Raw genomic sequence first — 225,950 nt, 5'->3', positions numbered from 1 at the left:
CGTCTGCCAGGTGGGGCCAGCAGCAACTAGGGCTGGGTTCAGTATCTAAGGGTTCCTTTTCAACAATACAACACAAAATTGGCACAAGCCACCACACAGTGACCTGGGACAATTACACACCACCCCCTGGATGCCTCTAAGAGGCAATACTTCCCCTCTTGCAAGCACAGAGTTTGAGTGTAGCAAAAGCTTTTACTAAAAGGAGGGAATTAACTCAGTATTAATTTGGGAAAACACCACAACTAGGGCTCATAAACACAAGCCATGAGCAAAAGACCCACCCCCAAGTAAGTTGGGCAGTGTTCTTTTCCCCTCAGGGTCTTAAGTCCAGCAACCCGAAAGTCCCTTTAATGTGTCCGTCCCTTCTCTGTACCCCACTCACAGTTGCTGTCCTTGGCCAGTGCAGCCCCAGAGTTCAGAGGTTCATCTGCAGAGTTCACCTCCCACCCTGTGTGGAAGGCGGGGGGAGGGGTAAGGAGGCACCTGCTGCATTGCTCGGGTACTCATTCATCGCCCCAACGGCTGATTGCCATGCCCCTGCAACCACCTCTGGCAGCATAAAACTCTCGGATAGGCTTAAGTGGCACTATCGTGCTGCAAAGGCCTCACACTGGTCTGGTGCATGGGTTGAATTTCACCCTCCTTGGGAAAACCCAGTGCTAGCAGACATCCCCAAAGCAGGGTGAGCAATCTGCAACGCCAGCAAGTGGCAGGGGAGCCCCTCTGCTGGGTGCGTTCAGCAGCTGGGTTTGTCGTCTGTCGCTCTTAGGAAAATAACACTGGTTTATGCGAAGGGCTCTGCTCTGGCCCTCTCTACTAGCTTCTCTTCTGGCTGCTTGCCATGTCTCTCCGCCAGCCACCCTGCTGGCTGCACCTCTCTGCCAGCTGCCCACTCATCAAGATGTCTTCAGGCCCCCCCACAAACACACACTTAACAGCTCTCAATGATTTCAGCTGTTGTGGTGGAGCTTCACTGCTGGTGCACACTGGGCAGTCTCTTGCAATAGAGATACTGTCCCAAAGTAGGTCTAATACTTAGACCTAGGTATCAGTGATTTCAGCTCTGCAGCATGTAACAAGACTCTCGGTTGGTCTAAATTAGCTCTTTTATTATATCATGGAGCAAGAAAAAAGCAAATGGTGTCCAGGACCCACACCACCCAATACAAATACCCGTCTCCACCTTCTCTCAACTCACTTGGGCTTTGAGACCCATGTACAATGACCAGAGAGCAAGTATGCAAAATTGGGATGGGGGTAATAGGAGCCTATATAAGAAAAAGACCCCAAAATCAGGACTGTCCTGATAAAATCAGGACATCTGGTCACCCTAAACCCATGTCTCCTGCCTAGCAAGTGCTGTTCAGTTGAGGGTGAGTTCCTCCATTGGGGTATGCCAGGTACGGTTTTGCTATCCTCGGTTCACACAACTAAGGATAGCAACCCTTTATTACTCCTTCCCCAATAACAAGGAAATTGGGGATCCAACAGCATCTGCAAGTGATCATTTGGGCAAGCAGTCCCATTATGCTGAGCACCTAGGCAGGGAAGGTGTATCCATGCAAATGAGATCAGCTTCTGAAGTCTTCTTCCCACAGCTCACCACTAGATGTCTGTTTACATAAGCAAGAACATGTCTCATCCATAACTCTCTAACTGACAAGTGTCCAGAGTCCCTTGCTTGATCAGTCTGCTTGTTGATTACCTCTCTTCACAGATCAGATTTTAACAAATCCAGGCAAGATCAGAAGTTGTGTCCTAGAAAGAAACTTTCATGTGACTGGTTTGGTATGGCATGTGCAACATTTCAATACGCAAACACGAAGTTTGCATGTTTGGCCTATAATGAACCTGATTGTTCTGTTGAAGCTCCGAAAGCTTGTTTCATGGTTTGAATAAAGTGTTCTGTGAAGCCACTTGTTGCAGGATGGTACAGTGCAGATGTAACATGATTTGATGCCGTTACTTTTCATGAAAGCTTGGAAATCTGCTGAAACAAATTGTGGATCATTGTCACTTACAACATGTCCTGGCAGTCCCATGTGAGCAAAAGGGCTTGGTAGAACTTGTATGATATTTGCAGATGTTGTGGATGACATGCAGAAAACTTCAGTATCTAAGGGTTCCACTTAGACTATCAGTCCACTACTACTAGAAAATTGGTACCCAAGAATGTTTCAGTGACACGCAGATTAATTTGTTCCTAGGGAGCAGACAGACAGCTCCAAGGATGAAGTGGTGCCAGTCATATTGTGCACCCTCTGACAGCCAGAACAGAATTCTCCATGTCAGACAACCTTGAACAATTGTGATTTCATTCCTCCAATGGAAGAATAGCTTTAAGCTCTACACTTGTTCTGTCTTTCAGTCTTTTAAGATAGCTTCATATACCTCTGCTAAAGTTATGTCTTTGCTTGTTTCTTGTTTCAGAATTGCCTGACTAATAGGAAGTATGCTAATTTGTGCCACATTGAACATATTAACAGCTGTAGTCCATTTCCAGCATTTCCCTTTCTGAAGCAACTGATTCAGTGGGTACAACTGTTGCCAGGTTTTGCAAGAATTTATGGTAATAGTTAATGAACTCAGTGACTGAACAAACCTCTGTCATGGCTTCAACTTTCTCCGGTGTCTTATGCATAGTCCTTCAGCATCTGTGATGCGTCCACAATATGTAACTATTTCCTCGAAGACCTCACATTTGTCTGGATTCACCTGTAATCCATATTCTTCCAACCTTTTGAAAACTTGTACCAGATTCTTCAAATGATCCTCGTCACTGGATCTGGTGACAATGTCATCTAAGTAACAGCTACAGCTTGATCTATTTCCCTCTGCCAGACTTCCAGGATGGATGCCACTCCAAATACTAGTCGGTTATACTGGAACAAGCCTTTGTCAGTGATGATGGAGAGGAATTTCCTCAACCCTTCCTCTACTTCCATTTGCAGGTAAGCCTGAGCTAAATCCAGTTTGATAATTTCTTCACTTTGGCCAGCAGTAAGAAAATATCTTCAGTGCAAGGTAAGGGGTATTGTTAAGTATGGTAAGGTAAGAGTATGGGATTAATGGTCACCTTAAAATCACCACAAACCCTGACTGCACCATTTTTCTTCATGACAGGAACAATGGGAATCACCCATTCATTCCAGTCAGTCGTGGTTAGTATGCCCATACCATCCAGACATTCCAGCTCCTTGTCAGCTGCATCTCTGATAGCAAGTGCTATTTGTCAAACCTTGAAGAACTGAGGGTTTGCTCCTTCTGTCAGGATGATCATAAAGTCATAGGACTGGAAGGGACCTTGAGAGGTCATCTAGTTCAGTCCCCTGCACTCCTGGCAGGACTAAGTATTATTTAGACCAGGGATCAGCAACCTTTGGCATGCGGCCTGTCAGGGAAATCCGCTGGTGGGCCGGGACAGTTTGTTTACCTGCAGCGTCCACAGGTTTGGCTGATTGCAGCTCCCACTGGTCGTGGTTCACCGTTCCAGCCAATGGGGCTGCAGGAAGCAGCAGCTAGCACATCCCTTGGCTCGCGCCACTTCCCGCAGCCCCCACTGCTGGGGAACAGTATTCTGCACCAGGCCTGTATCAGCTCCCACCCTCATTCTCAGCACAGCCGCACTTGCTTACAGGCTCTTGGTGCTGGAGGACAGTTAAACCAGCAGCTGTGTATGAGCCCTACTGCTTTGTCACCATTGTTGGATCTGTTATGTCTGGACTCAGGAACCTGCTGATTAAGACACAGGCAGAGAGTTAAATAACCTACTTTTTTATTCAACTGATGCATTGTTTCTTGCTCCACCACACGCTGCTACTCCACTACAGGGGATCTTGATACATAAAGATGCCCTCTAGTGGTTAGCAAGGAATATGCACAATTACATTACAGACCTTACAGGAATCAGCAGGTGTGCTCCCCCAACTGGAATTTTTTTTAGTTACAAACTCCAAAATATGTGAGTTCATGTTGTTTGCAAAGCATAAGGTCATATTTAGGCCCTGATCTTGCCCTGTGTCCATGCAGAGCCCTACTGAAATCCTAGACTGCACTCTTTAAAAAAGTGTGAGCATGAATGAGCCTCTGCACTGCAGGAAAGGACAGAGGGCACTGGGAAACAATACACTTAGCCCTGGTCTACACTAGGACTTTAGGTTGAATTTAGCAGCGTTAAATCAATGTAAACCTGCACCCGTCCACACGATGAAGCCCTTTTTTTCGACTTAAAGGGCTCTTAAAATTGATTTCCTTATTCCACCCCCGACGAGGGGATTAGCGCTTAAATCGGCCTTGCCGGGTTGAATTTGGGGTACTGTGGACACAGTTTGACGGTATTGGCCTCCGGGAGCTATCCCAGAGTGCTCCATTGTGACCGCTCTGGACAGCACTCTCAACTCAGATGCACTGGCCAGGTAGACAGGAAAAGAACTGCGAACTTTTGAATCTCATTTCCTGTTTGGCCAGCGTGGCAAGCTGCAGGTGACCATGCAGAGCTCATCAGCAGAGGTGACCATGCAGAGCTCATCAGCACAGGTGACCATGATGGAGTCCCAGAATCGCAAAAGAGCTCCAGCATGGACTGAACGGGAGGTACGGGATCTAATCACTGTATGGGGAGAGGAATCCGTGCTATCAGAACGCCGTTCCAGTTTTCGAAATGCCAAAACCTTTGTCAAAATTTCCCAGGGCATGAAGGACAGAGGCCATGACAGGGACCCGAAGCAGTGCCACGTGAAACTTAAGGAGCTGAGGCAAGCCTACCAGAAAACCAGAGAGGCGAACGGCCGCTCCGGGTCAGAGCCCCAAACATGCTGCTTCTATGATGAGCTGCATGCCATTTTAGGAGGTTCAGCCACCACTACCCCAGCCGGGTTGTTTGACTCCTTCAATGGAGATGGAGGCAACATGGAAGCAGGTTTGGGGGATGAAGAAGATGATGATGATGAGGTTGTAGATAGTTCACAGCAAGCAAGCGGAGAAATCGGTTTTCCCGACAGCCAGGAACTGTTTCTCACCCTGGACCTGGAGCCAGTACCCCCCGAACCCACCCAAGGCTGCCTCCTGGACCCGGCAGGCGGAGAAGGGACCTCCGGTGAGTGTACCTTTTAAAATACTATACATGGTTGTAAGCAGTGTCAGGATGAGCTCCACCCTGACATCTGGTGGTGAGGTGTGGCAAGTTGTGGAAAAGAACTTCAGGGGCCGATCTCATTTGCATAGGCACACCCACCACGCCTAGAATGAGGCCATAGCTGCCCAAATGGTCACTTTGGCTGCTGTGGGATCCCCAGTGTCTCTGTTATTGGGGCAGGAAGAATAAATTATTATTACCCTGATTACGGGAACTGTGCTTGGAACTGCACGTGGCCTTTTGTTATGATGGAGGGATTCACCATCAACTAAGTAGCACTCGCTAGGCAAGGGTCATGGGTTCCAAAACTGTGTGAATGGAGAGAGGCTGGGGACAAGTATTAATACTTGGTGGCATGGGCCCCTTGGTGAGAGCCTTACATGCTAATTGCACTTCCTCCTCTCTCCACTGTGGAATATCAGAGCTAGTTTTGATTTCATTAGAAGTCTAGTTATAGGCTGCTAAGCTCACTTTGGGCTGACAGTGCACCAGCACCGGGGCTCCCCTACTATAAGCTGAATTCACCTAAGAGCTGAAATCACTGAGTGTTGTATTAAGTAGTGGGGGAGCCTGAAGATATATTGTGGAGCAGTTTGCAGGACGGCTGGTGAAGCAGTTTGATGCGGTGCAGTGTGTGGATGGCAGGAGCTGCTTGTGGGCCGTGGAGCTGAGTGAAGGAGTTCGTGGTGTGGCTGGCGGAGCGGAGCGCAGCTGAGCAAAGGAGTTTGTGGGGCGGCTGGCGGAGCGGAGCGCCACTATGGAGCTATGGGGCGGTCAGCTTCAGATCGCGTAAGGTGCCTCTTACCCCTGTCCCATTTCCACTCGGGTTGGAAGGTAAAAAGCTCTGCAGATTAGCTTTTGAACTCTGGGGCTGCCCTGACCAGGGACAGAGACTTTTGGGGCATTGGACTTTTGGGACTTTGGGTGATTTGGGGTTGCTGGACTCAAGAACCAAAGGGAAAGGGGCATGCCCCAATTTGCCTGGGGTGGGTTTTTTTTGCTCATGGGTTGTGTTATGAATCCTGTTGGTGGTGTTTCCCCAACATAATGCCACATTGTTTCTCTCTGTTATTAAAAGAGTTTTGCTACACTCAGACTATGTGCTTGCGAGAGGGGAAGTATTGCCTCTTGGAGGCGCCCAGCGGGGGTGGTATATATTTGTCCCAGGTCACTGGGTGGGGGCTCGAGCCGGTTTGCATTGTGTTATTGGAATGGAACCCCTAGATATTGAACCCGGCCCTTGTTGGTGCCAACTCTGACGGGCAGAAGGGTTACATTTTTGGGGGCTCGTCCGGGATCGCCGGGGTCAGTACCCCTCGCAAGCACCTGTTGAGTGATCCACTACATTGGGAAACAATTTATATTTTTTTTGTTTGTGCTTATATTTTGAGGAAATTACTGTTTGTATAATGGCTAATATGTCAGGTTTGTTGGGCCCTGGCTCAGCAGCTTCTAGCTCAGAGGCTGCAGCCTCGGCTGATGATTGGACAAAAGCTCTGGGGCAAATATTGGAAAAGGTTGTTCTGCCCCATGCTGAGTCAGACTCTTGTCGTAAGTTAAGATTATTTGCTGGGGAGGAGGAGTTTGAACCCTGGTTTGAGCATACCACTGAAATGCTGCAAGAGTGGGCTGTACCAGATGCAGAAAAGCGAAGATGCCTTATAGAGAGCCTTGGCGGCCCAGCATTAGATGTGATTCGCACCCTGAAGCTCATTGACCCTGGGGTCAGTGTGAAGGACTGCCTAGAGGCCCTTGAACACACCTTTGGGAGCGTAGAGGGCCCTGAAGACAGCTACTGTAAGTTCCTTAATTCCCGACAACAAAAGGGCGAGAAGGCTTCAGCCTACATACAGAGACTGGAGAGACTGCTTCAGAGAGCTGTCATGAGGGGAGCAGTGACTGCTGAGCAGATGGATCAGACCATACTGGCTCAAATTGTAAGAGGAACTCAGTATCAGAACCCGATTCTACTTCATCTCCAGCTAAGAGAACGACGGGAACATCCCCCAAGTTACTCCCAGCTGATAAAAGAGGTCCGAGAGGAGGAAGAAAGGCAGGCTGCCAGTGAGTTTTGGGAAGCCCAAACATCGGAGCCAGCCAGCACAACACCACTGCAAACGGCCAGTGTACTGATGGTGAGCACCAGAGAGGAACTTGCCCAACAAATGCAGGTCCTGACGGAACGGATAGCTGAGCTGCAAAGTACCGTTGACCGAGTTAAGACTTCCAGGAATAAGAAGCCTCAAACTGTGGCGATTGAGAAGCCTGCACTTAGAGCCACCATCCCCCCCAGGCGAAGGGGGAAAGGTCAATTCTTCTGCTACCGATGTGGTCAGGATGGACACAGTGCTGCCAAGTGCCGTAATGAAGAAAACCCCTCCTTAGTGTATGGAAAGCTGAGGATCAGTTGGGAGAGATCCGGTAGCTGCCAGAGGGTCTGGGGACGGGGACCCCCCAGGTCTGCAGGATTTGAAGGTTCCCCCAGAAAAGACTGTCCAGCTGGGATCCCTGCAGGACTGATAGGGCCTCGAGCAGAGGTCATGGTGAGGATCGAAGGGGTGGAGTGTAAAGCAGTGCTTGACACTGGATCTCAAGTGACTATTATATTTCAGTCATTCTACCAACAGATGCTTAGGCACCTGCCTATACAGCCACTGACTGGCCTTGGCCTGTGTGGCCTCAGCATGGATGAATACCCCTACCAAGGGTATGTCATAGTGCACCTGGAATTCCCAGAGGAGGTTGCTGGGGTAAGAGAAGAGGTAGACACAGCTGCCTTAATATGCCCTGACCCTAAAGGGACTTCTGATGTGTCTGTGCTGATAGGGACCAACTCCAGTCTCTTCAAGGTACTCGCGGATTACTGCAGAAGGCGGGCTGGGGACCAGTACCTGAATACCCTGATGATCCATACGCTTTGTGCTGAAGCCTATAGGAAAATTGAGAGCGCTAAAAGGGACACATCTGAGCTACCGCTTGGGGCACTGAAGTACGCGGGCACAACCCCCTTAGTAGTGCCTGCAAGGACGGAGCAAGAAGTGCTTGTCATGAGTACCTGTCTGAAAGGCAGTAAAGGGACGTTAGCAATGATAGAGCAGCCGATGGGAGGAGAGCTCCCTGAAGGAGTGCTGGTCCCCAGTGGAATCATAACCCTACCTGCTGAAGCCCAGGAAAGGGTGACTATACTGATTGCTAATGAAACGAGTCGTGATATTTTTGTGAAGCAAGGACAAAAGATAGCAGACCTCTTTGAGCCTGAGTCGATTGTAAAACCCCAGTGTGAAACTCAAGTTCCGACAATAGACCCAGCAAAGTTTGACTTTGGAGATTCACCAGTGTCCGAGGACTGGAAAGATCGCCTGAGGAAGAAACTTTGTGAAAGATCCAAGGTGTTCTCACTGCATGAGTGGGATGTGCAAAAGGAGTAGAGCACAATATCAGACTACATGACTCTCGACCTTTCAGGGAGAGATCTAGGAAGATTGCTCTCTCTGAGATGGAAGATGTGCAACATCATCTTCAGGAGCTGGCTGCGAATGGCATCATTACAGAGTCCCGCAGCCCATACGCCTCACCCATTGTGGTAGTCCGCAAAAAGAATGGGAAAATCCGGATGTGTATTGACTACCGCACCCTAAACAGCCGTACTGTGGTCGACCAGTACACTATGCCTCAAGTGCAAGACGCCTTAGACTGTTTGCTGGGAAGCCGGTGGTTCTCTGTGTTGGATCTTCGAAGTGGATACTACCAGATCCCTCTGGGAGAAGAAGATAAGGAGAAGACAGCCTTCATTTGCCCATTAGGGTTTTATCAGTTCAAATGCATGCCCCAAGGGATTTCTGGAGCACTTGCCACCTTTCAACGTCTCATGGAGAAAGTTGTGGGAGACATGAATTTACTGCAAGTGTTAGTTTATTTGGATGACTTGATTGTGTTTGGAAGAACCTTAGAGGAGCATGAAGGAAGACTTCTTAAAGTGCTTGATAGGTTGGAGGATTATGGTCTGAAGCTTTCAATTGACAAATGCCAGTTCTGCAGAACCTCAGTGAAGTATGTGGGTCACATTGTGTCCCAAGAAGGTGTGAGTACTGATCCTGATAAAATAGAAGCACTCACTACATGGCCACGTCCAAGTAACTACAGAGAACTCAAGACCTTCCTTGGATTTAGTGGCTACTACCGCAGATTTGTGAAAAACTATGCTACGATTGTAAAGCCTCTGAATGATCTTACCAGGGGACATCAGTCCAGCAAGAACAAATCTAAGTCCAAGAATAAGGGGAGGTCCCCAAAGCCTCCTGTGCAGAGACACAATGGCCCCTTTGCACCATTTGGGCCACGGTGGGATGAGAGATGTGAAAGGGCTTTTCGAGAAATCATTACTTGCCTAACTCATGCTCCAGTCCTAGTTTTTGCTGACCCAAGCAAACCATTTATCCTGCATACTGATGCCAGTTTGGAGGGTCTGGGAGCAGTCCTGTACCAGGAAGTGAAAGGCAAATGTAAACCTGTAGCCTTTGCCAGCCGAGGATTGTCTGATAGTGAAACTCGCTATCCCACCCACAAGCTGGAATTTTTGGCCTTGAAATGGGCCATCACTGAGAAATTTCGAGACTACTTGTATGGTGCTCAGTTCCAGGTGTGGACAGACAACAATCCACTGACTTATGTATTAACAAGTGCTAAGCTGGATGCTACAGGGCAGAGATGGGTGGCCGCCTTGGCTAGCTATGAGTTCAGCATTCAGTACCGATCAGGGAGAAGCAATGTAGATGCAGATGCATTGTCCAGGCGTCCGCAGGCTCCAGAAGTTGCTGTGATACCCACAGATGGAGTGAGAGCTATTTGCAGTGTGAGTCGCCGAGAGTCAGAGGCCCGTGAGGGCTTTCAGGGATGTGTTGCAGAAGCTTTGGGCCTGCCCCCTGAATGCATGCCTTCTGCTTCGGTGAACTATATTGCATTAGACCAATCTCCTTTGCCCATGCTCAATGCGGCTGACTGGCAAGAAGCCCAGTGGCAAGATATTGACATTCGTGATACACTACTTGCCAAAAGGGAGGGGCGAAGCCCAGCTGCGGTTGTCCCACCTAACCCGGAGGGTAAACTACTATTGAGAGAACGGACCAAACTAAAACTGATTCAGGGAGTGCTACACCGAATGACCACTGACCCTTTACAAAAACAACGAGCACAACTAGTACTGCCAAAAAAGTACAGAGCCCTGGCCATGAGGGCCCTGCATGATGACTTTGGGCATTTAGGGATGGAGAGGACCCTGGAACTTATTCGTAGTAGGTTCTATTGGCCCCGAATGGCTGAAGATGTTCGCAGGAAATGTGAGACTTGCGCTCGATGTGTTCAAAGGAAAACTCTGCCCACGAGGGCTGCATATCTCAAGAACATCACCAGCAACAAACCTTTGGAGTTGGTATGCATTGATTTCTTGTCTGTAGAGGTAGACAAGAGGAACGTGGGAAACATTCTAGTAGTGACTGACCATTTTACACGGTATGCACAAGCATATCCCACACGTGATCAGAGGGCCACCACCGTTGCTCGAGTATTGTGGGACAAATATTTCTCAGTCTATGGATTCCTGGCTCGGATACACTCTGATCAGGGGCGGGATTTTGAGAGTCACCTTCTGAAGGAGGTGCTGAAGATAGCAGGAATTAAAAAGTCTAGGACAACGCCTTATCACCCCCAAGGTGATCCTCAGCCCGAGAGGTTCAATTGAACCCTGTTAGATATGTTGGGAACTTTGCGACCAGAGCAGAAGGCAACCTGGAGCCAGCATGTCGCATTTCTGGTGCATGCCTACAATGCCACAAAGAACGATGCTACGGGAGTCACCCCATATCTCTTGATGTTTGGGCGAGAACCAAGATTACCCATAGACTTGTGCTTTGGTGTATCAGAGGATGGAGATAGCTATGAAACTCATCAGCAATATGTATCCCGACTAAGAGAAAAGCTGCGGGATGCTTATCGCTTAGCTACCACTGCGGCTCGAAAGAACGCAGACCGCAACAAACATCGATATGATGCTAGAGTGCGTTCGCAGGAGCTCCAGCCGGGGGACAGAGTCCTGCTGCGAAATTTGGGTATTGCTGGCAAACACAAGATAGCTGACAGATGGAAGGCAATACCTTACCTGGTGATGGAAAAGCTGGGAGATCTGCCGGTCTACAAGATCAAACCTGAAGACGGTCCAGGGCAAATAAAGACGGTACATAGAAACCTTTTGCTCCCTGTGGGGGAATTGGTAAGCACCCCTTGTGAGATGGGACATGGCAGGGCCGCCGGGCAGAACAGAGGTGCTAGACCAAAGCCACCATCCAACACAGACAGTGGGCCCCCTGCAGCTAACTTACCCCTATTCTGCACATCTGAGAGTGAGTCTGAGGAGGAAGACACAACCTTGGTGTATCCTGGGATGGAGACAAGATTTCGGTCTCGATCAGCTGAACCAAACGAGAGTTTTCCCTCTTCCGCCCTAAACCCAATGGCGGAACTATTTAGGCCCCTTTCTGATACCCCGGTGCTGCTGATGAGACCCCCCTGTGATGACACACACAGGTTATTGGACAATGGGGACAGACAGGTAGAGGATGTCCTGGGCACCTTGGACCCTCCAGCGTTAGAACTAGGAGTGCAGGGGCCTACGCCAGTAGCCGAGGGACCCTCCAGGGAAGCCTCTCCATCCGTCACTCAAGAGGATGTTCCCCCTACCTCGGCAACAGAGATTCTCAATAGACGAGACAGGGTGATAAGACCAGTGAAACGGTTAACTTATGATGCACCTGGGGTGACTAGTGAGGAGCCAATACATTTAGCACACTGGCTTGTGGAAGCTAAAGTGGGCTTCCTGAGGCCCTTTGGAGGCAACCAATGAGTTGGTATAAAGGGAGTGTGATTTGTCGGGACGACAAAGTCTCGGCTGGGGGGAGGATGTAAGCAGTGTCAGGATGAGCTCCACCCTGACATCTGGTGGTGAGGTGTGGCAAGTTGTGGAAAAGAACTTCAGGGGCCGATCTCATTTGCATAGGCACACCCACCACGCCTAGAATGAGGCCATAGCTGCCCAAATGGTCACTTTGGCTGCTGTGGGATCCCCAGTGTCTCTGTTATTGGGGCAGGAAGAATAAATTGTTATTACCCTGCTTACGGGAACTCTGCTTGGAACTGCACGTGGCCTTTTGTTATGATGGAGGGATTCACCATCAACTAAGTAGCACTCGCTAGGCAAGGGTCATGGGTTCCAAAACTCTGTGAATGGAGAGAGGCTGGGGACAAGTATTAATACTTGGTGGCATGGGCCCCTTGGTGAGGGCCTTACATGCTAATTGCACTTCCTCCTCTCTCCACTGTGGAATATCAGAGCTAGTTTTGATTTCATTAGAAGTCTAGTTATAGGCTGCTGAGCTCACTTGGGGCTGACAGTGCCCCAGCACTGGGGCTCCCCTATTATAAGCTGAATTCACCTAAGAGCTGAAATCACTGAGTGTTGTGTTAAGTAGTGGGGGAGCATGAAGATATATTGTGGAGCAGTTTGCAGGACGGCTGGTGAAGCAGTTTGATGCGGTGCAGTGTGTGGATGGCAGGAGCTGCTTGTGGGCCGTGGAGCTGAGTGAAGGAGTTCGTGGTGCGGCTGGCGGAGCGGAGCGCAGCTGAGCGAAGGAGTTTGTGGGGCGGCTGGCAAAGCGGAGCGCAGCTGAGCGAAGGAGTTTGTGGGGCGGCTGGCGGAGCAGAGCGCAGCTGAGCGAAGGAGTTTGTGGGGCGGCTGGCGGAGCGGAGCGCCGCTATGGAGCTATGGGGCGGTCAGCTTCAGATCGCGTAAGGTGCCTCTTACCCCTGTCCCATTTCCACCCAGGTTGGAAGGTAAAGCTCTGCAGATTAGCTTTCGAACTCTGGGGCTGCCCTGACCAGGGACAGAGACTTTTGGGGCATTGGACTTTTGGGACTTTGGGTGATTTGGGGTTGCTGGACTCAAGAACCAAAGGGAAAAGGGCATGCCCCAATTTGCCTGGGGTGGGTTTTTTTTGCTCATGGGTTGTGTTATGAATCCTGTTGGTGGTGTTTCCCCAACATAATGCCACATTGTTTCTCTCTGTTATTAAAAGAGTTTTGCTACACTCAGACTATGTGCTTGCGAGAGGGGAAGTATTGCCTCTTGGAGGCGCCCAGCGGGGGTGGTATATATTTGTCCCAGGTCACTGGGTGGGGGCTCGAGCCGGTTTGCATTGTGTTATTGGAATGGAACCCCTAGATATTGAACCCGGCCCTTGTTGCTGCCAACTCTGACGGGCAGAAGGGTTACATGGTTTAAAAGCAAGCATGTGAAAGGATCAATTTGCCCTGGCATTCGCGGCTCTTCTGGATCTACTCCCAAATCCTTTGCAAAAGGTTTTTGGGGAGGGCAGCCTCATTGCGTCCTCCATGGTAGGACACTTTACCACTCCAGGCCAGTAACACGTTCTCGGGAATCATTGTACAACAAAGCATTGCAGTGTATGTTTGCTGGCATTCAAACAACATCCGTTCTTTATCTCTCTGTGTTATCCTCAGGAGAGTGAGATATCATTCATGGTCACCTGGTTGAAATAGGGTGCTTTTCTTCAGGGGACACTCAGAGGTGCCCATTCCTGCTGGGCTGTTTGCCTGTGGCTGAACAGAAATGTTCCCCGCTGTTAGCCACAGGGAGGGGGGAGGGTTGAGGGGGTAGCCACACGGCGGGGGGAGGCAAAATGCGACCTTGTAACGAAAGCACATGTGCTATGTATGTAATGTTAACAGCAAGGTTTACCCTCAAAGAGTGTAGCGACTGTTTTATAAAATGTGTCTTTTTAAATACCGCTGTCCCTTTTTTTTTCTCCACCAGCTGCATGTGTTTCAATGATCACAGGATCTTCTCCTTCCCAGAGGCTAGTGAAGCTTAGAAAGAAAAAAAAACGCACTCACGATGAAATGTTCTCCGAGCTCATGCTGTCCTCCCATACTGACAGAGCACAGACGAATGCGTGGAGGCAAATAATGTCAGAGTGCAGGAAAGCACAAAATGACCGGGAGGAGAGGTGGAGGGCTGAAGAGAGTAAGTGGCGGGCTGAAGAGAGTAAGTGGTGGGCTGAAGACAGGGCTGAAGCTCAAATGTGGCGGCAGCGTGATGAGAGGAGGCAGGATTCAATGCTGAGGCTGCTGCAGGACCAAACCAGTATGCTCCAGTGTATGGTTGAGCTGCAGCAAAGGCAGCTGGAGCACAGACTGCCACTGCTGCCCCTCTGTAACCAACCACCCTCCTCCCCAAGTTCCATAGCCTCCACACCCAGACGCCCAAGAACGCGGTGGGGGGGCCTCCGGCCAACCAGCCACTCCACCACAGAGGATTGCCCAAAAAAAAGAAGGCTGTCATTCAATAAATTTTAAAGTTGTAAACTTTTAAAGTGCTGTGCTTAAAGTGCTGTGTGGCATTTTCCTTCCCTCCTCCACCACCCCTCCTGGGATACCTTGGTAGTCATCTCCCTATTTGTGTGATGAATGAATAACGAATGCATGACTGTGAAGCAGCAATGACTTTATTGCCTCTGCAAGCAATGATTAAAGGGAGGAGGGGAGGGTGGTTAGCTTACAGGGAAGTAGAGTGAACCAAGGGGCGGGGGGTTTCATCAAGGAGAAACAAACAGAACTTTCACACCGTAGCCTGGCCAGTCATGAAACTGGTTTTCAAAGCTTCTCTGATGCGTACTGCGCCCTCCTGTGCTCTTCTAACCGCCCTGGTGTCTGGCTGCGCGTAACCAGCAGCTAGGCGATTTGCCTCAGCCTCCCACCCCGCCATAAACGTCTCCCCCTTACTCTCACAGATATTGTGGAGCACACAGCAAGCAGTAATAACAGTGGGAATATTGGTTTCGCTGAGGTCTAAGCGAGTCAGTAAACTGCGCCAGCGCGCCTTTAAACGTCCAAATGCACATTCTACCACCATTCTGCACTTGCTCAGCCTGTAGTTGAACAGCTCCTGACTACTGTCCAGGCTGCCTGTGTACGGCTTCATGAGCCATGGCATTAAGGGGTAGGCTGGGTCCCCAAGGATACATGTAGGCATTTCAACATCCCCAACAGTTATTTTCTGGTCTGGGAATAAAGTCCCTTCCTGCAGCTTTTGAAACAGACCAGAGTTCCTGAAGATGCGAGCATCATGCACCTTTCCCGGCCATCCCACGTTGATGTTGGTGAAACGTCCCTTGTGATCCACCAGAGCTTGCAGCACTATCGAAAAGTACCCCTTGCGGTTTATGTACTCGGCGGCTTCGTGCTCCGGTGCCAAGATAGGGATATGGGTTCCGTCTATGGCCCCACCACAGTTAGGGAATCCCATTGCAGCAAAGCCATCCACTATGACCTGCACATTTCCCAGGGTCACTACCCTTGATATCAGCAGATCTTTGATTGCGTGAGCTACTTGCATCACAGCAGCCCCCACAGTAGATTTGCCCACTCCAAATTGATTCCCAACTGACCGGTAGCTGTCTGGCGTTGCAAGCTTCCACAGGGCTATCGCCACTCGCTTCTCAACTGTGAGGGCTGCTCTCATCTTGGTATTCATGCGCTTCAGGGCAGGGGAAAGCAAGTCACAAAGTTCCATGAAAGTGCCCTTACGCATGCGAAAGTTTCGCAGCCACTGGGAATCGTCCCAGACCTGCAACACTATGCGGTCCCACCAGTCTGTGCTTGTTTCCCGAGCCCAGAATCGGCGTTCCACAGCATGAACCTGCCCCATTAGCACCATGATGCATGCATTGTCAGGGCCCATGCTTTCAGAGAAATCTGTGTCCATGTCCTGATCACTCACGGGACCGCGCTGACGTCGCCTCCTCGCCCGGTATCGCGTTGCCATGTTCTGGTGCTGCATATACTGCTGGATAATGCGTGTGGTGTTTAATGTGCTCCTAATTGCCAAAATGAGCTCAGCGGCCTCCATGCTTGCCTTGGTATGGCGTCCGCACAGAAAAAAGGCGCGGAACGATTGTCTGCCGTTGCTCTGACGGAGGGAGGGGCGACTGACGACACGGCTTACAGGGTTGGCTTCAGGGAGCTAAAATCAACAAAGGGTGTGCCTGTACATCAAGGAGTATTTCAGGCAGGACTGCACGGAGGGTTCCAATAAGAAATGGTGCACCTAAGTTATCGTTGTTATTGGAACAAGGAGGTTAGCCTGGCCTCTGATTGATACATGGCTAGATTTACCTCGCTGCACCTTCTCTGTGAGTGACTGCAGTGTGATCTAGACAGGGGAGGAGGCAAATGAGTACAAAACAAATCTGGTCTATTTCTTCTTCTGACCCACTCCATCTATCTTTTACATCTTTGGCTGGCAGCAGACGGTGCAGAAGGACTGCATGCCATCCACATCTCTTGCCTGCCTGGCAGAAGATGGTACAGTACGACTGCTAGCAGTCCGTATCGCCTGCCCGCTCACCATAAGACGGTTCAATAGGACTGCAGGACTAAAGAGAATGACCTGGTCAAGTCACTCCAAATTTAGTCCCTGCGCTCATGTCTGCCCAGGCGCTCCCAGCCGACGTGGCCAGGAGCACCTCGGACACGACGAGGACAACTACCAATCGTATTGCACCGTCTGCTGCCAGAAGGCAATGGGTTGCTGCTACTGTGCAGCAAAGCCGTACCGCGTCTGCCAGCACCCAGGAGACATAGGGTGACGGTTACCTGAGCTGGCTCCATGCTTGCCGTGGTATGATGTCTGCACAGGTAACTCATGAAAAAAGGCGCGAAATGATTGTCTGCCCTTGCTTTCATGGAGGGAGGGAGGGAACAGGGGCCTGATGACACGTACCCAGAACCACCCGCGACAATGTTTTAGCCCCATCAGAATGCTCCATTGTGACTGCTCTGGACAGCACTCTCAGATGCCCGATTGTTTGCCATTGCTCTGATGCTGGGAGGGGCGCTTACAGGGTTGGCTTCAGGGAGCTAAAATCAACAAAGGGGGTGGCTTTACATCAAGGAGTATTTCAGGCAGGACTTCATGGAGGGTTCCAATAAGAAATGGTGCACCTAAGTTATTGTCCTTATTGGAACAAGAAGGTTAGCCTGGCCTCTGATTGATACATGGCTAGATTTACCTCGCTGCACCTTCTCTGTAAGTGACTGCAGTGTGATCTAGAAGAATGAGTCCCCTAGACAGGGGAGGGGGGGAAGCAAATGAGTACAAAACAAATCTGGTCTATTTCTTGTTTTGATCCACTCCATCTATCTTTTACATCTTTGGCTGGCAGCAGACGGTGCAGAAGGACTGCATGCCATCCACATCTCATGGCTGCTCGGCAGAAGATGGTACAGTACGACTGCTAACAGTCCGTATCGCCTGCCCGCTCACCATAAGACGGTTCAATAGGACTGACTGCAGGACTAAAGAGAATGACCTGGTCAAGTCACTCCAAATTTAGTCCCTGCGCCCATGTCTGCCCAGGCGCTCCTGATCGACCTCACAGAGGCGACCAGGAGCACCTCAGACATGACGATGACGGCTACCAGTCGTACTGTACCGTCTGCTGCCACAAGGCAAGGGGTTGCTGCTACTGTGTAGCAATGCCGTACCGCGTCTGCCAGCACCCAGGAGACATAGGGTGACGGTTACCTGAGTGGGCTCCATGCTTGCCGTGGTATGGCGTCTGCACAGGTAACTCAGGAAAAAAGGCGCGAAACGATTGTCTGCCCTTGCTTTCACAGGGGGAGGGAGGGAACGGGGGCCTGATGATATGTACCCAGAACCACCCGCGACAATGTTTTAGCCCCATCAGGCATTGGGATCTCAACCCAGAATTCCAATGGGCAGCAGAGACTGCGGGAACTGTGGGATAGCTACCCACAGTGCAACGCTCCGGAAGTCAACGCTTGCCTCGGTACTGTGGAAGTGCTCCGCCGAGTTAATGCACTTAATGCACTTAGAGCATTTTCTGTGGGGACACACACACTCGAATATATAAAACCGATTTCTAAAAAACCGACTTCTATAAATTCAACCTAATTTCGTAGTGTAGACATACCCTGAGAGTTCAGCTTCATCACAAATCTATCAAATTAGTGTAGTTCCATGCTTTTGAAAAGCAATGGCAGGAAGTGAGCGGGAAACAGAAGCCCGTAGGGAATTTCAGTAAAGCAGAGATTAAGAAATTATTGCTGTTGACAGAAGCCCAAACCTTTATAAGTAAACACTTACCTGGAATGGTGAAGAGGGAATGCATATAAAAATGCAAATTAAATTTCCTGATCCACCCTAACACACTATAGTCCCTTCAGATTGACTTTAAACAATGTTACTAGGTCATAATCCCTCCCTCCCGACCCCACAAAAACAATAAAGCCATCCTTACCCAAATGGTGCACTGAATGCAGATGTTTTCAGCTTCAAAGTGCTTTGCAACTATTTTCTGTCTAACAAGATAAACGGTCAGCAAAATACACACCCCAATGGGTTCAACCATCTAAGTGAGAACATGACGGAAGAGTTTTAAAATAGTATTATTCATATACAGGTTTGGCATCCGGCATTTCCAGATCACTCTGATTCAGAACTCTGACCTGCTTCACTGATCCAGACAGTTATAGCACATACTAAATGTTGCTCAAGATGAAACCAGTAGATGAAGCCTGTGTTGAGTGTGTGTCTTTGTGCGGGCACTTCACTTTAAAGGTCTGTTCCCATCCTGCTGAAAAAGCTCTTCCAGAACCCTTTTGTGAGCCTGTGCAGCCAGAAGTGGACCAGGAGTGCCCCGGGTAGCAGCTCAGAGCTTTTCCCATTTCTTATAAAAAACTTTTTCTGGGTACTGGTAGCCATATTTAGTTGCTTAGAAGTCGTAACTGTATCTATTAAACTGAGCTGTCTTTCCTACAACCTTGTCTCAGTTTCTTGTCTTAACGGGACACCTTCAGACAAGCTAGACAATTTAAAAGTAGTTCCAGGCACTATACCTACCCAAGTCACCCTCCCAATATTTTTGCTTTAACAGTCAGATTTTCCTTTCTTTCTTTTTCTTTCCTTACTTTTGTTTTGTTTAAGTGTTTCTTCTCTCCCCTCTCGTGTGAAGAGACCACAGGGGAAACTCACTATACAGAGGCAACAGTTAAACTAATGATGTAGCTGTATGATCTGATTCTCCACTGCCTTGTACAGTAATTTACTCCTAGGCAAAGCAAGTGTAAATTGCTAACAACTCAGAATGATAGTGTTTTACACTCACTCTGCACAGGTGTAAGTGACTACACAAGGCAAGTGGAAAATGGGGCCCAAAGTACTTCCATCAAATGCACAAACACAATATAGATATAGCACCTGTTCCTGCACTTTGTTGTTGTGCAGACAGATTGCTGTGCCCATGTTGAGCCTCATTAAAATCAGTGGGATTCCACATGGGCGCAGCAGTCTGCTGCATGCAACAAATTGCAAGGTCAGGGTCTTGTTAGGCAACGCTCCATTTTAAAAGTATCTTTAAAGGCTTCAAGTACTGCGTGACTGCACTTAGATTAGAGACCATCTCTGCCAAGTAACCCATTTTTGTTTATCCCTTAAGAGAGGCGTCACTATACTTCTGTTTATAACTATTTGATTTTCATTTAAGAAAATGGAAAATCACTAAAAAGAAAATTACTACTGAATGCTGACCTTTATTATGCACTCAAAGACACAAATCAACTGGGTAAGACAGATTTTTTTCTTCTTCTCTGTCAAATAAATATTTTAAGCTAGCAAACATCAGATCAGCATTAAGCACTGAGCCTGTAAGGAAACACATACTGTTAAGAATTATTTACAACTATAGATGGTTAAACATTATTGCAGTGGAAACAGATGATAATATAAATATATTCAAAGGCTTCATTTTACAATACCTGAAGCACAACAAATCTGTTCAACAGCTGAAAAGGTTAAGAAACTGTCAAATAGATCAAAGACCACAATCAGCAATGCTGAAAGACAAAACAAAACAAACCCCTCCCCGCAAACAGCAATTTAACATTACACTTCAGAGTGCTCTACGGAGTAAAAAAGAAAAATAAAGCAGTGCACGAAATTTCTGCATATTTTACATTATTAAAAAAATAGTAATTGACAGCAGTATGAAAAAGAAATAAAGACACCAACTCACAAAGCCAGCTGGGCTGTTGCGAAAACATCAACAAATCCCAGTATTTTGGAATCACTAATAAAGCTGTAGTTTAAAAAGGTAACCATTTGTAAAAATGACAGCAGCATGCATATTCAGGGCTCCTCTGTAACTCTTTCGTTAGTTGACAAATGCTTAAGTAAAAAACATTCTTTATGATGTCGCATTCTATGAGTTGTGTAAAACAGATTGCTCAAACAAACAGTCTATAGTTTTTGGACTGGTATAACGATCAATAATCAGGTTGATTTTACACCGGGATGCGTATTCCTCTTAGTGTATGGGAATAGCTATGCCAGTGTAAACCACTCTTATATAGATATCAGTGCATTCACGCTAGGGAGTTGTTCCACTTTAAGTATACTAGTATAGTCAAAATATTATAACTTGTGCATGTAGACAAGCCCTTAGTCTTATTCAGGCTAAGCTCACGTACTGGCTCCAACTGGAAGTTTGTGTGAATGAAGGCAAGCAGGTTTTTCTCTGCAGTTATTTGTACATGAGCGGGGCTTTAAATGGAACATGCTCATTTCAAAAAAAATTTCTCTGAAGAAAAAGCACATTTAAAAAATAGTCCTGTAGCCACAAATGGGGAAATTTTCAAAAGGCACAAAGGGGATTTAGGTGCTCAGCTCCCAATGACATTCGGGGGAATTGGGTGCCTAATCCCCTTTGTCATCTTTAAAAATATCCTCCCAAAATTATTTTAAAAATATGAATGAAGTGCATCTGCCTTAACAGAAAGAGTTTACATGAATGTTCCAGGCCTCCTGACATGGCAACGTAGTTAACAATTAACAAAGAGAATGATGCTAGAAAAGCTCTGGACTGCTACATATTTGAACAAAGACAGTTTCTAATTTCTGCATAATCCTTATATAAACACACACACACACATTCAGTAAGCACGTATTACATTATTTCTGGTTTCAAATTTTTGGTACAAAGTTTATTTCAGTGGTTCCCTCAGCATTCATTCTTCTGACAGCTTCTTTTTATTTTCCTCTTTCCCTTGTTGTTTTCTTCAGGCATTAAAGCAAACTAGGCCTCTACTGAAAGCAATAATGGAAATTACAAATATTTTAACAGTGGCACTCATTCATATCTTCACCTCAAAAAAAAAAAAGAAATCCAAAGACAAGACCCATACTGATCCATAATGCCATGAGGCTTAGTTTTGTAATATTGAGAAGCATCCCAGGCATTCCCAATTGTATGTGTAAGTTGTACAAGTGTATGCACAACTTTCAAAGTTTGTGCAGAGCCTGATAAATAAGACACAAATATCAGTTACATTTACTTTTTCTAAGAACTTTTACTCTGTAAAATGTTTGGTCACTCAAAGCTATAAGCTTAATCACATATCAAAGAACACAGGCAATAAAGCCCATCTTACTAGAACGTACAGTATTAAGCTGGACAAAAATCTAGTGGTCACTGAAGCCCCTTCAAAAAAGGTCTAAAACAGAAAGTTTCCATCATGTATCAGAATAAAAATGTACTGTATTAAAATTTGTTTTACAAGTAGTCTTTTAATCAGTCTTCTATTTACAGTGCAGAACTTCTACCAGCTGCAGTAGTTTAACTTTGGCACAACACTAAGTTCCAATCCTTTTGAGTATTCAATCCTGTGTGTGTCCCAAAATTTTCTTGGTTTCACGAAAGATTAGGCCCATTCACAGTAAACCAGATATCTTGCTTCCCCTTCACCACTTTGGGCAGCTACAAAGGAAAGACACTGTAAGCTACTGAATCATTCAAGAGAAAAACGCTTTTTTCTAAAATGCCACAACGGCTTCCTTTAACATGATTACATACAGCAGACGTAGATCATACCGCTTGCTACATGCTGTTCACCTCCCAAAGCTTTGCTGGTCATTAGTCAATCACTTTTCTTGTACTTCAAATACCCTACAAAGCATTAACTTGATTGCATTTCACATGTGAAACAAGACACAAATATATTGCAGTTACTGAAAACTGCAGAGCACTATCATTTATGTAAACCAAATTGATTCCTGTTAACTCTCCTGTGCACATGAAGAGTGGAATCCAGTGCAACATTTTCTATAAATAAAGCCTTCCCAGGGAGGACAACTAATTTTTAATATTGGTATTATACAAACTGCAAATATGCCCAGATCAGACTACTTGACATATCTAGAAACATTTTCAGAAGCTGGGACTAAGGAAGAAAGCTACTTGGAAGTCATAACATACCAGGAATTCCTGTGGTTTGTCTTGTCAGAACACAGCTGATGGCTTTGCAACTCATGCTTTCCCGTTATGTTAGCAGATAATTTAGGGAAAGTATCATGGAATCTTTTTGATCCGAAGAGGCACATGAAACACTTTACTCAATAGAAGGCAAATAATATCTCAACTTAATTTACTGTGCTGTGATAAATAAAACCCAAGATGTCTATAGCACCTTTCACCTCCAAATGCTCTACAAACTGAAATTGAAATATAAGACAGACTATTAGATCCAGGCACCATTTCAGCCACAACTATAGTGCTGCCAGCTCTGGGGTGAAATGTGGAGGTGGCGTGGAAAAAAGGCACACCACCACACAAAAGTTTAGGACAGCGAAGGAAGGCAAGTACCATATCTAACAAACTGCAGAGAGAATTCAGGTACTGAATGCAATGATCAAAGCTGGAACTTGGCCAGGACACAAGTTAATCCATACTCCTGTGAAGAGTGCCATAGAATTATTAATGACCACTCTGTGACCTTGGGAATCTTGCTTAAGCCAAATTTTTCAAACTTTAGTACTCACAGTCAAGGAGCTAAAAAACTGCCGAGTTTTCAGAGGTGCTGAGCACCCAGTGAGCTCACTGAAGTCAGTGGCACGTACTGGAACTCAGTACCTGGGAAACATCAGGCCATTAAGTTTAAGAATATAGGCCTTAACCCTTCTAAGCCTCAGTTTTCCCATTTCAGAATGGGGATAATAATCTCACACCTCTGTAAAGTGGTTTGAGATAGTGGGATGAAAAATGCTATATAAAGTGCAAAGAACTATTATTAATTTGTTTCTTCTTTAACTGACCTCATTTTGAGTCATTCTCTCCATAATACTAATACAGTACAAAAGCTCCAAAGTAACCTGAAGCCCCTGCCATACTATTTGCGAAGTCTGTTTATCCTATGACACACAAGGTATTTAAAACCTAGACAGAGCAGGAAACAATCCAGCATTGCATAGGGAGGGATAGGGAATGGACTCTTTCATAGATCTTTTCCATCTGTAGTTTATATGATTCTACCAGTTTGAACAATTTTCAATATATTTATTGATCTCTTGATCACTAATATTCCTATCTCTTCATTAGTAGCTAATGTTTTTTAAGCCCTATTGCCAAGCAAAGCCCAATTAAATCCCCGACAGTCAATATTATTTCACTGCATGCCCAGTTTTCAAGCTTCCAGGTTGGGGTTTGGGTATTAGCAAGACAGCAGCCGGAAAACTTGCCTTCTCTCTTTGGGAGGTACTATGAATATATAGAGGTATGGTGCTGGCTCCACTGCTGTCAGGTGGCTGAAGCTAAGCAAGTCATAATTACCGAAGGAAACACTAAGCATCCATAGAACCATAGAATATCAGGGTTGGAAGGGACCTCAGGAGGTCATCTAGTCCAACCCCCTGCTCAAAGCAGGACCAATCCCCCAATTTTTGTCCCAGATCCCTAAATGGCCCCCTCAAGGATTGAGCTCACAACCCTGGGTTTTAGCAGGCCAATGCTCAAACCACTAAGCTATCCCTCCCCCCATTAAAATTTATGTACCAGGTATTTCTCACCTATGGTCACAATTCTGTTTGTAGCATCACAATTAGTTAGAATATAAGGGTTGGAAGGGACCTCAGGAGGTCAACTAGTCCAACCTCCTGCTCAAAGCAGGACCAATCCCCAATTTTTGCCCCATATCCCTAAATGGCCCCCTCAAGAATTGAACTCACAACCCTGGGTTTAGCAGGCCAAAGCTCAAACCACTGAGCTATCCCTCTCCCCCCCAACCAGAGTGATCCATTAGTGTGAAAGGGGCAATACCCCTCCCCAGCCCTGAGCTGAGGAGTGGCAGCACAGCTATTACGTGGCCTGAGACTGCCACTGTCCTAGCTACTGCTGTGTTCCCACTTCAGGGGGAGAAGAGCTAATGGATCCACACCTCTGGGCTTTGTACCTCTTGTGTGGTGGCTCCAGAAATCCTGCCCCAACCCTGTACGGCAGAAAGAAATCTCTTCAGCTGCATCAGAGATCCCCAGCGATCACAACGGGGAGAGGATTTTGCCCCAAGTCTGTAAGCAACATGTGAAAGATTCCTCGGGGGGGGGGGTGTACTGTGTTCACATTATCCCCAGCGATCAATATTACAGCTCGGTAGGGAAGCTTCGTACGAATTTATTCAAAAGCAATTTCAATAGTCTGGTGGACAAACGCACCCACTGAGTGGCCCAACTTTTATCGTGTATTGGGAAAAATCACTCAACTTCCATCACTATGTAGAAAAAAGGGAGGAAAAGGAATTAGCTCCTTCTTTGCGTTCAACGCTATGCAGCAGTTCATAATAGTTAAAGTGAGGGAGGAGAGGGGCACAAAACCTAGCTTATTACACCCCTTGCTATTCTGACAGAACAAGAAATGGATCATGGTTTGCTTATGAAATTTTAGAGAAGTGGATTTTTTTCTGGGCAAGTGAAGAAAAATTTCCAGGCTTCTCCATTTGCCCCTCCTCTCAAAGGACTTGTATCTGGTGGTTCTCATCCATGTGGCCACGGAAGGCTGGCTTTGACTCCCTCTCCAGCCAGCCAACAGCACTTCTGGGTCTGTAGGAGAGGATCACTTGAAAGATATCAAACACTCCCTCTTCCTTAAGAGCCAAATGAGCTGGTTGCATAGTGCTTGAGGGATTCCCTAGGAGGCAGCATACTGTGGTAACACTGGACCATGAGCCCACCCAGACACCCATTTCTTTTCATGTCTCATGTCTCTCCCCATTCTGGCATGGAAAACGTCTTTATTTTTCCATCAGCTAAGATTCAAAGGCAGCAGCAACTACATAATCAGATCAGATATTCTTGGTAGAAACATCAGAGGAAAAGGAAGGAGAACATTCTGGCTCTGTATTTGTTCTCAGCTAGCCACATTCACAGGTGCATTCTAAAACACTGGTTCCTAATCTTTTTTTTTTGTTCAACTCCACCATCTACCTAGGGCTAAGACTTGAGCTCTACAAGACAGTTCCCCCACACCTCCCACTCAACAGTACATGCTTTAATGCCATCACAGAGAGCCTAGGCTACTTCTGATCTTGACATTCCAAGCTTTACAGAAATAATAAAGGCTTTTCTACATTTGGAAATTTACCAAAATAGCTATTCCCAAATAATTATTGGAAATAGTTATTTCAGTATAAGCCTCTGTATGGACACTCTTATTCCAGAATAAGAGTGCCTTTCTCTGATTTAGCTTAATCCAAGTGATGATTATTCCAGAATAGTTTATTTCAGTCAATTTCCAAGCAGACACAAACCCACAGAGGGAGGCAAGCATCAGCAGCGCATCGCAGGGCTGAGCAGCAAGACTTTGGAGCCACTGTTGTAAAGTACATTTTGCTTCCTACCTGCCTTTGCTACAATTACAGAAACAGACAATCCTGCAGTCTTCCACACAGACAGTACTTTTTAGTGATTCATTTTCATGTCAGTTGTGGTGAGATGACAGAAGCATCCATAAGAAGGAACCCCCTCCTCTTCACAGAAATGTATAAATGCTATAAATGGTAATTATTTTTTTAAGGGTCTGTTAATAGGGCCAGATTATGAGCAGTGCTGAGCGCACACAATTCCTAGGAACGTCACTGGTTATCTAGTCAGCATTTTATCATCATGCTCAGTCTTGGGAGGCTCAGAACACTCAATTTGTCTTTAATAAGGGTGGTGGATGCTCAACGCTTCCGATGAGCAGGCCCCTAGTGTTTGTTTTGTTTTACATCTTCCAGAATTCAAAGAGGTAGTGGTCCAGATCCTCAGCTCGTGTAAGTCACTGTTACTCCATTGGAGTCAATGGAGCTATAACATTTATACCAGTTGAGAATCTGACCCAGTATATGTTAAAAGTAATCCTCAGAGTATCTTACTGAAAGACTTTCATCCCAGGAGTATCAGAATAAATACTTAAATCTATTATCCCTTCATGTCTCTCTCATCTCGTATGTGGTGATATTTAAGAGACCACAACCAAAGTGATCTGGAGATCTTCCCAATTAGATCATACCACATTTTTTAAAAAGTTCAGTTCAATACTGGCCTAAAAACAATCTCTTAAGAAAACAGGAAAAAGTTTATTTTAACAATGTTAAAAGAAAAATCTAAACTTCTGGTCACCCCTAAAGAAGCAAAGTCTGGATTTGCCTTAATAGAGAGACAGTGCCAAGGATTTTCAGGGTTTAATATTATTGGAAGCTCAAAAATAGCGTTTCTCTCCCTACTGGTTTTGTCGTTTCCCATTTGGCAAACACTGATTTTTGACCCTATATTCGCAATGGAGCTTGAAATTAACATGACTTTTTTTAAAAAGATTTTTCTTCTAGCTTGCTCAACAGCCTCATCTATATCAGCATCAGCCTAACAAGACTATTTGTTAATCACTGAGACAGTTTTAGAAGTTGAAGCCCAAAAAGAATAGGCCAGATATTGATCTCTTGTCAAACTAGCATATATCCAGGGTCATGAACTCCACTGGAAACATCAGTGTGCTTCCCCCAAAGTTGTAACTGGTAATTACATTTATTGCAGGGGTTATAATTTATCCTCACAGTGATAGGTACCAACAAAAGACCAATCACACTGCTGGACTTTTGGTGCTCGTTCTGGTCCCTCAAGCCACCCGATACTTCCAAAGTTGAATCCTGCAACATATGCTCAAATGCATACTGCCTTAACATTTGTCTGTAATATTGAACAGACAAGGAGAACACACTCGATCACATGCTTTGGAATTTCAGACAGAGTATCCTCCTGCAGCTGAGCCAGCACTTTAGACATCAGATTACAGAGGTGGCTGCAGATATGTCTGGAGAGGGAGCACAAATTAAACACAAATAGTCCGCTGCAAGATGTTTCCTAGAGAAAGCATATTTTTCCCTTCTTTTTTGTTTGATCTGTCAGCCATAAACAGAGAGCGAGCGAGCGCTTTGTAAGAGCTACTGGTCTCCACAGCTTCAGAAGCTCACGGTCAGAGGGAAAGTGATTGATCTTTTGTCACCACTTAACTCTGCGAGGAAGAAGAGAGCCCCAGGAGTTCTGAACTTGGTTACTGAAGGTGCAGAAACACTGGGATAGATTTGACTCAGGTTTACGCTGCCTTCTATAGGCCCCTGAAAGCAGGGTGCCCACTGGGGAGAAGGCACAAAGGGAGAATGTGTGTGATAACAGGATGTTTTTTGTAGGGACTAATGCCACCCAAAAAGTAGACAGCACTGGCCAGGGGACCAGGAATATTGTTTCAGCATCTCTTCTCCATGGTGGAATTCAAAGACCTAGTGAAATTTTAAGTTGCTTCTCCTTCCAGCAGGAAATAAGGGAAGATGGCAGTAGAAACACTGACTGCCTATCCTTAGTGTGAGGCACCTTCCTGAGCAGTATTTAGTGAATCTAGACCATTGTTTTAAAGCGGTCTGTTCAAGCACTGGAAAATTCTTTTTTCTTAGGACCAAGTGGTTGATTTTTAGAGAAACTAATATTTAAGATTCAGAAGACATTCCCTATCAGATTCAAATACTTCTGGAGTTCAGTCCAGGTAGGTCAAACTTTGAGTTGAAACCAGAATACTTGACCGTGTAGTTTTATTGCCCTACACATTCATGGAAGTAATCATCACACTGATGGGCTGAATCCATAAGGATGGAGTATGGTTAATCTTGCATGCAAATCGTTCAGCTGGGCTGCCACTAGAGATGAAAAGTGAGATGTGTACACATATCATTTGTTACACCCAAAGACTAAGAGGCAATAGCAGTCATGTTTTAATTTTCTCTAGGAATTAAAATACTGGGGTTCTGCCATAGCTACTTTAAAAAGCTGAAGTGTTTTTCCTAACATTCAGTGACTTTGCAGATGCTTTTAATCTCTGCCCTGTCTTTTCATGTCTTTGTTTCTAAACAAAGCAGCTGATTCTGAACAGTTTTTAAAGCAACTTTCCTAACTCGTCTGCATATTTACCTTTTTCAGAATACTGCACTTGATTTCAAGGACTTTTATGTTACCATTTTCCAACATAAAACCAAATGCGTAAGCAAAAAATGAATGCTGATATGGATCACATCAGGTCTACCATGCATTTAAATTAAATGGATGTAGAATGGATTTCTGGATATGCTGATTAAGTTTAATGAACAGCACCTTATAGCCCTACATTTAAACTGACTCAGCTCATGATAACAAAGACATTTTCAGCACAAGTTCCGTAAACCTGAAACACTTTGAAAAACATGACACTCATTTCACCTATTTTCTAAAACCAAGTAATCCTCACCCCTGTGGTTATTGATTCCTTTGTCACAGTTTTCCCCTTCTTTTCTGTTTTTGAATTCTTTCCTTTAAAAAACAAACACCAAAAGCTCTGAAGCCTTAGGAGGTAAAGCGAGGTTTGCAAAAAGACATTAGGTTTTTATATTTTCCTCCTCCAAGAGCGGGTTATTTTCTCCTATAACAATGAAAAATGCAGCTGTGTTTTTTTGGAATTAAACACAAGGCAATTAAATATTTATAAATAGTCACTTAAATGATGAGCCCTCAGCAGTGATGTGGAGGAGGAGGAGGAGCAGCAGCAGAATTTGGGTTGGATTTATAGTTCCAAACCCTGAGTTAGCACTGAGCATATCCATCTCTGCTAGCCAGGAAGCAAATATTTGGTGGCTGCACAGGTAGCATCTTGTCCACTCTCTCAGGTGGAGGGAACATGCTAGGCAGGTGTTCACTAAAACGGAAAGCCTTTAAAAACTATTTGGCTCTTCAAAATAATGTCAGATATAATTTATGGGTTTTTGCCCCAAGCCCCAAACTTACATGTCAATCTGATTTTGAGAATTTACGCTTAACATGTCGGGGGGGTTCCCAAGTGTCACTATCATCCGTTTCTTCCTCCTCTTCCTGATCATCCAGCATTTCTTCTTCATCCTCATTCTCCTCAAACAGCTCTATGCCTAGCTCTGATCTTCTTTGCCTTTCTGCAAACCACTCTCTGACCTGCTCATATCCCATGTGAGATTTGGCAACAAGTTCATCAAGGTCTTGCTCGTTGAGGAATTTATGCTTCAGATAATAATCCTTAAGGATCGCTGTTCCAGTTTTGAATTTGATGACTGACGATCCTCTGTCCCAGTTGTTTATCCTTTTGCTTCCCCGAGGCCGCCCACGAGGCCTTCCTCTTCCCCTTCCTTTTGGTCTCCCTCTCCCCCTCCTTCTGACAAAGCCTTGACCATTCATACAATTCCCACTGGAACCCTGGTAGTAATAGTACCATTTCAAACCACCATTTTTCCAGGCATAGCGAGTATCTCCAAACCAGCTAACAATGTCCGATCGCGGGAGGCCAGTTTCTTCTGCCAGTTTGTCGTATTCTTGTGGGGATGGCCACTGAGTACGGACAAATGAACTTTTAAGCATATGTAACTGCTCTGGTGACTTTTTACCCACCTTGCTTGCAGAACCCCCTGACCGTAGCCATACAGATCCCTCTCCCTGAGAGGTTTCTCCAGCCTCATCTTTTGAACTGTTTGCACTGCTCTCTTTTAACTCAGCTTCTTCTTCCTTTAAAGCATTTGTTTTCTTTCTCTCTGTAAACCAGGCATTGATCTCTCGCCTGGTCAGTTTAGTTTGTGCCCTTAACCTATTCAGCTCTTCGTCGGTCAGGATAGGGTTATTGAGAAAACTTGCTTGGAGGTTGTGCAACTGTTCAGCGGTCTTTTCTTTGAATTTCTGTGGGGTGAAATCAGGGAACGCATTCCATGATTGCTTATGTTGTGGCGTGACTACTGTTGGGGACTCGTTTGTTTCATCACTTGAATCAATAATAATGGTGGTGGAAGAATCGTTGTTGAGATGAATGCCGTGATTATTTTTTGAGTTTCTCTGGTTGTATCGTGTATCACTGAACCACTTTTTGATTTCTCCTTTGGTCAGGCCTGTTATTTTCATGAGCCTAATAATCTCTGAATCATGAGGGAACTGATTTTTAAGGTAGCTGATTTTTAATTCCGCCAGCTGTTCTTTCGTCTTCTTTGCACGGATGCCAAATGAATCTGGATTTACTAACGTGGTTTCATGTTTGATAAGCTGAGGGGCTGGAATGGCAGCTACTTGCTTGGTTTCTGCAACAGGCTGGGCGGTATGGATCTGGCTCTTCTGTAACTGTGTCTGATTTGGGACTCCTGCTACTGTCAGAGCTATAGGGGCTGTTACTGGCAATGTGTTTGTACCAGCAACTTGAGTGAGGACAAGACCTGGCTGACCAACGATTTGGCATGTCTGCAAGATGGATGGCAAACCATTGCCAGCAGCTGAAATGTGTGCTGGAATAACCGTAATTGTCTGTGGTACTGTATGCACAGTGCCATTAAATTGCTTCCTCCTTGCTTCTTCCACTTCTTCTGGCGTCCAGCTCACACCATGTTTCAGACGTTGGGCAGAAAACCATATTTTAATCTGTTCCTCAGTATATTTAGCTTGAGCAGAGAGAACGGTGATTTCTGACATGGTTGGATAGGGAAATTTGTTATAGGTGTTGAGCAGAAGAGGATTGTTATCCAAAGAAGTGTTGTAGGTTGGAATGCTGTTTACAGGTATTAAGACTTTTGGAATCAAGTTAGAGTTCTGTGGAGCCGTGACAGCAGTTATTACCTGTGCCACCCCAGGTTGAATCACGGGTGCTGGCGTCATTACAGGGCTAGTTGTATCTGCTGCACTGCAAGCAGCTGGATTGTTCATTTTGGACTCGGAAACTGCTGATTGTGGGTTTTCGACTACTTCCTCGCAGTCTGGCTCATTTTCAGTTTCCTTTTCTTCACCAGGAATGTCTTCAGCTACATTGTGGAACACAGCAATTCGTTTAGTCTCGGTTTTGTTTTTCATTTTCATAATAGGAGTTTTGCTAATTGAGATTCCTGATGAGGGGATCTCTGAGGTGTTGGATTGTTCACCGTTCTCCTCTTTCACAAAACTCCCATCAAAAGTGAGATCGTTCACTGTTTGCTCAAAGATTGTCTGATTATTACGTTTCACCATGGTCAGTTTAAAATTCTCTTCTCCAGGGTGGTACTTCAGATTGTGCTCTGAAAGAGCATCATACCTTTTGGTAAGAAAATTGCATTCCACACAAACATAGGATGAATTTAATACTACATTAGGGTGTTCTGAATCAACATGAAAAGTAAACATATTTAGATCTGGCGTCTGAAATGTACAGTATTTACATTCATAGCCACCTTCAACTTTTTTATTTTGCTGATTGTCTGAATCCATATATTCTTGAATGTCTTCATCACTTGATATACTCTCAGCTGTAGCATTCTCTGCTGGTGTAAGTAGAGGAGGTCCTTCATCCAAATCTGATATCATTTCTAAGTCTGGATCCTGCTCACTTGCTAGGACCATGCATGGGGTAGTTGATTTTCGTTTACTTGCCATTCTGTTGTGAGGAAATAATATTCACTGAATGATACTGATGTAGATTCAAGCTCTTCTTGATTTTCAATAAGGGCTTTTGGTATTTCAAGTCAATTCTTGAAACTTCTCAGCATTTATCCCATTAGCAGCTTTTTTGTAGTGCAATCAGATTAAAAAAACCCAAAAAACCTTTGTAGTTCAAGGATGAAATGTTGAGTCACAGCTTCTTAAAGTCCATTTCCACCACCTGCAGTAAAGGAGGGAAAACATCATTATATAAGTTTGAAATGAGTAATTTCTATTCATTAGCCAGAAAAATATTCTGTGACTACAAGTAATTTAACACTATGTGCTTGATGCTGCCATTCTTACTCCCACCGAAGTGGACCCACTGAAATTAATAGCACTAATCAAGGAGTAAGGTACTACTCAGCAGAAGTAAGTGTGACAAGATCAGGCTCTTTACATTAACAGTGTCAAAGATTTCTAATATATATCAACGCAGATGAAGGACATCAAACATGGGATGGCATCAGAACAGTGACTTTCCAATTGTTCCTTTTCTTTAAATGCTGGGTGCAATTCTGAGATCAGAAGCGTTAAGCCACCTTTGCACCCTCTCAATCCCATGGTGCTCTACTGAAATGACTGAAGCCTTGCTAGGGCATAGCACTGCCTGTTATGGCTCCTCTCTTGACACAACCCTCTTGACCAACATTGCCTGGCACACCCCCATATGCCAGGGCTTTTGAGGAGGGCTCAGAAGACAACCTTAGGGTGGTTTTTCCACAGTGTCTATGCTGGAGTCATCTTCCCCCAGTGTGAATATAGGACTTCTAGAGCCCTTTTTAATGGCACCCTGGCAGAGAAGGGGTGAGGACCTCATTCATAGATTCATAGATATTTAGGTCAGAAGGGACCATTATGATCATCTAGTCTGACCTCCTGCACAACGCAGGCCACAGAATTTCACCCACCACTCCTACAAAAAAAACCTCACACCTATATCTGTGCTATTGAAGTCCTCAAATCGTAGTTTAAAGACTTCAAGGAGCAGAGAATCCTCCAGCAAGTGACCCGTGCCCCATGCTACAGAGGAAGGCGAAAAACCTCCAGGGCTTCTTCCAATCTGCCCTGGAGGAAAATTCCTTCTAGACCCCAAATATGGTGATCAGCTAAACCCTGAGCATATGGGCAAGATTCATTCTCTGTCCCACAAATATCACTGAAATTCAGGATTTGAAAATTCTATTCCAAACTAGTTTAAATTAATTGCTACACAGGCTTGTTAACTAAAGCGTGTCTGCATGCATCACTGTGCACACTACTGAGAACATGGTTGGTTGAATTACCGCAGAACAAACATGGGCTGAAACAGCAAAGGGACACTAACCAAAATTATGCACTTCAGGCACAGAGATCCTGGTCTATTTCTCAGAAAAGAACGAATGAACAGATACAAAATATATCTACAATTTAAAATATACCAAATTATGCATATTTACATAGATTAAGAAAGAGCAACTTCAGATATTCCTAAAAGGTGCCAAATGATTGAGTTTCATCCTGTGGGCACAGTGCATAGGAAAGTGTCCCACAAACTTCTGCAGAGTGTTGTTATCTCTTTAATTGTTTTCTCCTTGAAATATAGTCAGATGTTAGCTTCCACACAAGAAAATCCTCAGAGACATGAGTTTACAACCAGAGGATTAGAGTCTGACTCTTGAATGTGGTCCTTAGCTTCCAAGGTGGCAGAGTACTCAATTAGAGAAGAATTTGGAGCAGCAATCCATCTTGGCTGTTTCAGATGGCATTACAAAGGGAACAGTATTTAGCAGACCTCAACTGGAAGGACAGTGCCTTCATGAAACAGCTTTAGAGGAAAAAGAGAGAAGAGTATAAATGGAAGAAAGGAATGGAAACTGAAAAAAATGAGGAAGGGAACGAAATATTTGTTCTACATAGTATAGTCACTTGATTCCTTATCCCCCATTTCGAAAAAAAAAAAAATTACCCTTAGCTTCAACCTTTTCTTCAGCGCAAAGGAGAAACAAGTAATTATACTTAGCTGCACACAGAGCTATACACCACACTCAGGTTTTGAAAGAGTACAACACTATTACCCCACAGGCTGCTACCGGTGTATCAGTTCACCTAATTGTCAGCATCCAGTTATGCACTGCGATTGCTAGCAGAAAGTAGGGTTCCCTTCTGCTGCATAATACAGCACATGAAATCATATATTATAAAGGAAAAAGCTGGCAAAGACACAGTTTGATGAAGTTTATCTTAAGTCGGTTGCTTGTGAATGCACCTGTTTTAAAAGAACTTCTCCTGCTAGAAATGTAAACCTGAGCATATCCTGTCTTTTCAAGGAGTGAACAAAGTCTGTCTGTTTAAAGTATGAAATGTACCAGATGTTTACAAATTCTTTTGTTTACTGATTGAGGCCCTGATTCAGGAAAGTACATAAGCATATGCTTAAACACTTTCCTGAACAGAGGTCTAAATCAAATACCTTCTTTTACTGAATCACAACTCCACACGTGCACCTTCTTTGGAATATTTTTCCGTACACATACCTTTTTACTCGGTTTTAAAAAAGAGATTTACACTTGAGAAATCTCTGCTAATGTAATCTTTACATAAGACCCTTCAAAAGAGATGCCAGAGTATACCTGTAGTGTATATTATATATTATATTCAGAGAATTCCTTTCATCAGAATGATAAAAAACGCACTTGAGCATATCCGACATTAGCTTATTTACTTGGATTGGAAAAAAAAGAATGAAATGGGTAGGCTGATAGACTAAAAAATAAATAAAATAAAATGTTAACAGAACATTACAAAATCATATTCCAAAATAATTTCCCCCCTAAATTTAGAACCACGAGATAAAATATAAAACATTTTGAAACACAGTTTACATTTAGAAAAAAAAGAGATGGCAATATTGAAAAATACTTTAATTTGTATTTAAGAGTTTATGGGTAAGTGTCAAAAACACTTAGCCAGTGGCCTACCTCTGCTCCCACTGAAGTCAATAGTAAAACTCCTATGGACTTCAATGGGATCAGTCAGGTTAACTGACTGATTCTGAAACTCGCATCCTACATGTCTAATTTGAGCTCACCCTACTCCCAAAATTTTAGCATGGCCCTTACCTCAACTGTTAATACTGAGCAACTGACTTTCAATGAGACTTAGGATCCCAAGTGCCCAAGTCACTTTTGAAAATGTTACCCTCTTCTAGATCACAAAACATAACAGTTCTTTCACACAGGGCTGCCATAGCCTGGTCTACACTACGGAGTTAGGTTGAATTTAGCCGCGGTAGGTCAATTTTAAAATGATTGCATCTACACAACCAACCTTGTTCTGTCGACCTAAAGGGCTCTTAAAATCCATTTCTGTACTCCTCCCCAGCGAGGGGAGTAGCGCTAAAATCAACCTTACTGGGTTGAATTTGGGGTAGTGCAGACGCAATTCCACAGTATTGGCCTCCGGGAGCTATGCCAGAGTGCTCTAATGTGACCGCTCTAGACAGCACTTTGAATGCCGATGCACTAGCCTGGTACACAGTAAAAGCCCCGGGAAATTTTGAATTTCATTTCCTGTTTGGTCAGCATGGCGAGCTCAGCGGACCATGCAGTCCCCCCAGAATTGCAAACAAGCTCCAGCACGGACCTAAAGGGAGACACTGGATCTGATTGCTGTATGGGGAGAAGAATCTGTGCAGGCCAAACTCCGATCAAAAAGAAGAAATGCTAATATATATGCCAAAATCGCACAGGGCATGGTGGAGAGAGGCTACAACAGGGACACACAGCAGTGCTGCGTGAAAGTTAAGGAGCTCAGGCAAGCCTACCAGAAGACAAAGGAGACAAACGGTCACTCTGGGTCAGCCCCCCATACATGCTGTTTCTATGATCAGCGACATGGCATTCTAGTGGGGGACCCTACCACTACCCCACCACTGTCCGTGGACACCTGCAAGGGGGGAGTCTCACACAACAGGGAGGAGAATTTTGTGGATGAGGAGGAGGAAGAGGAGAATGCACAGCAGGCAAGCAGTGAATCTGTTCTCCCTGGCAGCCATGACCTTTTCATCACCCTGGAGCCAATACCCTCCCAAGGCGGGATCCCCGACCCTGAAGCCGGAGAAGACAGCTCTGGTGAGTGCACATTTGTAACTACAGTACAGGGTTTAAAAGCAATAGTGTTTAATGTTTGATTTTCCCTGAAGAATTGGGATGCATTCGCAGCCAGTACAGCTACTGGAAAAGTCTGTAAATGTGTCTCAGGATGGAGTGGGAATCCTCCAGGGACATCTCCCTGAAGTTCTCCTGGAGGTACTCTGAAAGCCTTTGCAGAAGGTTTCTGGGGAGGACTGCCTTATTTTGTCCTCCACAGTAGGACACTTTACCACGCCAAGCCAGTAGCAAGTAGTCTGGAATCATTGCAGCACAAAGCATGGCAGCGAATGGTCCTGGGTTTTGGTCGCATTCAAGCAACATTTGGTCTTTATTTTTGAATGCATCCGATGAAGTGAGCTGTAGCTCACGAAAGCTTATGCTCAAATAAATTTGTTAGTCTTTAAGGTGCCACAAGTCCTCCTTTTCTTTTTGCGGATACAGAGTAACATGGCTGCTACTCTGAAACCTCAGGAGAGTGATATCATTCATGGTCACATGGTTGAAATAGGGGAATTTTTGTAAGGGAACAGTAAAAGGACCCCGTTCATGCTGGGTTGTTTGCGCTTGGCTAAAAGGGATCATCCCGGAGAATAGCCACGTGGTGGGGGGAGGGGTGAAGGGATCATCCCAGAGAATAGCCATGAGGTGGGGTGGGGGGAGTTGTGTGCTGCACATCCACCCGAAAACCGCAGCTCCTCCTTTAAATGTGAAACCCAATTGCCATTGCTTGCTATGGGAAAGGATGGCACTGCAGTTTGAAACCATTCCCACATGTTATGAAGGCGGAAGAAGCCAACCCCGCGTACCAAAAGGCTTACTATGGCTGCCTGGGAACCGAATTCTGTTGCCCAGCTGTGTGAGATATGTCACCATACCGGCAGGGGCTCAACATAAAAGGCAAAATGCGACCTTGTACCTAAAGCATGTGTGCTGTGAATTGCTTGATTCACTGTGAAAGAGTCTCCCTTTTGTTCTCAGAAATGTAACATCTTAAATTTTACTCTCCCTTTTTATCTCCCCCCAGGTGCAAATGTTTCTATGCTCCCCCTATCATCTCCATCCCTGAGGTTATGGCAGATTAGAAGGCGAAAAAAATGCACCTGTGATGACATATTTTCTGAGCTCATGCAGTCCTCCTGCACTTGATAGGGCATAGCTTAATGCATGGACGCATTCAGTGGCAGAGGCCAGGAAAGCATTAAGTGAGCGCGAAGAACAGAGGCAGGAAGCGATGCTGAGGCTAATTGTATAACTGCCTGCCCTCCTCCCCAAGTTCCATATCCTCCTCACCCAGACGCCCAAGAATGCAGGCGGGGGGTGGGGAGGCTCCAGGCACCCAGCCACTCCACTCCAGAGGATGGCTCAACCAACAGAATGCTGTCATTCAAATAGTTTTGATTTGTAGTGTGGCTACAATAAGCAATGTGGCCTTGTCCTTTCCTCCTCCCACACCCCACCCCACCCGGGCTACCTTGTCAGTTATCTCACTATTTTTTTTTTAATTAAGAAAGAAAGAATGCATGGTTTCAAAACAATAGTTACTTTATTTCCTTTGCCAGCTGTGATTGAAGGGGGGAGGGTGGTTGGCTTACAGGGAATTAAAATCAACAAAGGGGGTGGGCTTGCACCAAGGAGAAACACACACAGCTGTCACACCGTACCCTGGCCAGTCATGAAACTGGTTTTCAAAGCCTCTCTGATGCGCAGCACGCCTAGCTGTGCTCTTCTAATTGCCCTGGTGTCTGGCTGCTCAAAATCGGCCACCAGGAGATTTGCCTCAACCTCACACCCCGCCATAAATGTCTCCCCCTTACTCTCACAGATATTATGGTGCACACAGCAAGCAGCAATAACAATGGGAATGTTGGTTGCGCTGAGGTCTAACCTAGTCAGCAAACAGCACCAGCGAGCTTTTAAATGTCCAACGGCACATTCTATCACCCTTCTGCACTTGCTCAGCCTATAGTTGAGCTGCTCCTTACTACTGTCCGGGCTGCCTCGGTATAGCTTCATGAGCCATTGGAGCAAGGGGTAGGCTAGGTCCCCAAGGATAACTATTGGCATTTCAACATCCCCAACAGTTATTTTCTGGTCTGGGAAGTCAGTCCCTTCTTGCAACTGCTCAAACAGCGCTGAGTTCCTAAAGATGCAAGCGTCATGCACCTTTCCTGGCCATCCCACGTCGATGTGGGTGAAACGTCCCTTGTGATCCACCAGTGCTTGCAGCACCATTGAGAAGTACCCCTTCTGGTTTATATACTGGTTGGCAAGGTGGTCCGGTGCCAAGATAGGGATATGTGTTCCATCTATTGCCCCACCACAGTTAGGAAACCCCATTGCAGCAAAACCATCCAGTATGACCTGCACATTTCCCAGAGTCACTACCCTTAATAGCAGAACGTTAGTGACTGCATTGGCTACTTGGATCACAGCAGTCCCCACAGTAGACTTGCCCACTCCAAATTGATTCCCAGTTGCAGTCAGGCATTGCAAGCTTCCACAGGGCTATCACCACTTGCTTCTCAACTATCAGGGCAGCTCTCATCTTGGTAATTCTGCGCTTCAGGGCAGGGGAAAGCAACGCACAAAGTTTGAGGAAAGTGGCCTTATGCATGCGAAAGTTTCGCAGCTGCTGTGAATCATCCCATACCTGCAACACTATGCGGTCCCACCAATCTGTGGTTGTTTACTGGGCCCAGAATCAGCATTCCACTGTATCAACCAGCCCCACTGGTTGGGACATGATGTCCCAATTGCCACAGCCCATGCTTTCAGGAACATCTGTGTCCATGTCCTCATCACAATTGTCCTCGTGCTAGCATCTCTTAGCCTGGTTCTGCACATACACCAGCATAATGCACGAGGTGTTTACAATGCTCACAACAGCAGTGGTGAGCTGACTGGGCGCGAAACGATTGTCTGCTGTTGCTTTCCACGGAGGGAGGGAAGAAGGGGCGACTAACAACATGTACCCAAAACCACCCTCGACAATGTTTTTGCCCTCTCAGACATTGGAAGCTTAACCCAGAATTCCAATGGGCAGTGAAGACTGCAGGAACTTGGGATAGCTACCCACAGTGCACTGCTCCGTAAGTTGATGCTAGCCCCAGTATTGAGGACACACTCGCTGACTTAATGCGCTTAGTGGGGACATACACAATTGACTGTATAAAATCAATTTCTAAAAATCAACTTCTATAAAATTGACCTAATTTCATAGTGTAGACATTACCCAAAGAGTCTTACCAACATACTGACAGTCCAATTCTCAAGTGGTACATGTTATAAGTGAGTGCAGAATTTAGCCCCAAGTCTCTATTTTGGTTTGCGGTGCCTACATTTAAACATACTATGCCATCCCTCTAGCCTTTTTACCAGGAAAGCAACATGCTTCTTTGTGCAAGCAGTTCTATGAAATAAAGAAAGCTGTGTGCTTACATACCGTCGACCACATTAGATAAGATTTTTTAAAAGGATAAAGTAATTTCAGAAAATCGTATTTATTTTGACACAATGCTGCTAACAGCAGATGAAAATTACTGAAGTCAGTTTTCTAAACGTATCTGGGTGCTTATCTCCCACTGATTTAAATGGGAGTTAGGTGCTTAAATGCCTTAAAAAAATATCAGGTCTTTTAATCCCTTAAGTTTTACTCATTGCTAAAAACGCCTTACTTTTGTAATTTTACCTTGAACTTTCAGGTTTGAGCCACAGTCCTGGAAAGATTTACACATGTGCTTAATTTTATGCACTACGAATAATCCCACTGACTTCAAAGTTACAGCATATGAAAAATCCTTGCAGGTTCACAGCCTTCAACCTTAACTGTTAAAGCTGAAGGAGAAATTGCTGTGAAAAATTACGTTCAGAAAACTGAAAACAAAAAAGTAAATTGTTCACATTACCAGTTAACCCTTTCCTATTATTTTAAGTGTCAAAAAGTTCTCAGTTAATGTCAAAAGTTGGGTGAACGGTGAAGCTGCATATAAATATTTTTGAAACAGACAGAAGCCTGCTGCCTCCTACAGGTAAGAAGCTGAGGGAAAATAAAATGGGAATTACAGAGGAAATCTATTTAAAGGGGGGGGGGGGGAATCACATTTCTATCGGAATTTTTATCTGGTCATTCAACAAGAAACAGCTTACATTGCAAGAAATGAAGATTTCTTTCCTCCCTGTGTTCATACTGTTTACTTTGTGAATAATCATGTCTCCCTGCTCATATGGAACTTTCACCTAGCATGGGCTGAGAGAATTTAAAAAAAACAAGAAACAAACCAACCCAAAATGTGATTGTAAAAACAGAAACGTTAGTATGTGACTCAGGAGGCGCTGAAGTACCTGAAACTACTTTTCACTTTTTGTTTTAATTTACCAGCTGTCAAGTTGCCTATAACATTTCAACTTGTCAATCCTGAGTAGTAGGATTCCTTACACTTCCTGTATTTTCATGGTTTAATAGTATCGATGATCACCAGGCTGGTCATCTTTTATCAATTATTGACGGGCTGAATTAATTGTCTTTAGTTTGCTCTTATATTGGCAATTCCTCCAGGTGTTCTGCCTGCCTGGCTCTGAGGACACTATTGCTTAAAGATGAAGTACAAAGTAAAACTGAATCAAGGGCCAGAAATTTTCACAAAATTCCCCCTCTAACAGAGCTCTGGCCCTGATTCAACAAGCTGCTTAAGCACATGAATTGACTTCAGTGGGACTACTCATGCTTGAAGTTAGCCATGTGCTCAAGTTTCTTGCTGAATTAGGAGGCCTCTAGGGACCTTTCACACTTACAGCATAAATTCTTAAAAGTTAAAACGTTTTTTCTGTGCTGAATGTCAGTTAGTGGGGCACTCTGCGCATATTTCCAAGTTTATTGCAATTTTCATTTTCCCCACTCACCATTAATAGAAACTTTATCTAAATTGAAATTTTCATGAAATGTAAGAGAAGTTGCACCAATTAAGAAGTGAAAATAACTTTTTGTTTCATAAGCCGCAATATTAGTCAATCAGCAATGTGGTGTCATCTCAGGCAAGGAGTTTATTTTTAGAAGACTTGCCAATGACATCCTGAATCTCAAATTTGAACATGGGATAAGAAACCACAACACTCCCATATTTAAAAAACAAAAACAAAAAAACCCCCCAAAAGCGCTCCCCTTTTCCCCCAAAAAAACAAAGCAAAGAAAAAAATTAAGTAAAAAAAGCTAAGCAGTGTTGTATGTAAGAGTCACATTGATATATATGGACCTATTTTTTTAGTGTTCTGTTCAATTTGTTGATCATTGTCATGCATCTTTTTTCATTTCTTTACACTAACAATAACACCCCAGATTCACAAACTGCTGTATTTTGTAATGAACAGATGTTTGTGCTCTCTAATTAAGCATGGTTGCAGGATTCATAGAGCTGCAGAGCCTTTATGCACACCATTAGAAACCTAGATAGCTGGGTATGCAATGACTGGGAGAAACTCATAGTGACTTGCCTGCCTGGTGCGAAGGTTGCGGATCTCTCGAGACATCTAGATAGCCTTGTGTGTAGTGCTGGGGATGAACCAGTGGTCGTGGCACATGTAGGTACCAATGACATAGGGAAGGACAGGAGAGAGGTTTTGGAGGCCAAATTTAGGCTGCTAGGTAAGAGACTGAAGTCCAGGACCTCCATGGTAGCATTCTTTCAAATGCTTCCAGTTCCACATGCAGGGCCAGTTGGACAGGCAGAACTGCAGGGTCTCAATGCATGGATGAGATGATGGTGTAGGGAGGAGGGGTTTAGATTTATTAGGAATCGGAGAAACTTTTGGGAAAGGGGGAGCCTATACAGGAAGGATGGGCTCCATCTAAACCAAAATGGAACTAGATTGCTGGCGCTTAAAATAAAAAATGTCGTAGAGCAGTTTTTAAACTAAGGGCTGGGAGGAGCCAGCAAGTGCAGAGGAGCATGTGGTTTGGACAGGAACATCCTTTAGGGGAGGATCTCTACATGGAGATTCCTTATGTCCTAATAAGGAGGAGAGGATGGAAGATAAAATACAGGTAGGATCTGATGAGAAACAGTCAAAAGAAAAAAAATCCCATTCAATTACATCATGTAATGGCAGACAGCTAAAAAGTGACAAGTTTTTCAAGTGCTTATATACCAATGCTAGAAGTCTAAATAGTAAGATGGGCGAACTAGAGTGCCTTGTATTAAATGAGGATATTGATATAATAGACATTGCAGAAACTTGGTGGAATGAGGATAATCAATGGGACACAGTAATACCAGGGTACAAAATATATTGGAAGGACAGAACAGGTCGTGTTAGTGGGGGAGTTGCACTATATGTGAAGGAAAGCATAGAGTCAAATGAATTAAAAATCTTAAATGAACCAAACCGTACCATAGAATCTCTATGGATAGTAATTCCATGCTTGAATAATAAGAATATAGCAGTAGGGATATATTACAGACCACCTGACCAGGATGGTGATGGTGGCTGTGAAATGCTCAGGTAGATTAGAGGCTATTAAAATAAAAAACTGAAAATAAAATAAAAAACTGAATATTAATGGCAGATTTCAACTATCCCCATACTGACTGGGTACATATCACCTCAGGTAAGGGATGCAGAGATAAAGTTTCTGACACCTTAAATGACTGCTTCTTGGAGCAGCTAGTCCTGGAACCCACAAGAGGAGAGGCAATTCTTGATTTAGTCCTAAGTGGAGTACAGGATCTGGTCCAAGAGGTGAATATAGCTGGATCGCTTGGTAATAGTAACCATTATATAATTAAATGTAACATTCCTGTGGCGGGGAAAACACCACAGCGGCCCAACACTGTAGCATTTAATTTCAGAAAGGGGAACTACACAAAAATGAGGATAGTTAAACAGAAATTAAAATGCACAGCACCAAAAGTAAAACCCCTGCAAGCTGCATGGAAACTTTTTAAAGACACCATAATAGAAGCTCAACTTAAATGTATACTTCAAATAAAAAACTTAGTAAGAGAACCAAAAAAGAGCCACCATGGCTAAACAAAGTAAAAGAAGCAGTGAGAGGCAAAAAGGCATCCTTTCAAAAGTGGAAGTTAAATCCTAGTGAGGAAAATAAAAAGGATCATAAACTCTGGCAAATTAAGTATAAAAATATAATTAGGAAGGCCAAAAAAGAATTTGAAGAACAGCTAGCCAAAGACTCAAAAAGTAATAAAAAAAATTTTTTTAAGTACATCAGAAGCAGGACGCCTGCTAAACAACCAGTGGGGCCACTGGACGATCAAGCTGCTAAAGGAGAACTCAAGGACGATAAGACCACTGCGGACAAACTAAATGAATTCTTTGCATCAGTCTTCACGGTTGAGGATGTGAGGGAGATTCCCAAACCTGAGCCATTCTTTTTAGGTGACAAATCTGAGGAACTGTCCCAGATGGAGGTGTCAGAGGAGATTTTGGAACAAATTGAAAAACTAAACAGTAATAACTCACCAGGATCAGATGCTATTCACCCAAGAGTTCTGAAGGAACTCAAATATGAAACTGGAGGACTACTAACTGTTGTCTGTAATTTATCATTTAAATCAGCTTCTGTACCAAATGACTGGAGGATAGTTAATGTGATGCCAACTTTTAAAAAGGGCTCCAGAGGTGACCCCGGCAATTACAACCAGTAAGCTTGACTTCAGTACCGGGCTAACTGATTGAAACTATAGTAAAGAACAAAATTGTCAGACACATAGATGAACATAATTTGTTGGGGAAGAGTCAACATGGTTTTTGTAAAGGGAAATCATGCCTCACCAATCTACTAGAATTCTTTGAGGGGGTCAATAAGCATGAGGACAAGGGGGATCCAGTGGATATAGTGTACTTAGATTTTTCAGAGAGCCTTTGACAAGGTCCCTGACCCAAGGCTCTTAAGCAAAGTAAGCTATTATGGGATAAGAGGAAAGGTCCTCTCGTGAACTGCTAACTGGTTAAAAGATAGGAAACAAAGGGTAGGAATAAATGGTCAGTTTTCAGAATGGAGAGAGGTAAATAGTGGTGTCCCCCAGGGGTCTGTATTGGGCCCAGTCCTATTCAACATATTCATAAACGATCTGGAAAAAGGGGTAAACAATGAGGTGGCAAAATTTGCAGATGATACAAAACTACTCAAGATAGCTAAGTTCCAGGCAGACTGCGAAGAGCTACAAAAGGATCTCATAAAACTGCGTGACTGGGCAACAAAATGGCAGTTGATAAATGCAAAGTAATGCACATTGGAAAACATAATTCCAACTATACATATAAAATGATGGGGTCTAAATTAGCTGTTACCACTCAAGAAAGAGATCTTGGAGTCATTGTGGATAGTTCTCTGAAAACATCCACTCAATGTGCAGCGGCAGTCAAAAAAGCGAACAGAATGTTGGCACTCATTAAGAAAGGGATAGATAATAAGAGAAAATATCATAGTGCCTCTATATAAATCCATGGTACACCTACATCTTGAATACTGTGTGCAGATGTGGTTGTCTCATCTCAAAAAAGATATACCGGATTTGAAAAGGGTTCAGAAAAGGGCAACAAAAATGATTAGGGGTCTGGAACAGCTGTTGTATGAGGAGAGATTAATAAGACTGGGACTTTTTCAGCTTGGAAAAGGCGACTGAGGGGGGATATGATAGAGGTCTATAAAATCATGACTGGTGTGGAGAAAGTAAATAAGGAAGTGTTATTTACTCCTTCTCATAACACAAGAACTAAGGGCCACCAAATGAAATTAATAGGCAGCAGGTTTAAAACAAACAAAAGGAAGTACTTTTTTACACAACGCAGAGTCAACCTGGGAATTCCTTGCCAGAGGATGTTGTGAAGGCCAAGACTATAACAGGGTTCAAAAAAGAACTAGATAAATTCATGGAGGATAGGTCCATTGATGGCTATTAGCCAGGATGGGCAGGAATGGTGTCCCTAGCCTTTGTTTGCCAGAAGCTGGGAATGGGTTACAGGGGATGGATCACTTGAAGATTACCTGTTCTGTCCATTCCCTCTGGGGCACCTGGCATTGGCCACTGTTGGCAGACAGGATACTGGGCTAGATGGGCCTTTGGTATGGCTGTTCTTATGTTCTTAGCACAAGCAGTAAGGGATTGCCAAGCCACCACCTGAACTGTGATGAGACTGGGGGCTAGGAGCCTAATAGATAAAGCCCCTTGGAGGCAATGGAAAGACTCATTCATTTTAATGGTCAGGCCCCATAAGAGCAGCTTCTCTTTCTTTTTCTTTTTTTTTTCCCCTTCCCCACAGAGTTTAGGGCCAGAAGGGATAATTACATCATCCAGTCTGTATTTTTTTAAAAGAAAAATGAATAGAAGAAAGTCCTTCATGTGCAACTATATTCTAGACAGCAGGAGAATGTGGACATCAGGATTGTTGGGTCCATTCCTGGCTTTGGTAAGGGATTGCAGTGTAGTGGCAAGAACAAGGGATTCAGAGTTAGGACTACTGAAATTTTTCTTTAAAAACAAAACAAAACAATACTTTGCGCATTTACACAGTATTTATTCATCTGTTGATCTCAATGCAGTTTGAGAAGATGGGCATACAGAAGTAGCTCCATTTTACCAATAGCATAACTAAGCACAGATTTCCCATTTTTTCTGAGAGGCAGTGTGGCTAACTGAATGAGATATGCCTGCTATATTGGAAATGAACGCTGACAGCAGTGACTTTCTGCAACCTGTGTTGGTCTATGTACTGATATTTGCCTTCTCCTAGAGCAGTAGTGTTAAACCTTGCTCAATAACAACAGTTTTGTAGACTTTTCAATCCTTCACACCTGTCAGTGGAATAGGTGTGACAAGAACGCATGGACTCCTGGCTCCCAACTTGGTGCTCCTTCTTCTACAAAAAATGGCATTTGCAGGTACATAAGCAGCATCATTTCAGATACCATAGTGATAGTTGCCAATATAAGAATCAAGACAGATAAAGGAAGAGGACCCATTTTGCCTGCACCACAAATAGAGCTATAGCTGCATGACATCACTTTGGAATAATAGTGAAGGCTTTAGAGCAGTCTGGAAGAATATTCTGTGTAATGTAACAACAGTTCCAATTTTGAGATACTATGATTAAAACAGAACAACTAAATGTTCTACAAACTATCACATATGCAAGAATGGCTATTATGTGGCGGTCATATTTTTACAGGAACAGTGGAAAGCACTTCTCTGACCTGTGCTATTCCTCTGCCAAATTTCAACTATAGTTTCTACTTCCAACCCAAGGCACTAGAGCTGTTCAGAAAAAGGTGGGGGGAAACTTACAGTGACAAAAACTCCCTGTTTTCGCCTCCATTAACTTTGCTCTTGAAACAAATTAAACTTTCTGGACCAAAATTTCCAGGGGGAAAAAAAAAACAACCTCCCAAGAAGAGACCAACTATCAGAAATTTAAAGTAAACTGAAAATGGGTTTATAATGGAAAGCAATAGGCAACCTTAATAGGCAGCACTCCATGCTCCACATGTATAAATGTCACACATCCTACATTCTCCACGTAAGAACTTTTCAACAATCACAAAGCACATTATAGATACTGAATTACTAAGTCTCAGCACCTCTGTGAGAGAATTTATCAGCCCCTTTTCACAGAGGGTATGTCTACACTACGAAATTTAGGTCGAATTTATAGCAGTCGGTTTTTTAGAAATCGGTTTTATATATTCGAGTGTGTGTGTCCCCACAGAAAATGCTCTAAGTGCATTAAGTGCATTAACTTGGCGGAGCGCTTCCACAGTACCGAGGCAAGTGTCGACTTCCGGAGCGTTGCACTGTGGGTAGCTATCCCACAGTTCCTGCAGTCTCCGCTGCCCATTGGAATTCTGGGTTGAGATCCCAATGCCTGATGGGGCTAAAACATTGTCCCGGGTGGTTCTGGGTACATATCGTCAGGCCCCCGTTCCCTCCCTCCCTCCCTCCGTGAAAGCAAGGGCAGACAATCGTTTCGCGCCTTTTTTCTTGAGTTGCCTGTGCAGACGCCATACCACGGCAAGCATGGAGCCCGCTCAGGTAACCGTCACCCTATGTCTCCTGGGTGCTGGCAGACGCGGTACGGCATTGCTACACAGCAGCATCAACCCATTGCCTTGTGGCAGCAGACGGTACAGTAGGACTGGTAGCCGTCATCGTCATGTCCGAGGTGCTCTTGGCCACGTTGGCCAGGAGCGCCTGGGCAGACATGGGCGCAGGGACTAAATTTGGCGTGACTTGACCAGGTCATTCTCTTTAGTCCTGCAGTCAGTCCTATTGAACCGTCTTATGGTGAGCAGGCAGGAAAAACGGATTGCTAGCAGTCCTACTGCACAATCTTCTGCCAAGCAGCCACGAGATGTGGATGGCTGGCAATCCTTCTGCACCGTCTGCTGCCAGCCAAAGATGTAAAAGATAGATGGAGTGGATCAAAACAAGAAATAGACCAGATTTGTTTTGTACTCATTTGCTTCCGCCCCTCCCCCGTCTAGGGGACTCATTCCTCTAGGTCACACTGCAGTCACTCACAGAGAAGGTGCAGTGAGGTAAATCTAGCCATACATCAATCAGAGACCAGACCAACCTGCTTGTTCCAATAGGAACAATTACTTAGGTGCACCACTTCTTATTGGAACCCTCCGTGAAGTCCTGCCTGAAATACTCATTGATGTAAAGCCACCCCCTTTGTTGATTTTAATTCCCTGTAAGCCAACCCTGTAAGCCATGTCATCAGTCGCCCCTCCCTCCGTCAGAGCAATGGCAGACAATCGTTCTGCGCCTTTTTTCTGTGCGGATGCCATACCAAGGCAAGCATGGAGGCCGCTCAGCTCACTTTGGCAATTAGGAAAACATTAAACACCACACGCATTATCCAGCAGTATATGCAGCACCAGAACCTGGCAGAGCGATACCGGGCGAGGAGGCGACGTCAGCACGGTCACGTGAGTGACCAGGACATGGACACAGATCTCTCTCAAAGCATGGGCCCTGCCAGTGCATGCATCATGGTGCTAATGGGGCAGGTTCATGCTGTGGAACGCCGATTCTGGGCTCGGGAAACAAGCACAGACTGGTGGGACCGCATAGTGTTGCAGGTCTGGGACGAGTCCCAGTGGCTGTGAAACTTTCGCATGCGTAAGGCACTTTCATGGAACTTTGTGACTTGCTTTCCCCTGCCCTGAAGCACATGAATACCAAGATGAGAGCAGCCCTCACAGTTGAGAAGCGAGTGGCGATAGCCCTGTGGAAGCTTGCAACGCCAGACAGCTACCGGTCAGTTGGGAATCAATTTGGAGCGGGCAAATCTACTGTGGGGGCTGCTGTGATGCAAGTAGCCCACGCAATCAAAGATCAGCTGATATCAAGGGTAGTGACCCTGGGAAATGTGCAGGTCATAGTGGATGGCTTTGCTGCAATGGGATTCCCTAACTGTGGTGGGGCCATAGACGGAACCCATATCCCTATCTTGGCACCGGAGCACCAAGCCGACGAGTACATAAACCGCAAGGGGTATTTTTCAATAGTGCTGCAAGCTCTGATGGATTACAAGGGACGTTTCACCAACAGCAACGTGGGATGGCCGGGAAAGGTACATGACGCTCACATCTTCAGGAACTCTGGTCTGGTTCAAAAGCTGCAGGAAGGGACTTTATTTCCAGACCTGAAAATAACTGTTGGGGATGTTGAAATGCCTATAGTTATCCTTGGGGACCTAGCCTATCCCTTAATGCCATGGCTCACGAAGCCATACACAGGCAGCTTGGACAGTAGTCAGGAGCTGTTCAACTACAGGCTGAGCAAGTGCAGAATGGTGGTAGAATGTGCATTTGGACATTTAAAGGCGCGCTGGCGCAGTTTACTGACTTGCTTAGACCTCAGCGAAACCAATATTCCCACTGTTATTACTGCTTGCTGTGCGCTCCACAATACCTGTGAGAGTAAGGGGGAGATGTTTATGGCTGGGTGGGAGGTTGAGGCAAATCGCCTGGCTGCTGATTATGCGCAGCCAGACACCAGGGCGGTTAGAAGAGCACAGGAGGGCGCGGTACGCATCAGAGAAACTTTGAAAACCAGTTTCATGACTGGCCAGGCTACGGTGTGAAAGTTCTGTTTGTTTCTCCTTGATGAAACCCCCCCGCCCATTGGTTCACTCTACTTCCCTGTAAGCTAACTACCCTCCCCTCCTCCCTTTGATCACCGCTTGCAGAGGCAATAAAGTCATTGTTGCTTCACATTCATGCATTCTTTATTCATTCATCACACAAAGAGGGGGATGACTACCAAGGTAGCCCAGGAGGGATGGTGGAGGAGGGAAGGAAAATGCCACACAGCACTTTAAAAGTTTACAACTTTAAAATTTATTGAATGCCAGCCTTCTGTTTTTTGGGCAATCCTCTGTGGTGGAGTGGCTAGTTGGCTGGAGGCCCCCCCACCGTGTTCTTGGGTGTCTGGATGAGGAGGCTATGGAACTTGGGGAGGAGGGCAGTTGGTTACACAGGGGCTGTAGTGGCAGTCTGTGCTCCAGCTGCCTTTGCTGCAGCTCAACCATACACTGGAGCATACTGGTTTGATCCTCCAGCAGCCTCAACATTGAATCCTGCCTCCTCATCACGCTGCCGCCACATTTCAGCTTCAGCCCTGTCTTCAGCCCGCCACTTACTCTCTTCAGCCCATCACCTCTCCTCCTGGTCATTTTGTGCTTTCCTGCACTCTGACATTATTTGCCTCCACGCATTCGTCTGTGCTCTGTCAGTGTGGGAGGACAGAATGAGCTCAGAGAACATTTCATCATGAGTGCGTTTTTTTTTTCTTTCTAATCTTCACTAGCCTCTGGGAAGGAAAAGATCCTGTGATCATTGAAACACATGCAGCTGGAGGAGAAAAAAAAGGGACAGGAGTATTTAAAAAGACACATTTTATAAAACAGTGGCTACACTCTTTCAGGGTAAACCTTGCTGTTAACATTACATACATAGCACATGTGCTTTCGTTACAAGGTCGCATTTTGCCTCCCCCCGCCGCGTGGCTACCCCCTCAACCCTCCCCCCTCCCTGTGGCTAACAGCGGGGAACATTTCTGTTCAGCCGCAGGCAAACAGCCCAGCAGGAATGGGCACCTCTGAGTGTCCCCTGAAGAAAAGCACCCTATTTCAATCAGGTGACCATGAATGATATCTCAGTCTCCTGAGGATAACACAGAGAGATAAAGAACGGATGTTGTTTGAATGCCAGCAAACACACACTGCAATGCTTTGTTGTACAATGATTCCCGAGTACGTGTTACTGGCCTGGAGTGGTAAAGTGTCCTACCATGGAGGACGCAAAAAGGCTGCCCTCCCCAAAAACCTTTTGCAAAGGCTTTGGGAGTACATCCATGAGAGCCGCGAATGCCAGGGCAAATTAATCCTTTCACATGCTTGCTTTTAAACCATATATAGTATTTTAAAAGGCACACTCACCGGAGGTCCCTTCTACGCCTGCTGGGTCCAGGAGGCAGCCTTGGGTGGGTTCGGGGTTTACTGGCTCCAGGTCCAGGGTGAGAAACAGTTCCTGGCTGTCGGGAAAACCGGTTTCTCCGCTTGCTTGCTGTGAGCTATCTTCTTCATCCCCAAAACCTGCTTCCGTGTTGCCTCCATCTCCATTGAAGGAGTCAAACAACACGGCTGGGGTAGTGGTGGCTGAACCCCCTAAAATGGCATGCAGCTCATCATAGAAGCAGCATGTTTGGGGCTCTGACCCGGAGCGGCCGTTCGCCTCTCTGGTTTTCTGGTAGGCTTGCCTCAGCTCCTTAAGTTTCATACGGCACTGCTTTGGGTCCCTGTCATGGCCTCTGTCCTTCATTCCCTGGGAGATTTTGACAAAGGTTTTGGCATTTCGAAAACTGGAACGGAGTTCTGATAGCATGGATTCCTCTCCCCATACAGCGGTCAGATCCTGTACCTCCCGTTCAGTCCATGCTGGAGCTCTTTTGCAATTCTGGGACTCCATCATGGTCACCTCTGCTGATGAGCTCTGCATGGTCACCTCTGCTGATGAGCTCTGCATGGTCACCTGCAGCTTGCCACGCTGGTCAAACAGGAAATGAGATTCAAAAGTTCGCAGTTCTTTTCCTGTCTACCTGGCCAGTGCATCTGAGTTGAGAGTGCTGTCCAGAGCGGTCACAATAGAGCACTCTGGGATAGCTCCCGGAGGCTAATACCCTTGAATTGTGTCCACAGTACCCCAGATTCAACCCGGCAAGGCTGATTTAAGCACTAATCCACTTGTCAGGGGTGGAGTAAGGAAACTGATTTTAAGAGCCCTTTAAGTCGAAATAAAGGGCTTCATCGTGTGGACAGGTGCAGGTTTACATCGATTTAACGCAGCTAAATTCGACCTAAAGTCCTAGTGTAGACCAGGGCAGATTGGAAAATGTAGGCGCTTAGACCCTCTCTTGACAGGCAAAAAGGATGTTTTTCAATTGTGTTAGCTCATGTGAAATTAGCTCAATAGGATTGAAAAGCCCTCTTAATGCTTGCTAAAATGCAGGCTAACGTGTTTGAACGCATACTAGCCAGGCTACAAACACAACCAATTAACATGATTGGCCCTGTTTTGAAGGACTGAGAAGTTAAATGACTTGCACAAGATCCTAGCGGCCAGAGCAAGGTAGACCGCTCTGATCCCCCTATCTACTTGACCACAAGACTAGTCTCCCCGCTTTCTACAAAGCAGAAAATAGAGATTATGATTTGATCTTTGATTTTTATGAAGTCAACACAAAAATATTTTCTATACTGAACCGTTAACAGATTATACATGTAGCCTTAAAGTTACAAACAGAATCACAGAAATCAGAGATGGACAAGAGCTAGCAAATCATCTAGTTCACCTCCATGCTAGAGCAGGACTGTACCCTATCTATTGGGAAGAGACAGAGTCTGTCCACACTACAGGTACAATGGTGTGTTTTCAGATCCAGTCTGGGATATACTCCTCTGACCTGGTAAAGAAAATATGGTCCACACAGCAGCCTTTTTCAGAATGCATCCACATGTCAATTAAGTTTCTCTCTCCATACTTTAGTTCTCTAACAGAGTATCTACATATGCACTCTGGAAAAATCTGGGCAGGTATTACAGTGTCTCAGTATAGGACAAAATGTCCGGGGAACATGCAACAGAGCACGTGGCAGTGCATTCTGGGATACCCTATTTCAGAGAGACGGAAGGAAGAAGGATCTACCAGAACCGGTTGCATAGGCAGGGGGTCCCCCTCCACTCAGGAAAAAAAAGTTACTATAAGACAACCACATGCCAAAATAAGCTCTGCCTTAGGCAAAAGACAATTAGTTGCCATAGCACCTGAGGGCCAGATTCTGCCACCTTACTCCATGAGTACTCCCATTGATTTCAATGGGACTTCTTGAAGAATAATGGACTACTCAATATGTGACAGAATCTGGCACTGAGTATTATCTGCATTGCGTGTGGCTATAAACCATGTTTAGAGCCAATCATGGTAGTAACAAATTTATTTTAAGATAGTAGTGTAGACAGCTGTAATGTAGACAGGGCCACAGCATTCCACTGTGGTCTTGTCTACATGAAAAAGTTGTCTGATTTAGTTAAACCAATTTAGTTCAATCAGTGCAAAGCCCTGTGTGGACATGTGTATTTCAGTTTTGCTCAAGTCAATTGGGAACAGCTTTAAACTAAATATTTGAAATTTTACCAACTTAACTATGTTGGCAAGGGGTATGTGATTTTTGCTGAGGTAATTATACTCATAAAAGCCTTCATGTAGAAACAGTTATATTGGTATAAGGTGCTTTATTCCAATATATCTTATTTCAATTCACAAATTAGAATAAATTATATCGATATAAGCACTTTTATACTCTTATAACTGCATCTAATGTGGTTTTTGCAGCTGCAACTATACTGTCACAGATAAATGGAAAAACTTTTAAAGTGCAGACAAGGCCTTAAACTGAAGTAAGAGTATCCACACAGGACACCAGTTTAACTAAAGAAGTTTAAAAATCGGTTTAAGTTAAACCGATACAGCTCCCATGTAAACAAGACCTGTGAAGAAAATTTTTTATCTGGAAAAAAATATCTGAATTTAAACATTTACAGTTAATATATTTTTAAGTTTAGCTATATTCAGTATAAAATAGATCTATTTTAAGAAGGCAACAGAGTACTTGTCAAGACCTGAGTTCAGGATTCCATGTTTTTATGAAAGAGTTGATGACATCATTAACATTCAGGCAATACAGGGGGCTGCATCCTTTTTTTAAAACAGAGTAGCTGTTGTTCATATGACCAACTCTTGTAGGAGAACAAGAGAACCCTGCTCTTAGGTCCTGACAGGAAAGTAAAAGAGGAAATCCCTTTTAACCTGATGCTATAATTTTTCTAAAATAAGGAAGTTTGTTTTTCAAAAATTATATTACCCAAGTTACTAGCACAACAGCAGAATAGTGAAAACTGAAAAAAAAAATTAGTTATTTTAATTATTACGTGCCATACTTTTTGCATTTAATTCACTTTTTTTGTTACACTGAATACAGAAAATAGAATAATGACTGGTTCTCATGCACTAGCATAATGCTGCAAAGTTTGCACAGGAAGGGTAATGTGAAAAAAAAATCTCTTGTTATTTTTATGCAAACATTTCTATTAAAATTAGATCTGTACTCTTTTTAAACAAAAAATTTAAAATACCCAATAACGTCCCTTTAAAGATTGTTTTAAAATATACTGGCAATTTGAATCTATTTGTGCAGCTTGCTCATGCTTTAGGGTCCAATCCTCCTCCCACTGGAGTTAAAGGGAGTTCACCATTGACTTCAACAGGAGCAGGCCCCTAGAATGTTATAAACAGATTCTGTATTTACTTTAAAACCATTGCAGTTCACATTTAAAAAGCAACAGAAAAAGAACTAGGAAAATGCAAGCTGCCCAAGGAAATCAGAATCCACTCTTATTTCAAAGACCCAAACGGCATAATACTGAGAGGTGGCGAAGAAACCTCAAACCTCAAATTGTATCGTATAACATCTGATGTAAAATAATCAAATCAGTTTTAATAAAAATCACCTTGTTAATGCTGATGTTTATACTTGCCTTCCAAACAGAATACACACTAAAAACATTCCATTAAATTATATATTACATTGTTGCTCCATATGTCAACATTAAAACTACTATTCTCAGTAACATAATTGAGGATTATTTTAGAATAGATGAAGCATCATTCCTATATTGGACAGGTAAATAATAATCTCAGAGTAGAGGGACAGTGTGTTTAAATCAGGGTGGATCAAAATAAAAATTAAATAAGTACATTTATTTTTAACAATTATTATTTCCCTTAAAAGTAAATCAATTTAAAATTAAATGAGATAATAACAATTTATGTTAAGGCCTAAACTTTAATTTAATCTATTAAAATAATGTAAATTAATTAAAAAATATTCAAGCAGTACCTGTTTGCTGCTGAAATTTTGAAGTCAAACCACTGCACTGGTGAAAGTCACTGGCTAAGCACTTGAGACTGGTGTTCAAAGTGCTAAACCAGCTTTTGACAGAAGTAGCTTCTTCTGCAGACGCAGAATGAATATTTTCTTCATTTCAGTTTATTCAAGTAGTTCAGTTCAATGACTAGGTGATTCAAAGTTGAGAAACCAACTGGGAGTCAAAAAAGCAGAAAAACTCATTTTCCTCTTTCAATCTATTAAAAAAAAAGAATGTGAGAGGAGGAGATCTACTAGTTCTAAAATCTTGAAGAATACGGTGACGAAACTATCAGTTCAATTCATTAACTACAGATATTTCATTTGTTTAATACATCAGTTTTAAAAGCAAGTAATATTTTGATAAACACACTTCTCTTGTGAATCCATCGTATTTAATATAGTTTTTAATTAATAAAAGCAATTTTAAAACGCTGTTTTTGTGCATTTTAATTGAATTCCACTTTCCATCCAAGTGCAGCTTGACACAAATCATGAGTAAAAAAATTAATCAGTAAACAAAATATGGATCATTCATCATTCTCTGTCATAAAAAAAATGGAAAACTTAAGAATCTGAATAAATTTATGTTAGGCTACATAATTGCTTAAATAAATGTGTATAGATATAGTTAGGGCCCTACCAAATTCACAGCCATGAAAAACACGTCACAGACTGTGAAATCTGGTGGTCCCCTGGGAAATCTGGTCTTTTGTGTGTTTTAACCACGTATTATACAGATTTCAAGGAGGGGAGGCCAGCGTTTCTCAAATTGGGGATCCTGACCCAAAAGGGACTTGCAAGGTTATTTTGGGGGAGGACAGGGGACACACGGTATTGCCACCCTTACTTCTGCGCTGTCTTCAGAGCTAGGTGGCTGGAGAGCAGCGGCTGTTGGCTGGGCGCCCAGCTCTGAAGGCAGCGCCCGCCCGCAGCAGCGCAGAAGAAAGAGTGGCAATAGTAAGAGCGCCATCCTTACTTCTGCGCTGCTGCTGGTGCCAGCTCTCCAGCTGCCCAGCTCTGAAGGAAGCGCCGCCATCAGCAGCGCAGAAGTAAGGGTAGCAGTACCCCAACCCCACCCGCAATAATTTTGTGACCCCCCCCCCCACAACTCCTTTCTGGGTCAGGACTCCGACAATTACAACACCGTGAAATATCTGATTTAAATAGCTGAAATCATGAAATTAATATTTTTAAAAAATCCTACGACCGTGAAATTGACCAAAATGGACCGTGAATTTGGTAGGTCCCTAGATATGGTGTATTCTTTTGGTTAGAAAAAGGAAGTACCAAATTATACCAACCAGTGAGAATCACCCTTTCTTTGGGAAAATAATTAAAAAGTACAAATGCAAAGCAAGATTAAAATAGGTTATTTAAGTCAAGGTTTCCTGCTTGCTGATTTAAATAATTATTTAAACAACTGATTTAAATCAGTCCACCCTGGGTTAAATGTACTTGGCAAGTTTCTATACTACTGTATTAGATAGGTGATTTTGGGGGGTGGGGGAAGAGGTAAGGCAGAGAAATCTAATCTCATTATTAAATCAGCCCAAGTTAAATCATTTCAGGATAAAACAGGGGTGTGGTATTCAAAGAGAACATTTAAAGAGACTGTCCAAAAGTTTACCATAAGAAAACAGGCAGACTGTGGGAACCTCATGGGAATAAGATGCATCTGTTGTTGAATGTAGCCTTGCAAAATTCTACTGGCTCACTTGCCTAGGGTGAGTAATTTTTTTTTTTTGACAGCCAAGTACAATATTAGCTTTTTCCACCATCATCAAGCTAAGGGTGGGTAAAAATATTTTGTACCTAGACTAAAAAACGTTCATGAAGATTTTGCAAGTTTGGTTTTATGGGAACAGAAACCACTTCTTTTTTGGGGGGGGGCTGATAAAGGTTAACATCAAATGAACAAAACCTCACCTTTGTTTCAAACTGCATATTGCAGTGCTACTATTTTATATCCAATCAATACACAATTCAGAAAGATTGCTTTTAAAATTCAAAGCTATTTGCATATCCCTGCACAGCTAGGGATTTCCTGGAAAACTGAAGAAATCGAAAACTGAAATCTCAAATTTTTCTTTTGTTTGAATCCTCCATTGGGGAAGGCAACACACAAAATGCTTTGAGGCAGCATGAATCATTTAAAATAAAGGGTGCCCCTCTTTCCCTCATTTATATATTACATATAAAAACTGAATGCAGGACAAAGGTAAACTTTTAAGATCGACTCTGTTCTCCCGCACATGTTCACAGGGGTAATAAAAATAAGTCGTAAAATGACTTTGTAACTCCCAAACTTCCACTTGTGAAATTAAATGCAATTTTGCAAAAACCTGGCTTTATTGGATTCTAGAGAGAAGTGTCAGATCCATCAGTGGAAACTATTGCATACTGTATGAATGAATCCTACATTTTCATTTTGATACAGTTGAAGGTGGTATTTAAATGAAATGTTTGAGTAAGCTTTTTATTTTCTTGTTTTATATCTAAATTACTGAACATCTCCATGCAAAACAGCACAGAGAAGTTACTCCAGCCTAGAGTGGTCTTCAGTCCTGATCCGCCAATAAGATCAACACTGATGCAGTGGTCCGTCTGCATGAAGCTCATTGCGTTATTGGGACTTAAGTGCTTACAAGCGAGGAGACAGACTGTCCCCAAAATCAGAAGTACAGTCCATTCACCAACCCAGGAGTAAAAATCGGTAAGCACCTACACTTCCCCTCTGTACCAGGTCACAGATAATTTCAGCTGGATCAAATCCATAGAAATTAAAATATTTGAAAAGCTTTACAGGTGACTGCCAAAGGGGGGAAAAAGTCCATTTTGCATCCTTCTGATGTGTGAAAAAAGTCTGAAAAAAGGTTACGGGTTAAAATTTTATTTTTTTGCCTTTAAAAAAAAAAAAGAATCAGGTCTTATCTTCCTTGTTTTAGCCGGAGGACTTTGATAACCAGAGGACTGGGGAGCAGTTTGTCAAGATTCTGAGTTAAATTTAACGCTTGTTAACTAAAAAATACAAATCCCTAAAGTTTTGAACTGCAAATCTCTTCCCCTATTAAATTGCTCAGATTTGATTTCTTGTGGTGCTTTATTTTCACTAGTTCTCTAGTCACCCATAGACTCCTCCAGCAAAAGCAAGATATACAAGTTATCCTATGTAAAAACAAGTTAAATATAAACATCCAGGCCTTCTTTATTTTATATTTTCGCTTTTGTAGGTCCCCTTTGGGGTGTGTGTGTCTGTCTCTCTCTCCATATACATATACATACAGGGGACCTACAAGGGCTTAAAAAAATGTATTTGTTTGTTTATGATGTATAAAGAAGGTCTGGATATTTTTTAACTTCCACTTGTTTTTACATATATATTCCAAGCAGATACATGTTATAGGTGCCAAACCTGCAAACTGCTCTATGTGTGAAGATCCAGATGCTCCACCCACATGGAATGGCAAGACTTCTGTGTGGGTAAACCTGTGTCTGCATGCAGAGTTCCACTGAGCAACTTGCAGGATCAGGGCCTAAATAAGTATCCAGTCCTACTAACAGTTACTGTTGGGTTTAATACAGAGCTAGGCCAATGCTGAGTACTTCTGAAAATCTCACCCATAGAATTTAACAAGTTATCAGTGGATGCTAATGTAATCAGTGGGCTGAGAACACTGTTGGGAGTCAGGAACGCCTGAGTTTTGATTCTGGCTTCACCTAACTAAGGCCACGTCTACACTACAAAATTATATTGACCTAACTTAAGTTGGCATACCGACACCACAGTTATTAAATCGCTTGTGTGTCTGCACAGTTGGCTCAGTGTGTCAGTGTCCTTACCAGGAGCACTTGTATCGATTGTATTGTCAGTGTGGAGCGGTTCCTGAAAGCTAGTAATAGTTCACATAAGCAACACAGGGACTCCTACATTGACACTGCATCAACCTAATTACATCAGCTGTGACTCGATGCCACTCAGGCAGGTGGTGTTACTACATCGGCGCAGAGAGGCACTTACATTGGCAGAAGCCAAATCTAAGTGAAGACACTTCCACAGCGAGGTTGATGCAAGGCAGCTTACGTCAACCTAACCCTGTAGTGTAGGCCAGACCTCACTCTGTGATCTGTGCCAAGACATTTAACCAGTGTGCTGATCCATCTTGGGAGGTGAAGAGCACCCTCAACTCAGCACCATGCATCTTTAGGCCCCCCTTGCTAGACTTTCCTCCTATTTGAACAGGAAATAGTTCCATACCTTATAGGTATTTTAAGGATTAACTGGTAATTTGTACAGGCCTTTGAAGATGTATACTGCTGCAACAAGCCTAAAAAGTACAATCTTATTACTATACTACAGGCCCTTCCCTACCCCTATTCTCTCCCCACAAACCTGACTCATAGAATAGAATATCAAGGTTGGAAGGGACCTCAGGAGGTCATCTAGTCCAACCCCCTGCTCAAAGCAGGACCAATCCCCAATTTTTGCCCTGATCCCTAAATGGCCCCCTCAAGGATTGAACTCACAACCCTGGGTTTAGCAGGTCAACGCTCAAACCACTGAGCTATCCCTCCCCCCTTATATGGAACATTATTTGGCCCCATTCCTGCAAGGTGATCCTTTATGCCCATGCACAAGCCCCTGGGAACAGAGCCTTAGTTAGAAAGCTCTTTGGGGTACAGACTTTGTCTTTATTAGTTCTGTGAATTGGAGCACTTTTGGAAACTTTTAACAATAAAATAATGATGAGGGTATACACAAATAGCAAAAATAAGGACATAAGGATTCAAGTTCAGGTTAATTTTTAAATATACAGAAAAAAAGTGTTCCTAATTTTCAGGTTTTAGTCAAAAACTGTACCATTATTACATTTAATAACATCTAGGTAAGATGCTTTGTAACATGCTTTGACAATTTAGAGTGCTATGCAACTGCCAAGTATTTTTATTTCCATTATTTTGGAAGGTGTCTGAATTACTGTAATGATTATAAAGTTCTAGTTCAAAAGCCTGTTTCTACCATTCCACAAACTGTGTTAATATAGTGCTCATGACACTTGAAGAGCAACGCTGGCTATACCAAAGAAAGACAGTGCTATGCAAGCTGTCTCACTCAGTTCTGTCCATCCATATTGACAGACATTACTTCCAGTCATCCACGCCCCAAGACTCTCCTGAACAGTGACTACAAACTGTGAACTTGATCCGCAGCTTGTTCAACTCCCACTGAAATCCATAAATATGGAGAGTGATTACAGCAGATTACAAGATCGGATCCTGCATGATGCAATTTTGCAATATGAACATGAAACTAAGTTAAGATCCAAATACTTTAACTGAAGATCTTAAAGAAATTTGAATTCAGTTCTTTTGAGGGGAACGTTAACGTGGTACTTCATCGCTACTCTTAATCATAGCACATATTAAATAGACTAAAAACTGGGTAACTGACAGGTCTCAAAATGTAACTGTAAATGGGGAATCTCTTCATCATCAAGCGGGTGCGTTTCTAGAGGGATCAGTTCTTGGCCCTAGATTATTTAACATTTTTATCAATGACCTGGAAGAAACCATAAAATACTTACTGATTAAGTTTGCAGATGACACAAAGATTAGGGGAGTTATAAATAATGAAGGGTACAGGCCTCTGATACAAAGCAATCTGGATTGCTTGATAAACTGGGTACAAGCAAACAATATGTGTTTCAGTACAACAAAAAGTGAAGTCACACAAAAACAAAGAATGTGTTCATACTTCCAGGATGGAGGATTCTATCCTGAGAAACAATGACTTTGAAAAAGTGGTTGAGGGTGGATCATGATGCATAATCAGCTGAATGAGCTCTCACAAAAAAGGCTAATGTGATCTATAAACAGGGGAATATCAATCAAATAGGGCTAGGTAGGTTATTTTACTTCTGTATTTGGCACTGGGGTAATCACTATTAGATTATTGGATCCCCTTTGGGTTTCTACAATTAAAGAAGGATGTTAATAATTTGGAGAGGATTCAGAAGATCCATGAAAATTTTTAAAGAATTGGAAAACATGCTTTCTAGTGAAAGGCTCAAAGGGCTCAAGATGTTCAGTTTATCAAAGAAAAGATTAAGGGGTGATTTAAGTTAGGTCACAGTCTGTAAGTATCTACATGGGGAATGGAAGTTTGTTAGTAGAAAGACCCTTCACTCTAATAGACAAAGGTATAACAAGGTCCAATGGCTAGAAGTTGAAACTAGACAAATTCAGACTGGAAGTAAGACTTAGTGAAGGTAATTAACCACTGGAATGATTTACAACGGATTATGGTGGATTCTCCATCCTTAGCAATTTCTATATTAAGCTTCGATGTTTTTTTAAAAAAAAGATATGATCTCATCCAAACATGAATTAATTCAGAGGAGTCTTGTGGTCTATGTTGTAGAGGAGGATCACAGTGGTCCCTTCTGGTCACATCTATGAATCTACTTTAAACTTTATTTTTTGCCATATTAGATTTTGTAAAATCCTTGTAAACAAAACAAGTTTTTGGTCTAAATGGACTGTAGTTTTAATGCCTCTTCATCACAGAGCCTTTAAAAGAAGATTTAGATTGCACTTCACAGCTTTTTTCATGAAATTCATGTTTCTGAATATCTCCAACATGCTCCCTGTGTACTGGTGCAATTATTTTTAAAATAAGGGCTATTTATTTCTGGTTGCAAATCCATTTACATCCCAGCTTCTTATGTTTTAAATGACAAACAGAGAAAGGTAAACTGTAATTGTCCTCCCAGAAAGATGAAAGTGCTCAGAGGTAAAGCATAGGTACCTACCAGTTAGTGTTCACTACCGCAGGTGTTCTGACCCATTTCAGAGGTCCAGCACCTTTTCGAAGTATGTGGTTTATTGATTGTGCTTTGGATCTCTATTACTGTGCATCCTGATCTGGGGAAGAGTTGAAAATCAGAATGCAGAACTGGGTATCTATGTCCCAGAAAACAAAGTAAAAATGACATTTCACAAACTTTGCCTGCAAACATTGTTTGAAAAGATGGAACAGGTAGCAAACTCATTTTACATTTTAAGATGATTAAAGAAAGCTAGAACTGTATGATCTGAGCCCATGACCACATCAGTTAAATAAAAGACCCACACGGGTAAATTAAAAAACACACACATATTGGGTTCCTCAAATTTATGAAAATTTTAAGTTCATTATGCTGCTTTTCATCTGACTTGTCCAATTTTCCTCGACCATTTGCAAAAAACAAAAACATACACAAGATCCCCTCTACACAGCTGCCAAACTCTCATATTTGGAGGTGGGAGAGAGAAGTGGGGAAAGAAGAAAATCTCCCTGGTTCTTCAGCAATTTTACAGCAGTTTAAAAAACAAAAACAAAACCCAAACCTAACATTACCTCATGATGAAAGATTTTACAGCATGTTCCCAGGAGATTTAAAAATCTCATTGGCCTGGGACAGAGATCATCAGGCTTGTACATTTCAAAACTGTAATTAGTTTTTAGGTACTACTCCCTCCCCACCCAACACAGAGCCTCCCACTCTCCCAAAAAGCTGCCCCCAACAGTATTTAGGGCCTCCTCTAAATCACCATAGGGAGAACCCACAACATAGGTCTCATCAGTTGCAGACAAACAATAGGGAGGCGAAGAATACACACTCAACCCCTCCCATCGCAAAAATCTTAAAAGTATCCAAACATCTCCATGAAGACATCCCCTCTTTCCTGTCTTTGGCGGTTAGAAATAAACTAAGGGGGAGTTCTTTCTCCTTGCTTCTGGCTAAACCTTGAGGCAACGTCTCTTTCCTGTAAAATTTCCCCACACTAATCCAGGGTGTGAGGAGTTTGTTGATCCAAACACACTTCTCCCATATTATAAATGATTGAGAACTGAAGGGGAGAATCCCTCACAAATTTCAGTTACAGAAGCAATGGCTGGAGATGTGTGAATGTGTATGTGAGAGAGAAATACCTCCCACCTTCCACCAGAGATATTTCGCTCAGTCTTTCTTTCACACACTCCAATCAGCCCCTCCACCGCCCCCGCAGCTAAGAAAGCAACGAATGCTAAAATCCCTACCTTGAAATGCTGCTCTCTGCCTCTCTCCCACTCAGCCTGTGTCAGTACCTCCTCCTCTTACTGCCTCGTCGCCATCTTGCATTTAAAAAACTACTGCACTTTTTTTGGGGAGGGGTGGGTAACTGAACTTTGAACTCACACAGCACTTTAAACCTACCCACCCTAAGCACACAGACCCTGATTTTATCCCTACATTAAACCTGAGTTTTCCTCATAACTCTGTATCTATGCTATGATCCGGGCGTGGGAAAGCAGTGTGACAATAGGCAGTGTGTGTGTGTGTGTGTGTGTCTCTCTCTCTCTCATACATGCATTCAGGGAGGGGAGGGGAGGAGCTGCTCTAGCAGTGATACAATCTCCTCTCCTCTGCGTGTGAAGCTGGGGAGTGGTAGTTGCCACCATTTATAAAGCTGGCACAACAGAAGGCTGCCCTGTGATTGGTCCCGTAGGGTTTCATTCGAGCCATAGGGATCAGGGCAAGAGATTGGACAAGAAGGCTAGTGATCACATGGATGACTTCCACACATTTCTCACTTAGGGAGCTGCTAAGCTAAGACGCCAAAGCCTATCCTGTCCCAAGGCTCTGTGTGTGCGTTTCTCTCTCTCTCTCCCCTAAGGTTACAATGTAGTTGTGTTAACTAAGGAAGCAGATTATTACAACTATTTTTAGTCTAATTTCCTTTTCACCATTTGTGCGGTTTGTGTCTGAAATGAATAAATGCAGTCAAGCCAACTAGATAGTTTCATTTTCCAGTTTACACATTAGCTGGGTGCTGCAACGTTTGGGTTTCAAACATCTTTTTTCTTTCTGTGTTGGAAACACTGAAAGGAGCGGGCACTACTCTTAAAGGTGACCTTCAAGGAGGAAAAAGAATGGGTCTGTTCTCTTTGTTTCTTTACCAGTGGAGCTGGGAGCAACTATAGTGAATGTAAAAAGAAAAGGAGGACTTGGGGCACCTTAGAGACTAAAAAATTTATTTGAGCATAAGCTTTTGTGAGCTACAGCTCACTTCATCAGATGCGAAAGCTTATGCTCAAATAAATTGGTTAGTCTCTAAGGTGGCCCAAGTCCTCCTTTTCTTTTTGTGGATACAGACTAACAGGGCTGCTACTCTGAAACCTATAGTGAATGTGACTTACCCCTTTCCATTATAAGACTGTTTTTCAGTTAAAATTATAAGTAACACATTTCAGCTGGTTGGTCAGAAATGTCTTATGCCCAGTGTCAGTCAGCCTCAGATGGATTTTTTTTTTTTAACATTTCAGAAAAACTGGTTCAGTCGTTCTCAGAATGAGGTGAGTGATAATTTTCTGTTTCACCTTCTTTCCTCATTCATCACAAATGGGTAATGCTGGTCATCTGTGGAATTCAGAGGTGGTCCAGTATTGTTGCTGGAGGCTCCAGGACTCCGCAAGGGACTGTTTCTCCGACCAGGTATTGAGTGTGATCTTGTCCATGAATGAGTTTAGATTTGTTACTCGCAACCTAAGCCTTGTTGTCTGCTAACAGCCATTTAAGACTTTGGGTGCAGCTGGTAGGGGGTGAGGGGGAAAAGGCAGTCTTGCACAGGAATTGTAAGCTCTGACAGACTCTCATTTTGTCTGGTCATATTGAGGATTGTGTTGGTTTGGGAAGAAAATGCATCAGGATTTCTTTGGAGATCCAGCTCCAGATTTTTTCTTTCGTTATGGGATTAGTCCCTTCTTGAATACCATTGCTGTTGAGAGAGACCAACAGATTGCTATGCTGGTTTTGACAGTGAGGGATGAGGTCTCTTTGTATTCTCCACTACTCATTTCTCTGATGTTTCCCCAAACATCCTCAGACCTGTGCATTTGGATGAACAGAATATCTGGTTGTTATGACTGGTTGCTACTGATTTAACACAGCTTTCTTGTAGCCTCTGAGGTAGGAGCCATCCCCCACTGCCCATTACATCAAAGATTTTACCACAATGTGAACCTGAAGCCTGTCATATATTCCTAAATGTTAAGCCACTTGCTTACCACCAAGTAGGTTTTCCTTACTAAGGCCATGTTTACCCTACCATCTTTGGTTGTCAGTTATGTCAGCATATGGCTGCTGAAATTTTTATAAGCACTTTTATAAGTGCTTGCTTCAGCACTGCAAGTACTCACTAGAAGTGCTTGGGTCGACGCAAAGTCGATGCACTATGGGTAGGTATCCCAGTGTGCCATGCATTGCTGCATAGTGCAATGCCTTTTGGGATAGAAATGACTTGCCCAAGGATGTCTGAGAGTAAGGGGTTAAGTTCTCAGCATGCAACTTTCTCCATCCCATAATGCCACTCACATACCATAATTACTGTGCCTTAAAAAAAAAAAAATCCACAAAATCCACCCGGCACTTTTTGGTCTCTGCCATCTCTGACAGAAGCGAGGAGCCAGCAGAGATCTGCACTACCATCATGAATGTTGCAAATACAGGATGCACAATTCTCTTGTATTTACAGACTTGCAGGAAGTACTGCAACAACAGGGGCATGCCAATTTCTTCTAGGACAGCTTGCTAAGGGTATGTCTACACTACGAAATTAGGTCGAATTTATAGCAGTCGGTTTTTTAGAAATCGGTTTTATATATTCGAGTGTGTGTGTCCCCACAGAAAATGCTCTAAGTGCATTAAGTGCATTAACTCGGCGGAGCGCTTCCACAGTACCGAGGCAAGCATCGACTTCCGGAGCGTTGCACTGTGGGTAGCTATTCCACAGTTCCCGCAGTCTCCGCTGCCCATTGGAATTCTGGGTTGAGATCCCAATGCCTGATGGGGCTAAAACATTGTCGCGGGTGGTTCTGGGTACATATCGTCAGGCCCCCATTCCCTCCCTCCCCCCGTGAAAGCAAGGGCAGACAATCATTTCGCGCCTTTTTTCCTGAGTTACCTGTGCAGACGCCATACCACGGCAAGCATGGAGCCCACTCAGGTAACCGTCACCCTATGTCTCCTGGGTGCTGGCAGACGCGGTATGGCATTGCTACACAGTAGCAGCAACCCCTTGCCTTGTGGCAGCAGACGGTACAGTACGACTGGTAGCCGTCATCGTCATGTCTGAGGTGCTCCTGGTCGCCTCTGTGAGGTCGATCAGGAGCGCCTGGGCAGACATGGGCGCAGGGACTAAATTTGGAGTGACTTGACCAGGTCATTCTCTTTAGTCCTGCAGTCAGTCCTATTGAACCGTCTTATGGTGAGCGGGCAGGCGATACGGACTGCTAGCAGTCGTACTGTACCATCTTCTGCCGAGCAGCCATGAGATGTGGATGGCATGCAGTCCTTCTGCACCATCTGCTGCCAGCCAAAGATAGATGGAGTGGATCAAAACAAGAAATAGACCAGATTTGTTTTGTACTCATTTGCTTCCCCCCCCTCCCCTGTCTAGGGGACTCATTCTTCTAGATCACACTGCAGTCACTTACAGAGAAGGTGCAGCGAGGTAAATCTAGCCATGTATCAATCAGAGGCCAGGCTAACCTTCTTGTTCCAATAAGGACAATAACTTAGGTGCACCATTTCTTATTGGAACCCTCCGTGAAGTCCTGCCTGAAATACTCCTTGATGTAAAGCCACCCCCTTTGTTGATTTTAGCTCCCTGAAGCCAACCCTGTAAGCGCCCCTCCCAGCGTCAGAGCAATGGCAAACAATCGGGCATCTGAGAGTGCTGTCCAGAGCACTCACAATGGAGCACTCTGATGGGGCTAAAACATTGTTGCGGGTGGTTCTGGGTACGTATCGTCAGGCCCCCGTTCCCTCCCTCCCTCCGTGAAAGCAAGGCCAATCATTTCGCGCCTTTTTTCATGAGTTACCTGTGCAGATGCCATACCACGGCAAGCATGGAGCCAGCTCAGGTAACCGTCACCCTATGTCTCCTGGGTGCTGGCAGACGCGGTACGGCTTTGCTGCACAGTAGCAGCAACCCATTGCCTTCTGGCAGCAGACGGTGCAATACGATTGGTAGTCGTCCTCGTCGTGTCCGAGGTGCTCCTGGCCACGTCGGCTGGGAGCGCCTGGGCAGACATGGGCGCAGGGACTAAATTTGGAGTGACTTGACCAGGTCATTCTCTTTAGTCCTGCAGTCCTATTGAACCGTCTTATGGTGAGCGGGCAGGCGATACGGACTGCTAGCAGTCGTACTGTACCATCTTCTGCCAGGCAGGCAAGAGATGAGGATTGCTAGCAGTCGTATTGTACCATCTTATGCCAGGCAGGCAAGAGATGAAGATGGCTAGCAGTCGTACTGTACCATCTTCTGCCGAGCAGCCATGAGATGTGGATGGCATGCAGTCCTTCTGCACCGTCTGCTGCCAGCCAAAGATGTAAAAGATAGATGGAGTGGGTCAGAACAAGAAATAGACCAGATTTGTTTTGTACTCATTTGCCTCCTCCCCTGTCTAGATCACACAGCAGTCACTCACAGAGAAGGTGCAGCGAGGTAAATCTAGCCATGTATCAATCAGAGGCCAGGCTAACCTCCTTGTTCCAATAACAACGATAACTTAGGTGCACCATTTCTTATTGGAACCCTCCGTGCAGTCCTGCCTGAAATACTCCTTGATGTACAGGCACACCCTTTGTTGATTTTAGCTCCCTGAAGCCAACCCTGTAAGCCGTGTCGTCAGTCGCCCCTTCCTCCGTCAGAGCAACGGCAGACAATCGTTCCGCGCCTTTTTTCTGTGCGGACGCCATACCAAGGCAAGCATGGAGGCCGCTGAGCTCATTCTGGCAATTAGGAGCACATTAACCACCACACGCATTATCCAGCAGTATATGCAGCACCAGAACATGGCAACGCGATACCGGGCGAGGAGGCGACGTCAGCGCGGTCCCGTGAGTGATCAGGACATGGACACAGATTTCTCTGAAAGCATGGGCCCTGACAATGCATGCATCATGGTGCTAATGGGGCAGGTTCATGCTGTGGAACGCCAATTCTGGGCTCGGGAAACAAGCACAGACTGGTGGGACCGCATAGTGTTGCGGGTCTGGGACGATTCCCAGTGGCTGTGAAACTTTCGCATGCGTAAGGGCACTTCCATGGAACTTTGTGACTTGCTTTCCCCTGCCCTGAAGCGCATGAATACCAAGATGAGAGCAGCCCTCACAGTTGAGAAGCGAGTGGCGATAGCCCTGTGGAAGCTTGCAACGCCAGACAGCTACCGGTCAGTTGGGAATCAATTTGGAGTGGGCAAATCTACTGTGGGGGCTGCTGTGATGCAAGTAGCTCACGCAATCGAAGATCTGCTGATATCAAGGGTAGTGACCCTGGGAAATGTGCAGGTCATAGTGGATGGCTTTGCTGCAATGGGATTCCTTAACTGTGGTGGGGCTATAGACGGAACCCATATCCCTATCTTGGCACCGGAGTACCAAGCCGCCGAGTACATAAACCGCAAGGGGTACGTTTCGATAGTGCTGCAAGCTCTGGTGGATCACAAGGGACGTTTCACCAACATCAACGTGGGATGGCCGGGAAAGGTGCATGATGCTCGCATCTTCAGGAACTCTGGTCTGTTTCAAAAGCTGCAGGAAGGGACTTTATTCCCAGACCAGAAAATAACTGTTGGGGATGTTGAAATGCCTATATGTATCCTTGGGGACCCAGCCTACCCCTTAATGCCATGGCTCATGAAGCCGTACACAGGCAGCCTGGACAGTAGTCAGGAGCTGTTCAACTACAGGCTGAGCAAGTGCAGAATGGTGGTAGAATGTGCATTTGGACGTTTAAAGGCGCGCTGGCGCAGTTTACTGACTCGCTTAGACCTCAGCGAAACCAATATTCCCACTGTTATTACTGCTTGCTGTGTGCTCCACAATATCTGTGAGAGTAAGGGGGAGACATTTATGGCGGGGTGGGAGGCTGAGGCAAATTGCCTAGCTGCTGGTTACGCGCAGCCAGACACCAGGGCGGTTAGAAGAGCACAGGAGGGCGCGGTACGCATCAGAGAAGCTTTGAAAACCAGTTTCATGACTGGCCAGGCTACGGTGTGAAAGTTCTGTTTGTTTCTCCTTGATGAAACCCCCCGCCCCTTGGTTCACTCTACTTCCCTGTAAGCTAACCACCCTTCCCTCCTCCCTTTAATCATTGCTTGCAGAGGCAATAAAGTCATTGCTGCTTCCCAGTCATGCATTCGTTATTCATTCATCACACAAATAGGGAGATGACTACCAAGGTATCCCAGGAGAGGTGGTGGAGGAGGGAAGGAAAATGCCACACAGCACTTTAAGCACAGCACTTTAAAAGTTTACAACTTTAAAATTTATTGAATGACAGCCTTCTTTTTTTTGGGCTATCCTCTGTGGTGGAGTGGCTGGTTGGCCGGAGGCCCCCCCACTGCGTTCTTGGGCGTCTGGGTGTGGAGGCTATGGAACTTGGGGAGGAGGGCGGTTGGTTACAGAGGGGCAGCAGTGGCAGTCTGTGCTCCAGCTGCCTTTGCTGCAGCTCAACCATACACTGGAGCATACTGGTTTGGTCCTGCAGCAGCCTCAGCATTGAATCCTGCCTCCTCTCATCACGCTGCTGCCACATTTGAGCTTCAGCCCTCTCTTCAGCCCGCCACCTCTCCTCCCGGTCATTTTGTGCTTTCCTGCACTCTGACATTATTTGCCTCCATGCATTCGTCTGTGCTCTGTCAGTGTGGGAGGACAGCATGAGCTCGGAGAACATTTCATCGCGAGTGCGTTTTTTTTTCTTTCTAAGCTTCACTAGCCTCTGGGAAGGAGAAGATCCTGTGATCATTGAAACACATGCAGCTGGTGGAGAAAAAAAAAGGGACAGCGGTATTTAAAAAGACACATTTTATAAAACAGTCGCTACACTCTTTCAGGGTAAACCTTGCTGTTAACATTACATACATAGCACATGTGCTTTCGTTACAAGGTCGCATTTTGCCTCCTCCCACCGCGTGACTACCCCCTCAACCTTCCCCCCTCCCTGTGGCTAACAGCGGGGAACATTTCTGTTTAGCCACAGGCAAACAGCCCAGCAGGAATGGGCTCCTCTGAGTGTCCCCTGAAGAAAAGCACTCTATTTCAACCAGGGGACCATGAATTATATCTCACTCTCCTGAGGATAACACAGAGAGATAAAGAACGGATTTTGGTTGAATGCCAGCAAACATACACTGCAATGCTTTGTTCTACAGTGATTCCCGAGTACGTGTTACTGGCCTGGAGTGGTAAAGTGTCCTACCATGAAGGACGAAATAAGGCTGCCCTCCCCAGAAACCTTTTGCAAAGGCTTTAGGACTACATCTAGGAGAACCGCAAATGCCAGGGCAAATTAATCCTTTCACATGCTTGCTTTTAAACCATGTATAGCATTTTAAAAGGTACACTCACCAGAGGTCCCTTCTCCGCCTGCTGGGTCCAGGAGGCAGCCTTGGGTGGGTTCAGGGGGTACTGGCTCCAGGTCTAGGGTGAGAAACAGTTCCTGGCTGTCGGGAAAACCGGTTTCTCCGCTTGCTTGCTGTGAGCTATCTACAACCTCCTCCTCATCATCATCTTCTTCGTCCCCAAAACCTACTTCCGTATTGCCTCCATCTCCATTGAAGGAGTCAAACAACACGGCTGGGGTAGTGGTGGCTGAACCCCCTAAAATGGCATGCAGCTCATCATAGAAGCGGCATGTTTGGGGCTCTGACCCAGAGCGGCTCTTCGCCTCTCTGGTTTTCTGGTAGGCTTGCCTCAGCTCCTTCAGTTTCACGCGGCACTGCTTCGGGTCCCTGTTATGGCCTCTGTCCTTCATGCCCTGGGAAATTTTGACAAAGGTTTTGGCATTTCGAAAACTGGAACGGAGTTCTGATAGCACGGATTCCTCTCCCCAAACAGCGATCAGATCCCGTACCTCCCGTTCGGTCCATGCTGGAGCTCTTTTGCGATTCTGGGACTCCATCATGGTCACCTGTGCTGATGAGCTCTGCATGGTCACCTGCAGCTTGCCATGCTGGCCAAACAGGAAATGAGATTCAAAAGTTCGCGGTTCTTTTCCTGTCTACCTGGCCAGTGCATCTGAGTTGAGAGTGCTGTCCAGAGCGGTCAGAATGGAGCACTCTGGGATAGCTCCCGGAGGCCAATACCATCGAATTGTGTCCACAGTACCCCAAATTCGAGCCGGCAACGTCGATTTAAGTGCTAATCCACTTGTCAGGAGTGGAATAAGGAAATCGATTTTAAGAGCCCTTTAAGTCGAAATAAAGGGCTTCATTGTGTGGACGGGTGCAGGTTTACATCGATTTAACGCTGCTAAATTCGACCTAAAGTCCTAGTGTAGACCAGGGCTTAGGGACATAGCGAAAACAATACAAGGCTGTTGGTGGCATTCATGGAGCAGTTGCAGATGACGGTGCACCACTTGTGGGTTTGAGAAATGAGCACTGACTGGCGGGATCACACCATAATGCAGCTTTGGGATGACAGGCACTGGCTGTTGAACTTTCTAATGTGGAAGGCCATATTCCTGGATCTGTATTCTGAGCTTGCACCAGTCCTCCACTGCAAGGACACCAGAATAAGAGCAGCATTGACAGAGGAGTAGCGATCACACTCTAAAGGATTTCCCACTGGCATTGCAAGCTTCCACAGTTTGAAAATCCACAGTGGGGGCCATTGTCATGCAAATGTGCAAGGCCATTAATCTTCTCCTGCTACACAGGACAGGCAGTGTGCAAACATAGTGGATGGACTGTAGCAATAGGGTTCCCAAACTGTGGTAGGGGGATTGACAGAGCACATATACCTACTTTGGGATCAGCCCACTTTGCCACAGAGCACATAAAACAGAAAGGGCTACTTTTCCATTGTTATGCAAGGGTTGATTAATTGGGAATTCACTGATATCAATGTGGACTGGTCAGGGAAGATGGATGAAACTTGTAGGTTTAAGAACAAAGGGCTGTTCAGAAAGTTGAAAGCGGGACATTCTTTCTTGACTGGCAGATTACCATTGGTATTGAAATACCAATAGTGATTCTGGGGGACCTAGCCTACCACTTGCTCATGAAGTTGTACACTGGCTACCTTGACAGCATCAAGGAAAGAGTCAGCTACCAGCTTAGCACGTGCAGAATGACCACTGAATGCGTTTTTGGAAGACTAAAGGAACGCCGTCAACGTTTACTCACAAGATTGGATCTCTGTGAGAAAAACATCCCAATGATTATAGCTGCTTGTTGCATTCTGTGTAATATCTGTCATGCAAAGGGGGAAAGCTACTGCTAGGATGGAGGTGGAGTGGCTTTGAGCAGCCAGACACAAGGGCCGTTGCAAGAACCCAACATGGAGCTATGCAGTTGACAAAGGCTTTGGAAGAGCACTTGTAATAGTCAGCCTCACTTGCGTTCTGTGCTAGACTGTTCTCTGGGCCTGAAGCTTTGGGTGCTGTTAGTAATTGAGCATTTATAAATATTAAACTGTTTTGCTGAAGCTCTGAATTGTCGTGCTTGCTGTACATGGTCAGTTGCACATAACAAAGGAGAGCTCCTAGGTGCACTCAACAAGGTGGAAAAATCAGGAAAAAGGATTTCAAAAAATACACAGGGGACTTGGGGAAATGGCTTCCAGTCTCCGTGAGCCCTGGGCAATAGAGTTTAAAATTGTGACCAGAGTGATCACTGTCATAGGGAATGGGGACATTGTGGGACTGCTGCTACAGGGTCAACACAGGTCATGCCCTGGCTATACTCACAAAAGTTCACCTCAGTAGGTCAACCATAGCTCTATGTCACTAGGGAAGGTGCTTTTACTTTGTCACCATCATTGGGTGCTTATGCCGCCCAGAGACAAATTTTAGTGCACAAGTAGGTTGATGCAAGGCGACTTACGTTGAGCCAGCTTTAGAGTTTAGACCAGGCCTAAGCGTAGGAAATGGCTATAGTTGAGGCTTTGAAATTTCTGGGGGGTGTCTTCACTTTGTGTGGTCTACAGCAGTGTCTCCAAAGTTGGGTGCGCACGACCATCCGTGGCCATGGGGGTGTGCGATTCAAAAAGTTTGGAGACCCCTGATTTACAGGGTCTTTGGGAAATAAATCCTTTTCTGAAGGTGTGATGTCTTTCACTGGTGCAGCTACTGCTGCACGAAACTTGGGTTTCCAAAACCTAAGAAATGTTTTTTGGTTTTATGTAACGCTTTTAATATTTGGTTTTATCCAGAAATCTGTTTAGATCTTATAACATCCTCAAATGAGGCATGTGCAGGAAACCTTGTGTCTAAATAATGCTTGAAAAACACAGGTTTTAAAAAAAATTAAAATAGAGTTCCTTGCAAACCACAGGCTTCCTGCCCTGAAGAGTCATGCAGGGTATTTTTTGGATGCTGTGTATATATGATATTTCCCTTGGTTGTTTACAGAAGAAAGGTAGCATCCCAAGCTGGCTGCCACTCATTTGAGTGCTAGAGAATCTGCACGTTTCTGCTTGAGCCTTCCCACAGTGAAGTCATGGCTCCAAGCATATGGGAGAGGTATGTCAAAGCCTCAGCAATGCCTATCTTACTCAAAACCTCATACTCTGGTAGAGCACGGGTCAGCAGTTTGTGGCAGCAGGCCATAGCTCACCCTCTCCCTCTAAGGCTCCTGAAGAACTGGATCCACCACATACATGCTCCCCCCCCCGGCATCATGTCTGCTCTTTGCCACAGTATTAATTGATGTATAAGTGCTAAATAGTTATTCTAAATTGTGAAAGAATCACATGCTTATGTTTTCAGTCTTAAAGAACTGAGATTGTAACATCAATTTATCCTGTGGTTAGAGTACAGAAAAATCAACTAGATGATCCAACTTCTAATACAGCACCAAACAATACTGATCTATATTCTGTAGGGTGAACCCCTCCCCACAAAAAAACTTCACACACATTAAGGCTGAATCATTAAGATCTCAAAATCATGAGATGCTACGTCAATTTGCAAGCAAATCTGTGACTGCCCCTTTCTGCTTGTGCATTACACAACTCCGTAGTTACATAATCAAATATTACTCAGATATTTTGCACAATTTTAAATACATTACTTTGTATTTTTTCATATTTTTGTCGTCATAATTGTACAGTATATCTTAATTGACTTATGCAGCTCTTTGAGTGAACACGTGAGAGGGGACTGCTGGGCAGACTGATCTCAATAGACCAAAAGCCCTCCTGCTCTTCCATTTTACTATTTATCATACTAAAGGTAGCATTAAAAAAACCACAATTAGAAATAAGCAGTTAAAAGACTTGACCTGATCTTGTCTCAATATAGTTTAATATATTTATACATGTATATGCACTCTGATATTGAACTATGCACAGGTAACAAAGGACCATAACATTAAAGTAAAAGATTAGAAAAGTAGAAATCAGTTAATTTTAGATATTATCATCTTCAGTTTGCTTAAAGACTGCAATTTCTTTCTTCATTTCCTGAAAGAGAACAAAAAACAACAAGCATGAGTGGAAACTGTTATTTTATTTATATTATATAATGATTTCTATAGTTTTTCAAGATTTGTAAATATCACTAACCATTGTATATATTTGACAAATTCAGCTAAAATAACTATAATAAGAAAAAGGTTACTCACCAGTAACAGTTTTTCTCCAAATGTATTGCCTTTGCATATCTATACTGTAGAGCTATGTGCCCTGCCACATGAGATACACAGTCCTTTCTGGACACATTCACATTCAGGATTCTAGAATCAATGGCATCAAAGCCACCTAACTGTCCTTTCCTCTCTAGCTTCAGACACATCCTTACATATCCAGAAAAAAGGGAAAGATGGAGTCAAGGGTTGATCTGCAGAGGCAATACTTTCAGTGGCCATGCAAGCAACCAGTTACAGGTAGAACAGACCAGAGCTGAAGGAATTAGTCTATTCAGATAGTATCATTATTCCCAGACATTCTGCCTCTTGACACAAGAAGACGACAGAGCTTTCTCCTTGCCTGTTCAACCACCACATTTTCCCAAATAATACTAGGGCAATCTGCACTGCCTTTCTTTCTTTGGATTAGAGGAAAACATAAAATAACCCGATAGCCCTGAACTCCAAAAGACTTGTGCATTCTGCATTCCTTGGGTTCCATGAGCCCAATGTTCTAAATGAGTTCCCTTCTCATGCTCGAACCATATCACTAAGGATGGATTCTGGGTCGAGAATGGCATCCATTTCAGGACATTGTGCAAGAATGCAGATGGCCTCGTTGGATCCAATGAGAACAGAGGATCCTTTCGGATCATCAGACGTGGAAGACTGGATCTGGAGGACCAGTGCATGGAGGAGGAAATCTTTCTTTTAAGAGAAGTTGTAGAAGGATCAGCAGAGCAACTGGAGCCATTCATAGATGAACAGCTCAAACACTAGGACAAACATCCATGCATTTTGGATCTAAAGACTAGATTTCAGACCACCTAAGAGTCTCAGTGTTGGAATTGCCTGATGTGGACCTTTGATGCCTCCTGAAGATTTCAGCTCAAGTCTGGCTGAACATAAAGCCTCTTCATGAGAAAGAGTTTGAGAATCATGCTCTCTGCGTAGTTATTGTAAATCTGCACAGGCAGAAAAAATTCTTTAAGACAGACATTAAAGATGTTCAAGAATTGGACACGTTAGCCCAAAATTGAGAGAGTTTAGTGGAAAAAACGGTTACCTGCCTTTTGTAACTGTTGTTCTTTGAGATGTGTTGCTCATGTCCATTCCAAGTAGGTGTGCATGCCGCATGCATGATTGTTGGAAGGTTTTTCCCTAGTGGTACCAGTTGGGTCAGCTGTGGAGCCCCTTGGAGTGGCGCCTTCATGGCAGTGTACATAGGTCTCTGCCAACCTGCCGCCTCTTCAGTTCTTTCTCGCTGGATACTCCGACAGAGGGGAGGCGGGTGGGTCTTGGAAAGGATATGAGCAACACGTCTTGAACAGTTACGAAAGGTAGGTAGCCATTTTTTCTTCGAATAATTGCTCATGTCAGTTCCAAGTAGATGACTTCCAACTAGTCCCCCAGAGGAGGGGTCAGAGTTCACCAATTGGCAGACTGCAGCACTGCTCTCCCAAACGTGGCATTGTCTCTAGCCTGCTGTGTGATGACATAGTGCGACGTAAAGGTGTGAACAGACTACCACGTTGCCACTCTGCAGATATCTGAATGGGGACCTACACTAGGAACGCCGTAGATGAAGCTTGCACTCTCATGGAGGTGCATCGTCAATGCTGGGGCTGGTATCTTTGCCAGGTCATAGCACATCCTGATACAGGCTGTGATCCAAGAAGAGATTCATTGGGATGAGACTGGCAGTCCTTTTAATTTTTTCAGCAACGGCGATGAAAAGTTGTGTTGACTTCCTAAATAGCTTTGTCCGCTCAATGTAAAAAGCCAGTGCCTGTCTAACATCTAGGGAATGGAGCATGCGTCAGGGAAGAACACCGGTAGAAAGATGTCCTGATTTGCATGAAATTGTGAGCCTACTTTAGGGAGAAAGGCTGGGTCCGGCTGCAACTGCTCCTTGTGCTTATAAAACATTGTGTAAGGGGGCTCAGACATTAAAGCTGAGCTCAGACACTCTTCTGGCTGCAGTTATAGTCACAAGAAATTCCACTTTCCAAGAGAGAAAAAGCAGAGAACAAGTTGCTAGAGGTTCAAAGGGGGGCCTATGAGCCTTGAGAGGACCAGGTTATCGGGCCGGTTGCTGCACCTATGGGTACAGCCTGTCTAGCCCTTTAAAGAAGCGTCCAACCATGGGGTTAGCGAATACTGACTGCCCTGCTGCACCCAGGTGGAAAGCAGAAATAGCAGCCAGGTGCACCTTGATTGACGAGACTGCCATCCCTGGCTGCTTTAAGTAGAGTAAGTAGTCCAGTATAAAGGGGATTGAGGACAGCAGTGGAGAAGTGCCCTTCTGTGAGGACCAAAGAGAACCTTTTCCACTTGGCCAAATAAGTGGCACAAGTGGAGGGCTTTCTACTGCCAAGGAGAACCTCTCTAACCAAATTGGAGCACTGGAGCACTAACAAATTTAGGTCACTTAGTTTCCACATGGTGATGTGGAGAGACCCCAGGTTGGGGAGCTGAAGGCAGCCGTGGTCCTGCGTGATGAGGTCTGGAATCATGGGCAAGGTCATTGGCGTGTCCACAGAGAGGTCCAACAGTGTGGAAAACCAGTGTTGGCGGGGCCTTGCGAATCATAGAATCTCAGGGTTGGAAGGGACCTCAGGAGGTCATCTAGTCCAACCCCCTGCTCAAAAGCAGGACCCATACCCAATTAAATCATCCCAGCCAGGGCTTTGTCAAGCCTGACCTTAAAAACTTCTAAGGAAGGAGATTCCACCACCTCCCTAGGCAACGCATTCCAGTGTTTCACCACCCTCCTAGTGAAAAAGTTTTTCCTAATATCCAACCTGAACCTCCCACACTGCAACTTGAGACCAGCGATGCCTTGTCCTGCTAGACCTTGAGGAGGACCTTGTGGATGAGAGGAAATGGTCGGAACATGTACAGCAAGCGCCCTTGTCCACGAGAGGAGAAAGGCGTCTGCAATCAAGCTGGGGCTGAGATTCAGGAAGGAGCAAAACTCCTGGCACTTCCTATTGCTTCATGTCGTGAACAGGTATACCTGGGGAGATCCTCACCTCAGGAAGATATTGCTGACAACATTCGGTTTTAGAGACCATTCGTGGCCATGGAAGGATCTGATGAGGCAATCAGCCAGTTCATTGCGTGTGCCCAGCAGATACGACGCCTCCAACTGTATTGGGTGTGCAATGCAAAAGTCGCACAACCCGAGGGCTTCCTGGCACAGGGGAGAGGAGCGAGCACCACCCTGTTTGTTTATATAGAACATCGCTGTGGTGTTGTCCGTCAACACCGATACACATTTGCTCTGAAGATGGACGCGAAACATCTGGCAAGCTAGACGCACTGCACGCAGCTCCCTGACATTGATATGGAGCGATAGTTCCACTTGGGACCATAGGCTTTGAGTTCTGAGGTCGCCCAGGTACGCTCCCCACCCCAGTGCCAGTGCATCTGTGACTAGCAACAGCTGAGGTTTGGAGAAGGGTAGTCCCGCACAGACTGCCTGTGGATCGAGCCACCACTGGAGAGACTTGAGAACCCAAGGAGTGTGTGTGACCAGTCTGACTAGATGGTCCCAGTTCGGCCTGTACACTTGGGCCAGCCACGCCTGAAGGGGACATAGGCGCAGCCTTGCATGCTGCACTACATAAGTACACGCTGCCATATGTCTGAGCAATTTTAGGCAATTTCTGGCTGTTGTGGTGTGGAACCGGTGGAGATGGTGCTCATGGCCAGAAAATGAGACTCTTGCAGGAACACCCTGGCCTTGGTGGAGTCCAAGAGGACCCCGATGAAGTCTATTCTCTGAGTGGGAGCTACAGTTCACTTTACCACATTGAGGATGAGACAGAGTTTGAGGAACAGAAGACATACCAGGTTCATGTGTTCCCATACCTAGATGACTGGCTCATCAAGGGCCAGTCCTGAGCCCAGGTGGAGGAAGATTTGCACCTGACTCTTTTGAAGAAAGGCTGTCATGCACTTGGTGAACACCCAAGGGGCCACCAATAGGCCGAAGGGGAGGACCGTGAACTGACAGTGTGTGCTGCTGACCACAAATCGCAGAAACTGTCTGTGGGAAGGGATTATGGAGATGTGGATGTACACGTCCTTCAAGTCGAGGGCGGCATACCAGTCCCCCAGATTCAGAGAGCGAATGATGGAAGCCAGAGAGACCATGCGGAACTTCAATTTCTTCATGAATTTGTTGGAGGTTTCGCAGTCTAAAATGGGCCTGAGCCCACCCTTGGCTTTGGAGATTAAGTAGTAACGGTAGTAGAATTCCCTGCCCCTGAACTCCAGAGGAACCTCCTCTACTGTCCCAAGCTATAGAAGTGTTTGCACCTCCTGCACTAGAAGTTGCTCATGAGAAGGGTCCCTGAAGAGAGACGGGGACGGGTGGGAGGGAGGGTGGAAGGAAACAGAATTGGAGAGAATATCCCAATTCTACCATGCTGAGGTTATTTGAGCCCAGGCATGCTAGAAATGGGATAGATGGTTCACAAAGGGAGGGGGAAGGATCTGGGCATTGAACTGGTGTTCCATCCTCAGGCGCACCTTCAGAAGTTTGGCTTTGAGCTCAAAGGCTCCTTAACTGAGCCCTGGCCTTGGCTGGAGGAGGACTGAGATGGGCACCTCCTGTTACTTCTACCCTACTTTCTGCTGTAGTCCTATCTAGGATGGGCAGAATAGAAGTGTGGAGCGGCCTGGGGCTTAAATGTTTCTTTGAGGGGCCAGCATGTGCAGTCCCAAAGACTTGAGGGTCACCCGCGAGTCCTTAAGGCTATGAAGCCTTGAGTCAGTCTGTTCCCGCTAAAGGCCAGAGCAGTAGAAAGGCAGGTCCCGGATTAGAGACGGGTGTGTGCCACAGCATGTTGGTGATATTCTGAATAATTCTGATGCGGGGCAGAGCTACCCTTGAGGTCCCTTCAGGGGACATAATATCCACCATGAGATCCATGTCCTCAGAGACCTCTTCTGCCCGCAAGTTCAGGTACTGGGCCACCCTCCTGAGCAGGTCTTGATGGGCCCTGGTGTCCACAACGGGCAGGTGTGGTGGAGGTGCCTGCTACCAGCTCATCTGGGGAGGACCCCCAACTAAAACAACTACTGTACTTATCAGTAACTATAACTTTATTACTAACTATACTTTCAAACTATTTACAGGGAGAAAAACAGAGTCCACTATGGAATCGCTTGCTGACGCAAGAGTGGAATCGCTTGCTGACGCTTGCTTGACAAAGCTGAACTGAAGAGGTGGCGGGTCAGAAGGGATCTATATACACTGTCATAAAAGCACCACTCCAGGGGGCTCCACAGCCAACTCGATGGGTACCGCTAGGAAAAAACCTTCCGACGATCGTGCGTGCGGCGTGCACACACCTCCTTCGAATTGAAATAAGCAATCACTCGAAGAACAAGAGGAGCACCCCTTTCTTCTCCATATCTAATAAGTACAGTAACTCCCTACTTAATGTCCTCTCGCTTAAAGTTGTTTCGATCTTACGTCCCTGCTCCATTACAGAACATGCTCATTTAAAGTTGTGCAACGCTCCGCTATAACGTCGTTTGGCTGCCTGCTTTGTCCACAGCTGGCAGCCCCCCATCAGCTCCCCTATGCCCCCCATCCCCCAGCGCCTCCTGCCTGCTGGCAGACCCCGCAGACCAGCGCCTTCCCCCTGCTCCCCCCGCCTCCTGCCTGGAGCAATCAGCTGGTTTGTGGCATTCAGGAGGCTGCAGGGAGGAGTGAGGACGCGGCGCACAGGCTCCCCCTCCCTCCTGAATGCCGCAAACCAGCTGATTGCCGCAGGCAGGGGAGGAAGGGGGGAGGCTGTGCGCCACATCCTCGCTTCTCCCCCCAGCCTCTTGAATGCCGCAAGACAGGTGATTGCCGCAGGCAGGAGGCAGAGGGACCAGGGGGAAGGCACTGATCCGTCGGCGAGCAGGAGGTGCTGGGGGGCAGAGGGAGGAGCTGATAGGGGGGTTGTCAATCTGTTTAATACCTGTATTAAATTGCTTGTTTAATGGTATAATGAATGGTATAATGGTATAATAAAGGTATATAATGCCTTTTGTCTGGCAAAAAAAATTTCCCTGGAACCTAACCCCCCCCCATTTACATTAACTCTTATGGAGAAATTGGATTCACTTAACATTGTTTCGCCTAAAGTCCATTTTTCAGGAACATAACTACGTTAAGTGAGGAGTTACTGTAGATGAATCTTTCATGAACACAAGCCTAAGCACTACACAGAAAACAAGCTTAAATGACTATACTTGCAAAAATAATAAGATTAATCCTCCACAGGGTGAGGTTGGATTATATGCCTGCACTGGCAGGCTAAAAGAGAGGAAATAACAGAGTGGGGCCCTTTTTGTTCCAAAATGTTGGCTCTGAAGAGTACATATGTGGTTTAATGTTTTGAAAAAAGTTGTGTGGGTGAGACTGTCTCCATATTCAGTCAATTTTTTTGTCTGCTGAATCTGACAACAGTTGTGCCAAATATGATGGTAGTTTTGTGATCTGGATACATGTCCGTTAGATGGAGATCAATAATTTATTTCAGACAGGCTACTAAGATGTGAACAGATTAGTGAAAATGAAACAAGATAATCTTTACATTAGGAATACTCATAAATATCAGTTGTGTAAGTAGAATGCAGTTTATTATCTAACATTTAAAAGAGTGATTTAATATTTAAATATATGTTTACCTGTATTAATTTGGTCTTGTCATAGTCTTTGCGATGTCGATAAATACATTGGCTGAGTATTGCATAAAGTTTTTCCAAGTGAAATATATTGTAGTCTCTACTTTTTTCGGTGACAATCTTTAACAGTTTCTGGGGGGGGGAAATGTATACATTTAAAATTGTGTTAAAAATCTGCATAGGCTTTTCACATGTCCAGTATCTGAACATATACAATAAAGCAAGACATTTCAATGGCAAAATAACTGGGGAATTTTGTATCATTAACAAAAAAGTAATACACAAGAGAATAGTTTTCAGAAAGAATTGAGATATGCCTGTTAGTGTTAAGCAAAAAGTTAATTTTTTTATGCTTCATAGAAAAAGGAAGTCTAAAAATTCTCAGCCAGACCAGCAATAGCACAAACACTGTCATGTGAAGGATTACTGTTACAAGTTAACTCTTCTCCCAGAACAGCAGGAAGTGACTCTTAAATGACTAAGCCATTCCAGCAGTAGCTACATCTTGCCTCACTTGACAAGAGGAAGGGATGTTGCAATGCAGGGCCTTCAGGAGTGGGTGTCAGGCCATAAGATACCCTTAAGTCTCATTCACCCCAAGGAAATCTAGCCAGCTAACCCAGAGAGTCAGTGGGCTGGGAGCAGTTACAGCCCACAGACACTTTTCCAGCGGAACGGGGCTGAGACAGAAGGAGCTCAGTTAGGAGGTCTCATTCAGGGCTGAAGAGCCCCAGAAATTTGGTTCCTCATAAGAGGAGCAGAAGGAGGAAAGATTCTTCTCACTGCTGCATCACCCCCAAAAAGCTTTAGAAGCTGGGATGGCAGGGGTAAGGAGGAGTGATGAACTGCAACTCTTTGGAGATGGTGGCAGATAATCTGAGGTGAGAGCAAAGGGCATATGTCTGAAAAAGCTATGAAGAACTCCATTAAACTTTCCTTTAAGTTTCTATGACAGAATTCCCACATAAAAATGATTATAGTTCCTGAAGCACCTATGAATTGTGCCCCTTAGTAGGTCCTTAAGGTTCTAGGCCTACTATGAAAAAAAGAAATCCTCTTTCTTGGAGAGATTCACTGAATGTATCGAATAATCTGAAACAAATAAATTTGAAGGGATTTAGTCTGTTTCATATAAAAAAAGTTATTTACCTCTACAAATTAGGTCTGAGCCTCAGGATAGAGGAAAAGTTGTAGTAGGGTGAAAGTAAAAAGAAAAAGTTACACCACAAGGTGAGTAACAATGGTTCTTTGAGATGTGTTCCCCTATGGGTGCTCCACTGTAGGTGGATCTGTGCCCCTGCACCTCTACTTGGAGATTTTTGATAGCAGTGTCCATTCAGCCTGCACTTGCACTGTCCCTCCCTTGAGGCTATCTAGCACTGCGCAGACAAACTCCCTCAGTTCCTTCTCTACCGCATTGTCCCATATTTACTCCTCGGGGAATTCTGCGCCACTGCACAATGCAGAATTTGCACGGAATTCCATGTTTCTCATGTAGAATTGGGACCACAGAGCTTCTGGCTGCCACTAGACTCTGCAGAGCCCAGCTTGCAGTGAGCAGAGCATCCAGCTCAGCAGGGATGAAGGCTCTGCACGCTCTGACTGCCTTGCTTGATCCTCATTCTCTGGGGGATGGGAGAGGGCCCAGGAGACCCAGCTGTGGCAAAGGGCAAAGAAGGACTACACCACACCACATCCCCAGGGGAGACAGTAAGGAAGCTGTGGGGGAGTAAAGGTTCTGGGGCTGCCTCACAGCTGGGCTCTGGGGGAAGAGGGGTGCAGTGTCTGATCTTTGGGGCCAGGGAGTAACCCATAGCTGGGCTCTGGGGGAAGATGAGTACCGGTGTCTGGACTCTGGGGGCTCACGCATCCCCTCCAGCACCCCTCAACTGGAACTGGGTTGTCATAGGGGTTTCTTTAACTCTCTGCTCCTGGGGGAATCTTTTCTGTTGTGTGTATTGTTGATATACTTGTTGACAGGTATTTTGAAATAAATAACCAAAATAATTGAAACTGGAGGGATTATAGTGTGTTTTGACAACATATGCAGAATTTTGCAGAACTTCAAAATATATTATGTGCAAAATTTTTATTTTTTGGTGCAGAACTCCCCCAGGAGTACATATTGAGAACTCTGAAGTAGAGGGGAGGAGGGCAGGTTGTGGAGCACCCATAGGGACACGCATCTCAAAGAACCATTGTTACTGCACAGGGTGAGTTTCTTTTCTTTCCCTTTCTCTCCTTCTTCTTCTAGTAGTGTCCCTATGGGTGCTCCACTGTAGATGACTTCACAGCAGTATCCCCCATGGAAGGCTTGGGCTTTGGAATGGAGTCTGTTACTACAGAGAGTACTCAAAGGGGGGTCTAGTCAAAGCTCTAAGAATTAGGTTAAGATCCCAAGTTGGAGTATGTGGTCTCACATGTGGGAAGAGATACCCAATGCCCTTAAGGAATGTATGTATCAATGGGTGAGTGATCACATAATATCCAGCTACTTGATGGTGGAAGGCTGTCACAGCTGTGAAGTATACCATAAGGGAGCTGGGCGAGTTTTGACTTTTTGAGGCCTAAAACGTAGTCTAAAATCAGAGAGAGGGAGGATGAGGCTGGGTCTACGTGCTTAGAATGACACCAAATTTGGAATCATTTCCATTTTTGTAGATAAGTACGTTGAGTGGTCAACTTTCATCTGTGTAGCAACACATCTTTCACCTTGTCAGAGCACTCAACCTCTAAGTCTTGGAACCAAGAAGGAGCCAAGCATGGAAGCGGAGGATCTGCAGGTTGGGGTGAAGGATCAGGCGGTCATTTTGAGAGAGTAGGTGAAGAATGGACCAAAGAGGAATACCGCCATCTGTGCCACGTAAGGGAACCAGACTTGTCTTGGCCAGGAGGGGACAATCAGAGTAACACTTGCTTTGTCTCACTGAATTTTCAGCAGGACTTTGGCTAGAAGAGGAAACCGGGGGAAAGGCATACAATACCACGTGTCCCACAGGAGGATGACGGTGTCTTCCAGTGAATGGTTCCACAGACTGGACCTGGAACAGTAACAAGGACATTTCTTGTTCTGGTAAGTAGCAAAGAGATCTGTAGTCAGGATTCCCCAAGGGGCGAATATGTTGCAAAGCACCTCTGAATTCAGTTCCCATTAGTGGTTGTTAGAAAAGTTCCGACTGAGACTGTTGGCTGTCATGTTCTGTATCCCTGGTGGCTGATATGAGCACGTTATGAAGGATGCACCAAGTCCAAAGTTTGAGTGTTTCTGTGCAGAGGGAGACAGATCGCCCCATGGAGATTTATGTAAAACATACAGGTCATATTGTGTGTCATAACCTTTGTGTGGGTATTCTTGATGAATGGTAGAAAGAGTGCACAGACATTCCTGACGGTCCTCAGCTCCAAAAGACTGATATGGAGGACTGATTCTGTGGAGGACCACTTGCCCTACACCTTGCAGTTGTGTAGGCGGGCTCCCCAGCCTATCAGGGAGGCATCTGTCATAAGAGTCAACGGTGGTGGTGGTTGCATGAATGGAACGTCTGCTCGAACATTGGATGGGTCTTTCCACCAGTCCAGGGAGTGCCATATTGTGGAGAGCATTGATACCAGTTTGGTTAGTCTGCCTCTGTTCAGGGAATAGACAGAATGGAGCCACATCTGAAGATACCTCAAGAATAGTCGAGCATTTGGACTGACCAAGGTGCATGCTGCCATATAACCTAGCAGCTGCAGGCAGTTCCTGGCCAATGTTTGGGGGCTGGCTAGGACTGTCTCTATGAAATTCGTGAGGGTGGTTAGCCTGTGCAGCAGGAAGAACACTCTCACTTGTACTGCATTGAGTTTGGTACTGATAAACTCCAGTCACTGTACAGGGATCAGTGTTGATTTCTGTATGTTGAGTTGCAGGCTCGGCTGTGCAAGGTCATCTGGGTAGCTCGTACTGTGTCCTCGAATGAGGAAGCCCTAAGGAAGCAGTCATCCAAATATGGGTAGATAACAATACCCAGTGTTTGCAGGCAAGCCGCCATGACAGAGAGAACCTTGGAGAATACCCTGGGTGTGGACGAGAGGCCGAATGGGAGCACTCTGTACTGATAATGATCCTGGACAGTAACGCTGTAGGAGACAGTTTGGCAGACTCTCAGAGACACTAGATGCCTGCAAAGTATGTGATTCGTACGTCGCCCAAGGATCCCAATACAATCATTGGTGCGGGGGAGGGGGAAGGGCATAGGTGGTGGAGGTTCCCAAGGAGGCCTGTACCATGATTGCATGTCAGCTTGATGGAACTGTTGGCCTCAGTGCTGGCATCTGCAACAGTCTCTGTGCCGAAGTCCGAACCTGCCTCGGTACCATGTGGTGGGAGACAGTCCCTGGGCGACAGAGAATCATGCCCTTCTGAGGTGACAGACTGGGAGCCCCTGGAGTAGGGACAATGGGCCTAATGGCACACCCGCACGGTCCAGAATGGCCACTGCGCCGGCTGTAGCACCATGGGGTGGAGGGGGGGAGCGGTTTGAGCTGCCTCCTGCCTATAGTGGCACCGTTCCAACCAGTGCCGGCGGCGTCTCAATAGTAGGACTCCACCTCTGAGTCCAATGACTGAGACTCCAAGCATGGAGACTACAGCAGTGCCCAGTGGGACAGTGCCGGGGAATGGTGCTGAGGGCAAGGCAAGTGATGCTGCATCCTTGCTGGTTTGCCTCTGGACAGCACCGTGCTCACTTGAGGTGCCAGAGGTCTGTCTTGCCTGGCGGGGGGACTGCTGTGCAGTCATGGCGATCAGGTCCCTGGCCGCCTTGAATGTGTCCGGGGTGGAAGGAAGCTCCAACTCCTCCACTTGACACTCCTTAACAGGGGAGTCCACTGGCACTGGACTCAATGGACCCTGGTGCTGGCCTGAAGTCACCAGTGCTACCTCCTGTGAGGTAGGCCTAGGTGCCCCTGCATGGGATGCACATCACTAGCTTTGTCTGTCCCAGCTGCTCTAATCGTGGGTGAGTGCCCTCTATCAGTCTTCTTGTGAGGCACCAGCGAGTGCCAGTCGCTGAAGATGCGAACTTCGATGCCGGGGAGCGTGTTGAGGGTTTCTATGCAAAGAGTCTTTCCTTGGTGCCGTAGTCTCTCTAAACAAGGCTGCTCCACTCCGCACGGATGTGCTGAGTGCCAGGTGCTGGCTGGGGGCTGGTTGGGGGACAAAGGGCTGCCTTCATGACGAGTTGCTTAAGCCTGAGTCCCTTTCCTTCTTGGTTCTATGGTGGAATCCCTTGCAAATCTTGCACCGATCTGTTTGATGGGATTCCCCCAGGCACTTCAAGCAGGTGTTGTGGAGACAGCCCTTTGGCATCCATTTGTGGTAGGTCACACATGATTTAAAACCTTGGGATCGAGGCATGCCCTGAACCCCAAGAGGGGGAAACAAATGGGGGGAGGGTCCCAAACACTAACTAAATGAACTACAACTAGTACTATCTAACTATTCACAGGCTGGAAGAACAGAAACCACTCAGGGAATGCTTGCCAAAGCAAGAGAAGAGATACTCAGCTCCACCGACCGTCACTGGCAGAACTGAGGAGGTGGTGGGTTGGCATATGCGGCGCCATAAAGGCGTGACTCCAGGGGGCACCTAAACCGACCCGACTGATACCGCTAAGGGAAAAACCCTTCCAACAACTGTGCACATGGCACACGCGCACACACACACACCCACCCACCCCCCCCTACTTGGAATGGATATGAGCAATTACTCGAAGAACTACTGAAGGTTAAAACACAGACCACTCTGGTTAGCCCAGAGAAGCTGTAATGAACCTCATTGTTCAAGCTGTGTGTGTGTGTCTCCATCTGACCTCCTTGGCCAGATTCCAGATGAAAGCCCCAACTCCTTCCAGCAGCCAACTCTTATCCCCCACCTCTCAAGTCCTTTGTTCTCAAGCTGGTGAACGTTGCTTAGCTCCTCTGCAGAAAGAGGGGAAATCTGGGGAAATCTATATCCCTCTGAGTCGTTGGTTGCTAGGTGTCTATGTCCAAGTGACTGGATTTGTCATTGTCTTCTCAGATGCTCCACTGATATGGGGACTAAGGCTCAGACAGCTAAGCAACACCCGCACCTATGTCTCTCAGCCTGCCAACAGAAAACAGCCCTTTCCTCCCTTTTAATGGTAACAATGCAGCATATAGGGGAAACTGAGGCACACAAATTATAGAAAATTCCCACTTTGTCACATTTGGCATAATTGGTAAAATCACATTTAGCTAGGAGAATCTGATAATTTCAGATCCTGAAAAGGAGGGAGATGAAAGAGAAGACTTCTTCCCAGGAGGTTGAGCTGCTTGTGTCCCTTATTAGACAGAATAGCCTTTGGGTGTTGCTGCCTTGTTCTTTCGGTAACCGCTTATATCACCGAAGAGTTAGGTGGTGGGTGCGAGAATAAAATGAAGTGGATGGAACAAAGTAACGCTTCTCAGCCCTCTCTCTCTTTTTTTTGGGGGTGGGGGGGGGGGCGGAAGAAGCACAAGAAGCAGAACTGTGCCACACCAGCTTTGCTGGGTCCCTGATGGCCTTGTTGATTGGGAGGCTCATCCAGCTGAAAGGGACTGAAAGGCTGCACAATGTCCAGCAATTGTGCTGAGGCTCGTGAACTTCCACAAGCTGAATCTGGAGCTTGGATACCACCCTGTGCATGAGCATCTGCTACTGCCTCATCCAGTGAAAACAATTAAATCGTCCCCAGAACTAACTTGCCTTCATCTTCCATATACTCCAACGGGCTGTTTGTGTTGGCCTGACAACAGTAAACAGGGCTCATGTATCGATCCCCGGTGTCTAGGGTAGGGCTCCCACAGCCCTCAGCAGTGCCAGTACGAGAGATCAACTGGCACAGGAGAAGGACCCCATAGCACAGGATACCACCTGTCCCTTGCCAATCGTGTCTGGCCCAAGGCCCAGACCTTCTAATGGCTTCTGTGCAGGGCTGACTCTACCTGCTGCTACAGAGATGCCTGAGGCACTTCCGACTCATCGGAAGAAAAGACCGGATCCTGAATTACTGGTGGGACTGACAGTAGCAATGTCGGCATACCAAGGCTGACAGGTGGGATGGGAGAATGACCTGCATCCTTGGGATAGCCTCTTCCTTTGGAGTAACAATGGCCCAGAACAGAGATGGTCCCAACAGGAGAGATGAATGAGGACAAGGTAGAGCAAAAATGTTCTCTGTGAGACATAGGTCTCAGGCTGCCCTGGGATGAAGGGAGAGTCCATTGGTGGACCATCGGATCTGGGGACACATTATAGGCGCCATGTTGACTCTAGATATGGAAGTGTGCACCAGAGGCTGTTTGTCCTTAGTCACTGGAACCAGTGCTGGAACCGACAGATCTGTATCCTTGAACACCACTTTCTCTCACCAAGACGATTTACTTGTGCCGAAGTCCCTAGCGCCCATGTGCCCAGGGTCTCCTGACTTTGACATGGCCAGGAAGGGATCCTCTTTCTTCGGGGCAGTCTTTGAAGACTGTTTATCCCTATGCCTATGAACATGCCTCTTAATCTCATGGGAAGCCTTCTTTTTAGGCTTAAAAGTCTTAGCCTCCATTCTTGCACTTGTGCTTAATGAGGCACTGACTGCTTGATAAGACTAATGTACTGGGGAGAGGGGGTGGGGGGAGGAGAGGAGGCCCCGGCCCAGATCTGACTGGGGGTCTCATTGCTTTCTACATCAAGTAATTAAGCCCTGGTTCCTGACTCTCTCAAATTCTTGGAGGAAACGGAGCAGCACACGCTGCACTTGGCTGAGACGTGCGCCTCACCTAGGCAGTAGACGCAGCATTGACATAGATAACTCAGAAAAGAAGTGAGGGCAAGAAGCACAGTTCTTGAATCCTGGAACCCTGGGCATAATCCCAGCCTTCTCAGAGGGGAGAAATTCCCCAGAGTGGGGAACAAAGGGGAAACAACTAACAACACTATACCAGAAAAATATTAGTACACACTATTTATAATATATTTATAGAAATGATTCAGTAGATGGGAGATAAGTATACTGAGGATTCAGGCTCAGACCATGCAGCACTAAGAAGGAACCGGAGAGGAATCAGCCCACCTTTTATGCGCTCAGTTTGGGGTATGAGGACAGCTATGGCGAATGTATAGACCAATGGCCACTGCTTGCCAAAAATTCAAGACTCAGGAGCATGGTACACATGCATACCCATGTGTGAAATACACATAGGGACCATCACTCAAAGAAAAATTGTAACATCATGTTTTGAAACAAATCAATTAAGTACATATTACCACCTTATCCAAACAAACTTGGTGTGAGAGATAACTGGAGCCTGAAGCTAACTTACTATGTTTTGAACGCATTCCTACCAGAAATAAGGTCTTTATATTAGGAACGTAAGTTTAAAAAGACTTTCACGATCATAGTAAACACTGTATTAATAGCTAACACTACTAAGAGCTTTTAAATATGTGGTTCCAAAATTTAACAAGCCCTTTTATGAATTAAAATCTGGGCAGAAACTGATCTTTTCTAGAATTTAATGGAAAGCAGAAATAGGTCACTACCATTTTCATCAAGGAAAAAGTAAGAGCTATAATTATCTCATAATCTTCAATTAACCAATGCCAGTTATAGTAAATTATTAGCTTATTTAACCCTACTTCAGTTTCAGAAAATAGAAAGTATACATACTTTAAGATCTTCGTAGTCCACAATGAGAGGGGAAGCTGGCTCAGTGAGGATCTCTATGGCTCTCTCAGCACTGATGAGCTGCTGCTGTTCTACTTGAGAACGTCTACAACGGGTCATACGAAGTACACACACATCTAGGATGAAAAATTAAACTTTAAAATCAGGATTTCTGTCAAATTATCTGGATTAATTCATGGACCAAAGATCCAACAGTTCTCTTGAACTAGACTAGGGTATCATCTCTCTCTGGAGTGCCAAAGGTAGGATTTCAAAACGGAAATTGTATTGCCCAGTGATTTCCTGTTCTTTGCATTTCCCAGTTTGCGATGTTTGGTTTGTGCTTCTTTTCCAGTACACACAAGAGGCAGTTCAGACTTCACCATGCCATGTCCCAAAAAACCCTCTCTAGATGAAAGCATCTAAAGCTGTAATGAAATACTAAAATCCTATTAGCTGATTAAGCATAAATGCTTAACTGTAACATCCTACAAACTTAACTATATACATGGATTTCAAAGCAGGCAATATAAAAATCACTCAAACGGTTTCTCAGAGGGAAAAGACTGGGGAGAAAATCATAAATAGGTAACATTTACAGGCACACAGAAATTGCCATATTGAATCAGATCCACAATCCATCTAGTCCAGTATCTAACACTGGATACTTCAGAGGAAGGTGCAAAAAACCTTACATGAGGCAGATGTGGGATAAGTTAGACCTCCCACCACCCACCCAATTAATCCCTAGCAGTTAAAAGATTTAAATACTGGAGCATAAGGTTTAGTATCTCTTCCAAGAATTGTTAGCATTAACAACTCTGGATATTCCTATTATCCATAAGCGTGTCCAATCTCTTTGAATCTAGCTAAATTCTTGGCCTCAACAACATCCTGTGACAATGAGTTCTACAGTTTAATTGCGTACTGTTTGAAAATGTATTTCCTTATACTGGTTTTGAATTTGCCATCTCTTGATTTTATTGAACATCTCCTTGATTTTGGGTCAAACGATGAAAACAGAAACTCCCAATCTACATCACCTCTTAGTCTTCTTTAAAGGTAAACAATCCCGGTCTCTTCAACTTCTCTTTATATAAGAATTTTTTCATGCCCTTAATCATTTTCATCGCCTTTTTCAGAACCCCCAGTTCTGTAATTTTTTTTTTTTTTTAAGATGGCATGACCACGACTGCACACAGTATTCTAGAGCAGTGTTTCTCAACCTTTTTGATACCAGGGACCTGCTTGCTGCTTTTCTAAACTGTGTCAGGGAAATCTCAGGGACCGGTGCTGGTCTACGAACAAGTCGTTGAGAAACACTGTTCTAGAGGAGACTGCACTGCTGAGTTATATAATATTTTCCATGTTATTCTCCACCCCATTCCTAATGCATCCTAATATCTTGTTTGCTTTTCTGACTACAGCTATACGTTGAGAAGAGGTCTTCACTGAGCTGTCTACAATGACGCCCAGATCCCTTCCCAAGTTGACACAATTAATTTAGAAAACTATAAGATATACGAGTAGTTAAAAGTTTTCTCTCTGATATGCCTCAATTTGCATTTATCAACAATGAAGAATTTCATTTGCCATCCTGTTGCCTACTCTCCTTGCTTGAGATGGTCCCTCTGAAGTTCCTCATAATCTATTCTCAACTTGACTAACCTAAATAACTTGTCTTATGTGAAAGATTTGCTACCTCATTGCTCACAAACATTAATAAATATATTAAATAATATGGAACCAGGATGCACCCTGCAATTAACCTTTCACCATGATGAAAACTGACCCTTTATTCCTATTTTGTTTCTGGTCCCTTAAGCAGTTTTTGATCTAGGACTATACTTTCCCGCCGGCCCCCTCGCTATTTAGTTTCTTCAGTAGACTTTTGTGCGGTACCTTGTCAAAAGCCTTTGAAAATAAAAATGAACTACGTCAACTGGTTCCACTTTATCCACTACTTAATTGACACTATTTTTTTTCCAAATTATTTTTTCAATCGATATACCACCTATAGATCTAAGACTGGTCTGAATTCCCCAGATCACTACTAGTGCCTCTTCAATATAGACACCGTTTGCTATCATTCTCTGGATTTTGACCAGTCAGACATCTGGGATATAGCAACCAGTTATGGACAAGAAAGCAGGGAAGGAAAATTTTTTTTTTTTTAAAAAAAGAGGAAAACAGTTAGTCCCCCCTTTTTCCTAAAAATTAGTGCTGTTGCAATTATCATTTGGAACATTGTACTTCCAAAGGATACTTCTGATGAGAACTGCATGCTGAGCCTGTTACATTTTGTAAAGATGTTGGTGCTGGATATATAAGAAAAATAAGGGAGGAAGTAACATATTTGGATTTTAGTTAAGCATTTAATTGAAAACTCTGAGAAACCTCTCAATTACCACCACTTGCCTGGATATGAGCAATATTGCATAAATTGGAATCTGGCTGAAGGACAGACACACAAAGGATTATTACAAATGACGAGTTATCGGGATGACAGAAATGTTTCTAACAGATACTGAACCATTAGAAACTAAACCAACTTGAAGAAATACATGCAAATACATCTGAAGATGCTAATCGGATGGTAAAGAATTAAGCTGCAGCAACAGAAAAAAGAAAAAAATAAAACTGGATGCCTCATAAAAAGGCAAATTAGACAAAAGACTAGAAAACAGTAATGTCAGGAGAGGCAGGGTAAGAGTGGATGGTAAATTACACATGAGTTTGCACGGTGATATCGCAGCATAAGAAAGGCAAGGCAAGTTTGAAAAGAATACAGAGGCATCATATCACATGACAGAGAGATAACAGTCCTATCTCTGGTACAACTCCACCTGGGTTATTTGATTAATTCTGGGCACCGTGTTATCAGGAAAATACTAATATAGTAAAAGGAACTGAGTGAAGAGCAACAGATGATTAGGTGCAGCTAGAAGAACTGACGTAAGAGGCAAGATTTGAAAGTTAGCCAACTAAGTTTAACTTTGTTAAAGTGATGACAAGAGATTGGTCTGGTTGGAACATTTATAAAAATATTTGAAGGATATCAACATTAAGAATGGAGAAGCATTATTTAGAATAATAAAAACTATAAAATAAAATAGGATGAAATTGAGAAGTTTAAAATTAATAAATGTACAATAGAAAACAATATTTCATTAATAAGAAGAGGGGATCAATGAGCTATTAGGTCTTTTCATCTCTAGATTCTGTGATTGTCCACTTACCATTGCAATCTTTCTCTTCAGAGTTTTCCATTATTTGAGAATTGGGAATTTCTCCATTACATCCTTCACTTTCCTTTCTCAGTTCTAAAAATACAGGAATCTTATTGGTTTCCTTTTCAGATCCATGCTTAGCATTGTCACAGATGGCTCTCTCTTTCCCACCTTCTGCCTCAGATTTGTTTTCACAACCATTTGTCTGCCGTTCCTGAAGAGCAGTTTCCTCTTCTTCCACTGAAGAATCACGTGTGACCTCAGCTTCAGTTTGATCCACACTAGAATCTTGATTTTCCAGCAACACTTCTCCATCACTCTCAATTTCATCCTGCTCTTCTTCTGGAATTTTGTTCTCTTTATTGAATTGAAAAATCTTCCTCCTCTTTTTTATACTACCCAAGGACCACCTATTCTTTCTGCGAGGTTTTTTCTTTGATAAAGCTACAAAAGAGTTACAAAAAACCCCAGGAGTAACCCAAAAATATTTGTCAAAATCATTTTTCAAAATTTTTATCTACATCCCAAGTCTTTCTTACTTGATGAGCAAGAAAAATGACCAGAGAAAGGTTACTCACCATGTGCAGTAACTGAGAGTCTTCGAGAGGTCTCCCCCTATGGGTGCTCCACTGAAGGTGCGGCAGTGTTCCCTGTGCCTGGGATCAAAGAGATCTTCGGTAGCAACACCTGTTGGGCTGCACACATGCTCCTCCCCGTCTCGCGCTGTGGATATTATCTATATATAGCACTGCAGTCCAATTGCCCTCAGTTCCTTCTCTACCACAAAAATCATTGAGCTCTGAAGCAGAGCAGAGGAGGGCAGATAGTGGAGCACACATAGGGACACACAGCTTGAAGAACTTGAGTTACTACACAGGGTGAGTAACCTTCTCTTATTCTTAAAGTAATGTCCCTGTGCATGTTCCACTGTAGGTGACTGTAGAACAATGCCACTAGATGGAAGGCTGGGGCTTCAGAGTGGCGTCAATTAAGGAGGAGAGGACAGTACATCCTAGTGGGGTATCTGATGCTGCATCATGGGTAATTGCATAGTGTTGTCTAAAATTGTCTGCGGATGCCCAGGTGGCCACTTTGCAAATGTTAGTGATCAGTACATTGTTGAGAAGGGCAATCTAGGTGAAGAGAGTGAGTGGAATGTGCTTGAGTTCTGGGTGGAGGTAGCTAGTTGTGCAGTTGATAACAAAAGGTGTATGCACTGAGAAATCCCCTCAGAAAGATGTTGTTGGGATACAGCAGCTCCCTTCGATCGTTTGGTGGTTGAGAGGAATAAGCATGGCGTTTCTCTGAAAGATTTTATTCTATCAATGTAAAAGGCTAATGCTTGCCTAACTTCCAAGGTGTGTAGCGTCGCTTCATGTTGATTGGTATGTGGCTTTGGGAAGAAGCAGGGAAGGTGGATAGGTTGGTTCAAATGGAAGGACGACAGCAGCTTAGGTAGGAATTTTGGATGTATGCATAATGTGACCTTGTCCTTATGAAAACGTGTGTGTATGGGGCGGGGGGGTATACCATGAGAGCATCTATTTCTCCTATTTGTTGTGATGACTACAAGAAATGCTGTTTTCATGAAAGGATGAATGTAGGTGCATGTTGCCATGGGCTCAAATAGTAGTCTGGTGAGAGTGCAAGACAAGGTTGGGATCCCAGGGTGGAACAGGATGTCATACGTGAGGATAAAGGTTCAAAAGGCCTTTAAGGAGTCTCATCACGAGCATGTGTGTGTGTGTGAGAGAGAGTGAGAGAGAATACAGACTAGACATTATCTTGGGGTGGAATGCTGTGATGATGGCCAAATACACACAAACGGAGCTTGTAGATAGGCACAATCTTTTTAAGGTCTAGAGTATAATCTAGAATGAGAGGTAATGGGGAATTCATCACTGAGACATGATTGGCTATGCACCAGGACAGGAATCTTTCCCATTTTTGGATATAAGTAGGGCGAGTCATGTCACGTGTGCTATTTAAGATAATCTCTTACTGTCTCTGCTGAACAGGTCATATCTGAATTCCAAAACCATGAAGGAGCCATGCCTTCAGATGAAGGAGACATAGATTGGGATGGAGGATTCAGCCCATGTCCTGCAAGAGGATGTGTGGAATCAATTGCAGGGTTATCGGAGAACATACCGTCATACATAGGAGGTAAGGATACCACATTTGTTGTGGCCATGAGTATGACTCCAGCTCATTCCACCTGTATTTTGTGAAGTACCTGGAACAAGAGGGGAAAACGTGGAAAGGTGTAGAGTATTAGAGCATCCCACATAATGAGAAAGGCGTCTCCCAGAGACCCATGGCCTAGACCCGCCTATACAAAGAGATCTCTGTGGGGAAATCCCCAGCAGTTGAATATGTGCTGAAGAACTCTTGCATCTAGGTCTCACTTGTGGTCTTGTGAGAATCCTCTGCTCAGCGAGTCTGCCGTGGTGTTCTGGTGTCCAGGCAGATACGTGGCCAAAATGTTGATGTCGTGGTGGATATACTAGTTCCACAATTTCAGTGCTTCTGAGAATAGCAAGTGGCACCTCACTCCGCCTTGTCTGGGGATGTAGAACATGCAGGTGATATTCTCTGTCATTACTTGGATATTACTCTGTCATGCCCGATGTCGAATAGGGTAGGAAATGTCGGCACACATTGTGAACTGCTCGCAGTTTTAGGTTAACTTGCATGGAGGATTCTGCCGGGGACCATCTTCCCTGCACTGTGGGTGTCTGAAGGTGTGCTCCCCAACCTATTAGGGAAGCATGGGTTGTTAGAATCAGGGATGGTCCAGGTTGGAGAAAAGGGACCCCTATTCAGACATTCTGGGGTTGTGTCTAGTGTAGAGTTTCCTTGGTCTTGATAAGCATTGTTAGGAGTCTGTGAAGACTGCATCTGAGGTACGTACACTTTGCGTAGCCACACCTAGAGACAACGCATGTGCAACCTGGTGAGTTTTACCCCGAACGTGGCTGCTGCCATATGGCTGAGCAGCTGTCTTGGCCGAGATCTGCAGGCTGTTTCTCACAATGGATACGAGGTTGACTATTGTAGAAAATCTGTGAGCTGAAAGGAAGGCTCTGGCCTGTATTGCATCCTGGTGTGCCGCAATGAACTCCAGATGTTGTACTGGTGACAGTGTTGATTTTTGTATGTTTATTTGAAGGCTGAGGTTTGAGAAAAGGTCCATTATCTTTCACATTTCATGAATTGCGTTGGATTCGGATGAGCCTTGAGAAGACAGTCACCTAAGTATGGGAATATGACGATGCCCTGTTTGCAAAGGTAGGCTGCACTGTGAGGACTTTGGAGAATACTCGGGGGGCTGTAGAGAGTCCAAAGGGTACTACAGTAGAACCTCAGAATTACAAACACCTCGGGAAGGGAAGTTGTTAGTAACTCTGAATAAAACGTTATGGATGTTCTTTCAAAAGTTTACAATTGAACATTGACTTAATACACCTTTTAAATTTTACTATGAAGAAAAATGCTGCTTCCCCTCCCCCCTTTTTTTGTAGTTTACTTTTAACACAATACTATTCTATATTTCTTTTATCTTTTTTGGTCTCTGCTGCTGCCTGATTGTGTACTTCCGGTTCCAGATGAGGCATGTGGTTGACTGGTCAGTTCGTAACTCTTGAGGTTCTCCTATACCTTGTATTGGAAAGGATCAGTCCCCAGGATGAATCTGAGGAATAATCTGTGAGCAAGGTGTATGATGTGAAAATATATGTCTTGGAGGTCAAGGGCTGAGAATCAGTCCCCCTGTTCCAGTGCTGGGATAATGGTTGATAGCGTAGCCATCTTGAAGGGTTGCAGTTTGATGAACTTGTTGAGATTTCGTAAGTCTAGGATTGGTCTCCATCCTCTGGATTTGTGTTTGATCAGAAAATAGTGGGAATAAAAACCTTCTGTGACTGGGAGCCATAGAACCAGTCCCATCCCAACACAGAAAAGGTGATTTATTTTTTCTCGTAGAAGGTGTTTGTGGGAAGAGTACCTGAAGAAGGATGCAGAGGAGAGGTGGGAGGGATTGGAATGCATTACCCTTTTATGATTATTTCCAGGACACACTTGTCCTAAGTGATTTGACACTATGATGGATAAAAAGGGGTTAAATGGTCACCAAACTGGTGGGTTATTAAAGATGGCTGCAGCAACTGGAACAGGGGAAGGCTTCTCGGGGCCTCAACCAAAACTTCAAAACTGTTGTTTAGAGAGAGGTGCACGAGAGGTAGGCCCTTGAGGCAGCATTTGTCTGCGCTTCAGTGAAGGGTCTCATCTTCGTTGCATGTCATACTGACGATGAGTGGTGAAAGATAGAGGTCAGGGTATGCTGGTATTTCACCTGACATCTCTTCGGCGCTGATGTATATATACCGAGAGAGTGGAGAGTCACTCTAGAGCCCTTTAGAGAAAGTAGGGACTCATTCTTGCATTCGGCAAATAGCTTGGAACCCTCAAGGGTAGCTCTTCAACTGTACTCTGCATCTCTTTAGGGAATCCAGAGCGGTGAAGCCATGACGCTCTTCTTATTACCATGGCTGTTGCGATGGAGTGGGCAGCTGTGTATGCAGAATCCAGGGAAGTTTGTAGTGCCATGCGGGCCAGAAGATGTCCTTCAGACGTGAATGCCTGCAATTGCTCCTTCTTATGATCTGGCAGATGGAGACAGAATTCCTGTATTTCAGAATAGTTCATATTATTGTATTTGGCCACGAGAGCCTCATAATGGGCAATACGAAACTGGAGTATCACAGAAGAACATGCTTTGTGACTGAACAAGTCTAGTTGCTTCCAGACCCTGTTGTGGGGGATTGTCCTGGGGTGGTGTTGGAGTCCTTTCTTGTGTATTGCATGGATGACCAGGGAGTTTGGAATAGGAGAGGGAAAACGTTTCCAGATCCTTAACGGGGACATGGTATTTTTTGTCCACTCACTTGCAGGTTGGTGGGATGGACACTGGAGTCTACCAGAGCACCTTGACAGGGTCCAACAGAGCCTCATTAATAGGGAGGGCTATCTTAGCCAACATGGAGGTGTGTAAGATATCGAACAGCCTGTGTTTTTGCTTTTGACTTCCCCAGTGGGATCTGGAGATATTCTGCGATTCTGTGGAATAGTTCTTGAAAGCGTCTGAAATCATCCACTGATGTAGAAGATGGTGGCATGATGGCCTCATCAAGGGAAGAGGAGAAGTGGAGTGGTGGTGTAAGTTCTTTCTCCATTTCTTCCTGTTGTTCCCCCATCGGTACTGGATCAACATCACATGGTCAAGAGATGGATGAGAACGGCGATCGTGCATATTTCTGGCTCTGCTCTATGGGCGTTTTGGGAAACTGCACCCTGTACATAACCCATGGGTCCCAGTAGGGCCAATGCAGAGGAACTGGCATGTGGGGTTGCATCCATGGGGGACTGTACCAGGGTCCTGGTTTGGTTTCAGGCTCTGGATAATGTGGACGAGCAGAGGATTGTGTGGGTGTTCTGGAAATGTGGGTAGAATGGAGTACTCTTCATCCTCGCTGGGGAAGGGTGGTATGGTTTTTGGTGGTAAAGGGGAGTAGTGTTGTGACTCCGGGGAAGAGGCATAAACTATCAGGAGCTTGCTGTAGAGGAGCGGAAACTCAGGGAGTATCAGAGATGACTAGGTCCCATGGATATCTGTACTCCTGTGGAGCAGGCAGGAGCATCATCGGCACCGGTGGCTGTTTGGAAAGTGAAGGAACTATCGGTGCCAAGGGTGGAGTGTATTCCCTTGAGTGGCCAGTAGATGGCGTAGATGGTTTGCCCGGTGCCGAGAGCCTCATTGGTGCCAAGGATTTGGTCGGTGCTGAAGCACCCAAGGTTGTCTTGGATGAGGCACTTGGTACCGTTTCGGAAGCTCTTGCACTGTGGTTCTCGGTCCCGAGAGACAGTGTGTCCATCTGTGGTCCTGCCCTCTGGACTTCTGTTCATCTCCAGTACCAGACGTACCCGGACAGTCATGGGAGCGAAGTTTCACCCTGATGATGTTGAGGCTACTGACCTCATAAGAGATGGCTTTCTCTGAGGTAGCTCCTTTGAAGGCAATGTAGTGGCCTGTTTCTTCCTGTCTAAGCAGGAAAGAGGATTTCCTCTTGGATGACTGGTGAGTGGGGTTCAGTTGATGACCAAGCCAAATGAGAGAGCCACGCCAGAAAGGTATCCGGGCCGGGGCCAGGGTCTGAAGCTGGCAGAAGAGAACTTTCTATGAGGAGAAGTTTCAGTCTGAGTTCATGGTCCTTTCAGGCCCAGGTGGTCAAGCTGATGCGGTGGGTGCACTTGTGTGACGTGGCCCTCACCAAGGCAGTGGATGCACCATGAGTTAAACGTCGCTCTGGGAAAGGTCTCCCGAAAAGAGAGGCACCTCTTGAACCTGGGAGATCCCAGCACAGTCCCAAGGGGGTGGGGGAGAGCTCTCATTTGGGGAGGACGGGAAACATGGAAGCATAAGGTAATGGGGAGGGAAGAGAAAAAAAAATCTTTTAATTATTATTATTATTATTTTTTTTTTTTAAGGGAGAAAATTAATGGAAATGGCTAAACTACTAATGTAAGGTAAGTTAATGAGAGTATCTCTAAAAGTTAAGGAGGTAGAAGGGCTCTGCTCCTGATCTGGTCCCAGACCAAAGGCTGTTGAGAAGGAACTGAGGGTGGTTGGACCGCACAGTGCTATATATTGATGGCGCCCACGGTGCAAGACAGGGAAGAACCAATGCATATCCCAACGGGCACTGATATCAAAGATCTCTAATCCCAGGCACAGAAGGTGCTGCCACACCTACAGTGGAGCACCCATAGGGACACTACTCAAAGAAGAATTTAAGTATTTTAATGCTAGACCTTGTCTTGACAAGTCATAGGTTTGCTATTAGATTTAAAAGCATTAAAAGTTAATTATGCAACAGCCTTCACAAAATGTTAACTTAAAATTTGTGGGGAGAATTCTTATGTTATTAAATTATATATAGTGACAAAAAAACTAAGCACTTTACAAAACACTAAATAAGACCATTCTCTGGCACAAACCATTAAGCCACTGTAAAGACAAAATATTGGGACAATTATTCAGGTAATTGCAGATGTAGATAGATCGTTAACAAGACAACCAAAATCAGAACATGAAGTAGGTGGTTTTATGGGCGGATTTGAAGAAGTGACTGCAACTGTACAAGGTTTAGGAGTCCTTCTACTGGACACTTTCCAGATTGTATATGAAACTATACCCAGAGCTACTTAACTTGCATGGAATAGAGTTTGCTTATGTCTTCCACAATGGAAGGACCCTTTGTTTTGACTGAGTGCAATACCAAAGAACATGGGTGAAATCCTGGTCCTAGTGAAATGAATGGGAGTTTTGCCATTAGACTTCAGTGGGCCCAGGATTTCACAATATATCATCTAATCTGGTTTACACCTAAATTGAATTGGAAGCTAAACTTATTTGTGCTTCAAGTCCTTTTCACAGTGTAGGGAAAAGGTGGTGAATATGAAACCGTTTTCCCTTCAGATATCTACAACTTATGATCCCACATTCATTTGCTTATTTTGCAGCTGTTTAGTCATTCTTGTTTGGAGTTACAGTAAGAAGCGGGGATTTGCATTACAAGGAGTATTATGGCTCAGATTTGGGGGAGCTTTGGGTGAGGAAGGGAGGGAAAGGTCATGGCAGGGAAGAAAAGGATTAAGGCGGTCTCCAACTGAAAGAAAGATTTGAGAAGCTAAGTCTTCAGAAACTGTTAAAATGGAAAATTTTGTTTTAAGTATTCACAACTTGACCAAGCATGTCCAAAGGCTTATTAAGAGACCACTTGCCATTAGAAAGGAAAGGTGAGCTGGAATCCACAGGCATAGCAGGTATCTTCATTTTTTCACTACACTCAAGATCCAATTTCTTACATTCAGATATAGAATTCTGCTTTGGCATCACATAATAGTAAGATGGAGCATATTTTGAAGAGCTGCAACCTTGAAATGAAAAACAGTTATACAGTAAAGGACTTTGTGTTTCTTGATATAGATATTTAGACAAACTTTATTATCCCTGGCATTAAACACACACCTCTTTTCTTGCGAGACTCCTGAATTTCTTCACACAGTTGTTCAAAGTCTTCATCCATTTCTTCCTTGACTATTGCATACGCTGTATCTCTCAGAGTACAGGCTCGATGTCTGATGAGACGATCTGAAAGTTAATGGGCAGAACTAAATACTTTCCAACAATGTTCTTTGCTTTTATCACAGACAAAAGTTCAGCTCTTCACTATTAATTATATTTGTGTTTTGAAAAGATTGTTTCAGTTTATAATTTTAGCATAACTTATTATGAAATAGGGCGACACAGAAAGGATAGTAATAATTAAACCAGAAGAAAATGCTAAATATCAATTTAAATTAGCATCAGATAATTCAGGCCCAAAGTTTAATACAACAATACTTAAAATCTAGTGAGGAATGTTCCCTAGTGGATACTAAGTTATTTAATCCACAATATTAAAGATACAGTATTGTTACCCTATACATTTTTAAAGGTGGTTTACAATAATGGAATAAAATGAATCCTCACCTCCTGGGTCTCTATCTGGATTGTACTCTAAAGCATTGCTACAGATTAGATCAATATCTCTCAGATAGTCTCTTGCAGTCAGATATTGGTGCAGGTCAATTTTACAGATAACTGTTGAAAGATCCATTGGCTGTTTGATAACTGTAACATAATCAGGTACCTACAAATGAAATATAAAAATGTGTTCAAAAGTTTTATAATTAAACTTTCTTCACAGCTGACAAATTAAGGATCATACACCTGCAGTTAAATGAGTTGCCCCAAACAATGCTGGGTATATATGTTGTTTGCCTACAGAAGTTCTTCAGATTTATGATGAGGTTTCTTGAAAATGGAAGTTTGGATATCATGTTATATACAGTTTCCAAGTTCTTATTTACACTGAAGATGAAATCCGGTGTTATTTTGCCATATATTCTTGTAATAGATTCATAGTTATTTATTTCTAAATAACCTATAGTTGCTGCATCTCAATTCGATGCCATATTTAATCTGATAGATTTTATCAGACATTCAAAGTTTTAACCCTTCTCTCCCTCTAACAATATTTCTAAGTTCAATTTTCTTCTGTCAAGAGTTGCAAGTGGTTCCCATCATTTCATAAAGTAAAAAAACCAAAAAACTAAATCAATTACCTTCATGGCCCTCGAGGGAAACTAGACATTGTACTACCTAGCTCAGCAATAAGATTCTCCTCAGCTTCTCTCAAACTCTAAGGCTAGAAAGGACCATAACGATCATTTAGGCTGATTTCCTGCACAGAACCATACCCACCCACTCTTGTAATGGAGGACTCAACCTCTGGCTGAGTTACCGAAGTCCTCAATCTATATTTGAAGATTTCAAGTTACCGAGAATCCACAATTTACTCAAGGTTAAGCCCGCAAATGACCTAGGCCCCACGCACAGAGGAAGGTGAAACCCCCCAGGGTCTCTGCCAATCTGACCTAGGGGGAAATTCATTCCTGACCCCAAACATGGTGATCAGTTAGACTCTGAGCATATGGGCAGGACCTACCAGCCATACATGTGGGAAAGAATACTCTATACTAACTCAGAGCCCTCCCCATCTAGTGTCCCATCTCCAGCCGTTGGGGATATCAGCAGTCACAGATATGCCTACAATAGCATATGGCCTATCATCATACTATCCCCTCCATACACTCATCAAGCTGTCTTGAAACAAGTTGTTTTTTCCTCCCAATATTCCCCTTGGAAGACTGTTTCAGAACTTCACTCTTCTGATAGTTAGAAATCTTCATCTAGTTTCAAGCCTAAACTTCTTGATGGCCAGTTTATATCCATTTGTTCTTGTGCCAACATTGACCCTTAACTTAAATAACTCCTCTTCCTCCCTGGTATTTATCCATCTCATGTATTTATAGACAGCAATCATATCTTCCCCCCTCAGCCTTCATTTGCCCTCTTATAAGGCAGGTTCTCTATTCCTCTGATCAACTAGTACCCTTTTCTGAACCTGTTTGAAGTTTGAATTAATCTTTTTTAAACATGGGAGACCACAGCTGCACACAGTATTCCAGATGAGGTATCACCAGTGCCTTGTAGAATGGTAATAACACTTCCTTATCTCTACTGGAATATCTCATTTGATGCATCCTAGGATTCCATCAGCCTTTTTCACAGCTGCATCACACTGGAGGCTCAGTTATTCTGTAAATCGACTAATACACCCATGTCTTTCTCCTCTGTCGCTTCCAACTGATACATCCCCAGTATATAGTACAAATCCTTGTTGTGAGTCTCTAAGTGCATAGCCCATCTGGAACGTACTCCTGGAGGAATTCTGCACCATTATGCAATGCAGAATTTGTGCAGAAATTAATAAAAAGAAAAGGAGTACTTGTGCGACTTGTGCCATTTCCTTTTTGCAAATACAGACTAACACGGCTGGTACTCTGAAACCTGCAGAAATCAATGTTATGTACAGAATTTCCTTTTCCTCCTGCAGAAATGGGCTGCAGAGCTGCTGGCTGCCACTAGGGGACACTGGACCAGGCAGAGCCCAGCTCATTAACAGACGACTCTGCTGGGGGCAGGGGGATGGAGCTGCAGGGTTGCCTGCAGCTGCAGTACCCCAAGCACTCCCTGAAGGAAGGAGGCAGCGTGCAGGAAACTCCCTACAAGCCTGGACCCAGCATCAGGCTGTTTCTCCTTCTGGATCCTGAGCTCTGGTGGGGAGGAGGTGTGGGTGTCTGGGCTGGGGGTGGGTAGGTTGGCTCTGGGGGATGGACGGTGCAGGTGTCTGGACTGGGAGGCACCCCACAACTGGGCTCTGGAGGGATAGGGTGTGCGCGCGCGCGCAAGTGTCTGGGGTGGGGGAGGCTCCTATAGCTGGGCTCTGGGGGCAGAGGGGTGTGGGTGCCTGGCCCCCCTGCTGGTCTCTGAGAGGGAGGGGCAGAGAAACAGGAACTAGGTTGTCGTAGGGGTTTCCTTAACTCTCTACTCCTGGGGGAATTTGTGTGTGTCTGTATTGTTACAGGCACAACTGCTGATAGGCATTTTTGAAGTAAATTACAAAATAATTGAAACTAGTGTGATTATAGTGTTATTTTGACAAATAAAACATGTAGAATTTTAACATTGTGCACAGAATTTCCTCAGGAGTAGGAACCGTATCAAACGCCTTACTGAAATCCAGGTAGATTAGATCTATTGCATTTTATTTATTTGTCTAGAAAATAGATTATCTTCTCAAAGGAAGATCACGTGGTCTGGCATGACCTACCTTTTGTAAAACCATGTTGTATTTTATCCTAGTTACCATTTACCTCTATGTTCTTAACTACTTTCTCTTTTAAAATTTGTTCCAAGACCTTTCATTAGTTTGACCTGAGTTTTATGCGTCTGTAGTTTCCCATATAACTCCCCCCCACCACCACTTTCTTAAATGTTAGTACTATATTTAAGAACAGTATTAACAACTCTCCTCTAAATAAAGAAAGCTATATTCTTTTTCTGCTTATCAAACAGTGGTTGCAACCAATTTGAATTTCAAAAAAGCAAGGAAGGGTCTTTTACTGAATGCTAAATGTTTAGATCAACCTTAACTTTACCTCATCGAGGTCAACAGGTTTTGTAAATGCTCTGAAACGTTTGTCAACGGCAAGTCTGTGTGTAACATTCCTCAAGAAAATCCTAAGTTCACGTAATGTATCCTCCTCTTGCTCCTCAAGCCGTTTAACCTCCTCTACTGTCAACTGTCGTGGCTCAGGCGGTGGTGCTACTGGAAGGACTTCTAATGCCTGCAAAACTTAAGTCAAACAGAGGATTTAAGCCAATTTGCAGGGTTTAGTTTTTCAAACAAATGCATTCTACAACACTCCAATATTTATTTTAGTGATGTGAATCATAGAATCATAGAATATCAGGCTTGGAAGGGACCTCAGAAGGTCATCTAGTCCAACCCCCCTGCTCAAAGCAGGACCAATCTCCCATTTTTGTTCCAGATCCCTAAATGGCCCCCTCAAGGATTGAACTCACAACCCTGGGTTTAGCAGGCCAATGCTCAAACCACTGAGCTATCCCTCCCCCCTCCCATGTGAGAGCACAGCTGGTAAAATAATGTTTGTAGCACATCCTAACCTGCTTTCTTTTTTGATACAGGAGGCTTAGCAGCTTGATTCAGAATTAAATCTTCAAAAAATTTCCTTCTTTCGTCATTGTTTGGCAACTGGACATTGAAAACTTCTCCATAATCATCAACAAATAATTCCTGCACCTAAAGAGGGGAAAAAGGATATTTATAAAATACAAGTCACAGGATTCCTGTGATATCACACACACAAAACAAAGTGCATTTTATGTGCATTTTTATACTAAATTGAAGGACAAACTGAAGAACACTATACAGAAGCATCAGTGATAAAAATTAGCTTATTGCTCTAGAAAGCTAGATTTCCTTAATGACTTAAAATTAGGCCTTCGTGGAAGCAGCCACATGTGGAATATGAAATAAATTCATTTCACTTGGCCCGCCAAACTGAAGACCATTGTATTAAAGTGCCTGACTGAACTGCAGACTGCATTACACTGACAACTAAGTAGGAAACAACTGGGAATTCTGCACTAAGGTAGATTTTTTTTTTTTAAAGTTCTGATTTAAAAGAATATATAAATTAGATTTTTTTAATTACATGTGTGACGCTGCACTCCAGAATGTTGTGTATAAATAGGATGTAACCGGAATATGCTTTACGCAAAAGGTCTCTTTAAGGTATCATTACAAAGGTTATAACCTACTGAATACATTCATACAAATAGGATGAATATATCATTCTTGTATCTAAAACTAGGAATATGAAGTAGAACTCTGAGGTCCTATTGTAATTATGCAAAGTGTGGGCCATTAATGGTGGTTTAGAATCTTGATAGCTCCCATTGACTAGGAAAATTGGTTGTAAATGGTTTATCTACCTGCAAGCCTTCCTGTGTATGTGCGGGCCAGCCCTGGAAGAATGGAGGGCATCTCACAGGACAAGTAAACACGTCACCTGATACTGGAATCCATCTTAAAACTGGTGCTTTTCCATTTAGAAGGAGGGTTGGGAACCCAGAGACACAAAAGATTCCCGCCTTGTGCCAAAGATATAAAAGGGGGCAGAACTGAACAAAGTGGGTCCCAGTCATGAAAAAGCCCCTGCTTTTCACCTAAGCTGCCTGCTGGAACTAACAAGGACTGTACCAGCGGAAAGGATTGGGCCCAGACTAGGAAGGAGTCTAGTCTGTGAAAGAAATCTATTGGAACATCTCTAGGGGTGAGATTTACCTGTAATCAGTTACTTAATGTATTAGGCTTAGACTTGTGCGTTTTGTTTCATCTTGCTTGGTAACTTACTTTGTTCTGTCTGTTATTACTTGGAATCACTTAAATCCTACTTTTTATACTTAATGAAAATCACTTGTTTATTGATAAGCCCAGAGTAAGTGATTAATACTGGGGGAGCAAACAGGCATGTGCATCTCTCCCTATCAGTGTTATAGAGGGCGGACATTTTATGAGTTTACCCTATATAAGCTTTATACAGAGTAAAACACATTTATTTGGGGTTTGGATCCCATTGGGAACTGGATGTCTGGGTGCTGGAGATAGGTGACCCCCTGAGCAGTTTTTGGTTAAAGTCTGCAGCTTTGGGGGTGTGGACCAGACCTGGGTCTGTGTTGCAGCAGGCTAGTATGTCTGGCTCAACAAGACAGGGTTCTGGAATCCCAAGCTGGCAGGGAAAATGGGCTCAGAGGTAATCTCAGCACATCAGATGACAGTCCCAAGGGGGTCTCTGTGACTGAACCCATCACAACATGTTACTAATTTTTTTACTTTTTCTCCATGTCAGTCTTAAATTGCTAATGTGGACATTTTGCACTTGTTTATTTAGTTTCCTAATTTGTAGAAATGCAGATTCTACATAAAGATATTTCTTCTACTAAAGAGAGAATTCTAAGTATGAAACATTTTCGCTGAAAGACGAATCCAGGGCCTCATCATCATCTGAGAGATCACCACAAACTCAAAAAAAGACAACATTGATAAGCAAATGGCCTGCACTATATTTGCAACCAACACCACCTTCTACAAGTCAAGAAAGATGAAATATTTCAACAAGGCTGTAGTCTTCCATCAGGGTTTGCTGTAATAAGTAACAAGATTTTTGGCCAGGATATCCACAACACTGAAATACACGCTTAACTTTAAGCACATAAGTAGTCCCCTTGAAGTTAATACGATTGTTTATATGAATAATGTTCCATACCTGTCTGAGTGTTTTCAGGATCAGGGCCTTCCTTAATTTTCAATATTTTGGTTGTCTCCCCTATAGCAGCAGTTTTATAAAATTCAAGTAGAATACCCTACCAGTAGGGGCATAAAAACTAAAGCAGCATTTCTAATTCAGCTACTTAAATTTAAATCAAAAGTTGCAATAGCACAGATTTTCAAATTAGTTTTCACAAAACCTCAACATGATTTAAATCAATGATAAACTGCTTGTAGTTTTTCTAAAGCTTCTTGACTTAAGTCACTCTACCCTGTTTGGTATTCAAGATTTGGTAGGCTATTTGGAATTTTGTTACCCAGAAGACATTTGAGTCTTTTAGTACTGGGAAGGGGCTGCCTCTCCTTTGAACAGGGCAGATGCCACTTTAAGTTTAGCGAATGTCTGAAAAAGTTATCTTTGCCTCCTCACTAGTCCCAGACAGCAATTAGCTTCCCAATTCACTTTGTTCAACAACATGCCACTACAGCACATCCAAGAACAATGGATAAGCACATTAGTTTGAGGATTCTGGTAAAACCAGTACCAGAATAGTTTACACTGGTATTTTAAAACTGTAAGAATTCAGTGTTAACACTACATTGCGATGAATGGGAGGACTTTACTTCTCTCAGAGATACTGTTTCAGAGTATCTACAGGCTCAGGCACACTTCATTACGTTTGTTAACATACAGGAGGTTTTCTTCTTAGCTTTTTAAAACACTGATTCTGGAGCACAAACGTGTGGCTGCATAATCATATTTTATATATAAAATCTATCCTGCAATTACAGAAAAAAAAAAAAATTGGAAGTGTAAACACTCAAGTCCACTTACATAACTTCTCTCCTGACATCTACCATGAAGCAGTATTTTTTTTACAAGTGAAATCTACTGTAAGCAAGGATATTTGTATCTGCTTCTTGTTATGTTTGACCAAAAGGTCACAATCTTGACAGGTTTATAAACCACCAGAACTAGGTTATTATTAAGAAGTCATTTGAATTGAAGAGATGAGGATTATATTAAATGCACTGACAAACGGTACCTCTTCTGGTAGAGCTGCATGATGTACATCTGATGTTGCAAGCAGCAGAACTGGAGCAAATGATGGAATATTCTGTAATAATGTTGTAAATGTAGCTTTCAAAGTGAATCCAACAGTCTCCCACCATAAGTGGACATGTGGAATGTATAATATACTTGGTGCTGTTCTTTTGGCTTCATGGATCAACTAGTAAAAGAAAAGTATTAATTTGGAAATACTGAGAAACACATGAATAGGTCACTAATAAATAATTAAATATCAACTAGTCACTCCTATTTCACAGTTGATATACTAAACAAGCAACAACTGGGAAAGAATAATTCTTAATACTGAGGCAAACTTCTACCTTGAGTCAACTATGAAACAAACCCAGTTATAAATTATTACAGGTGATTTTGTATAATTTTATTAAAATTAATGTCTTGTCTAGAGTAAAAAAATAAACAAAACACACACAACAAGAAACAGGATTGAAGCCTATTTGAATATTACTATAGGAGTGACTTTTCCAGAGAAAGGTAGAAACATTAAGAAAATGTGCATTGATGTACATCAAGGAATTTAAAATTCCAGAGAAAAGTGTTTGTTTTAAATTACCTTCTTATTGTGCACGGTTTACCAGTGCGGACACCAAGAAAGTGGTAGGGGGGGAAAGAATTTTGATGGGATGAGGATAATCCCTGTTAGCCTGACAGCACGGATTCTAATGAAAGATCAATGTGTATTTTGGAAAACTGCCTCCTACCTTCCTTCTGGAAACATAAAAAACTGGGAGCAAGAAAAGATGCATTATTTTAAGATGAGAACCTATGCTGCCAGAGATCAGACAGGGAGGAAGGATGGCCAGTTCAGTGGTTAGAGTGCTGTCTTGGTCCATGGAATACCTAGGTTCAATTCCCTGCTCTGCCACAAACATCCTGTGTGACCCTGGGCAAGTAACTTAGTCTCTCGAGGTCTCAAGTCCCCATCTGTGAAATGGAGATAATAGTGCTTCCCTACAGAGGTAGAATAAAGATTACAAGGCACTCAGATATTACTGTGATGGGAGGGCCACCTAAGTGAAAAAACAGACATGACCACAGATTCAGTCAGCAAAAATCATGGTTTTAGATTTCTGAAAGCGGCATTTTTATAACTATACTAATAGAATTGTTGGGGAACAGCTAAACACGGTGCTACCTGAATAAGGCCCTCAAAATGCAACAGGTGAAATTGCTGATAAGGCTTGCTAAATTTTGAGCAAAAAGTCCCCTGAAAACCCACATTTGGAAAAGATAAGAACATGCTGACATTAGGTAGGGCATGGTGTTTTCCATAACTTTCCGAACTCTCATAAGCAAAATAAATGTTATGTTACGTACACCTCTACCCAGATATAACATGGTCCTCCGGAGACAAAAAAATCTCACCGCATTACAGGTGAGACTGCGTTATATTGAACTTGCTTTGGCCCCCCCATTCCTTGTTCCCTGACCGCTCCCTCCAGAGACCCCCCCCACAATCACCCCCAGGACCCCACCCCCCCTGCTCCGTCCTGACTGCTCCAACCCCTATCCACACCCCCTGCCCCCGACAGGCACTCACCGGCAGCGGCTGGAAGCGAAGCAACGTGGTCCCAGCCCGCTCCACTCCGCCACCTCCCAGCTGCAGCGCTCTGCTTTCCGCTGCTGATGAGTGCAGGGAGGTTGGGGAAAGGACGCCCCCTGCACTCACCAGCAGCGGGAAGCGAAGCAATGCGGCCCCAGCCTGCTCTGCTTTCCTTGCCCTGGCCCTAGCTGTGTCGTTTTGGGGGGGGGGGGGGGGAGACGACAGGAGGGGTGTTGGTGAAGGTCCCGCACTCACCTGCGGCGGGAAGCAGAGCGCCACGGCTGGCAGAGTGGAGCGGGCTGGGGCTGGGCTGCTCCGCTTCCGCCGCTGCCGGTGACTACGGGAGGGATCCCTTCTCCCAAGCCCCCTCCCCCGAGCGACATGGCCGGGGCCGGGGCAAGCGAAGCAGAGCGGGCTTCTCCCAGGCCCCCCACTAATCCCCTGGGCCACTCTGGGACTGCGGGGCCCCCAAAAGTGCCTGCCCCACAGCTCCTGCCTCCCAGACCTTCCGGGGGGAGCCCTTGACCACCCCCGAGACCCTCTGCCCCTTATCCAACCCCTCGGCCCCGGCCCAGCACCCTTAACACGCTGCTCAGAGCCGTGTGTCGGAGCTTTACCATGTTGTATGCGAACCCGCATTATATTGGGGTAGAGGTGTATGTTCTGAACCATAATATTAAAAGATAGAAAATTGCTGAATGGTTAAAAAAAACCCAAACAAACAAACATAAAAAACCCCAAAAACCATTACTAACCTTCCATAACTGCTGTTCTTCAAGATGTGTTACTCATGTCCATTCTGAAGTAGGTGTGTGCTTGCCCCAAGCACCACCGGCCAGAAAGTTTTCCCCTCAGTGGTATCTGTCAGGTTGGCTCTGGTTGCATACTCCTGAGGTTGCACACTTACAGCACCAGTATAAAGGGTCCCACCAACCCGGAGCCTCCTCACTTCCTTCTTGCTGGCTAACTCCAACAGAAGGGTAGGTGTGGGAGGGACTTTTGGAATGGACAAAAGCAACACATCTTGAAGAACAACAGTTATGGAAGGTTAGTAACCGTTTTGTCCTCCTTCACATGTTTGCGCATAACCATTCCAAAGTAGGTGACTCCCAAGAAGCTGCACAGATGGAGGGTTCAGATTTCATTGGCATGCTGATTGTAATACTGCTCGGTCAAAACCTATGTAATCTCTCACTTGCTGGCTGATGGCATAATGAGATGCAAAGATGTGGACTGACAATCACATTGCTGCTCTACCAATGTCCTGTATAAGAACCTGAACTACAAACGCTGCTGGAGATGCTTGAGACCTTGTGGAACGTGCCGCCAGCGTAGGAGGAGTGGGGACCTTCACCAGGTCATACATTTGCGGATACAGGAAATGATCCGCGAAGAAATTCTCTAAGCTGAGACTGGAAGGCTTTCATTTTGTCTGCAAAGGCTACAGAAAGCTGAGTAGATTTCCAAAATGACTTAGTCCTTTCTATGTAGAAGGCTAGTGCACATCAGACATCCAGTGAGTGGAGTCTCTGTTCCTATCTGTTGGCATTTGGCTTCAAAACAGAAAACAGGTAGGAAGATATTCTGGTTACTATGGAATTGCGAGACTACCTTTGGAAGGAAGGCCAATTGTGGCCACATCGGAACCTTGTTTTTGAAGCAGACTGTATAAGGTGCTTCCGACATAATGGCTTGGATCTCAGAGATCCTTCTAGCAGAAGCAACGGCCACCAGGGAGGCCACTTTCCAGGATAGTTAGAGCAGAGAGCATGTTACCAGTGGTTCAAATGGAAGACCTGTTAGCCTTGCCAACACCAATTTGAGGTCCCAGGGAGGGAGTGGCTGCTGTACCTGGGAGTATAATCTCCAGGCCCTTAAGGAAAGGACTACACACAGAGTTTGAGAAAACAGAACGGCCATTCACCCATAGATGGAAAGCTGAAACTGTCACCAGATGAACCCTAATACATGACAATGCTAGGCCTTGTTGTTTCAAGTGGAGCAAGTAATCTAAAATGAAAGGTAGTGTCAACTGTGTAGGTGAGGCCCCTTCTGCACAGATCAGATCAAGAATCTTTTCCACTTTGCTAAGTGGCGCTAGTGGATGGTTTTCTGCTCCCTAAAAGCGCTTCTTGAACCAGTACAGAGCATGCTAGCTCTGCAGTGTTGAGCCATGGAGCTTCCGGCTGTGAGATGAAGGGACTCGAGGTTCGGATGACAGAAACAGCTGTGGGAGATCAAGTCTGTTTGGGAGTTTTATTAACAACTTATCAGTACAACAGGGCTTCTTTCAAATACATGGCTAGAACATGTCAAAACACAAAGGCGTTTTATGAGTATTAAGGAGGAAAAGAAAAGAAGCCTTTTTCTTTGGTAAATTCAAGGGTATATTAGAATGTGTTCTCAAAACTATTCTCAATAACTGGGGTGGGGGTGGCAGGAGAAACGAGAAAGACAGAAGGAAGGGGAAAGGATTGAGAGAAAGGAGTTGCTATGATGGAAGATTAAAAAAAACCAAAAACCTCTTACTGTTCTTTTATAAACAACTTCATTGCAGAAGGCTAAAAAGGACAACGTTCCATTTTATCTGTATGATCATTACCCAAAGAAAAGAGTGGCCTTTCCAGCAGAGATGAAACAGGACACACAGACAGACACAAAAAAGTTAGAAGATACCCATTAAAACTGAACCACAAGTCATAGTTTTGCTAGTCTCACATGAATCATTTTGCTCCAAAACCACTCTGGAAAACAATTTATTATTCTTAACAGATTTAAAAAAAAAAATAAAATAAAAATACCTGTGCACATGTTTCTTCAGGTGATGTGGTACTGATTCCAAACAGAACTGAGAGATCTAACGTGTACACAGTGAACTTTTCCAAAGCATGTATTACTGCTGGTGCCAAATGAGAGCCCTGTCCAAACCCGGGCTCTCCAACTATCAAGAGCCTTGGTCTATAAGATGTTGGCTGACGATAAGCACTTCTAAAACAAGAATTGTGAAATCAGGAAGTTTTAAATAATTAAAAAAATCCAAAAAACAAGAACTAAAAACAAAACAAAATAATTTCCCATCAATGTATGAATGCATAGGTGTTGTCGCTCTCTACTCTACCATAATTTTAGAATACAAAATAAATAAATAAATAAATAAAATCTGTACTGTCAACAATTCTGCTTATTCTCTTACATAAGGCATCAGATATACCAGAAAAAACAGTAAAGCTGTAGTAGTATAGGTTATGGATTACAGTAAATACATATACTTACATTACTTCTATCACTGATTTGTTTTTATTTGATTCATTTCACTTGTTCAGTCTTTCCACACAGTTTGGTCGTTAATCTAATATAGTGAGCAAAGTCTTTCCAGTTTCTTAATTGTTTTGTTCTTATGAACCATGTTTCTGAGTGTAGTACTGGTTTTTGCAACCATACTATTACAATGCACTTAATGGCTAGAATCTTTGACATGAAATAGGCATACGTCTTTAAATTCAGTAAATTAGAACATCTCCTCAACCACCATAGTAATAGGAATTTGGCAGTATCTCTCACTGCAATAACTGGTGGTCCAACCCAAACTAAGACTCCATAAAAGTATGATTTTTCAAACAAGTTTTTGAGGATTCTGATAATAAATCAGTAAAATTTATTATTATTATTTTAAAAAGATTAACGTAGCTATTGTCAAATTAAGTAGCAAATTACATAACAGCGGGGGTGGGAATAACAATCTGTTAGTTATCAGAGTAACAGCCGTATTAGTCTGTATTCGCAAAAAGAAAAGGAGTACTTGTGGCACCTTAGAGACTAACCAATTTATCTGAGCATAAGCTTTCGTGAGCTACAGCTCACTTCATCGGATGCATACTGTGGAAACTGCAGAAGACATTGTATACACAGAGACCATGGTCTCTGTGTATACAATGTCTTCTGCAGTTTCCACAGTATGCATCCGATGAAGTGAGCTGTAGCTCACGAAAGCTTATGCTCAGATAAATTGGTTAGTCTCTAAGGTGCCACAAGTACTCCTTTTCTTTTTGCGAATCTGTTAATTACAATGGAATACAAGTATGTTCAAATATATAAACTTTGAAAACTAAAAGTATAAGGCATCAAAAATGTCTAAAAGAAAAATACCAATGTGATTTAGAGACAGGCCAAACTACATACTTTAGATCTCAATCCTGTAAGGTGCTCTAAGGGGTGGGTGGGATGAATCTCCAAATCTCTGTACCCCAAGCTTGAGAATCTCCTTGAAGGATTAGGGCCTTTTCCCCTAAATTTTGTCAGTTCTAATCAGATACTTTCACAACAATTTTATCTGCCTGTTTCTATGTTTATTTCTGGCAAAGACTGGTGCAAGAAAGCAAAACCCTTCCCTTACCCGAAAAAGGAAACAAAACCCAGAACATCTCTCTTGCACCAAAGGATCCAGCAGCCTAAATCAATTTGAAGAACAAAAAGACAAGTACCTGTTAAAATTAAGGACATTTGCTTTCTGTTTATTAGATGTTTTCTGGGAAAGTGGATTTTCAAACACTGAAGGCATTTCCTCATCACTATACATTAAGTCACTTTCTAAAATATGACTTACAACATCTGAAAAAACAAAAAGGTTCGTTAATTCTCCTGGGAACTTTGTATCACTCACTTGCAAAGAAAAAAAGTTTTATTTACAATTCAACACGCTAGTCTGTGGTTTATTCAATCCAAAGACAATAATTTTAAAACACTTTAGAGAAACAGCCATTAGTCTGGGAGCACGTGCATTCTGTGGGCAAGTTAATGATAGAAAGAAAATTAGCAAAAATCTACAGAAATAATTTCAATGGTGTTGCCCTCTGCTGCATGGCAGGCGGGGCTTGCTGCCCCCCTGGCTGCCAGCTCCAGGTCTTCTGGTTGGTGGTAATGGGTCGAATTTCGTATCATGCAAAAGCCCTTTCTACACAAAAACAATGGTACCAAACATGACAAACATAGAACTGTGTAGATATATATTCAAGAAAATGTTAAAAAAAAATTAAAATTGTACTTTAATACAAGCCTGTCAAACATTTAGCCCTCACAAAGTTAAAATGTGGCCCTTGACTGACAGTACTGTGTTATCAGCTAATGCTCAGAATATACCTGATTAATTTTTTTTTAATGTTACATATTACTATAATGGAAAGAGTGCTTCAAGGTAGGGCAGTCAAGCAATTAAAAAAACTCAATTGCAATTAATTGCACAGTTAAACAATAATAGAATACCATTTATTTAAATATTTTTGGATGTTTTCTACATCTCAGTTACAATACAGAGCACAAAGTGTACAGTGCTCACTTTATATTTTTTTATTGAAAATATTTGCACTATAAAAAACAAAATACTATTTTCCCAATTCACCTAATACAAGTATTGTAGTGCAATCTCTTTATCATGAAAATTGAATTTACAAATGTAGAATTGTGCAAAAAATAGTTGCATTCAAAAATAAAATAATGTAAAACTTTAGAGCCTACAAGTCCACTCAGTCCTATTTCTTGCTCAGCCAAACGCTCAGACAACAAGTTAATTTACTTTGCAGAAGAGCATGCTGCCTGCTTCTTGTTCACGTCACCTGAAAGTGAGAACAGGCGTTCGCATGGCACTGTTGTAGCCGGTGTCGCCAGATATTTACATGCCAGATACACTAAAGATTCATATATCGCTTCATCCACCATTCAAGAGGACGTGTGTTCATGCTGATGACAGGTTCTGCTCAATAGCAATCCAAAACTGTGCAGACCAACGTTCATTTTCATAATCTGAATCAGATGCCACCAGCAGCAGGTTGATTTTCTTTTTTGGTGGTTTGGGTTCTGTAGTTTCCACATCGGAGTGTTGCTCTTTAAAGACTTCTGAAAGCATGCTCCACACCTCGTCCCTCTCAGATTTTGGAAGGCACTTCAGATTCTTAAATCTTGGGTCGAGTGCTGTAGCTATCTTTAGAAAGCTCACATTGGTACCTTCTTTGCGTTTTGTCAAATCTGTAGAGAAAGTGTTCTTAAAATGAACAACAGCTGCTGAGTCATCATCTGAGAGTACTATAACATGAACTATATGGCAGAATGTGAGTAAAACAGAGCCGGAGACATACAATTCTCCCCCAAGGAGTTCAGTCACAAATTTAATTAATGCATTGTTTTCTTAACGAGCATCATCAACATGGAAGCACGTCCTCTGAAATGGTGGCTGAAGCATGAAGGGGCATACGAATGTTTAGCATATCTGACACATAAATACCTTGCAATGCTGACTACAAAAGTCCCATGCAAACGCCTGTTCTCACTTAGTTGTGACACTGTAAATAAGAAGTGGGCAGCATTATCTCCCGTAAATATAAACAAACTTGTGTGTCTTACCGATTGCCTGAACAAGAAGTAGGACTGAGTGGACTTGTAGGCACTGAAGTTTTGCATTGCTGTGTTTTTGAGTGCAGTTATGTAACGACCACAACCAAAAAATCCCCTACATTTGTAACTTGCATTTTCACGATAAAGAGATTGCACTACAGTACTTGTATGAGGTGAACTGAAAAATACTATTTCCTTTGTTTATCAATTTCACAGGGCAAATATTTGTAATCAAAAATAATATAGTGAGCAGTATACATTTTGTATTCTGTGTTGTAATAGAAATCAATATATTTGAAAAAGTAGAAAAACCAGCCAAAAATATTTAATAAATTTCAACTGGTATTCTATTGTTTAACAGTGTGATTAAAACTGCGATTAATCACGATTAATTTTTTTGAGTTAATCACGTGAGTTAACGGCAATTAATCAACAGCCTGGCTTCAAGGTGATTTGCCATCATGGCCAAAAAAGCAGTGATTCAGGGTATTGCTTATGATCTTTATTAGGTTAAGAATTGTCATGAGGCACTGGTTAAGTAAGACATCAGCATGCAGCCTGACATTACTGGAATCCACCCACAAATGGTATGCACATAGTTACATAACATAACAATTAATTACAATCCCAAAGAAATTTATAACAAATGGATGGAATGGCTAAGTAGCAGAGGCTAAGTACAGATTTGGTTGGCTTTGCTTTGATTGGCACTGAAGAGGAACAAATGGTTAGCAGAAATGCTCCTAAAGCACTTATCGAAGATGAACTGTGGGACACTGATGTAGTTTTTAGTAATCCTATCTGCAACAATGAATCACCTTATGTCAAGGTTCCTTCCCCACTCTGAATCTAGGGTACAGATGTGGGGACCTGCATGAAAAAGCCCCTAAGCTTATTTTTACCAGCTTAGGTTAAAACTTCCCCAAGGTACAAACTATTTTTCCTTTTGTCCCTGGACTTTACTGCTGCCACCACCAAATATAACAGGGAAAGAGCCCACTTGGAAACGTCTCCCCCCCCCCATCCCCCTTTCCTTGGGAAGGCTTGATAAAAATCCTCACCAATTTGCATAGGTGAACACAGACCCAAACCGTTAAGGTCTTAAGAACAAGGAAAAGGCAATCAGGTTCTTAAAAGAAGAATTTTAATTGAAGAAAAAAAGTAAAAGAATCACCTCTGTAAAAGCAGGATGGTAAATACCTTACAGGGTAATCAGATTCAAAACATAGAGAATCCCTCTGGGCAAAACCTTAAGTTACAAAAAGACACAAAAACAGGAATATACATCCCATTCAGCACAACTTATTTTATCAGCCATTTAAACAAAACAGAATCTAATGCATATCTAACTAGATTGCTTACTGACTTTTTACAGGAGTTCTGACCTGCAATCCTGCTCTGGTCCCGGCAAAAACCAACACACACACAGACAGAGAGAACCCTTTGTTCCCACCCCCTCCAGCTTTGAAAGTATCTTGTCTCCTCATTGGTCATTTTGGTCAGGTGCCAGCAAGGTTGTCTTAGCTTCTTAACCTTTTACAGGTGAAAGGGTTTTTTCCTCTAACCAGGAAGGATTTAAAGGTGTTTACCCTTCCCTTTATATTTATGACACCTTAAAAGCCCCAAAAACCATGGTAATGAAAGTGCTGATGTCACCAGTAATACATAGTTTTTTCCTGACAAGAGAAGACTGTTTGCAGCTACCAAATGTTTTATGGAAAAGCATTTTGTCCCGCAGTTCGTGGGAGTTTTAGGGATCCACACTGAATGCCAAACCTGAAAAAATAAATACATTTGACCTGTACTGCTACTTTAAATGGTGCATCTGTGATTGCAGTGACTTCAGCACCTGCAAAACAGGACAGTAAGCAAGGGAAGTACAAGGGTTTCCTTTTATCACAAAGTCTCATGCACGAGCGCTTCAGTGAAAGACAGGTTTCCAAACACACACACACACACACACATCCCCCCCAAGGCATATGCATAATCTACCACTACAAGTGGCCATTGGTTTAACAATTAATTCCAAAACCTATAATAAATTCCTTGTGCAGTTTATGCACAGCATTGCTGTAGTCTGTGGAGGAACCAAAGTACTCTGTCTGGAGACTGCAATTGCAAATGAGGTTCTTTACCCTTGATGAGGTCTAGAGGAATGTACAACCCTTCATTGAATTCCATATGGCAGTTTTATATTTTGTCCTGCCGATTACTTAGACTTCCTTGAAGATACAGCAGATAGCAAAGGTACCCTTCATGCTACTGTTACGGTCTGCTATCAGGAATGTATTAATGGGGATCAGTCCCTCAATTTCTCTCTGAACCAGCAAAGAACCGTTCCTTGAAGGAGCTTCCTGACTTCATGACTCACTCACTTTCCTATCAAGATCCAAAAATTCTGAAGTCCAAGAAGTCCAGTTTTCAATAAAGCAGCAGCTAAATCAACTACAGTAGAGCTTTCTACATTCACTAACCTTGTTAACCTTCCCAAAATTATTGCGAATGTTAGTGGGAGTGCATCCCACTAACATTCACAACAACTTTGTTATTGTGCAGAAGTGGGATGCACTCCAGAGGTGAAAAATGACTAAGTATGGCTTCAGCTGAAGAGATAGAAGATGTACCCTCAAATGTTCCAGACATGCAGGTCATACCATACTACATCATTTCAGGAGAAAGGTATATTCCACCATGGTCAGTCTTTAACTCAGGAATCCATGAGATGCCATAGCAAATGACCGAGTATGTATCCTGCCAATGATACCTGCTAACCCCACTGATTACTCAGTTCAATTAACATTCCTTATGCAGATGGAATGCATGAACAAATACAACTGCTACTCCTTGAGGAATTCTGAGCCACTGTGCACACACAGAATTCATGTCCCATGCAGAATTTTTTTTCTCTCCACAGAAAATACGTTCCTCTGGAGAAGTAGCACCTTTTGCCCACTGGGAGTTGCTGTGGCACTAGAACAGAGAGCAAATGTGGATAGGGAAGAGAAGAGGCTACATTCCTCATAGCGTCTTGCCCAGGGGGCCAGTAAGGAGGCACAGGACATGGGAGGAATGGACAGCATAGGACACATGGAGGACAGGGGGAAAAGAGACAGACTGGGTGAGAACATTTCATTCTGAGGCTACAGAGAAAATACTGGACTATGAAGAAGTCTACCTCATGTTTGATATGTATGCAGAGGAATCAATTAAAAAATATCATTAGAAAGAAGTGACTCCATGGTATTGCATCTGTCCAATACAAAAAATCAATGACTCCATGAACATTTCCAATGTCACAGTGAAGAAGCTAGTGTCTCGTACTTGCATGAAGGATGAGTTAACCACATACCTTGCAAGTAAAATGCTCCAACACATGAAGAATTGTTTGAAAAATTGTGTCGTCACATGGCATAATGAAGGTGCTGCCTTGTGAAGTTCAGTGGAGTTTCTTTGTTGGTTCCCATGAGGAGGATGACACTAAAATTTTCTTGACTGCCGTCAATGCCACAGAGAGGTGTTCTTCTAAACTCCGGATGTTTGCACAAGACAGATGTTCTAGTGCTCTTAGAGATGCTACCCAAGACCTCTGTAAGATTCTGTTTTTGTGCTGCTGGGGAACGGAATTGCTATATATTCCTCAGAGATATGTTCCTATCACTCGGACCATTGAGAGCCGCTCTTTCCAGCCAGCCTTCCAGTAGCGTCATATCCTAAAAGACCATATTATCCTGCTGGAAAGCATTTGATTCAGCCTCTGTAGAGACTCTCCTCACTCTGAAGGTGCTTGTAATGGCAGAGACTGTCGCTGATGAAATCATAAATGCACTGGAGGAGTTCATATGCTGAGTTTATCATTTGAAGACCAACATTATGACACATGCAGAGCTACATTGATGAATGTTTTCTAAGAAGCAGACAAATGGAGAAAAACTGCCCCCAACAAGGGGAGCATTAATACCTGCTATTACAAGGGCAAATGATCAAGCAATGGAATGGCTCCGGGATGACTAAGAACATCCAAAACTATCCTCCTTTATCAGGCATGGATATGTCTGATCACAACAGTTGTGTGTGAAATACCATGTACTCCTGGAATTAATTCTCCAGCTACTCAAATGCTTGTGTGAAAAGAACAGATGCTCACCACCCTGCAAATGTTTAGTCAGCAGCCTGCCTTGTACAGAGATATAGAATCATAGAACTGGAAGGGACCTCAAGAGGTCATCTAGTCCAGTACCCTGCACTCAAGGCAGGACTAAGTATTATCTAGACCATCTCTGACAGGTGTTTGTCCAACCTGCTCTTAAAAATCCCCAATGATGGAGATTCCACAACTGCCCTAGGCAATTTATTCCAGTTTTTAACCACTCTGATGGTTAGGAAGTTTTTCCTAATGTCCAACCAAAACCTCCCTTGCTGCAATTTAAGCCCATTGCTTCTTGTCCTATCCTCAGAGGTTAAGAAGAACAATTTTTCTCCTTCCTTCTTGTAACAACCTTTTATGTACTTGAAAACTTATGTCCTTTCTCAGTCTTCTCTTCTCCAGAGTAAACAAACCCAATTTTTTCAATCTTCCCTCATACATAATGTTTTCTAGACCTTGAATCATTTTTGTTGCTCTTCTTTGGACTTTCTCCAATTTGTCCACATCGTTCCTGAAATGTGGCACTCTGAACTGGACACAATACTCCAGTTGAGGCCTAATCAGCGTGGAGTAGAGAGGAAGAATTACTTCTCATGTCTCGCTTACAATACTCCTGCTAATACATCACAGAATGTTTGCTTTTTTTGGAACAGCGTTACACTGTTGGCTCATTTAGCTTGTGGTTCACTAGGACCCCCAGATCCCTTTCTGCAGTACTCCTTCCTAGGCAGTCATTTCCCATTTTGTATGTGTACAACTGATTGTTCCTTCCGAAGTGGAGAACTCTGCATTTGTCCTTACTGAATTTCATCCTGTTTACTTCAGACCATTTCTCCAGTTTGTCCAGATCATTTTGAATTTTAATCCTATCCTCTCCTAGCTTGGTATCGTCTGCAAACTTTATAAGTGTACTCTCTATAACATGATCTATATCATTGAAGAAGATATTGAACAGAATCGGACCCAGAACTGCAGGACCTGCTCGTTATGCCCTTCCAGCATGACTGTGAACCACTGATAACTATTCTCTGGGAATGATTTTCCAACCAGTTATGCACCCACCTTGTAGTAGCTCCATCTAGGTTACATTTCCCTAGTTTGTTTATGAGAAGGTCATGCGAGGCAGTATCAAAAGCCTTACTAAAGTCAAGATATACCACATCTACCGCTTCCACCCTATCCACAAGGCTTGTTACCCTGTCAAAGAAAGCTATCAGGTTGATTTAACACTATTTGTCCTTGACAAATCCATGCTGACTGTTATTTATCACCTTATTATCTTCCAGGTGTTTGCAAATTGATTGCTTAATTATTTGCTCCATTATCTTTCCGGGTATAGAAGTTAAACTGACTGGTCTGTAATTCCCTGGGTTGTCCTTATTTCCCTTTTTATAGATGGGCACTATATTTGCCCTTTTCCAGTCTTCTGGAATGTCTCCCGTCTTCCATGGCTTTTCGAAGATAATTGCTAATGGCGCAGATACCTCCTCAGTCAGCTCCTTGAGTATTCTAGGATGCACTTCATCAGGCCCTGGTGATTTGAAGATATCTAACTTGTCCAAGTAATTTTTGACTTGTTCTTTTCCTATTTTAGACTCGGATCCTACCACTTTTTCTTTGTTTGTTTTTTGGCCAGTGAAATTGTTACACTGATCCTCATGTGTGCTGCACTATGTGTCTAGTAGTGGTGCCCTAGACAGAGACTACTTTGATAAATAAATGTTTTCAATCCTATACATCAAGGCTAACCTTCCTAAGGAGTATCTGTCTTTTTTTTTTTTTTTTTAAATTGTAAGCAATGCACCCCTGTGTTAAAATATAATTTTAAAAAGTTTTAAAATAAACATTTTCTAGCATATATATCTACATAGTTGTTCTAAACTTGTCATGTTTGGTACTATTGTGTTCGTGGATGAAAGGGCTTTTGAAGGATACCCAACTTGGCAGATTTCAATGACACTATTATCAATATTTCCACCAGCCAGAGGACCTGGAGCTCGGAGGGCAGGGAGTACTGCCTTTCCCACTCCCCACGATACCGCCGAGGGTGATGCTTGTATCTTTTTACAAATTAAATGTCACCTCTTACTTTTTGATCTCTAATTTGTCCAAGGAATGAGATTTTACTACATCATGTTCCCAGACTAAATATATAAAAGTGCAAATAATATACAGCTGTTAGAACAACATGTTTATTCTCAAGAGGCACATATAGACTATGTGAGGGATTGTCACTTAGAGTGCAAATACTAAATACAATTATAAATTGGATTATAAAATTCTTCAGGGTAAAAATTCTGTTGTTTCTATGCCTGAAAAGAGCCATGCATACTTGCAGACAAGTAGAACCTTTGCACTTTGCATAACATGAACTCTAATTCTGCAGGAGAGTGATGCTTAATATAATAACTCTGAAATGCAAGTTGTAGTGTAATTATTATTTGTTTTGTATTAGATATAAATCTTAATTGTGAAATGTTTTACAGTTTACTTTATGCTTTTTTAAAATGCATTACAATTCTGTATGCTCATATTCAAGTGCAGCGTATGTGTTGTTGGGCAAAACTAGAGGTTTTAGCTTCAGAAAAAAGGGCAGAAGAGGAGCTGGATATATGGCAGTTGGAAGGAAGGAATTTTCTCACCCTTAACCGCTGGTGGGCAGAGGTTTGCACATGTCAAGACACGACTGCTAGCCATGACTGAAATCAGGACTATTAATTCTCAGTAAAGACAAAGTTTTGAAGTTGTTCAGAGAGGGATTGGATGTTTAGGTATAAGTAGAATTTCCAGAATTATAACAGTTAATGTTAAAAAGGTTTGGGGAGGGACATAAAATCCTCATACTTTAGGTTTTGCAACCAATCCCTACCTATTAGGGATGATGAGGAGACTTTACCGGGCATCTAGATTATTCCATGTCTGCCTACTGGGGGTTTCTTGCACCTTCTCTGAAGAATCTGGTGATGGCCGTTTTTGGAGACAAGCTACTATAGTACATGAATCACAGGTCTGCTCCAGTATGGCAATTCCCATGTTCTCTGGGCTTTAGCATTACCACACTGAGATGAATGAGTGTAGTTCACACCTCTCAGATCTATTATTTCATGCTATCTCAGGACAAAGGAATACAATTACAGTAGAACCTCAGTTATAAACACCTCAGGAGTGGAGGTTGTTCATAACTCTGAACAAAACGTTATGGTTGTTCTTTCAAAAGTTTACAACTGAACATTGACTTAATGCAGCTTTGAAACTTTACTAAGCATTTTTCTTCTGCAGCTTTCCTTTTTTTAATAGTTTAAGTTTAAACACAGTACTGTATTTGGTTGGGTTTTTTTTTTGGTCTCTGTTGCTGCCGGATTGTGTACATCCGGTTTCATGTGAGGTGTGTGTTTGACTGATCAATTCGTAACTCTGGTGTTCATAACTCTGAGGTTCACTGTATGCACTGTTTTACATATGGGATGTTCTTGTAAATGTAAGGAATGAAGTTAAGCCTAAATTTCTTTCAACAAAACTCTGTATCTGGGGTAGATTCCATGGCCGCAGAACCATGGAAGACTCAGCCATCACAAATAACCAAAATTCTACTGTCCAAAAGTTTACATGCACACACAGAAATTGGGAAATGTAAATACATTTAGTGTGTTAACGTCACAAATTAAAAAAAAGCTTTTACCGTGACAGAAATATGCAAGAATTCAAAATAAATTAATAAAATAAAAATAATAATAGAGTGTTTTACCTGTCTTTTGTCCTTTTTTTATTCCAAGCTCCACATGTGGAAACACTCTTTGTAGGGCTCCTAAAATTCTGTGAAGTGTTTTTTCAAGCAGTGGTTTAGAAATGGCTGAGAGTGCTTGGCCAGGTGAAGTCACAGCTCTTTGAGAAGCTGGTATAGTCTTCTGCATAGCCACAACAAAATCCTTAGCTGTTATTTTAATAGAAGAGATATCCAACTGCAACTTCTCACTGCTAGTGTATATCTGAGGATAACGTCGGCGCAAGGCACACAAAGCAGCTTCAGAACATATGGACTTAATATCTGCACCACAATATCCTATGAACAAATAAGTGAAATTTAGTTCTTTGTCTCAGACAACCAAAAAAGGTCTAGAAGCAGCATACGCAAAGCTAGAGTATGTAACTATCTGGCCCAGCAGGAGATGAAGCCTAACAGAGGCAGCATGCTCAACCTTCTGGGAGAAAAAGGAAGGGATATAAGTAAGAAATGCCTCATACTGCTATCGCCCAACTACTCTGCTGGTGGTCTTCTCTGCCTGTGCAAAGCCTCACTGACGTAAGTGGGGCCCTGAGCAGACCCATTACAAGATTGCATTCTTAGTGGTCTAGATGGACTTCTAATAAAAGAGAACTGCATCCAGCCCCCTTTGCCAGAAGAATGGTGAAAGTGTGAGTGTGGTTAAAAATAAATGTCTATATTCATATAAAAACAACTTCTAACAATTAGTGGATGAAAAAAATCAAAGAAAAATAAGTATTTTAATTAAATAAGCTTAGTATTAAGCTTTTAGATGAGAATGTGCTAAACTATAAGTTAGTCACTTGTATTCTCTGATAACTCTTTTGGTTCTTAATCTTACCAACACATTTTTCTGCTAACTCTTCAAGAAATGCGTCCAATGGCTTAGGGGTCCAGTCTCTTGTGTGAATCTTGAGAATCTCTTTTCTAGCCTAGAAATAAAGACTTTTTTTAAAAAAAAGAGCACATCCTGTTTTTCCCTGTAAAAATCTTTAGTTTAAAAGTAGATGACAATATAATCACCTCTTTTCTTAAAAAGGAAATGTTAATATATTACTAGAATTTACTTTCCTAAAATAGTGACTATTCTTTTCAACAAATTTAAGGTTTTAGATGCTTCTTAAATTGGACACACTTCTTTTCAGGTGTTCCTTTTAACAAGGAAAGCCATTAAAAGCTCCCAGGACAAAAAGTGAGTTCTCTTAAGTTTAAGCCTAATGATCTTGAAAGAATTCTCTCCACTTCTAGCTAAGGTTGGTAACGATATATTTTTCCTAAGGAAAATTTCCCAAATTTATAGAATCACAAGTTCAAGATTGGAGACCTGTTAGTTCAGCTACCTTCCCAGTGGATTGATTTAAAATCAAGGCAATGTAAATTATTTTAATCAAGATGAAAGCCTTAATTTAAATCATTAATTTTCCATCAACTTTTCAATTTTTACATCAGGTTTTTTTTTTTTTTTTTTTTAAAAAAGGAAAATAAGGTACATCCTTCTTGCTTGATATAACCATTAAACCTGTTGATTTATAGCTAAATAGAGCCATTATACTAGATTTGGTACATCTTTTTGCTACCTAGAAGGGTACACTATAAACTGTATACATTTATTTAAACAACTATATAGCTTAATATTTTCAGTTTATTAATTGTACATTTTTAGTATGCTAAAAATGATGAACAATATATTGCCTATTTACTAGTACCATGCCATATTTATAAGGCTTGACCTCAAAAGTTAGATTTTTTCCCTCATGATTTTTTTTTGTACAGCAAAAGCAGACTTTTACTCAGTTTTGGGTAGTGGCTCATGGATTCAGCTTTTTTTTTTTTATTTAAAATGTTTTAAGAGATAATAGGAAGTTTAGGCCTTAATATATTTTGTATTAAATTCAGATTTCATTTTAAACACATTTATTTTTAAAAACAAAGTGGCCTTGGCTTTATGTTTAATATTTAGACTAACAGTAGCAATTAAGACAAGTTTTATAATGGTAATAATTGCTATTACCTGGCCTAAACAACTGTCACTGAACCAGAAAACCTGCAAGGGGTGCTCTGTCCCCATTCGGTCTTCAAAAATTGAATCTCTGGCTAAATACAATGATTCCTGAAGTATTTCCTGGCATTCAGATTAATAAATTAGATTAGGGGTTGGTAGAATTCTTCCACAGTGCAGCTCACGTAAAATAGAAATTATATTTTAAGACCAATTTATTTGAGCATGAGCCTTCGTGAGCTACAGCTCACTTCATCGGATGCATACCGTGGAAACTGCAGATGAAGTGAGCTGTAGCTCACGAAAGCTCATGCTCAAATAAATTGGTTAGTCTCTAAGGTGCCACAAGTACTCCTTTTCTTTTTGCGAATACAGACTAACACGGCTGTTACTCTGAAACCTATTTTAAGACCACCTCCTTTCCCATTCATAATCACACTATCTATGCAGGAACTATGGCAATTATTTTAAAGTAGTATTTATGTATTTTTACCAGTCTTTAACCCATTAACCTTTCTGGCCCTTCTCAAAAAACCGTCAGTCACAGTGTATTTTTTGCTTTTCATTTCATATCCCCTCGTCTCCACTTTCTTCTCTTCTCCCTGCCCTTGCTTTGGCCACATGTTTCTCCATTACCTGGTCTTCCACTGCACATACCTCCTTCCTCTCAGTTTGGTTCCCTTCATCCCCTGGACATTCTTCTTCCACTGCTAGTTGGTAGCCCTTGTTTACTGTTGGCTGCATTTCCTTCTCACAACCACAATTAGTGTAAGCAAATAAGCTAGCTCCTCCAATTTTGCTTCCAGTTATTTTCACAAGCCTCCAACACGCTCTTCACAATGAAAACCTTGGACACTTAAGGAAGCAGCTGGAAACTAGGATGACAACCAGCACAATAAAACTAGCCATCTCTGTGCAGAGAACCAGTATCTGCTTCAATGACAACAGTCTGGGAACTGCCAAGTTAGTTCAAAATGGTTTTCAGTATGCAAACACTACTTTGCCTCTCACATACTACTCACTTTATCCATCTAAAAGTTTGTAGTCATTCAGTCAGCTTTATCTAGATCTGAAGTTCTCTCCTTCATAACAGAGATTCTTCTTAACACATTAATAGAAGTACTAGCAGTTCAGATTTTTAGCTTGTATTCAACCTATTTAAAAAAACAAACCACACAGTCCCTCTACCAGAAAGGGTCAAGATTATTCTAAATAGGTGAGGCATGCTTTTGTGTTATACATTTTAGGCCACATTAACAGTACAGTGTGTCAGTCCACCAGCCAACTGGCCTAGTGGCCAGGCAATGGCTCCACAGTTCTCTTCAGTCTGCTCATCCTGGAGGGAGCCCTGCTGGGTTGTATACCATGGGCCACGGTTCCTTCCGTATGCCTCTTCTCCTCCCCCCCGCCCCTTGAGATTCTGACACAACAAAGACTAGGGGGTCCCAAACCAGGGCCCTAAAGGAGTGGTGTAGTGTCTGGACCACTTGGTCCTCCCAAAGTTACGCTGCCTTACGGGTCACTTCCTACTGGGCTGTGGCTCCTCTGTCTGGGACATGGTCCCAGTCTTAGCAGTACAGTATCAGCACAGTCTACCAGGGAACAACGTCTCCCTCTTTGAGGCCTCTCTTGGGTTCCCAACTGCAAAATGGGGTGGAGAATATGGATCACTGCTTCCACAGTGGCGTTACTAATGCTGTAATCACTCTTCCTAACAGTTCCCTGTGTCAGCCTCACTTTCTGGTACAGCCTGCAGCTCTTTCCCCCCCTTGCCTCTGGGCTCCCAATGCCCTTTTAAGCTGTTCCTTCAACTGCAGCATGCCTAGCAGCTGCTAAGGAATGTGGTCTTCCTTGCCCAGTACTGACCCATGCCTTGCTCTAGGTTAGTATGGGGTCTGTAAAACCCATCATACAGTGAAAACTGGTTTCAATCTCAAGTGTCATTTACTTTAAAATGATTTTTACCAATACTGATGTTTGCTCTAAAAGATCTTAACAGACCATTTCCCCAGGAGTTATGCTTTACTAAGACAAAATTCAAAGGTTCACATTGCCGTAGAGCCTTAAGTGGCCCAGGCAGCTCTGCTCCATAGAATAACTGGGTCACCAGTTCCTTTTTAAAAGGTGGTAACACAGAGAGAAGTAGAAATACAGTAAGAGGAAGATAGTGTTTCCACATGCCTCAGTTGGTAGACTTGTAGGCACGTGCATCAGGGAAGTAGAGGTGAGACTGATGTACAATTAGGACAAGAACCTTCAGGCCTTTCATAGAATGTGGAGGGAAGAATTTGGATTATAGATCTTTGGAACTAGCCATCTACTTCTAAAGTGTCAAGCTATCCCCAAATTTATTATAGTGCAACTCCCATTTCCTTAAATTTTTATTTTATATTAAACAGAGAAGACCCTCAACTTAAAAAGTATTTGACATCAAGGAGAAGGACTAGCTATTCTGAGTTATTCATATTTAATATTTTAACTCATACTTTTGATTAAACAGCAAGAACATTTTCAACGAACGGAACAAAATTTAAAGCTCTTCAGCCCAGCTGAGTTTGAATGTTTGCAAAAGCCCAGTTTAAGTATGTAAGAGAACAGGCACTGAGAATCTACCAACAAAAATAACTAACTGTTACATAGACAACTTCAATCCAATAATGCCTAATAGGTAACCTAATCGTATTCTGTGTTGCATCTGAGCTAACCTGCACCTCTTTTCTTAGGTTTTAATAATTTTAGTATGATTAGAAATATCTGTCACTAGGTACCAGGATTAATATATTTTATTTTTAAGGATATTATTTTTTATTTTTAAGTGTTTTACAGTAGCTAGAAATTATAGAGGGGTAAGGTTAGGACAGTGCTGACAGCATGGCTGCAGGAGCTCCGAGCACTGCCAGTGATCCTGCAGGTGGCTGCCTGCCTGGACATGGAGCCCAAGATAAAGTATGGAAGCAGAAACTCCAGGCCAGGACTGAAAGGAGGATGATGAACACTCAGCTGTGGGGTTCTACTGAACCATTCCCGCCTGGGGATGGCCCCCACATTACTGGCTGGTGGGTGAGTGAGTGGGGCCACAACAGTGGAGCTGCAGAGGGTTCTTTGCATGGCTGTGGGGTTGGTGACACCTAGTTCCTGCAGGTGTGAGAAATGCTGCGATCCTGGTGAGACAGAGCAGAGACCCTGGGCCTGGACTGTGAGGAGGAAGACAAATCCCCAGCTTCAGGGGAAGCTGCCCCACTGCTGAATGGCTCTGTCCCCATCCAAGAGCCATTCAGCAGTTGGTGGCCTCCCCTGTGTGGCTGGAGGCTCGTTCTCCTGGCCAGGGTGTCTCTGCTCTGCCACACCAAGACTGCAGCCTTCCCTGCACCTTCTGCCTACAGGGACTGGGTGTCACTAGCTGTGCAAGAAGCCCTCTGCAGCCCCGCTGCCATGGGAGTGTGGCCGTGACAATGGAGCTTCAGAGGGCTCTCTGCACCTGCAGAAATCTAGCGTCACTGGCCCTGCAGCAGTGCAAGGAGGGTCGGGGGAGTTGCACTCCCGCTGACTGTCACCAGTCAATATTTTTTACTGACATACTTCAATTACAATAAAATGCTGCCAAGCCTAAACACAGAATGTTAATGATGAATTCAAATGTTTAAGGCACTGGTACATCGTAGCACTTTAAGCACTGCGCCCAACTTTACCATGTGACTATTCACACACTTAAAAGATAAACGTGTGCTTAAATACGTTACTAGATGGGGATTTAAAATACACACCCTCCCCCTTCCCCAAACCTCAAAACAGCAGAACTGATATCCATATCAAAACACAAACTTCAGATTAAAACGAGTCTAGTGGGGTTGCCCACCATGCAGATGTAAACACCACAAAATTAATTTTTCACAAAGGCAACTTTGAACCAGGCTAACATCAGAAGTGTTAAGTAAGCTGGAGCACATTTAAAATGTTAATCCAAGAGTGGCTCATAATTAAATGTAGTTCTGTCACATATACCATTCTCTCATTTTCAGGTTCTCTTTGCTATGTAGACTGCCATATTTTACAGCTAATTGCAGGCCACTGTAATTGCATCATTAAGTGTCATTATTTGGGGACATTCAACTTTTCTGCATGGTCAAAGTGGAACTAGTGCTACAAAACTGATGGTCAATGAAAGGGTTTTGTACAAGTGGTGTTTTCAGTACCCTACCTACGCTCCACAAGAAACAATTACCTCACCTCTTTATCACTCAAGTAGTAAAGCACAGAATCCCAACTTCACCATTCCCAAACATCCTTCATTTCTCCACAATATACGGTGGCTTATGCTATAAAGAAATAATTTGACACCTTATTGTTAAGGTTGAATCAAAGATTTTACCTCTTTATCTGGCAAGGTGAAAAGGAATTCTCTGTCAAAACGTCCAGGTCTTCGTAAAGCAGGATCTATTGAATCCAGTCTGTTGGTAGCTCCAATTACCACAATCTCTCCTCTGCTATCCAAGCCATCCATAAGTGCCAGTAGTGTAGATACAATAGAACTGACAGAGAAATGCTTTTATTCACTCAGTTTACTAAGCCTTTGTTACATTGAGCGTGACCTCTCTTCCCAAGTTTCAATCAAGAAAGGAAAAGATTTTGTTGCTGGAATTATTTTTTGGTCACTAAAAGAGCCTTTTATGATATTTTGTGTAGAACATTCCCCCCCCCCCCCCAAGATAAGCAAACAAAGACCACAAAGACACCATGATAAGAATCAAAGTCTTGAACAAGCCTTTTTGAATCCAAAAGGTAAAGATTGTACTTGCAATCTAAGTAACAAGAGGATACTTACCCCAAAGAGGGCATGTCTGTATAGAATCTACCACAATATGAATAGGGCCTCTGGGCACTACTCAATACAAACAATAGTATTACTTGTAATAAGCATACTATGGTCAAGCCTAACTTATACAGCAGGGAATCCCAAGTTATGCAAATACCCCTCTCTGAGCTCTAAAGGGTTAAAATCCATTGCTGACATAATAACCTGGTATATGGATTTGTGTACAGGCCCAAAGTCCAGAGTTTGGTCAAGAGGTCAGAGGCCTAGCAATAGCTAAGAGAAGGCAGAATAACCAAAGATAACCTTGCTTTTGCTAAGATATGCCTGGTCAGCAAAACACCAGATGTTGGGGGCAATAATTGCTTCTTATTTAAAGTTGCAAATAGAACAAAGAAGCCCTGTTTCTGTTGTGTCAGTTTCTTCTGTAGGGAGATGTTCTTCCCACACATCCAACCTTGAGTTTATGAAAGGTTCAAGCATGTCAGTATAAGATATGGCCTCCTCCCACCTCCCTTTCCCAGGGACCAATGCCTGCCTTAAAATACAAAGGAGCAACTTGAAAGACAATCTTTACTGCCATATACTTTCATGGTCTCTTTGCTTTTACTCCTAGATATGTATCTGTTGGACAATCAAAGGAGCTACTTCATTCCTTTGGACCTCAAATCAGAATTCAACGTATATATTTTATACTAATACATTTATTAAAGTACTAATTAAATGTTAAATTGTTAACTTGAGACCCTGGGCAGAGACATTATGTAACCTTTGACCATTGGCTACTGTGCTATCATGTCTTGCTGCTAGACCTATCCAGGGAAGTGGGACTGCCTACCCTGTCACTCTCCCCCGTCCATGGAAAATCCATATATTCCATTGTGATCAATTAATTGACAGCATCTCTGAGCCTAATAAGCAAGGTGACACTTTGTCAGTGCTGTACATAATAAACACTCGTGCTTGAACTCTACACGGTGTGGATTTATGTCCCTCAAGCTCTCTTCTATTTATACCTGTGCTGGCCTGTATGTCATCCATTGTTATTTTTTAATGTTCTTCATTTTCATACTGGCCCAAAGTTTCAGTGTATTGCCAATTTCTGTACTAAAAGTGCCAAATGGAAAAGTTGTTGCAGGAAAGCTAGAGATGTTGACAGCTGGAGCTTTTGGCACCCCAGAAGACCTGGGGCTTGTTTACAGTTAAAAAAGCTGTAGCGCTTCAGCGTAGACACTACCTACGCTAACAGGAGCTTCTCCCATCAGTGTAGGTAATCCACCTCCAAGAGAGGTGGCAGCTAGGTAAACAGAAGAATTCTTCCTAGTGCCATCTATACAAGGTGTTAGGTTGTTACAGCTACAGCTCTCAGGGGTTTGAATTTTTCACACCCCTGAGAGATGTAGCTATACCAAAGTAGAATGCTAGTGCAGACCTGGCCCTAGTGGTGCCTTTTTTTTTTTTTTTTTTTAAAAGCAACCAGGAGGCAGCTGATTCTCAGTGCTATGGTGAAGATATACCACCTCTTTCAGATTGGGGGACATGCAACTTCAGATGTGGGGGATGTAGGACTGAACTTCTCATAACTCTACCTCAGCAAGCTCTGACAGTAACTTCACGCTACCACAAAATACACCCAAGGCAAAGTACATTAACTTGATGGTTTTTGGACTTCAAAAGATGACACCCTAAGAGGATGAATGGAAGCAAGTCACACTTCTCTCAGAGCTATGGTTTCAGGCTGCATACTGAGACAGCAGACATAACTGCACTGGTTCACACTTGGTTCTCATTTGAAGGTTCTCATTGCAACCATAAAGGCTAAAGACTTTGTTTTAAAATGAAGTTTTGGATATTGCAACAAAATTATAAGGATAAGGAGTACTTGTGGCACCTTAGACACTAACAAAAAATTTATTTATTTAACAATTATAAGGCAGATTCAAAGAGAATTTTGCAGTTCAAAGGGCAACAACTGATTTTATATATATATGGCCCTGATGATGATATTGCTTGAAAAGGGTTAAATCCACAAGGAAAGCAAACAGACAGACTGGAAATATAATTTCATTTGGAGGGTTGTACAAACATAGGAGCATGTCAGAGAAACTAAATTACAAAAAATTAAAACACCACGCTGAGCTTGCATCCGATGAAGCGAGCTGTAGCTCACGAAAGCTTATTCTCAAATAAATTGATTAGTCTCTAAGGTGCCACAAGTACTCCTTTTCTTTTCACACTGAGCTTGGTATCACAAGATCTAATTACTTGCAACTTAATACTACTCAAGTTTAGAGAGGCCTCCCAATGCTGATGCCCATATATATATAAAAAAATAAATACACACACACACACACACGAATAAAAGACTACTAACACTATAGCCTCCCCCTCTTACAAAGCTCAAGCAGATTTTAACTCTCTTCGACTTTTTAAAATATAAAGTGTAATACCTGTGAATTTGATCTTGTCTACTGGATCGTACAGGAGCCAAACCATCTATCTCATCAAAGAAAATAATTGAAGGACGCATCTGATAGGCCTAAAAGGAAAGGCAGACTCAGGAATATTGAAACAATAATAGATGTAAAATATAATGCACCCAAAAAACTACATTAGAAGAACATTAAGCACTCAAAAGTTAAGAAATGCTAGAATTAATGCCACACAGATTCCTGGACGTTATTTACTTTAAAAAAAATCCCCCAAAACAAAAAAACCCTACCCTTAAAAAACAAGTTCTATCATGTACAACCATATTGACCCTCCTACCCCACATGGAGTCATCAGGAAGGTTCAGGCTTTTATAGCCACAGCACCGACCTCTACCACTTGAGGTAACTGAATAACTGGTAGCAATAGTAGGTAGTTATTTTCTATATGGACCAGCCACTATGAGCAGATGAGACACACCCTTTGCCAGTCAGTTCACAGCTATTTGCTGATGAGAGAGAAATGTAGAGACACATGACTCCTGGGGTACAGCACCAGGTCCTGGAGGTGAGCATGCCCTAGTAGATATAGGCCTGTCAGACTCCATGTTCTCAGACTGTATCCTTCTCACTTTGCTCCCCATCCATACCAACCCAGCTCCTGCAACCCCCCTCTGCACCTTTTTATATCCTCCCCATGCACCTGCCAAATTTCAAGTATCTCACCAAAGCATGGAGGCACTAAAGCTTCTCAATGAAACACTTGTAAGACTATTTTTTATATATATATAAAAAAAGGCAAAAATAAATTTCCTCCCCATCTTACCCTAATCACATTACCTGAAACATTCGGACAATTTTTACTAGAACTTTACAAAATTCAGACAGGCACCACCATGTAAAATTTCAGCCCCAAGAGTTAAAGACTTGAAAAGTTATAAGCAAGTGAAAACAGAGCCTTATAATAGAAAGTGTTTGGCAACCTTAACTACAGATATCAATACCAGCTCCACATAGAATAAAAAAAGTGTATAGTCTAATTCTAATATTACCTGATCAAATAATAGACGAAGCTGTCGTTCAGATTCTCCCACCCATTTACTGAGGCAATCAGCACCTTTTCTCATAAAGAAGGCTACTCTTCTATCACCCTGACTGCACTCATTAGCAAGTGCCCTAGCAACAAGGGTCTTTCCAGTACCAGGTGGACCGTAGAATAGACAACCCCTGTAAAATACAAGAGTTCCCATGTTTCAGTTGTGATACATTGGAAAAGAACAGTACCTGTTCCAAAGAGCTTTAGGTCTAAGACAACAAAACAGCAATATATGAAGGTTGATGAGGGTGCGGGGGTGGGGAGGGGGAAGAGAATAGAGCAGGGGACATAACAGATTAAAAATCAAAATATATGTACAAATTTGATATACATATATACAGTTTTATTTAACAAAAATATATTCATGTATTTTGTTAGATACACAGATTTAAAGGCTTGAAGGGATTACTATGATCTAAGTCTAACTAAAGGCCATAAAATTTCACCCAGTGAAGAGGAGGTTAGTTACCGGATAGTAACTTGAGTTCTGAGATGTTTTGTCCAGACCGTAGGATGTGTGTGTGCCTGTGTGCTCTCAATGGGAGACTGCAAAGTAGTGTCTGCGTACCCATAACTTTGCAGAACAGCACCTTGTGCTCCAAATGAGGGCATATAGGGAGGACCAAGCTTGCCACCACTCAGTTCCTTCTCGACCATGAAGCCAGAACTCCATAACACAAGGAAAGGAGAATGGCAAGTGGAGCACCATAGAGAGACAAAACATCTTGAAGAACTCAAGTTACTGTAAACTAAGTAATCTCTACTATTTCTTATATACGTCCCTATGGGTGCTCCACCATAGTAGACTCCCCTTAATGAGTAGGTGTGTGCTGAGGGTGTAAGTCCAGGACAGTCTGAAAGACTACATTGCCAAAGGCAGCATCATCTCTGGAAGCAGATATGATAGTGTAAAGTTTAGCAAATGTACGGATAGAAGACCAATTTCCAGAACTGCAGATTTCTGCTGTTGCAACGTCCTTCATTAGAGCTATAGATGTGTACTAGAGCGCTGGTGGAACGTGCTGTTACTTTGTGAGGAGACTGCTCCCCAGCATTTTCATAATAAGTCAAGATGCAACACCAAACCCACTTCGACACTCTTTGCATGGAAAACTGTTGGCCCTTCATCCTATCTGTAATTGATACAAATAGCCTGGGAGACGCCCGGAATGGTTTAGTTCTACACAGATAGGAGGCAAGGGCACTTCTGACATCCATGCATGAAAACTTTATTCTTCTCTGGGTACATGAAAGACAGACAGACGGAAAGAGGATATAGCATAATTTTCTTTGTAGAAGGTGGTGTACGGTGGGTCCACCATGAGTGCTCCCAGCTCCCCCATCTGTCTCACTAAGGTGATAGCAGTAAGGAATTAAGTTTTGAGGACATGGTGGAAGAGGGTTGCAGGTCACCATTGGTTTGAATGGGGGTTTCTCCTCAGGGTGTTTAGAACAAGGTTGAGGTCGCACTGGTGGGCTGGGTGTCAAATGGAAGGAAACAAGTCGCATAGGCCCTTAAGAAATCTGGTTGTTGTAGCATGGGCAAAAACTGAGAAGCCCTGGATGGGTGAGTGGAAGACTGTGAGGGTGATCACATGTATCCTGAAAGTTCATTGAGAAACCCTGTTTTTTTAATTCTAATAGGCAGTCCAGGATCTTAGAAAGCAGGACTCATGAGGCTCGAGACGATGGAGGGAGCTCCACGATTGGAAGCGCTTCCACCCTTAGAGGTAGGTCTTGCAAGTACTGGGCTTCCTGTTGGATTAACAAAAAAAACTGACTCAACTCAATCCAAAGAGGTTAATCCCAAGCTTGAGAGCCACTGAGGGGCCATACCTTCATATTCAGAGAGGAGGGGTTTGGATGGGTGAGGGTTCTGAGCTCTGTATCAGAAGGTCCTTGTTGATAAGATGTCTGAGGGGTTATGCCTCCATGAAATTCAGGAGGTTTGACTCCCATACCTGTCTAAGCATGGGATATAAAGGTATGCCGAGAAGGAATGAGAGCTATCTTGAGAAGGGTCTTGAGGATCAGCGGTACAGGTGAGTAAGCATAAAGGATACAGAGACATGGTGTTATCAGGCCATCGCTGAGAGAGCTGCAACAATGACCTCCCTTGGAGCAGAACAGGTGACATTTCACCCATTCTATACCCCACGTCTGGCAGATACTGCAGATGACAGCCTCTGATCCTCCATTTGTGATCTTGCCAGAAGTGTCTACTCAGGGAGTTTGCAGGTGTATTCTGGAGGCCTGGTAAACTGACCACTGATATTTCTTATGGGAAATGCACCAGTTCCACAGCCTTAGTGACTCTGCACATAAGGACTGGGGTCTTGCTCCTCCATGCCAGTTGACATAATACTTTGTCACCCTGTTGTCCAGCATGACTGATTAACTGATCTTGCATGGCTTAAAGAAAGTGTTGGCATACATATCATACTGCTCTCAATTCCAGAATACTGACACAGAGCATCGACTCCTGTGTCAACCATTTGCCTTGTGCTGTCTCTCTCTGTAGGTGAGTTCCCCATCCTAACAGACACACATCTGTTGTGAGGGTCTTCAACAGCGCTGGATGCAATAATGGGGTTCTAATGCAGACCCTCCATAGGTTCTTCACCATGTAAGAGAGTCTATTACCTTCTGAGATACTGACATACATTTGGAGAGGCTGTGTCTGTTTAGGATATATATTGTTCTTATCCATATCTTGAGGCATTTGAAGTTCATCCTCGCATGGGGAATCACATACATGGCGGGCAACATGTGGCTCAAGATCTGTAGACAAATCCTCATTGTTGTTAGTAGGCTGCATTCTAATGTTGAGATTAGGTTGGATAAGGTGATGAATCTTTTCTTAGGCAGGCAGGTTCTTGCTGTTGTGGAGTCAAGAGTAGCTCCTATACAGTATATTCTCTGTACTGGAGTTTGTATAGATTTTTTGAGGTTGACAGAGGCTCAGAAATTGGAATAGCATTAATGCTCTGGATGCTGCCAACTGAACTTCTTGGGGTGACCAGACCCTGCGAAGCCAGTCATCTGAATATGGAAATACTGATATTTCCCCTGATGGCACTGTGCTGCTACCACTGAGACAATCTCTGAACACCCTTGGGACACGGAGAATCCAATGTTGGTGATGTTGATAGTGATCTGTCCCTATTACAATGCATGGGAAATGCTTGTGGGAGGAGTGGATAGATAAGTGTGCAGGTGTGGGCCTTCTATGTTCTGACTGGTATCGAAGTCTGGAGACTTAAGCAAGTCTCAACTTGCTGCTTTCATAGTGGTACTGAGAAGGTGGCACTGTTAGATCTTTCCAGTACTGGTGACTCAGGTTTATCAGAGATAATGAGATCCTCTGTAGAAAGGAATCTGGAACAAAGTAGAGTTCTGATAGCCTTCACACAACATCTGGGTCAGTACCATCTGGTAAGATGGAGGTTGTTGCAGTATCACAGTGATTGTGGTGTCATCTCCCCTTTCAGAGGTATGGTGAGATGCTGGTACTAGGGCACAGATGGTAGCCCTGTGTCTCTCACAGTGCTGCAAGGTGTTAGATGGTGCCAACAGGCGGTAGTTGCTCTGGTGGTAGGCATCTCTGAATGGGGTTTCTTTCCTGTACTGATTTGGTGGTACCGGACTCCTACAATCAGAGGGACAAAAGGTCTCCCAACAGTGGGTCTTACAGGGTGATATACATCTCTAAACAAGGAAATGAAGAAAAGTTGTATATTTCTTCTTCTTTAGAATTTTGTTTGTTGCAGATGAGGCAGCAAGGGCTGTAGAGGCTGATGGGGGGAGGGAAGAAGACCTCTCTGTAGCTATGGCATGGTGCACTAATAAGAGCTTAGATCTAGTCTCCCTGTCTTTCTTGGATCTGCATTTGAAACCCTGACAGACTTTGCATTCAGAAGGGTTGTGGGAGTCTCCCAAACACTGAAGGCAGCTGGAGTGTCCACTACAGAGTGGAAAAGACCTGTGGCAAGTCTCACAGGTCTGAAATCCTGGATCATAACAAATAGTGCTCTGACATAAACAAAAAATCCCTCTTCTACCAACACAAGTGTTCTATAAAGTAAACAGGTACTGAATGAAAATAAATAATGAAAAAAATTACTAAAACCAAACAAAATAAAGAATTCACACTGTGAAAGCAGGAAGCTGAATACAGCAGACAGCTGACCTTTCCACCTGAAGCTGCATGCAGTTGAGAAGGAACTGAGTGGCAGTGGGCTAGCACCTTCCTATATGTTCGGAGCACAAAGCGCTGCACTGCACAAGGGAAGATTCCACAGATGCCACTCTGCAGACTCTGATTGAGAGTGCACAGGCGTGTGCACATCCTACAGTGGAGTACCCATAGGATATACTCCAAGAATTATTCTTCCCTAATATGTGAGTGAACATTATTGAGTTCAATAACTTGTGATTGAACTAGATCATATCTTTTATAAAGACATTCAAATCTTCATATAAAGACCCCAACTGGTGACTAATTAGCCCACTTCTCTTGGTAAGCTGTGCCAATGGTTGATTATGCTCACTGTTAGGTTCCATCTTATTTCCCATTTGACATTTTCTATCATCAAAAAATGGAAGTCTTAAGACAGGTCAGAAACTGAAGAGATTATATATAGACATGGTTTCTTGAGAAAAAGTCTAACAGCCATTTGTTTCAAGCAGTGGTGGGCAACCTGTGGCCTGCATGCGGCCCATCAGGGTAATCTGATTGTCGGCCGCGAGACATTTTGCAGACGTTGACCGTCTGCAGGCATGGCCTCCCGCAGCTCCCAGTGTCCGCAGTCCCAATGGCCTATCAATACAAATGATATTATGTGTATTAGAGTAGCTAATAGAGGCCCCACCTGAGATTAGGCTCCATTGTGTAAGGCACTGTTCATACACACAGTAGACAGTTCTTGCTCCAAAGAGATTACAACCTCATTAGATACAGGGGGAAGTGAAGTTAGAGGAAGTATTATTAGCCTAGGGTAAGTGACTTGACCACGAGCAGGATATGCCCAACATTCAGTACAACCCCATAAATCAGATCCAGATTGATTCAATTAGAGGCCCTTGTTTTCAAAGAATTACAACTTGGTAATAAAATGATTAATTCTTCCTCCCCTAAAAGACTTAAATTTCCAGGTTCTGATTCCAGAATCTGCTGACAATTGTATCAGGAGGATGTCTGAAGGTGACCAAAAAAGCTCAACAGATTTCCAGATACTTTTAGAGGTTTTAGAGTTGGCAGTTAAGTCATTTTAAAGAGACATTCAAGAAAAACAATTAAAAAACAAAACAAACAAAACCAACACAACACACACATTTGAGGTTTTTAAAAATTATGTGTGATACTGTAGACTGTTATATTGTGGTAGGTTTTCATGCATTTAATTCAGCAGGGTGGTTTGTTTTTTTATTTCAATGTATTGACATTGTTTCCTGTACAAAGTAGTAACACTATATAAAAGTGGCTCCTTCTTAAATCACATCTGCTCACTGTATTTGTCTAAAGTCATATCCCAGTATTTCAGAATTGCGGAACACTTACTACTATATCTTACTATCTAAAAGTAGTCACCTTATACTGCATATCAGCTAGCAATGCATACAGCTCTCAGAGGGGAAGCTAACATTTTTATTTTGTTCCATGGATAAACAATATTGCTAGTATTGCAATTGCAGTTTCTTCAGCACTGACTTGCAGATGTCAGAAAAGTTTGCAGAGCTGGTAGCTAGAAAGTCCCTCTTCACTTGTAAACTAATCAAATTGTATACGAAATATAGAACTCAGACCGTAAAAATGCCATTTTCACTGGATCACTTTTCAGGGTATACCTTTACCTTAAAGGCCAGACACTATGTCTCTGGTTTTGGCGAGCCACTATATTAATCTTGAAACTCTGCACATTCTGGGTTTTGTCTGTTTAAAGTCTTTGTCTTTAACTGTTACTTCAATAAAGTTTGCATATAAATGCTTTATAGGACATGAAAAAGATATTTAAAATGCAATATTCTTCTGTAAACAAGAGCATGAGTTTTCAAGTTGCAATACATGTCACATTACCTTGGAGGCTGAATTCTGAATCTCTCAAATACTTCTGGGTAAAGCAATGGAAAAACCACCATCTCTTTTAAAGCTGAAATATGGCTAGATAGTCCACCCACACTATCAAATCGTACCTAATTCAGGGAGAGTTAAAACAAAACAAATCACGTATGTCATACATGGTTCAAATCGGGCAGGGTCAACAGCACAACTATACTAAGCATCTAATAATAGAAGACCTCATATGCAACTACAAAAGAAAACGTACTTGGCAATCATGGCAATTTTGGAACATGTTGAGGGGAGGCTTATGTGCAAAGGTAGAGGTAAACAGATTGTTAACTTTATACAGTTTTTCCATAACTCTCTTTCAATCAGTGGGTAACTGACAGTATTTGAGACAAAGAACTTACTGAAAAATCTATTTGCATTGGATCAACATCAGCCAGGCTTGCTCCAATTTTCATCCGATCCTTGTGAACTCCTTTTAATTCGTCTTTCCGAAAGTTTAGTGGAAGGCACCTGATTTGAAAGTCAAGGAAATGGGAAGACAAACACTAAAGTAAGATATAACCAGATTTTTCTTGGCAAATTATACAAACTTATGATAAGCACTCCTGCACTACCAAATCCCTCAACTGAATTAAGTTCCAATGTCCAAATATGAACAAAAGAAGAGGGCCAGTTATCCTAAATACCACCAGCTTCCTTGGGATGCCTACAGATCTGCGCTTCTACATACTTGGGCACTTTTGAAAATCCCACCCCAAGGAAGTTTGGCAGTATCTGGAATAATTAACCTTCTCCCTTTGTTCACTTTTGGACATTGTGAATTTAGAATGATTTTCATCCTTAAAACTAAACTTTCACAGATTGGCTATTTCTATACTCAGAATTGGAACGGCAACATGACAGGTTCGTTATTTCAATGTTTTCTGTGGATCAGGCCTGCAGTTGCTGCACCATCTCAAGTTTGTTGTGTAACAATGGACCTAAATTCTGTAGCAAATCCCCCAAAATTTAGTTACATGCTAGCTCTGTGACTGAAGAATCTAATGCATACAACAATACACAATTTTCATTAAAGTAACACCATTCTACTTGGACATCGCACCTGAGATCTGCCTGAAAAATCTGTAACTACGATGGTTAGAAACAGTATTTAGATAATTTAAAAAAAAAAATGTTCTTGATTTTTTTGAAGTTTACTTTTGCATTTTACAGTACAGTATCACTGTTTCTCTCTTGCTAAAAACACCCTTGTAAACAGGGCAGCAGCAGAACTGTATACACTACAAAATAACTTAAATTCAGTACATGCTATGTAAGAGGTTCTTTAAAAAACAAACCCAGTTTCTGATAGTTAATTCCAAAAGTCAAAAACTGAGTCAAATATATCAATAGATTTGACTACAAGTTGTCACAATGCAGAGAATCTGCAGTATAAGAATTAAGAGACTAATATTTTACGTATGTGAAGATGCCATTTCTCCCAAAAGCGCGGAAGGGAGAAGCTACGTAATTACACTTACCGGCTTAATGCTCTGTTACGACTGCATTTCCTACGCCTTTCAAAGCGTTGCTCATCATCAGACGAAGAGGAGGAGGATGTGGAATCACTGTTATGGATTGCATGCTTTCGTCTGTATTATAATAAAATGTTTAAAGAAAAACAGTAACAAGCTTAAGTATGTGCTCACTCTGAAAAGCTAAAGGTCAAGTTATTAACTGTTCATTCCAAATTCCACCTCAGAATTTACATAGGGTAAAGATCCATTAGGTTATCTAGTCCATTCCCTGTAAATGTAGGATTGCTTCCCTACTTGTTATTTCCCCCCCGCCCCAGGGAAGGAAGAGAGAGAATAGGAATCCTCACTGGAACAGAACTGTTTTTTGGGGGGGGGGGGGTATATAAAAAGGTTAAATGTTTACTTAAAAAACACATGAAATTACACGACCAAGATTTCAAATGCAACTACTGATTTTGGTTACTCAAATTGACATTTAAAACAGTGGTGGGCAACCTGCGGCCCATCGGGGTAATCTGATTGTGGGCCATGAGACATTTTGCTGACGTTGACCGTCCGCAGGCACGGCCCCCGCATAGCTCTCAGTGGCCACGGTTTGCCACTCCCAGCTAAAGGCTAGATTTACTTATAAATTCTCAGAAAATTAATTCTATACCCAAGAGCAATGCTGCAAATTTGAGGAAGATAGACTGTATCTTTCATATGTAACAGAGGTTGAATCCTTGCTTTATGTGCAAAATGGAAACCAGCCTTAACAGAGTCATAGCACCTCCATAAATTACTACTATTCTGAAAGTCATTTTAAGCAACATTCCATGATGTGACTGCCGCCAATATGGATAAATGAGAATGATCCCCATCCATATACCAACCTGTTAATCCTTTTACAGTAGGGACTTCGTGGTCCTGCAGGGCTAAAAGGATATCTGCGTCTCACAGGAGAGGACGGACCAGTATAAAATAGGTTGGGCTTTCTTTGGTGCCTTGGCTCTGTTAAAAGCAAAAAAGTTTAATTTAAGATAGTTCTGTAGATCTTTTAATCAGAGTAAACACCACAAAGAGCAGGGAACAAGTGAAATTTTATCGGACAGATGAAAGTCATAACTAGGAATTACATTGCTTTTGTCTATGCATGCCAAATTTGTTTAGATTTAAGAAAAGTCATGAAAAACTTAATGGTTTTCAACTGCTTTTTAAATGTAACACTGAAAACTGATTGGCAAGTCATTTGTATTTGTTATTGTTTCTTCAGGACTATTTAAGATGACTTTCTTAATGAAGATTTTAGATCAAGATCAGGAAACAGCAGGCATACGTAGAATTCATTTGTAATTTATTAGAAGTTTATAAAATAAAGTTGAAGAGTAATCGTGTTGTAAACTGGAAATACCTAAATATATAGGTTGAATTATGCAGTGATCTTAAACCACAAGATCTTTTGTAGGTTAACACCATGGAAGCAAATACTGAACAGATAATGCAGTATTTAAATCCTTTTGGGACATACTGGTGTGTCACAAGATTAAAGGACACAGAGTGGTGTGCTACTAGCTTATTGAGTGCAAAACAGTGGAGAAGATGCAGGGGAGAATAAAAGAGGCCAGATAGCTCTGAAAAAAGGAGAGAAAGCTAAGAAAATAAAAGTTTGTTTTGCCAAAGATGGTGTTTCTGTAGCCTCTAACCACAGACAGGAAACAAGGCCACCAGAAAGATCTATATAACCTACTTTCCAATGGGGCTTGGTAACGTACAACAGTTTTCCTCTGTCTAAGGTCATAGCGCTTTTGATTATCTTCTCCATCCTCATCTTCCTGGTCTTCAGCTTCTTCTTCAGAAGACTCTATAATTATAAATTACACTTACCCTTAGTTCAATGGAAAACAACATGGTACATATACTATGAATACCACCAACCATACTTAACGTTCATAATAAACCTAGCTAACTGATATAATAGAAATGCCCTCTATATTCTGCAATGTTAAGGTTCAGAAGCCCTTTCTGTTTAAAAGATGAGCTTTCCAAGTGCTCTAAAATCTTCATGCTTATTCAGATTGCATTGAAATTTGGTGTGCCTCATGGGAGTGCCGGGTAGAGTTAGCGACGTAAATATGGGGTCATTTGAGCACAGGGTTCCCAAGATGCAATTTTTGGTGGGAAGCTGTATTTCTTAAGGTTGAAAGACTCTACCAACTTTTTTTGCACATGCCTGGTTGTCAAACAAGACTCTGATCGTCACCCAAATGGTCTCAATCATTTGATTGTTATTCCAGAGAATGCATGGTGCTACCTCCCTCTTTGGGGAAGCAACACTGAAAATGTTAAGGAAAGTGTTTAACTCTCTAACTTAGTATGTGCTAAACATACATTACATGGACATGTGCAGAAAGACTAAGCAGGAGGATTTCCAGCCAGACAGTTTCACTTGACCTGGGGGGCTCAAGGGGACATGCTGTGGCCATGAAATCTGAATTACACTGAGGCATCTTAAGTTTGAAGCCTCTTCTTTGCAGATATCTGAGAAAACTGTAGGCATGTTAATCAATCTGCCTCTGTCAAGGGCTTTTATTTTGGGGAAAAATAAACTGAGTATAGCAGATAATTCAGAAGGCAGTCAAACGAAAAATAAATTACACATGTGAATGCTACGCTGGGAACTTGGAATATAGGGAGAAGGGTTTGGGGGATTTGAGGAAAGAAGGGGAAAGGGTCTAGGGGCTCAGGCAGATTGGGAGGGCAAGATGGGGTGGGTGGCCAGTCAACATCACAGTCTCCCCCCTAGTTGTGTGCCAGGATCTTGGCACTGGGGGAGGGGCGAGGGGAGAAGGACCCCTGACCCTATGGGTGGGTTGGAACTCCTCTCTCTGCCATCTACATGGGCTCTGAGGGCTATGCCTTTCTACGGGGATCAGAGGTCCTCTCCCTTCCTCCAGTGTGTGTGCTGGGCTCTAGGGAGCTCCTAAAAGTAGATCAAATTAAACTTCTGAAAAGCAGTGAATGAAGAGTTAAGGACATGCCATTCTCACATAGGGTAGAGGGGCTTGCCAAAGTGTGGGAGAAAGCAGCCAGCTTGAAGGGGGGCAGACTGGGTGGGCCTGGGGCACTGCCAGGAAGGCCTGGCTGCAGCAGGGGTGGGACATAGTTAGGGCGTGGGACCTAACACAGTGTGCACACAGGTAACACACAAACCTCCAGTGAGCTGCTGCCTGTGATTTGTGTGCATCAGCAGAGGGCACCAGACAACAAGGAGCAACTTTTTATGCACAAAGGGCTTACTAGGACGGAAAGGGAAGGCTGAGCTGAGCTGAAAAGGCTGGCAAGGAGGCTATATGATACGGGAAGGGAGAGAAGAATGACGCCATGCCAGGTCTTCTCTCATGCTCTTTAAGTTACTGTTACCAACATAAAAATAAAAAAATGTCAAGACTTGGAGAAACAAATTAATGTCTGTGATTTCTCTCTGATCTGTCAGCACCACCACCCTCCAAACATTTCAAAGCACAATGATTACACCTTTCCAGTATAACAAACTGAACAGGAGGTGGGAGAGCCATTAAGGAATCACATACCATTGTTTAATCTTTGGCTAGCCACAGTAGCACCTCAACTGCAAAAACAGTGAGAACTACAACTGCCTAAATGACCACTAACTCCTACAAAGCATACTTCTCTTCCAGTTAAAGAAAAAGAAAATTAGGAAATTCACTGACCAAAAACTTGGTTAACGAATAGTTATGGTTGCCAGGTAGTATTTCATGCCCTTCCAGAACATTAAGTTCTGCAAAATACAAGTTAAAGGTAGATGACAATGCAACCGTAACTTTGCCCTTTTTAAGCAATGCCCCAATATGCCCATAACACATACTTACACACTGCCTTTATAAATATTGCAGAACACTCATGTAATAGGACATGTGACCTATACCTGCCCTACTCTCAACCACTTAGCCTACTGCACCGAACCATCACCACACCTGCTAAATTTCACAACGCTGTTACCCTTTTGAAAAGAGTACCATTTAAAATATTTTATTAAAGCTAACGTTAAAAAATTATATAAGGCATAGGTTGAAAAAAATGTCTGTACATCTGGGCAGTGGTGAGCTGGAGCCGGTTCGCTGGAATCGGTTGTTAAATGTAGAAGCCCTTTTAGAACCGATTGTCCCTTGTGGGACAACCGGTTCTAAAAGGGCTTCTACATTTAACAACCTGCTAAAAGTGGCACCTTAGGCCCCAACTCCGTGGGTGCTCTGGGGCTGGAGCACCACCGGCAGCTCCCCACCCCACCCCCAGCTCACCTCCGCTCCGCTCCCACCCCTGAGTTATGTTCCACCCCACTCTGCTTCTCAGCCCTCCCAGGCTTCCCGTGCAAATAGCTGATTCATGGGAAGACTGGGGGCGGGGCAGAGAAGCAAGCAGCAGCTTCGCGCTCAGGCCCAGGGAGGTGGAGCAAAGGTGTGCTGGGGGGGGAGGAGATGCACGCAGGGGAACCACTCCCCACCCCAGCTTGCCTCCACCTCCCTGGGCCTGAGTGCAAAGCTGATTCGTGGAAAGCCGGGGGCGGGGGGGGAGGAGGGGGGCAGAGAAGCAGAGCCGGGCGGCGAGCTGCACAGAACCACAACCACACCTGCTAAATTTCACAACCCTGTTACCCTTTTCCCCCCCATGGGTGCTCCAACCTCCCCTCCCCTAGGAGCCAGAGGAACCTGCCAGATGCTTCCCAGGAGCCGTTCCAGGTAAGCATCGCCAGGACTCCTCCCCTTGCCCCCCAGCAGGTCCCTCTGGCTCTCAGTGGCATGGTGGGCACACACTACGGTGGCCCACAAGGCCCTCCTGCCCGGTTCTGGGGGCAGTCAGGGGACAGGGTTGGATGGGGCAGGGGTGGGAAAGGTGTGTCAAGGAATGCGGGGGGTTGGATGGGGCAGAGGGCGGGCCACGACCACCTCGTGGGGTGAGGAGGGAACCGGTTGTTAAGATTTTGGCAGCTCATCACTGCATCTGGGTATAGTGCTTAGATTATACACAAATATAAAGTTTTTTTTAAACAAGTCATAAGATACATGTAGTGCACAATCAGCAATGACCCAAATTTAGGTGAATAAATTTAAGAATACAGTTTAGATATTGGCATCCAAGTATTTGGGTACATCCCTCATGAAAAGTTATACAGAGAATTGGTTGTGGAAAGCAAATATAGCAATGAGTGAAGATTGTCCCTCAGTAATTGAGCATTTAGGGTAGGTTGCCCATTTAGAAAATACTATACTCCCACATACTAACATTAAACCAACAGACCATTCCTATCCTACTTCGCTCCTGACAATCCCGATGAGAAGAAAACACCCCTGTGCACTGCTAGTGACAACCTTCAGATCTCATTGCTGAAGTGAGTATAGACAGGATACACATGCACCTCTTTCCTTTGATCGCATACTGAAGTGAGGAGATGGGGTCAGGGAGAAAGGTTCTGCTTCTCAGAGAGGCAGAGTCCCCAGATCTCTTATCACAACTCAGCCAACCTGCTCAATCTAATCTATCCACAATTCAGTACAGCTATATTTAATACAATGAATCCAACAGCAGATGATGCATATAATTCCCAGGAGTTATTGCCTGTTCCAGGGAGGCAGAGTTAAAGTTGCATTTGTGCATATCTTAACTCTGTATTTCCTGGTTTTCAATCAGTTCTGCTGAACTTTACATTGCAGAAGGGCACAAGATACTACAAGGCAACCTTAACTCTGACTTAATGAAGCTTTTTGCCAATGAATATTCAAAAACAGGCAGCAAAACAAATGCCATCAGTTATGACAGGACTAGTTTCTATGAGTTAAAATCAATTATACTAAACCTAAACTTCTCCCTGCATAGATTTCTAAAATTGTGTTACATTCCACTACATACTGGACCTGAAAGACTGCAGACTTCCAAGAGCAATTTACGCAAGATAGTGTCCAGGGTTAGGAAATCAGTAAAGAGGGACATTCATATAGAAACAATGGGTTACATCTTGGCCTCATTAAAGTCAACAGCAAAACATGCACTGACTTCAGTAAGTCCAGGATTTCCCCCACCGTTAATTATCTCAGATGAAATGTCAATGCTATTAGAATATTTTTGAGGTGATAACTGTATTTTCTGTTTTCAGTGTTGGCCTCTGGATATTAAGAGACAAGGTGGGTGAGGTAATATCTTTTATTGAACCAACTTCTGTTGGTGAGAGAGACAAGCTAGAGCTCTTCTTAGCCATGGTATTTCCTGTTATTCCAAGACCAAACCGTAAAGAAAAAGCTCTTGTGGTTAACAAAGTTCAGGACTGGGATTCAGGAGATATAAATTATTCCTAGTTCTGCTGCAGATTATGAGCAACAATGGGCAAGTCACTAACTTGTCTATGGCTCATTTTCCTCCATACATAAAATGGGGATATCTACCTATAGGAGAGAGGCTTATTTTATTAGCCTTCGTAAAGTAGTATGTGGTAATCTGATGAAAGGCAGTAAAAGGGAAAAAACAAGTAGAGTTATCTAGTATCTTATTTAAAAATATCCTCATCTTAAAAGACAAGCTTTATTTGGAACATTATTTCTACTTTGTTCAAGGGACATCTCTTGCCTCTATTAGCTTGTGACATCAAGAAAAGATGGAAGCTTGCAATTGCAAACAACACAGAGAGCCATGCTTTATGAAAAAAATTTCTGTAGTGTAGAACCCTTCAATAGACCATATTAGAAATTTTAAATACAAAACAAAGAAAATTAAGATAAATGGTGACCTGCACTGCCATCTTGATTATCAGTGGTTTCTTCATCAGTTCTTTGCTCTCTCTTTTGCTTTCCTCGAGCGTACATATCAAGATTTTCCTAATTACGGGACAGGGAAAAACAAAAAACAAAAAAACCAAACCAAAACAAAAAACACAAAAAAACACCCAATTATATAACAAATTTGCACATGCTCCAGTCCTTGCAGCATGAACATCATATATACACAGCAAATTTATCAAGGTATTGCACATGCATAAAAGGCTAAATTAAAGTGTGGTTGTACTTAGCAGAAGAACTAAAAGTGGCTTTGGAAGGCCAAGTTTATTGTGTCTCAATATTCACATCAAGCATACGCCATTTCAGTTTATGTCACAAATTAAACCCAATCAGAAAACTATATATCAGAATACCTAATATTGAGCAGAATAAATGTTAAGTAATCTAAGAATTAGAAAAGGCCCATCTATTTAAAGTCAGTTCACTATCTGCTTTGCCTCTGTCTTCTCAGCTAGCACCTTCATTCGCGGACAATAAAATTAGGAAGAAGGATAATCAGCACCCTGAAAACTTCTTCCAGCACCAGTGAAAAGTATGGAGCTGCACACATAAGTTGCAAGTTCCTCAACTGTATGTATCTATCTTTAAGAGACTATTTAAGGTGGTAACATATCAAGATGTAGCTGGCAAAGAGGAACTGAAACCATAGCCATAGCAACACTCACACAGGAAGAAGATAGCTTTTTAAAGCTATAAATTTTCCAGTCCAGCACCATTCTCTATGTTTGCTTTAACCAGCAAAATAGGATAGAAACTGACAGCTGAGGGTCAAAGCTACAACCAGTAAACATATTGGTTGCGCTTATGCACTGGAAGCCTGATCAGCTAGCAAATCTTTTAAAGATTTCAGTCAAGCTTATTTTCTTTTAGTAAGAATCAAAGTTTTAAAAGATTGAAACAATTGTTAGTAAATATAAAATATCCATTCAAAAGTGGTAATAAGGCTATTTAGAAGTTAGATCATAAAATACTGGCATATGGCTAACAACATCTTACCATGATAACATTACATTCTCTACCCCTCTCAATATAGCGAATATGGATTGTTAGACACTGTGGCTGAAAAAACAGTCTCTGGTTACTGGAGATATCATGTATTATGACCATCATTATAGAAAGCAAAAATAAAAATGGTATTGGATTACGTTATTCTCTTTGCAACACTTCAATTACATTAAAAATAAAATACAAATAAACAAGTCATTTTGCTGCCTAAAAGACAGCCCCCTTATACATCTAAAGAAACATTATGAGTGCATATTTACTTCCTCGGCATCATTGAACACCCCAAGGTCTTCCAAGTCTATCATTCGACGTCTACGCATCTTCTTCATGTCATCCATTTTTTGTAATACTGCTTCTGCAGTGCTGATATAAAAAGTGACACATATGTAAGGTCAGACAGAATGAAAAAAAATGCGTATCAGCATGAAATTTCAATATGATGTGCTTAAAGTGACACAGTCAAACGGATGCATAATCAGTTTTTAAAAAATAGTTTTTTTAAAAAAAAAGTTTCATGTGCTGCACCTGCCCCAACTGTTTTTGTGGATTTACAATCACATTTAAAAAAAAAAGTTTCTTTCCTGTCTACTGTGTGAAAAACCCACCTAAATGGGAAAAAACAAACTATAATATAGAAAAATATTTTTCTAATGTCTTACAGTTATAGTAGTTTTTAGTACTAATTATTCACTTAGTGCGATCACAAGTTTCAGTCAGAGCATTATTTTAAATTGACAGTGTCCCTTTAAGAGACAACAGGACAAAATGTTTACTCACCCATAACTGTACTTCTAGACTTAGTATTGTTTTTCCATAGTTTAAATTTACTGACATGCACCCTATTGCTGTTGAGCTTTGAGAATCTTCAGGAGAGCAATGCCCACTGGGGCTGCACACGTGCCATCCTATAGCACCAAACATTCACAGGCTATAAAAGGAAGAAAACTCCAGCACTAATATAGTCACTAAGCAAACCAATTCTTTCCTCAGCCAAAAGAGAAACTCCATCACTTAACCCCGCACTTGTACATATGTGGCATGAGATCTATTTAGTACATAAGAAACTCCTGACACCAAGGAAGTTGCTGCACCAATCCATTACTGTCTGGATGTATACTTCTTTGACGCCTAAGATGGTGACAGGAACACTAGGGTCCCAGAATCAACCAACTCCTTTCTTGGAATGGTTTATTCCTAAACCAGAACAGATGCGAGACAGTATTTGGTGTTTTGGTACCATGCAACTGGCTTCCTCATAACTGGCATTTTATGAGCTGAAGAGGATAGTGGAACCAGTTGTAGATTGCAAAATGGACTGGGGCCCTGGCTTATAAGACAAACCTCGAGCCACCTCACCTTATAAGCAAGGGTTAGAACAGTGGTCCCCAAACTTGTCATGTTGCACCCCCTCCTTACCCTTGTCTGGGCCTCCCCATCGCCCAAGGTTGGGGGTGTGGGAAGAAGGGCATGTGGACAGGGTAAGGGGGCAGAGGCTGAGGCGGAGCAGAGGCCGCAGCCAGGGGCCGTAGGCCGGGTGAGGCCAGAGCAGAGCTGGGGGAAGAGCGGGGCTGGGTGGCACGCCCTTCTTGTCCCCCACGGAGGTTGGCCCGGGCCTGTTGTGCCCCCCGAAACGTTCCTCTGTGACCTCTAAGGGGTGCGCCCCCACAGTTTGGGGACCACTGGCTAGAGGTAAACAGGCTTTACATCAAGCAACAATCCAGGAACAGGGTCTCCAAGGCAAATTAAACAAAAGATGTATGCATCAGATTCTAAGGACATAAGCCACACCTTTGAACTCAGTCTTGGTAGACCTTTGAAGACTGGATTAGTCATAACTCTTCAGGGGCTAAAACCAGGGTCAAACTGGCCTAGCTGCAAAACAGCAAAGACTATGATAAAATATTAAATTAAAATGTCTAAAAATACTAACCTCAGGCCAAGAAAAGTTATCCCAACAGGGAAGAAAGGCCCTACCATTTACAACTGACTACAGACAGAAAGGAAACAATGTGACTGGGACCATACTGTCCTTGTATAAGCTTGATTCTCAACATGCGGTGCCATGAGCAGGTGGTTGTGCATTCCAATGGGTACTGCATTATAGAAGGCTCCTGGAACTCAGCAGTATTGTAGAGACATAGATAAAGAATTCTCATAGTTAATCTATTTTTGGCAAACATTTTTAAGAAGTTTAGCCCACATGGTACTCAAGCACGTGCTTGTAAGTAAGCCTTTAAGGACGGTTTTACCATCTTTGAAGGACAGAAAAACACTTACTTTGTTATAAGTTTGTCAAACAAAACAGATTGGTTTGTAGTACTATAACGGCTTCGCCTGATTCTGCAACTGCGACGCACCTCCACATCCCCACTCTCTCCATGGACTTGTTCAGCAGCTTTCACATCAGCTCTGGTTTTCAAAGATCTAGTGACTGGAATTACTATGTTTATAAATATACAATATTGAACATATTATTTTCCCTCAAATATGGAGAAAAAAAACTTACAAATATCCACCAGTGTTGGACTTTTATTTAAATACATGATTATGTGAGTTACTGTTATGACTGCAACTTTAAACTTTAAATTAAAATAAGTGGTAAGTACTTCTACACATTATATTCTATTCTTAGAAATATAATTTGTATCTGAGTGATTTTAACAGATTTTTAAAAATGTAACCAGCCAAGGTAAGTATGCAGTTTACATTCTAGCTAAGAGCAAACTGTAATAATTATTCCTATCTTGCAAAACAGAACTGTGCCCAATTTTAGTCTACATATTTTACTTTTAAGATGTTTTCCTTTACTGATTTGTACAAAGTTGTATCGTACAAATATTTTTAAATACTAGAGGCAAGCTACTCACAAGTAACTAGCTATTTTGGGTGAGTCAATCTTTTGAGTACTCAACTTTACAGATTAAAAGGGATCAGATATACAGAGGGTCAATATTCATGCTTTCAGGAGATTTAATTTGTCTCAAGTTGCATACCCACATACAGACATACTCAGAATCTCAAGTCACTTTTGAAAAACCTGGCAAACATTTATACATGGCATCCTTAACCTCACACTAAAAAGGCATGCTTTAAAAATAGTTACACACAGACACACACAAATAATCACTACTGTAACACACAGTTAAAATTGTGCACAAAACAACCACTTTGATCAAAAACACTTTACAAAACCTAAACTTGATTATAAACACGCAGGTTTTAATTACAGAATTACCAGTTTACTTTAAACAATGAGAAGTTGATTGCAAAACCTATAGGTTTACATATTCTAAGTGCTGTTCAGGCAACTACATTTAATAGCAGAACTAAAATACACTGTATGCAGTGTTCCATCAGTTACTGGTTGGTCAGTACTAGGGTGTCTGCATTTTATATGCATATAAAATTCAGACACCCTAGTACTGACCAACCAGTAACTGATGGAACACTGCATACAGTGTATTTTAGTTCTGCTATTAAATGTAGTTGCCTGAAAATGAGCTATTAACACATAATTTATTCAGCACTGCAGGTTGATTTCAAGTGAAACAATTCAAGTTAAACAAAAACACAGGCATTTTAAAACCTAACACTAACTAAAAATTGGAAAGATTTGTATTTTCTTTCTTTACCTGCTTTACAATCTTCATTTTTTTGGTCAGCCTGCAGTTTAGCCAACTGCCTATATAAAGGAAGGGGAAATATAAGAGTTATTGTACCTGCTTAATCTATTTGGGCATCAAGTTCTAGATTTCACTAGTTTAAAACACAGGCTTATGCAGACAAAAGATCTATTATTTTTATAGTGCCCAAAGATCACAAAAAGGATCGGGGTACTATATGCACATACATAGGTCTGGGAGAGCATTTGTAATTCCAGACTTGGAAAGATATCATTGATTTGCCCCACTGAAGTTTTAAAGTTTGAAAAACCAATTCTGAAGTCAAAAAAGGACTGATATGTGAAGCAAACATATATAACTGTGAAGTTTTTCTTGGCTTGACTATGGTAGGTAAGGCAAAGAGGTAGTATGCCCTCCTTATACAAGCAACAGTGGTTACAGGCAAAAAAATTTACGTTATTCAATTGTAAGGTTATTTTTGAAGTGAACATTAAAATCCACTTGGCCATGGTACACTCATCTTTTCTATTCCCTTTTTAGTTTTAAGTGTAAAAATTTAACAAAGCATGGTTCAAGCCTTATATTGCTCCATTCCCTGGTCAAATGAAGCATAAACTGACCAGAAAGTAGATGGAAGAACCAGTTAGGCAGGAATGCATAAGCCAAGTCAACTTGCTGCTAGCGAATGGGGAAGTCTATTCTCGGCCACCGACAAGGACACAAAATGTGACTGTACTGAGAAAGCAAAAAACTTCAGCACTGAAAGTATTATCCCCCAAGAAGTTAAACATTTGACTGTTAGAATAAAAAAGTCTGCCAACTTAAAATTAAAAGGGACACTATCAGCTTATATACCACTCTTATGTCTGAATAATTTGAAACAATGGTAGGTTAATTTCAGTTAATATTACCATAAGAAGATGATTTGTAAAGAGTATCTTTATTTTCTCTTGCTCTGTTCAGGATAACATTGCGTATAATTAGTTCCACCTTTCCCTGTTTGCAGAGATTCTTAACACAGCAATGGAAGACACATTTCTCCCCCCACAAAAAAAGAAATGCGTTTGTAAAAGAGCAAAAATTAGGAAGACTATTTAGGAGCTGATGGAATATTTGAAGTTACTTTTACTCCTCCCCTGCTTTAAGTGACTAGATTTCAATTTAACAGTGATTATTAAGAGACATGGAAAGAGAGCAGTTACCTTGTAAAGTGTCTTCCATTGACATTCTCATTTAACATTTCCATACTTTTGTCAAAGCTAGAGTCTGAAGAGTGCAGGTTACTTTTTCTCATTGGTCTTAAGGAATGTCCAGTGAAACATTCAGCTTTGCCAGAAGAAAATTCCTAGGAAGATGAAGAAAAAGAAAAATGTTCTAGTTAAAGCATGTACATTTAGTAAAATGGGAAAATTACTTCTTTCCTGCGATTTTTCATTCTAGGACCTTCCAAGTCAGAGAGTATTCACAAGTATTCTACATCGCCATGATCTTTATTCAGAGTCTGGGTTTAAGATTGCTCCTCAGGAAGAGCCCTCTAAAACGATAGTATTTTTCCATTTTGGAAGCTATGAGTATGTCACCGCTACAGCAGCGCAGCTATGGTGCTGCAGCTGTGCCGCTGCAGCTGTGCCGCGGTAGCACTATGTCGTAAACGCTTTTTAAATTGCCAGAAAGGATTAACTCCATCGATGGAAAAATCCATGTCTCAGAGAAGCAATAGCTAGGTAAACAGAAGAATTCTTCCATCGACCTAGCTGCATCTACACTGGGGGTTAGATGAGCAACATAGGTAGGTCAATCTAATTTTTAAATGTAGACCAGGCATCAGAACTATTCAATTCAAACCATTTGCAGCAGAGCCTTGACTTGAAATTTAGGGATTTCCTGGAAGAACACCTTCTCCCTTTTCAAAATACTTAAGGAAGCAACAACCAGGAGAAACCCTAGATATAATGCAATCCTCTGAAGGTCAGACTGTTGGACATGGAGGGTCCCAGAATGAAAATTCACAGGTAAGACAGAATTTTCCCTTCTCTCAGTCCCCTCCATGGCATACAGTCTTCACTATGGGATGCAGAATGCAGTAGGTCATCCCAAGGGAGAATTCAATTTACCCATGCAGTTAAGGTTACTAGAACACCTTGTTTTGTAAGCGCCTTCTATAAAATGCTGCATCGGCAGGGATGAGGATCTCTCTTGTTAGAGAAGTGTGGATGGAGGTCTCTGTGGTAGCCTTGCAGGCCTCCTCATAAGATGTGTGAGCTCTGCTCACAAAACTGCTGCTTTTTTCAGAATGCATAGTAATGTGAAGTTTTACCTGAGACGCTGAATAAATAGGTATATCTAACTTATGCACTTCTACTTTCTGAAGATGTTTGGATTCAGTCAGAAGGGCAATAATACCACTTCATATTATATGACACTGTGGACACCTTGGTGATGGAGGCCTGGTTAGTTCACAGAACTACCATCTTTGACAGAAAATTTGACTGAAGTTTCATTAAGAGCATACCAAGCTCTGAAATCCCAGTTGGACAAGGAGACGGTAAGCAGGCAACTTATTTTCAGTCAGAAAGAGACTTGCCACCAATGTGGTTTTATTAGGACTCACAGGCCACAGATCAAGATTATGACAGGAATATGCATATTGCCAAAGGACTGAGAAGAGTGGTGGTCTTCAGGAATGTGTTATGTAATGGTGATGAGGGGTTGGTTTCTTATAATGCAATATGCCTGGCTGACTTGCCCATCTAAGAAACGTTGACCTTGAGCCCCAGGGTGAGGCCACCTTATAAAAAACCCAAACATAGAATGTCCTTTGTTTCAGCTGATTGGTGTCCTTGTAATGCCAACATCTAAACCTCAGATGACTCACAAAATAACGTCTGAGATGCTAGGAGGGCTTTCTATCACTTTCTCAGAACAACTACAGCTCCTTCCTCGGAGCTTCCCAGCTGATGGGTTCGTGGATACTACTTAGGATAGGTCCCTATTGGCACTCTGTTGTGCGTGCATGGGTTTGCTGGGAGTTTGAGAGGCGGTTCCAGTTACACCTAGTTCAGGTCTGAGAACCCAGACCTGAGAATTAATGAGAAGTTGATTATATTCACTGTGGCCTTTCCTTCATAATCTCCTCTACCATCTTCACTCTCAGTGATTAAGGGGGGGAGGGGAAATAAAGGAGGTGGTCACAGAGTGACTGGCACTTAAGGGCGAGCTAGGGCTAAGTGCATCTGTGCCTTATTAGTACACCCCAGTTTTGTTAACTGATTGGGCCTAGGAGGAGGGCACCTGCATCTTGTAACAGGATGAGTGCCTTCTAGGAAAGGGAAATGAACTCCTTCTCTGAGGAATGAAACAGGAAGAGAAATAAGCATAGCTGGGAGCTCAATAGCAGCTGGAGAGTACTCCTAGATCCAGACAGGACCAGTTCAGGGCTGACTCAGCAAAAGCTGAGCTCTAGAAGAGGGACTCTGTGGAGCAGCCTGGAATTAGGTGAGACTACATGAGGAGAAGGGTGCTGCGAAGCCCCTACACCTGAAGAGCATTGTGAAATATCCAAGGAGGCTGGAGTTTATGTCCAGGTGCTTAAGGAAGGCTGACCCAAAACGGAGCAAACTGCTCCCTTAAGGAGAAGCCTGCAGCTGTAAGAGAAGAATCCTGGGAATCCTCCCACCCCTCTACAGGAAAGAGGGCTAAGGAAATAACTGAGGAGGCTGGAGTTCATATTCAGCATTGAACAACATAAGACTACCTCTGAGAAGAACTGTATTTGCCTAGAGAGGGCGAGGCTGTGAAAGACAGTTTGTCACCAGCGACCTGTAGGAAATGCTGCAGAGCAGCTCCATACCCCTTGACTGAGGACTTTTTGCCAACTTCATGAGATTAAATCACCCTCTGATTTTGGGTGTCTGTCTCTCTCTCATGTAGTACCTATTGATTTTTTTCCAAGCTGGACTTAAATGCCTGTAGGTGATTAACAGGCTTTCAAACTGGTCTGTAATCCAGCAAAAGGCTAAATGATCTAGACTGCATTCCCCTGATTCTAAGTGCTTCTTGCTGAGACAGCTGGCCTGGATTTTCTTTCTTGGTGTAGAACTCTGGGGAATAGAGCATCCACTTCTGGATCGAACAGGGCTGCTTCTCTTAAGGAAGATTGTATACATAAATACATACCATGTTCCTGAAGAGTCATCTGCTGAAAGTGGAGGGGTGCACTTGACAGTTCATAGGACGAGACAGATTATACTCCATATCTACTTCTTGAGCTACATGTCCCGCCTTGCCTTGCCCCACATCATAATGGGATCCAGGTATGTTCCCCATGCACAAGGTCTTCTATCTGGACTCAACATCACGTAGCTGTTAAATAATTAAGAATTAATTCACCAAAGATGCTAGTACTAGACCTCTGATGAAGTTGTTTATATATTGATTTGTTGTAATTACAGGCTAGATGCAAAGCTAGAATTGTGTTGGGAATCCACACAAGGATAACCTGGAGTTGAATCTGAGCCTTTTCTCTCAGCCCTGGTCTACACTAGAAGTTGAGGTTGAATTCAGCAGCGTTAAATCGATTTAACCCTGCCACCGTCCACACAACGAAGCCCCTTTTTTCAACTTAGAGGGCTCTTAAAATCAATTTCCTTACTCCACCCCTGACAAGGGGATTAGCACTGAAATCGGTCTTGCTGGGTCGAATCTGGGGTACTGTGGACACAATTAGACAGTATTGGCCTCCGGGAGCTATCCCAGAGTGCTCCATTGTGACCAGTCTGGACAGCACTCTCAACTCAGATGCACTGGCCAGGTAGACAGAAAAAGGCCCACGAACTTTTGAATTCAATTTCCTATTTGGCCAGCGTGGCAAGCTGCAGGTGACCATGCAGAGCTCATCAGCAGAGGTGACCATGATGGAGTCCCAGAATCGCAAAAGAGCTCCAGCATGGACCAAATGGGAGGTACGGGATCTGATCGCTGTATGGGGAGAGGAATCCGTGCTATCAGAACTCCCTTCCAGTTCTCGAAATGCCAAAACCTTTATCAAAATCTCCAAGGGCAGGAAGGACTGAGGCCATAACAGGGACCCGAAGCAGTGCCATGTGAAACTTAAGGAGCTGAGGTAAGCCTACCAGAAAACCAGAGAGGGGAATGGCCGCTCCGGGTCAAAGCCCCAAACATGCCGCTTCTATAAGCTGCGTGCCCTTTTCGGGGGGTTCAGCCACCACTACCACAAACATGTTGTTTGACTCCTTCAATGGAGATGGAGGCGACACGGAAGCAGGTTCTGGGGATGAGGAAGAGGATGATGAGGTTGTAGATAGCTCACAGCAAGCAAGCGGAGAAACTGGTTTTCCTGACAGCTAGGAACTGTTTCTCACCCTGGACCTGGAGCCAGTACCCCCCAAACCCACCCAAGGCTGCCTCCCGGACCTGCCGGCCAGAGAAGGGACCTCTGGTGAGTGTACCTTTTAAAATAGTATACATGATTTAAAAGCAAGCGAGTTTAATGATTAATTTGCCCTGGCATTCGCGGCTCTCCTGGATGTACTCCCAAAGCCTTTGCAAAAGGTTTCTGGGGAGGGCAGCCTTATTCCGTCCATCATGGTAGGACACTTTACCATTCCAGGCCAGTAGCACATACTCGGAAATCATTGTACAACAAAGCATTGCAGTGTATGTTTGCTGGCGTTCAAACAACATCTGTTCTTTATCTCTCTGTGTTATCCTCAGGAGAGTGATATCATTCATGGTCACCTGGTTGAAATAGGGTGCTTTTCTTAAGGGGACATTCAGAGGTGCCTGTTCCTGCTGGGCTGTTTGCCTGTGGCTGAACAGAAAGGTTCCCCACTGTTAGCCACGGGGAGGGAGGAGGGGCTAGCCATGCGCTGGGGGGAAGCAAAATGCGACCTTGTAACGAAAGCACATGTGCAATGTATGTAATGTTAACAGCAAGGTTTACCGTGAAAGAGTGTACCCATTGTTCTATAAAATGTGTCTTTTTAAATACCGCTGTCCATTTTTTTCCTCCACCAGCTGCATGTGTTTCAAGGATCACAGGATCTTCTCCTTCCCAGAGGCTAGCGAAGATCAGAAGGCGAAAAAAAACGCACTCGCGATGAAATGTTCTCTGAGCTCATGCTGTCCTCCCACACTGACAGAGCACAGATGAATGCGTGGAGGCAGACAATGTCAGAATGCAGGAAAGGACAAAATGACCGGGAGGAGAGGTGCTGGGCTGAAGCTGAAAGGTGGTGGCAGGGTGATGATAGGAGGCAGAATTCAATGCTGAGGCTGCTGGAGGATCAAACTAATATGCTCCAGCATATGGTTGAACTGCAGAAAAGGCAGCAGGAGCACAGACCGCCGCTACAGACCGTGTAACCAACCACCCTCCTCCCCAAGTTCCATAGCCTCCTCACCCAGACGCCCAAGAATGCGGTGGAGGGGCCTCCGGCCACCCAGCCACTCCACCCCAGAGGATTGCCCAAGCAACAGAAGGCTGGCATTCAATAAGTTTTAAACTTTTAAAGTGCTGTGTGGCCTTGTCCTTCTCTCCTTCACCACCCCTCCTGGGCTACCTTGGTAGTTATCCCCCTATTTCTGTGATGAATGAATAAAGAATGCATGAATGTGAAGCAACAATGACTTTATTGCCTCTGCAAGTGGTGATCGAAGGGAGGAGTGGAGGGTGGTTAGCTTACAGGGAAGTAGAGTGAACCAACGGGCGGGGGGTTTCATCAAGGAGAAACAAACAGAACATTCACACCATAGCCTGGCCAGTCATGAAACTGGTTTTCAAAACTTCTCTGATGTGCACCGCGCCCTCCTGTGCTCTAACCGCCCTGGTGTCTGGTTGTAACCGTAACCAGCGGCCAGGCGATTTGCCTCAACCTCCCACCCCACCATAAACGTCTCCCCCTTACTCTCACAGATATTGTGGAGTGCACAGCAAGCAGTAACAGTGGGAATATTCGCAAAAAGGAAAGGAGAACTTGTGGCTACAGCTCACGATACCTTATGCTCAAACAAATTTGTTAGTCTCTAAGATGCCACAAGTACTCCTTTTCTTTTTGTGAATACAGACTAACACGGCTGCTACTCTGAAACCTGTCATTATGCAAGTAGGAATATTGGTTTCGCTGAGGTCTGAGTCAGTAAACTGCGCCAGCGTGCTTTTAAACATCCAAATGCACATTCTACCCTTGCTGAGCCTGTAGTTGAACAGCTCCTGACTACTGTCCAGGCTGCCTGTGTATGGCTTCATGAGCCATGGCATTAAGAGGTAGGCTGGGTTCCCAAGGAGAACTACAGGCATTTCAACATCCCCAACAGTTATTTTCTGGTCTGGGAATAAAGTCCCTTCCTGCAGCTTTTGAAACAGACCAGAGTTCCTGAAGATGCGAGCGTCATGTACCTTTCCCGACCATCCCACGTTGATGTTGGTGAAATGTCCCTTGTGATCCACCAGTGCTTGCAGCACTATTGAAAAGTACCCCTTGCGGTTTATGTTCTCGCCGGCTTGGTGCTCTGGTGCCAAGACAGGGATATGGGTTCCATCTATGGCCCCACCACAGTTAGGGAATCCCATTGCAGCAAAGCCATCCACTATGACCTCCACATTTCCCAGGGTCACTACCCTTCATATCAGCAGATTTTTGATTGCATTGGCTACTTGCATCACAGCAGCCCCCACAGCAGATTTGCCCACTCCAAATTGATTCCCAACTGACCGGTAGCTGTCTGGCGTTGCAAGCTTCCACAGGGCTATTGCCACTCGCTTTTCAACTGTGAAGGCTGCTCTCACCTTGGTATTCTTGCGCCTCAGGGCAGGGGAAACAAGTCACGAAGTTCCATGAAAGTGCCCTTACGCATGCAAAAGTTTCGCAGCCACTGAGAATCATCCCAGACCTGCAATACTACCTGCAACACTATGTCTCACCAGTCTGCACTTGTCTCCCTAACCCAGAATCGGCGTTCCACCGCATGAACCTGCCCCATTAGCACCATGATGCCCACACTGCCAGGGCCCGTGCTTTGAGAGAAGTCTGTGTCCATATCCTCATCACTCTCGTCACCGTGCTGACGTTGCCTACTCGCCCGGTTTCGCTTTGCCAGGTTCTGGTGTTGCATATACTGCTGGATAATGCATGTGGTGTTTAATGTGCTCCTAATTGCCAAAGTGATCTAAGCGGGCTCCATGCTTGCCACGGTCTTGCATCTGCACAGAAAAAAGGCGTGGAACGATTGCCTGCTGTTGCCCTGACAGAGAGAGGTACGACATGGCTTACAGGGTTGGCATACATGGAATTCAAATCAACAAAGGGGTGGCTTTGCAAGAAACAGAATGGCCCCCTCAAGGGCAGAACTCAAAACTGGGTTTAGCAGGCCGTTGATTTCACGGAGGGAGGGAGGAGAAAATGAATGCAAAACAAATCTGGTCTATTTCATGTTTTGAGCCACTTCTTCTATCTTTATACATCTTGCTGGCAGCAGACTGTGCAGTACTACCACTAGCCATCGTCATCTCTTGGGTGCTTGGCAGAAGACGGTGCAGTATGACTACTGGCCATCGTCTTCTGTTGGCTGCTGATTAAAAGACAGTGCACTGCCGGTAGGACTGAATCGCCATGAGACGAAACTTAAAAGGGAAACGACCTGGCTGCGTCACTCCCGTTTGCCCAGGCGCCCCTGACCTCATTGAGGTCAGTTAAAAGAGCACCCAGGACTATGGCGACGACGGCTACCAGTCATACTGCACTGGCTGCTGCCAAAAGGCAATAAACTGCTGCTGTGTAGCAATGCAGTACCGCATCTGCCAGCGCCCAGGAGAGATACGGTGACTGTTAGCTAAGCGGGCTCCATGCTTGCCGTGGTATGGTGTCTGCACAGGTAACTCAAGAAAAAAAGGTGCAAAACGATTGTCTGCCCTTGCTTTCATGGAAGGAGGGAGGGAGGGAAGGAGGACCTGACGATATGTACCCAGAACCACCTGCGACAATGTTTTAGCCCCATCAGCCACTGGGATTTCTACTCAGAATTCAAATAGGCGGTGCAGACTGCAGGAACTGTGGGATAGCTATCCACAGTGCAACGCTCCGGAAGTCGACGATTGCCTTGGTACTGTGGACACATTCTGCTGACTACATGCACTTAGAGCATTTGTGTAGGGGGGACACACAATCGACTGTATAAAAACACTTTCTACAAAACCGACGTCTATAAATTCAACCTAATTTTGTAGTGTAGACATACCCTTAGTCTGATTTGCCAAACGTTAGCACACCCTCCTATCTTCTGTCTCTCTCCTGAAATAAAGATGGTGTTGGCCAATGACTGAGCTGCTAGAATTTTGTGAGGGCTGTAACTGGCCCTTCCACTTGTTCATTCAAAGCCATGCTTCAGAAAGCTTTTAGCAATGGCTGCTGCACCCTGTAATCCAAGCAAGGACAGACACATTTCCCTTTCACTTATGGCATTCCTCAGGGACATGTATTTGGAAGTTTTAAATGCACAGCAAATCAGAAACTGGTGAAACATCAGTCTTGGAAAAGTAGGCTAGGGAAATCTAGTTTAAAGAAGGTTTTATGTAGGTTTTTTTTAATGCATGCTCACAGGGGTCCCAGTTGAGCACAGACCTCTACAATTAGATCACTGCAAATAGTCTCAGAGCTGAAACTACTCCAAAGTTTTCTCTCAGTGAAGATCTTATTCGCCTGTCTGGGGAGTTGGCAGAACACTTCAGCTGGTATAACTATGCCCTTTACTAAGGAAGCCACAGCAGGCTTAACCTTAGGTAGAAATAGGTCTTGATAAGGAATTTCCAGTCCACCTTAATCACATCTTCAAACCAGTTGAGGAAGAATTACAGAGCTTTTCACCTTTGAGGTTTGTGTTTCATTTTCTACACATGTATCTGTAAAGTTAGCCCTCCCTCTTCATGCTTAGCGCTGAGAAACTTGGTTGAAAGTCTGAGGTATCTAGCTCAGCAGTTCTCAAACTGTGGGTTGGGACCCCAAAGTGGGTCACAACCCCATTTTAAAGAGGTTACCAGAGCTGGCTTAGACTTGCTGGGGCCCAGGGCTGAAGCCCAAGCCCCAACACCTGGGGCTGAAGCCCTAGTGCTTCAAGACTGGGCGGTAGGTCTCAGATTATAGGCCCCTTGCTGGGGCTGAAGCCTTAGAGCTTTGGCCCCCCACCCAGGGAGGCGGGGCTTGGGCGGGCTCAGGCTTCAGTTCCCCTGAATGGGGTAATATAGTAATTTTTGTTATCAGAAGGGTTCACAGTGCAATGAAGTCTGAGGAACCCCTGGTCTAGCTCAAAGCCCCAGCTTTAGAGATTTCTCCTGTTCTTTAGAGCTGTCCTCCCAAACTTCTTAGTAGTGTGGCTCACTGCAACCAAGCTTTTCCCCCCCACTAAAGCAGGGCATTAGATTCAAGATACTAGAGTTTGGATGGTTTTGAGACTCACCAGGCATCACCTGACAAAAGTATCAGTTCTCTCCATAGATCCAGTACAGGAAGAGAAACATGCTGGAGGACTCAAGTTCAGGAGAAGGGACTCTGACCAATTCTCAAAGAATGCTCAAGAGTTGTGAAGATACTGGGCAGGAATTGCATATAGAATTTTCTTATTTTACACAGATCTGTATTCCTCTCATGCTGTCTAAAGTAAAGTGTGATTGTTTTTGGAAAAGCTTGTGTCTGTTGGCTTCAACTTTCATGTCCCCCCAAAGAGGTAAACTAGAAGCCAGAGTATCCACAAGAATGGAGATCTGGAAAAGGGTATACTAAAGTGCTGAGGTGATATTGTGGGAGGGGAGATCAGCACTGGTTCCCAGGGTCAAGGGCAGCTGGACCATGGGCTCCCACTCCTAGGGAAGGATTATGAGACAGTCTGTGTGCTGGAAATTTGCCAGAAAGTCTAGAACCAGAGGTGGTGACTTAAGCCTGTGCAGACAAAAGGGAGCCTAAGACGACTTAGGCCCTACATGTGGGTCCAAACAGAGCAGCCTGGCAAGTGTCCAGCAGGGGGAACTTGACCGGGGCTGAGAGAGTCTGCAAGCATGTATCCCACGTGTCACCCTTACAAAAATAGTAGCCACTTCATGACCTTCTGTAGGATCACTTGAAGGGGAGAGGAGGTAGGCCTATCTAACAGGGAAAGGAATCAGGAGCGTGGAGTGAAGTGATTCTGAGTGGGGACTGACTGCACAGAATGGAGTGAACCAGAGCCACTGGAGACAAATGACTCATTAGTAAGGCTGTGTCATAAATATAAAAGGGAAGGGTAAACCCCTTTGAAATCCCTCCTGGCCAGGGGAAAGCTCCTCTCACCTGTAAAGGGTTAAGAAGCTAAAGGTAACCTCACTGGCACCTGACCAAAATGACCAATGAGGAGACAAGATACTTTCAAAAGCTGGGAGGAGGGAGAGAAACAAAGGGTCTGTGTGTCTGTCTATAGTCTGTCTTGGCTGGGGATAGACCAGGAATGGAGTCTTAGAACTTTTAGTAAGTAATCTAGCTAGGTACGGGTTAGATTATGATTTCTTTAAATGGCTGAGAAAAGAATTGTGCTGAATAGAATATCTTTTTTGTAACTTAAGGTTTTGCCTAGAGGGGTTCTCTATGTTTTGAATCTAATTACCCTGTAAGGTATCTACCATCCTGATTTTACAGGGGGGGATTTCTTTATTTCTATTTACTTCTATTTTTATTAAAAGTCTTCTTGTAAGAAAACTGAATGCTTTTTCATTGTTCTCAGATCCAAGGGTTTGGGTCTGTGGTCACCTATGCAAATTGGTGAGGCTTTTTATCCAACATTTCCCAGGAAAGGGGGGATGCAAGTGTTGGGAGGATTGTTCATTGTTCTTAAGATCTAAGGGTCTGGGTCTGTAGTCACCTAGGCAAATTGGTGAGGCTTTTTAACCAAACCTTGTCCAGGAAGTGGGGTACAAGGTTTTGGGAAGTATTTTCGGGGGGAAAGACGTGTCCAAACAGCTCTTCCCCAGTAACCAGTATTAGTTTGATGGTGGTAGCGGCCAATCCAAGGACAAAGGGTGGAATATTTTGTACCTTGGGGAAGTTTTGACCTAAGCTGGTAAAGATAAGCTTAGGAGGTTTTTCATGCAGGTCCCCACATCTGTACTCTAGAGTTCAGAGTGGGGGAGGAACCTTGACAGGCTGCGAGTTTGTCACAGGTTCAGTGACTTCTGCAGCAGCCGGTGCACCTGGCTCAGGGGCAGCTCAGACCACCAATGCACCAGCCGCGCCAGTCACTGCTGGGGCAGTCTCAGGCCACCGCTCCCTGCCCCAGCAGCAGAGTTAGTGTGTGGGAGGTGGCAGAGGCTGGGGTGAGGCGGGCTCTGGGCGGAACTTACCTGGGGGACTCCCCAGAAGCATCAACATCCCCTTGCTCAGCTGCTAGGCAGAGGCGTGGCCAGGCAGCTCTCCGCACTGCCTCTGCCCAGAGTGCTGGCTTCACAGCTCCCACTGGCTTTGGTTCCCAGCCAATGGTGCTGCGGGGGCGGTGCCTACAGGCGGAGGCAGCCATGCCTCCGCCCAGAAGCTGAGCAAGGGGATGTCGCCACTTCTGGGGATTCCCCCAGGTAAGCACCGCCCAGAGCCCACCTCACCCCATCCCGTGCCCCAACCCCTGCCCCCTCCCTAACTCTGCTGCTGCTTGGGGCGGGGCAGAGGGGGAAGGTATGGAGCCATGTAGAGACCTACCGGCCCCACCAACCGCCCCTTCCCGCAGGGGTCCTTGGCAGTTGCCCCTCCCTTCCCAAGTTTTAGTCACAGTCATGGACAGGTCACAGGCCATGAATTTTTGTTTACTACCCATGACCTGTCCATTACTTTTACTAAAAATACCTGTGATTGAAACGTAACCTTACTCATTAGTATCAGAAAGTTTACAGAAACTAGCACCTTTCATGCAGCTGAGCATTTGTAGGTAAAATAGCTTGCAGAAACAGGAAATGCTTTGCAGCCTTCTCAATAATCTCAGCATGGACATTGCCTACGTAATGGCTGGGAGCAGAAATTTCTTCCTCCTGGTTGTTCTAGTGGACCTTGCCTTCCCCTGAGATTCAGGAGGCCCAGGAGAGGCTTTCCTGCTTGCTCTGCAAACTGAGAGAATACAGATCCCATGTGTGGGAGGGAGGTTGTGGGGAAAAAAACAAAAACCACCACCACACCTCGAGTTTCATGCCACTGATAATGGCCTGGTCTCAGTGAGCACAGCTTTCATGCAACTTGCTCAACTATCTCAGCATGGATCTTGCTCCCATGGCGAGTTTTGCTGGAGCCCGGTCAACTGTCTCTGGATGGATCTTGGCTGCAGGCCATCTGGAAACTGGGTTCCTGGAGCTGCTGTCTATGACTGCCATTTCTAAGGGGAGGAGAGGTTCTGTCTTTCTCACCCATCTCGGAAAGTTTGTGTGTGGGGGGATATTTTTTAAGTTTAGAGGAGAAAAGCCTTGAAGCCACTGAAGAAACTGACAGTTTGTTAAAAGTCCTGCAAAAGCTCTGCTACAAAGGGAGACCTAAAATCTCTTGTGTGCTGCTTGGAGGCAGAGAATTCTGGAGAATTCCTCCTGAGGGACAGGACGAAGCCCAGGCTCGGAGCAAAGATCTGTTCTGCCTCCAGCTGCTATGGAGACAGGGAATGCCCCACTGAAAACTGTTTGCCACAAAGAGGACCAAGAACTTAGTTTTCAAAAGATACTCAACCACAGAGGCCTAACATTTCTCAAACTAAGTTCTGACATGCAAGTCAGAATTTCATTCAGTTGTGATGTTTTGCTAACTGGTAGCGATCATGGAATTTAGTTAGGCACTTCAAATCCCTTTAAACAGCAAACTCCCAAATGTTCCTTCTGGGTTGATCTCATACATACTTTGCTGGGGAAAGTTTAAAATTTAGTTCTGCCTTTAAATTATGCAAATATGAAGCTTTACAACTATTTTGCAATTAACTGAAAAACCCTTTGTTTTGCACTTCAGAAGTGACATGACATTCCCACATGTATATCAGAAAGGCATTTAGTTGTGAAGTAGTTTTGGACATTTGAATTCCATATACTGGCATGTACCAGTGAGACACCTGATGTTCTCTCTGTGAATATGGCAACATTTAAGCGTAAATTCCTCTGGAATACAAGGAACAGATCTGGGTGGAACATTTTGACCTGGTTTAACTTCGAAACCTAGAAAGTCATTTGGTCAGAAACAGCTATATTCTGAATAACCAATAAAGAGCTTAGATATTTTATTTAGGATAAACCACACACACATCATTCCCCACAATAATCCCTTAACTTTTCAATTTGTTACCTGTGAAGTGGTCTAAGTAATAAACTCAGAACATACTGCTGCAGCAGCTGTAAAACCCCTTCACAGGCTGATATGGGAGCGCAGAAGTTGCAACTGAAGTACAGTAACTCCTCGCTTAACGTTGTAGTTATGCTCCTGAAAAATGCACTTTAAGCAAAACGATATTAAGCGAATCCAATTTCCACATAAGAATTAATTTAAATGGGGGGGGGGGGGGGAGGGGGATATTAAGGTTCCAGGAAATTCTTTTTAGCCAGACAAAAGATGTGTATGTGTGTGTTTCTGACTCTACCACCTCAACCAAGCTTCACAATCATCATTGCTGTGTACAGTATTAAATTGTTTGTTTAAAACTTTAAACAAACAATTTAATACTGTACACAGCAATGATGATTGTGAAGCTTGGTTGAGGTGGTAGAGTCAGAGGGTGGGATATTTCCCAGGGAATGCCTTGCAGCTAAATGATGAACTAACACTGGGCTGAGCCCTCAATTGAATTAGCTTAACATCATTTTGCTTAAAGTAGCATTTTTCAGGAACATAACTACCATGTTAAGTGAAGAGTTACTGTACTCTATGTATACTCTGTCAATTGTTTTTAATAGGTAAACCAGGATGAGCGTGGCCAGCTCTGGGATCTGAGACATAACGAGAACAGGGGTGGAGGGAAAAAAAGACATCTAGTGTGTGGATGGGAATATTTTAATATAGTTTGTGTTCAGAGGAAGCAGGATATGCCTGTGCATTTGTCACACAGTTGGAACTGACAAGATTTACCCTTCCTTGTTTCCAGAAGTTCTCTTTTAGATAAGAGGCTCAGGTCTATTCTTAGCAGTTCCCTCCCTAGCAGGGAATCCTTCCCCACTCTCCATATGGACATGAATTAAATTAAGATGGGCTCAGCAACCTGGTACTCTTTAGGCTGCTACAACTTTGTGCTCCAGCAGCTTCAGTCATTGTGTAAAATCAATGAGGGCAGATCCTGTCTTATGCAAAATGTTAACTCTGAAGGCTAATGACAATTAACAACATTTTAAACTTTCATTGCTGACTACATGTTAATCTGCACAATCCACTACAGTAACATCTCACTGCAGTGGCCTCCTCTTCACTGCTAAAAGCGGAGTTCTCATCTGGGGTGACTAACTCATGAACTAGCCTTCTGTTAAAAAAAAAAAAGAGTGGAAACAAGGAGATAAACTAAGCAGGGCCAACCACAGGAGAATAGTGATGACCTCACCAAGTTTACATCGGAGTGAGACGGAAGTGCTTTATCTCCACTGTGGAGCCCATGATGTTACTCAACCGCACACGCGCGCACACAGTTAAAACTCTAAAGACAAGGCCTAAGGCTCTGACCCTCAAACGGTAGGTGCGCAGGAGGCTCTGGAGCCAGCACGTGGGGAATGAACACAGCTTCGCGGATAATCCGGTTACCTAAAGCCAGAGCAGAGCCGACCCCAGCAAAGGGGAGCCAAGCCGGACGTGTCTCAGCACAGGCTCCCGCTGTAGAGTGCCCTCAGCCCCTAGACCCCGCCACACTATGGGGATGGGCCCCGTCTTCTGGGCGGAGTTCAGACCACCCCCCCCACCCCAGATTTCCCGGGGGAGGGGGTCACCACGGCCGCTCGCCGGCGCCAGGAGAGCTCGGGCCCCTCCGCCCCCCGGACCCCGCCGCCGCAGCCCGTGGGGACAGTCGCCGCCAAGGACCGGGGGGAATCGCACTCTTCAGGCGGGCCTGGGAGAAGGCATCAGCATAGCTGTCCGCCGCAAGGCTGCCCCGGTACTCACGCCGCCCGTGGCCTCCGGCGCTCTCCCGGCTCCTCTGCTGCACTTGCTGCCGGAGGCGGCTGCGGCCGAGCGGGTGCCCATCCTGCGGCTCCGGGGCGCCGGGGAGTTCAGGGATAGGAACTCGGAGCTTGAGTCCATCAGGTCGTAAAGGGACCCCTGACCGCTCGGGGCGGCGGACGGGACGGGGCGGCCGCGCCCGCTACCTGTGTTGCTCCGTAGCATCACCATGGCCGGACCCGTTCCGGCTCAAGCGGGTGGTGGGGGGCGGCGGCTTCTCTCCGAATTCTGGCGCCACAAACCGCGGGCTGTCGCTTCACCGCCCTGCCGTCGTATCTCTCCGCCTCCGCCCCTCAGCAGAGCCGTGGTGCGACTCCTGAGAGTCAGCAGGTCGCGTGGTACCTGTTGCTGCTGTTACCCTCAATCACTGAGCCTGCGGCCGCACCGACAGAAATCGTTCCGCCCCCCTCGTCCCGTGGGACTCTTTCCCCTGGTCGGTTAGTCCCGGACAGGGTGCGGAGAGACACGTACCGGTACTGAGTCCCTTTGGAATTTTTGGCGCGTGCAAAGTTGGGGGGGGGGGCAAGTGTTTTGCCCGGTTCTGATTGGCTAAGAGAAAGGCGCTCAGCCCGCCTGCTCCGTCGCTTCCCGCGGAAAGGAGATTCAAATGCCAGTCCCTTAAAGAGCCACTGCCCGAGATCTCAGACAGCTGTTCCCCGCGGAGCCAGATCCCCGCCAGGCAGGGGCAGGTGTTGCAGGAGCCTGCCGCAAAAGGCAGGGCTCTAATTCAATGGGTCCTTGTCACCCTGTCATACCCTCCCCCCCCCCCCGGAAGAGCGTTCAGGGGCAGGGCCGTACACACACGCTGCACCCCAGTCAGGCGGGGGTGGGGGGGGGCATGCACACACGTTGCAGCTGGACAGGGCTCAGGCCAGAGGGAGCTTACTGGCAGCAGCTGCTGTCTCAACTTGCTGATATACTTAAAAAGGCAGCATATTTAGAGTGGGGTCCACATACGTAAAGGGGCAATGTGCACCTCTCTCTCACACACACACACACACACACCATCATCATCATGTTTCCGCAGGGAATATTTGCAGCCACTGCCATGCATCTGTTGTGTCTCCTCCCTCCATTTGTGGTGCCTTGTAGAGTGTGAGGCTACATTAACAACCATGTGTTAACCCTTGAGGGCTCAGCCGAATGCTAGTTCATTTAGCAGCAAGAAGGGTGGGAAATATCCCACCCTCTGATTCTACCACCTCAACCAAGCTTCACAATCATCATTGCTGTGTACAGTATTAAACTGTTTATATACACACAGTATAATTTTTAAACAATGTCTTTTGTCTGCAAAAAAAATTTCTCTGGAACCTGAAACACCCCCCCATTTACATTAATTCTTATGAGGAAATTGGATTCGCTTAACATCATTTTGCTTAAAGTAGCATTTTTCAGGAACATAACTACAACATTAAGCAAGGAGTTACTGTATTTACTTAGTAGCCTATCTGTACATTCTTATTTTAGAAAATATTGGCCTTTGGCTCTCATGGGCCCAGCTAAGTTTGGGACATAACACTAATAGCCAGCACATTCCATCACAAAAAGAGTGCAACAACATTTTCATTCCAAAATAGACTGTTTAAGCAAAACAGGTTAATTTTTCATTAAAGTCCTTCCCCTGCTTCCCCTATTTTGCTTCCATCCTCCTGAGCAATAAAGCAAACTAAAGTTTCAAATATGAAGGTTTCATTCTCTCGAAAAGTTTAGCACATTTCAGTTAAAAGTCCGTTGTCAGCTACAAAGGTCATATCTAAACACCGCAAATACTGATGTATTCTCATCCACAAAAAATTGAGAGCCTGCTGTAGTTTTGATGTGACACAGCATTTTGCTCAAGTGTCATGGCCTGGAAATAAATTAAGGATTTTTTGTGATGTCTGGCACAAAAAAAAAAACAAAAAAACCACACCCCCAAACTTTCCACACAGTCCTACCTAATGTTAGCCCTACCCATCACCAAACTATGGGGCAAGACATAATAGCTACTAGAGAAGTGAACAGCAATGAATACAGCTTTAAATAAAAAAAAGTCTTTTTCATGATTAAACCTCATGACTGTGTGGTGCTACCTGTAAGCACCTTATAAAAATAAACTCTTTTGTGTATTTTATGGCCCAGGAGATGAAAGGCCCTTGTGCAGCCATTAGTTTTGCCAGGTTAAGCAAGCTTCTGCCAGTTTTCAGGGCTTAAAACTATCTCAAGAATCTCTTCCTGCTGATTTAACAAAAAAGACAGCCAGAAAGAAAGGTACTGTATTTAACTTCAAATATCTGTTTGGCCATGTACAAGTCAGATGGAAAACACTTCTCTGGGGAGGTTTTCCATGCACGCTGTGAACAGGCTTCCTTTTCGTCCTCAACATCTTCTTCCCTGTGGCTCAGGGCCAGTCTCTCCCACACTAACAGCTCCAGATTCCATTCCTCTGCCCTTCTTGATTAGTAGCAGCTCACCCTACCCCCTTGCTAAGGCTCAGCCTCTGTCCTGACCTCTCCCACCCCTCCATTGTAAGCTCAGGATCTCTCCTAGGGTGACCAGATAGCTAGTGTGAAAAAATCAGGAGGCAGGGATAGTAAGAGCCTAGATAAGAAAAAGCCCCAAATACAGGGACTGTCCCTATAAAATCGGGACATCTGGTCACCCTCCTGATATTATCTCTCTCCCCACTCAAGCCCTCTCTCTCCACCCCTTGTTTTGGCTCAGGATCCTCCCACCATCTGAGCTAGACTTAAGCTACCCGTTTTGCCCACCTTGGCTCAAACTTTGCCCTTTTTCTGGTTTGGGTTCAAAACTTCCCCTTTCTCCGCTCTTCTGGCTCAGCCTGCCCCCTCCTTTAATGCAGCATGCTGGAGCTTAACAGAGCAATAGAAATGATCTCACTTTATATCCAAGTTAAAACGCCTCCCACCTGCCTGAGCTCCTAGTAGTCGTGCAATAACAGCCAGATTTCCTAGGGGAAGAAATTGCTTGTAACTCACCCATTTCCTGCACAACCCACAAACACTTCCTGAGCAAACTGCTGCTTTATACAGTTGGGGGAAGCTTTAGTGCTGCCTTCTGGTATATGAGGCTGTTAAACCCGCCCCTAGCCAGTACTCCTATACACCTGGATGAGGGTCACCTATGGAACAGCCAAGGGTAGCAGCAGCAACTGCTGGCTATCAGCCAGCTGCCCCTGCTCGGCACTCCTGTGTGTACACCAGCTGCTATTGGTAAGGAGCAATAGACATGTAAGAAATGTGGCGTGCTGGGTACATTTGCTTTCTTCTTCACTAGTCAAGTAATAAGTGCACCAAGAGAGGATGCACTGAGGACCAGGGTTCCCTATTGCCATCTCTCATGTTTCCCTTTCTCTTTAGAAATTCTGCACATATTCTTGCAGGAGGCAAAGTGGAAGAAATGAGATCGTAAGAGCCAGGAGAGAAAGAGTATTCTTCTTACAATAACATTTGGTATTATAGGATAAAAGGGTGCATTGGTTAGAGAGTACTATAATTTACAGTGTCCAAATCAGGATTATTGAAGGATGATTTACTGGGGAATAACAATATACAGGGTCATTGTAACCTCCTGGATAGTTTATCACTTGGAAAATAATTTGTGATTCCATTAGTATTTATTGTATGTCATATGCAGTTATTGTTATCAGTGGCATTGTTTATTTGGAATTATACAGAACTATTACAATAGTAATATTAGGTAACAATGATTTTATATACAGGGATTGTTAATACTTTCTGCTAGCATCAGATAGAAGTCTATTTAAAAATTACAAATATTTTTAAAAGCTGTTACATACACTTGATAACATTTATTTTTACAGTTAAGATTTTTACAGTAACTCCTCACTTAATGTCGTCCCAGTTAATGTTGTTACATCGCTGACCTATTAGAGAACGTGATCTTTTAAAGTTGCGCAGTGCTCCCTTGTAATGTTTTTTGGCAGCTGCCTGCTTTGTCCACTGCTTTCAGGAAGAGCAGCCCGTTGGCGTTAGCTGGTAGGGGCTGGTTGGGCCAGCATCCCCCTATCAGCTCCCCTAAGTTCCCTATGAAGCAGCCACGCAGCAGGCTATTAACTGCCGGGCAGTTCAGCTGTCTCTCCCCCTACTGCCATGTGCTGCTCCTGCCCTCTGCCTTGGAGTTGTTCCTGGAAGCCTCCTGATTGCTGTGCGGGGGCGGGGGGGGGGGGGAGGGAGACGGGTGCTGATGTCAGGGTGTGCCCCTTCCCCTGCTCCTGTACCCTGTCTTCACAGAGTGGAGGGGGGTGGGAGGGCGGACACTACAGGTCTCGGGACAGAGGGAGCTTGCTGTCAGCAGCTGCTGTCTCAACTTCCTGATATACTGAAAAAGGCGGTGTACTTAGAATGGGGTCAGCATACTTAAAGGGGCAATGCGCGTCTCTCTCTCTCTCGCTCACACACACACAAACGGTGTGTGTCTCTGTCTCATAGACACATTCACCACCCAGCACTTTGGAAAGTGGAGGGAGTGGAGTGCTCCAGTGGGATAGCGTGGGTTCATCCTCCTGTTCAGTTACTGTAGGGAATGTTTGCAGCCACTGCCATGCCTCTATTGTGTCTCCTCCTGACTCCCTCCATTCGTGCTGCCTTATAGAGTGTGAGGCTACATTAACAACAATGTGTTAATCCTTGAGGGCTCAGCCGAGTGTTAGTTCATCATTTAGCAGCAAGGCATTCCCTGGGAAATATCCCACCCTCTGATTCCACAACCTCAACAAAGCTTCACAATTGTCATTGCTGTGTACAGTATTAAATTGTTTGTTTAAAACTTATAGTGTGTGTGTATATATATAATATATACACACACACACACAATGTCTTTTGTCTGGCAAAAAAAAAATTTCCCTGGAACCTAATCCCCCTATTTACATTAATTCTTATGGGGAAATTGGATTCACTTAACATAGTTTCACTTAAAGTAGCATTTTTCAGGAACATAACTACAACCTTAAGTGAGGAGTTACTGTATTTAATATAATTTGTTGATACTTGAATCAAAACTTTGCCATAGACAATGAGGAAAAGACTAAACACTAGATACACCAGTCATTTGGTATTACAAAGCATTTCTTGACAGAGTAAACCAAATGATGCTTCCTCTTGTCTGTTAAACAGTAGTTAAGCCTAAAAGTCTATGAATTAATTGTGGAAACATTTTTATAAGAGCTTGGACCTAAATTTTAGAGATTAAAAACAGATGTGTGAAGGGGAGTTGGGAAAAAGTCTTCAACAGAAAAATTAATCCAAAAGTGGAAACATCACAACATCTATCCTGTTTTTATTGTGTAAATCAGAAATAAAACAAGAACTGTAAAAAACTTGTATTTTACAGTGAGGAAAATGTTTGGAAACTTTGTGAATACATCAGAAGTTATGATCAATACCCTTTAGAAGAATTTTATGCCGTTTTCATATCCAATGAGAGAAGGATGGTAAGTTGATGAGTTGTGATATAGAACAAAGGTCAAAACAGATTCACTGTGAAGGAAAGATGGGGATCCAGGCATATAGGTGACCTGAGCCTGGTAGCTCAGCTGGGCCCCATGGTCACACAGATACTGGAAAAGATCCTAAAAGGCAGGTCTTTTAGTCATATATGGCAGTCTGGGCCTTGGAGCTGACATTTGGAGACGTATCATCTCCCTGAGGATGGCAGGGATCCATTTGCTGCTATCAATCAGCTGAGGAGACTGAATGGTCTGTGTGGTCCCCAACTAAGAGCTCAAAAAGACCAAAAGACAATCTGATAAAAGCTTAATTATTGCATTGCAGATGTAACGCAAGCTGACTAATTTTATCATTCAGTGAAGACCGACCTAACTTGTATTAGACTGAAATCCTAGATATTTCTTTGGTTTACTTAAAATTAGCTTCTAACTTGTAATTTGCAGATACCGCTCTGGAAGCAGCAGTCAGGATGTGGAGATGAACCTGTGGTTTGGGTAAGACATTCTATTCTGTTCTATGTAGATCCTTATAGCATGCTCATTTCCCTAGTATCTCTAGCACATTAAGCAATAAGGGGAATCAGGCCTCACCAACCTATTAGAATTCTTTGAGGGTGTCAGAAAACATATAGAGAAGGGAGATCAAGTGGATATAGTGTACCTTTCAGAAAGTCTTTGACAAGGTGCCTCACCAAAGGCTCTTAAGCAAAGTAAGGAGTAATTGGATAAAAGGGAATGTCCTCTCATGTATCAGTAACCTGGCCGCTAAGAACGCTATTGCTTGGCTTAGCAAATAGTCAAGCGCTAAATAAAATAAATAGTACCTGGTTAAAAGATAGGAAACAAAAGAAAGGAATAAACTGTCAGTTTTCAAGTACAGAGAAGTAAATGGCAGGGTTCCCCAAGGATCTCTATTGGGACCAGTGCTGTTCAACATATTAATAAATTAAAAAAGGGTAAACAGTGAAGTGGCAAAATTTGCAGACAATACAAAATTACTTAAGATAGTTAAGTTCAAAGCTGACTGTGAAGAGTTACAAAGGGATCTCACAAAACTGGGTGATTGGGCAAGAAAATGCCAGATGAAGTTCAGCATTGATAAATGCAAAGTAATGCCACTGGAAAAATGAATCCCAACTATACATACAAAAAGATGGGGTCTAAATTAGCTATTACCACTCAGGAAGGAGAAATTGGAATCATTGGATAGTTCTCTGAAAACATCTACTCAGTGTGCAGCAGCAGTCTAAAAAAGCTAACAGAATGATAGGAACCATTAGAAATAAGATAGATAATAAGGCAGAAAATATCACAGTGCCACTATATAAATCCATGATACACTTACACTTTGAATACTGTGTGCGGTTCTGGCTGCCCCATCTGAAAAAAAAAATTAGAATTGGAAGAAGTACGGAGAAGGGCAACAAAAAAGATTAGGGTTATGAAACACCTTCCATATGAGGAGAGAGTGAAAATACTGGAACTGTTTGGCTTAGCTAAGAAATAACTAAGGGGGGATATGATAGAGGTAAAAAAAATCATGAACTGTGTCAAGAATGTGAATAAGATAGTATTATTTACCCCTTCACCTAACATATGAACAGGGGTCACTTGATGAAATTTATAGGCAGCAGGTTTAAAACAAACATACAGAAGTACTTCTTCACACAACACACAGGCAACCTGTGGAACTCATTACCAGGGCATGTTGTGAAGGCCAAAACTATAACTGGGATTAAAAAAAGAATAAGATAAGTTCATTGCAGATGGGTCCATAAATGCTATTAGTCAAGATGGTCAGGGACACAACTCCATGCTCTGTGTGTCCCTAACCCTCTAACTGCCAGAAACTGGGACTGGATGACAGGGGATGGATCACTCTATAAATTGTCCTGTTCTGTTCACTCCTTTTGAAGCATCTGGTAGCGGCCACTGTCAGAAGCCAGGATACTGGGTTAAATGGACCATTGGTTTGACCCAGTATGGTCATTCTTAGGTTCTTAACAACATCCCATGTGTGCTTTCTAAGGTCAGGTCTACACTACAGACTTCTATTGGTATAACTACATCACGTAAGTCACTACCCGGATCAGCGGGTAGTGATCGATCTATTGGGGATCCATTTATCGCGTCTAGTGTAGACATGATAAATTGATCCCCGATCGCTCTGCTGTCGACTCCGGAACTCCACCACGGCGAGAGGCAGAAGCGGAGTCGACGGGGGAGCGGAGGCCGTTGATCCCGCGCCATGAGGACGCGAAGTAAGTGATTCTAAGTCGATCTAAGATACGTCGACTTCAGCTACGCTATTCTCGTAGCTGAAGTTGCGTATCTTAGATCGATTCCCCCTCCCCCCCCAGCCCCGTGTAGACCAGGCCCCAGACTTATATTGGTATAACTACATCAAGGGTGTGAAAAATCATGCCTGAGTGACATAGTTATATCGACCTAACCCCTGGTGTAAACAGCGCTATGTCAGAGTGTGAGCTTTTCCCATTGATATAGCTACCACCTCTCGCAGAGGTGGATTAACTACGCCGATGGGATTCTCCCATTGGCATAGGAATGTTTTCACTTAGGCACTTCAGCGATGCAGCTGCACCAATGCAGCATTTTAAGTGGGGTAGACCACTTTTATATAGTAAAAGAACAATGGAACATCCAATGAAACACTTAAAACTTCTAACACAACACATAATAAACCTGTGGAACTTATTGCCACAGGATATCATTGAGGCCAAGAGCCTAGTTGGATCCAAAAAAGTGTAGATATTTACATGGATAATAAAAATATCAACATAGGATAGAAAAATCTAAGGGTTATACAGCTTCATGTGTCAGGGCATATGCCCTATGGGATGGTATTAAGGGAAAATTTCCTTTTTGGACATAATTATCACTGAACTTTTCTCTGAAGTGTCCGGTACTGGAGCACTAGTCCAGTTTTGGTGCGGCAATCTTCTATTCTAGAAAGTGAAGGTTAAGATGGCACTTTCAATATAAATGCCCTATTCAGGTACCTATAACTTTGTTTTTTTTAAAAAAACTGGCACATGCCATCTCAGACTGGGAATGAATTGTTTGGGAAAATCAGAAAAAAAAAACTGTTTGAGCCATTTTAATTATATCCTTGCATGGCCCCTTCTCCACCCTGCCCCCAAGTGTAACTCAAAAATAACTTAGTTTAAAAACAAACCAACTTTACAAATAATTAGTTTTGAATGAGATCTAAGTGGTATGAGAAGGAAGGTAGAAGAGGGATAGAGAAGGCCGTTACAGATTTTAAGAGTTTTCCCACCAAAATGTATTGAATTCAAGTTTTTTTGGTAGACAATCCAACTAGAAATGCAAACTTGTATAAGCATATAGTTGGTTTCCCGGTTCTCATCGTCACTATTCCGTCCCTTTTAAATTTTGTTGTTGCACAAAGCTTCACTTCCAATACAGTGTATTAGTATGGCAAAATAATTTGCCTAAGAACTTTACAATTTCTTACTCCAAATAGCTAGGCTTGTTTACCCCTGAAAATGTTATATGAAAGCTCCTCAAAAGCTTTCCATAAGTGGATTTTGTATTCACTTTACTAGGGTACAGTTAATTGTGATTAATTGTACAAAATGAGTTATCAAACACAGCATTAAAATTACCTGGTAATCACTTCACAAAGAGGCAAGTTGTCTTCTTTTATCTGTGCCAGCCTTTGGTTGGGATTGAGCTGAACACAAAGGACATGTTATCCAATTCAAATATTTTATTGTATTAGGGTGTGGAAATTAAGAAGATATCTATATCATTTTGTATGAATACTATGTGTCTTGGTTTCCCTGTTTTGAGATTCTATCTGACTGCCTACAGTTAAATCAAAGGGAGGGGGGAGGAAGAAGGGAGGCATTAGGCATCAGCAAACAGGAAATGAAACTGACAAAGATAAGGTATCTCTAGGGATCAGAGTAGCAGCCCTGTTAGACTGTATTCGCAAAAAGAAAAGTAGTACTTGTGGAATCTTAGAGACTAACCAATTTATTTGAGCATAAGCTTCCGTGAACTACAGCTCACTTCATCGGATGCATAAAGTGGAAAATGCAGTGAGGATGTTTTATACACACAGACCATGAAAAAATGGGTGTTTATCACTTCAAAAGGTTTTCTCTCCCCCCACCCCACTCTCCTGCTGGTAATAGCTTATCTAAAGTGATCACTCTCCTTACAATGTGTATGATAATCAAGGTGGGCCATTTCCAGCACAAATCCAGGGTTTAACAAGAACGTCTGAGGAACAGTGGGGGAGGGGTGAGGGGGGCGTAGGAAAAAACAAGAGGAAATAGGTTACCTTGCATAATGACTTAGCCACTCCCAGTCTCTATTCAAGCCTAAGTTAATTGTATCCAAATTGCAAATGAATTCCAATTCAGCAGTCTCTCGCTGGAGTCTGGTTTTGAAGTTTTTCTGTTGTAATATCGCAACTTTCATGTCTGTAATCGCGTGACCAGAGACATTGAAGTGTTCTCCGACTGGTTTATGAATGTTATAATTCTTGACATCTGATTTGTGTCCATTTATTCTTTTACGTAGAGACTGTCCAATTTGACCAATGTACATGGCAGAGGGGCATTGCTGGCACATGATGGCATATATCACATTGGTAGATGTGCAGGTGAACGAGCCTCTGATAGTGTGGCTGATGTTATTAGGCCCTGTGATGGTGTCCCCTGAATAGATATGTGGACACAGTTGGCAACGGGCTTTGTTGCAAAGATAGTTTCCTGGGTTAGTGGTTCTGTTGTGTGGTATGTAGTTGCTGGTGAGTATTTGCTTCAGGCTGGGGGGCTGTCTGTAGGCAAGGACTGGCCTATCTCCCAAGATTTGTGAGAGTGATGGGTCGTCCTTCAGGATAGGTTGTAGATCCTTGATGATGCGTTGGAGAGGTTTTAGTTGGGGGCTAAAGGTGACGGCTAGTGGCGTTCTGTTATTTTCTTTGTTAGGCCTGTCCTGTAGTAGGTGACTTCTGGGTACTTTTCTGGCTCTGTCAATCTGTTTCTTCACTTCCGCAGGTGGGTACTGTAGTTGTAAGAATGCTTGATAGAGATCTTGTAGGTGTTTGTCTCTGTCTGAGGGGTTGGAGCAAATGCAGTTGTATCGTAGAGCTTGGCTGTAGACAATGGACTGTGTGGTGTGGTCTGGGTGAAAGCTGGAGGCATGTAGGTAGGAATAGTGGTCAGTAGGTTTGCGGTATAGGGTGGTGTTTATGTGACCATCGCTTATTAGCACCATAGTGTCCAGGAAGTGGATCTCTTCTGTGGACTGGTCCAGGCTGAGGTTGATGGTGGGATGGAAATTGTTGAAATCCTGGTGGAATTCCTCAAGGGCTTCTTTTCCATGGGTCCAGATGATGAAGATGTCATCAATATAGCGCAAAGAGTAGGGGCATTAGGGGGCGAGAGCTGAGGAAGCGTTGTAAGTCAGCCATAAAAATGTTGGCATACTGTGGGGCCATGCGGGTACCCATAGCAGTGCCGCTGATTTGAAGGTGTGCATTGTCCCCAAATGTGACACCATTACAATCTACTTACCACACAGACTATGCTGACAACTTGTGCCACACGCTCTCAAAGAAACTGCGGAACCACCTGATCAATATCCTCTACAGCAAACAGGGAAAGATTAAGAATGAGCTCTCAAAACTGGATACTCGCATAAAAAAACAACCTTCCACACAAACTTCCTCATGGCTGGACTTTACTACAACTAGACAAGCCATTTACAACACACATTTTGCTTCTCTACAAAAGAAAACGGACACTAAACTTTCTAAACTACTACATGCCACAGGGGGCCACATCAATGGTTCCCTCAACCCACCCAGCAATATTGTTAATCTATCCAACTATACTCTTAGGACAGCTTCTTCTGCTGGGTTATCTCGGTGCCTCTCCTTCTGCCCCTCTACTCCCATGAACATGATACAGTTCTGTGGTGACCTAGAATCCTATTATTGACGTCTCCGACTCAAGGAATATTTCCAACACTCCTCTGAACAACATGCTAATCCACAGAGACCTCCCTACCAACACTACCAAAAGAGGGATTCTAGGTGGACTCCTCCTGAAGGCCGAGACAGCAGACTGGACTTCTACATAGAGCGTTTCCGCCGACGTGCACAGGCTGAAATTGTGGAAAAGCAGCATCACTTGCCCCACAACCTCAGCCGTGCAGAACACAATGCCATCCACAGCCTCAGAAACAACTCTGACATCATAATCAAAAAGGCTGACAAAGGAGGTGCTGTTGTCATCATGAATAGGTCGGAATATGAACAAGAGGCTGCTTGGCAGCTCTCCAATACCACTTTCTACAAGCCATTACCCTCTGATCCCACTGAGGGTTACCAAAAGAAACTACAGAATTTGCTCAAGAAACTCCCTGAAAAAGCACAAGATCAAATCCGCACAGACACACCCGACCTGGGATATTCTATCTACTACCCAAGATCCATAAACCTGGAAATCCTGGGCACCCCATCATCTCAGGCATTGGTACCCTGACAGCAGGATTGTCTGGCTATGTAGACTCCCTCCTCAGGCCCTACGCTACCAGCACTCCCAGCTATCTTCGAGACACCACTGACTTGCTAAGGAAACTACAATCCATCGGTGATCTTCCTGAAAATACCATCCTGGTCACTATGGATGTAGAAGCCCTCTACACCAACATTCCACCCAAAGATGGACTACAAGCTGTCAGGAAAACTATCCCCGATAATGTCACAGCAAACCTGGTGGCTGAACTTTGTGAACTTTATCCTCACCCATAACTATTTCACATTTGGGGACAATGTATACGTTCAAATCAGCAGCACTGCTATGAGTACCCGCATGGCCCCACAGTATGCCAACATTTTTATAGCTGACTTACAACAACGCTTCCTCAGCTCTCGCCCCCTAATGCCCCTACTATACTTGCGCTATATTGATGACATCTTCATCATCTGGACCCATGGAAAAGAGGCCCTTGAGGAATTCCACCAGGATTTCAACAATTTCCATCCCACCATCAACCTCAGCCTGGACCAGTCCACACAAGAGATCCACCTCCTGGACACTATGGTGCTAAAAAGCGATGGTCACATAAACACCACCCTATACCGGAAACCTACTGACCGCTATTCCTACCTATATGCCTCCAGCTTTCACCCAGACCACACCACACAGTCCATTGTCTACAGCCAAGCTCTACGATACAACTGCATTTGCTCCAACCCCTCAGACAGAGACAAACACCTACAAGATCTCTATCAAGCATTCTTACAACTACAATACCCACCTGCTGAAGTGAAGAAACAGATTGATAGAGCCAGAAGAGTTCCCAGAAATCACCTACTACAGGACAGGCCTAACAAAGAAAATAACAGAACGCCACTAGCCGTCACCTTCAGCCCCCAACTAAAACCTCTCCAATGCATTATCAAGGATCTACAACCTATCCTGAAGGACGACCCATCACTCTCACAAATCTTGGGAGACAAGCCAGTCCTTGCCTACAGACAGCCCCCCAGCCTGAAGCAAATACTCACCAGCAACTACATACCACACAACAGAACCACTAACCCAGGAACCTGTCCTTGCAACAAAGCCCGTTGCCAACTGTGCCCACATATCTATTCAGGGGACACCATCACAGGGCCTAATAACATCAGCCACACTATCAGAGGCTCGTTCACCTGCACATCTACCAATGTGATATATGCCATCATGTGCCAGCAATGCCCCTCTGCCTTGTACATTGGTCAAATTGGACAGTCTCTACGTAAAAGAATAAATGGACACAAATCAGATGTCAAGAATTATAACATTCATAAACCAGTCGGAGAACACTTCAATGTCTCTGGTCACGCGATTACAGACATGAAAGTTGCGATATTACAACAGAAAAACTTCAAAACCAGACTCCAGCGAGAGACTGCTGAATTGGAATTCATTTGCAATTTGGATACAATTAACTTAGGCTTGAATAGAGACTGGGAGTGGCTAAGTCATTATGCAAGGTAACCTATTTCCTCTTGTTTTTTCCTACGCCCCCCTCCCCCCTCCCCCACTGTTCCTCAGACGTTCTTGTTAAACCCTGGATTTGTGCTGGAAATGGCCCACCTTGATTATCATACACATTGTAAGGAGAGTGATCACTTTAGATAAGCTGTTACCAGCAGGAGAGTGGGGTGGGGGGAGAGAAAACCTTTTGAAGTGATAAACACCCATTTTTTCATGGTCTGTGTGTATAAAACATCCTCACTGCATTTTCCACTTTATGCATCCAATGAAGTGAGCTGTAGTTCACGAAAGCTTATGCTCAAATAAATTGGTTAGTCTCCAAGGTGCCACAAGTACTCCTTTTTATCTCTAGGGAGAATACCAAGGGACCTTAACAGAAGGAATGGGCGAGCTATTCATTGAAAATTCCTTACCTGCCTGTGACCAGAAAGGTGACAGGCCTGCTTTTTCAAGGCCAGAGACCAAGACCAAAAAGAACACTAAGGTCCAGATCCTCAAAGGTATTTAGGTTCCTAATTCTCACTGAAATCAATGGATCTTGGCCTAAACAATTTCAACCTCAAGCCTAGAGGAAAAGGAGCGGGGAGCAGGCAGGAGCTTCTTGGGGAGACAAAACTTATTTTGGTGGTGTATTCAACAGGGCTCTGGAACTAAGGCAGGGGCTCTTCAGGCTGTGCCTGAGATAGCTCGGTTGCCTAAGCTTGAGAGAGGTGATGACTTGCAGGCAAACCTTGGGTGTGCAGGACTGTTGTAGGTTTAACCTTTTCTCCCTGTGTTCTGGCTACCTTTGGGTGTATGGACGCAAGCTGTTTGGAGTCACTTTAATCAGCCCTGGGTCACAGGTACCCAACGAGGATTGTCTTGCTGGTTCCAGTTTCAGTTGGCTCTGCGTTATAGCTGGAAACAGGCAGGCTGCTACTCTGGGATCCGCTCTTAGAGTGGTAAAATTGTGGGCCAGAGAGAGGTGAAGGCAGTGAAACTTGTCACCTGAGTTGCACTCATGAGAGGCTGCTAGAGGGTATAAAGCACTGTTTGCACTGTAACTGTGGCAGGATGGTAGGAATAGACGGCATTTCACCCTGGTGATCCAGGCTAAAGTGGGATAAGCTGTGGAATGCCACTTGGAAAGGGTATCCACTGGACAGACTGGGGGAGAGATCACAGTCGCAGCCATCACATATGGATTATGCTTTGGGGTGATTTCTGTCCCCTTTTCCTAATATCTCTAAGGTTTGTCTATGACCATTTACAACTGTGTTGTTAACTGTCAATGACCTTTACTCCTAGGATTACCATGTTATTTTACTTCATGTTTCAAGTAGAGACCAGAACTTCATTTACGATCTCGACACAGTGTTGCCATTTCCATGTCCATTTGACACGTACATTGAGGAGGCCTTTAAATCAGATGATATTCTTCTTCCAGGATTCAGAAGGTGAGAAAATTAAAACAAATGTGGTACAGAATATTTTACAAAAGCCAAGCCTCAACAATTGATATAGTTGACATTTTTCTTTGTATGCATAGTCACCTATGTATAATCTGTTACTATGCAGGAAATTAAACACACCACACTGCTCTTCTAATGATCCTGACCTTAAAGGTACAATGGTTCATCCATCAATAAAACTTTCTATTTCCTTGCATTGCTTCCTGTTAGTCATTCAGCTACCTGACACTATTAATATACAACTAAACTATATGAATTTGATTTAACTGCTCAGAGTCAACACTCAGTGAGGGCAGGAAAAGGCTTTGGTAATGTTAGTAATGTTTAATACAGTATTACATGACTCCATCACTTAGTATGTTCTTGAATTATATGTTTGTTTAGAAAAATCAGACTGATTCGAGCAGATTTGTATCTGAAGACATTTGCTTCTGACCGATCCCACATGAAAGATGCCAATGGACACTGGCAGAAGCCTCCTCCTTCCTACCCTTGCATTGAAACTGCAGGTAAATAGCATTCCACAGCCAAAACAAAAAAATCCTGTTCCTTTTGATTTAAGAAAATGAAACAAAATAAAACCAAAGAATTGCATAAGTGATATTTATGCTTCCATAATATACTGTGAAAGCACTGCCACCTTTCCTTTCAAGACAAAGTACTTTATTATTTCATCAGAAAAAAGTATGAACTCACATCTTGCATGTACCTACGGGATTATATAATGTTCAACACCGTTTCTGGCATTTATCAAACATTAACTAGCTAATCCTCACAACACCTTGTGTGAGGTGGGCAAGTAAGCATTAATGTCCCCTCATTACCGGAGCTGATGCAGAGAGGATAAAGGGACTCGTTCACAATCACATAGTGAGTCTCTGATAGACTTGGGATTGGAATTTCAGAGTCACAAGTCTCAGACTTGTGTTCAGATTGTACCTCTCATATGCAAGTCAGTCTTCACAAGGAGAAAGTCCATGTCCATGTGATCCACAGGGCTGAGTTCAGATAACCCAGGACTGTAGGCACATCCCACATGTTGGTCCCATGGTATGGCCCTGCCTCTCCTTGGGGTAGCACAGGTGTCAGAGTTAAGAAGAATGGGACAGTTCACACCTCTCAGAACCAATGTTTTAGGTTTTTCTGCCAACCAGACAGGCATCAGTTACACTCAGGTCACATCAAGCTTTTCCTTACATACATGAGGGGTAGAAACATAATTTAAAAAGAAAGCCAAGGTTCTGACCTCCTCATGGGACTGCAGGAATTGGGGCTTTGTGAATAAGCCTATAGTGCCTATGCTTTGATTTGGTCCTGGGGCTCAAAAAGCACAGTGGGTATTTTTTTGTTTTTGTTTTTAAAAGATCATTCAAGCCCCGATTCAGGAAAGCACTTAAACATGTATAGATGTTCATCCCTATTCAGAATGGTGCTTAAGCACATGCTTAAGTCCCACTGTCTTCAGTGGGGCTTGGCATTTAAGCATGTACTTATGCTGAGTAGGGATGCTTTATTGAATCGTATGCCATCAAGCTTGATCCTACAGGCTGCTGAGCACTCTGGCCCCACTCCAGCTAAGCACTTAAGCACGTGCTTAACATTAAGCACATGAGTAGTCCTGTTGCAGTCAGTGGGATTACTAATCTGTTTAAAGTTTAAGCACATGATTAAGTAGTTTGGTCCTGAACATTCTGACCCTGATCTAGTAAACACTGGATATTTTTCTTTTTTTGTTTTGTTTCCATTCCCTTCCACACTCTTCTTAAATACCGTATATACTCAATCATTAGCCCATTCGTTTATAAGCCGACCGCCCCCCAAGATGGATAGATAAAAATAATAAAAACTGTATGACCCTTTCATGAGCAGACCCTATATTTCAGGGATTGGCAAACTTTGGCTCCCGGCCCGTCAGGGTAAGCCGCTGGCAGGTCAGGACATTTTGTTTACCTGGAGCATCTGCAGGCATGGAGCCCCTCAGCTCCCAGTGGCTGCGGTTCACCATTCGCAGCCAGTGGGAGCTGCAGGAAGTGGTGCCACTTCCCGCAGCTCCCATTGGCTGGGAATGGCGAACCGTGGCCTCTGGGAGCTGAGGGGCTCCATGCCTGCAGATGCTCCAGGTAAACAAAACTACAATGTATTAGATATTCAGTTCAATGATTTATAGAGATTTTTAAAATCATCATCAGATTTTGGTGTAGACCCATTTATAAGCCGACCCCCAGTCTTTGGTGCATCACTTTTTTACCAAAAATATTCAGCTTATGACCAAGTATATATGGTATGTGCTATCCTGATACTACTTTCTTTTCCTTTCCTTTCCAGCCAGGTTCAATTTCTTCTCCTCCAGCCTTATTCCTTCATTCACTTGAGATATTCATATACATATGTGTTTGTACCTCAACAGCTACCTAATTTTCTTAAGCTTGACTTCAGTGGAACTACTCACGTGTTTAAAGTTAGGGACATGCCTAACTACCTTGAGGCCACAGTCACCAATTGAGGCCACAGTCACCAATGATTCAACCCCTAAGCTCAGCGTGAACCCTGTAAATCACTAAAGTTCTACAAATAATTTGTTAGAGTTCACTGTAGCTCAAAGTTTGTACTTTGAAGATAGAAGGGGGACAAGAAACTGAACTCCTTTGCTACTGGTCAATCAGTAGGTGGCACTCTTCCCTCAGTCAGTAGTGAACTAATATTTCAGCACTGTGTTCCAAGGGAACTGTTCTTCTGGAGGGGTCTTTTTTCCCCCCAAATGAGAAAGAAAACTGAGGGGTTTGACCTCCTGTGACCAGTAAAGAGCTAATGGGTGTTCGCCCCAGTATCCCAACCAAATTCCAGTTGGAGTAACTACATTCTCTCTGCCAAAATTCTCCATACAGTTTCAGTTAGCTATGGTATTTCACTTTCTTCATTAAATTGCTAACACATTTCACTCTAGCATTTACTGCATTGCAGTGGTCGGCAAGTGGTTCCTGCTTATTTGTTTTATATCCGTTTATTTGTAAGGAACCATACCTGTTTTTCTACTTGTGTATTCTTTTTCATAATTTAGAGTAGTTGATTTCCTTACAAAGTCACAGAGAAGACATTTTTATATTAGTACAGTTTGCTGCATGCTCTGTATTTTCCCTTGGGATGTTACTAAAGTGAGCACCTTATATGTTTTAAAATATATTTAAAAGATTGATACATTTCGAAATGTATCAGTATTTCTAAAGCACTTATCACCATAATATTTAGGAATTGTTTATACTTATTAAAGATGAAGATCAACATAGTTTTGCTGCTCTGCTCCTACAAAACATTTGTATTTTTCAATATTAATTACATTATCGCTCCTTTCATTTTGAAGGATTCAAAAGCTTTAATAAAACTTAAAGACAAGAATTTGTTTTTCCTATTACTGAAATGTTTCCACTTTAGTGTGGAACATAGCAGCTGCTTAACGGCTCTTAACACTTCAGAACAGGAAGTGACCCAAGAATATCAAATGGACATGACAGTGGAAATGTAGATACAGTAAAAGCAGTTATTTAGTTTGACTAGGCCAGGACACTGGGAGTACCACCGTCACTTTTATGGAAAATGGCATGGGATTTTTAATGATCCCAAGTGGTCAGGAGTTGTTTTCCATCTCCTCTGAATAATGGTACAGTGCCTTTACCTAATGAGGCATTAGTTCAGTAGTGACTCAGAAGGCAGAGGACTGCCTACAGCCATTACCAATATAACTTCCTGTACCATTTTCAGGATTGTCAACTTTCATGATTTTATCACAAGCCTCATGATATTTCAATTATAGCCCCATCTTAATTAATTAAAGTTGGAATCAGGCGATTGTATGATAATCTCAACTTCAATTTTTAAAAATTAAAGTTTCTAATCCTGATGGTTGCACAAAAAAGGCTTGAAAACATGAACAAAGTAAATTCCAAAAAGTCTCAAAGCCTAATGCAAATAAAAAGAACCCAAAATGTATTGGTTTAAAAATCATGATTTTTAAGAATGTTTCCTAATTTGGGGTGGATGGGGAAGGATAACATGATTTTTAAAAACTTGGGGTTGGCAATACTGCATTTGGGTTATCCTTTGGAGTCTATCATATATATATTGATCAGGCTTGATCCTGCTTAGCTTGTGAGCTCTGATACGATCACAGTTCTAACTGCAGGACAACATAAAATATATCTTCCAAAAAGCATTTCAAAATTTCCTGGAACAGATGGCCTTACTACTTAGAGCTGCTACAAACAGTTGAATATTACATTGCAAACCATGGTTCAAATCTGAAGTCTTCCCAGGTGTTGGGTAGCACACCAGCAAGATTGGTGCAGCAGGTTTCTTAGTTATAGTCGCTGGGTGGTTGTAAATGATGCATTTTGTTTTCAAAAAGAGTGGATAAGACAGCTGAGAAATAAAAGTTGGAGGGCACTGTATCTGACACATCTGTTAGACATGTAGGCTGCTAGACTGAAGCTATGTAGATATCTGCAGCTTCTACCTTTGTCTTCTCACAAAAGTGGTGGTAGAATCATAGTGAACCCAACAAAGAAAGCATCAGTGAGAAAAAGAGCAGCACATACACGCTGTCTAACCTGCTGTTATTTTTATCTAAGGAAAAAAATTGTTATGAGCTTTGTGTGAACAAAGGAGAAAAACAGGATAAAAGCAACCAAGGACATAACATTAAACTTTCTTTACATGCTGTAGAGCTTATTATTAAAACTACACAGTTATAAGTTAAAGGAGACTGAAAGGTTCAGTGGTAAAAAAACTACAAACTTCCTGGAACAAGCCCTGCTGAAGTAAACCTGAACACTGCAGGGTCAAATTTCATGTGCAGTTTAATAATTCTACACTATTATTGTTATCTAACTGCCAATTCTCTTCTCCCACTGCTCTCCTCATGTCTCCAGAGCCTCCCTTTTGAATCTCAATATTTGGCTACCCATAATCTACACACTGTAATGGTCAAGCTTCCCACTTTCAAAGTGTAACCTTTGGGTGGACTAGAGTTTACTTCATTGCCTTTCTCCTAATGCCTAAAAACAACTGCCATAGAAAAACACATGGACACCCAGAATTCAGTCATTGAGGATTTTCAACAAGGATTGCACAAGGTCAACCTCCCCACAATCAAGTCCAAAAGAACAAAAGGAGTGAACTTAATTCTTAAGTATCAAATTTATAAAATCTTATGATAAAGAAAATAATTAATAACTTAATTTCTACAACATAACATGGATACTTTATAATCCACATCCATTATCTTCACAGTTATACATAAATAAAGAAAAATTAAATCTAAACAGGTCCGTCCCCACAGAAATACAGTGAGAAGAAACTCAGAGTTCCCAAAAATCTTAGGTTGAGTTCACCTGTCTCAGTTACAATCATTGATCACCAAAACCTATACAATCGGCAGAGTCAAAAGCAATATCTTCCCTCTACTTGCTTGTAGAAATCTTCAAATGGAGTCCATGCATACTCTTCCTCCTCCTCTGCTAAAATCACTCAGGTAGGTATATAGATTTTAAAATAAACCCATTACAAGAAAAATACAAAACTGAGAATAGCAAAATATAAATGACTCTTTACCCATGATCACATTTAAACAAGAGAAAAATAGGTCCATCATAGTAGTGGAGAGAACTTAACTAAAAAAACAGTTTGGCTAAAATCAAGCAACATTCCAAGCATACAATTAAAATGAAGGAAATTAGTTTTCCCTCCCAAATTTCTCCTCTCTGTAATTAACCCTGCCAGGGCATCCCTGTTCGAGGGTTAAAAATATCAGTAACCTAAAAGCTTCACAGTTAGGGTAAAATAGCCTGCTTTCTGCTCCTGTGGCTCAGCTTCTCTCAACCCACAGAGGGCCCATGGCCTTTTGTAAAGTAGCTGCCTGACTGCTTGCCTTCAGGGAGTCTTGAGTCCAGCTACATCAATCCTATTGAGCATATCCAAAACTATCACACCCAATTCCAGAAACTTCTGAGTGTTGAGTGCTAATTGTACATTTGCCTAGCAACAATGACTCATTCCTACCCACTCCCCATAAATCTCTTAAGGAGATATCCCTATGAAGCACATGGGTTACAAATGCACCCAACATCTCCTTTATAGCCTACATCTAGGCTTCTTGGAAAATCACAGTCTGTCTTTGTAATTAGTATAAGGATGTACAGCACCTTGCATCCAATGCTTGTAAATGCCTGGAATAGCTCTAGCATAGGGTTGTTAAATCTGGAATAAGCTCTTTGCAATGATTCAGCTGAACCAGAACTAATCTACCCACTATGGACAGAAACCACAAGCAGTGCAGCTGTATCAGTTACTAACTCCATCCCACAGTGCATGGCCTAGAATATTTGGAAACTACCCATAAGCCCCTGCTCATAGCAAGTGTGTCAGGCATAATGGACAAGTGCCTTAAGAGTCCCAGAATTCACAGCATGGCTGCAGTAATAAAATGTATTGTGCGTGGCTCTACTAAAATGGTTCTGTCAGAAGAAGTGTTGCTATGTGGATACGCAGAAACAAGCAAATCAAACAGCCATTTCATTCAATCAGTGTCTCGGCAACAATTTCCATCCTTAGGGCCTGGTCCTGCTCCTAAATAGGATTAGGTCCAGAATGTAAACACAATTTGTCTTCTCTCACCCCTACTTTCTTCAATGCCAACCCCTACGCTTGGAAGAGCCTTTCTACTTGCTCTCACTCCAGTCCTTTTTGAAAAACCAACTGTTTTGTCAGCAATAACATCTGCATTCTGTTCTTATGTGTTAGCTCTCCTATTCCACTGTAGGCCTTAGAACCTCAGATGAAGGACTTTATCTGGATTATGATATCTTTTGCCTAGCAATTTTTTAAAGTTGTAAGGCACTATGTAAACTAACAGGCCTGTAGTTTCCCAGATCACTTTTATTTCCCCTTTCTTAAAAATAGGAACTACATTTGTAATTCTCCAGTCATAGGGTACAACCCCCGATTTATTCATTTAAGATTCATTAAAATCCTTGCTATTGGACTGGCAATTTCATGTGCCAGTTCCTTTTAGTATTCTTGGATGGAGATTATCTGGAGCCCCCAATTTAATCCTATTAAGATGTTTGAGTTTGACTTCCACCTCAGATGTGGTGATTTCCTTGTTCCCATTAGCCACCTTGCCACTACCTCTAAACTCTTCATTAGGCTTATTAAAAACAAAGGCAAAGTATTTGTTTAGGTGTTGGGCCATGCCTAGATTATCTTTAATCTCCAACCCATCTTCAGTGTTCAGCTGTCTCACTTCTTTCCTTGTTTTCTTTTTATTTATATAGCTATAGAACCTTTTGCAATTGGTTTTAATTCCCTTTGCAATGTCCAACTCTGCTTGGCTTTTGGCAGTTCTCACTTTATCCCTTTATCACTATCTGACCTCCAAGAGGTAGCGTTCCTTGCTGGTCCATCCCATCTTCCATTCCTTTTAGGCTTTCTGCTTTGAGATGCTTTCTCATCCAGGTTGGTCTGCAGCCCTTCCCTATGTATGTTTTCCCCTTGCTTAGGATGCAGGCTTCAGATAGTTTCTGCAACTTTCACAAAGTAATTCCAAGCCTACTCCACATTCAGATCCTTGAGTTCTTCGATCCAGTCCACTTCCCTAACTAATTCCCTTAATTTTTTAAAGTTTGCCCTTTTGAAATCAAGGACCCTAGCTGCAGATCTATTTTTGTTTATTCTTCCATTTAGTGTAAACTGAATTAGTTCATGATCACTCAGACCAAGCTCGTCCCCTACAACCAGTTCTTCTATGAGGTCCTCACTGCTCCCCAATACCAAATCTAAAATGGAATCACCTCTTGTTGGTTCAGCAACTATTTGGTTAAGAAATCTGTCAGCTATCACATGCTGGAAAATCTGGGCCCTACTATTATTAGTAGCACTTGTCCTCCAATCTATATCTGGGAAGTTAAAGTTTCCCATAATCACACAATTCTCAGTAGTATTTATTTCATTAAAACATTAAAGAGGTCTCTGTCCATATTTAAACTGGATCCTGGGGGTCTGTAGCATACCCCAAGCACTATCCCAGGGGAACCTCTGGTAGCTTTCTCCCCCAAAGTGATTTTGGTCCAAATAGACTCTGTCTTATCCATTTCATCACTTCTAATTTGCTTACAGTCTACCTCATTATTGATATACAATGCTACACCATCACCTTCATTTCTGTCCTGAACGGCACATATCCTTCAATACCTCTACTCCAGTCATGACTACTATTCCAACATGTTTCTGTTATTCCTATAATATCTGGTTTCACTTCATGCACCAGTGGTTCTAATTCCTCCATTTTGTTACCCAGGCTCCTTGCATTGGCATACAAACATCTTAATTGTTGCTGCTTTGCTTTGCCCACATTCCTTGCCCTACTGAGTACTGTCATTCTACTGCCAGTATCGCCTACTTGATTGATAGCGCTGATACCAATGAAGCTATCTTTTCTCTTAAACTCCATTCTCCTACCCACAGCTGTTCCTTTCTCCAGTGCTGTATTCTTTCTTACTTGATTTTTCTCCCTCTCAATGTTAATCAGATGTAGAGATTACACGAGCATCTCCCAACTGTCTCCCCCAAGTTATCATGGCTCTGGTTTCAGAATTTATGGCTTGAACCAAAGCACTCAAAGTCACTGGGAGTCTTTCAAATAAGTCCATTGGACCTGATGAAGTCCATTAATTATTTTCCTAGTTGGGGCATGATCCCGAGGCTGATCAGCATCTCATAGGAAGTGATCAGCACCTTCTAATTCCTATTAATTGCTATGTCCCTGATCTAATGCCCCATTGAAGTCAATGGGAAAAAGCTTCCATTGACTCCAATGGGCTTTGGATCAGGCCCTTAAATAGGAGCAAGGTTTCGCAGGACCTTGCAGGATCAGGCTCTTTTTGAATAGAGAGATGCCGTAGGACCCATAGTTTTTACTATAGCAGTCCTTTTTTTTTGAATTCTCTAGTTTTGGTCACCCTTTATCCTGCACTACAACTCCGTGGCATGATACAAGTGCCTTCTGGGACTGCTGCAAATCTCTAGTGTATTCCTTCATACTCTTTCTTTCAATCAATAAAAATGCTGCTCAGGCAACAAAATTATTGACATGGGCAGAAAGGGATCAGAGACAAATGCTACATCCTGAAAATGAAATGAAGGAAATGAAGACTCTGATGGTATATTACAATTTGCAGGATTCCCTCTGAGTGGTATTTTCCCTATGCAATGGCTTTTCATGACGGGGAAGTAGCTCTTGACATGAGCTCTTTGCTGGTATGTATGTGTATATTAATCCCTACCATCAAAACAGGTTTCTGTCTGCATTTGATTGACAAATAATGTTCATGTATTCTTGTGCTAAATAGATGCCTTATCTAGGACTCTAATATTCTCTGTTTATCCTTATCTAGACTCCAAGATGAACCTGGATGATTTTATCAATATGAATCCCAAGGTGGGATGGGGCTCAGTATTTCTGCTACCTGACTTTGTGGATCGGTATGGCAGACAGAGCTGATTTCAGGTTCACCTTGAAAGGACAGTGATGTAAACAAAGGACACATCAGCTTCCCTTTTTTGTTTTGTTGCAGTTGCTCTTGTCATTCTATTTATAAATTGGTTTATTTCGATGACATTTATTGTTTTGTCAAATACAAGAATTGAACAAAAACGCAATGAACTGAATAAAATATTTTGACTATATAACAAGAGTTAAAACTTATATAATGGATCAGACTAATTCTATAGCATCTGTACTGACCCTACTAAACTTAAACTTCAATCTGTTAGCTGAGATTACTGGACCCCAGTCCTGCAGCTACATCGTTACAGGTGGAAGCTTGTGCCTGTATGGAGCCCATTGACTTCAATGAGAGTCTGAGCAATGTAAGGATCTTCCTGCATGGATCCAACTGCAGGATCAAGGCCTTAGGTATGAGAACATTGTATATTCTGAAGAAAATATTGAAAGTTAAATAAATCAACTTGGAAATACACCACCATGATTTTCCTCTCTAATTCGTCCAGAACAGATGTTTAGTTCCATATAGAGCATGATGGATATTAGAGATGATCCCTGTTAACTCTTATAGAATAAATAATCTGCCTATTCCTGTAGCTCTTATAAAAAAAAAGTCACTCTGTTGAGATAAAGGCCAAGGAACATTTTCACTCAGCATTGAATGTACTCAGATCAGCGTAATATTTATATCTCTGGCACTTGAAGCCTGACAGCATTTCATCAACATTTCCAGAACGTATGCTGTTAGAATACCAACATTTAGGGCTAGAGTGAGCCTTTGCTCAATGTTCTAAATACAGTGCTGGCCTGTGAGAAGGCCAGGGAAGGAACTGCATGCATCTCTCAATTTCATCCCTGCTCAACCCATGTTTCCTGGGTGCAGTAATGTATGCCAGTCCTTTGACTGTCCCTCTGCTGGTGTGTGTGGTGCAAAGTCAACACCTCATGCACTCCTTGCTCATCTTCACTCTCTCCCTACCAGCTTGTTTGCAGTGGAGTAAAGGTTGTGTGAGACCTGTTGTTCGCACCACATGTGGAGCTGAAATGTAGGTGCCCACAGCCAGGCATCTTACTCTCTTTCATGGCCATATTTGAGCAAGCCATTGTAACCAGCTAGATTGAAAACCACAGATTGTTTGGAACCATTCAGTAAGATACTGGGAAATATCTACACAAATATCTGTCTCTAAAGTAAAAATGGAGAACTGCACTGGTTATTCTAAAAGTGAGGAGAGGGAAAATAGTCCAAAGGACATCAGTATTTGCTTATATAGTGGTCATCACTGTGGCGTCTGAGCATCTAAGATGCAAGGGGCTTTTCAGTGTGGACTACTGTATGTACTAAAGAAAAATTCAAGGGCCGGATTCTGTGACCTTACTCCATAAGTAGTGCCACTGAAGTCAATGAAATTACTCACAGAGAAGGGTCTACTCAACATGAGTAAGTGGTAGAATTGTACTCTAAGCAGCCTAAAGCTTTTAAATCTCTTCTTGTACAGAAGATTCCACATTGCCTAATCTCTCTTATAATTTTTACTCCTTTTTTGGGAAGCAGGGGAAGAGATCTTTCATTTCTGCCATGAGTTTGTTGAGAAGGTATATTATCAATTTACATGACTCATTTTCTGTATTGCTCTGTCAATACAGTTTAAGATTTTATTCACTCTTCAGTGTGCATTGCCTTTCCTGTTCTATAATGAAATGCACCTGCCATTGTGTGGCCCTACTATTATTATGTAGCACTTCGGAGCCTCGGTCATGGACCAGGACCCATTGCAGTAGGTGTGGTACAAACAGAAGATCTCTTCCCTAACAAGCTTAATTGCCTGACTTTGTAAGGTCCTTGTGAGTGCCTCACAATCCTGTTTAGTCTTAATTAGACTAAGTTATGTTAGTACATATGGATTTTTCCAATACTTTTATCAGTAGAAGTTATGGAACAGATTCTGGTATCCTTATATTTGCATTGGCTAGCATCTAATGCCACACGTAATCCTGTGATAGCATGGAGGTCACATTAATCATCTCAGGCTCAGTCCCACTTTCCTGCAGGAGACGCTTTTTCTTTTTGTGCCTGTGGACAGTCTCTGTTCCTGGATCCCTTCCCGGTTCCCTCTGTTCCTGGATCCCTTCCCGGTTCTTTCCCTAGGCTACTCCTTTTCAGTCCCTCTTTACGCAGGAGCCCTTAGCTCTCCTCTCTGGAGCCAAACTGTATTAGTCCCTCACTCCTTAAACAGGGTTCTCCCCTCCACTCTGGAGCTGGGTTCTGCTAATCAGATTCTCTGGTCCTTTTTAAGCAGGAACCCTGAGCTCTCCTCTCTGGAACTGAGCTGTGGGGTAAGCAACTTTGCCAGCTTTTCCCTCAGCTGGCCCCGGCCCTTTTCCTTCATGAGCCCTGAGGCTTCAGGATGCTCAGCAGGCCAGCCTTTCCCTTCTGATGCCTCCTGGTGTCTGACCTGGTACAAGGGAGGGGGCAGCCTTTATAGTGGTCCCCTTCTCCCCAGTTGGCTGGAGAGAGGGGAGCCTTGCCCTACCCTCCCTGCCAGGCTCTTTGCCCCAGGCTCTTAAAGATACAGTGACAGGTTTGCCTCCTATGCACCATTCATTCCCAGGACCACTTCCTGTCTATCCACACCCCCCATAGGCCCTTATATAGCTATATCTATTAGTCCTAACAAAACCCTTAAAGGGCCATGCCATGCAATGGGTTGACCACTAGGCCCTACAACCCTTAAAGGCTGACTATCCTGTCACAAGTCTCATTGGCTTGGATGAAAACTAGTGTCTTTCCTGCCTTCTCTTCTTTGCTTCCTCTCAATCATTGGTGACATATGGTGTTTAGTGGATACTTATATAATTGCTTTTACTGTAGCTGTTCAGGGCCCAAAAGGAGAAAACTGGTTTCCTGGAGTACATTTGCCCTATCGTTACTTTTCTGCGAGTTTATAAACATTCTGATTTTGTAAAATATAGTTTTTCAGCTGGCCAGCAGGGGGAGCAGGTGCCATTCAATAAACATGCATGTTCAGGCACTTAGCTAGAGAAAGTTTGTTTGTTTTTTCTATTTGTTCCTGCAACAGTTAGTAGTTTTTAAATTCTGGCACGAGTACTGATGTGAGCTGCATCTTGCAAGATCATTCTTCATCACTAAGGGGTATGTACTGCCTTTGTCTGCTTGCACAACCCCCATTAACATCAATAGGAGTTCTTTCTAGAGATCAAAGACTCTAAGGCCAACATTTTCGAGCTCCATAGTTTGGCACCTAAGTAAGAGACCTGATTTTCAGAGGTGCTGAGCACTCAGAGCTCCTATTAAAACCAGTGCTCACCACCTTTGAAAATAAGGCCATTTACTTCGGTGCCAAAATATGGATTTAGGTGGCTAAGTCGGCACTGAGAGCCCTGCCCTTCAATCTGATATGCACACAGTTCCATGGGCACAGAGGTCCACCTATATGGATCAGATTCCAGGATCAGGGACCAACGTTGATAATTTTAACCTTTTTGGCTTTCCCCTTTTACCTATTACCAATATAGCCCAAACCTGATGCATGTTTTCAAGTGCTGCTTTGCTCTGAGCACTGACTGTAAAAATGGCATTGTGGGGTCCCACTCTTCCCCTTCTAATAACTTTATACTGAATTTTCTCACTTTACAGGTAAAATTATTTTAAACCCCCCCCCCCCATGTGAGGCTGTTGCCTGTCACTGGAACCCTGAGGAGGGCCCCCTCAGGAGTCTGTCACCCGTAACTGGAACTTTGCAGGGGACCTCCTGTTGCTGCTGTTGCCTGTCACAGGGCCCCACTGGCTGTCAGCTCGAGTCCTGCAGCTCCTGGGGCTGAAGCAGAGACTGTCACAGAGGTCTCTGGAAGCCAGGGATGGATTCTGTGACTTCCATGACCTCCGTGACATAAATGTAGCCTTAATCACCATCCATGCAGATTGCGTCTGCCTCAGCAACGGTGGGGATGCCCTTCCAATGATCCCAGGAGTTACAGGGTTGGGAAACCATAGCTCCCCACTATGCATCACTTTCCCAATTCCCTCCCTTTTGTGGGGATTCTGTACAAGAAATTCTAGCAAGCTTGTGAAGTTTTTATTCTCCTCTGGCCCCCTCTTGTCAGTTTCTCTATAAGCAGGGAGGGGTGACCTGAGCCAAAGTATTGATCTAGTTCAGTAAAGGGTATCCAGGAATTCCTGAAAACACATGTGCAGCTTTGTATGAATTTATAGTGCTTAGCAGCTGGATGTGCTTCTCAGGTTGGAGTTTAGCTGAGAGTGAAGATGTTTTCAACTATCACGGAAGTCAGCAAAGAAATCCTGCAGATAAATGTGGACTTTTGCAGAATTAAGTGTAGCTGCAGTGGTGATACCAGGAAAAGCTCTCCGTTTTGACCTAAGGTAAATACAGCTATGTCAGAATCTTCATTGTTTCCCTATAGTTACAATAGGATATACCTTGAACATTTCAAGTACATAAAAGGTTGTTAAAAGGAGGACGGAGAAAAATTGTTCTTCTTACCCTCTGAGGATAGGACAAGAAGCAATGGGCTTAAATTGCAGCAAGGATGGTTTAGGTTGAACATGCGGAAAAACTTCCTGTCAGAGTGGTTCAGCACTGGAATAAATTGCCCAGGGAGGTTGTGGAATCTCCATCATTGGGGATTTTTAAGAGCAGGTTGGACAAACACCTGTCAGGGATGGTCTAGATAATACTTAGTCCTGCCCTGAGTGCAGGGGACTGGAGTAGATGACCTCTTGAGGTCCCTTCCAGTTCTATGATTGAAGGTAGCTAAATGCAAATCTTATTTAGTTATCCAAGGCAACTGGCAAGTTTCTAAGAGTCACCATTGTGATCTAAGAGTTCCAGGGATGGGGTATTCATTTTATAGCAATAAAAGCATTCAACATAAGGGCTTGCTCACAGGTGAAGTCAGTGGAATCATAGGCGCTGACTCCTTGGGTGCTCCGGAGCTCAAGCATCCACAGGAAAAAAAAAATAGAGGGTGCTCAGCACCCACCAGCCACAGCTGTTTGGTGGGGCCACCTGATCAGCTGTTTGCCGGCTGGTGGGAGGCACTGGGGGAGGGCCTAACAGCAGTGGGAAGAGGCGTAGAAAGGGTAGGGCCTCACTGGGAAAAATAAAAGTCAGCGCCTGTGAGTAGTATTACTCATCTCAGGAAGGGTTTGCAGGATTGGGCTGTAAGTGTGTGTAAAATATTTGCCATTTGTGCTAACCAGGGAGTGAAAAGAGCAGAGAGTTTCCAATGAGTTGGGCTCCTGTAATTATGTTACTTAAATGCAGGAAATCCTCATGTGGGTTGGTTCTATGTAATACCAATCTTCTCAGAAGAAACTATATCTGGAATGTTAACATTGCAATAAGGCAGGCGTTATTATATGTAATTTTTTTTTAAAAATGGCCTACACAGTAAGAATATGGTAGTTATCTCAGCCTTCCCTTCTTTTTAATATGTAATTTTGGTGGCACTCTTCCCATCATTTCAGCTTTTGTTGTTTAAATGGCAGTGCACCAGTTTGTGTGTGGAGCCGTCCAAAGAAAATGTTCTGGTGTAGCAACACAGCTTTTAACTATTGCTTCTACCGCTCTAGATGCAGCTATTACTTCTAACTTGTGGGAACAAAGCAAGGACTTTGCAGCATATGTTTACATCTAATCCGTTTAGATATTTATACTGCACTCATCACAGTGCACCTCTCTAAATGGAGTAGACATATTAATATTTATACCCACACTCTCACAATAAGAATAATAAAGTAGGCACAACAGAATGACACAACGTTTAGAAATAGTATTTTTCTTTTAGATGACAGGCTATTTCTTCCACAATTCAAACTTTACCCGACAAATTCTACCCCTGCTATAAGTAGAAACAAGTTGATTGATGTCAGAGCCACATCGACTTGTACCAGAGCTGTGTTTGGCCCTACACTTCTTGCACAGAGTAAATGTAGTTGCTTTTGCATCAGTTAGTTAGTGGGAGAAGTTCTAATCTCAGTTACATAAGTGTGAATCTAGAGGAATTACAGCAAAGTCAATAGAGTTACTCTGGATTTACAGAGTAACTGAAAACAATTTACCCACTGTGCAGAGTCTCTAAGAGTACCACTTAATAATTTTAAGGCACACAAGTCCAGTCAGAATTTGTGTTCAAAATCATTGTTTCATGTAGCTGTGGATCTCTAATAGTATGAAATTTTACAATGATCGTAGAGCTTCATAGTAGCTAGAGCTGGGAATGGCTTATTAGAGTGAATCCACCCCTTGCCTGGCAGGGTACAAGCCTTCCCCAAAAATACAGTATTCGATAGAAAACTGACCCTATACCTGTCCTGAACCAAAAGGTTGAGAGAAAGGGATCCCTGTTTTTCCACTGGGGATTTGCAATGTTCCACTCACTATCTTTAGCACGAGTATTTTTGTTATTATTTTGCTGATTAGTTTAATTTATTTGATTTGATTTAAAAAAAATAGTTTGGCTGTTTTTTTGATAACTTAAAAGCCAAGCTAGGGACTTAGTTGTCTGAGCCATGCATTGCTTTATACCCCTGTGATTCTGGTAGCCACCCTCTCTTCTTTCAAGGAAGGTCTACCTTAAAAAATAAATTATATATATATATATAATCACTTCTTGTGCCAAGCTCACAGCTGCCAACCACATTCTGGTGGAAATGCTGTTGCTGAATTGCTGTCATCAGACCTTCACTCTGAGGCCTAAATCCAGGGACCCAGCACCTAGCCCAAGTAGTAGGCTTTGTGCTGGATACATCTCTAGGGACAGAAGGGGAAGTTATCCTCCCCCTACAAGCTGTGGAGTGGTGATGCAAACACACTGACTTAACCAGTAAAATCACAGCTATAATCAGTAATGTAACTTGCTCTGTAGCCAACTACATTCTTAGGATCCACTGCGCAGATCAGAGATCCAAACTAGCTCTAGAATCTTTCCTGTGGCTCAGCTTATGTTCAGTACTGAAAAAAAAATGGAAAAATATATTTATTGATACCCTTAACCGTCAAACTCGGGTCTGTGTTTGTACAGCACCTAGAGTAATGGGGTCCTGGTCCATGACAGAGGCTCCTAAGCGCTACCACAGTTACCACAAATAATAATAGATGATTTTTGCAGGTAAGCAAAATGACGGGCTTGGAGCACTCAGTTATTCTTCACAAAACTGGATAACTAAAACCCTGCCTGGTGGCAGGACAGAACTCATTTGGTTAACAACATTTGGAGAGTGATTTATAAGGGTCAAACAGTCCAGCCATCAATACTGATGGACTTTATCAAGGCGAACCTTTCAAGCTTTCCATCTGCTGTTTTGCTACATCACTCAGACAAGCTGCTCATTCATTGTTAACTTAGGAAAATAATGAAAAAAGCTGATTAAGTATTAACCAGGATGCAAGATCCTAGCTGGTGTCATTCCTTTTGTAACATGATACAGGACATGAATTAGGGGTTGAAGGAGAAATACACTAGGTAGATGAGAGAATTACTCAATAGGGAGAAGGGAAATTACTGAAACTTTTACTCTGAAGCAAGTGGTGTATATTTGGCTTGCCTGCACGGCTGTCATCTCTGACCATTGATCTTAGAGGCTATATAATAGTACAAGTTTAGTGTCACATTTGTGAAAACTAATTTGCACTTGCATAACACTTTTCATCCACCAGTTTCAAACTCCTGTTAACGTCCTGTGACATCAATGGGTTGTGCATGTCAGGGCAGCTAAGACTAGCATCCTGTTTTACAGGTAGTGGTATTGGTGATAAGAGAACTTGGACAAGATAGAGATGTTCAGGAACTGAAACGGATTTAGTTATAAAAAACAAAACCCCTTAATTTATCTTAAAGGAGGTCAAAGACTAGATTCCTGCAGGAAGATAAGCAGGTAGTATAAACACTGACAAATATCTGCAAAATACAATAATGCTTTAAGACCTTGGTTTGAGCTGTTCTATCTCAAATTTTTTGGATGGCCTTACTAAAGGTGCTGTACAGTTAGCTACAATATTATTCCAGCATATTGTACACCACAAATTCATATTCCTTAGAACTTAAAAAATAACAACATGAAATAAATGAACATGCTTAGTCAGGCTATAATCCTTGCCTTCCACACTCAAATCAAATACTGGAGCCAATGGGCTGCGCAACAAAGGCAGGATCGCAGCCTAAGTGTGAAACTTGCAAAATCATTTTGAAGACTTTGTTGCTCTATTATGGGGATATTCGCTTTGAAAACTAGAAAACTAGTTCTAAGCACACTGTGTGCTTAGATTGTAAACATTTGGCTCCAGTAAAAGTTTCAACAAAGAAGATTAGTTTGATGAAAAGATAAACATGGATTTCTGTGATGTTGCCTAACAGCACAAGGGCTAATGGCTCCCAAAGAGCTGCATTTCAATCAACCAGCCCCAGTTACCACCAAATTCATTATAATTATACTGATGTTAGTGGGAATGAGTATGGGGCTCCCAAAATGGCCCTAAGAGATAACACAATATGTTCTGAAAGATATAGAGTCCGTGGCAGAGGAACCATGTTCTTGCACCCACCAACCACAATGTTCACTCTGTGGAGGTTTCTCCCTCCAGAGGCCAAGTTCTTCAGCCTGTCAGTCCCAGCTAGTCCTTCCTAGAGTCTCTGGAATTCAGGGAGGTCTCTGGCTTTGCACAGCAGCAACCCAACAAGGGCCTGTTCTACCTGCCAGCCAGCTCCAGACTCCTTCCTGCCTCACATGTAACCTAGCACAACATGGTTCCTTCCCCCTAGGTGGAGCTGCAGAACACAGGGTTTCCTCTTGAATGGGGCAGTGTGCTGCAATCCACTGTCATTATACGGTTCAGAAAATTGATATGCTGCAATTTGTATATATTAAAGATGCTGTTGGGACTGCTTGCCTGTAAACAATTCATCTGGCCCTACAGACAGTTCTCTCATTCAAACACACACAATTTTTTGCCACAGATAAATTAGTCAGACTTGACCAAAAAACACAAACACACACACACACACACACAGGTTTCAGAGTAGCAGCCGTGTTAGTCTGTATTCGCAAAAAGAAAAGGAGTACTTGTGGCACCTTAGAGACTAACCAATTTATCTGAGCATGAGCTTTCGTGAGCTACAGCTCACTTCATCGGATGCATACCGTGGAAACTGCAGCAGACTTTATATATACACAGAGAATATGAAACAATACCTCCTCCCACCCCACTGTCCTGCTGGTAATAGCTTATCTAAAGTGATCATCAGGTGGGCCATTTCCAGCACAAATCCAGGTTTTCTAACCCTCCACCCCCCCCCCCCCACAAATTTACTCTCCTGCTGGTGATAGCCCATCCAAAGTGACAACTCTTTACACAATGTGCATGATAATCAAGTTGGGCTATTTCCTGCACAAATCCAGGTTTTCTCACATCCCCCCCCCCCCCACAAACATCAAAAACCCCAAGCCAAAAAACAAAAAAAAGACATTTTGATTGTATAAATAGAAATATATAAAGACCCTATGTAAATTTTGTGATGTTTACTCATTTTTATGTGGCATTCATTTATCTTTCTTTTATATTGCATTGCAGTTATGCCATATAAATATATATATAATTGAAGTGAAACAATATCAGATGAGGAGACATCCCTATCTCCCTACCCTCAAATAAATCCACCTGTCACTAGAAACCCCTTCATGTAAAAGCTTGACTATACAGCTAAGCCATGCATCATACACTGCGGGCCTACAAACTACAAAACACTTAAGCACATAAGTGCTCTCATTGAAGTCAGTGGAACTGCCCATATGCTTAACTTACCCCACACATACATGTATTTGCAGGATTAGGGTGCAAGTGAGCGTTCATAGGGAAAAGGAGTTCCAGAATTGCAGGTCTTCACAACTCTGGTGATTTTGTCACAAATCTCACAACATTTGGTGTTTCTGTGAAAGCTCCAGCTGCTATTGCACTGGACACTCGCACTATTCACAGTTTAGCTGCTTCCAAAGAAGCAGTACACCCCAGTTTACCACAGGGGCTCACACTCTGCATAACAGAGCAGTCACATGAGATCACTGCTCTGCATAACATACAGCACTCACATATGTTTATAGTGAGAACAAGTAAAAATTTATTTAACAAAACAGAGATTCAAGTGATATCAATGTAGAAGTATTGGAAACAAGTGGTTACATATAAAATAACACGCATTCTAAAAATGTAGACTTAACTAGATACTTTCCTGTCTTACAGAGTAATGTTCACCCAAAGTTCTTCCAGTGTTTTACAGACAGGCTTGGCTATGATCTTCTGTCCATGAGACAAGTCAGGCTGTCCGCTCTTATATCCTCGATGGAAGATCCCAAACCCTTGTTTGCATCCCCAGATATATCAGAACAATCCATTGTCCTTATTCATAAAAAGGGATGCCCCCGGTCTGGTTATTTTTCCTGAATACTCCTTTCTTGTGGATTTCACAATCTCTTAATCAGCATCTGGCTCTGTACTCAAATAGGCCTCCATGGAGACACACAATGACCCAAATGGGAGATTAGCATCTGTTACCCCGGACTGAAAGGAACATGTCACCTTCTGGTTACCTGCCATACGAACATAATTTCCAGTATAGGTACATGTAATGGGGTGCACTCGCCTCTCGTGAGCATCCTCACTCCCCCGGCCGAGCACATGTGCCTGCACTCTCTACCTGTTTGTGGTGGTTCTTTGCTGACTCAGTCTTCCGGCCAAGTCACACACGGTCTGTATGTGAAATAAAAACAAAGGAAACCCCTTCTGGGGTACAAGTCCAACAGGGGACTCTCTCAGTGTCCTCTGTAATGCCTCTCTCAAATTGTCCCTGCTCCAGCATGGAGAAGTGCCCCAGGGCTCCCTCCCTGGAGGCAATGTCTTTTCCCTCTCAGGGCCTTTCTGGCCCCAGCTCTTCAGCTGGGCCACTAAAAGAGTTTAGTTCCCCCTCTGGGTGTATCAAAGTCCAGGCCACTTTTCCAGTACCCGGGGGGAGGGAAGGGGGTGCGACAGACCCAGGCTCAACTTTTACTCCAGGTCCCAGCCCAGGGACCCTATCGATAGCAGCCATCCACCATGTCCCTTTCAATAAACGGTGTTGCTGCTACAAATTCCCTGGGCCACTTCCCCGTGGCTCCACCACATTCTTCACCCTGACCTCAGGGCCTTGTCCTGGTGGAGTCCCAGCTGCCAGCCTGGAGCACCATCTACTCTCCTCCAGCTCTAGCAGGGAACTAAACTCGCTCTGGCCCTGCAGCTCTTCTTATACTGACCTGCTGGGTGCTGACTGGCTGCTTCCCACACAGCTGCCATAGGCAGCTTGGAGGACCTCTCTACTGACCTTTTCTGGGGCAGGGTGTGGCAGGACCTCCAGCAGGTGGCCTCAGGGACTAGTTCACCCCATCGCAGTACATAACTCCTTAAATGTTCTCCTTACATGCATTTCAGAATGGTTATGACCACCACTGTGTTACTGGCTCTCAGTAGCTTCCTCACATGCCACCATTTAGGGAATTATTATGCTTATAATTGGTCCAGTGGATCCCTGTAAAATTTTATGTACACCCCTTGCCCTCTGCCAGTTGGCAACAAGAGGTCCCCAGGTCATTGGGGTTGTGTGGAGGGGAGGGTCCTGGCTGGTGTTTCTGTTGGGGAGGAAGTTGGGAGAGGTCCTGGCTGGTCCCAGTCTCTCCAGTAGGAGCAGAGGGGGGACAGTCCCAGTCTCTCTGATGGGAGCGCAGCAGGAGAGAGGTCCTCGTCTCTCCAGTAGGAGGGGAAAGGGAAGATAGGAATGTATTTGAGACAATTTTTTATTTCAGAAGGTGATCATTTTTGAAAGTTTGTGGAAGCAGAGAATGATAAAAATGCAGCTTTTCCTCAGGGGCTGAAGGAGGGGAATCATCATAGGGGTGTAATTAAGGGCACAATTTGGCTCAGCATTTTCTGTGAAATAATTCCCCATGGAAAAGCTGCCTTTTTATTGCTCTTTATTTCCTCAAACTTTCAAAAATTCTCTGCAGTAAACCAATTTTTTCCAAATGGTCACATGCTATAGCTAGAAGAGAAAAGGTTAAATTCTCCTTTCATACTATAATGTAATTCCTTTTCTGTTTTTCTACAACCGTCTAGAGATAGACCTAACAGGCATTAACCCTTAATTCCACCATTGGGTTAAAATGGAGGGTATAGTTATAAAAATTGTGTGGTGAAAGAAAGATTGTAGGTTTCCACTTAGATCCATGAGCCAGTTATTTTAGAAAAAGAACCAAATAAAACTGCTATTTCAACATCAGAAGTTTCAACAAAACAACAAAACAAACTCTGATGACCCATTGCATGGAAAGTCCTGTCCCTTTGCAGGAGTCATATTTATCTGGATTTAGACTTCAAGATAATGAAAAATAAATGAATAAATTACAATTTTGGAGCAAGAGCTGTGAAAAAACTGGGAAAAGATGTAACCACTGAAAACAATGGCACACCTGTTTGAAGACCTTCTGGATCTTTTCAGAGTAGGGAGACCACTTGCTCGGTTTTATCTCTTTTTTGACTGGTCTGTCCCCCATCCAGTACTGGGCCAAAACTGGATGTGGTTTTGTCCAGTATCAGACCAGGGATGCCATTTTGAATAGCGTGCTGTGCTGCTCCGCCCCCACCAGCAGGAACTCATACACACACTGCATGCAAGGTCAGGTCGGTGGGGTAGGAGAGCGCTCTGTTGAAAATGGCATCCCTTGTATGGTCTGACTTCACATGTAGTGGTAGGGTTATGCAGGCAGGGGTAGGTCCGTGCTGTTCCCAGATGTGCCGGAGTGTCCGGTACACTGGGAACATGTGAGTGGCCACCCTATTTCAGAAGTATGCTGAGTAGATAGATCGCTGCATATTGTATGCTGGCTTTGAAGGACTGCAAGGCCCATGATGCAGTTGTGGTGCCCTCTGGGACTGGACTGAGCTTCCTGTGTCAGACTGCTGCAGAGGGTTGGCGGCCTCCATCTTGTGGGCTGGGAGCTGGAACAGAGAGCTGCTGCTCCCCTTTGAGTCTGGCCCAAGGAGAAGCTGTGACGGAGCCCTGTTGTTGAGTTGCCGAGGTTGAAGACACGCAACCAGGGTTAAGACTACACTACATCTGATGACTTGTTAGCACTGATCCCTAGCTCATAGATGCCTTCTCCACAGCTAGCCATTGAGAGAGGACGCTGGAGGCTGTCAGTTGTGTAGCAGGTCTGACTTTGGCTTACAGACAGTTGGGAGAAGGGAGGGTTACATTAGAGAGCTACAGCCCAAGGGTAACAACTGTTCCTGCCAGTTGTACTGTGCAACCTAAGCTGGTCACAGGACAAAGTTGCCTCACTCCTTGTTTCACCTGGACTGCCTTTGCCATACTTACAGAGTGCTGGCCTGAACTCCTGCTTACCCAGCACAGCCCAATGCAAGAGAGGTCCCAGGACTACAAGCTTAAAGGAGAGTGTGCAGTCAGGGCTGAGGTGGATCTGTGTATAATGCCATGAGTATCAGTGACTCAACTTTTCCAGACTATAGTACCCCTTTAAGGAGTCTGATTTAGTCTAGCGTGCCCCAAGATTCACTTCACTTAAAAACTTCTTACAAAATCAGACATAAAAATACAAGAGTATTACAGCACACTATTACTGAAAAATTGCTTACTTTCTCATTTTTATCATAGAATTATAAAAAAAATCAATTGGAATATAAATATTGAACTTTCATTTCAGTGTATCATATATAGAGCAGTATAAACAAGTTATTGTCAATGTAAGCAGAGTCAGGATGCGCTCCACCCTGACATGTGGTGGTGAGGTGTGGCAAGTCGTGGAAAAGAACTTCAGGGGCTGATCTCATTTGCATAGGCCCACCCACCCTGCCTAGAATGAGGCCATAGCTGCCCAAATGGTCACTTGGGCTGCTGTGGGATCCCCAGTGTCTCTGTTATTGGGGCAGGAAGAATAAATTGTTATTACCCTGATTATGGGAATCAAGGACAGTGGAACTGTACGTGGCCTTTTGTTATGACGGAGGGACTCGCCATCAACTAAGTAGCACTCACTAGGCAAGGGACATGGGTTCCAAAACTGTGTGAATTGAGAGAGGCTGGGGACAGGTATTAATACTTGGTGGTATGGGCCCCCTGATGAGGGCCTTACATGCTAATTGCACTTTCTTCTCTCTCAGCTGTGGACTATCAGAGCTAATTTTGATTCCATTAGGAGTCTAGTTACAGGCTGCTGAGCTGAATTCACTTGGGGCTAATAGTGCACTAGCACTGGGGCTCCCCTCCTACAAGCTGAAATCACTGAGTGTTGTGTTAAGTAGTGGGGGAGCCTGAAGATATACAGTGGAGCAGTTTGCGGGGTGGTGAGCAGAGCGGCTTGTAGCGCAGAGCAGTTTGTTGGATGCCTAGAGCAGCTCTTGGGGCGGCTGGCAGAGCAGAGCCCCATGGAGAGGTGGGGCCATCAGCTTTGGACCACGTAAGGTACCCCTTAACCACCCCCAAAATCTCCACCCAGGTTGGGAGGTAAAATGCTGCAGATCAACTTTCGAACTCCGGGGCTGCCCTGACCAGGGTCAGAGACTTTGGGGTCATTGGACTTTTGGGACCTTAGGTGATTTTGGGTTGCTGGACTCAAGAACCAAAGAGAAAGGACATGCCCCCAATTTGCTTGGGGTGGGTTTTTTGCTCATGGGTTGTGTTATGAATCCTGTTGGTGGTGTTTCCCCAACATAATGCCACATTGTTTCTCTCTGTTATTAAAAGGCATTTTGCTACACTCAGACTATGTGCTTGCGAGAGGGGAAGTATTGCCTCTTGGTGGCGCCCAGCGGGGGTGGTATATATTTGTCCCAGGTCACTGGGTGGGGGCTTGAGCTGGTGTTGCATTGTGTTATTGGAATGGAACCTCTAGATACTGAACCCGGCCCTTGTTGCTGCCAACTCTGACAGGCAGAAGGGTTACATCTGTATGAAATTTTAGTTTTTACTGACTTCGCTACTGCTTTTTATGTAACCAGTTGAAAAACTAGCAAATATCTACGTGAGTTGATATACGCCTGGAAGACCTCTGTGTACCCCCAAGGAATACATACCCCTGGTGGAGAACCACTGGGTTAGGTTTTTGTTGCAACTTGCTGTTGAAAGCTGCAGCCATTAGCTGAGCTATTGCAGTGCCACCTACTGATTGGGTATAGAATCACAGAATATCAGGGTTGGAAGGGACCTCAGAAGGTCATCTAGTCCAACCCCCTGCTCAAAGTAGGGCCAATCCCCAACTATATCATCCCAGCCAGGGCTTTGTCAAGCCTGACCTTGAAAACCTTTAAGGAAGGAGATTCCACCACCTCGCTAGGTAACCCGGTCCAGTGCTTCACCAGCCTCTTAGTGAAAAAGTTTTTCCTAACATCCAACCTAAACCTCCCCCACTGCAACTTGAAACCATTAGTCCTTGTTCTGTCAACTGCTACCACTGAGAACAGTCTAGATCCATCCTCTTTGGAACCCCCTTTCAGGTAGTTGAAAGCAGCTATCAAATCCCCCCTCATTCTTCTCTTCTGCTGACTAAACAATCCCAGTTCCCTCAGCCTCTCCACATAAGTCATATGCTCCAACCCCCTAATAATTTTTGTTGCCCTCCGCTGGACTCATTCCAATTTTTCCACATCCTTCTTGTAGTGTGGGCCCTGTCATAAATATAAAGGGAAGGGTAACCACCTTTCTATATACAGTGCTATAAAATCCCTCCTGGCCAGAGGCAACATCCTGTTACCTGTAAAGGGTTAAGAAGCTCAGCTAACCTGGCTGGCACCTGACCCAAAGGACCAATAAGGGGACAAGATACTTTCAAATCTGGGGGTGGGGCAGGCTTTTGTTTTGTGCTGTTTATGTGTTGTTCTCTCTTGGGACAGAGGCTAGACCGAAATCCATCTTCTCCAACCCATCCTAATCCAAGTCTCCAATATTGCAACCAGTATAGGTAAGCCAGGCAGGTGGATTAATTTATCTTTTGTTTTATGTGAATTTTCCCTGTGTTAAGAGGGAGGTTTGTTCCTGTTTTCTGTAACTTTAAGGTTTTACCCAGAGGGGGATCCTCTGAGTTTTGAATCTGAATACCCTGTAAAGTATTTTCCATCCTGATTTTACAGAGATGATTTTTACTTTTTTTTTTTTTTTTAAATAAAGTCCTTCTTTTAAGAACCTGACTGACTTTTCCATTGTTCCAAGATCCAGGGGTTTGGGTCTTTGATGATTTTGTAACTAATTGGTTAGGATATTATTCTCAAGCCGCCCCAGGAAAGGGGGTGTGTAGGACTTGGGGGAAGATGTCTCCAAGTGGTCTCTTTCCCTGTTCTTTGTTTAAAAAGCTTGGTGGTGGCAGCATACTGTTCAAGGACAAGGCAAAGTTTGTACCTTGGGGAAGTTTTTAACCTAAGCTGGTAGGAATAAGCTTAGGGGGTCTTTCATGCGGGTCCCCACATCTGTACCCTAGAGTTCAGAGTGGGGAAGGAACCCTGACAGGCCCAAAACTGGACGGAGTATTCCAGATGAGGCCTCACCAATGTCGAATAGAGGGGAATGATCACGTCCCTCGATCTGCTGGCAATGCCCCTACTTATACAGCCCAAAATGCCGTTAGCCTTCTTGGCAACAAGGGCACACTGCTGACTTATATCCAGCTTCTTGTCCACTGTAACCCTTAGGTCCATTTCTACAAAACTGCTGCCTAGCCATTTGGTCCCTAGTCTGTAGCGGTGCATGGGATTCTTCCGTCCTAAGTGCCGGACTCTGCACTTGTCCTTGTTGAACCTCATCAGATTTCTTTTGGCCCAATCCTCTAATTTGTCTAGGGCCCTCTGTATCCTATCCCTACCCTCCAGCGTATCTACCACTCCTCCCAGTTTAGTATCATGTGCAAACTTGCTGAGGGTGCAATCCACACCATCCTCCAGATCATTAATAAAGTTATTGAACAAAACCGGCCCCAGGACCGACCCTTGGGGCACTCCGCTTGATACTGCCTGCCAACTAGACATGGAGCCATTGATCACTACCCGCTGAGCCAGATGATCTAGCCAGCTTTCTATTCACCTTATAGTCCATTCATCCAGCCCATACTTCTTTAACTTGTTGACAAGAATACTGTAGGAGACAGTGTCAAAAGCTTTGCTAAAGTCAAGGAATAACAGGTCCACTGCTTTCCCCTCATCCACAGAGCCAGTTATCTCATCATAGAAGGCAATTAGGTTAGTCAGGCATGACTTGCCCTTGGTGAATCCATGCTGACTGTTCCTGGTCACCTTCCTCTCCTCTAAGTGCTTCAGAATTGATTCCTTGAGGACCTGCTCCATGATTTTTCCAGGGACTGAGGTGAGGCTGACTGGCCTGTAGTTCCCCAGATCCTCCTTCTTCCCTTTTTAAAAGATGGGCACTACATTAGCTTTTTTCCAGTCTTCCAGGACCTCCCCCCGATCGCCATGAGTTTTCAAAGATAATGGCCAATGGCTCTGCAATCACATCCGCCAACTCCTTTAGCACTCTCGGATGCAGCGCATCTGGCCCCATGGACTTGTGCTCGTCCAGCTTTTCTAAATAGTCCTGAACCACTTCTTTCTCCACAGGTCACCTCCTCCCCATGCTGTGCTGTCCAGTGCAGCAGTCTGGGAGCTGACCTTGTTCGTGAAGACAGAGGCAAAAAAAGCATTGAGTACATTAGCTTTTCCCACATCCTCTGTCACTAGGTTGCCTCCCTCATTCAGTAAGGGGCCCACCCTTTCCTTGGCTTTCTTCTTCTTGCTAACATACCTGAAGAAACCCTTCTTGTTACTCTTAACATCTCTTGCTAGCTGCAACTCCAAGTGTGATTTGACGTTCTTGATTTCAGTCCTGCATGCCTGAGCAATATTTTTATACTCCTCTCTGGTCATTTGTCCAATCTTCCACTTCTTGTAAGCTTCTTTTTTGTGTTTAAGATGAGCAAGGATTTCACTGTTAATCATAGAATCATAGAATATCAGGGTTGGAAGGGACCCCAGAAGGTCATCTAGTCCAACCCCCTGCTCAAAGCAGGACCAATTCCCAGTTAAATCATCCCAGCCAGGGCTTTGTTAAGCCAAGCTGGTCGCCTGCCATGTTTACTATAGACATAATAGAAATCTATATTAACTTATTGCATTTTCTATTGTATGTTGTTAGGATAATTTAAGTAAAATTGTGTTGGTTTTATTTTGCGTGTTTATTGCCTGCATAAGATCCATTACTTATATTTTTGTTCTTGGAGGCAACCAAGGTACACCAACAGGTATATACAGTGCCTCCCCAGGTGGGGGCACCAACTATAAATATTTATAGAAGTAAGAGTCCGGCTGCAGAGGGGTGACTAGAGGATTCCTACCTAATTGCCCATCTCAGCTAGGACCACCAGGCTCTCCATTATCCCTAATGACCTAAGGTGCCCAGGCAACAGGCGAGAGTTGCCTCCTCCTAAGTAACCTGGGAAGGAAAGGGGGTTATATTCAAATTCTGAGAGGCATTGCACATGGCCACCCATTTAAAAAAAAGAGCGCTCCCAGACTCAGCCTTGGGACAGCAAAGTAGGTGTTTGCTTCCCCCATGTTTTCCATACCAACCTCACACATGCAAGAGGGTGCTCTGCAGGATTACCAAAAGAGCAGCCCTGAAGAGCTTTTCCAGGGCAAGGCCAAAACAACAGAGTCATGGTGTCCTAGGACTCTGATTTAGCAATGAACTTGAACACAGGCTTAAATTTAAACAAGTGAATATCCCATTGAAGCCAATGAGAATTCTCGTATTCTTAAAGTTGGACATCTGTTTGCTGAATCAGCAGATCTGGGCCCCAGATACAGAGGTAGCTCTTGGACTGTACCCTTGCCAGACTCATTTCAACAAACGAGACTCTAGTATGCAATAGACAGATCAGGGAGGGATTTATGACCAATGTCACATGATGAAACCCTCCCTATAGCTGATGTCACCATTTTGCCATTCAACAGTGAGGCAGCAGCGGGGGGACCAGGAGGAGAAAGGAGAAGGTGGTGGGGGGAACTCAGATTTTTATACCTACAGCCTTGTTATTGGATAGTAAAGATCATAGGCGCTGAGTTTCTAATCTCCCCCAACTCTGCCCACGCCCCGCCCCCACTCCACCCCTTCCCCCAATGCCCCAACCCCACCCTGCTTCTTCCCACCCCACCTCTTCCGCATCTCTTCCCCAACCAGTTCTGCCCTCTCCCCCAAGCACGCTGCGCCCTCTCCTTAGCTCCTCCCCTCCCCGCCAGCACTTCCTGATGCCGTGAAACAGCTGATCCTCAGCAGGCAGTAGGCCCTGGGAGGGAGGGGGAGGCGCCGATCGGTGGGGCCTGCCAGTGGGCAGGAGGCACTGCAGGGAGGGGGATGCAGTGATAGGGGGGCTACCGGTGGGTGCTCAGCACCCACCCTTTTTCCCTGTGGGTGCTCCATCCCTGGAGCACCCAGAGAGTCGGTGCCTATAGTAAAGATTATCAATAGCATGCTCATTTTTTTGACCAACCCACGTGAATGCAACTTTCATTAACTATATGATATCTGATTAAAATAATAAAGACTAAAAATGTTTGTAAAGCTGGATGAAACTCACTGTGCTTTCAAAATAGAGAAAATTCAGTCTCTGGGACTGATCGAGTTATACCAATTGAGAGTTAGACACACAGGTTTTTGAATAATCTGCTATCATTTCACTATATAATAATCTGTCACTAAGTGGTTGGCTTGTAATGTATTCACCCATGTTTAAATTTCATATTCGTTGGTACATTTTCTATCTTAGTTTCTTCTCAGAAAGCAAAGGATACATGTACACTACAAAAGCACTGCGGCAACAAGTCTCACAGCCCGGGTCAACTGACTTGGGCTTCCACTATGGGGCTAAAAATAGCAGTCTAGACAGACCTGCTCAGGTCAGTGCGTGGGCTCTGATGCCCACAAAGGACAGCAAAGATAGAAGTTAGTCAAGCAGACAGTATGATGAAGGCCTAAAGAGCAGTTGGTATCTAAGAATGCGGAGGAATATACATTCTATTTCAATCTCAGAATTCCTGCTTTCCTCCCACTTCCTTCCTCCCTGCTTTTCTGCCATCGGTTCAAGGCCAGTTATGACCACAACTTAAATGATCCAAGTAAAACATATTAACATCAGATTGTTTGTTTTACAAGTACAGAATAATACACTATAAGAAACAAAATGGATGCAATTCTGTCTTTCCAGTTAGAGAAGGAATTTAAACCCCCAGGATTTACTTTATGGACCTTACCTCCCCCCCCCCGCAGAAGATTGATGAAAACTAGGGCTGTCAAGTGATTAAAAAAATTAAATCGCAATTAATTGCACTGTTAATAATAGAACAACATTTATTTATATATTTTAGATGTTTTCTACATTTTCAAATATATTGATTTCAATTAAAACAGAATACAAAGTGTACAGTGCTCACTTTATATTTACTACTACAAATATTTGCACTGTAAAAAGATTGTACTTCAGTACTTGTTTTAGGTGAATTGAAAAATACTATCTCTTTATCATGAAAGTTGAACTTACAAATGTAGAATTATGTACAAAAAATAACTGTATTCAAAAATAAAACAGTATAAAACTTTAGAGCCTACAAGTCCACTCAGTCCTACTTCAGCCAATTGCTCAGACAAACAAATGTAGTTACAATTTGTAGGAGATAATGCCTGAAAGTGAGAACAGGTGTTTGCATGGCACTGTTGTAACTGGCGTTGCAAGATATTTACATGCCAGAAGCGCTGAAGATTCATATGTTCCTTCATGTTTCAACCACCATTCCAGAGATAAAAATAAAAATATAAAGTGATCAGTGTACAGTTTGTATTCTGTCTTGTAATAGAAATCAATATATTTTAAGATGTAGAAAAATATCCAAAAGTATTTAATACACTTCAATTGGTATTCTATTGTTTAACAGTGCAATTAAGCACGATTAATTTTTTAAATCAAGATTCATTTTTTTAGTTCATATGAGTTAACTGTGATTAATCAACAGCCCAAATAAAAACAAAAAATAGTTACCAAAAATTTCAGTGGAAACTTTTGCTTTGTTGAAAAAAGAATTTTGGTTTTCTGATTAAAATTAATTAAAAGTGTTCAAGGAAGGGCACTTTCTATTAAAATTTTAATTTAGTTGAAAACCCAATTTTCCATGGAAAAAAGATTCAGCAAGTGGTCTACTAGCTCTATGAAAGATACCAAAGGCTTCAAATAATTTCAGTCTGAGTCTTTGGCTCAATTCAGGGTCTGATGGGACCCCCAGGGTACAACCTGAAATTGTGGGACTGCTGTGCCCCTTAACTCTCCAGCCTGGGTTGTCTCTTACAAAGCTATGCCAGTGACAAATAGTAAACTTCTTGAGGTGCTGTAATCATTCAGCGATCAGCATGTGAAGACCCACATCCAGCTAAATTGCATGAAGGCTCTCCAAGCCACTCATGAATTATAAAGAGAGGCACCAAGCAATCACCCCAGTCCCCAGCATTTCACCCTAGAAATATATCGTCTTACACTGCTTAAGACTCCCTTGGACAGTGCAAGCTCATTAATTAGTTCACCACTTCAACAAAGGGTAGTGGTTATTCAACAGCCCTTGTTAAGCTGAGCTGAGAGTCCCCAAGCATTTCAACCAAAACCACACTGTTTTAGATCAAATATAAAAACAGATTTATTAACTACAGAAGGATAGGTTTTAAGTGATTATAAGTAGCAAGCATAAAGATCAAAACTGGTTATTGTGACAGGGTCAGGCCAGATGGCTATAGGAGAGTAATTTTTTTTTTGAAGCAAAAGATGTTTTTATTTGCAGAACACACTTACAAAGTAAAAACAGCAGCATATGCAGTGTGTAACACAGCAACCAATCACAATTGTTTTCTCATTAGCTTCAGGGGACGGAAGTGTTCAAGCTTGCCTGGGCCCAGAGTGGGGGGCTTCCTCGACTCTCGTGGTCTTCCACCCTTCCGAGTTACCTGGTGACCCAAAGCGAGGGGGCTTCATCGACTCCCGTGGTCTTCCACCCCCTGGAGTTACCTGGCACCACACCCGAGTGTCACCAACAATTCCCTCCTCTGAAAACACCCAACAAGAGGGGAAAGCTATGGGGTGGACAATCGGGGGGGGGAAGGAACGTGCACCCACGTGTGAAAGGACCCCTCTAAGGTGGTGGTGTCCGCAACAGCAATGGCTGGGGCTGGGGTCCCTTACTCTCTCCCCCAATCAAAGGGTCAGACAAAGGGACCCGGATGGGGACACCGCGCAGAGAACCTCGGACAGCGCCCACCACTCCTCAAAAGCATCAAGGGAGTCGGTGGACGCCGCCCAGAGGAACTCCGCCCGGATACGTAAACGGACCGAGGATCGGAAAACGGCCCCACAGTCACAGGAAACTCCATTGGCCAACCTCCTCTCTCTGGTTTTATAGATGGCCGTTTTAGCCAGGGCCAGGAGGAGGTTAACTAGGAGATCCCGCGACTTTGTGAGGCCACGGATGGGGAGTGCATAAAAAAAAGGTGAGGGGAAAAATGCAGCGAAAAACGTAATAGGAGATTTGTGAGGAGCTAGAACAGGGGCTGCAGCCTGGCGCACTCCAAATATATGTGCGGCAGGGTTTCGCTCACTCCACAAAAGGGACAAGTATCTGGGACGGGGGTGAACTGTGCCAAATACGTGCCCGTGCTCACAGCTCCATGAAGGAGCCGCCAACTGATGTCCCCGACGGGCCTCGGAACCAAGGTGGAATATAGGCTGGCCCACCGGGGCTGCTTACCCTCCAAAGGTGGCAGAAGGTCTCACCCCTTTGTGTCGGGGCGGGACACTAGGGTGAGGGCGTGAAGGGTGTGGAGCACGAGCGTGTATGGATGTTTCCTTGGCGCGGTTTGGAAGCGTACCAGCTGCAGTTCATGCAGCCGGCTCGCAGTGAAGGGGTGAGGGGGTCGATTGGGTCTGCGGGGCAGGGGTCCAATTAAAAGGTCTGGCGGGTCTCGTGTAAAGGGTGGGCGGGGTGTGCCCTCGAGCAGGACCCGGTCGAGGTAAGCTCGAGCAGCAGGCGGCAAAGTGGCCTTCACCTCCTGAAGTACGCGCCGGGGGGTGCGAGGTCTGGAGAGCCCCATGCGCTGGGTGAGCATCAAAGGATCCAGCCAGTCTCTCCGGTCATAGTCCAGGAGGTCTCCCACTCTCGTGACTTCTGCCAGGATCAAGCTCTGGCGCACCGAGCGGGACTCCGCCACCTGCACACGGAGCTGGGGGTTGTGTAGCAGGGGCTCCGCGAGGAGATCTACCCCCTTGGTGGCCGCCATGGACCTGGTCGTTAAAAACAGTTTCCAAGTCTGGAGGAAGTCCTGGTAGAAGACCGGCAGCCCCGAGAGGTCTAGCGGAAGACCTCCCGAACAGAGATAAAAAGAGCTGCCGGTCATATCGGAGCCCTCGGATGCGGCGCAGGATGGCGTGTGCCAATGTGCTCCCCGCCGAACTGCCTGCACCATAGAGGAGCCTCTGTAGGGCCTGGAGGTGGAAGACACGGACCTGAGTGTGTAGACACTTCAGGCCCTGTCCTCCTTCCTTCAGGGGTAGATGAAGAACCCCTACAGGGGCCCAGTGCATTCCTGACCAAAAGAACCCCAGAATCAATGTCCGGAAATTGGTCAGGAAACCCGGGGCTGGGACCAGGGTGTTGAGCCGGTACCAGAGCATGGACAGGACTAGTTGATTAAGCACCAGCACTCTCCCTCGGAAGGAGAGACATAGGAGTAGTCCCGTCCATTTCCGGAGCTGCTCTATCACCCCGCCCTCTAAATTTTCCCAGTTCTTTGGGGGAGAGGGATGCATGGCAGAAAGGTAGACGCCGAGGTAGAGCAGCAGACCCACGCTCCACCGAATGGTCTGAAGCGCGGATGGGAGGGAGCTCGCCTGCCGCCAGTCTCCTATCGCCAAGCGAGAGCTCTTGACCCAGTTGACCCGGGCGGAGGAGGCTGCCAAATAGATGGTCTGGCAAGCCTCCACCTGCGCCAAGTCACCGGGGTCCTGGATCACGAGGAGCACGTCATCGGCATACGCCGACAGGACCAGCTGCAGCTATGGCTTCCGCAGCACCAACCCTGTCAACCTCCTGCGGAGGAGACAGAGGAAGGGCTTGATCGCCAGAGCATACAGCTGGCCCGAGAGGGGACACCCCTTCCATACTCCTCGCCCGAAGCTGACCGGTTCGGTCAGGGTCCAGTTGAGCTTAACCAGACACTCTGCAGAAGTGTACAGCACCCGGAGAAAACCCACAAACTGGGGTCCGAAGCCAAACGCCCACAGAGTGCTCAGGAGTACCCGTGGTCCACCCTATCGAACGCCTTCTCCTGATCTAGGGACAGGAGGGTGAACGACAGACAGTCTCTACGCCCGAGTTCCAAAAGGTCCCAAACCATAAATAGGTTATCAAAGATACTGCGGTCCGGGACAGTGTAGGTCTGGTCTGGGTGGATGACGTCCACCAGCACAGACCCTAGCCGCAGCGAGATTGCTTTCGCTACGATTTTGTAATCTGTGCTGAGGAGCGAGACGGGACGCCAATTTCGTAAATTGCGGAGGTCCCCCTTCTTCAGCAATAAGACGAGCACAGCTCGCCTGCACAAAAGAGGGAGGACCCCACTCTGCAGAGACTCGGCCCAGACGGTGACTAGGTCTGGGCCAAGGATGTCCCAAAACACTCAGTAGAACTCCACGGTCAGCCCGTTCATGCCTGGAGACTTATTAGTGGGCATACGACGGAGGGCTTCCGAGAACTTGGCCAGAGTGAAAGGCAACTCTAGCCGGTCTCGGTCACTCACACTGACCGTAGGGAGCTCCTCCCAAAGCACTCTGCAAGCGCTAGGGTCGATCAGATCCAGGGAGAAAAGACTTGCGTAGAAGGCTTGGGCCCTCCCGCACATCTCTGCCGGTTCCGTGAGGGGGGTGCCGTTTTCGCCAGGAGGCAGGTGACGTGTTTCTTGGCTCGTTTTCTCCAGGGCATAGAAGAAGCGGGAGCTGCGATCCATCTCCCGAAGGAGGCGGATGCGGGATCGAACAAAGGTGCCCCGGGCCCGATGGTCCTTGAGGGCCCGGAGCTCCTCCCGCTTCTCCCGGCATGCTCCGCAGAGGAGCAGGTCTTCGGGGCTGGTGGGCAGACGCCTCTCCAGCTCTAAGACCTCCCGTTCCAACTGCTCTATCACCGCATTTCTCTGTCAGCTGGTGCCCCGGGTGTAGTCGCGGCAGAAAAGCCTGGTGCGCACCTTCCCCAGGTCCCACCATTGCCGCACCAAGGGAAAGGCACGCTGCTGTCCTCGCCAGGCCAGCCAGAATTCCCAGAAGGACGTCACGAAGCCCTCATCCTCCAACAGGCTGTTGTTAAAATGCCAGTAGGCCGGCCCCGGCCTCTCCGCACAGAGGGAGGCTGTCACGGTGGCTAGGTGATGGTCAGAAAATGGGGCCAGCTGAATGCTGGAGGAGTGGGCTCGTGAGAGATGGAAGTGTGATAAATAAATGTGGTCCAACCGGGAGTGGCTCAATCGATGGGCTTCCACCCGGACAAAGGTGAACGTGGAAGTGTCATCCAGGTGGTGGTCACGCCAGATGTCCACTAGGGAGTGATGTTCAACTATCTCCTGGAGGGTGTCCACGGCGGCTGGGCTCTGCTCGGTCCCTGAGCGGTCTTGCTACTTGAGGGTGGTAATAAAATCCCCTGCCAGGACCAAGCACTCGTGAGAATCTAAGGTGCCGAGGAAAGCGGACGCCTGCTGATAGAATTGCAGCCGCTCTGGGCCCGATGTCGGGGCACAGACGTTAACGAGGTTAACCATGAGCCCCTCTATACGGACCTGGAGATGCAGCAGGCGACCCGGTACGGCCTCGGGAACCCCTAGCACCTCGGGCCGTAGGTCGGGGAAGAACAGGGTTGCCACTCCAGCCTGCCGAATCGTGGAATGGCTAAAGTAGACCCTGTCCCCCCACTCCAGACGCCAACTATCTTCAGTGGTCGGATCCGTATGGGTCTCCTGCAGGAAAATCACAGAGTACCCTCCCTCCCGAAGGAAGGAGAGCACCTGGGACCTGCGGAGAGCCATCCTACAACCCCGGGTGTTCAACTTTGCGATGGTGAGAGGTGTCATGGGGAGGGCCCGGGGAGATCCTCACTGGTAGGGATGCTCGCATCCCCCTGCGGGCCACGCAACAGTCCTTGACTCATCCCGTAGGTGAGTAATTAGTCACGGAAGACGCGGACACACCAGTAGGCCGCGGCATCCTGCTTCCCCATCCCTTTACCTTCCCCCATGAGGGCCCTTGTGGCCCGGAGGATTTGAAAAAATCCCCCCATCACTGGAGAGCAAGCTGTACCTTGTTGTGGGAGACACGGACATCCTCTAAAAACTTCCGCAGCTCTCCTCGCAGCTCATGGAGGAGTGGGGTTACGGTTTCCCGGTTTTCCCCGGCGGGGCCCTTGGTGCAGCCCTGTGGTCCACTAAAACGGACAAGCAGGGTGCGGACCCCTGACGGGGTGCCTGATGGGCTGGAGCTTCTAGGCCCGCCTCAAGCTCTGGGGCGATAGGGGCCGGTGGAGGAAAAATAGCAGCTCCTAATGGGTCGGGGCAGGAGAACACAAAGGCTGCTCCCTGGGGGTCATCAGTTGGGAAAGGGAAGGAGACAGCTCCGGGGGCAGCAATGATATTGCAGGAGGTAAATTGGATAGGGGCAGGGGCAGGGGCGAGGTTCTGGGTTTCGAGAGGCAAGCAGCTGGATGGTGGCACCTCACGATCAGGCTCAAGGGTTAAGGGGTGGGGAGGGAGCTCTCAGTGACACTGGGCACGCGCTCTGTGGTGGATTTAGCGGCCACAGCATCAGGAGGTGGATTATCTTCTGTAGGTCCCCCTCCCAGGAAGGAAGTCAATTGCTCTGCACCAACGGGGGGTGCCCCTGGCAACTCTTGCCCCGGCCGCGTGGCGCTGGCTGTCACTTGAGCAGGCTCGGTGGTCGTCAGCAGGATGCCATCAGTGGCTGGGTCGGTGGAGGACTCCAGGGGCTCCTCGGAGGTGGGAGCGGAAGCAACAGTTAAGGGGAGGGAGCATGGGGAAAAGAGGGGTGGAGTGAGGTTGCCCAGATCGAGATTTGCTGGCAAAAGATCGTCCTCCCCCTGGGCGACCGGGGTCAGATCTAAGGCCTCTATCTCCTCGAACGTGGAGGAGAGGAACTTTCCGCCGCCTCGGGGTTCTCCCCGCCGGCACCCGCCACGATGGTTGTCTCGGGGTTCACGGGGGCTTCGGGTAGTGTCAGGATAGAAGGGGCTTCCTCGAGGGTCTTGGAGGGGAGGGTCTTGGAGGGGAGGGTCTCCCGTGGAGGGGAGACACTACCCTCCGGTACTGCCACGTCTTTCCCGGCTGACACCGGTGGATGGGACGCACTTGTGGGCAAAGTGGAAGGTTCAGCATCGGTGCCCCCCTTCCTGGTCTTCCGGGGGGCCTCCACCTCGGGTAGATGAGGCGGAACTTGAGCCTTCCACTTGCCTCGCTTCCCCTGGACTAGGGCCCAGCCCTCCATGGCATCATCTGGGGGCTGGTTAGCAGGGGTTGTGTCAGGGGTAAAGGCGATGGCTCAGGGACTTGGAGGGGGAACGGTGGGGCAGCATAAGGGAGGGAGGATTCTCCCTGGGGCAAGCTCTCTCCCATGCCTGGTGGTATCTCTGCCACACCCTCCTCCATAGGCCCCACTAGATTGTCAGCAGCGAGGGCGGGGCTCTCCCGCTTGTCTGGGCATTGTAGGTGAGGTTCCCCTTTGGCCTGAGCGGGAGTAGCGGTGGTCCGAAGAGGAGGGGGGTGGGTTCGGGTACCGAGCGGCCAGGGGCATCGGCAATGACGGGGCTGATGTCCTGCTGGGTCTCAGGGATCCCAGGTGCCCCTCCTTGCCAGGCTAAGGGCAGTCCCTCCGGACATGCCCCGACGCCCGGCAGAGGTGGCACTGGGCTTCCCCTGTGGAAAAGTACACCAGGTAATGGGTCCCCTGGTGGGGGACTAGGAAGGACCCTTCGAGTGCCTCTCCGTCGCGTGCCACCGACGGCAATAAAAGTTGCACTTGCAGGCGGAAGGAAAAAAGTGACGGAGGGTGGGGTCTTTGCAGCCCAACAGGAGAGGGCTGATAACAGAAACAGGTTTCCCCAGGATGGAAAGGATGGGTAGCAGGGTAGCATTGGGGAGAAAAGGAGGGACAGAGGTCAGGACCAGGCGGATGCCCAGGTCCTCTAGCGGCTCTAGGGGGACAAACACCCCCCCCCACCGCAAGGCCCCTCTCCACTGCTTCCTGGGCGGCAGCCTCTGATGCTAAGAAGAAGACGACCTCCCCATACATTTTGGAGGCTGCCACAATGGCCGAGGGCCCCACCACCCTCGCCAACGCCCGCAGTAGGTCTCCACGTGAGGCGAGGTGTGCACCAGGAGGCATCGGACACCGTGCTTCCTTGTCATGGTGGGAAAGGGGCCCCGGCCGCTATTGATGGTGGCGGAGGCGGTGGGCGGGAGAGATGACGAGGCGGCAGGCGGGGGGGCTGCCACCGTCCGGGCATATGTCCTGGGGGCTGAGGGAGGGACATCCGCAGAGCTGGTGGAGGGGGCAGCGGGGGAGGACGCCATGGTCGGTGGCGGGGCCGCAGCAGAGGGGGTGGCCCCTGCCATGGAGGGCCCAGTGGTTTTAGCGGGGCCCTTCCCCTTCTTCTTGCCCTGGCCTTTCCCACTGGCTGGAGGGGCTTCCCTAGAGTCTGGGGAGGAGATGGGCATGGCAGCGGTGGAGGTCACTCCGGTGCCCTCCATTGCTGATGCCCCAGGGGGGGATTTCAGTTAGAGCGGCAGCAGCGTCCAAGGGCGGGGGGGGAGGAGGGGGCTAACAGCCGGCCGGCAGCTGGCCAGCACTCTCGCAACAGCAGGAAAGAAAAAACAACAAAAAGAAAAGAAAGGGAGGAGAAGGGGGGAGAGCGTGCAGGTGCAGTGGAAGCGGGGGGAGGGGGGTGAGACCCAGACCCACCCACTACTCTGGGTCCTGACCCAGGGACCGTCTGGCCGCAGCCATGTCCTGCCCTCCTTTTCTCCCCTCTACTGATTGCGTTCCCTGGGCCACTTCCCTTTAGACCTTGCACCTTCTCAGCCCTTTCTTTCAGGGGCCTCAGCCTGGCAGGTATCAGGCTGGCGCTTTCCCTCTGCTCTCCTGAGTCTGCCCAGGACTGCTCTATCAAAGGTACTATTCCTGGGAGCCAGTCCTCCTCTCTTGCTTGTCAGCCTCTATATAGGGCCCAGCCTGGCCCTGATTAGCTCCTTCTAAGCCTTCTCTGATTGGCTGGATTCTGTGCAGCCACTCCAAGGGCTGCCATTAATCCTTTGTCTGTCAAAGTGGGGCAACTGCCCCACTACAGGCTGATACAGGAGTTGATTAATAAAGAATTAAAGGCTATAATATAATATAATTAATATAATTATAATATATAATATAATTAATGCCAATCAATCTGGGTTTATGGAAAATAGAGCCTGCTAAACTAACAATTTTTATTAGATTACAAGTTTGGTTGATAAAAGTAATAGTGTTGATGTAATATGCCTAGACTTCTGTAAGGTGTTTGGTAACATATGACATTTTGATTAAAAACTAAAATGATATAAAATTTACATTTTTACACATGGATTAAAAGCTGGCTAACTGATAGGTCTCCAAATGCAATTGTAAATGTAGAATTGTCATCAAGTGGGTGTATTGCCAGTGAGGTCCCAAGGGGTTGGTTCTTAGCCCCATGATATTTAACATTTTTATCAATGACCTGGAAGAAAACATCAAATCATCACTGATAAAGTTTGCAGGTGACAAAAAAATTGGGGAGTGGTAAATAATGAGTAGTAATAAATATTGGGGTAGTGGGTAGCAGCGCTGTAAGCTGCTCTGCTTCAAGGTGTGGTCATCTTCCCATGCAAGCCTCAGGTCCAATAGGCCCCTGATAAGGGCTGCTGCTCAGGGTAACGAGCAAAGGCCAAAGATGGACCCAGAGGATGAGAGCCAGGTTCCCCAATGGTGGTGAAGGTGGAGGAGCCAGGACTATGGATGTGTGAATCACATCAGCAGAAGGAAAGCTAGACCTTCGTAATGGTCATCCACGCTCTCAGGAACCAACAGCATCTGTCAGAAGAGTTCCTGGGAAGGGGGATGGTGTCCCCAACAATAGAACACCTCTATGTCTCCCCATTCCCAAGGAGGCACAGTGAAATCAAGGGACAATTGACCATGACAACAGCACCAGGATTAAAGCCCCCATTATTACCAACTTCAGGATGCAGACCGTGCTCTGCATGCATGGGACAGATGTGACCTAAACCTCACTTAGGGAAACTGCAGCCCCCCACCCCCCGCTCCCAACTTCCTGAAGTCAAAACCAGACTTTAGAGATGCATTCCATGTTACCACACGGAATGTGTTAACACTGAGTGGCACTGGATACAAGACAGCTCTTGTCAAAGACTCACCCATTACAAGAGCATAATCACCAGCATTACAGAGGCTGGTCTGCCACAAAGTAATCAAGTTCCTGTTGAAGGAGCAATATTCCTCCACACTGGTGTTCCACCCCAAACTCAAGGTGCGGTTATTAGACAACCTCTGGCACAGCTTTCAGCCATACGGAACACCATCTCTCCATGCTTGGCTTCAACTTGTTGACACTTACCTGTTGTTGTGGCAAAAGTGCCACATCACTAGCAGGAAAGGCTGCATTCTACCATCAGCTAGCAGCAAAAATCCAGTCAGCTACGCCACATGTCACATTGCTAGTGGTTGGAGATTTCAGTGCCATGACTGGCTGTGATCAAACTGGGTATGAAACCATGATCGGTCCCTTTGGAGGAGAACAATAGGGTTCCTAAGACTGCTGTGAGGCTTGAGGCAGTGGGGAGATTCAGAGTGGTGCAGATTCCTCTGCCTTGTTCCCCAATATGGTAAAATAATGGTTTTAATTTCCTGCTATTGTCCTCCTGCATGGCCAGCTCTCTGTATAGCTCCAACTTCTTCTTCCACCGGGTACCCTCTGGGCTAGGTTTCTGTCTGTAAAATCTAGAGCTCTGGGGGCTTCAGACTGAGTTCTATGGCTCATACTGCCAGCTTCTGCACTTCAGAAAACTCCCCGCTCAGATGCTGCCGCCATGTTCCATTCACAAAGTACAAAGTTGACTGCAGGTTAAGTTGAACAAATGAAACTTTATTAAACCCTGTGGACTGTTCTGCCCATGTGGCTGAATTGCTTCCAGCCAAAGTCCCCATATTCCCTGTCCCACTGGTGTTTTGTCAATAATAGTCCCTCCAGGGAACATTGGCCCTCTGATTCCAGGTTCACTGATCATGAGACATTGTTTAAGAACCTGCAGGGCTAGAAGCAGGGCCCAGGGGCCACTGATGCCTCCACATCTCCCCAGGAGGCTTATGCTGGATTCCTGTGGGAGGAC

The 225,950-nt window shown here is 44.0% G+C and overlaps 3 protein-coding genes across 18 annotated transcripts; 1 reads left to right on the top strand and 2 right to left on the bottom strand.

The window, feature by feature from the left end:
• Window positions 1-19,760: 19,760 nt before the first annotated feature.
• On the bottom strand, window positions 19,761-63,187 carry ZHX1 (zinc fingers and homeoboxes 1). Of its 7 annotated transcripts, XR_012157092.1 has the most exons (6): window positions 62,771-63,176; window positions 61,500-61,611; window positions 54,661-54,905; window positions 50,645-51,251; window positions 28,855-32,232; window positions 19,784-22,035 (listed from the first exon to the last, which is right to left on the bottom strand). XR_012157092.1 is itself a non-coding variant. In XM_073330205.1 (5 exons), the coding sequence occupies exon 4, from the start codon at window positions 32,004-32,006 to the stop codon at window positions 29,391-29,393; it is 2,616 nt and encodes an 871-aa protein (XP_073186306.1). In that variant the 5' UTR covers window positions 32,007-32,232; window positions 54,661-54,905; window positions 61,500-61,611; window positions 62,771-63,176; the 3' UTR covers window positions 19,785-22,035; window positions 29,388-29,390. The 7 variants fall into 7 exon arrangements, 1 of the variants encoding a protein (XP_073186306.1); XR_012157091.1 differs by lacking the exon at window positions 50,645-51,251; XR_012157093.1 differs by lacking the exon at window positions 50,645-51,251 and having other exon boundaries at window positions 61,500-61,606.
• A 10,752-nt stretch (window positions 63,188-73,939) lies between these two features.
• On the bottom strand, window positions 73,940-170,289 carry ATAD2 (ATPase family AAA domain containing 2). Of its 7 annotated transcripts, none has more exons than XM_073330201.1 (29): window positions 169,761-170,289; window positions 154,836-154,978; window positions 153,643-153,692; window positions 152,288-152,450; window positions 150,271-150,373; window positions 148,957-149,044; window positions 143,908-144,021; window positions 143,054-143,171; window positions 142,185-142,295; window positions 141,066-141,174; window positions 140,671-140,786; window positions 134,551-134,725; window positions 133,520-133,608; window positions 130,629-130,788; window positions 125,102-125,192; window positions 124,243-124,557; window positions 117,528-117,602; window positions 114,451-114,577; window positions 112,771-112,957; window positions 108,383-108,568; window positions 105,170-105,305; window positions 104,641-104,837; window positions 101,567-101,726; window positions 101,063-101,185; window positions 100,816-100,968; window positions 92,983-93,066; window positions 89,747-89,880; window positions 81,044-81,172; window positions 73,940-74,183 (listed from the first exon to the last, which is right to left on the bottom strand). In XM_073330201.1, the coding sequence occupies exons 1-29, from the start codon at window positions 169,986-169,988 to the stop codon at window positions 74,130-74,132; spliced, it is 3,918 nt and encodes a 1,305-aa protein (XP_073186302.1). In that variant the 5' UTR covers window positions 169,989-170,289; the 3' UTR covers window positions 73,940-74,129. The 7 variants fall into 7 exon arrangements, with proteins under 7 accessions (XP_073186302.1, XP_073186299.1, XP_073186298.1 ...); XM_073330198.1 differs by having other exon boundaries at window positions 92,983-93,417; window positions 152,288-152,441; XM_073330197.1 differs by having other exon boundaries at window positions 92,983-93,417; window positions 169,761-170,288.
• NTAQ1 (N-terminal glutamine amidase 1) lies at window positions 169,293-194,983 on the top strand. Of its 4 annotated transcripts, XM_073330207.1 has the most exons (7): window positions 172,825-173,032; window positions 175,173-175,272; window positions 175,732-175,782; window positions 184,620-184,768; window positions 185,168-185,292; window positions 194,011-194,089; window positions 194,227-194,316. In XM_073330207.1, exons 1-6 carry the CDS (start codon window positions 172,944-172,946, stop codon window positions 194,064-194,066), a joined length of 570 nt encoding a protein of 189 aa, XP_073186308.1. In that variant the 5' UTR covers window positions 172,825-172,943; the 3' UTR covers window positions 194,067-194,089; window positions 194,227-194,316. The 4 variants fall into 4 exon arrangements, with proteins under 4 accessions (XP_073186310.1, XP_073186308.1, XP_073186307.1 ...); XM_073330209.1 differs by lacking the exons at window positions 172,825-173,032; window positions 194,011-194,089 and adding an exon at window positions 169,293-169,337 and having other exon boundaries at window positions 194,227-194,983; XM_073330206.1 differs by lacking the exon at window positions 194,011-194,089 and having other exon boundaries at window positions 194,227-194,980.
• Window positions 194,984-225,950: the final 30,967 nt, after the last annotated feature.

This window comes from Lepidochelys kempii, chromosome 2, assembly GCF_965140265.1.
Source record: "Lepidochelys kempii isolate rLepKem1 chromosome 2, rLepKem1.hap2, whole genome shotgun sequence".
NCBI lineage: Eukaryota > Metazoa > Chordata > Testudines > Cheloniidae > Lepidochelys > Lepidochelys kempii.
The sequence above is the reverse complement of the archived record's forward strand: the minus strand, read 5'-3'. Positions and strand labels throughout refer to the sequence as shown.

What these genes read in the sequence shown, in the direction of transcription:
- ZHX1 (XM_073330205.1), bottom strand. Translation starts at nt 32,006, where the DNA reads ATGGCAAGTAAACGAAAATCAACTACCCCATGCATGGTCCTAGCAAGT.
- ATAD2 (XM_073330197.1), bottom strand. Translation starts at nt 169,988, where the DNA reads ATGGTGATGCTACGGAGCAACACAGGTAGCGGGCGCGGCCGCCCCGTC. An exon ending in CTGAAGAAACATGTGCACAG is followed by an intron (nt 108,569 to 112,770) that starts GTATTTTTATTT and finishes TTCTTTTACTAG; the next exon opens with TTGATCCATGAAGCCAAAAG. An exon ending in TCCAGATAGAGACCCAGGAG is followed by an intron (nt 101,186 to 101,566) that starts GTGAGGATTCAT and finishes ATTAACTTTCAG; the next exon opens with ATCGTCTCATCAGACATCGA.
- NTAQ1 (XM_073330206.1), top strand. Translation starts at nt 172,944, where the DNA reads ATGGAACAGCCAAGGGTAGCAGCAGCAACTGCTGGCTATCAGCCAGCT. An exon ending in GTGTACACCAGCTGCTATTG is followed by an intron (nt 173,033 to 175,172) that starts GTAAGGAGCAAT and finishes TGTATTTTACAG; the next exon opens with TGAGGAAAATGTTTGGAAAC. An exon ending in CCCTTGCATTGAAACTGCAG is followed by an intron (nt 185,293 to 194,226) that starts GTAAATAGCATT and finishes ATCCTTATCTAG; the next exon opens with ACTCCAAGATGAACCTGGAT.